We start from the raw sequence: 286,505 nt of genomic DNA, 5'->3' as shown, positions 1-286,505 counted from the left end.
CCCAGCAGACATTTAGAGCAGACATACACTATCCCCAATGTTATTCACTACGCCTTTGGAACAGATCTTACATAAACAAGATTCAATTATTCTGCACTATGTAGGTCACATCTCAGTCTACTCTAACAGATCTTAAAGCAGCCTAACTGCTGATGTGATGTTCTTACTACTGTACAACTTCAGACATCTCTCCAGAATGTACAGGAAAGGATCCTCTAAGAACACATCTAAAAGCACAAACTTCAGTTCAGTTCCCTACACACAGCAAATGACCAAGATGCATGGTACAATTCCGTTCTCTTGAATCTGTCCTTTTAGGCAAAGGAAAATGAAAACAAAGTTCTTGAACTGGCCCCAAAACACATACTGTTAGCAATGTATGTCTGAAGTAGACTCCAGGAATGCTCTTGTTTTGCCCAACAGCATGTAGTCTACCTTAGGGGGAAAAAAAAAAGATTCCACAAGAAGGGGTCTGACAGCCCCATCAAACATATGATCTTGCATAGACCTCGAAGTCAGAAAACATTCCTGATGATGAGAATTTTAGAATAGTAAGTAATCTTCAAAGACAAATCAGAATTTTTGTAAAGGAAAAAAAAATTGAAAAACTTTTTATCATGTTTCCCAAAAAATTTAACTCACTTTCTTCTTTTGAAAAGAAAAAAAGTTGTAAGGTACATTCTTAATTTTTTTTATTCATTTTTACACACACACACACACACGCTCCCCATGTGCATGAGTGCACTTTCTTTGCCTCATGCCACAACACACTTGAAGAGGTCAGTTGATTCAGTGCTTCCAACATCTGTGTCCCAAGGATTACACTCAGGTCATCAGGACTGGCAGCAACCTCCTTACATGGCCTGCTCTTAGCTGGAATTTGTTGAGGAAGACTGAATGACCTATGTCAAAATCTTTTATATTAAAATATAAATGTATGAGGAAGAAAGTTCCTTAACACACACATGCTCATGTGTATTTTTCTCAAACATGTTAACATTTACTCCAGTGTGGAGTCAGGAACTAATTTTCAATGTAAAAATTAACATTTTTATCTGAAAGCAATCTAAGCATGGATAAAACTAATCTGAACCACTGGATTGGCCATTTGGCTTTAAATATGTAGAGATTCTATCAAAAGATAATCAAGTTCTGATTGAAAATGCAGGCACAAGGTCTGTTTTTATTCTAAAACCTATACATATTTATAATTTTGACAAAACCTAGAAAGTTCTTTCAAATAAACTTTTAACCTGTGGAACAGCACCGATATTCATGCCCTGATGTTCATACCAGCAGCATTTACCTTTGAGAAGTATATCAAAATCACTCAAACATCAAATTGCTGATCTGATAGAATGATTTATTTTCCCCTTATAGGGAAGTCATGAGTGACTTGTTCTGAGGTATGTTTCTGAACTATGAAGAACATCTATTAAGAACTCCACACTTGAAGGTTTTCCTTTAGGTGTAACATTTCATGGCTGGACAGTCTCTGCTGGTACCAGATTTCCTGTTGTATCCAACTGCATACATTTACATGTGCACGCAGATACAGGACACTCTGCATGGTCCCTAAGAAGAGGTGAAATAATAGTTAGGAATCGAAGCTTTACAAAGTCATCTATGTTCCCATCTTCAAAATGCTACGGGTTAAGTACAAGAATTAAGACCCACAGGAAAAGATGCATTAAGAACATCACATTAAAAACAATCAAAGTGAGCTCTGAAGAGAAAGTTTTCATTTCTACACTAGCACACCCAGTTAGTTTTCTCAGTCACTGAGGTGGTGGGGATGCACTAAGAGGTCAGCACAACTGAGACACGCACATGTGAGTGTTGTGTTAATGAATGGCACAGGACCATGGACTGCTCAAAATCAGTAACTTATCTTGAGAATTTCCATTCCAAGAGCTGTGTTCACTTGGAAAAAAATAACGTAGTACTTTTGTGTGTTTCTGTGTATATGTGTACATATGTATATGTATTACATTCAAAATTACATGACAAATTGTAGGATATAAAAAGTGTAAATATCCTATTCCCCCAATAGGGTTAAATAATGTTAAACATTTAATCTATTCAAAGGATTTCTAATAAGTACACAGAAACTGAGGCAAAGTCTCACCATGCAGCCCTGGCTAGTCAAGAATTTGCTATATTCAGGCTGGTCTTAAACTCATCTCATAGGGATCCACCTGCTTCTGCCTCCCAAATGGTGGGCTTAAAGGCAAGTGCAACCATATACCTGGCACAGGTATTCCTTTTATAGCCAAACATTATATAAGATAGTGATGGAACAGTTGTTACTACCTTTGTTAAGTCAAATAAGCAAATAAGTAAAAATAAAAAATTAATCTTTAACTAGACATAATAAAATGATACCAAGAGCCAAAACTATTTAAAAGGCTACCTGCTCTATGTCCTTTAATGAAAGATTATCAAGGAAAGAAAGTGCTGTTTACCTGAACCAACTAAGCATATGTCCGGCATGCCCACCATGCCGACAGTTGTGACACCAAGTAAACCAGTTGTTAAACTGAGCCAACTTTTTATCCTTGCTCAAGTCCACTTTTTCATCTGATTTGGATCCACCTATAGGAAAACAAAATGATTGCCATTAGCCACATCACAGCAGTTTAAGTTTCTTAAAGGGCAGTTCTGAAAGTATGTTAAAATAAAAATCGTACACCATATTGAAACAGCAACTTTAATGTTAAGATCTAGAACTTAATAGTTTACATATATATAATATACATATATAATATATACATTTATACATTTATATTATATAATACAATTATATTATATAGATAATATATATTATATGTGCATATTATATATGTAAACTATTACATATATGTAAAGTATATATTACTATATACATTATAGTATATATACATACAGAGAGAGAGGAGAGAGTGTTTGTTTTTTTGTTTTTTTCCTAGACATAGTCTCTCTATGTAGCTCTGGCTGTCCAGGTTAGCCTGGAACTCGGAGATCTGCCTGCCTCTGTCTCCTGAGTGCTGGGATAAAAGGTGTGTGCCATTATACCCAGCTGGTTTACCTATATTTTTAATGGTCAGCAAAAATTGAAAAGTGTAATATACCCAAACCAATAAAGCAACTACGTGAATTGAAAAAGTTTACCTTAGTTAAAAAATCTTTCCAAAAAGAAATCTAGACTCAGGTTTCTGTTGAGTTTTACCAAACACCAACAGGACAGGTAATTCATCCACATAAACTCTTCCAAAGAGAATAAAAAGAAATCTCATGTTGAACCTCTTGGGACTGGTTCAATTTACTAACAAAGTGACAAAACAACATGAGGAGGAAAAATTACAGAATAATCATCTCCTGAACAGAGGTAAAGTAAGAGATAAAATGCAGGCAAAAAGAATCTTGCAATACCACAACCCTACAATTCAGCAATTCTACTTATAGGTAAATATATCAGAGAAATTGTGAACATATATTAAGCAGACACATTATTCATTATAGTAAAAATCTGGAAAGCACAAGTTAATAGTATACAATAAAACTCTACTATACTCCTGAATGAGACATTTATTAGTAGTGAAAAAGTCTTTATGTCCAAGGTTAAAGAAAACAGTAAAACCCAAGAATAAACTCATGTCATCTGCATAAAAGTCAAAATATAAGCAAAAGTAAATATGACAACGCTTGTGCATATAATCAACAAGCTAAGAAATTCAGTATTACATGGTTAGCCGTGAAAACATAAACATACAAGCAACACTAAATGGAATCAGCAGATTATATTTATATATTTTTGTGTGTATATATGTATTTAATTAGCATATAAAAATTTAAAAGGCATTCATAAGATTTGAGAGGTTATGGGAGAATTGGGAGGGGCTGGGGATAGAAGATGATATAATTATGTCTTATTTTAAAAATTAGTAAAAAAAGAAAGACTGGTATAGACAGAACTGCTTGTGATGGCAAGGGTGTTAAACCCCAGTACTTGAGAGGCAAATGTAGGCTAATCTCTGAGTTCAAAGTAGCCTGGTCTACATAGTGAGTTGAAGGATAGCCGGGGCTGTATACTGAGATCCTGTCACAAAACTGAAAAAAAAAAAAAAAAAGACTGGTATAGTTCCTGACTTTAACAAGGCAGGGAAGGGGACTCACAGAGTTTCCCTTACCACAGTACATGAGTTCTAGATCAGCCAAGGGAACATAGTGAGACACTGTCTTAAGTAAGTAAGTAAATAAATAAATACTAAGACATATATTGAAAAACATTACACATGGAGGAAAAAGACATTATGGCCACTTCTTCATTATACTAGTGTACCAAATAACCAAATAAACAAATTTTATTAGTGTATTTATATATACATATACCTGTATACGTATATATGTAAATGTAAAATGTATATATGTAAATGTATATATGTATGTGTATATGTATATATGTAAATATATATGTAAATATTAAGACATATAATACACACACACACATATATTTTACAACAGGGTTTCTCTATATAAGTAGCTCTGGGTATTCCGGAACTTTCTAAATAGACCAAGCTAGACTTGAACTCACAAACACCTACCTGCCTCTGCTTCCTGACACTGGGATAGCGTTTCCCACTATGCCTAGCCCATGCCAAAATGTTTTTGATGATGAATTTTGACATTAGTATCATTTGCAAGTTATAAAAATAACTAGTGTTCTTAGCCACCAAGTACATCATATTCAATTATTTGCTGTTCTCAAAACAATTCCATGTTAACCATAAAAATTAAAAAAATATTTAGTATTTTTAATCATTAAAAAACATAGTGGTGACACATAACTTTAATCCCAGCACTTGGGAGGCTGAGGCAGGAGGGTCTCCATGAGTTCCAGGCCAGCCTGGTCTACATAATGAGAACCCTTCTCAACAACCAAACAACAAAAAAAACCCACATCTATTTATTACATAATTGTCAAAATAGCAGAAGCAAAATCAAAACTGAGAACTAAAGTGTTCTTGTTTCTGGGCTAATAGTTTATGTCATAGAAGTAAGTATTAAATAAGGAGGAATGTGAAAGTTCTCTGAGACTATCAGAGAAATTTATGGATACAAGGGATTTGTTAATAGCTGGGAGTATACAGAATTTTAAATATAAAATCTGACATACTGGTAGAAGGCATGAGAATGGAATAATTACAAAACTCACTTATATTTAAGCTCTAATCATCAATTTTAAATTGGCCAGCATCTGTGGGATTACATGAGTTATCATAAATACAGATTTGTACTTTTAATATAGAGAATATACATTAAAGAGGTAATAAAATTTTCAAGCCAGTGTATTACTTTTTCTAAAAAATAATACTGACACTAATATATATTTTACTTGTATAAATAACTCAATTATGTAGGAAAAAATGAGTTCAGAAAAATATTTTGTGCAATTATGTCATACCAGGACAGCTAGAAACAGGTGTTCCCATATTAATGAGGCAAAGTGCACACCGAGGAAGCGGTTTTCGACACCCAGGGCAGCTTGTCACTTTGGATTTTGTTGGCGAGCCACTCACACCATATTGACTAAACCCTCTGCCCTGATGAGGCACAGTGGAACAGCTGTAGGAGATTGATTTGCCACAAAAATTACAACTCACAAACACCTACAAAGCAAACAAAAAGAACAATTTAGTAGAAACTCTATTGGAATTATAAAGTCTGATAATAACAAAATACATTTTAAAATTTTATTTTCCATTGCAAGGAAAGAGAAGAAAAAAAAGGGTTGGGGATATAGCTCAGTATGAGACCAACTGCTTAGCACATACAGGGTCCCAGGTTCCATTCCAAGGACAAAATAAAACAACACTGACCACCACCACCTTTTCTAAGATGAAAAAGAATTTAGGTTCTTGCACTACTATATTAAGAGTTCAGAACAAAGTGACAGTACAAAGAGCCACAGAAGGTGCCCACTTGGCTTTATGAAAACTCTTCAGCTCTTCTGCAGTCTGGTTACATATAGCACAAAACTCTTACTAAACACCTACTCTAGCTGTAACAATGATTTTCAACTTCCTACAAAAATAAAACGGCACTATCCACTGCTCACGATGAAGATAAGCAAACATTTAACATCTAAATAGTATGATATTAAGTCATACACCTTATGTGATAACTGATCTCATTAAAAATTTAATGCATAGATGTATGTTTTTACTTATTTTATTTAAAAAAATCTCCAAATTCTGCTCTATTGAATAGAAATAATAGATAAAAGCAATACAGAGATGAAATTACGAACACTAAGAGTATGCAAGTTTAGATACTGATGAATTTCACACAGCCGTAGGAATTAAGACTTCACTAAGATAACCTAGGCCTACTGTTCTTTGTTTTATCTCAAAGTTCAGCTATACAAGATGATTGTTAGGAAACAGAAAAAAGGAAAAAAAAAAAAACAGGAAAAATTAAGAACACAGTACAATCTAGAATAGACAAGGACAACAAGAGATAGTCAAGATAAATAAAATAGGGTGATAATAATTCACGAATTAGATGCTCACATGTTAAAATGTGATTCTATAACAATCTACTCACCTGTGCTAAAGGCTTGGAACTGGGATCCAGCTTACTCCTATGAATATCAAATTCAGCCCGTTTGTGCCAAAACCTCCAGGCATCTAATAAATTTCTGTAATTCTCAATCCAATATTGAACCCGTTCATCTTTAAGAACATCTAAAGGTGAACCCTAAAAAGAAAATACAAATTATTTCAAACATTTCAAATGCCCTGTTTAAATCAGAGGATTCTGGGTAAAACATGAGTATGAGTAACTCAGAAGAAATAGGCTTTTTTTTTAAAAACTTGCTCCTAATGAGGATTTGGATAAAACAACGGCAGCCTCACAAATCTACCTTAAGCTGGACTTCACTAGTGATATAAGCACGCACTAAACATAATTTGACCAGGAAGAGAAACTTCCTTTTGAGCTTAAGGAGCATCCACATTCCTGGCTAATGCAGTAAATGGTGATAAGAAACCCCCTTGTCCCAACTATTAAAATTTATGGATTCAAACCTGTTTATTATGAATCCAAACTGAACATCAAAACTACTTAATAACATTTAAACTAATACAGAGCCTGGCCCTTCATATCTGGGAGTGAAATGCTTTTGAGTAAGTTAAATATGAGATGTACATAGGCATTAGTGACAAGCAAGAATTGGCTTTCCTTAAATTTACTTTAAAATTCTTCTTATTCAGAACATCAATTTCTGGCCAGTGGGAGCATCTCTAAAACAGATGTAAGAATCAGAGTTGGCAGAGGAAAGCTTTAATACAGTATGTAGCACATTTAAAGAAATGTGCTTCAAACAAACAGACACACACACACATATATACATACTAATAGAAAATAAGCCCTTTAACCAGTGAGAAAAACAGAATCTAACCTGAGAAATGTAAACTATAACAAAGTAACAAAGTTGATGATCTACAATTGAAATGCAAAATAAAATTAAGAATTGCCTTAAAAGCTGGGCTTGGTGGTGCACACCTGTAATCTCAGCACTCACAGAGGCGGAGGCAGATGTATTGCTGTGGGTTCAAGGTCAGTTGGATTCACAAGACAGCCAAGGCTACACAGAGAAATCCTGTCTCAAAAAAACCCCCAAAATCAGAAGGAAGAAAAAGAAACCCTCCTCTACCTGTGGACTTGGGGAGGGGAGTGTGTGGAGGAAGGGGAAAAAGGGAAGGATTGGGAGGGGAGGAGGGAGGGAACTAGAGGGGGGATACAAAGTAAATAAAGTATAGTTAAAAATAAAAAAATAATGAAAGAGTAAACTTGAAAAAAAAAACCAAAAAAATTAAATTAAATTAAATTAAAAAATTCCTAAAGACCAGAAAGAACAGGCCAGTGGAGATGAGACAACGGGGGATGAATCAGAATGAAGAATAAATTAAAACAAATTAAATAATTACCAGAGAAACCCATTACTTTGTATGCTAACTTAAATAATTAATTTTAAAAGTACTTTTGAGTGTAGGAGAAAAAAAAAAAATTCCCTGGCAAGTGTAATCGCTAAAGACATTAAAGTGACAGAGAGAAGAATAACAAACCAACGTTAATTGTCCAATTGAAGCTGGGCATGGAAGCATACCACACCACTCAGCACTCAGAGGCAGACGTAGGCCGATCCCAGCGTGGCCTACAAAGTGAATCCCACGCCAGCCAGAGCTACACAATGAAACCCTGTCTCGGAACAAAATGAGAAAAAAAAGAAAAAGAATTTGTCTAATTGAACAGGAGGAGGTAAATACTAAAAAAAGAAGGAAAATGAGCAGAAGCCCAGAATCTGACTAGTAGAACTTGTTTACCATATGTAGAATAAGGTGAAGAAGAAAAGAACAAGTGTGGAAGAGAAAAAGTTACACAGAAAAAAAAAAATTCCAAAACATCGAAAACCTGGTGAAAAAAATGTTAAATGACAGATCCAAGAAGCTCAGTAATCAATACAAGGATGGGAAAGAACTGTAACTAAACACTGAGAGACCAAAGAATTAAAAATCAGTGGGTATTGTTTTAAAGTTTAAAGCACAAACTTGAATGAAGGCAAGCTGGGTGGAGACAAGTTCAGCCACCTGCCAGGAAGAACTAGCCTTAATGCATTTTTTTCCTGCCCACCAGAGATACAGTTACTATGAAACCAGCCCATCCCACTAGGAAGGAAAGCCAGACCATTAATGGTTTGGGGGCCTTTCTACAGCCAATCAATTCAAAATGCAACACCCTTTTTGTGTTTTGACCAATAGATACTTGCCAGGCAGGAATCCCCTTGCTTTGGGCATTCTGGAAGGGACTAGACTTTCTAAATCACCCAACTAACCTGAGCAAGAGGCTCTCCGCTCTCGCCATTTCAGCAATGAGGGTGTGTAAGCCCAAGCTATAGCTTGTAATAAAAAGATCCTCATGTGTTTTGCAACGGACTCAACTCCTGGTGGTCTTTTGGGGTCTCAGAATCAGGTACAACAACACAACAGTGTCTCTTTTTTTTTTTTAATCAATCAAGAAGGGGGACTTCTTAAGAGAATTTCATAGAAACATGAAACATCACCTAGAGGGAAACAAGGAAAATAGCTAATTTCTCACTAGAAACAAAGGAGGCAGAAACAGTACAATGCACTTTAAAGTGCTACAGGAAAAAAAAATAAGATAAACTAAATGCTTCTGTTAAAATGTAAAAGCTGGGACAATCATCTGTACTTCAAGAAATGCTATAGAATAAACAGGGTGATGAAACAGACTAAACACAGTTCCATAGGAAGGACACACACCAGAAACAGTAAATAAATAAATAAAAAGTCTGTAACCTCTCTATTCTTACACTTTATAGAAAAGACAAATTACTGTCTAAAGCAAAAAAAAAGTAATATAAGTTGGAGCTTATGATGTATATAAAATAAAAAATGGGACTGCTGGGAGAAGAAAAAGGTGCATAAATGAAACTACTCTGTTACAATACTTGTGAAATTCAAAGTTTAAGAACTGCCCCCGCCCCGAGGGAGGAGCAGCCCTGCTAGGCCACAGAAGAAGACTTTGCAGCCAGTCCTGAAGATACCTGATAAACCAGGGTCAGGGAGGACCTCCCATATCAGTGGACTTGGAAAGGGGCAGGGAGGAGATGAGGGAGGGTGGGATTGGAAGGGAATAAGGGAGCAGGATACATTGGGATACAAAGTTAATAAATTGTAACTAATATTAAAATAAAGAAAGAAAGAAAAAAAAAAAAAAAGAAAGAAAGAAAAACCCAGTGCTGGATGTGAGGTAGGAAATAGAAGGCATAGTATGACAGGCCAGGTGTAACCTGCAGTGAAAGGGAGAATGTGACTATTATGAGTTCAGGACACACACTGAGACCCAAAGCAACAGCTTTCACAAAAAGACGGCAAGAAGGATGCAACTAAAAGCCAATAGAAGAGTTAAGATGAAATACAGAATAGGCACAAAATAAGGCAGAAAAAAAAAGAAAGAAACACAACCTGATTCAACTCAGGAACAAAAGGAAAGAGGAGAAACAAAAACACCATGATGGTGGAGTTAATCTTGGCCACAAAATTGCAAAGAGGAAATATCCCAACTAAAAAAAAAAGCAATTATCAGACTAGTTTTTTTCAAAGGTCTTTTCATGGCTTTATTTTAACATTTTACAACTTGTGCTATTACCAACCCAACTGTACTTTGAAACATGTATCACTCCTTAATTTAAAAGACAAAGATCTCATTCCAGTGAGAAAACTATATGGAGGAATACCTTTTCTCACATAGGTGATGGCTTGATACCTTACATAAGCTCACTGTGCATTTTGAGCCAGCATTAGGTAAAGCACACAGAAGGGGAGCAGGGTAAACACACTTTGTTTAATGAGGTAAGGCAGGCTTTCATACAAAAGGAAGACGTCATCAAGGAGAGAGGTGCTCAGGACATGAAAGGCTGGAGGTCTACTGGATGTAGCATGACACAATGAGTTCATGTTTCCCACACAAAAGTAAAGTAGAAAGTAAGCTTTTCCTGGAATCTGGTTTAACCTCTGGACAGTTAAAGCAATGAAAAAAATGTCAATGAACTACTTATTCAAATTACCCTGTCGGTAATAAAAGGGACACTGAAGGTTAAAAAACCAAAGTTTAATTTCTCTTCGGCTATTCAAATGAAACCAAAACCACAGTGCGATCAGGGAAGGGAATCCTTTATGGAAGGTGGGCTAGACTCTGTGATCTGAGGCGATGAAGAAACTTTCTCTGGTTTCATCTGAGCTTTACATGAACTCAAATACAGTCAAGGCAGGTATTTCTCAAAAAAAAAAGAAAAGAAAAAACAGATAAGCTGATGAGGCAATTAGGGATAGTAAGATAAAATACACTTCCTCAGCAGATCAACGAGGTCAAACCACAAACTAAAACTCCCCAGTAAGGAAGAGAGCATAGGAACTTGAGCTAAGAAAACAGTTACCATGCAGACTGTGGCTCGGCTCCCTTGGTTTTTAAAGAGAGGAAAGCGGCTTACTTGCTTTCACACTGCACTAACCTGTAACATGCAGTAGCTTGCCGTCTGGACATCTCCAGTTCTGTCCACATAGCTCTCCATCAAGTCCACTCCATCTTTAGTGAGGCCTGTAAGCAAGATTCCTTCCAAATTTCCAGCCTCTTTCATTTCATTGGTCAGCTTTTCGATGTATTTATTTAACTGAAAAGTTCAAAGTGATTTTTCTGATATAATCTGTTTCACTGTGCATTTTATAACTGAGAATTAATATATATATTAGAATTACTATATTTAAAACAATTTTATTCTTGATGGAATAAATAAGACAGAAACACTGGCCAAAATCAAGATACATACTAAGAAGCTGACATCAGTTTCAAGTTTTAATACAGTATCCAAAATCACTTTGTTTTTGTGTAGCGTATGTGCAAAGGCATGTGTGGAGACCAGAAGTTGACACCACACTGTATTTCAATACAGGACTTTCACTGAAGCTGGAACTCATTGATTTGATTGTGTGGCAGATCAGTAAGCTTCAGGGACCCTCCTATCTCTGCCACCCAGCCCTGGGACTACAAGAATTGCACTCTGGTATTTCCACAGATTCTAGGGCATTCAATTCAGGTCTCTGAACTTCTGCAGTGAGCACTTTAACAACTGCTGTCTCCCTAGCTCCCACATTCATTTTGAAAAATGCACGACATTTCCTATGTTTATAGATGGCTAACTCTAAGAGAAGTGTCCTCTTTTCAGCAAGTTCTTATCTATCATGGTAGTATATGACAGTATCAGAAAATTGGAGTTCTAGGTTCAAACTCATCAATATAAACTATTCCTTTGCATGGTCTAATTTCATCCTATTCCGAACTCCAGCCAATATGTCTCCCCATCTCCCCAACATCTTGTCATTATCACAGCACTACCGGTTATCTGTATGCCATCCTGGCTAACTCAGAGGCAGAAGGTAAGTGTTTACACACTGAAAATCAAAGACTAGTGTATGGCATTACTAAAACCTGAGCTTAAAATTTGTATTTGCTAAACTCTCTTCTAGATGCAAAAATAAACCAAAACATCAACTCAGCATTCTAAAACAAATTTAGTTACCACATGTATATTTATAATTTCAATGAAATAACTGCCTTTTTGATTTTATATAAATATCTTACAGGCACATAGTTATATGTAAAGATTAGTTTCTTAAGATAATTCATAGTAAACATTAATCACCTCAAATATGGAATTGAATCATTCTCACCTGAGCATCACCAAGGAATTTACAAGCAAATGCTACTCTGTCACGTACTGCAACTTTGTTTTCATACTGGGGAAACAAAACAATTGAATTGTACATACCACAAATTTTCAGTTTTTACAGAGACATATGCACGTAGTATTTAAATTTATTTTCAAATACATTGCAAAGATATCGTTCAGATGCTAGAAGAGTCATCTACTGCCCAAGAAGCCTCTTCTGACGTTACTATTAGGAAACGGAGTATGAAAGTCATTTTCCTTGACAGTAAAGACTTATCTTTCAAATACAGACCTATCTAATTCAGTTATCTAGCTGTTAAAAAAAATCAAGTTTATTTTTCTCTAACACCAATATAAGCTATAACTAGATGCCATTTAATCCTTCTTTTAAAGCAATTAATTTTGGAGAGTCAGCTACATAAAATTAATCACCAAATCTAGGAAATCTATAAATTGGGTATAACAAAATAGATTTTTATTAAGAATACTAATAACTTGGGGCTGAGAAGATGGCCCAGTGGTTAAGAGCACTGGCTACTCTTCTAGAGGATCTAGGTTCGATTACCCACTACCCACATGGCAGCTCATAAACACCTATGACTCCAGTTCCAGACTGGATCTGATGTTCGCATCTGGCTGGCCTTCTCAGACACTGCATACATGTGGTACAAAGACATAGACCCAGGCAAAACATCCATGCACACAAAATAAAAATAAACCTACTATAACTCTTATATACAAAGACTAAAACTTGTAAATAGGCACTTCTGTCCAATACTGCTACATAGATGGTTTGCAGCAGAATTTTCAGAAGCAACATTTTATTCCTCAATATTATTTTTAAAAATTACTTTGAAAATGTTACTATAAATTTAGAAAGGTCTTATTTTTTCCTTATTGCAAAATTAGTTGCAATAAGGAAAAAATAATTTATAGGTAGCTAAAAGATCCAATATCTATCAAAATCATTCTTTAAAGGAATATTCATTTTTAAAACCTAACATTTTTTTATTTGATATCCTTTTATTGACTTTTCTTCAATTAAAAAATATGAGTTTATCTTTAAAAGGGAATACTCTCTTAGACTCAGTTACAAAAAAGAATGGGTTTATAACAAAATTGGATCCATTTTATATCTGAAAAAAGCTCAAGCCCTAAGTGTTAAATGAATGGCTAAAGTTAAACTATGGCAGAGCAAAGACTGGAAGTTTTTTCTGGCTTCTAAATTCAATACTTATGGTAACAATATAAAAATATAAAATAAAATTACATAGACATTAAATTAAATACATTCTTGAAATGGCTTGGATATATGAACTTCTTTGTCAGCTCTCCCTATGGGTATAAGAGAAGAAGGGATCTTATTATACACTAATTAAAATACAGAAATGTAATTTTCAAACAGTGAGCAATATGTTCACTTCTTTTTCTCATTTCTGTTATTCTCTAGCACTTGCAGAGCAAATACAACACTTAAAATCTTCTGTTTAACAAAAGTAGTAATAACAGTTAAAAATGAACATTCCTAGATATCAATCTGAAGAGGTCAGAAAGGTTCACTAGAAATTTATTAAAAGCAATGGACAAAATTAACTGGACATTGTCAAAATGGATAGTAATATTCTTTCAAATTTTCAGTATTATACCTCAATAAAACGTGTTTTTTAAATCTTATAGAATGACAATTACTGAAACAATACATATTTTATAAGAAATGTTCTAACAGCAAACAGAGAACTAAATCTTAATAAAGAAAGTTCTTTTCACTGCTGGAAAGAAGACAAACAGTACAAAGCAAAGTGGTTTTAATGTTAATGTTGTAACTCAACAACTGAAATGGATAAGATAACCTCAGTTTACTCTTTCCTCAGTTTGTGGTAAGGAAGATATGATGTGATTTGACTAAATCAAGACAGAAAATAAATGACTGAAAGACTAAATACAATATAGTTTATTATAATTAGTGTGATAATATAATTTGTTTTCCAACTAGGTCTTGTCTAAAAATGACCAGTGTTTACTCAGGATGTATGGACACCTCAGCCAAAACTGAGTGATCATCAGTTGTCAACACAGGCAGGCTCACATGCATGTGCATATGCACAATATTTAAACAGCAAATGCATGCGTGTGTTTACAGTTATACATTTCTACAGCTCAGTTCTTCAGTAAAAGATAAAATAAGCCTTGGTTCTCTACTATAGAGCATCTAGGGAAACAAAATAACTCACCAAAACCCCATCATAAGCTCCTGCCTCACTCGTCAGAAAGGCAAACATGACACACAGATAGGGGTTGTTGAGCTGCAGGCGGAGCGTGCTGCACATCTCTCTCCAAAGGGAGTTCTTCTCATCCGTATAGCCTGATAAAGCCATTGCTACCACATTGAGATTCAGATCTCCTGTAGGTTAAAAATATACAGCCAGTTAAAAGTTATCAGAAGCTTAATAACCCCTTTCCCCACAGTTCTTAAATCCTCAACATGGTGAACCACAGGGTGAATTTTTATCCCATGAAAAAGAAACCCACTTGAATAAGAAAAAAATTAAGACTGTTAAATTTGGTATAGTACAAAGAAAAAAACTCATTCTTAAAAAACAACTTATATACACACTTGTAAATCCTGTGCAGTTTAAGTACTTTTTTCTGCAGTACTGGAGAATGAACTCAGAATCCCACTAGCATGCTATACCACTGAGCTACTTCCACAGCAAGTACATTTAACTTTCAACTTCTTCATCCAGCAGTTTCTCATGTTATACAATTATTTGGTATCTAAATGAAGACAAGTGAGACTATCTCTCCAAAATCAGTGCCACCCTTACCATTAAGGTCATCTATGCCATTCCAGAGTAAAGCTACTTTACCACGTAATCATAATTTTCAAAGTTTTCTTATTTTCCTATATCTAATTCTATAATACATAGCCTTATATACAGTGTCAAATGGAGAAAAAACAACAGTATTTTGGTATTTTTATTATAATATACTTAGAAAGTTTTCTAAGCCAAAAAGAACTGTCGGAATTATAAAAAAAACTGCACTTAGCCACATTTACACAAGGCAGTGATTACCATCATAAGCAGTTGCTCTGTGGTGCACAGCACTCTGAGGAAGCTGCCAACCTGTTCTTTAGTTCTACATGGCTTCTAAGTTTCACTCCAAAAGTGAAAGCTATACTCTCTCAAATATTTTGTCTTTTCTCTGAAACCTTTTCTACCTTTCTTACAGCTTTCTTATAGTTCTTCATTCTAACCATTCTTTCTTTTCCAATTAAAATAAAATAATACCTCCACTTTCTGTTCTTATCAGCCTCGTTATTCACTTTTACAAAAATGTTTTCCAAGATACTTGGTGCTTACTTATTCTGCATAATCTATTAAGTTTTAAATCTTTTAAAATAAAACCATGCAGATACCAAATTTTCCAGGTACATAATATGCTTTCAAGTTGTAGCATAATTAAATTAGAAGCAGAGTCTTTTTGTGGAGAAGGGGAGCTACTGCACCTTGACCCCTGGGTCTCCTATATGTTCTTTTTTTCTAATGTCCGGAGCATTCCCTGAAGCAAAAGTAAAGATGCTCAGGGCAAAGCATTAACTTTTTTTAACTTTTAGAATGAAACTAAATATATTAGTCAATTTCATGTTTTTGTTTGTTGTTTTTTATGGTATAACTGAACTACAATGGGTTAAAAGTGAGCCAAAACAAGTAAGAATTCAGTATTCTAAATATTCAGAAATGACTGTCTACGTGTATTAAATGGCTATATACACCTTAGGAATTTTCAAGTGAACTATACCTGATAATAATAATTAATAATAATAATAATAATAATAATAAGGTCTTTTTTAAATGATTGTTTTCCTAAGGATCCTCTGGCAAATTCTTAAAGAAAGAAACTTTATCACTTTTCCTTCCTTCCATCCTTCTTTCTCTCTTTCTTTCTTTCTATGCTACACAGAACATATTAGACTCAAGTAGAAACATTTTCCTGATCAAAACATGCTTTTCATAAGAATCTATATTGCCCTAAACAAAAATATCATTTAAAGTATACACTAAAATATATTCAGTTGTTTTAAGAGTGCTTAAAACTAAAGCAGTTCCAATGTAATTTCTTATGCATATGATCTCTCTTTAAAAGTGAAAACAAGGAAATACATGCTAGAAAACTTCTTATATTATTATTTTTAAAATATCATTTAAGATACTAGGTTTTTGTTCTATCCCAAAGCATATATTAATGGGATTGGCTAATATTTCCTGCTCAGCACTATATTCTCTCCCTATCAATAAAAAGATATTGATTAGATAAGTGATAATAAAGTCCTTTCTTTAGGACTCTCTGAACTGTCAATTCTCAGAACATAACCTAATACCTTTTTCTGAAGATGCCCCTTCATTCAGGATTTGGATTGCGCGCCGAATATCCAAGTTGAACAAAGCCACAGCAGCAGCTCTTTCCCATTCTCCTTCTTGCACAAGAGAGTTCAAAAATGGCCCCACATCTATATCTGTTCCTTTTTTTATCCACCCACAAAGCTGTAATGCTAAAATCCTCTCTTCATTTAAGTTCTGAATATCAGTTTGTTTTTCCAAGCAACTCCAATTATGTCTGCTGCTTTCCACCATTCCTAAAAACAGAAAACATTTTTATATTATTATTTTAAAACATATAAGGAAACAATTCTTTACAAGTAAACATTTCAACATTTAGAATATTCAACTTCTCAGCCATACTCTTATCATAATTTTATGATAGCATAAATAAGTAGTATACCAAATGACTCACTGTAGTTGAGTTACTAAAAAACAATTGCTGTAAGAATGTATGGTCAGGTCCATACAGTCTCTGCTTCAACCCTCTAACCTAAGACAGATTCCTCTTTTATCTAACTCAATTGTTTTCTTTATGTCCTGCAGACAGCTTTTAACATAAGCTCTCACATCTATTCTCTCACTAGAACACAAGCTCCAATAAATAGACAGCTGAATTGTTTTATTTGCAAGGAATGCCCTCTACCTTGGAGATCTAAGGCACTTGATCTCTTTCTTTTTCTTCTTCTGTGTATCTGTATCACATATTCCTTACCAAGGGACAGCTAAACCACTTCTGTCTGACATGCATAACTATCCATATATGCATGAAAAATGAGATTACAGTCATCAAAGGAATTCAAGAAAATAATAAAGAGAAAATACCTTTTTGTAATGAAAAAACTATTTTCATAGCATTATTTACACTGAAATCACAGTAGTTGGTGATAATGGCAAGGAAATTTCATAAAGAATAATAATGCAAAGAAAAAACATACAAACATGAAGTTTAGGGATTCTAACAACTATAACAAATTCCTAAACATTCTAGAAAGTTTTATGATCAAATTGTCAAAAATAAGTTTTTTTTCAGGAAAAAAAAATATGGAGTAGGAAACATGAGTGTCCATATTATTAAGTAACTTTTTTACTTAATTTATAAGTTACATATGATATACTTAATATATAACTCAATGATACTTATATAAATAACTAGATCAATAGCACATAAACATGAGTGTCCATATTATTAAGTAACTTTTTTACTTAATTTATAAGTTACATATGATATACTTAATATATAACTCAATGATACTTATATAAATAACTAGATCAATAGCACATAAACATGAGTGTCCATATTATTAAGTAACTTTTTTACTTAATTTATAAGTTACATATGATATACTTAATATATAACTCAATGATACTTATATAAATAACTAGATCAATAGCACATAAATGAGCTTTTAGAATTCAGTCTGCTGATTGTAGGCAGAATGAAGTGGTTTCCACAGCTTGGGAATCACACCATTGAATAATGCCCTTCTCTAGAATTTAAGATGAATTTGTGATTTCATTCTTAACAACAGCATAGCAGAGATGAAAAAAATTTTACAGATGTAGATAAAGTCCTTAATCCAATTGACTGTGAGTGACTCAATGGGCAGTTATGTGGTCTAGGCCTGTGTTAAACAGGCCAGCCCTTAAAGAAAGTCAACAAGAAGAGAAGCAGTAGAAGCTGGTCTTAAAGCAGGCAGAGCTACCATATTGGTAAGGAAGTCTATGAGAAGGCAACCTAGCGAAGGACTGTAAACAAACTTTAGAAGCCATGGATAAGACGTGGCCATCACCCAACCAGAAAGAAGGACATAACTTAGTTCTACTAGGAACCCTCAGACTCTCAGCCTCTGGTCACTAAAGCCAAATATGACAACTGCCTCCCCCACCACCACCACTCCCATTAATAAAGGATTTGTGTATTCTTCTATCTAAAACCAAATCTCACCTAAATCCAATACCTTCCCGTTCCTAGGAACTTTCTTTTACCTCCTACATGTATCTTCAACCTGTTTCTGTGATTGCTGAAACAACCACATGATTTAGAAGAACGAATATTCTGATCTCTAGAAGAAAATACTAAAAGTTTAGCCACAACCTTCATTTTAGCTTTGTGATGGAAAACAATAAGACTCTATGTTATAGAAAAGTAATACAGGGTCCAAAAATGACTAGCTACATTAATCTGTCAAGGGATCAAAATAACAAACGCTAAAAAGAGAAAAATAACTGGTTGTGGTGATATATGTCTTTAATCACAGAACTAGGGAGGCAAAGGCAAATGGATGTCTATAGGAGTTCCAGACCAGCCTGGTCTATATAGTAAATTCCAGGACAACCAGGACTACATAGATAGATCCTGCTTCAAAACAAACAAAAAAAAAAAAATTGAGAGAAAAATATTTAAAACTTAGTTGTCACCTTTAAGTAAATCTTTATATAGGTATATCTACATATATAAGTAAAAATTAGTCTAAACACTTACTTTACAAGGAGTAAAAATAGGTCTAACTTCTCCATCTTCACAAACTTAAAATTCAGTTTTAGGTAACTTGTGTGATTATCACCTTGGTGTTGGTTTGTGATAAGTCTAAAATATTATCCATGTTAGTATTAATTTTAAACTATACCTTTTTACTTTATGGAGAAGTTGTAAGCTAAGTTGTTTAAAATTGAAAAATTATATTTGAAACTATTATTGTATGGTTCTGTGGATTAAATCCTGGCCTTGAATATGCTAAGCTGGTGCTCTATCACTGAACTGTATCAACAGTTAAGAGTTTTTCTTTGTGGGGTGGGGCGTGGAGAGGTTGGATATGGGGTATGAATTCAAGACTTCATGTATCTAAGTACCAATCTATTGCTGAGCAACAATCTCAAACCAAAATTACCACCCTCACACTCCCGCCTGTCACAGGCTCTCATGTGGTCCAAGCTGGCCCTGAATTCATTATGTAACCAAGAATAAGCTTAAACTTCTGAGCCTTCTTCCAAGAGCCAGGACTACAGGATTCAACAACACACTCAGTTTTATGCAGTGCTGAGGATTACACCTGGGGCTCCCTACATGCCAGGCATGTCTCCTAACTCCAGCCCCAAGTTACTTATTTTTAAATACACCAATTTTAATATAATGACCTGAACTCTGGCAGCTCAGACTCTCTCTTAGCTTGGCAACTATATTATGGGTAATTAGGGTTATCAAAAGCATGCAATATCATGAATTTCAAATGTATCATTACACTACAATTTTAATAACCAAAGAACTTTAACATATCTATAAAGTAGAAACCTGTGAATGATATATAATACAAAAATGGAAAACTATATTCACTGAATCTGGTATTGTCCATATTAATAGAATCAATATTTTATTAATGTATGTGATTAAATAATACTTTATTAGAATACTTTGGTTTTTAAGAAAACAAAAACACAAAATCTTAGCTATTTTACTCCTTTAAGTCAATTTGAACAAGTTTCTAAATCAGTTACACTGTTTTTAAGTATAAACAAAATTTCATTCTGTTGAATGAAAAGCTGATCAGCCTCCTTATATACAACCTTCTGCCATATTAAAAAAGACAGGAATTGAGGTGGGAGAAATGGCCTTAAGCAGTTAAGACCTATATACAAGCCTGACAACCCTGAGTCCCATCCCCCAGAATTCACATAAAAGGCCAGATGAAAGGCTGTAATCCAGCATGGGAGATGTGAGGTGGAAAGAGGAAACTCATCACAGCCTGGGGGACTTGAGTATAAAGTTCATGAGCAGTCAGAGACCCTCCCCCAGCAAGGCAGATGGCTAGAACAGACTCCCAAAAGTTCTGGCCTCCACATGTACACAATAGCATGTGCATGCCCTTTCTCACACATACACACAATAAGAACAGAGTTACCATCTACAATGCTGTGAACATGGCTTTTCCATTCAGCATTTAAACACTTAGTCTTACACGAAACCGAAACCAAGGCAAAAACAGTCCTCCCTCCATTCTAAATTAGCTCCTGCTGCTAGTTACCATTGTATCCTCCCTTGTTCAACTTATGTTTTCAATTATTTATAATTGATGATCTCACTTCGTACTCTTTAGCTGGTTTACTTTATTGGATCTAATATGTGAAGTGACTTCTTCCCCTTGTCCACATGAATACATGGTTCCCATGTTTCTTCCATCCCACCACCATTTTCCCCTTTCTTACTGTGAACAATTTTATCTATCCCATAAAGCATCAGTATTTTTAATATACTGCTCTCTTGTTATATTCCTCCTATACTCTGGACTCTTATTTCATTGCCCAATACTATGAATTTTATCAACTTAGTACTTAATTCCTGTGAGTACTTAAACTCACAAGTCATGGTATATTCCTGCCTGTCTTTTAACTTTTGTTAATAAATAAGGCAGTTTCTCATTAAACTTGCTCACTTTATTTCTTATGATAAAGGTTACTTTTGCTGGTATACTTTTAATGGGAAAACACCAAAATGAAATAGATCTGAAGCTATCCATTTATCCTTCAGCACTGTGCATCAAAATAATTTCTAAGTCTTCAAAAAGAAAGTCCACTATAACAGAAGCAGGAGCTTTAACTGAAATGTTAAGCCTACTCAAAAAAAAAAAAAAAAAAAAAACATGTTATGCATTCTGTGTTATTTGTAACATAACAAAGCAAGTCCTATAAAGAAAATCTACTTTCTGACATGGCTTTAACTAAATAATATGAATTATTTTTCTAAAACTGGATGGGGTACAAATAGGCTAATCAAATGTAGGGGCTGAATTTTAAGAAACAACATAACATCACAATTACAATAAAAAGAGTAAGAACAACTGCTTAAAGCAGCTAGTCTTAAAGGTATTTTGTTTTGTTTGCTTTTAGTATTTTTTTTTCTTGGAGATTATTTTATTCTTAGTTTAGCAATTTAAAATTTAGACTAATTTATCAACCAACTGATTCCTTCACTTACTCATCAAGGATTTCCAGGTATTCTCCAAGTTAGGCCAAACTTCATGTCATAACATAGTCCTTGTGAAAGTATTTGGGAAGCAAAATAATAGAAATCTTCTTCAATTAGTAATCTTTTTAGTCTTTAAAAAACAAGATGCTGAGATAAAAGTCAGAGTAACAATCAGCATCTTATAAATGAATTTGTATGGTACTTCTCTTAAAGTGGGTCTTCAAATAAATAGCACAGAATCATAAATAGGTTTATGAAAGGTCTATGTACATCAAAGAATCAAAGTTCCTTTCATAAAACAGTCCACATATAAATACACTTAATGTACCTAACAATTCACTAAAATATACAATCAGAAAGCCAAGAGGGATAACAGATAATTGTGTACACAGTCCTGAAATAATCTTACCTTTAATCAAATAGGGATCAAGTAAGAGTACAGAAATTATAAAAGTATTTGAAATATAAAACGGAATTTTCTTACCCAAAGATGATTTTACTATTGATTTAATTCCTGCATAAACCAGTGATCCTTTGTTGCCTGGAGATTTTTGATCCATATCTTCTGTATACTGCTTCATAAGTATTTAAATGCATAGGAAATACTGGTGATTATACATAATATTTCAGAGTTAAAACTATTTTAATTAGGAGCCAATTCATAATAAGAATCTACACAAATAAAAGTTTCATTTACTGACCACCTTTCTTGCCCGTATTCTACAAACTAAAACTTTCAACAGTTTTAAACAATTTTACCTCAGAAATTTAGATTACATATAATTTGTATGATTATAAAACATTTAGCATGTTTACCCAATTTGCCTCAAAAAGTTAACATGACAAAGGATATAGTGCAGAGTATACCAGAGTGACTTGAGTTGTGGGTCTTCATTTCCAGCTAAAATGTGGTTTCTCCATACCTGTTCTGTATCAAGTCCATACCTTGATAAAGCCCGAAGGCGCATTTTTGTTGCTATATCTTTTTCTAATGAATTATCACTTTCTTCTTCTGCACATTCATACAAATGACGACCACAAGCCCACATTAAAGACGTAATTGGGCTCCAGGCAAGAGATATTCTTTCAAATACAGTGAAGTCAGACATTGTTCGGTTGGGAGTCACAACTATCATGCGATTTTGACTCGTTGGATGCCATGCAAAGGAAGCAATGTAATTATCACAAGGCTGCACACTTCTTTCAATTATTGTGGGTTCCGTTTCATCCCCAATGGGAGTGGGTGTATGCTGCATATCATACAGCCTAATAATATTACTATCCCTTGTTAAAGTAGCAAGCAGGCCTGTCCTAGTTGGACACCATGCTACTTTTGTCAAGGGCTTTGGTTGTTCAGTCAAAGTCAAAACTGGCTTCTCAAACTTTCTAAGATCCCATATTGCAACCTGACCTTCATAGAAGGAAGCAACACGATCATGGAAGTATGGGTCTACTGTCACTCCTTGAACAGCTTTTGTATTTACAAACATCTTCTGGCTCGTGTTCCGAAGATCAAATATGGCTAGGTTGCGATGCATGCCAGCAAGAAGAAGTTTCTGGTCTCGTGGAAGCCAACAAAGAGATAGACAAGCATCATTTTGCCCTAACTCATACAGTGGTTTCGTTACTAATGTTGTTTCAGCTTCACCTGCTGAAAGTCTCGCTTTTTCCATGGGAACAATGTCAGGAGTATACTTGCTACAGATATCCCAGATCAGAACTGAAAAGTCAGCTCTGTGTTTGTCTAGACCAGCAGCAAGCCAATTACTATCCAGTGGATTCCATGCAAGGGTATTGCATTGTCGAGCATGCTTTGGAACAAATTCTTTTCCTATCAAGTCTTTAAACTTAGAGTTATGATCTTGACCAAGACTTGTAAGTACAACTCGGCCATTTGCTTGTCCAACTGCTAGAAGACATTCAGGATCATAATTGAGATACCATGCAACACATTTCATATAGGGTGTATCCGAATTTATTGACAGTAATGTAGCTGCAGAGTCTTCAGATAAACGTAATGATCCAGCTTTGAGTTCTGAATTCACGGCTGATTCCACATGATAAAGGCTCAGTTCTGAGTCACATACAACAAATCTATCAACCTGGTGTGGTGCCCACAAAATATCAGGCTTGGTACCGCTCATGTTTATTAATGAGCTCAGAAAGTCCAGTCAGATCCATTCACTGAAAGTGTTAAAAAAAAAAAAAATAAGAGGTTTAAAGTATCAACAAAACACAATCCATAGGTTGAATTCTCTACACATTACCTTCTTTTTCTCTATATTTGTATTTTTTCTCCACCTACAGATTCAAGGTAATATTCATTTGTTTAAAAATGGTGAAAGAAGAGTAACCGCTTCCTCCAATAAAGTGATCTAGTAGAGATCTGAAACTCCTATCCCAGCTTTATTTCCCATGACGAATTACTTTAATTGTACAGTTACTAGGACCTTCAAATTAATCTTGAGTTATAATAACTTCACTATGATGAGTAAATTAGTAAGTACCATACCCACAATGGAGGAAAACTTAAAACCAGTATGAATCGTGATCCTAAGCAATGGTTAGAGCAGCATTTAGTGGAACCCCTATGGTAAATGTTCTATGCACCAATAGGGGAATTCCAAGCCACAGACAGCTACTGAGCACTAGTTAACTCACTAACATTTTATTAATTTAACTAAATGTGTGATATATAATGAACAACACAAATCTGAAGTGTACTTTCATGCTAGAACATTAGTTTCTTCAAATTTTCAACAATAAGAACCAGGCAGAATAAAAACTGGAATGTACAAAGGAGACATAAGATTTATATTCTAAATTTAGAACAATTTTCTCATCTATTCAATAATAAAGTTATTTAGATTAGTAAGTCCCAAAATTCACTCTTTCATGGACCCCTTATAATGTTATCGAATAGTCTCTTTAAAATGATTTTTTAAATCTAAACATCAACTTTAATTTCATAAGTAGTTTCAGCAACCATGAGAATACTGTGTTAATTATATTTAATATATGCTAACATAAATATATTATTAAGTGTGTTTGATTGTATTTCATCTAAAAATCATCTGTTTATGATCAGCAGTACATATGTAACACTTACTTTGGGAAAATGAGTTGAGTGATTCCTTTATTAAATGAGTTCAGAGGCTTTTAATTTTCAACTCTATAAGCCTACATAGTTTTTGACTAAAACTCAAATAGTTAAAAAAGAAAAAGATCTTGTTTGAAAAGATAAGACTGTATGCAAATATTAAGTGCTTCCCAAAAGCTGGCAAAAATAGTTTAGATACAAAATTAACAAAACATTTATAAATCTCACTGCAACTATATTTGTACAACCAAATTTTTAGAAGGTAAACAGTCTACCTACATCTGCTACAAGAATCAGGTATAGAGACTAACATACATTCCTAACAGATGTATTTTGATAAATTTTCAACTCAAGCACAATTGTTTTAACTCTTGATCTTGTAAACATTTTTAGACACAAATTCTCAATATAGAATTTCATAGACTCACAACACATTTATTTAACTTTGAAGAGATTTTTATTTTTAATTATGTGTATATGTGCATGTCTGAGTGTTTGTACACATTAGTGCAGAGCCTTTAGAGGCCAGGAAAAGGTGCTGGCTCCCCTGAAGAAGAAGGGACAAGTGGTTTTGAGCCACCTGATGTGGGTGCTGGAAACTGAATGCATGTCCTCTGTGTGATCAGTGTTCTTAACCGCTGAGCCATCTTTCCTGCTCTCATATAATTTAGATGACTAGAAAAAAACATTTAGAAAGTCTCATGAATGGCTTTATTTTCTTCTTTAACACTTCTGAAGCTTAGGATTAGTCATTTCAATTTTAACCTTAATATCACTTTTAATTCATTTATTTCCTTTTCCACTTTGTTGTTTTCCTTTCCTTAATCCTAGATTATCTCAATTATTTACATCTTTCCCTCCTAGACTCAGGGTATTACAATGAAGGTATTCTCAAGACTCTATAGGCTAACTGTGAGAAATCAAGGTACATATACTTTCTAGACTGTGGTACTAGCTCAACAATTCATCTTTCCACTATGATTCTTTAAAAGTCAAATTATCTTTGTGTCATGCGTAGTGTGAGCATGTATGGTTTATATGTGTGTTTGTGTGTACAATTGAGTACACACAATGCAAACATGTGAGCCACAAGTCATGTTAGATGTGTTCTTCTATCACCTTATTTTTTTAATATAATGCTTTCATCAATTCTTGTGAGAATTCCATATAAAAAACCTAATTTGAATATATTCACTCTTCCTTCTAACTCCTCCCAAATTCTTGTCCTGGTTTTCAAGATAATCCACCCAGTTCAATTTACACATTTTATTTTTTGAGGCAAGGTCCCTTACCGAATTTGGAGCTCACTGATTGGGCAACACTAGTTGGCCAACAAACCCAAGGGATCCTCCTGAATTTGCCTCTCCAATGCTGAAATTATAGGTGTACATCACCAAGCCCAGTTTTTCACATAGCTTCTGAGGATCCAACTTATGTCTTCTTGAGTGTATACTGAGTCAGCTCTCCATGCCAGAATAATTATTGTATAACACAAGCATCCAGTTTACACAATTAACAAATCTGTAAATACCTTCAGCATCTACCAGTAGCTCTGACCTCCTGGCATACACTACTTGCTGTGTTTTAGCTACACTGTTTTTCTTTTTAGTTCTTGGAATTCACTCCTTTCCCCAGTCACCTTATCTTTGCAAATAATGTTCTCCCTAGCTAACGCTCTTCACTCTTGGCCTCAACTTTTATGTTCTTCGTTCTCATTGACTAGTGCTCTTTCTCTTTAAAACATGCATCTGAGTCTCTTCCACTAGATTAGGTCTTCCAAGACAAAACATGAACTATCTTGCTTCCACTGTACTTCTAGTGCACAGCACACAACCAGACACTTAGTGGATTGTTACTATTTGCATAGTGAATGCATATGTTCAAGGGGTCCGTGAACACTTTTCACAACTGTTATTTTAAAGTTTATGGTTTCCTCATACTTCTACCTTTTCCTACCTCAGAAGAATCAACATTTCTTTTTTGTAGAACCTGACTCTACGCTAAGAACAAAGCTGTTATAGTTGGTTCTAGAGATGGGAGGCCAAAAAGTAAGTAAGACATCCTAACAGGGATCATTCTAATACGTTGTATTCTGTTTATTCTGCATCTGTTTATTTAGCACCTTGTATGTTCTGGGTACTGTTCTTAACTCTGAGAATACAGTGATAGACAGGGGCAGATAAAATATTTTTCTAAGAAAGCTGCATACTAATGAACAGACACATACAATAGGGTTTGACAAGGGAGGCAAATCACATAATATGAATCATCTAAGACAGAAAAAGAAAAAACAAAAAACCAACAACTAGATACCACCTAGAATGAGAGATGACCATACCTACATTCTCACAAATATAGGAAGCTTCTTAAACATGTTGAGATTCTTGCTATGTCCTTGAAAAAAACAGAAAAGAAGATTTCAATACTTTAGGATTCCATGCTATAATCTTACTCTTCATCTAAATTAAATATGGTTATAAAAACAAAACACCTTAGATTCCATGTAGAAAAGTCCAATTCAAAAATGCAATTCAAAAGTGTTCCTGTAAGGTAGGTGCGATGGTGTAAACCTGTAATCCTGGCATTTGTGAGGTGAAGGTAAGTAGATCAAGAGTTCAGGGTCAACCTCAGACACATGAAATCCTGTCTTAAAAAAACAATAAGGTTGGGATCCAAGATGGAGACTAGTGTGCACAGTTTCTGATTGCAGAGGAGCTAAAGCGCCTGAGTTGGTGAGTGGAAGCGAGGGAAATGACTGTGAGGCTTTCTAAACGAGAGGGAACATCGCACGAGGTGAGAACTTTGGTCTCAGGTCACCCGTGGACTTGTTTGGGGAAGGAGAGAAACAATCGTTTGATCTCCTGGCACTCCCCTTTTTCGGGCCTTGGCACAGTCGGCTCACCAAGATTCTCAGCTCAGAGCTCATTGCCTGGGGACAGTGGCGGCAGAGGCAGGGCTCCTAGCCCCTCAGCAGCAGCTGCCAGCTGTACATGCCCTGGAGTCCCGGATCCATGGCGCCATCTTCCCTGTGTCCCAGGTCTGCAAGCGGCCATACCGACTCTGCAGGGTTTCCCGGCCACTGACTGTATGGCCCGCCCAAACCCTCAGTGACAGATAATAGGCTATATAGCCATCAAAGTCAAGCACATGTGCCAAACAAGATAGGCACACCAGGCGCCAGGCCTCCCAGGTCTGGAGAGCAGTGGGGGCCCCCAGGACTTCCCATAAGTCATCTGGACCAGCATCCCTGTTCTCCAGCTACAGCTAGACTTCCTAACCTGGCGGCTACAGCAGCACTGAGCTGGTGGAACCTGTCAGTCCTCCTGCAAGCAGGGCCAAACCAGAAAAGTAGAGAGCCTGAATAATCCGATCCTTGCCGATGTGACCTGCTTAAGAATGAGTGCACCCTTGAGTGTCTGCAGAGCCCCAGGGTCCTTCTAAAGTAGCAGCCAGGCATCAGACCCCTCCCACCCATACGCCCACTGTGGGAAACAGAGGGACTCTTGGGACATCAAAGCCCCTGCTCTGCGGAGTTAAGGTGGATAAACACTGGAAATAGCACCGTGACTATCACTGGCACCTGCTACATCTACAGCACATGCACAAGAACCCCCTAGAAGCCTGCAAGGCAGAGCCCCTCCCACATACTCAAGGGTCCAGCATTCTCTATCACTCTGTCCCTTGGGGCACACTTCCACACATATTTACACACACCCACACCCACAGCCGCATTTGTCCTTCTACGCCCGCGGAATTTCCTCCCACAGGTACAGCTGAAGCACCAACGAACATGCTGAGGCCACGGGACCTCTCTCAGCTTCCTGAAGAATTCTCCAGACGCCAGAGAGAGACAGTACCAGTCTGAACTGCAGAATCCAGGAACAAACAGGGAAGGTTACAGATAAGCCAATGGCCAGGGGTCAGCAAAAGAACACATCCAACATAAATCAGGACATCATGGCTTCACCAGCAACCCCCAAAATTGATGGATACTCCAATTCATCGGATGCACAGGAAAATTACTTTAAAGCTATGCTTACCCAATTATTTGAGGTACATAAACAGGAAACAAACAAATCTCTCAGAACAATAGCCATACAAATACTGACAGTTGAAGAGGAAATGAACAAATCTATCAAAGATTTGGCCAATCAAGTGGAGGCAAAGAAAGAGGAAATGAACAAAATACTCAAAGAAACACAGGCAAATATAGCCAAACAAATAGACACAAGTAGAGACACAATTAGTGACATATAGAGAGGAAATGAACAAAAAAATAGGCACCATCGTAGAGACATTCAAACAGATAAAGGAAATGGTGCAAGGCATGAAAACAGAATTAGAATCAATAAGGAAAACAAACTGAGAAAACCCTGGAGCTAGAGGACTTAGAGAAAAGATCAGGAACCACAAAGGTTAGCATCACCAACAGAATACAAGAGATGGAAGACAGAATCTCAGGTGCTGAAGCTACACTTACAGAAAATGATACTTCTCTCAAAAAAAAAGTAAAATCAAAAAAGTCCCAAACACAAAAGTATCCAAGAAATCAAGGATGCCATAAAAAAACAAAATCAAAGAATAATAGGAATTGAAAAAGAAGACTCCAGGCTCCCAAGATTCAGAAAAAATTTTCAAGAAAATCATAGAAGAAAATTTTCTCAACTTAAAGAGATGTCCATAAATATATAAGAGGCCTACAGAACACCAAATAGACTAGACCAGAAAAGAAACACATCACATCATAGTCAAAACACTAAATATACAGAACAAAGAAAAGATATTAAAAGCAGCAAGGGAAAAGGCCAAGTAACATATGAAGGTAGACCTATCAGAATCACACCAGACTTCTCATCAGAAACTATGAAAGCCAGAAGGGACTGGGCAGATGTCATGCAGACTTTAAGAGTCCATAGATACCAACCCAAACTACTATACCCTGCAAAGCTTTCAATCAACATAGATGGAGAAAACAAAAATTTCATGACAAAACTAAATTTATGCAATATCTACACAGCAAACCAGCCCTACAGAAGATACTAGAAGGAAAACTCCAATCCAACTAAAACAACTATACCCAAGAAAACACAGCATACAGATAACATCCCAACAAAAATTAAAAGAAAACAAGCAATGAATCACAGTAAGACCACAATAAAAGGAACTAACGTTCATTGGTCACTATTATCAATCAACATCAATGGATTCAACTCTCCAATAAAAACACACAGAATAATCAAGCAATCCAATTAAAAAATGGGGTGCGGAGCTAAACAAAGAATTCTCTGCAGAGGAATATAGAATTGCAGAGAAACACTTAAGGAGATGCTCAACATCCTTAGCCATCAAGAGAGACAACTCAAAATGACCCTGAGATTTCACCTTACACCCATCAAAATGGCAAAGGTTAAAAACTCAAGTGACAACACATGCTGGAGAGGTTGTAGAGAAAGGGGAACCCTCCTCCATTGCTGGTGGGAATGTAAACTGGTACAACCACTTTGGAAATCAATCTGGTGCTTTCTCAGACAATTAGAAATAGTGCTTCCTCAAGACCCAGCTATACCACTCCTAGGCATATATCCAAAATATGCTCAAGTACACAACAAGGACATTTGCTCAACCATGTTTGCAGCAGCTTTATTTGTAAGAGCCAGAACCTGGAAACAACCCAAATGTCCATCAATGGAGGGATGGATACAGAAATCATGGTATTTTTACATAATGGACTACTACTCAGCAATTAAAAACGAGAAAATCATGAAATTTGAAGGCAAATGGTGGGATCTAGAAAAGATCATTCTGAGTGAGGTATCCCAGAAGGAGAAAGACACACATGGTATATATTCACTTATTTAGAACTATATGATATGATAAACATAATGAAATCTATACATCTAAAGAAGATAAACAAGAGGACCTGGGGTAAGATGATCAATCCTCACTTAGAAAGACAAATGGGATGGGCATTGGATGTAGGAGAAAACAAGTAACAGGACAGGAGTCTATCACGGAGGGCCTCTGACTCTACCTAGCAGTGTATCAACACAGATACTGAGACTCACAACCAAACCTTTGGCAGAGTGCAGGGAATCATATGAAAGAAGGGGGAGTTAATATGACTTGGAGAGGATAGGACCTCCACAAGGCCCAAATATATCTGGGCACAGGGGTCTTATATAAGACTGTTTCTCCAACCAAGGACCATGTATGGATATAACCTAGAACCCCTACTTAGATGTAGCCCATGACAGCTCAGTAACCAAGTGGGTTTCCCTAGTAAGGGGAACAGGGACTATTTCTGCCATGAACTCAATGGCAGGCTCTTTGATCACCCCATCCCCGAAGGGAAGAGCAGCCCTGCTAGGCCACAGAGGAGGACTTTGCAGCCAGTCCTGAAGATACCTGATAAAACAGGGTCAGATGAAACGGGAGGAGGTCCTCCCCTATCAGTGGACTTGGAAAGGGACAGTGAGGAGATGAGGGAGGGAGAGTGGGATTGGGAGGGAATGAGGGAGAGGGATACAGCTGAGATACAGAGTTAATAAAATGTAACTAATAATAAAAGTAAATTAAAAAAAAAACAATAATGTTACTCTATGTGATGGTTAGTTTTAACTGCCAATTTAACCTACTCCAGAAGCACCTGATCAATCTCAGTGAAGGACTGTGTAGATCAGGTTAGCAGGTGCACCTGTCTATAGGGCATTGATCTTGACTATATTAAATGAAGGAGGAAGACCAATCTATTGTGGGTGATACTATTCCAGTACCACTATTCCAGTACTATTCCAGTAGGCAAGAGGATCCTGAATTGTCAGAGTGGAGAAAGGTAGCTGACCAGTAGGTATGCACACATTAATTTACTGATTCCTGCTCTTGACAACATAAGTAATGTGACAGCAGCTTCAAGTTTCTGTCACCTGGACTTCTCTAAAATGATGGACTATATCCTGGAAATGTAAACTAAAATAAACCCTCCTCCCTGACAGTGCTTCTGTCAAAGTATTTTATCACAGCAACAGACATAAAACTAAGACACTGTAATGTTTTGATTTACTTGATACTCAGTGAAGAACCAATCAGCATTCCTGATGCTATACTTGTAAAATACTATTACTGCTCACAAAGTTATGACACTAACAATGAAATCACATAACTTTTGAGTTAAAAAGAACTAATAAATCCTCATTTCTTGAGGGGCTGGAGACAGGAACCGAAGTTTCGGTTCTTACGTCAGGCCTGTCAGCTTCCAAGTTAGACCAGTGCCCTGTGCAAAAGAAAAACGTCAAGAAGAGAGCTTCAAACTGCAGCAGTTCTAAATGGAACTGGGGGCTTATGCTACTGCATAGGCTGGTTGCACATTACAAAGATGGCCCTGGAAAAAGCAATCTGTCTATAACCATCCTGTTAAAGAGTTATAACACACAATACAGGGGGTTCTTACTCATTAACATACAAAAGGAATCTGGAGAAGAGCTAACAAATAAACAAATAAAGACTCAGAAATTCTTCAACCACTAATTAGCTTAGACCCTTACAAGTCCCTAATACTTGGGTAAAATCTATATAACTTCCACTTCACAAAGTTCTATCATCAAAGATGATGAGTTCTCCGCTTAAAACAGATGTTGGTGTCCCTACTATTTTTCAACCACTCCTGGAAGTGAATGCTTTCAGTAGAGGAATTTTAATTCAGAAAATGGTTGCTCTGGCAAGAGATCACATCCAAAGATCTTAAAGATCTGTGTGATCCAGATGGAATACATACACGCCTTTAATCTAGGAGACAGAAGCAAACAGGTCTGAGTTCAAGGCCAGTCTGGTATAAAGCAAGTTTCAGGTAAAGAAAAGCCTCGATCCAGGAGTGGTAGTACATGCCTTTAATCCCAAACAACGAAGGTAAAGTTAATTTGTAGAAAGGAAGCACCTATGTTTGGAAGTGATGTCTATTCAAGTGGCAGAAATAGAGATGAAATCAGAGAAGATTTAACAGAATTGGATCAACTCTCATGAGATGAGAAAGGAAAGGGAAGCTAATTAATGGGCAATGCACAGAGTAAGAGAGATTTACTGGGACAGTAACAGACAGGTTGTAGAGAGAGAACTCAGATGAAGACTGAATGAGCCAAAGAATGAGAAGGAGCCAAGGGATTAGAGCAGACTGCTGGAGTTAGTTTGAAGCCAAGCAGAGCAATTCAAGGGTAGAGAGAAAAGCCAGATTGAATAAATCAGCTGGGCGAGGAGTTTGTGCCTGAACAACTGAATTGAACCAGCCAGCCCAGGGCTCAGTAAGAAAGGGTGAGCTTATTAAGCAAGAAGCCTCAGGTTGAAAACATTCCAGGCCTACCTTGGACTGTATGGAGTCTAGAAGCAGACAAAACAAATTAGCCTCCAAGACAACAAATGTAACAAGCAAATAAAAGTTCCTTTACAGCTTTCAGATGCTGGAGACTGCAAAATCCGTGGAAGAGATAAGAGCTGGCAACAATTTAGGTCCTCGCCTTCAAGGTTTTTTTTTTTTTTTTTTTTTTGAAATTTTTTTCCTGTTTTTTTGTTTTGTTTTTTCAAGACAGGTTTCTCTGTGTAGCTTTGGCTGTCCTGTACTCACTTTGTAGTACTTTGGCCTCTAACTCACAGAGATAAGCCTGCCTCTGCCTCTCCAAGTGCTGGGATTAAGGTTGTGCGTCACCACGCTCTGCCACCTTCAAGTTTAATAAGAATTCATTTCCTGTCAATAGTTATCAGTAAATGAAAACCAGAGACAACCTGTTCACCACTACCATCCATAACACTTAAACAAACAAAGAACACGGCGAGCCACAACCTGTCATTCTCTATCAGGCACATTCCAAATGTAAAAAATGAAATTTAGACTATCTTTTAACTTAACCTGTCAAATCAAAAAATATTTTTTTAAAAAATACAACCAACGTAAAAAAATTAAAATATATATATATATATTTACAATTTTTGTATTAAACGTTGGGAATCTAGTCTGTACTTCACACTTAAAACGCATCCCAAGCCCACGTGGCTATCGGACACAAGTGCAATATATTATAATAACGCAAAAAATACAAGTATATGCTTTCTGGGTTTGGCTATACTTCCTTACCGCGCTGAATCGCCGTACCACAGCAGGTTCAAGAAATCTGCAGCACTACCAACTCCAAAGGGGCACTGCACACATCTAAATTTTCGTTCAAATATAGTTATCCGAAACAGCCAGCAAGAGTCGCCTGCCTGAGCAAGCGCACAGAGGCTTCGTTCCTCCCCAGGAACGTGTAACATTCGTGTGGGTACCGAACGCGGCTCGCGGGGTGACAGGCCCTTTAACGAGGACTTAGGAGGGCACAACGGGAACCCATCCTTGTTATTCCGGGTACAGCAGGGATCTGGCCGCGGCTCGCACGGTCCAGACGCCAGGCTGAGCAGCTCGGCAAAGGGGGACGCGGCTCCGCACGGCCGCACGGAGGACGGCGGCCACGCGGCCGCCCCAAGGCTCCACACGAGGCCCGCCGGCCGCCTGGCGCCGCGGCCGTCCCGCTGGCCGGGACGCCACCCGCGGGCGAGGCTCCGAGGAAGCGGCCGCGGCCGCCACCCCGGGCCTCACGCCGACCCTCGCTCCGGGCCGCACTCACTGACCTGCCGCCGCCGCCGCACAGCCGTTTCCGGCCTGCAAGCCGCCCCTCCCGTCGCGGGAGCCCGGCGCGGGCAAAGATGGCCGCCGAAGCGCCGGCGGTGACCCGGGCCACCCGCGGGGCCCACGACCACAACACCCCGGCGGCCTCGGAAGCCGACCTCCACGCCGCGAGCCCCGCCCACCCAGCGCCCGGAGACGCCCCGGGGCGGGGTCACCGCGCAGAGACTCCGCCTTCCCCTCCCCCGAGCGCCCCGCCCACCACAGGCCCCGCCCTCGAGTCCTGCGGCTTTCGTCGCCCGCCTGTGGGCGGGGCCACAGCCTGGAGTTCCCACCTCCTTCGCGAGCGCAGGGTGCATCGAGGGCCGAACCCTGGAAACCTGGAAGCCTTAACCCCTAGTTCTTTAACTCTGCTTCCAAGGAGTTTGATTACTTCTCAGAAGCCAGATAGCAAGATCAAGCCAGTGCACACACTTTGACTCATGTGGTCCATTTTAATTTCCACTGCAAAGTAATGACGGGGGGTGTAGCAGAAAATTCAGGATTTGGGGCTCATGCTTAGAGTCATCCTTTGGTTATTCCCAAAACAGGTCATGAACTCTAAGGACCTACTCAGACGGTGTTGAAAAGTTGGGATACAGGAATGAGTAAAAAAAAAAAAAAAACATGATCCCCAAAGGAAACAGGACAGAAGAGTGATGGCTTTTTAAAACTAATTTAAAAGTAAGTAGGAAATCACCACCCTTGGGGTGGGTCGGAGGTGTCAGCAGAGCCTCCTTGAGGACCACTAGATGAAGAAAGACAAACATGGATTATTCACGAAAAGGTAAAAGACAAGAACACTTGAAGAGAAAAGAAGAGAAAAACCTAGCACTGAAAAAAAAGCAAATGCTGGGTCGGGAAACAGGATATGGCAAGAGTCCCGATTTACCTGTAAGCTTGCTTTATGAAGTTCCGGTTACCACTGATCAGGCAAAGTCTGAAAATTATTAGCTGCACGATTCCAGAAATAAATGATTTATGAATTTTAATTTCTTAGTGCGATGAAAGATGGTTCCTGCTTAGTCCAGCCCTGAACGTCACCCCACCCATAGTTCCAGTGGACCAAAGCCGCCCTGTGGGCTATCAGATTTGTCTGTACTCACCTTCCTGTAACCCTGATCTGGTAGCCTAATGCTACATCACAGCACCTACATCAGTCACTTCATCGCGTCTAATCGTGTAGGTATATATTGACAAACCCTCACGAAGAGATTCACATCTTCCATAGTGTCACGACCCTCCATATCCTCCAACTCTGCCTCCGCAGGTTCCATCAAAATGTTTTTAAAATTGGGTACGGGGAGCCAGGAGCAGTGGCGCGTGCCTGTAATCCCAGCACTCAAGGAGGCGGAGGCAGGAGGATCTCTGTGAGTTGGAGGCCCACTTGGTCTACAAATTCCAGAATAGCCAGGGCTACACAGAGAAACACTGTCTCAAAAGAAAAAAAAAAAAAAAAAAGATTGAATGTGGTGGTGTATATCTGTAATACCAACACTCTGAAGCAGAAGCATCAAAGAACAAAGAGTTCAAAGCCAGACTTTGAACTATATTGGTTGCTCTCTCTCTCTCTTTCTTGCTCTCTCCTCTCTCTTGTCTCTCTCTCTCTCTTTCTCTCTCTCTCTCTCTATATATATATGTGTAATTTGTGTCTGTATGAAACATGAACGTTTTTCCTTGTCATGATTTACTAAACAGTTCTTCACATAACATTTACATTATGTACACCATTATAAGTAATTTAGAGATAAGGTTCAGAGAATATATATAGGCTATTTGCAAATATCACACCAACTAAGACAAAACATTTGAGTGTATGTTGATTTTAGTATCATTGAAAGGGACAACCATTTTTGTTATAACTATTATATAATATTTTTGTTGCCTAATTTAGACAACAAATTATAAATTAGACTCTATCATAGGTATATATGCATAGGAAAAATATTGTATTTTCTGTGGTTAGTCTGAAACTAACCACAGCCTGAGGTGTGTACTGATGGACTTAACACAAACCCGTCAAGGTTAAGGGGAAACTAACATATGAATAAACCAAGGAGGCCAGGAGAGATTGAGAAGTCCTATTAAAAATGCATCGAACATTAGCTTGCTGCCTTTGCATAGGCTTTTCCATTAAGGAAATCGTGGAGCCACTGATCATTTTAACTGGGGTAGTGGTGTAGCCAGTTTTTCCACAGAGAGCTGGAAGGGTAGAATAGCCAAGGAAAAGATGAAGACTCAAATTATCAGTGGTGTGGAGACAGGCAGGCTGGAGACAAAGCTTCGTAATTGACCCAGCGAGTGATGAAGATGATGGGTTGTGGCTCCTGAATGATGCTGCAACAGGACCTTCAGTTCTGACATGGGGATGCCGTCAGATGGCTGGCAGCCTCGCGTCTTCATGCTTGGTTGTGGGTATTCCTGCACTGATGGTAGTGACCGACCATCCTGATAAGAGGATTAGTTTGAGAAAAGTATTATATTTTTGACTCCTGCCATGTAAAGAACATGAACTACAATCACCTCAGCATGATCCTGCCCATCTGCTAGGTGGCTTTTGCCTAGGTCATATGTGCCCACATAAGACCAACCTCACATTTTTTTATGGCTTTATCAACACCTGCTACATTTACTTTAAGGAAAACTCCGGCAATGGATGACTTGACTTTTCCTTTAGCCCCCTTCCCCGATTCGTTCCTACCCCACCACTCCTTCTCCAATCACTACCACACTTCTGGCTGAAAAACAGGAATATTTCTGCTCTTGGGAGACAGAAAACATCAGGGTTTTCTTTGCTCTCTGTTTCTACCAATTGGGACCTTACCTACTCAACTCACTGTTTTCCTCAAAAGGCAGGATCCTTCTTGCTCTATCTAATCCCATTTTCTTATGTCTTCCTGGAATGTACTCCACTCCGTCTTTCATGCTGACTGTGTTCTTTGCCAGAGTCAACAATGATAGTTACTCTGCTAGTAACTATCCAATGACCAAGGCTCCCCTTGTGTATCATCTATACTTGACTGCGTCTCTCTCTTGAAATGCTTTCTTCATGTGGCTCAGAATTATTCTTCTCTTCTTGTTTGTTTTTGGTCCCTGTGAGTGACCCCTTCTTTGACAGGGCAAATGCACCGTTGCTTCTGTGCTCTGTGACAGCCTCTTCTCCCCAGCTGGAAAGTCTTTTAACTACAACAGTGAATTATACTCTCCTTAATTCAAGGCTGATTATTTATCAAAGACTGTGTAGGACTGCTTGTCATGGCTCATTTACCTATGATTATCCTCTATTAAATTTTACAGTTCAACATGTTCAGTTTTCATTTTTTTCCTTTCTTCCCCTTCCTTTCTCATATTTCTTTCTTTCCTTTTTTTTTCCACATTCTTCGCTTTATTTGTTTGTTTGAGACAGTTACCGACCAGGCTGATCACAAACTCCTGATTCTTTTACCTCTACCTCCTGAGTGCTGGGTTTACAGTCGCATGACACCACCTTTGGACCATCTCATCTATCACTTTAAAAGAGCATATCTGCCTCCACGTTTTAGGAAGGCACTTGGTGACCGGGTTTTGGGGGGAAATAGATATCCTTCCATCTCCCTTCCAGGTGGATGCAGTCGGAAAGTTCTGAGCATTGAGATGTGAGGAAAACTTGCTCATGTTCCTTAGAAGAAAAGCTTCTTTCTGTCCACTGCCTGGAAAATGGCAACAACAAGTTAAATCAGAAATGGAGGCTATATATTAAAGGCAGCTCTTTAGCCTAAGTCTTAGCATAATTGCATAATTTTTGAAAGCTGAAAGGTTCCTGGAAGAATTACACAAGACAAAATCAACATCATTCTTTAAAGAAAATAAAAAAGAGTCATATTTTCTGTTGTTCACCTGCTTTTATTTTCTTTCTTAATTTTTTTTTTTTTTTTTTTTTTGGTAAGGGGTGGTTTAAGACAGTTTCTCTGTGTAGCCATGGCTGTCCTAGAACTTATTCTGTAGACCAGGCTGGCCTTGAACTCACAGAGATGTGCCTGCCTCACCCCCCCCACCAAGTGCTAAGATTAAAGGTGTGTGCCCATCTACACCTCTTATCCGACAGTATTTGAATAAATTGTATTTGAGACTTGGAAACAGATAATGTCATCAAATTCTGAAAGTCTTTCTGCTCCCATAACCTATTGCCTTGGTTTAGATATTTCTTCTCAGCCAGGTAATAATCTTTCCCAGTGACTTCTGCTCCCTTCTTCCTGCCATTTCATCTGTGTAGCCAAGCTGCCTTTTTAAAAACCCCTCAGGTAACCCTTTATTTAGATACTTTGTTCATTACATAACTTTGCAACCCAATCTCAAGATGCTTAATGTGATAATTAGGTTTGTCACCTAGACACAAAATAGAGTCACCTGGGATGAGGGACCCTCAGTTGAGGAATTACCTTCCTCAGACTGGCCTGTAAGCAGGTCTGTGGAACGTTTTCATAATTGCTAATTGACGCAGATGAGCCCAATCAGCTCACCTTGGGTGAGCTCAGCTTGGGATGGGAAGGTGCCATCCCAAGACAGGTGGGCCTGGGCTGCATGAAAAAGGCAGCGGAACCAGCCAGGCCTGCAAATTAGTAATCAGTCTTTCTCCAGGATCTGTTTCAGTTCCTGACTTCTCGCAGCAATGAACTGTGGCCTGAAAGTGTAAGGTGAAATAAACTCTTTTTTTTTTTTTTCCACGTTGTGTTTGGTCGTGGCATTGATCACAACAACAGAAAGCAAGCTAGGAGAGAAATAGGGGCCCCGGAATGTGGGGAATGTGGGGAACAGGATGAAACTGAGAATGTTGTTTTGGAAAATACTGTAAGAAAATTTGGAGCTTAAGGCTAGAAAAGCAACTGAGTGTTCAGAACTTAATGAGCAATTACTGTGGGGGGCATGGAAGATGAGAATGTTGATATAAGTGCAGACAGCCAAGGCGTGGCTTGTGAAGTGACAGAGGAAAGTCTGGGTATCCAAGGACTGTCTCAGGGCCCTTTTGTCTGATACATTTGAATTTATCTATGGAAGTGAACATTTCCGTGCTTTACTGAGACAACCTGGGCTGGTTAGCTGGAGCTGAAAAATCAGCTGTGATTAACATGAGACAAGCAGCATTAAAACAGTGAAATTTTCTAGGATATATTCCCTAATGTTCAGCACATAGAGACTGTGGCTGAAAGACCCAAGGCTGCATCACTAGCTGGCCCCTGAACTTGGTATGTGTAGAAGTTTCCCACATGGTATTGGTTTTAAAAGTATGAGATCGTGGAAATCAGCTGAGTCTTGGCAGTGTGACAGGGTTCAATATCTCTCTAGAAAGAGGCCAGGGGGCTCTTTGTGAAGGTACAATCTTAGTTGCAGTGGAGACTCCAGTCTTTTAGAGATGTCAGGCCCAGGGGATGACCACCAAGGACAGTAGTAGGCATGGAGTGACACAAGACTGAGCTTCGTAGATAAGGTGCGTGTGCTGTGGATGGCAGAGACACAGACGTCGAGTTACCCAAGCCCTTTGAAGCCCAGACGATTGTGAGTCTTAGATGGGAAACACTATGCTATTTATACTGTTGAAGTTTGGTTTTGCTTTGATCTGATTGTAGCTGTGCTCTGCTTCTTCCTTCCTGGAATAAGAAAGTATATAAATTATTTTGTATTTTATAAAGCCTACAGTTAAGAGACCTTAGACTTTAAACAGGCATTAAATTCTTAAAATGTTAGCATGTTTATATTCTGTAGGACTTGTAAAGTTATAGCATATTTAATAGTATGATGTTAAGGAGATCTTGGGAACAGACAGAAAGGAAAAGTTATGGTTGAATAGTAATGTATTTGTGTGTCAAGTTGACACAAAGCCAATTGTGCTGGCTAGCTTTTGTCAAACTTACACAAGCTAGAGTCATCTGGGAAAAGGGAGCCTTAATTGAGGAATTTTCTAGTTAAGAATTTGCCTGTGGGAGTGTCTGAAGAGAAGCGCCCCACAGAGTTCTCCTGACCTTTGCACATAGATCTAAGGTGACAATTATCTTTCTTCTCAGTGCCTGGGCACTGCTCAGCTTAGGAGGTAACACTACAACGAACTTAGTGGAGGGGGGAGGCTAATTGCTTTGATGCATTTATGGGATGTCCCTTGTATGTGGGAAGGATGGAGTTATATATCCCAATAAATGTGCACTGTACTTTGAAAACAAGAACTGCCAGGTTCCTAGTCCTCATTAAAAGTTATGGGTCTTGCTGAAAGTAAAGATTTTGAACTCTGTTAAGACTACCATGATGTTTGGCTAGCCTGTTTGTTCAATAAATGCTTCTGAATATTTATATACACACACACACATATATATATATATATATATATATATGTGTGTGTGTATATGTGTGTGTGCATGTTTGTGTATGTATGTATGAATGTATGTATGTATAAAGAATTGCCTGTGGAAATATCTGTGGAGCATTTTCTTAATTGCTAATTGATACAGGGGGCCCAAGCTATTACGGATGCTGTCATCACTAGGCAGGTGGACCTAGGATGTATCTGAGAGGTACATAAGATATGCAAACCTATTAGCATCATCCCTCCTTGATTTCTGCCTTAGCTTCCTCCCTCTACCTTCCAGAAGCTTAGAGCTTCTGCCCTAATTTCCATCAGTGATGAACTATTACCTAGAGGTATAAAATAAAATAAGCTCTTTTATTTCCAAGTTATTTTTCGATGTGGTGTTTATCAGAGCAATGGAAAGCAAACTAGGGTGGTTGACAAAAAAAAAAAAAAGATGATGATTTATTCATTTATTTTCAATAAATAAACTAGAATTACCTGGACCAGATAGACCCCAGAGCAATGACACATGCAGTCTTCTGTTGGTAGTAAAATAAAGAGTGAGAAATTATTCTAAAATAATACTAGAATGTAGACATTATCTAACTGAAGATGATGAGTTCAAAACCAGCATCATTTTAGGAAAAAGAAAGATTAGGTCCCAGAAAAGTGAAAACCTCTGGAGAACCAGAAGTTGTTGATGAAGTTACCCTTATTCTGGCCAGATTTATTTCTCACATTTCATTCCTTAACTCATCCTAATTCTAGCATACTGGATTGTTTACATTTGCTTTCCCATAGCACTTTCTGTAATGCCTTTGTTTCCCCTCTTCTTCTCTCTTCTCCCAACACTCCTAGTCTTCTCACTTTCTTCTTCATCCTCCTTTTCCTCCTCCTCTCCTTCCTTTTCATCTTTGTCTGTACCTGCTTTTTTAGAATGCCCTCCTTGACCATGATTGAGAAAAACTCGAGATCATCCATGCCTCAAGACATGTATTTTCAGCCCCTCTTTAAAGTCATTCACTCCTGGAAGTAATGGCTTCCTATGCCTTTATTTGCTGGACTTCCCTCAGACCTTGAGACTTCGTTTACAGAAACTGTTTTACGACGTTGCATTATTGTGGCTGTACTGAAATTTTTTTCAGGGTGGGATACATGCTATAATCAGCAGAACTCCTCTCATTATTCATCGAATTAAAACAATGAATGGATATAAAAATGCACACAGACGACTATCTCTAATCCAAGAGGATTTAAAAAAATATATTATTAAAGTAATATTACAATTCAGCTGTTTCTACGATGCACAATTGCTTTTGTTTCTCTGTGTCTCTCTCTCAGGAATTGTTCACAGATCATTCATATAACAGGATGTTACAAATGAGATTTTTGTCTTTGGTTCTGGCTCTGGCCCTAGTAGACTAAAACAGAAATTTGCACTGAACAACCCATGGTTCAATATGAGATGCCGCTGCCTATGCAGAGCTGAACAAGATTTTGCTACCTTGAGACCCAAACTCTCTTGAAGAATATGAGGAGTCTCTTAGAGACAATGTTTATAGAATTTAATTCTGTAGTTGAGGTCTGTGGGTGCTGTTCTCTCGCAGAAACTTGATTTGTAGATTTTGGAGAAGGTGCTGAGTAGGAAACAGGGTAAACTGCTTTTAATATTTGTTTGTTTGTTTTTGAGACAGTGTTTCTCTGTGTAGCCTTGGCTGTCCTGGATTCACTTTATAGTGAATCTCAAACTCACAGAGATCCACCTGCCGTTGCATCCCTGAGTGCTGGGATTATGGTTGTGCACCACCGTGCCGGGCTGGGTGAGCTGCTCTTAAAGAGGTTTGCCTACAAAATTGTAGGAGAAGGTGTGGGATCCAGCTAGTTTCAAGGTCCAGCAGGTAAGAGGTATGTGTTTTAAAAACAATGCTGGCTCCAAGTCTTTATTAGAAACAGAGCATGCCCAAGCTTGTCCTGTCAACCAAATGGAACCACCAGCTGAGAGAGTCAGGCTGGTGGCGTCAACAGAACTTTTTGGCAGGAGTAGAGCATCCCCAGGAGAGAGGTGTTGGAAGCATCCTTTTGAGGACAAGATGGTATGTTAAGGAAATTTTATCTGATACCCAGCGAAAGGTGTTGCATTAAAGCCAGCATTAAGAGAACTCCAGGCAGAGAGCTCCACCAAAGCAGCCTTCAAGGAATACACAAGAGTGCTTGGACACTTTTTGAAATCAGAGCAAGGCATAACCAAGTCGGTGATATGTGATGAGATGCCCCACATAGTGTAGACATTTGAATACTGGACCCCCCAGTTCCTGATGGTTCCGGGAGGCTGATGAGGTGTGGCCTTCCCGGGAGAAGTTTGTCACTGGGCATAAGCTTTCAGGTTTCAAAGGCCATTCACTGCTCTAAGCTTGGGTGCTCTTCTTCCTGCTTGTGGTTTAAGATGTGAGCACTCACCGTGCTCCTCAAGCCTGTCTAAAGCCACATCCCCCTGCCTGGATGGGGATCGACTCTTATTCCTTTGGAAATATAAGCCCAAATTAATTCTTCCTACTGTAGGTTGCCTTGGTCATGGTGTCTTATCACAGGAATGGAAAAACAAAACACCAACTAAGTAGTTTTTCCCCCCTTACTTTTGCCTGAAATCGCCTGACATTGCTATACATAAGTTTGGGGAAGGCAGAAAGTCACAAAATGGGGAAACAAGGAAGTTTCAGTTGTCCCCCACCTCCCTTTTTTCACTTCAGGCTTTCAGCCAGAAGCAGCCTAAGATGAGGAAGGGAAAGCCTTCAACCTCCATTCAGTCAATCACATGGCACAAACATTCTAATGATAAGAAAGAACAAAATGGTTTTATGATGAAATATGAAAGGAATCACTGTTCTGTCAAAGACTGCCCGATGGAGTATGAAAGTGGGGAAGCGATCAGACATGCTCTTCTCTGGGTCCAAAGCGGCTGACCCTGAGTGCAGTGCTTAGCCTCGCATCCTGAGCGTATCATTTTAGCTTTTTATGGTATCCAACCATGCTTGGGGAGAATGCCTTGCTTCAATGGCTGTAAAGGCCTGAATGATCATGGCTGCATCACACTGTTGTGAGACTCTAATCTTGCATATATACCACAGGCAAACCAAGGAGACCAACACCAGAAGGCCTGCTAACACTCCCATGCCCGCCCATTCCTTCAGATGATTCATGGCTGCAGCAATCCATGTTGATAATCCTGTGGCTAGTCCTGCGTCCACTCTGGTAGAATTTACTGTGACAATGGCCACTCTCAGCTGCTCCATCGTAGTATCGAATTCTCCAGTCCAATTACCTAAAATATAGCTCGACAATTGTTTAGACAGATTTGCAGCGCAGGAAAAATTCTCATGTTGTATGCTAGTGACACAAAGTCCAGCATACTTTCATTGACAGCCAGGTTGAGCGATTTGCCATAGGGTATCAATTTGCTCCTGCAAGAGGTCAATCCTCTGATTGAACACCATCAAGCTTCCTTTTAGTTGAGCATTAATTCCTTTATGTACAACTAAGGCATGAGCTACATTGGCTAAATGATTATTCAGGGTCTGAGCAGTCTGCCCAGTATGACTCATGGCTAATGCCCTGGTGGTAGCTCCAACAGCCGACAATGAGATGGTAGTAACAATGGTGGCTGGAGTTCCAAGATCCCTTTTCTGTCTGAAGAGAGTCATAGCGTGAGGGGCATCAATGGGCATAGGCACCCAGTGAGGCATGCGAGTAACCAGGGCATACCTAACTTTACTAGCATTGGGGTTTAAAAAAAGTCTGATTGCATGCGGGTTGATGCCCCAGGTCCCGCCTCTGAGAAAAAGGTATCGGACGGGTCCGATGCTCTTTGGGTGGATGACACCTAAATGAACATCTGTACAAAGTCCCAATTTATTTCTAATATCAGAGATCAGACCTCTACTCTTGCCTGATGCGTCTAAAACAAAAAGGGGGAACTGTAGAGAGCTGCAGAATGCTATGCCTTAAAGATGGAGCTGGTTTCCGCCCTCCACCTTCCCGATGGTGAGTGCTCTCTGTCAGGAACAACTCCACATTTGGCTAAGGCCGAGGATCTGGCTTGCTTCCATGTATGTGGACCTATCTGCATTGCCCCTGTGGCACGCCTGGGTTGGCTACCCAGAGGCTGTTTAAGCTGTGGGCTGGCTTTCCCCGGGGTCCGAGGATTGTTCAATGTTCCTGAATAAACTGCATTGAAAAAAAAAAAAAAAACATTAAAATAAAATTATAATCAAAAAAAAAAAAAAAAAAGAAAGTGGGGAAGCGAATTTATACTATGATGCAGTCAACGGGCTCCTACTCTTTAATGAAATAGTAGCACTGAGCTATAACTAAGAAGAAAAAAAAACATTTTTATGCAACTAAAATTTGCAGTGCTAGGGCTTGAACCCGGAGCTTTGTACATGCAAGGCAAGTGTTCTACCACTGAGCTGCATCTTCAGCTATAAAAATATGACTCTTCAGTCAGTGCAATACCAATTATAAAATTTAACAATCAGTATACAAAATTTTCATCTACACTCAGATTGACTTGCATAAAATGTGTGATGTGATGTGAGGGGCCATTGGCCTCAATCCCAGTCATTGCAGGCCAGCATTGTCAGATAGCAAGAGTCTGCAAGAGAGAAACTTTCTCAGTGTGAAAGAGCACTGAGAATGATACTGTATGTCACAAGGAACATTTACCTGGCACGTCAATTATCATGGAATGGATGCTTGAGTTTAGACAAAAAATAATTTCTCTAGAAAGTAGCTTTATTTTTTTTTACAGAAAAGAGTCTATGTAGTTGTTTCTTTAATTGCGTAAGAGTTAACATTTTAATCCATATTTGTTTTTGACATCTCGGCCAAGGAGAGGCGTACTGCATTCATTTATTTGTAAGTATGTGAGAAATAAATGTAGTGATCATAAGTTGAGGAGCCCCAAGTGACTGTGAGTGTGACTGCAAAGGGGTGAGCTATTTCTCAAAGAAAGCTGGCCGACAGTTTCCCATAGGCAACTATAAACATTCTTTAATACTATCTGGAACAGACTAAGTTCATATTTACAAAATAAATGTAGGGAGTTTGGTGCATGAGCTTTAGTATGTAAATTAAATGTCATTTTTTTAAAAATTTTATTTTATTTTCTTATCAGTTACATTTTATTAACTCTGTATCTCAGCTGTATCCCGCTCCCTCATTCCCTCCCAAGCCCACCCTTCCTCCCTCATTTCCTCCCTGCCCCTTTCCAAGTCCACTGATAGGGGGGGACCTCCTCCCCATTCATCTGATACTGTTTTATCAGGTATCTTCAGGACTGGCTGCAAAGTCCTCCTCTGTGGCCTAACAGGACTGCTCCTCCCTTGCGGGGTGGGGAGGTCAAAGAGCCAGCCATTGAGTTCCTGTTAAAAATAGTCCTTGTTCCCCCCACTATGGGAAACCAATTGATTACTGAGCTACCACAGGCTACATCCGAGCAGAGGTTCTAGGTTATATCCATACATGGTCGTTGGTTGAATGTCAGTCTCAGAAAAGACCCTGTGCCCAGATATATTTGGTCCTTGTGGAGCTCCTATCCTTTCCCCATCAGACTAACTCCCCTTCTTTCATATGATTCCCTGTACTCAGCCAAAGGTTTGGTTATGAGTCTTTGTATCTGCTTTGAAAACACTGCTAGTTAGAGTCTTTCAGATGCCTTCTGCGGTAGACTCCTGTCATACTTTCAATGCACATCCCATCTGTCTTTCTAAATGAGGATTGATCAACTTAACCCATGTCCACTCTCTTGATTATCTATTTAGGTGTATAGATTTCATTATGTTTATCATATCTTATAGGTCTATATAAGCAAGTATATACAGTGTTTGTCTTTCTTCTTCTGGAATATTTCACTCAGAATGATCTTTTCAAGATCCCACCATTTGCCTGCAAATTTCATGATCTCCTCCTTTTTGATTGCTGAGTAGTATTCCATTGTATAAAAATACCACAATTTCTGTATCCATTCCTCCATTGATGGACATCTGAGTTGTTTCCAGGTTCTGGCTATTACAAATAAAGCTGCTATAAACATGGTTTTGTATACTTGAGAAAAGTTTGGGTATATACCTAGCAGTGGTATAGCTAGGTCTTGAGGAAGCACTATTCCTAACTGTCTGACAAAGTGCCAGATAGATTTCCAAAGTGATTGTACCAGTTTACATCCCCACCAGCAGTGGAGGAGGGTTCCCCTTTCTCCACAACCTCTCGAGCATATGTTGTCACTTGAGTTTTTCATCTTGGCCATTCTGATGGGTGTAAGGTGAAATCTCAGGGTCGTTTTGATTTGCATTTCCCTGATGGCTAATGAGGTTGAGCATTTCTTTAAGTGTTTCTCTGCCATTCGATATTCCTCTGTTGAGAATTCTCTGTTTAGCTTTGTTCCCCATTTTTTAATTGGATTACTTTGTTTGCTGCTTCTCAGCTTCTTTAGTTCTTTGTATATACTGGATATTAGTCCTCTGTCAGATATAGGGTTTGTGAAGATCCTTTCCTAGTCTGTAGGCTGTTGTTTTGTTCTGATGACAGTATCTTTTGCTTTACAGAAGCTTTTCAGTTTCATGAGGTCCCATTTATTAGTTGTTGCTCTTAGAGCCTGTTCTGTTGGTGTTCTTTTCAGGAAGTTGTCTCCTGTGCCAATGAGTTCTAGGCTGTTCCCACTTTTTCTTCTAACAGATTTAGAGTATCTGGTTTAATGTTGAGGTCTTTGATCCACTTGGACTTTAGTTTTGTGCAGGGTGATAAATATGGATCTATTTTCATTTTTCTGCATGTAGACATCCAGTTGGATCTTCACCATTTGTTGAAGATGCTGTCTTTTTTCCATTGAATGGTTTTGGCTTCTTTGTCAAATATCGAGTATTCATAAGTGTGTGGGTTTATTTCTGGGTCTTCAGTTTGGTTCCATTGATCCTCCTTTCTGTTTTTATGCCAAGACCATGCAGTTTTTATTACTATTGCTCTGTAGTATAGCTTGAGATCGGGGATGGAGATACCTCCAGATGATCTGTTGTTGTACAGGATTGTTTTGGAGATTCTGGGTTTTTTGCTTCTCCATATGAAGCTGAGAATCTTTTTTTCAAGGTCTGTAAAGAATTGAGTTGGTATTTTGATGGGAAGGAATTGCATTGAATCTGTAGATTGCTTTTCGCAGGATGGCCATTTTCACAATGTTAATCCTACTAATCCATGAGCATGGGAGATCTTTTCATCTTCTGAGATCTTCTTCAATTTCTTTCTTCAGAGACTTGAAGTTTTTCTCAAACAGGTCTTTCACTTGCTTGGTTAGTGTCACCCCAAGGTACTTTACATTATTAGTGGCTATTGTGAAGGGTGTTGTTTCCCTAATTTCTTTCTCGGCCCTTTTGTCTTTGGTAAACAGGAGGGCTTCTGATTTTTTTGAGTTGATTTTGTATCCAGCCACTTTGCTGAAGGTGTTTATCAGCTGGAGGAGTTCTCTGGTAGAATTTTTGGGGTCGCTCATATATACTATCATATCATCTGTGAATAGTGACACTTTGACCTCTTCCTTTCCGATTTGTATCCCCTTGATCTCCTTTAGATCTTCTTATTGCTCTGGCTAGGACTTCAAGTACTATGTTGAAGAGATATGGAGAGAGTGGGCAGCCTTGTCTTGTCCCTGATTTCAGTGGGATTGATTTAAGTTTCTGTCCATTGAGTTTGATGTTGGCTATAGGCTTGCTGTATATTGCCTTTACTATGTTTAGATATGTGCCTTGTATCCCTGATCTTCCAAGACTTTAAACATGAATGGGTGTTGGACTTTTGTCAAATGCTTTTTCAGCATCTAAGGAGATGATCATATGGTTTTTCTCCTTCAGTTTGTTTATGTGGTGGATTACATTGATGGATTTCTGTATGTTGAACCACACTTGCATGGCTGGGATGCAGCCTACTTGGTCATGGTGGATGATATCTTTGATGTGTTCTTGGATTCGGTTTGCAAGTATTTTATTGAGTATTTTTGCATCAATGTTCATAAGAGAGACAGGTCTGAAGTTCTCTTTTTTTGTTGGGTCTTTGTGTGGTTTAGGTATCAGGGTGACTGTTGCTTCATAGAATGAGTTTGGCAATGTACCCTCTGTTTCTATTTTGTGGAATAGTTTGAGGAGAATTGGTGTTAGCACTTCTTTGAAGGTCTGGTAGAATTCCACGCTGAAACCATCTGGCCCAGGGCTTTTTTTTGAGGGGAGACTGTTAATGACTGCTTCAATTTCGTTGGGGGATATAGGGATATTCAGTCTTTCTACCTGATCTTGACTTAATGTTGGAAGACGGAATCTATCAAGAAAATTGTCCATTTCATTTAGGTTTTCAAATTTTGTGGCATATAGGCTTTTATAGTATGACCTAATGATTGTTTGAATTTCCTCAGTGTCTGTAGTTATGTCACCCTTTTCATTTCTGATTTTGCTGATTTGGATAGATTCTCTCTGCTTTTTATTAGTTTGGCTAAGGGTTTGTCTATCTTGTTGATTTTCTCAAAAGAACCAGCTTTTTGTTTCATTGATTCTTTGAATAGTTTTATTTGTTTCTAATTGATTGATTTCAGTCTTGAGTTTGATTATTTCCAGCCATCTCCTCCTCTTGGGTGTATCTGCTTCTTTTTTTTTTTTTTCTAGGGTTTTCAATTGGGCCATTAAGGTGCTTGTATGTGATGTTACGAATTTCTTCTTGAAGGTACTTAGTGCTATAAATTTTCCTCTGAGCACTGCTTTTAATAAATTTGGGTATGTTGTGCCTTCATTTTCATTGAATTCTAGGAAGTCTAATTTCTTTCTTTATTTCTTCCTTTACCCAGCTGTCATTGAGTAACAAGTTGTTCAGTTTCCATATGTGTGTTGGCTTTTTGTTATTTCTGTTGTTGTTAATGTCCAGCTTTAGTCCATGGTGGTCAGATAGATTACAAGGGATTATTTCAATCTTTTTGTATCTGTTGAGGCTTGCTTTATGACCAACTATATGGTCTATTTTGGAGAAGGTTCCATGTGGTGCTGAAAAGAAGGTATACTCTTTTGAGTTTGGATGAAAAGATCTGTAGACGTCAATTAGGTCCATTTGATTTAGGGACTCTATAAGTGTTCTTATTTACATATTTGTTTTCTGTCTAGTTGATCTGTCCCTTGGTGAAAGTGGAATGTTGAAGTCTCCCACTATTAAGGTATTAGGATCAATGTGTGATTTAAATGTCATTTTTGACCCTACATATATGTAAGTTTTGCCAGCCTTATCGAAAATTTAGGGCATCCTCTGTTTACATAGAAATATTTTGTTAATGCATATAAATATTAAATTTGCTCTTATTAAGAACCTGTTTTATTGACAGAGAATTATTCTCTCTAGTAGCTTTATGTAAATGTTTGGGAAGTAAGACTCTCATTTATGAGTCTATAAAGGATACAGATGTATCAGCAGCCGCTTTGATGTTACTGGATGTAAGTAAAGTCTACTCACAATATCCAGTGACTCACACAGGTTTACTCATTCCAATAAAAACATTTGACTCTGGTAGATTATTGTGGTTGAAATTAACATGACTATTACTACTAGGTCTTTGAAATTTTGATTATTAAAAATAATTCCTTTGAAGCTAAAGTTTTCTTTCATTTGTATTTATTTTACCAGGTAGAGTTTAGGAAATGGGCATACACAGCAGAATGAAACAATACACAGCTACTTTAAAACTATGTCTACATATAGAGACAAAGAGATATGTGTTATGAATGATTGCCTAGAAAATTTTTCCTCTGGTTTTAGTGTTAAATAAGAAATAGAGTTTTCCGACATCTGTTGTACATAATGGGATAGGTACATTGTTCACTGCTATTGCATACTTGTACAGTTCTTTTGGTTTACCTTATTTTTTATATTTTAGCTATGGCTTCCCACTGTAGCTTAAGCTGGCCTGGAAGTCATTATGTCACACTGGCCTCTAGGTGATCTTGTGTCCTCAGCCTTCCCAGTGCTACCATGCCTGGCAAATAGCAGATAATGCTGCATTTGTCTATAAAGCACCCCTCTTTCCTTCTGTAAATTAGTCTATAGTGCAAATGAGGCTGCCAGCCATACTACTTCTAACAAGGATGGAAACAACATATAAGTTGAGTCATTGCAAAACAGAGATCAATTAATCCCCAAGGTTTAAACTGTTTACTTTCTGTCCCTTTACAGAAAAGCTTACCAACCTCTTTTTAACAAGATAATGTTTGGCCTTACTCACCCCTCATCAGAGAAGCTTCTTATTGGAGTAGATGAGAATTAATACAGAGACCCACACCTGGACAATGTGCAGAGAGTGAGAGACTTTGGAACACTCGGTCTCAAATGAGATGTCTTTGTCAAACCCCTCTCCTCAAGGCTTCCAATTCTACATAGAAGAGACGATGATGGATGATTCCAGGAAAACTGTCTTCCAGACACAACAGGACAGAAGGCATACCATTCATCTGGCTAGTGTGGGATTGATGAGTAATGAACACAGGGTCCTGGGACTCTTGAGCTATAGATCACTTTTTTTTTTTTTTTGTAGGCTCATTCTGGCACCAAGTTGATATATATCTGGAGTTGTCGGTGGTGTCTCCCATTTACAGAAAATGTGTTTGCATTCAGAGAAACAAGGCAGAGCTCAGAAATGCATGGGGAGAATGTTCTAACTAACTAGGCTGGCTATCAGGTTCACTTTTCCAGTGCATTGGTCCTTCAGAGAAACAGAATCCATGTTGAATCTAGACATGCAGCATCTCAAGCACATCTCTGTCCTCGCCAATCAGAACGTGAACTTTAGCAAATACTGTGGCCTGGTTTTTGCCTGTCCTACTTGGAGCTGGACTTTTGTCACCAACATTGAAAGAGCATAATGTCTTCAAAGCTGAAAGTTTGAAAGTCGCTCAAAGTTGTGTTTTGTTAGATGCACTTGGTATACAGGATAGATTTTAGAAGACTTGTAGTGAAGGAAGATGAGGGACAAGCAATCAACTTACAAAATATGCCACCTCAGCTGGAGTCAGAAACCAAAAACTGTGCTCTTGACCAGAATTTCTGTGTGCTTGGAGGTATCTAGTGAGTGGATTGGGCGGCCTAACAGTAGTTCTCAGACTCAAAAGCATTTCAGCCTGTCATACAAGGAATATGAAAAAAAAAATGAAACTGTGATCGTGTGTGTGTCTCTCTCTCTCTCTGTGTATGTGTGTGTGTGTGTGAGAGAGAGAGAGAGAGAGAGAAAGTGTGTGTAGACAACGAAGTCCTCTATAGGACAAGAAATATGAATGTAGAGAGCGTTGCGTTCCATGACCGGATCTGCAGGATTAGCATTTAAGTATTCTCTGTAAAAAGAAACTGTCAGAGCAAAGGTTCCATGGTGTGAAGAGAACTTTTGAGCTACGACACAAAAACATGAAAGTTGGTCAGAAAGTAGAGAACAAAAAGTAAATAAATCCAAGTGCTGGTAGATTATGTGTACTCTTATATAAGCTCTTAGGGGCAGATGTGACAGTTAGATTTTTGTAACTTAGTTCGAGCTAGCCATCTGAATAGGGAACTTCCATTGAAAAACACATCTCCCTAAGATTGGCCTGTAGGCAAGCTTATGAGGGCATTTTATTAATTAATGATTGATGTGGGAACCCCCAGTACACTGAGAGCTGTGCCACTCCTTGGCAGTCGGGTATGTTAGAAAACAGGCTGAGCAAGCCATGGGAAGAAAGCCAGGAAACGGCCTTGTTCCAGGGCTTCTGATTCAGTTTCTGCCTCCAGGTTCCTGTGTTAAGTTTCCCCTCTTGGCCTCCTTTAACAAACTCTGGCACAGGATATGTAAGTCAAATAAACCCTTTCTTCCTTAAGTTGTATTTGGTCATGATCATTATCATTGCAATAGAAACGTAGCAAAGCCAGCAACGACCCCGCTCCCTTTGCTCCTATAACTCTTTCATGTTACCCAGGATCAGCAATTATTTTATAGATCTTCTGTTTATCTATTTATTGTTTTAAATTTTGTTACAAAAATTTCAAACACACAGAAAAATAGAATAACACAGGATAATGACACATACACTATTTTGAATTCCATAATTGATGTTTGACATACCTTTAGTATATTTGTTCTAACACACACACACACACACACACACACACACACACACACACAGAGAGAGAGAGAGAGAGAGAGCACTCTTTTATTTTCTAAGATGCATTTAAAACTGGGCAGGAGTGGTACACACCTGCAATCCCAGCACTCAGGATGCAGAGGCAGACAGATTTCTGAGTTTGAGGCCAGCCTGATTTACAGAGTGAGTTCCAGGGCAGACAGGGAGACCCTGTCTCAAAAACATCCACCCACCCAAAAATAGATGCCTTTCAAAGAAACTTGCAGGCAACAATAATCTTTATTTAAGAAAATAAACCTTATTATTTTAAAAAACTTTCCAATAAATAAAAACTCATACATTTAAGTTAACCAGACTCGAAACCTACACAACTCATTGAACTTCTATAGACTTAGAATAGTCATTTGGAAGGGTACTTGGGAAGCTTCACATTAAGTTTTATACTTTAAATACTGAATATATTTTCTTCATTTATCCACCACCCAAAACAAACAAACAAACAAAAAAATCAAGACAGAATTAGAACTAGAAAAACTGGCAGTTTGAATGAGAATGGCCCCCATAGGCACTATTAGGACTTGTGGCCTTGTCGGAGTAGGTGTGGCCTTGTTGGAGGAAGTGTGTCATTGGGGGTGGGCCTTGAGGTCTAATGCTCAATTGAGGCCCAGTGTTTCTCTCCCTCTCCTTGCTGCCTGTCAGTCGGATGCAGAACTCTCAGCTACCTCTCCAGCCCCATGACTACCTGTGCACTGCCATGCTACCTGCCATGATGGTAACAGACTAAACCTCTGAACTGTAAGCCAGCCCAGTTAAATGTTTTCCTTGCTAAGAGTTGCCATAGTCACGGTGTCTTTTCACAACAATAGAAACCCTAAGACAAACTGTTATCTTCATGTCCTCTTTCAGTACTCATATCTGTTACCTGCATGCGGTCCTTCTGGATCCCCTAATTTTTCTATTAGAATTTGTGGGGCTGGAGAGATGGTTCAGCATTGAAGGTCATTGGCTGCTATTACAGAGGACCTGGTTCCATTCCCACCCCCACATGGCAGCTCACCACTGTCTGTAACTCCAGGGGATCGGACACCTTCACACAGACATGCATGAAGGCAAAACACCAATGTACATAACATGAAAGCGAAGAAATAATTTTTTATAAATGAAAATTTATAGAAACCCATTTCTGTCCCATTCATTCAGCCCCATAGGCGGTTTTAATCGTCAACAACTTATTCACTCTTTCTATAAAGTTCCACAAGGTGGCGCCCAAATATCTTTTTTCAAACAGTAATGCCCAAGAGCCGTGGGTGGTCCTGGCTAATTTGTGTTAGTGTTTGGTATTTCTGAATTTGAGCGAATAACAAAACATGCAATTTGTAAATAAAAATCACTTATATTAAATGTTACATATGCATGGTTTTCTAATCTATAATTCTGAATATAATCAATGAGTAATTATAGCAAGTAACTTTAGTAGGTAGTTTAATATTATTAAAAGTTTTCATAACCCCAAATAGTAAAATAAGAATTTGCTTTAAATTTATTTTACTGTGAGCTTTACCCACACCTGATTTATCATTTACACAGAATTTAAAAGACTAGAAGAAGTAAACTATTATATTGGAAGAATTACATTTAATAATGACTTTAAAATGACTCTATGACCTTAATCTGGGACAATACTGTGTAAAACAATACATGATGGGCTGACACAGTGAGGGACAATGAGCTATGGTGTGCTCTTAAAACATTTTTGTCCAGAAATTAAAAAATTACTAAATTAAAAAATCTGATTTGGAATCTTCTTTTGAATCTTAAATACACTGACCAGTTTCTTGAGTTTATTATTTATATTATCACTGAGCCCTAACTGTATGGCTGGCTGTTATTTGGTCAGGTCAGGCATCAATAACATGAACCGCAGATACTATAATCAGTATCAAACCTCCAGCTACTGGGATACAACTGCCCAAACGTGGACTTTTTCAGCCAGTACAAAGTTCTAAGGTGGAGCATTCACACCTTTGATGGTCAAGCACTAAGATTTACACAGTGACTAGTGAGACTCAGAGCATATTAGAATTCGGCCCATGGTGACTTTTTCTGAGCCTCTAAAGTTAACTCTAATTTTCCAAATGTAAATTTCTTGCTATGCAGGCTACCTCTCTTCCTGCTCTGCCATAAGCCTGGATAGTGTAAAAGCCTGCAAGCCTTGGGAGTGTTGGGGAACCAGGAGAGGTAGCTAGTGGCTCCATAAAGGGCTGACCTTTATTTTCTCTCTGGCTTATCCTTTTTCTGGCTTTATTCCCTATTTTATCAACTTTGAAATGGAAAAAAAAAACCTAAATGTGCTCTGTCTAGACAGTCTATCTTGAGGTTTGATACTGCTGTTTGCCTCAGTATAAGAGAAGTTTAAATGCCTTGTACTGGGAAATTAATTCCTCAATATATCCTACAAACAACACTGATGCCAGAAAGTAAAATCAACTAATCGAAAACTAACAAATATCTTCTCCATTAAAAACAGGACTTAGGACTAAGGATAGAGCTTGCAACACAGATGAAGGGATGAATTCAAATTCCCAGCAACTGCAGGAAAGCCAGTGTCAGAAGAGGAGAACCGACACCCAGAGTACTTCTTACATCTACACGCGCACGCTAGTGTGAATGTGCGTGCATTCCCACACAAGAACACAGGCATGCACACATGCCTACCATACACATCCATGTACTCAAAGGTGGTTATTTTCTTAAAGCAGGAGTCAATCATTGTTATTAAGAGATCTGATCTTCTTTCAATGGGTGTTGGAAGAAAAAGTTAAATATTTTATCCATTAAGTGAAGAGAATAATCAAATTAAAACCGAACTTTCTTTTTTTAATCTAATTTTTTTATTTATTACAATTTCTTCACTTTATATCCCAGCTGTAGACCCACCCTTATTTCCTCCCAATCCTGCCCCCCCCCTTCCTCCCTGCTTCATCTCCGCCCAGGCACCTTCCCCAGTCCACTGTAGTGGAGGACCTCCTCCCCTTCCCTCTGACCCTAGTCTATCAGATCTCATCAGGACTGGCTGCATTGTCTTCCTCTGTGGCATGGCCAGGCTCCTCCCCCCTCAGGGAGAGATGATTAAAGAGCCAGCCACTGAGTTCATGTCAGAGACAGACCCTGTTCCCTGAGCCCATTTGGAGACTGAGCTGCCATGGGCTACCTCTGTGCAGGGGTCCAGGTTACCTCCATGAATGGACCTTAGTTGGAGTATCAGTCTCAGAAAAGACCCCTAGACCCTGATTTTTTGGTTCTGTGGTTCTCCTTGTGGAGGTCCAGACTCTTCCAGGTCTTTCTATCTCCCCCTTCCTTCATATGATTCCCTGCACTCTCCCCAAAGTTTGGCTATGAGTAAAGTCTTTCAGAGGCCTTATGTGGTAGGCTCCTGTCTTATTCCTTATTTTCACCTTCTTCCGATGTCTATCCCATTTGCCTTTCTGAATGAATATTGAGCATTTTACCCAGGGTCCTCCTTCTTGCTTAGCTTTTTCAGATGTACAGATTTTAGTATGATTATCCTATATTATATGTCTAATATCCACTTATAAGTTAGTATATACCATGTGTGTCTTTCTGATTCTGGGTTACCTCACTCAGGATGATCTTTTCTAGATTCCACCATTTGCTTGTAAATTTCATGATTTCCTCATTTTTTTCTTTATTAATTACACTTTATTCACTTTGTATCCCCCCTGTGGTTTCCTCCCTTCTCCCGTCCCAGTCCCTCCCTTCCTCCGCCCTCTGCATTTTTAATTACTAAGTAGTAGTCTATTGTGTAAATCTACCACAATTTCTGTATCCATTCCTCATTTGAGGGACATCTGGGTTGTTTCCAGGTTCTGGCTATTACGAATAAAGCTGCTATAAACATGGTTGAACAAATGTCCTTGTTGTATACTTGGATATATGTTTTGGATATATGCCTAGGAGTGGTATAGCTGGATCTTGAGGAAGCACTATTCCTAATTGTCTGAGAAAGCACCAGATTGATCTCCAAAGTGGTTGTACAAGTTTACATTCCCACCAGCAATGGAGGAGGGTTCCCCTTTCTCCACATCCTCTCCAGCATGTGTTGTCACTTGAATTTTTGATCTTAGCCATTCTGATGGAAGTAAGTTTAAATCTCGGGGTCATTTTGATTTTTATTTCCTTGATGACTAAGGACACTGAGCATTTCTGTAAGTGTTTCCCTGCCATTCAGTATTCCTCTATTGAGAATTCTCTGTTTAGCTCCATACCCCATTTTTTAATTGGATTACTTGATTTGTTGCTTTTTAACTTCTTGAGTTCTTTATATATTCTGAATATATTTATATATTAGCCTTCTGTCAGATATAGGGTTTGTGAAGATCCTTTCCTAGTCTGTAGGCTGTTGTTTTGTTCTGATGACAGTATCTTTTGCTTTACAGAAGCTTTTCAGTTTCATGAGGTCCCATTTATTGATTGTTGATTTTAGAGCCTGTGCTGTTGGTGTTCTGTTCAGGAAGTTGTCTCCTGTGCCAATGAGCTCACTGCTCTTCCCCACTTTTTCTTCTAACAGTTTTAGTGTGTCTGGTTTTATGTTGAGGTCTTTGATCCACTTGGACTTTAGTCTTGTACAGGGTGATAAGTATGGATCTATTTGTATTTTTCTACATGTAGATATAAAAAAACTGAACTTTCAAACCTAAGATTTATACAGATTTCTTTTTTAGTATTTATTTTAAAAGAAAACAGCCCATTTTTTCTAAATAACATTCTAATATTTTGATTTGAGGCAGTTGCTTCAGTAAGGAAGAAACAACATGGAAGAAAAAAACATAAAAAGAGACATTCTAGTAGTGGGAATTTATGCTGTCACTTTGCTCTTGGAGACAATGTGTGTTGCATATGTGACAATTACTCAAGCTGAGGACCGAATGCTAGAAGATGAAGGGAGCTATATTAGGGAGTAATGATATAAGAAAACAATCACTTCAAATTGCTGCGCATTTAAGTTACGTCAAAAAGAAAGTTTCTAAAATAATAATAGCAGTAGCAAAAAATAAATTAGAGAGTAAGAAATAAGGTTAACTCATTCAGAACTTAGTGAGGAAGCTGGAACCAGAATCTGCAATTCCAGACTTAGGCAATGACTCATTTCCCAAGCTTCATTGCCAATGATGATTTTCGTTTCCTTTATATCTTTGAAGGATTTTAATTTTTCTCTTTGCCAATGAATAGGACCAATATTTTCTTGATTTCCTCCAACTTACTGCAGAAGGGCATGAGAAAATGTCCAAGCTATGTTTTCGGGGCCAAGAAGTGTAATGAGTCCTGGAAGCTTCAGAGCTTTGGATCAGTTGTTAGAAGTTTGGCCACACCAAGTTTCATACTGGCAAAGATGAGCAAGGGACTTCTAACAGCCACGTTTCTAAAATGCTTAGGAAGCTCGCTGCCTTGTTCCTTCTCAGTCACAGCTGCTGGTGGTCCTTCACACACTGGCTCAGCAGCACAGAGGGCAGCTCAAACCGAGAGGAGTTTGTGCAACATCCGTGCCATGCCGCAGTCTTCCCCAGACATATCCTTTTGGTACAGCTGTCAGCTGATTTGTGAGCAGTTTTTTATATGTTTTTATTACTTCACACAGATTAATTTTCTGAGGTACGTGAGGCAGCAACCTGACTTCCTCTGAAGTGCCATTTCCTATGCCTTGTCTTCTGTATGTCACGTAAAGGTGAAAAGCCTGGCTAGCATCCACAGAAAAGTAAGAAAACACTTGGTTTTACTCGAAGATTGCACAGTTACTTAAAAGCCCCAGGGAATCTCTTTTTTCTTTTTTTTTTTGGGGGGGGAGGTGGATTTCTTAAAAAGCTGCTTTGTGAGCATGTGGCGATGAAAACACTAAAATTCACATGGAAGCTTCATTTGATGGGATAGCTGTTAGAAGTGATTATGTGATATAAATATGTGGTTTACATGTGTGATATATGTACAGTATACATACACATGTGTATGATTCATGCACATACATGTGATATGCATGTGGTGTGTGTTTGTGTATGTATGCATTGTGTATGTGTGTATGGTATATGTGTATAAAGTATGAAGCAATGTATGTGTTATATGTGTGTTGTGGGCATGTTTATGTATGTAGGGTGTGTGTGTGTGTGTGTGTGTGTGTGTGTGTGTGTGTGTTTTATGTGAATGAAGGATGGGGGTAGTTTATGCGTGGTGAATGTGCCAGTACATGAGTGTGAAATCTGGAAGAGGATGCTGGGCTCCTGCACTGTCACCACCCAGTGACCCTCTGTCTTTGCTCCCCAATGTGCTGGGTTTACATGGCTGGTTTTTTCACATGTGTGGTCAGGATTTGAACTCACGTCTTCTTGCTTATGCAACAAGTACTTTAATCCACCCCCCCCCAGCCACTGTTGTGACATTCTCTAAATTTAGTATGATAGTAGGAAGGTTACTGAAATTTTTTGTCTCAATGTCTACAAACTTGAATTGTTTTTCTCCTGTTTTCTTGCATATACATATATGTACATATTCACAGCACATGCAGGCAGCCATGCATATGGAGGCCAAGGGTCTGTGTTGGATGACTTTCTCAATCGTGTTCTATGTTAGCTTTTGAAGCAAGGACTCTCTAAACCTGGAGCTTCCTGATTGACCACATTAGCTGGCTAGTGAGTCCTAAGAATCCTCCTGCTTCCACCGGTCCAGCGCTGATTGTACAGGCATGGGATGATGTGTCTTTTACATAGGCCCGAGGGGATGGACTTCAGATCCACACTTTCTTTACTCACTGAGCCGTCTCCCCAATCCTCTTTATTTTCTTAGAGGACATTACTTCCTGTTCATCTAAAATTATTTTTTTTTTAACAAGAAACGTAATTGCAGATTCACAGGCAATTCTAAAGTAGTAGTGGTAATGATAATAATAATAATAATAATAATAATAATAATAATAATAATAATAATAATGCAGAACAATGCAATATGTTCTTAACCTCCCAGAATCAGCTGAATCACCTACAGTGTCACAGGGAAGGTATTGACATTGATCGTCACCTTTCTGTCACCACAAAGGTGACTCTGTTGTCATTTATAAACAGGTAAACTCTCTTCCTTCTCCCCGCACTGGCTCTTGAGACTCCCTGCTAACCACTACCTCACCGACCACTCTCCGCTTCCATGACTTTAGAATGTGTGCGAAGCACTCAGTACCATGACTGACACCTGCTCGGTGATCCTGAAACAGGTTAGTATGGTTGTAATAAGGAGATCAATTATGTTAAAATGCCATTCCAAGGAAAGTAATTATGGGGCCTGCTTTTCTAATGCAATGTGGCTCAGAAGGTAAAGAGCCTTTGAAGCCTAATCCTGACACCTGAGTTTTACCCTGAGAACCCATGTAAAGGTAAGAGAGAACACATTGTACATTATTTTCTGACCTTCACACATATACTGAGGCACACACACCACCCATCATGCATAGACACACATACAAATAATAAATAAAATCAATAAGAAAGCTAATTTTAAGTAATTATAACAATATACATAGGCATATACATACGCATCCCCTTCCTCTGAAATCATGCTGTTATGGCTCTCAGAGGAATCTATCATTTATGGAGCTATAAGGTTAATTCACCATGGACTGAGTCAGAAAATAAGAAAAAAAAGACAGGGGGACAGCTTCAAAGATCTTCGAAGATGTCTAGGAAAGACATCTCAGAATATTGATCACTATAAAACTGTAAGAACAAACCCAAGTTCTTTGTCAGCCATTTGGGAAGGCCACTGACTTGAAGGCTTCTCTTGGGCAAGGAAAGAGTTCTATTAGGAAAGCCAGCAATCCAGAGATGGGGCTATCACTAGCAAAAATCCATTTTGCTTAGGGCCTGAGAGTGCAAGGCTCAGATAGAAATTTTAGGGAGGTATATTAGACAGGTGGGTATCAGGACGGTTACAAATTTAAGCAATCTGCTTTACTAATGCACAGACTGCTGTGTCCTGGTGGGGTCACTAGATGCCCTGGCTTCTTTAATTGTGAAGAAAAGTTAGTTATTAGGAAGTGTTGTGCCAGCTGGGTATAGTGGCACACACTTTTTTTTTCTTTTTTCTCCTGTATTTATTTTTTTCTTTTTTTTTTTTAATTTTAATTTTTCTTTTTAGTTACAATTTGTTAACTCTGTGTCCCAGCTGTATCCCACTCCCTCATTCTCTCCCCCTCCCCAACTCCCTCCCTGGTCTACTCCGTGCCCCTTTCCAAGTCCACTGATAGGGGAGGACCTCCTCCCCTTTCATTTGACCCTGTTTTATCAGGTATCTTCAAGGCTGGCTGCAAAGTCCTCCTCTGTGGCCTAACAGGACTGCTCCTCCCCTACAAGTACCAAATATATCTGGCGCATACTTTTAATCCCAGCAGTAAGGAGGCAGGAGCAGGCAGATCTCTGAGTTTGGAGCCAGCTCCATCTCCATAGTGAGTTTCAGGATAACCAGAGCTACAAAATGAGACCCTGTCTTGGGGTGGGAGGGTCGGGGGAGAACAGCCCATGGCTTTTCAGTTCTTGTTAGCCACAGGTAATACTGAACTTAGTCATCTAAAAGGTACCTTTTGGTTTTGTTTTTCAAGGCAGGGTTTCTGTTTATACTTGGCTGTCCTCGAATGCACTCAGTGGACCAGGCTGGCCTCAACCTCACAGATCCCTCTGCCTCCAGAGTGCTAGGATTAAATATGTGTGTCATTCTGGGCTCTAAAAGGTATCTTTAATCTGAGAACAGGGAAAGAATGGTCCCCTGGTGAGGTGGAAAGGCAATGGTCACTAGAAAAGGTAGTTGAAATGCAGCTTTTCATAGGAAATCGACAACCTGCTAAGTGGCTTTAATCAGTGGCAACACCTCTGGTGTTGTCCCCTCCAGCACCTTCAGTCATCCAGAGACCAACAACAGTCCTCAGCTCTGTGTCTCCAAACTTCCTGATTGTTAAAACCAGCTAAAAGCAAGCAGAGCTGGAAACCTTATTTTGGTTTTCCTGTGGTTACAGTTACAGTTAGAAAAACATCTTAACAAATAAATCTCTGCTTCTTTTTCTAGATGGGAGAGCAAGGCCCTCATAGACATTAAGGACAGAACCGGAATACAGCTAAGACTATATATTACTTTAACTTTATATTATAAAAATTTTCCTAGAATCAGAAGTAGAAAGACTAGAATAACTAATTTCTACATCCTCATCATTCAACTTCAAGAATTATTAATTTATTCATTTTCTTAAAAAATTGTTTTGAAACTGAGTCTGATGTGATTTATATGCCCCCACAGGTGTTATTCTTTTATTCAGGAATTTTTATATTGATTCATTATTTATTACAATGTATTCATTTTGTATCCCAGCTGTAGCTCCCTCCCTCATCTCCTTCCAGTCCCACCCTTCCTCCCTCTTCTTCCCCTATGCCCCTTCCCTAGTCCACTGATAGGGGAGTTCCTCCTCCTCTACTATCTGACCCTAGCTTATTGGGTCTCACCAGGACTGGCTGCATTCTCTTCCTCTGTGGCCTGGCAAGGCTGCACTTTCCCCCAAGGAGGGGATGGTCAAAGAGCAGGCCATTGAGTCCATGTTGGAGACAGCCCCTGCTCCCCTTACTAGGGAACCCACATGGAGACTGAGCTGCCAATGGGCTACATCTGAGCAGGGTTCTATGTCCTCTTCATGCATGGTACTTGGTTGATTCATCAGTCTCTGCAGGACCCCATGAGACCACAGTTTTTGGCTCTGTTTGTCTCCTTGTGGAGCTCCTGTTTTCTTTCTTTCTTTTTCTTTCTTTCTGTCTTTCTTTCTTTCTTTCTTTCTTTCTTTCTTCTTCTTCTTTTTTTTTTCATTATTTTGCTCAAGCATGTTTGTAGCAGCTTTATTCATAATAGCCAGAACTGGAAACAACCCAGATATTCTTCACCTGAAGAATGGATACAGAAATTGTGGTACATTTACACAATGGAATACTACTCGGCAATTAAAAATGAGGAAATCATGAAATTTGCAGGCAAATGGTGGGATCTAGAAAAGATCATCCTGAGTGAGTTATCCCAGAAGCAGAAAGACAGTCAGGGTATATACTCACTTATAAATGGATATTAGACATATAATATAGGATAAACATACTAAAATCTGTACACCTAAAGAAGCTAAGCAAGAAGGAGGACGCTGGGTAAAATGATCAATACTCACTCAGAAAGGCAAACAGGACGGACATTGGAAGAAGGAGAAAACAGGAATCAGTACAGGAGCCTACCACAGAGGACCTCTGAAAGACTCTACCCAGCAGTGTATCAAAGCAGATGCTGAGACTTATAACCAAACTTCGGGCAGAGTGCAGGGAATCCTATGAAAGAAGAGGGAGATAGAAAGACCTGGAAGAGACAGGAGCTACATAAGGAGAGCAACAGAAACAAGAAATCTGGGCCCAGGGGTCTTTTCTGAGACTGATACTCCAACCAAGGACCATGCATGGAGATAACCTAGAACCCCTGCAAAGATGTAGCCCATGGCAGCTCATTCTCCAAGTGGGTTCCTAGTAAGAGGAACAGAGACTGTCTCTGACTTGAACTCAATGGCTGGCTCTTTGATCACCTCCCCCTGAGGGAGGAGCCTTACCAGGCCACAGAGGAAGACAATCCAGCCAGTCCTGATAAGACCTGACAGGCTAGGGTCAGATGGAAGGGCAGGAGGACCTCCTCTATCAGTGGACTTGGAGAGGGGCATGGGAGGAGATGAGGGAGGGAGAGTAGGATTGGGAAGGAATGTGGGAAGGGGCTACAGCTGGGATACAAAGTGAATAAACTGTTATTAATATAAAAAATTAAAATTAAAAAAATTAAAAAAAAGCAAGTGCTATTCTAATCAGTGTCTCAGAGAGGAAGTTCCAGGCAAAGAGAAAAACAGAAATCAAAAGAAGGATATAGCATGATAAACAAAGGCAAATTGTCAATCAATGTCTAAAATGTAGGAAATCTGCTCAGTTTTTTCTTTTTCAGAACGGCAGTCTGGAAAACACAGACTTATTCTAAAGGGATGCTGTTCCTTTAAGTTGCTTACTGATCCCACCCAGATCTTGCACCTTGGCCAAATGCCTGACCACTCTAGTAAACAAGAATAGGAGATGGCAAAAAATTCAAAGGAAAAGACACTTATTTCTCAGAGGACAGAACAATGTCAAGTAGCTAACTCTATTTATGATAGTCCTTGCTGTGGGCAGCTACTGCTCTGGTCTCTCCACCCTGCTTGACAGACTTCCTAAGGTAAGACACAGTTGCTTGGTTTTAACTACTTAGCTTAGGACACGTTAGGGACCTTGCAAGGATAAACGGACAATGTTCTTGTCGTGTGAAGGAAGCTTATTGGCAACTTTGCCCTCTGCTGTGACCTGCAACCAGTTGTTAGATAAACAAGCTTAACTGCTAAACATGTACAATTAAAACTAACTTTAAAGGAATTCAGGTTTTTTTTGTTTTGTTTTTCAAATTTTATTCTGAATTTTCAGTCTACTAAAGTGTATGACAATAATGTTAATACCTTTTGGGAAGCTTCTTAAAAATTTGAAATAGATTTCTACACTTTGAGATTAATTTTAGAATATTTCAGTATTTGACTAATTAAAAAAATTGAATAAAGAATATCCAATCATTTTGTATTCATACAGAAACTAGTAAAATGCAAACACTGAAGAAAATTTATAAAATCTACAGGAAAAATTGTTTTATTCCTGAAAATTTTAAAATACAAGTCTCTTGAATGTATTGATCCCAATCTTCACTTGAAATAAATTTTAGGCAAAATTTCAAAATATAGCATTTGGCAAAAGAGCAGAATTTTTTAAAAATAAAACTTAGCCTGCATTACATAGGGGTTTATATTTCTTTCCCTTCACTAACTGCATTTTTCATCCCTTCCATTCACTTGCACATCTTTCTAAAAAGCAAGAACTATTAAAACCTAGAGCAATACAACATGCTAGAAGCAACTAGAAGTGGGTGGGCCCTCAGAGTGTCAAACTAACAGGCAGGGAGTTCGGAAAGGTAAGAGAAAGGAAAAGCTAGAGAACGAAAAACAGAAACTCAAGAGGATGCTGTGCAGGTCCCACAGGGAAGCAGAAAGCCTTGCCAGGGGGCTAGCAAAGAGCCCACAGACGAAATCATAACCCAAAGGTGTTACGATTGTTGTAGCGACTGATTTTTGTTAATGACTACCATACACATGAGGGTTTAACTGTGAATCCAGAACTGCATGCCGAGAAAACTGTGTGTGCAGGTTCTTCATTTTAAGGGAAGAGGAGTCATCATTTGAAGCTAATAGTTTCAAAATCCTCATTCCTCTTCCTCCCGGTCTCTTACTTCCGGAACATCTGAGATGTTGGTCGTGGCGTGGATTCAAGCAAAGAGAAAACACCTGTATAGCACTAATGAGTTCTCTGCCCCTCTCAAAATGCAGTGGCAGCTGTGTGTGTCTACACGCCTCTATCTTTACACTAAGCTTCAGAGTTACAGTTGTAGTTCCTCCGTGTTCTTCTCCTCGGTTAAAACAGAGATGCCGTTGCTATGTCCATTTCCTTAGCACAGTTCTAGTGGGGGTTTTGTTTTTGGTTTTGCTTTGAATACCCACTGTCTTTGTATCTTCGCTTGGTTGACATTTAGGCGGTCGCACTCCGTACATGGGCCAGCACAGGTGTCTGTTCATACAGAAGTGCAGTTCTGTTCATAAACTTCCTGCTGCATGCTATTTGAGGAAGAGGCTGTGGCCTGAGGCCAGCCGTTGCTTTATCTCCGAACTAACAGCCTTGCTTCTTTGGGGGTTTATCCATCTGGCAAGTATGATTCTAAGTCAGTCTCCCAGCTCACTCACCACTGCCTTTGCGTGTATTTCCACCCTCTATTGAGAATCTGGAAAAATCACGGTCACGAATTTCCAGTTCACATGTTCTTAAGGCCAGGTGCCAAAAGAGGAAGACGCGATTCCTTTTCCTGACCCCCTGGAGCTAATGCAGCTGAAGGAGACAAGCACTCCGAACCACATACATTGTTACTTCTAAATAAACCTTTTGTTCTGGCTCCGTTGGGAATCCTGAGCTAGCAACATGTCAGTCTTTTTTTGTCAGGGAATTCTACGGATTTAAACATCACTTTGTATGCAGCCAGGCATATTGAACTGACACAGATGACTGAGAACTTTAATATATACTTAGAGTTTTCATTGTTTATCTACCTGAAAAAAAATAGTTTCACTGGGTTATTTGAAAGGTATGCCAATTGACTTCAAGTTTTTTCCCATTTTCTTTGGAAGTTGCTTTTAAACAAATTTATTGGGTTTTGTTCTCATATTCTTTTGATTCACTATATATGAAGTTCCACTTTTGAATCTGATAAAGTCAAACTTTCCAAAGCAAGAGCAGAAAAGAGAAAGGAGTTATGGGAAGCGGAGGAGTAATTTTATTCTGACTTGAGTTTTAAACTCCTTGATGCTGTATGCATCGTATTAAGACTGAAAGGCAGTGCTTCTTTATGATCCAAGGAAAAGCTGTACTTGCTAAGAATCATTTATAATGAAAATGAGTGGAACAAACATGTAGTCATCTGAATTTACTCTGAAGAATATGGAAATGACAAAGCAGGGACTGGGATGGAACCATAGACCCCAAATAGTGTGGGACTGAGACATTGCTCAATGGCATTTTATTAGTTCCTGCTCTCCATAATATAATGAGAATTAGTGCTGCTTAAATATAGCTATTGAATATAAGTGAATATTTATTAAGAAATGTTTGGTCATGGCACTATGACTTTCTAAGGTTAGAAACTTTAAAAGATCTCAGTATGACTTTGTTTGTCTCCTAGTAAGGGGAGCAGGTGCTGTCTCTGACATGAACTCTGTTGCCTGCTCTTTGATCACTTCCCCCTGCTAGGTGACCTTTCTAAGCCACAGAGAAAGAGGATCCAGGCAGTCCCGATGAGACTTGATAGGCTAGGGTCAGATGAGGGCTCTCCCTTTCCATGAACTAGGGGAGGAGGATGGAAAAGAAGAAGGAGGGAGGGTGGGACCGGGAGGATATAAATCTTAGTATGAGTATTTTATTTGAAATGTGAGTATGAGTGTGTGTGTGTGTGTGTGTGTGTGTGTGAAGGTCAGAGGAGAGCTTTCTGAAACTAGTTCTCTTCTTATACTACATGGGTCCTGGAGAATCAAACTCAGGTCATCATGTTTGATGGCAAGTACTTTAACCCATTAAATCATTTTCTTGTCCCAAATGACAACTTTTGACTCTACAAGCTTGAAATTATTTGTTTGTTTGTTCTTTCTCTCTTATCTTATAAGTCCCATATATGTAATGGCTTATATATTATATTATATCGTATCATATCATATCATATCATATCATATCATATCTAATGGCTTCCGGTTTAGTCTTTTTATGGGTTTCCTGAGTGTTCAAAAGAGTGGCTCTGTTTCTAGTGTCTTCGCTTAAGCTCTTTTCTGTCTGTTTTGTTCAATTTCAATGTTTTAGTTTTTATCATATGTCATATCATATCATATCATATCATATCATATCATATCACAACCCCTTAGAAGCTTGTTTGTTTTCTAATGAGAGACAGAAAGGGTATGGATCTGGATGGGAGGGAAAACGGGGAGGGGGTGGAAGGAGCAGAGGGAGGTGAACCTATAATCAGGGAATGAGAAAAAAAATCTATTTTGAATAAAAGAAAAATGTTAACTATTACTTTTTATGGAAGTATTTATAACTGAAATTTCCATTTCAAGGTGTTACCAGGCAGATGAATTTTTACCACCTACCATGATGAGGAAAAGAGACGTTGCCTTCTGTCTCCTGCTTTTGCCAGCTTTTATGAGTCAAGGAGTGCATGGACAAAGAAAGAAAGGACCAAAGCCAAACATACTTGCAAGAAAAAATGACTTCCAGGGTAAAAAAAAAAAGTGTTTAAAAAAAAGTTTTTGTTTTAGCCTATGAAAGTACTAATATAAAATTTTAAAATAGTATTTGGTTTAAATAGCAAATCATATGTAGCTATACATGTGATGTTCTGCTTGATAAAATTATATCATGGTAGTAATAAGCCCTACATATTTAGATCACCTCAGGCATTTTAGAGCAATTGTGCATTTATTATTTTATTTGAACTCCACTTGTAAAATAGGGAGGACAGAGATAACTACTCTCACATTATAGATAAACAGGTTCAAAGAACTTAAATGACACATTCAAGTCCACAGGCAAATCAGCTATTAAGAAACCAATCTAGGATTCATGTTCAAATTTATTTTCAAATTAAGTTTCTTTTTCTGTTGTTATTCCGACAACGAGTGTAGACATTTTCTCATTTGGTTTTAAGGTACTAATATGACATAACTCAAGTATTAGGCAGAACATTTTTTTTTATTTACCTTTCAACACCTTTGCCTAGCATTTGTTTAATTTTAAAAATATGCTGCACTTTCTTTTCTTATGCTTTAAGTGGGATTACAATGCTGAGACTATGATACTTTGTTTGGTCTTGCTTTAAATTTTATAAGAGAACAATATTTTGTAGACTTAGAAAGCTTTATCTTGCAGGCAATATGTATCTTTCAAAGTGTCTCTCAGAAACCAAACAAACAGCACATCATCTCAGGGTTCTGATTATGTGATGTTGGGTGTGAGAAGGGACAATTAGGTTGCATAACCTTTGTGTTCTCTTTCAGATGCCATTTGCTTCATAGATGTTGTCTTTATCTTGGATAGTTCTGAAAGCTCTAAAATTGTCCTCTTTGATAGTCAGAAAAATTTCGTGAACAGCTTGAGTGAGAAGATTTTCCAGTTGACTCCTGGTCGTTCATTAAAATATGACATCAAGCTAGCAGCCCTTCAGTTTAGCAGCTCCGTCCAGATTGATCCACCCTTTTCTTCTTGGAAGGATCTACGGACATTTAAGCAGAGAGTCAAGTCTTTAAATTTAATTGGGCAAGGTACCTTTTCTTATTATGCCATCTCCAATGCCACAAGGCTCCTTAGAAGAGAAGGGCGTAAAGATGGTGTGAAAGTGGCTTTGCTGATGACTGATGGAATTGACCATCCCAAGAGTCCAGATGTCCAAGGTATTTCTGAAGATGCTAGAACTTCAGGAATATCATTTATCACCGTGGGACTTTCTACTGTGGTCAATGAAGCCAAACTTCGTTTGATATCTGGGGATTCATCCAGTGAAACTGTCCTATTGCTGAGTGATCCAATCCTTGTGGACAAAATTCAGGAACGCCTGGTAGGTACCTAGAGGGCTGAATATATATTTCTTGCTGTATATCGGTATCTTGGTTACAAGCTATTTAAGAGCAGATAAAAAATGTTGATAAAGTAGGATGCCCGTTGGCTGTAGAACATGGATGGTCTTTTCACTCCCTTGACAATTTAGTGGGAATGTGTGAAGTTCATTCCCTAAGGTTGTATCCCAAATCCAAAAGCATACAACATACTCTCCTATTTATTTACCCTAAAATCACACACATTGTTGACTTATATTCAGTTTGTTATTAATTTGTGGTCTGCCCTTTTTGTTCTAACTTTGTCCTTTCTTCTTTCTCATTTTCAGAATTATCTTGACTATCTTACCTATTTCCATGTTACACTACTTAAAAATTTAGACTTCCAACTTAAAATTTTTTTTTTCTCCTTTGATTTCTCATATGCTACAAGCCTGTCTATGTTACTTTTTCTATTGCCTGACAAAGCAACCTAAGAAAGGAAGAAATTACTTTGGCTCATGAATGGAGGGTGTAATCTATCATGATGTGAAAATACGGTGGCAGAAGCTTAAGGCATCTGGTCACAGAGTGTCCATAATCGGTAACCATAGAGTAGTTAATGCTTCTGTTAGCTCAGGGTCTCCTTTTCGTTCAGGCCATGACTCCAGTCAATGGAGTGCTGCTGTCCACTTTTAGGATGGGTCTTCCTGTCTTAGTTAACCCTATCTGGAAGTGTCTTCACAGACATGCCTGGGGGTTTGTCTCCTAGGTGATTCTAGATCCTGTCAATCAAGGTTGACAATCAGTGTTAACCATTACATGATCCACATTAAAACCGCCTGTAGTCAAGCAATGATTTTCCCATCAAGCCAGGGAATCCTTCTCTTTGTGTTGTTAGCTATGGTGGTGCTTTTCTGTGTCGACCACTCAGCTCTGTGTAAGACCTTTATCTTTCTGCTTTTGGGAAATGGGGCCAAACAATCAAAATGAAATCTCTCTTTACAACAACATTTCTCAAGGAGAAAACTCCCAGAGATAAGTTAGCTGATTTGTTAAGTGTTTCATAGTGATTTTCTAGAAAAATGCCAATTAAAAATTTTCCTAAGCAGATTGTATTTATGTATTAGGAACACACATGTACAAGAACAACAATTAAAGAAAAAGAGGCAGGAGGTCATAAATCTGTGAGAGAATAAAGCTGAGATGGGTGGTGGGGAGTATACAGGAAGGACTGTAGAGAGGAAAAGCAAAGGAGGAAGTCATTTAAGTATTTATTTAATTTCAAAAGGTTAAAGTTTTTTTTTTTTCTTTTCTTGAGAAGGTAGCAAGGCAGGAGCGTCCTTTAAGCACTCATCATTTCTCATGAATATTTTCTAAATGTTTGCAAAGAAAATGCAAATTAAGTCTGAAGGTTTTTGATCCTTTTGTCCTCTCTCCATTCTTTCTCAAGGTTTGCCTTTCAATCTCAGCCGAAACAAAAAACATGAAACGTTTTTCTTTCCCAACAATGTCATGTGTGGCGCGCTGTCCAGCTCTCCGTGCATTTGGCACTTCTCTGTGCACTCCTATGTCTCATATAATCTTTTAAAGACTTGTTTTATATTATGAGTATTTTTCCTGTATGTATGTATGTATGTATGTATGTATGCATGCATGTGTATCACATGTCCTTGATGTCCTTGAAGGTCTGAGGAGAGCATTGAGTCCTCTAAAACTGATGGTATAGATAGTTGTAAGCCACCTTCTGGGTACTGGGAACCAAACCTAGGTCTCCTGCAAGAACAGTTCTTCTAATTGTTGAACCATCTTCCTATCCCTGCTATGGTTTATTTTCGTTTATTCTATCACAATCTTGTGATGTAGGTTAATCACAATGGAGGATGATTATCATTACCCCATGTTCTTGCAAAAGAGCTCAAAATTTAAGGCTTGCCAAGACTGCAGAACATGCTTAGCCCTGAAAAGGCACATTGAGAGAGGGAATCACAATGAATGTTGAAGGTTTGCTCCGTTAGAACTGCCCCCAAACAAGCAACATCCCACTTCCAAAGTTACTGTTATGTCTTGCCTCTTCTCTCTGGGGATTGAGCCAATTTAGACTAGAGTCAGAGACTATGGCCCACATCAGAGTTCCCAGGTGGGTCTCATTGGGAGAAGATATCTCACATGAAAGGCACATGATGGTACAAAGACAGTACCTAGCCCTGCCTGTCTCCTTGGCTGAAGGCATCCTCACCACTCAGCTGAAAGCAGGACATTCCCTCATGTACAGAGGAGAGTCCTGGGAAGGTGAACATTTAGTGGCCTGTTGTTCTCTCCTTTCCTTCATCTAGTGTGTGAAAAGCTGACTCCAGAAGGCACAGAGCAGGCAGTTCCTTGTTTGGCCAGATGTTCAGGCTCAGGATGTTGCTACTGCCTTTAGACACACCCTTGCTGAGATCTCTGCCCAACCGAGAATGCACTTTTGGCAGTGGACTGGAGCAAGGGCTGTTTGGGGGGAAATAGAAAATGACCAACGAGACTCTTCTTCCTCAGCATCCTGTGACCTCAGCTTGTTTGTTCAGATGTCCGTTCTGTGAATAAACCTCTACAGACAGGGAGATATTGCTTTCCAAATACATCCCATGTTCAGAGTACTTATTCAGCTTTTGAAAGAATGGTGCACCAACATTCAGTGTTCATATTGCTCCTCTATATAAAGCAGGACCTGATTTTTTTTTACCACATTATTGGGAATATTCCTCATTGTTAGTTTTTATTTTGAAAGTCTTTTGCGGTTATGTTTTTAGAACAATTTAGGCATAATTTAAGAACAAAAATGCATTACTTAAAAATGTACAGTTCCATGAGTTTTGACAGGTACACACATTAATATAACCACCAACACAATTAAAATGCAGAAATTTCCTTTGCTTATTACGTACCTATTCAAATTTCTCTCTTTCTTCCCCCCCCCCCCCATCCCCTTACTGCAGAGCTATGACTCTACCTTTTATAACTCTGGGTTAGTGTACATTTCATAGCATCTTACAGAAGTAAACTCGTACAGAAGTACTAATTTTGGGGTTAAATTGGGTTATTTGTGGGGGTGAGGGAGATCAGCAGCGTATTCATTTTTATTGCAATGCTCACTTTAGGCGGGTTTAATGGGCACAACTGTCCAGAATAATTTTTTTTTTTCGGGAACCAAAATAAGTAAAGACAAATCCTTCAGCACCTTTAGTAGGAACTATCATGTAAAAGCCGTGTAGGAGCAGTTCAGCTTTGAATTATCCAAGAGAATGTGATGAATCCTATTGAACAAGGTGTATAAAATATCTTATTGTTGGTTTATTGTAACTTTTATGTGAAGCAAGTTCAACTAAGTGTTCCAGATACAGCACGTAGGCCTATAGAAGAGTAAGACAGCACAAAAAAACAACATTTTAAAATCTGGAAATAAAGGTTGAGACAAATTAAAGCTTCTTTTTCTGAATGTTTAAAAAAATAAACATGAATTTAAGGTATTCCCTTTACTCCATAAGGGATTGATTTGGCATTTTCTTCATCATCTTTAGAATCAGAGAACTATATACTTTTTCTTCATTGATTGTGGTTAATTCCTATTTTTTTTTCAGGCTTCATTAAAAAAAATTATTTCTGTTCTGTTAGAGACTTTATAGCAGCGATTTTGCTCCTAAGTTAAATTTTGCTCCCATCCCATTTGTTACAATGTTAATAACTTTGTCAATTCTTCATATTTCCTCCAACACCATTTTTAGCATTGGCCGTGTCATTCACAAAATTGGCCCTTCCCTTGTAGCCTTCTATTTTGACCACTGTCCCATTATCTAAATCTGAACCAGTTGACATAATGGACTTCCTTTATTTTAGTGAGGACATTTCTCTATTCTTGTCATTGCAATTCAAATTACAACAGAACTTACAAGCTATAACAAAACTGAAGACTCCCTTCTCCCTGGCTCTGACTGTTCTCATTGCCAACCTCTTCACCATAGATAGAAATCCCACTTTCAGGCAGCCATCTTTGTCCACTTGACCCTCACCCTGCACTCTCCCTTTGAATGTCCCTCCTCATTCACGTCTTTGTCTTATTGCCCACACTCGTTTTTATGACTCTTTCCCCCCATAATCTTTGACATATAGAGCAGCATGCCATCAGGGTGTTAGTTGGTTCCTTGCATTCCTTTCTTCATAATCACCCAGAAAGCCCCACCTATTCCGAGAAACTATTACTGACTCCCACTCTCCTCATTTAACACTTCCTACACTGCTTTCACTGTGTTTTCCTCGGCCCTAGGCTTCTAACTGAAAGTGCCTTAGGGATGAAGCTTTGTTCTTTGTTTGAAACAATCTTATCTATTATGAGTGTTGGGGCCATTTTTGTTTCCATAGAAATATAAATTCCAGGAGATATAAAACAAAACAAAAACAAACTAAAACAATAGTTGTTTATGTTGTTAGGGTGCTAAAGAGAAATACAATGAAGTAAAACCACACTTTTAAAGGGAGAGCTAAGAAGAGACCCAGCTATGGTAAAGGCATAAATTTAAAAACCAGTAAGGTAAGGAGCCAAGCTTGGTGGTTCATGGCTGTAATCTTAGCACAAGGGATGTAAAGGCAAGATTGCCATGACTTTGAGGTCCCTCTGGGCTACACAATTTAGCCCCACAATTGACACTCTTTTAAATAAAAAAATCTGTATAAAATGATAAAGATATTGCTTATTGCCGAAGTGTTGTAAAAATGTCAAAACTAGAAATTTTTCGGATTGTTTTAATGGTTTTCAAAATTATAGTTTGACCTGGACTATCAGATCATATCATGTTGCCCCTTCTAAACTATCTCAAAGTTTCCTTTCCCTTCTCTTCTCAAGGGGAGCCAAAGCTTCTGACATGTGCTTTAAATATTTTTCATGTGTATGTACATGTTAGATGTAGATATGTTCGTGTGTGTGCTCATGTATGTGCAGATACACATCCACAGACATGGAGGCCAGAGGCCAACTGTAGTATTGCTTCTCACCATCGCCTTGCTTTTTTCTCTCTTTATTTATTTGCTTTACATGCCAATCAAAGCCCCCTCCTCTCCTCCCAGTCCCACACTTCTACCCTCTTTTCTAGCCTCCTTCCCCTTCTTCCCAGAGAAGGGAGCCTCTCCCTCTCTCCCCCTCACCTCTGTGCTATCCCACTCCAGCACTTCAAGTCACATAAAGACTTTTCCCCTGAGGCCAGACAAGGCTTCCTAGCTAGAGGGAAGTGATCCAATAGCAGACAACTGCATCCACATCAGTGACAGCCCCTGCTCTAGTTGCTAAGGGACCCACATGAAGACCAAGCTTTCCATAAGCTTCCTAAGTGTAGGTGACCTAGGTCCAGTCCATGCATGCACTTAGGTTGCTGGTTCAGTCTCTGTGGTTCTCCATGGGCCAAGGATAGTTTACTTTGTTGGTCTTCTTGTGGAATTCTTGTCCCCTTTGTGTCCCTCTATCCTTCCCCCAACTCTTCCACAGTAATCCCTGTGGGTCTCAGGGATTTTTTCCATCCAGTGCTGAGTGGAGCCTTTCAGAGGACAGGTAGCTTGGCTCATGTCTGCAAGCATAGCAGAGTATCGCTGATAGTGACAGGGGCTGGCTCTCCTCCTGCGAGGTGGGTCTCAAGTGGGACCAGTCATTGGTTGTCTATTTCCACAAACTCTGCTACATCTTCACCCCCGCCCATATTGTAGGCAGGGTAAATTTTTGGGTCAAACGTTTTGTGGGAGGGTTGGTGTACCCCTCTCTTCGTTGGAAGTCCTTCGTAGCTGCAGGGGCTGAACACTTCAGTCTCCATACCCCCTGCAGCAAGGAGTCTCAGCTAGAGTCAGTCCATATCCTCCTAGGAGCCTACGCTGTCACAGGTCTCCAGGCTTCTCCCGGAGATCCCCACCCACTGGCTTCCCATCTCTCTCCTAGTCCTACTGCTTACCACCTGGCTTCCCTAGACCTTGTCCCCCTCCCCCCCCCACACACCTCCCCTCCACCCAGGCCCCTCTCTTTATCTACTTCCGATGTATATTTTATTTTCCCTTCTGAGTGGTATTCAAACTTCCTCCTTTGGGCCCTCATTGTTGCTTAGATTCTTTGGGTTTGTGGATTGTGATTTGGTTACCCTGTACTCTATGGATGATACTACTCAGCTATTAAAAACAAGAACACCATGAGATTTGCAGGCAAATGGATGGAATTAGAAAAGAGGTAACCCGGACCCAGAAATAAACACAATGTATGTACTCACTTATAGGTGAATATTAGTCACCTTGCTTTTTGACCTGTCATATCTCACTGAGACCTGTAGTTCACCATTTTGACTTGGTTAGCTACCTTCAGAGATCTGCCTATCTCCTTCTCCCCAGAACTGGAATTTCATACAGGTCACCATTCCCAGGATTTATTTGAATGCTGGAGACCAAACTCAAGTCTCAATTCCTGCATGACAAACACTTTGCCAACTAGGCTATCTCTTCTAATGATAAATGTTTTCATAATTTAGGTTATAATATATGTATCCATCTGCAACTTACTTTTTTTTTCTCATTTTTTTAATTACTTATGCTAAATCATATGGAGCCAGTGAACTCACCTTAACTGTTAAATAGCGCTTCATTTATTGATCCATTTTTTCATTATTATGACTAATAATGAATACTAAAATGTACAGATACCATTCAGGTAGCATAGCTAGGAGGTGAGTGTGCTTTCATCTTTGTAGGCACAGCCAGATGTCCTACGGAAGGATGGCAACACTCTCAGCACATCTGAGATGACCTCTTTCTCTGTTGGCTGCTGACTTTGAAGAAACAAGTATCCCACTTGCTGGCTCAATTTACATGTCTAGGAATATAAAAATCATTTGTTGGCCAAGTGTGCTAGATAAGACACTTAATGTCTACAGATAGCATATAATACCAGAATTTGAAAGCTTCGGAGCCTATGTGGGTAAAAGCCTCCCTTCTTTCTATATGGGAAAATTGCCTACAGTGACGGATCTAAAACAGCATGGTATTTATGAGTGAAGCATAAATACTTAATTTATGCTCGGGTGACACTTAATTCTCAGTCTAAACCTCCCTCCCTGTCATTAGAGCCTCTTAGAACATTTTGATCTCTTCCTTCTTTGTTATTAACGTGATTTAAAATAGAGACAGTGAAACAAAGCTAAAGGCACCTAGGCTCATAAAGGCACATGTGCTAGTTCATCTTTGATTTTCTCATTTGCTCCTTCGTGTTTTATGGCAGATGTGCTTGTATCTTTGTTCTTAGTTCTCTGTATTATCTTACATAACTGATCTTTTCAGTTTGAGCTACAAGGCACTATTTAACTCCTGATTTTTTTTCTTAAGGACGGGCTAGTCATCTCTTTTAACATCCATTCATTTCTTTCCCATGTTTATCTTCCTACAAGATCTGCAGTACTCTTGTCAGGCAGCATCTCACTGAACTAGAGGACAGTAGTGAGGCCTGTGAGGGATAAAAAGTATTGTGGCATTGAGATTAAGAATGTAGCCAAGTGTTGAAGACATTCTGTCTAATTCTTTTATGAGGGTAAGTGAGGAGTGCCATTGTAGATAGCCAGGAAGCTCAGCCCAGTGTTAAGCCTGCTTTCTCTCTCTCTCCCTTTCCATCTTTCCCCTTTCCTTTCCCCCTTTCTCTCTCTCTCTTCATCCTCTCCTCTTTTTCTCTCTCCAACACACACACACACAAAGCAACATGCACAATTATTTTTATAATAATACTTTTTGTTGTGGCATGTATATTATTTTTATCATTTAATTCCCCCTAGGTAGCAAGCTATAAATGTAGTTTTTGTTTATGTAAATAGTGCATATTGTTATGAACTATTAAAAGTTTCACAAAATATTATTTTTAATACTGTTAAAATGTAAAGGCTACATCTCTTTCTCTCATGTTGAGCTTTTATAAGTAAAATATAATAGTTGAGGCTCTTACAAGTTTGAGCAGAAAATTCTTTCTCCTAGTGATCACAATAATGGAATCATACCCCCTCCCCATGTTTCATATTATCCTGAAAACTGCCATGAGGCTTTCTAGTGGTCTGTTTTTTGAGTTTTATTGCAATTGTCTAAGTCCTACTAATAACTTCATAAAATGATGATTCCCAAATTGGTGGGTTTTCATACCAAAAAAAAAATGCACATATCTCTAGTGATGGGGACAAGAATATATATATATATAATGTATTTTCCTAAGTCATTGTAAGCAAAGTTTCTCATTACAAATAATTAAGCTTGGAACTAAATTATAGAGATGATAGAACTGATCAAAGGAAGAAAAGCTAAAGCATAGGATACCGTAGGATAAAGTTCCTAGGAAACAGTAATTTTGAATGTTAGTGCCCCTCATGCCTCCTATTATTACATGGCTGAGAACACTCCTTGGGTGGTTGACTGGCTGGTCTTATCGCTTCTACAAGGTTAAAAAGGCTGAATTGCTTTTCTTCCTGGAAATTACCTATCCCATAGGGAATAATTAAGACTAATAAGAAGCTGGAAGCAGAACTATTAATTGAGTTAATGTTTCATTCTTTTTTCTCTCTCTCCTAGGATGTCTTATTTGAGAAGAAGGTATGTACCGCATGCTTTATTACTAGAAATTACTCTAAAAATCTGGATTAGCACATCAACATTGTGATTCATATCAGATGTGACTAAATAAAAATGTGTAATACTTCTTAACATAAGCTAACTTTGAGGAAGCCACGTCGTTTTCTTTTTAATGCTTCTATATTTCAAATGTAGGTAAGAAAATTTTAGAGAAAGTAGAAAGTATTTAATGTGATTTGGGAGATTATTTTAGAGCTAAATGCAATCCAATTGACATTTCTTTACTTTGATATGAATTCTTCTAGTCTAAGTGTGGATCGGACAGTGGCTGATTTGAAAGGTACCCCCGGTACCTTCCAGCATGCATCCCCTGGTGTCTGCTGGTTGGGCTTGAAGCTAATTAACTTCTCTAGTTTGAGGAGAACTGAGCCAGATGAGAGCAAGCAATCAGAGCACACTGCAAAGAAAGCTGGCTCGCAGCAATCTGTTGGGAAGGACGTAGCACAAAAGGTGGTTATGTCTGAGCTTGCCAAGGACCCCTGAACTAGCGCTTTGTACCATGAGAAGCACAGGTGACACTACAGTGTTTGTTAAATGAGGTCTATAAAATTTGAAGACCCACAAGGCAGCTATCATACAACTCATTCTGGTTTCAGAGATATTGAGATAAAGAAAAATGTGCATCTTGGGATTGATAAAATATGGGTCAAATTACATATATATATATATATATATATATATATATATATATATATTGCTGAATAGGGAGAAAGTAATGCTTACATATAATTGGGCCATGACGTATTATATAGAAGAGAATGGTAGAAATTCTGGAATTCCACAGAAAATGCTTATTTTTTTTCTATTTTAACCAATCCCTTTGTATAAATACATTGATAAATATATGGTAGAACATTTATTTTGTTTAACCATAGCAAAACTTAATAATAATTCAACAGCTGGCCTTTACCTGTCCTGAGTTTGCCTTGAATAATTTAATAGAGAGAGAGAGACTTCCTTCAAGGAGGTTTCAGTTAGTTACATACTGGCTAAGATTTGGCATGTGGCGTATCCTCTATTGCACTGTGTCTTTACATTGTGTTTCTTGCTAATTCAGTGTGAACACAAGGTCTGTGAATGTGAGAAGGGAGATCCAGGCGACCCAGGGCCTCCTGTGAGTAGACATCTATGTTGAACTTGGGGTTGATGAAGTCAATGATGAACTTATTTCCAGAAAGGGCTTTTCAGTGCCTCTTCTTATTTGACAGTTGAAGTCAGAATTTCTCAGTGATAAGCCAAGAAACACAGAAAGAGCTAACATAAGACATTGGTGTTTTGGGCGATGTTTTTTTTCTTTTTTTAATTAATTTTATTTATTTGTTTACTACAATTTATGCGCTTTGTATCCCCGCTGCCGCCCACTCCCTCATCTCCTCCAGGTCCCACGCTCTCATCTCCCCCTATGCCCGTGGGCAATGTTTTATCTCACTAGAAACAAATGACACCATCCTTTCTGGAAGCTGCACCTTTCTCAGGAATCCAGGATGCAGCAGCACCATGTAGCCTTGTGGAGAAGAACCTGGTTAGGATGCTTTGGGGAGTTAGGTAAATTCTGTAAAATGGAAGCAACCACTTAGCAACTGACAGACAATATTGGGAGTCACCATAATGATTTTCCTTTGACCAACGGTGTAAGAAAGCATCGCGTTGCACTTGCACTTACCTATGTGATTTGAAATCTCATCCTAAGACTCTGGAAGCCTGGAGAATAGGTTTCACAAAGTTCATGGGCAACATTTTTGAGCTAGTGCTTGTGTTTGGAGATGTCAGCCTCTGAGGGTGGAAGAATGTGACACGTTTTCCTCTGAGACTTGGGTCCAGACTACATTTTCAAATAACTCTACCAACTAAGGCATTGGAGAGTGGGAATTTATTTCTCATAAAATACAACGTTAGACCTGTTACATGGTCATCAATAGATGATGACTTGACTAAAGTAAAGATTTAACCTTTTTTCTATAAAGCTGTTGTTTAACTTACTGCATTAAGAGGTGGACATGAACAGGGGTCAAGAAACTCACCATTGGGAGATGGAATACTTCATAAAGATAGTCGTTTCTCCATTTTCTTTCAGGGTACCCATGGAAACCCCGGTATCAAGGGTGAGCGAGGACCAAAAGGAAATCCGGTAAATTAATAAACAGTTTTCTTTGAACCTAATATACCTCGTGTATTTATTTAGAGAATGCCCTGGGTTGGTTTGTTCCATTTTTGACAACTTGATACAAGCTAGAGTTATCTGGGAAGTGGATACTTAATTAAAAGATAAATGTCTCCATCAGATTGCCTGTAGGCAAGTCTGTAGTGCATTTTCTTAATGAGTGATGGAAGTGGGTGCGCTAGGCACTTCTGGGTGCCATCCTTGGGCAAGTAGGCCTGAGTTATAGGAGAAAGTAGTCTGTGCAAGCCAGAAAGCAGCTTTTCTCCATGGCCTCTGCTTCAGCTCCTGCCTCCAAGTTCCTGCCTTGAATTCCAGCCCTGACGTCTCTCAATGATAGAATGTGACCAGAGAGAGAATTAGAATTTGAAATAAACCCTCTTTCTCCAGGCTGATCTTGAACTCCTGCCAAAGAACCTACCTCAGACTCCTGAGTTCTGGGATTAAAGGAATGAGCCACCACGTTTAGCTAATTGAGTCAATTTCTTTAGTATATGAAAACTTTACACAGCCCGATTAACATTAGGCTTCTAATAATTAAGGACAAAATGATGCCAACATTTTAAGGAAATGAAATAAAGCTAGTAAAGGAGGAAATAGAGATTTTTCACTAAGAAAATTAAAAAACAACTGACTATGTAACAGCTCCTTTTAATAATAACTATTTATATTTTTAGAAAGTTTCACCCAAAGATTTTTTTCAAGAAAAAATTTCTAGTTAATGCAATCTTTTTTTTTTTTTTTTGGTGTTTTGAGTTTCAAGAATGGTTTCTTCTTTTTGCTGTTTCCTTATTTCTTCCTTCCTTCCTTCCCTTTTTTTTTTTTCAGCTACGGAAGTTACAGCTTTAAATAATGATGAGTGATGATATCGGTGTGCTGAGGCCTTTGATCTTCACTGTAAAGAAGACTTGGCTTCCACATTTTGGGGAGAAATTAGTGTATATGTATGCATATATATGTACATATAATGATATAGAATTATCATTATATGCCTGAGAGTATTCTTGGCACTAGCCTGCTTGCTGAGGAGAGGGAATATGTAGCATTCTTGGGGCATGCTACAAACCTCATTTTTACTTATCCTATGTAGGTTCCAACTGATGCCCTCACACCTTCTTGTGTTGTATTAAAAACTTGACTATAAATCAGTGTTCACATTTCATTAGTTTGATTTGTAATTTTGTACACCATACTTTGTTTTCCTTAGTCTTGTTGAAATCAAGCAAACTCTCTTGAGGAACATTTTAGAAAGTATTCATAGTTACTTGGAGAAAAGCCAGAGTGTCCTATTCTAGTAAAACACAATGCTGTGTTTGAGAAAAACACCATATTGGAAACCGGAATGAGGCTGAAGTTGTGAAAATCCATCTACATTGTGCATCCTGAACATCTGGCTTCACTCTGAAAGGGCAAACTTTATCTGAGCTGCTATTTTCCTTAAATTGCGTGGTGGAAATGTCAATGGTCAAAGCTTAGGATTCTTCTCTAATTGGGTTAACCCATTATCTAGGAATAGCACACTTTATTGAGCAATCAATCATTTGCAGGGCTGAAGAATTTTGACTGAGTTTGTTGTTTGTTGCAGGGTGATGCTCAGAAAGGAGAAACTGGAGAAAGAGGACCTGGGGTATGTGCAGAATTGGAATGCTTTACTCACAAATGATCCTGGAGTCTGTGACTGACTGGCCTGACCTTGCAGTGCAATTGCAAAATTGATTCCTACTTACCTATGCTCTTGAGGGTGCAGGCAGGCAATCAGACAGATATGGTCTCAGAACTAGACCTACAGAGAGAAAAGCACTCTAATCAACCCAGTACTGATGGGACCTATGACATTCCCTAATGCCCAATTGAACATTTATGACAGAATCAAATGACAAAGGCACTTTGCTTCTCGTGGGCATTTTCTTTTTTTTTTTTTAATGATAAAAAAAGTGCTAAATTTTAAAAGTGTAAGGATTACATTGTTTAAACTATGCTTTGCCAATTTGGTTCTAATGACAAAAATATCTGTATCATTCTGTTTGGTTTCTTGATATTGCTTGGGAAATAACTAAGATGTATTAGTACGGCATTGCTGTGAGGATAGCAAATGGCTACACCTACAGTGGAAAGCAGGGTTTGGGGTGTATATACTCCACTTTTCGTTTATCCCCTTGGTACACTAACGGTCGGTCAGAGTCGCAAGCAGAGTTTTATGAAGCTGGCCTCTTAGAGTTTTTAGTTAACTCCATGAAAATGTGATGAAAAGCTTGAGGCTATCAAGAGGAGTTTGCTTGTGCTATTTGTTCAGGAAGGGCGTTTATATATTGTCAGATATATTCCTAATGCTGGGTTGTTTTCTAGATGATGGCAAGCTCCTGAAACTTGAGATAAAAAGAAAAACCTGTGAATGAGGATGATTAACTTAAAAAGGAGCTTGGAGTGGGGGCAAAGAGGAGACAAAGATGATTATAATATGTTGACCCTGTAACTTGAAATATGATGGTGTTAGAAATAAAAAAAAATATTGCTAGAAATGAGAAAATCAGAAACAAACTTGACAGAGACTGATAATGAAATTTTGGATATTTTAAATTGGAATATTTAAAGGCGGTGATTAGGAGGCCCCAAAAGGGAAAAGCAAGTAAGTAAGCAAAGAAACAAATCAACAAACCCCTGAAGATGTGACCAACAGATAAAATGACTAGGACTTTCAGAAGAAAATAAGAATATACTACGGACAAAGTGATATTCCTTTGTTTCCACAGAGGCCTGTTGGCTCCTTCCAAAATATATTCTTCCATCTTTCAGCATAAAAGTAACAACATAAAGTAACAACAAAACTTTCAAATGGTTTTGCATTACAATAGGTAGAAGATAGCCTAAGAGTTTTGGAATTTAAAGTCTACACACTCTTAGCATCATGAATATAGATGATTTTTGCAGAAAATATAAAATTAATCGTGTATAATGTGGTCCTTAATTTTAAACACTAAGAAATTGAACAATTCATGTGAATAAATATTTCTATATTAGATTAAATTATACTGTCATTCTATCTTTGGCTACCTTTACTTTTATCTTCTATTCTTCAGCATCTATTAATTTAAAAAGCAATATTATTTCCCCTCTGAAGTTTCTATTTAGAAAAGTTGTGCATGAGATAAAATAAAATTTTGTAGGATTTATGGGTTACTGCAATATTAACTCATTTATGCCATTGGTTTCTCCAGCTTGTATTAAATAAGTGTTATAATTCTATTTTCATCCTTGAAAAGTATAGTTGTAGGGTAACGATGGAAAAGCCTTGCTGTTCCCGGAGTTGGCAACTTCCCAGTCCATTGAATACCCAGAAAGCTTATGGGAATGACATAGTGGAAAGGGCTCCTCAAGATTCTCACGAGTGACTAAGGAGACAGCCAAGCTGCTGGCTTCTCACTTAGCTTGAGATAAAAGTCAATAGCTCAAAGGTCACTGACTCATTAGGGTTGATAGAGGAACCATTCATTTCCTTGATGTTATATATTCTAGACTGAATTTGAAGGAAGACCATGATGGATACAGACATGTATGAATATTCTAAAGGACATGAGCTCATTTCAAAGCCAGTGTCTCTAACTGTCCCTGGGAAACATTGTGCTGCAATAGTTTATAGTTCAAAAGTCAACACAATAGTTTGAAAGCACTGTTACTGGTCATCATGTCACAACGACGTTCAGTGTACATTCTCTCCTTCAGTTCTGAGCCAAAAGATAAGAAGTTGGATTTGAAACACAAACATCTGAAACAGAATAGAATTTAAAAGGGAAATGTGGGTTCATTCTTCTAATGAGTAGCCACACATTTCCTAAGTTCAGGGAGACATGAAATATGAAGTTATGTGGTCCTATTTCCAAGACTTGAAGATGTGATTTGTTGTACATTGTATATGAAAAATACCCATTGCTTCCCCTAATGCTGTTTTATAATATCTTAATTTACTTTTTGATTTCTCTTTTAAATTAGGGAATTCCCGGGTACAAGGGTGACAAGGTAAGAGCTTAACAACAAATAGACCAGAATTTTAGAAAGAAAAACATAAATAATATTATTGTCCTTCCTCATTTCCAAGTATCCTTTTCATCAGTTAGTGTAACCTAATAATGAAATGTAAGACATGGTTATATGTTGTACAAGGTGGAGGTGTCTCCTAAGATTCTAGTGTCCTTCCAACTCTTAAAACATGATACTTTTCAGCAGAGAGCCCCAATTTGACAACAAAACAGAACAAAACAATCAACAATAACAAAAAACAGCACAGGTTTTCAGATTTAAAAAAAAATTCTCCATGCCAACAAATGCAGCAATGGTAACTCTTAAGGTATCTACAGTGTTGCTTATGCTTCTTTAGAACCCAGATCCTAACTTGCCAACTGAACTGCATCCCAGCCCATTTTATTTTATAACTCTGCAAGTACGTTTTTCAAATAGGGAGCCAGAACACGAGTTTGATAGTTGGATTTATAATGTCCAGCTATCTAGAAGCATGAAATTTGGGCTTCTGGGCCCCACAAGTAGTAGGAGAAAGCCTACACATAGGCTTTTAAGTATACCTCAGCACCTTTATTAAAAAAGAAACCGTTAAGACATCTCATGTTTCCCAACTCAGCATCTAGAAAAACATAAGCAACTCAAGAGAGCAGAGTGACTGTTTCTTCTTCTACATGGAACTGGATTAATACAGGCCTGAGTGCTTTACACACTTACTGGACATGGAATAATGGGAGTGACAATGTATTGTGAGCTGTTTTCTGGAACATACACTTAAGGTGTTGTTAGGAAGCGGGAAGAGACAGATATTAACAAAATTGATATTTGTGAAATTTTAACAGTTTGCTGAGGAAAACTGACGGATGAGAGTCTTCATCTTGAGGGTGTGTGTATGTGTAAAGATTCACTTAGCCTCTAGGGGACTTATGGACTCATAGGAAGAGTTCTCACTTGAAAAATATAAGCTGTCAGGGCAAAAAGGTGCAGATCTATTGACATTCAGACCAAGGTTTCATCAGGAGGAGCAGTGTAAGGAAGTTAAGGCTGGGACAGGGCAGATCTGCTTAAAGCTGCCTGAAGCACTTGCCTATGTGACTGTGACCGTTCTATGGGCGTTCATGAGCTCTCACACATAAAAAGCCTTTTCTGAGGCAAATAAAATGGAGACAATATTTTCATTGATAGGAATCTGCCCACAAAACAAATGCTGTTTCTCAGGACCCTACTGCTAACAAATCTGTCTGGGGACAAATGGAATGTGAATTCTGGCCAACAGAATTTTGAGTGTATTTATGGTATTTTTTTGTTTGATATTTTGGTAGTTGAGTCATTTTTTTCCCCCATCCAACATTAGGAAATTAATTGAGCCTCTAATTGAGGCTTCGGGACTGATTTTTCCACTTAACATTCTGAAATAAATGTTTGACTTGTTCTCTGGAAATTCAGTCTTTCCTTGGTCACTTTGACTCCCAGGCTGTGGCAAGAATAGATCGCTTTTGAGTAGCGTATAGTTGTCTGTGAAAGCTGTACCTTTCTCTCTTCTCCTGGTGCTAGCAGGAGCGCAGGCAGTGTCTTGTGTAGAGAGTCAGGTGAATGGAGAGTAACTCAGGGCCCATGACAGCGTGCTTTGTTGAGCTATGGGTGACTAAGAACACGGACATAGAAGTCTAATAGGCTCAAGTTTGCAATCATGCCAATGTAATGTCTCTGAGCCTTATGTTCCTTCCAGATGATTGGGGTAGATACGAAAAGATATCTTCTGGGAAGACTTATCTGCTGGGAAGATATGTAATCACAGAAGGGCTCAGGCACAAACTTTGTACCCATTACTGGTGACCACAAGGCCATTTCTTTAAGAATTGCTACACAAATTGTGGCACACGGCTTGGTGATCTGTTTGCATGCAATGAGGTAAAGCTTGCATGAGAATGTGACTCCATTGTATTAATAAGCTGAGGACGTCTGCTGCACTTAGCACACTGTATCACTAAAACCCGGCCATGCCAGCTATTTCTTTCCATAGTTTGACTTCCATTAAAGAGGAGCGATACACTGCATTACACTCTAGTGCAATTTTCTTATGTCGCTGTGCAGCAGCACACTGAGCAATAGCTGCTAGAGCAGCACACAGATAAGAAAGCATAGGGGAAGCAGGGGTTAAACAAAGAGCTCTGACTAGTAAGATTCACGCGAGCGTGTGAGCGAACCACTGACCCTTCAGTCAGGTTTCCTTACTCTAGCAATAAGAATTGTTTTGAGGCTCAGAATAAAGACACACACGGGATCATTTTCAGGTGCTAGAGAGTTTTATTAACAGCAGATGTTAACATTTTGAGGCAACTCCAGTCCTTTCTGTCTAATTGGCTGGTACATTTCAGTTCTAACTACCAGAAGTTGGAAAAGTCTGACAGAATGGGTCAATATTAAGAGGTTCCCATTCCACTCCCACAACTGTAAAACTTGGTTAAAAAGTATCGATCTTAACATTTTAATTAATTTTAATTTCACAATTAATTAACATTTTAATTGTGAAAGTTATGGTTTTATGTATAATGTGATACTTTGAATATATATGCATTGTGAAATGGTCACGTCAAGAAGTTATCTATTGCCACACTTACCATTCCTTATAGTGAGAATACATTTATTCCTTTAATGGTCAAGAATAAAATTATTAGTTGTACCCATCTCACACAATCCGTCTTTTGTATGTGTTACTATATCTACAGTAGATCTTTTGAACTCATTGCTCTCATCTAACTAAAACTTTGGGTTCTTTGTCTAATACTTCATTAAACCCATGTGTTGTCCCTGATAGCCACCACCTGCTCTCTGCTTCTACAAACTCAGCTTTCTTAGATTTCTTAGATTCTTTGTAAGTGTAATCATAGAAGCATTTGTCTTTGTACTTAATATCTATCCTTTGTATTACATATGATATACAATGTATATCACTTAATGTATATCTTCAGGTTATTCCTTGTTTTCAGAAAAAAAATTCCTTCTTACAAGATGCATGGTATTCAACATATCCCCATATCTATCTATCTGTCTGTCTGTCTGTCTGTCTGTCTATCTATCTATCTGACTATCATCTGTGTGTATGTATGTGTATCACATTTTCTTAACGTTTTTGAATCACAAATGCTCAAAGTATAAAATTAAAGTAACATTTACCTAAGGTAGTAAATATAAGGTAGCACCAGCAAAATACTATTAAAAATTCTAAAGCATAATTTTAATGTCAATATTTTAATAAACTACTAGGCAGGATATACAATAAGTGTAATAATGAAAACTATGCATCATGCCCAACAGTGAGTCCCATTTTCCTCCAGAGGATCTCGCTAACTCATCATGGCTGCCTTATCTAGATATAATACAGTCTATCAGTGTTCTATGCTCATGCTACAAGCGAACAAGATCAGTATTCATAGTGGAGCTTGACATTATGAAAAATATAGGGACTGAGTGAAAGGGAGCAGGGTTCAGATCCCAATTCTATTCTGTTCTTTCTAGACGATTATATATACTACTATATACTAGCTATACAGTTGAGGGATAATATCTCAGAGAGTTTACATTTCCTGATTGTATAAGCGGAACTGATGCCTCATTTGGAGTCATAATGCTGTACAAAGAGATACAATAAATGGTAGGTGATCGGTTATTTTTCTTCAGATTCTATTTCTTTTTCAAATCTCACCAAACTTTAAACAAACCCCCATCAGGTGGTACCACTGATTTGAATAACTTTAAAATAAACTTAGGAGAACTCATGAATAAAAAATTTCAAAGTTGAATGGCCCCTCAACACTGAGGATGAAAATGATGTGAAATTGTGCAGATTGCATTGATTTATGTAATTGCGAGGAGTCTTTTTCTAAAACTTGGAATATTGAAGACTGTCAATATTTTATTTACTTATGTATGTATGTGTATGTATGTATGTATGTATGTATGCATTTATGTATTTATTGTTTGTTTGTTTGTTTGTTTGTAGGGTGAACGAGGAGAATGTGGCAAACCAGGAATCAAAGGTGACAAAGTAAGAAGTGTTTTTTTTTTTGTTTTGTTTTTTTTATTAATGTTAACAGCTGTGATTCCTTTTGGCCTGAGTTTTGTTAAGGGAAAGTTCCTGGAATGAATTATGTGGACCGCTCCTAAATCTGGAGTTCAGTTTCCACATCTGTAAAACATGAAATAGAAAACCAGAAGATACATAGATAACTTAAATAATTAGCTCTACCCCAAACCCCTTTCAGAGGCCACTATGGCCATTTTGTGACACCCTGATCTTTGAAGTCAACCCCTACTGCACTTTCTGGTGAAAAGATTAACTGACAGTCAATGCAAGGTGCAGTTGGATGCCCTGGGAAGACCTTCTGATTCAACTTCACACAGAAGAGTGTAAAACTCTATAAAGTTAGTGAAATTATAGGAAGCATGTGGCACAACTATATATATAAAGGTTTGGAATTTGGGGATTGCAGCAAGACATAAACAATAACATCACTGTTTAGCTTAGTTCAAAATAAAGATGGGTAAGAAATTTAAACTAGAGACATATTCAATTTATCATGTTAAAGTCTTCCTTTATAGACCCAAACTACATAGAGAGTATATAAAAATGTGTATTATGGTAAACAATCCCTAGAGGCCTAATAAAAATAGTTGCCACTTTAGTTAGTTTCGAATTTAGTTAATTTAGTTTATTGACTATGAAGGTTACCAAGATAATGCAACGTAAAACATCTCTGTATTTTTGGATGGAAGTGACGAAAGATAATAGACCAAAGGTTGGGGAGGCGGGTAAAATAATTGTACTGGCTTGCTGAATCAAATACTTTAAATAGTTTGATCTTTCCTGGAAGCTGATAAACCACTGTAAAGCTGTAGACAGGTGGATCTGCAGAATGCAAGTGTGATGATAATGTCTGGGTTAATCAAAGTGAGACAATGAAAACACTCAAATGAGAGAAGGACGTGGGGGTTGGCACGTACAGAAGAATGAGTCTATGAAATAGAAAAGAGACTGAGAGCCAAACACTTGGGCAAGTATTGTGAGTTTAAAATGGTTGGAAAATAATTAACATTTTTAACCGATTAAGATCCTAGATGTTGTAAAATGTTGCAATGTTTGATGTGATGCATTTAAAGTATATCTCACTGTTAAGATATAAAAATATGAATATATGTCCATATAAGGTCCATAAAATATGTCATTCTTGATGTGAAGAGTTCACATAAATTTATAAGAACAATGTCTGAACATTAAGAGACAAAAAGAAATGTAAATGGCTAAAAATGGTGAAAATATTCAAATATGCTTGCAATCAAAGGAGTGAAATTAAGACATTAGCATTATTTTACACACCAAATTATCCAACAGCAAGGTAATAAATGATGCTTCATCTTGATTAACATCCCATAAGTTATATATATAAATATATATGTATATATTCATATATACATATCTAAATATCTTTGTTCTATTCTGATTACTAAGGATCAGAGAACATGGCTACTGATATACATCTTTACATATAATAGGTATATGTTATATATAACATATAAAAATATATATATAACATATGTATGTATAAATAGATATATATTTGATAGACAATGGAGAGACAGACCCTTTGATGGTCTCTGTGTCAGCAGCCATCTTCTAGGATCCTTGGTGATGAACTAGAATGGGACAAAGGTGAAAACACATGTGTTAACTCTAGGGTTATTTAAAATAGCACACATCAGTAGCACTTTACCGTTAAAACCAGGAAATGAGTAACAAACTATGTTAGTTGACAAATAACTTCAAAAAAAAGGTAAAAAGCTAGGAAAAGGTAATTTAGATTGTATTATATTTACATAAAATAAATTGTAAACATATTTTGAGATATGGGACATATTGAAATAGTTTGTAAGATTATTGAGTATGAACAGTGTTCTGCCAAATTCCAAACAGCAATCTAGCTGTCAGGCAAACTCATTGCTGATTTAATGACATTGGTTTGCTCAAAGGAAGCAATATTCTACTAACTACAGGAATATATATATACTTAATAGGATATTCTAAAAAATAAACTATGTGAAGCAATTCTTTTCCTCTGAAACAAATATCGACATATAGGCTAAATATTGGCATGTAAAATTAGATTTTCTTGGAGTTTATTTATTGAAGCAAAATCTGAGGTCTCTTGTTAATTAGGATCATTAAGATCATTTCAATTTGTTCTCTTTGATATTTGAATAACCAGGGAAGAGTGACTGTTACCCAGAACATATTTCTGCATCTAAAAATATATATTTTATAAGGATGGATATTTAGAGATATTTACCATTAATTTTATTCCACAGGGACCCCCAGGGCCAGATGGACCAAAGGGACCAAGAGGAATTCAGGTAAAAAGAAAAAAAAATCAAATAAGCTGGAAGTTGACTCACCTTCAGAGCTTTGAACACAACAAAACATCAGCAGTAATCATCCCTTGGCCCACTCTCATTGTCTTCAGCTAAATCAGTGTCTAGGAGGCATGTGTCAGTATTATTTCAAAGGCTCCAAGAGATTCCAGCATGTAATCAAGTTTGGAAACCACTTTACTATGTGTTGATTAACCTGGGCTCTCTAAAGACAGGTACAGCTGATAGATAACCCCATCTAGTCAATAGCTAAAGGAATGGAAAATAATTTAGATGGAGAAGGTCAGGTAGGTATGGGAAGGAAGTAGGTATTTTTTTTTCTATAACGTAATTCTAAGAGTTGCACATTTTTGTTTAAATGTATTTATCTAAATATATTAGTCTTTCAATGAAAGTAGCTAATCCTTGAAAACATGGAAGGAGTCTAAAACTTAGTTATGTATTGTGGACCCAGAAAATAATTTGGATCACTTTTTTCAGTGATGGGGCTTTCCTCTTTTGGAGCAGCAATGGGTGTAGATGAGTATGAAGAAGTAATTGCAGCATTGTAAAACAATAACAACAACAACCAAACCTCCGGAAGGTCTGGAGGTATAGCTTAGTGGTTATCAAGCAGTCACAAAGCCCTAACCTCGATCCTTGATACCACAAAGACAAAACAAAACAAGGCAGAACATAAGGACAAATCCAAGCCAACAAAACACTCCTCCCCAAATAGGCTGAAAGTTATATTTTTAACCCAAGAATTCTTAGACTACGTACAGTTAACCAATTTCTTTGCTCTGGCCTGGAATTGCCAGAGCAAGGTGATGAGTGACAGCTTTCAATAATCTACACACAGACACACTCTCTCCCTCTCACACACAGCATAAAAATACAGGCTTAGAAAACAATCATCCCATTAGGAACATGTTTGTTTTTGGAACGGGTTGTTGTAGAAGCTGTTAAAGTGACTCAAGGACCTTATGCTAAGCAGGTCCTCATTTGATTGTGACCCCAAAGTAGGTTTGAGCCGCATAATCTGGCCACTGACTCCAGGACCCCCGGGAACCCTAAGGGATACCTTGCTCTTTCTAGTTTGGCACCTGAACTAACTCTTGGTTTTTATCTTGGAGCAGGGCATTGGTGGACCTCCAGGGGATCCAGGCCCAAAGGGCTTTCAAGGAAATAAGGTAAATGTTGTTCTGACTTGGACATGGACATAGGGCCTTTCCCTAGTGCACGATGCTACTGTGTGTTTCCTTGGGCAGAGATAACTTAGTTCATTCTTTGAAAAGTGCCTTTGTTAATACTTAGTAATAGGAAGGTATGCACACAGATTTAAGCTCAGGCATAGACAAAAAGGCAGTGGCATCCTTTTATCATTTACTACCTTATTATTCATGGGCATTATTAACTATGAGGCAACATCCAGCCTCTTTGATGTGTTTCTGTCTTACTCTCAATGCCTAGTATTTATGACTCACTGGAAACTGAAAAGCAATACCAGGCAATAAGATTTCAGACATTCCAATTTTCTCCTATTAACCATCTCCACATACCATTTATTAGAGGATAGGATTTATGGCTAGCATAAAAACAGAAACCAGCAATCTTAACCACCAGTGCAGTGTTTGTGACATCATTCCATACATAATCTGGCATGACAGATGGGAGGGGTGGAGCCAAATAGCAGTCAAAGATCCTCCTAAGGGGAGGGTCTTAAAATACCTGGGACTTTCTCTTCCAGAAAGCAATACTTCTATTTCCTTTTCAATTCTTTCCATCATTCAGTAAATTCCATAGACAACTATCCAGTAACTTGTCCACAGACATAACAATGCAAGTTGTGTAGAATTTTTGGCAATTATTACTGTAGAAGACGCCATCTTCCACTGACCCCAGATAAAGGTCATCTACTGAAGATGATGTTAATTTCCCATTGCAGAAAGCAGTTGGGCTGCTGGAGTGTTAATTCTCCAGAGACAGGAAAGGGAGTGAGGAGTATGTATTTTTAATGAGATAATGACAGTCTGAGATTTCCCAGGCCACTTTTAATTGGCAAATTAAAATAGAATGGGTTTCTCAGCAGGAGCAGGCTTGAGCTTCAACTAGGGAAATGTCTTTTCCAGTCGTTGCCTATGATTAATTCTCTCTGGGGAAAGAAATGGTTCTCTTGAATACTGAGTAGTTTTCATAAAATTGCTTCAGCTGCAGGTAAAATCCTGCCAAGAAAAAAAAAAATACCCATTTTGACATTGCATACATATTTCTAGGAATCACTGGTCAAGCAAGATGCTACATTTGGAAAACTGAGGCTTAAACTATGGCATCAGGGCAGAGGTTTGTAACAGTGATAGAAATAGAGAGGGTATGAGCCAAAAAGTGTATGAGAGATTGTGCTGGCCTCATGTTGTCATATACGAAAGAAGAAATCAGGCCTAGAGATGACTGGTGCATCTGAGGCAGGACAGGGTTGTGTGGCAGGGCATGGTTGGGGGGCACGGTGGGGCCACGCTGTCAGCTCAGAGAAAGAAATAGTGCAGGGCAGTGGCTGTGGTGGCAGTAATGATGGCTATGGCAGTAATGGTGTGTGGAAACAGGCCTGTGGAGTTACCATTATGCCATCACTTTCGTTTACACCTAATAGACTTTCTACTTAGGTTTCTTTTTGTTTGTTTGCTTGTTTGTTGTTTTTTGTTTTTTTTTTTTTCTTTTGTGTGTGGAGGTTGTTTTTTAGACAGGGTCTCATATAACCTTGGCTGACCTAGAACCCACAATATAGACCAGCCTGGACTTCAACTCACAGAGATCCTCTTGCCTCTGCTTGTCAAGTTCTGGGACTGAAGGAGTGTGCCACCACACCCTTCAAACATGTTTTTAAATTAAATTAAAAAAACTAACTGAAATTTAGTTATGGTAAATTATATATGACTAAAACACATTTAGAGTTTCTTTTTTTCCATCCTTTCTCCCTCCTTCACTTTCTCTTTCATGGCATTTTTTCCCTAACATTTCCAGTCTTCCCCTCCCTTTCCCTTTTTCTCTCTCCTTCTCCATGTTATTATTATTATTATTATTATTATTATTATTATTATTGACAGGGACTTACTATGAAGCCCAGGGTGGCCTTAAACATGGATCTTCCAGCCTCTAACACAAAGTTCGCTGCCAACTAAAAACTACCAATTTCAGCAAGGTTCATCATCCTAGTTACTCCCCTGGATGTGGCAGGGAGACCACAAGGCCAGTTTAGTAAGACTTTGTCTCAAAATAAAAAATACAAAGAAAGTGAGAGAACTTGGCTACAGTTCAGTAGTAGAGCACTAACTTGGCAAAGGCCTTTTTAAAAAAATCCCCAGCAGCAGACACACACACAAACATGTACACACACATGCATGCATGCACGCATGCACACATGCTCACACACACTCACACACAATTCTTGGGGTTGGGTCAGGAACCTGGAAGCTGTGAGGTAAACATGAGTTTCCCTGTCTATCTTTAGTTGTATTTCTCATTTTAGGTAATACATTTAGTGGTCTCTTAATAATAACTGAATAATTATTTAACGACCTCCACATATAAAAAATCTCAATAGAAAGTTAAGTAAATAATCGCTTTATTCTTTTTCTCCTTCTGCCTCCTCTTCCTCTTTCTCTTTTTCTTTTACTTTTTCTTCTGATTCCTTTCTATTTATTTTATATGTATGACTATTTGCCTTTATGTATGTATGTACGCATATCCATGCCTTGTGCCTTGCAAAGGCCAGAGAGGACATATGTTCCCCTGGAACTGGAGTTACAGGCAGTTGTGATATGCTATGTGGAAGCTGGGAACTGAACCAGGGTCCTCTGGAAGAGTTGCAAATGTTCTTAACTGTTGGGCCATCTCTCTAGTGCCTGGGTGTCTTAATTTTTTGTTTTGAAATTATTAGTATTTTTTGTAATTTTTAATATTTTGGATCTGTTAGTCAGAGGTTATACCAAATTGATCATTAGTTAATTTTTTTTCATCCTATACATTTGTGTGTATATTGTCTTAAAAGTAGGGTTTTGGGGAACAGCTTCATTTTGCCTCTTGAGATGTGCTTCTAATTTGTGAACATGTAATAAGATGTTTTGTTCTTCAGTCTGAAAATCATGTTATATCAAATAGCAATTTCTTTTTCCTCATATATTATTAGAAAATATTTTTAAAACATTGCTGTTGGAATTTATGCAAAAAACCCTCTAAATTTTAAGAATTCTGTATTTTCTAATAAGCATGGACAATATTATTCTCACAAGCCTACAATCATAGCTAACATTTATTGTACATTTTATGTGACATACACAGTTCTTAATATGCTACTGTCAATATTGCCTTCTGAGGCGTGATCTATTTTTATTATCATTATAGAAATTAAGAGTCTGAGGCTCTGAGAATGTAAGCAATGGTTTCAGGCCTTTAGAGCCAGAGAACATCAACACCTGGGGATAAAGTCTGCTTTTGCTCATGAAATGCTATTTACCCTCCTTCAGAAAAAAAAAATGCTGAGTTGACCTGAGACTAATATGTTTCTTATAGACTACATGGAAATTACATTTATGTCCTCTCATAGTCTATTCTGACTGTGAGAAAAAGTTTGTTGAAAGGGCATTTCTGCTTGTTTCTGCTTGTTTATAATGCTCATGTCGTAGGAAAGAAAGAAGCAAATTGCTTGGACAAAGGAAACTATTTTAACTGTATTTTCAAGCACTGCAGCTCTAACAGACCCAAACAGAAACTATATACCTAAAACGTTCACAAAGATTCGGTGAGAATTTCTAGATGGGGCCTGCCTGTGGCTTTGAATTTATGAATGTTTTCTCTCATGAACTACAATTCCTGTTTGTCGTTCTGGGGCTGGATTTTCTTCATCAACGGTCTCCTTACCCTCAAAAAAGGTGGCTAGAGAACAAAAAAGAAAAAAATAGCATGTACTAAATCAGGAAAAATGTGCCTCTGACCCAGTTTCACCAGTCACTGCTGCCATTAATACTTTCCACATGGAAACTAACTCCAATTCTGCCCTGAATGCCCTTGTTGCCTCAGCAGGGAAAAAAAAAAAAAAAGATATTTTTTTCTGAAGGAAACCTTGGTTCAGAGGACCCTCAGGCTTTCCCACCCTGAAGCATCATATAACATCCCAACGCTCTTTGAAATCATTAGAAGTCAAGTACGGAAGTGCCCAAGAAGCCTTCTTTCTGGGACCAAGCTGAATTTGTAACTCAGGAGAGGCGGGAGCCCTAGGGACCCAGACTTTCACAAGGCTGCTGTGGTTCGCCCAGGCTGTAAACACAGCCTGCTACCAATGCGGCCCTCTGCTAGCTGCCTAGCAATGGGTCATTGGCTGGCTATTTGATCATCTTTCCCTGATGGGGGAGCAGCCTTGCCAGGCCACAGAGGAGGACAATACAGCCAGTCCTGATGAGACCTGATAGGCTAGGGTCAAATGGAAGGGGAGGAGGACCTCCACTATCAGTGAACTTGGAGAGGGGAATGGGAGGAGAAGAAGAAGAAGAAGAAGAAGGAAGGTGGGATTGGGAAGGGGGTAAGGGAGGGATATAAATTGAATAAATTGTAATAAATAAAAAGAAAAAAAAAGTCCAAAAACTTTAGGGGGAAAAAAAAAGACTGGGAAGCCTGTCAAGTTTGTTCAAAATTACTTCTGGGTGATACAAGACTAAATGAGTCATTCTGACCAGATCTTAAGACTTTTCTGAGATTATTTCTAAGGGACATTTCTTCCTCAAGTCTCACACAAATCTGCTCTTTCTAAGACCGTGTCTGAGGTGAAGGACTGCATTGTGGAATGAGTATAAAGCTGCCTGGGACACTCTAAGGTGCCCTACAGCAGAGCTCTGGAGGTCAGAGCCAAATAAAGGAGCACAGATGACAGCCCTGACGCCTCTCCCAAGGAAAAGTGCTACACAGCACTCCTCACACTACCTAAACTGGTGATATTAGTACTATACCACAGTAACTTTATCTTCGGAGGCAGCTGTCTTCCATATGCCACCTTGCACTGTTCCACTCCAAGACATTCTCAATATTTCCCAAAGGAGTCTTTTCCCCCTTTGGGTTTTCTTCTTGCTCTTCAGGTTCAAGTTGAAGAAACACTAAGCATGCTTACATAAAGTCTTCATGTTCAGTTTAGCTTCTGTGCTGCTAAGAGAACACAGAGAACTCAGGAATTGGCAGTGGGTGGAGCAGGGAATTGAATGACAGTCTAGAACAGCCAAGAATACTATTATTCTAACGTTATAAACTGGGCAGTACATTGTAGGACTCACTGGTCAAGAGCTTCCTGTGCGCTAATTAATGCATCATTCACGCTCACACATTCTGCTCAAAGTGGCAAGAGAACATGGTTTGTATGACTTAGCATCTCGTGTTTTCTATAATGATACTTTTTACAGGGACACCAATATCACCACTGAAGACACAGTAGTTTTTTTTATTAAAGAAATTAATTTTGGTTATGATTAAAATACTTCATTTGGCTCAGAATTAGCTTAGTGGCTTCAGGAGGTTTACCTACTAAACCTGACTAACATTTGCAGTTGTGGTTTGGAAATAGTAAGAAACACTTAAAGAATTTTAGATTTCTTCTCAAACAAGAACCGTGTGTAGATTTATTTTACAGTCTCAAATAACTCTTTGCTTTCAGCCCCCTACCAACTATGGTTTGTAACTCAATATGTAATGTCATAACTTGACATGTGGCAAGTCAGAGAGAGCTTATTCAGTATCGGCAGTTGCTAGTGAAAACAATTCAACAGAAGAGTTTCAGGATTCGCAGTTCTCTAAGCACATCAGTTGTATTTTGGAAAGTAGTTTTAGAGCAGCACCTGGACATACCAGCTTCAGTCTTGTGCTCTCTAGTTCTCCTTGTGGGGTGACAACTCTGAACATGACTGTGATGAACCAATGCATAGGAAGAAAACCTCTTTATAATTTTCATTAAAAATGAATTTGTTGAATGAAGATTATTAGCTAAACTTTGTGACTCTTTTGCCTTCAGAGATGCTGAAGTCTTGATATTACTTTTGTTCCAAGCCTAATTAAAGGGAAAGAAACATAAGTAATTCAGCAGTTCCTGACATGGAAAGAGCTTTGACTTGCATGAACATCTGTTCACAAGGAGTTTAAGCAAGCTTATTAATTCATCTGACATGAGACAACTGAGAATGACAACTTGAAAGGATCACCAGATCATGTGGGATGTCAGTCATTGACTGCAAGTCAGATGATTTTCATGCTTAGGCCTCTGACGCCGATGGCTCCAGCAGCTGGTGAAGACTGTGTGTGCATGTGTGTCTATGCAATTATATATTATTATTTACCAACACAGAAGCTCTCAGGAGCCAAAGAACCAAAGAAGCTGCCAACAGTTCCCAGGACATTTCTGAGTGCCTAGTTAGATAGGGTACTCGAGAGAGCATATTCCATGTGCTCACAGGAATGCCATAGTTTTTATTATTAGATCAGTGTCATTAATTCAAGCACATTGCAATAGCCACTTTGCAAAGGGGGAAGTCAAATTCATTCCAAGGGTAGACATTTTATTAAAATTGTGAAATATATATAATTTGAACATAATTTGAACCTTTGAGGAAAATTCATAGGAATTCAACAGGCTAACAATGTTATTTAACAGGTACTATTATTTATACTTCAAAATTTAAAATCATTTCAGTGAATTCTGTACAACCCAAACTAACTCCTCTTTCTAGTCTTCAAGCATGCCTTCCAAAGGAACATACCACACTGTCAAATTGATTACCCCTTCCCATAAGTCAGTGGGTTTTGTTACCACAGGAATGGAAGGTGTCCAGCTTGAATATTTTCCAGCAACTTACTTCGTGCTGGAGAAACCTAAACTGTCCATCAGGGGCACAGCTCTAAAAATCTGTTCTGAATGGCTTCTACTTGTCTTTCATCTTACTGAAGGTGACACACAATTCTCTAGCTTTTGTTGTGTGTGAGGGAGTATGACTTTGTGACCAGATGGCCCTGTGTGCACTCTCATTTCTGTCTGGCTAACAACATGCTCAGGCACCGACTGAGGCAGCTACTGAAATCTAGCAAGACTGTGATTTACTTGTAGTTTTCACCAGCTCTTTGTTTTGTTTTTTTTTTATAAAGTATTGTGTTTGGAAAACAAAATGGTAGTTGTGTGGACTGTGGCTAAGTAGATAGTATTTTAAAAAATTTTAATTGGAAATTTGAAATAATGATAGTTCCAAAGTCAGTACGGTTTCTTAATTATGAGTTTAAATGTAAAGTTCCAGCATGTAACCACAGTATTGCCAAGTGTAATTTACAGTAATTTTATGGCTGGTGCAGTGACACATTAATGCTGTAGACTGTTCTACCATGACAACAAAAGAAAATGGTAACAATAGAAGAATCAACTTGGAGAGTGCTAGAATCATTTTAGGCTGACTAATAGGATGCTGTTGTGGTTTGAACAGACGATATTAACATCTTGTGTATTACAGAGATGGAAGAATTCAGGAGAGAGTTTAGGGGCATGTTGATGGGTCTATTTTCATTTTACTTGGAAGAACGCCTCCGGAGTTCCAGTTTGACACAAGAGGGTGGACAGGGGAGATATTATAAATAAATAACACTAGAAGATAACGAGGTGGAGAACACTAGAAGAGAAATGACCTCTGTCTTTAGAATGGACAGTCCCTTTTGCAAATCTCTATTTCCCTTGAAGATGTTTTCTTGGTTTCCAGGATCCAGTTAACTGTTGGTACTGTCCATGGTTCTGAAACAAGCCTCTGGCCTTTTAAATCTCCCTGAAACTCATAGCCTTATGAGGTTCATGAGCACTTGGAATGCGTTTTATACAATTAAAATTTCTTCAAGCCTAAGGTAAACATGAGCTCAAAAAAAATAGCACTGAAATATGAAGAACATAATCATTAACGCTTTAAAGTATTGATAACATTAGGACAATAATTCAGGCAATGAGTAAATCTGTTCTTAATCATAATTCATGTATTCCTATTTGCTTCACTAATTAGCTACTAGAAAATTTAAAATTATATTTGGGGATTGCTCTACAGTTTCCCCTGGGACCCTACTGTTCCTTTACACCAAGCTTCTTGCTGACCAAAGAACATCTCACGCCATTCTTTCCTCTTCTTCAATTTTTGTTGTCTTTATCTTCCCTGTAGACAAGTAGATAAGATTCCCACATCTTTGTTCCATCTCAAATGTCTTCTCTATTATAGCAAACTTTACAAAAGTCCTTGAAGCACATACCCTGTGACCATCTCTAGTCTAGCTAGTACACAAGCTTGTATTTGCTTTCTTATTTGTTTGTCTCTCCAGGCAGGCCATAAGCATCTGCAAAGTATGGATTTAATGTGAATCATGTCTCTAATTATATCAACTGATACCCAATTACAGTCATACATTGCTGTTCAGCAGACATTTATTGAGCACTAGACCTTGTAGCAGTTGGTCAATAAAGCCCTGCTGAATAGCAATCGAATATTCACAGCTAGAGTAAATGCTTGGATGTGACTTGGAAATTTTACAGAAAGCCTTTTGAATCTTCTCAGTGGCCCTGTAACGTACATGCAGTCATCCTCATTTGCATTTTAGAATCTCATAAAAAATATAACATTGTAAAGGAAAGAGCTAAGTCCATTGACCTAAACGACTCCAAACCATGTTTTATTTTCCATGTGACTCTATGTATAAGGAAGAATGCTCTCAAAGACCAGTTTATATTCTTCCACTCTGAAATAGGGGGAAAGCCCTATTTCCTAGGATTGTTTGGACAGTATGTGAGATAACGTGTGTGGTGGATCACGGCAATGTTCATGAATAGTAGATTTCATTTCATATTGGCTTCTTCTCCTCTTGAGGCCAGAGCAGCAGAGCTATTTGCAGTTTCTGAGAAGAACTAGAATGAGTGGTCTGCCTGACCTACTCATTGCCCACACGTGCCCATCCTCCCATTTACACAGAGGACAAAACAAACACCTCTCAGGGGTAGTACATGTTAAACCAGTTCTCTTTTAATGCTCGCTTATGGTAAATGGTTCTGGTCATCAAAGAAAATAAAAGGGAGAAAACACAAGTGCATTTAGTATCTTAGGTACACGGGCTTTTGCATGTGCGTGCATAAACACGTGTGTGCTGCTCAGGGTTGGCGGTAATAACAGAGACATGTCTGTGCTGTCTTTGTGCGTTCCAAGAAAACAATTCTGAGTGCAGAATCCTATGCCTATGCCTGCCTTATCTTACCTAGGCAGCATGTCTTACAATAAGTATAGTTTTCTTTACCATGTCATTTTTGTAGGTAAAGGAAGAGTAAATGGAAAGGAAAAAAGAAACATTAACTCTACGTCAGTCCTTGTTTATGGGTCCTGTGTAGTGATACCAGTCTCCTGGGAATGAAGGCTAAGGTCGTAGTGGCATGTGGAGACATGTTACTCAATGGGAAACCAATCCTTCTTCAGACTTCATGTCCTTGTAATCATTTTGAAGAGGTAGTATGAAGAAATGTCCATTGATATTGGTGTTCAGCTAACAGGAGTTCTGGGCTTGAGGGTAAAATGATTTCTTCTCTTCTTGATGTTCGTGGCTCACTCTTTTCAAGGTAACCACCAAGCCAATTCTATGCCAATAGATAGAAGAAAATTTCTTGAAAAGCCAGGTGGTAGTTTGTTTCCAATCAAATTTTTGGGTAAACACTAAGTCGGGTAAGGTTTCCACTACTTAGAGCAATTCAAATTCCCCCTAAAGGTTAGCGTAATGTCTTCTGACCTATTATGAAACAAAGCTGTGTTTACACAGAACAAAATAGAGGAAGTGAACTCAAGGTTTTGTGTTATTATTGCATTTAAGTGGTTTTACTAAAATTAGTCTTTTAAATTAGTCTTTTAAAGAAACAAAAAAAAATCAAAGACAAACATGCTTTTAAAAAGATTAACCAAGCAACAGGTTATTCCTAAAAATTATAAAAATTGACTTAAGGATAACATTCAAAAGTTAACTTTTGAATTATCTCCCAAAATAAGGCATTTAACTAAAAACAAACACAACAACAACAACAAAAACCCAAAAACTTCCCGAACAAGTATCTGTTCAAAATATTAAGGCTGTTTTAAATTTTACCACATTCTTTTTTTCATAGAATAATCAACATTATTCTTGATAGTTGGTGTTTCTAATACAGTAAGTCATCTTACACCAATATTAACAGAAGGACTTTATCTTGAGAAAAACTAGCCATGCTTATTTAATAATGAACATATTTGCTATTTAATAGGAATTGTTTGTACTTAAAATATGTACTATATGCATTTGAGGATTTGTTAATTATAGAAATAAAGCAAAAAATAAAAAATGATCAAAATTCTACTATAGCTAAGATTTTAGAATACTTCATTTTGGATATCTAGAATGCATCCTTTAAAAAAAATCTCAAAGTAAATAATAAATTAAAAAAAATCAAAGGCCAGCAAGATGTGTGCAAAAGTCCTTGCTACCAACCCTGATGACCTAAGATCAATCCCTGGGTCTTGTATGGTGGAAGGCGAGAACCAATTCTTGAATATTGTCCTTTGACCTCTGAATGTGTGCTACGGCATGTGCCCCCACTCATATACACCCAGTTCATAAATAAATGTAACAAAACATTCAACAAAAACAAAAACATTGACCCCAACCACATACCCAACCTCGTGTTTACTATTCTCTGTAGGTGCTGCTTTTGAGGTGGTGGCGGGGGTCCTGCACTGTCAATAAACTTTTGCCTTCTTCAGAGAAAATGCCCATGTTAGAGTTAACAACTAAATGAAGACCATGCCTTGAACGTCTTTGTATTTACTACATGGTTCTCCACATGACAAGTATCCAGTATCCTTTCATGGACTGATGTGGCCAGCTCTTTATATGGGGTCCATATAACATACATCGGCATTCCAACTAGGCTGGAAAGTACAAGAAGCTGTAAAAAAAAAAAATGTTCTTTAGAGAGAGAAAATCTGGCATCTCCAGGAGGCTGAGTCTTTTCTCACCCTTGTTTTTATTTTGAGATTAAGAAAACAGATTCAATTTTAGTATGAAATTTTACACGTGGTATGAAGAGAAAGAAAGAGAAATCCCATGGACAAGAAATGTGTAAAATAAAAATGGCCTTTTGCTGCCTGATGCAAAACATTTGGAGAAAGCAGGAACAACTGTAGAATTTCAAAAGGAAGTGATTCCACTTGATTACTTGATTGAGCAGCCAGATGGACTTTTCTCCATAGTATGAGCAGCAGACGCCTGTGAATGCCATCACCTAAGTGCCAAAGGATTATGACCTCTGTCCCTGAAGTGTACAAAGATTTCCTTTGTTTTAATTTATTTTGCATCTGGGTGTATTTTAGGGAAGTTGTCTGTTTGCGGTTTTTTTTTTTTTTTTTTTTTTTTTTTAAGCAGTTGGTCAAAGCCAACAAACTTCTCTAAGGCCATGTCGTTCCATTATAGGATTGCTAAGATTGCTACCTGTCCCCTCCAAAGTCACAGATCTGGGGGAAAATAAAAAATCACTGAAAACTCTTTTGATTCCCTTAACTTGAGAAAAGTCTGGTCTCAGCATATGTCTCACTTTACCTCATGCAAGCATGAAGAGAAATCTTTAATATGGACAAAGCCTGATCTTGAACATGAGAGTGGGTAGAAATATTCCTTAGCATAAATTGAAGGGTCAATGTGTGCATATAAAATGTAAAAAAATAATCAAAGTAATCGGTAATTAACTTTAAACTTTCGCATGTATGTTTTAAGATACATGACGAATTTCCCACAAGGAAGATGTGTTACTTTGAGAATGGGAACAACGTAGCATTGCACAAAAAGCAATTTGGAACCTTTATGCCATCGTCATTTCCCAGGACCAGAGGCCTGAGTCATCCAAGTAGTGACATTGAGCATATGAGTGACAGCGAGCTGTCCTGACCTGGAGGGCCAGAGAGCCTGCCTGGACTCTGGTTTCTCTCCGGTGAAGAGAAACCTTGAGAGCTTTGGTATCGTTCAGTTCAAGGGTGTCTAAGTTCTCTTATGGTCTACCACAGAGTGGGCTGTATTAGCTGAAAATGTCCTTACTTCAAGTAACAGCAACTTTGACTAACATGACCAAGCTAAGTCAACCAAGGGCAGTGGGTTTAATTGGGCATTTGACTATTTGTTATTCATACTACATCTTTGAGAACAAAACACAGCTTCCTTTTGGCCTGAATAGCAAAGGGGAAAGAGGTATTCATTGGGGAGGGAACAAAATGTATCTGTCAGAGTACTCAAAACAGATTTGTAGAATGAGTGAAAAGGGATTGTATTCATGACCTTCATAGGTAAAGATAATGTAACAACAAAAATATTTAAAATAGATATGACTAGATGGATATAAAGAAAAACAGTATCTGGGTGAGATCTACTATTGCATGTCCATTAATATTATGTTTACGTCTTATGATTTAAAATATATTTAAATTGTGTTTAAAACTTATAGATAACTGAGGGCAGAGACTGTGTGCTAGACTTTGCTGCTATTCTCAGAACTTCCATAACAACACTGTCCACCTAAGAACTGCTCAAAAAATACTATTAAGATGACCTAATGTGCCCCTCTTTTCTACTCTAGGGTGAGCCAGGTCCTCCTGGTCCTTATGGTCCCCCAGGAGCCCCTGGTATTGGACAGCAAGGTGTTAAGGTAAAGATATTTGCTTCTTTGTCCATAGATGACTATTGAATTTATTATGGGGCTGAGAAAGTGGGGTGTAAACTCTGTTGAGTCCTTTTCTGCAGCAGTTACATACATCTTGGGTCTTTGGACACTGCAGCATCCTGGGCTGGGACAGTTAGCATAAAAATACTCATGATACATTTTGATTGGGCTGGAATAAAAACTTTGCTTGTCTCCAAATGCCGAGCCTCTCATCATGCACTGTGATTCTGTTGTGTTTCTTGGGCTTTTAACACTAATGTGCAAATATATTATTGGGAAGTGTAGCATCCTAACATGTAAACCATCACCTGATCACATTATATAAGCAGCAACTGGAGACCCAACACACTAAGTGAGCAAATGCTGGCAGGAAGATTTGTAAGGAACTGCAAAGGTAGGGAGTGTCCCAGGGTTCTCTGTGTCACACAGAACATGTAAGAGAGCAGAGGTTATGTAGTAATTTTAAATGGACTTTCAGGACAACTAGACTTTAATACAGACCTGAAAGGGAGCAGTCCTCATTCAGCATGCTTAGAAAATCATCAAGTGCCACCACGCACAGCATTTCAGCAATCAGGACATACAGAGACACTCCAGGGAAGGTGGAAATTCAGTGGGCAGTTACTGGAGAGAGATCATTCTGAAGGAGATCAAGTGGGCATGGAAGCAGATGAGGGAGGAAGGGTGGGATGGGGAGGGAATGAGAGAGGGTACTACAGCTTGGATAAAAAATGAATAAACTGTAATTAATATATAAAAAATAAAATTTAATTTAAAAAAAAGAAGCGATAAAATGGACAGCATGGAGTCAAGGAAGGGGTGGCATATCTTATCTTGGCCTTCTCAGAACCTGCCCTTCATTTTCCCATTATCATTTGTAAATACTTGCATTTAGGGAAAAAAAGATGGTGAAGATTTTAGGGTATTTTTTGTTTGTTTGTTTTATGTTTTGTTTTTGCTTCAATTCACATTTAAGCCAACTAGCCTCCTCTGAATATTTTCTAATGTTTCTGAATAAAAAAATTTTTTGGCTGCTTTGCTATTGATCCTTGTTGAAATCTCCAACACATTTTGTATCATCTTACTATTTATTTAAAAACTCACCATGTAATTTTATTCTTTCTGTCTCAGGGAGAAAGGGGCCAGGAAGGAAGAACAGGAGCTCCTGGACCTATTGGAGTTGGTGAACCTGGACAGCCAGTAAGTGGAAAAACTGGAAATGGATTAAAATGGGAATACAATTCTTTACCTGGTCATTCTGGTAAGAGTAAATGCCCGAGTGACATCAGTTTGTTTGTTTTTATGTCAAAGGCTGCATAACCAATAGAAGTATATGTAAACCACAGCCACATTACTCTTCATGCTTGAAATAAGGCTACAAGTATAGTGTGTATGTGCAATGTTTCAACTGTTCTTCTCTCACAATTAATTAGCTTGGCAAAGAAAGAGAGTTCACATGTGTCAAAGTTTCCTAGGGGGTGACAGATCCGGATGGAGGCCTACTGTCTTTACATGGTGATTGACAACACGGTAGCCTTGAGAGCAGTGGGGGCTAGAATCTGAGGCTGAGGATCTTCTCGTTATGTAATCCTCAAGAAAGCTCTAAAGTTAGGCTTGGTGATGGGACAAAAACCTGTTTTATTCAGGGCTTCCACCTTACATAGCTTTGAAGTTTGCTATTGTTGGAAAAGGAAAAAAGGGTTCTGTCAAGAGAGATCTGAGGAGGAAATGAATAAAACATGACTCTTCTGTTATGAGGATCTTCATAACTTTTTAAGTAATCTTTATTCTGAGCAAAGAACCGTAGCTGAGTCACCACGGCAGAAGCAAAAGCTGCTAGCCATAGCAGTGGCCTCCTGATTTGGTTTTGTATTGTACACTGCTTCATGTAATCACTAACAGAAACATGTTTCTTTGAGAGAGAGAGAGAGAGAGAGAGAGAGAGAGAGAGAGAGAGAGAGTGTGTGTGTGTGTGTGTGTGTGCACTTCAGATGACTTCAGAACTCTGAGGGTCCCTCAGAGGGCATTGGATCCTCTGGAGCTGGAGTTGTAGGTAGTTGTGAGCTACCCCAGTGTGGGTGGTGGGAACTGGATTGGGCGTCTCTGATAAGAGTAGAAAGATCCCTAATTGCAGAGCCATCATGGGTTCTAGGGTCAAGTTATTAGACTTGGCAGCAATCCCCTTTACCTACTCAGCCTTCTCCTTTATCTTCTAAAAAGTGACAGAAATACGCTTTAGATGTTAATTCCACTGTCTAGCACCAATAATCATGCCCTTTGAGATGTTTACAACATGATTATAATTTCTCTGTAATCTATCCTTTATCTAATCCACCATACCTCATATGCAAATGCAGGCTCATGCATACACCAATCACGTCTTTGCCTCTTTAGCACCTCTCACAGCAGTCCATCTGCTCTCCCCTTGTGGCCTCGTGGAAATAGCTGCAATGTCATCAAAGTCCATCGAGGCAGGCACAGACTATATCAAATAGCCCGGCAGTGTTGTTCGTTAGTTAGTGGGGGGGACGGGGTGGAGGGGTGTTCTCTCAAGATTCCCTTAAGTGATGGCTGTGAGGGCATAAGGATACTGAGACTGGCTGTTTGACCGGCAGTCCTTTTGTTCTAGGCAGCCAGGGCCACAAGTAAGAGTCCAATATTTGCTAATTAGGGAGTCAGATTGCCCCTACACTCCATTTAAAGGAAATAAACATCAGGAGTGCTTAAGAACATAAAGAACTTCTCATTAACTCTAACAGTGATTTAACAGCATTAACAGTGCATGACACCTGTCCAGTGCCTCAGGGAGCAGGGAATTCTCTTCTCCAGTTTTCATGGCTACAACAGCAGCTTAGAGGTCTACAAAAAGTGTGCCTCTTATTTTTGAGATCTTGTTGATTCTCTGGGCTCAGTTATGTCTTTATGAGTCACTTAAGAGAAAATATATATATATATATATATATTACTTGTCCTTCTGTTTGTAGCTAGAACATGTTAGGCCCAGCAGGAGCCTAAATATAAGAAGGTATGAAGAGAACTCAGGAACCTAATCATCCATCGATGCAAAATCGCAAGAGGTTCATTCTGACCATTGTGCAATGGGGTCACCCCTGCTGGTCAGCAAGGAGTGGCACCAGGAGACAAAGACCTTAGGTTTTTAAAAGACAAGGTGCGGGGAATTCTAGGGGTTGCCTTCTTGGCAATTCATGATTGGGTGAGGTATTTAACTTTTAAAATAATTGGTTGGTTCTGGGCACCTTTAGGTCTGGTCAGCCCTGTTGTAAATATCTGATCTTCAAGTCAGTTTGGAATGTCCTGCCATATGAGATATAGCCACAATTAAAGGTGGGAGAATGATTAACTCATTCCTTGTCTGTTCTGAGGAGTGGGGGTTACAGGCTTTAGATCAAAGGTCAGGAGAAGGATTGGGGCCATTTGGCCCAGTTTCCAAACAAAGCTCTTCTCACAGGCAAGTAGAGATCTCTGCTTGTTCTCTTCCTTATCTCTGCCCTCACAGATGGCTAGTGTCAGGAACTTTTACATTCCTCGGCTCTCTGGAGAAGCACTAAGAGGCTTTAATTAACATGGGCCTAAAACTTGAAAATATAAGTTATAAGGCAATTAAAGAAACTTAGGTTACAAAGTTAGTCTGATTCTTTTAAACACTCTCATAGTACTGTCAGGACATGCAATTCCTGTGTGTTTCTTGTTTTCCAAGCCAGAGTTATTATGCAAGTTATACTGACACTGTGATGGTTTGTGGAAAGAAATTAATTGGAAAGAAAGATCATAACAAAAGAGAGAAAAAGCCCAGTACAAAGATGCTGTGTCAAATGTCGTGATAAAAAAAAAATCAGCCATTTGAGTTTGGTAATTATTTAGAAGTAGAAAGAGGATTAGGGAAGACTGCTGAAATCGCTTTGCTTTTGCCTCTTTGCCTGATCACTTCTAGGGATGTCAGGTTCAGTACTACTTTTGCTACTACAGTAATGTAAGTGTGCTGACTGCTGAAGTAACATTTGAGCTCCGTTATCTAACTCTGAACTGTAAGCCCTTGTCTCTGTAATTACCACAAGTGTGACGCTTAGCCGGCATAACTGATTCATAAAAATCAAATGGCCAAGAGTCTCAAGGTAATCGCTTTGTGTGAGCAAGGTTGTTCAGAGTACTTTCAATAAAAAGTAAGCTCTGAGGTAGAACTCTAATTACTTTGAGGTTAAAAATAAAGTACATGACACTGTTGGAAGATAATGGCCAATTTTTACTATGTGTTAGCACACTTATCTTTAATGCTTGATTTTATTAAGGGAAGTAATACTATAAATATAATGAACAATCGTATTTTATTTCATTGTTAATGTCTCCATAAAGCTCTTCACTGACGAGATTGCATTAATTAGGTTTCTGTATTATACCTATATTTGGTAAAAGCCAAATAAGTTTGTCATGGTTGTAATTGAGTCCCATGGCTTTTACAAAAGTCAGTGAGATGATTTATGGAAGCATTTCTGTCTTTAAAAGGTAACACACAGGTCTGGGGGTGCAGTGGCTCAGTTGGCATAATGCTTATCTGGCATGCAGAAGACTCTGTGTTCAATTCCCAGCACTACATAAACTCACTGTAGTGGCTTATATTGTATCTCAGGACTAAGGAGCTAAAGGTAGGAAGATCAGGAGTTCAGGATCGTCCTTGGCTACAGGAATTCCAGGTCAGTCTGGGCTACGTGAGATCTTATCTAAAGAAGCACACACAGAAATTAAAATTAAAAAATAAAAATGATACATAATTATTTGCAAATAAAAAATCTTATAAAATGATAATAAAAACATTGTTTATCCAGCTCAAGTGCCTGCTATTTCTCTTCTCTGGTTAATAACCATCTTTGTGTCTACTTAGCTGAAGGACTGGCGGGCATACCAATGGTATGGAATATTACTCCAGCCCGTGGTGATTAAGCCTTGGGTCACTGGCTTTTAAATCACCTAACTGTGTGCCCATAAATGTTAGCTCTGTCCTCAAGGCTTGGAATGCATAGAGTCCAGTGTTCTTGCTTTCACCTTAGCTGACATGTTCTAGAAATGCAGAGAAGGCAGGAAGGAGGACGTGGTTTTGTTCTGTTCAGTGTGCCTCTCTCCACACAGTACAGTGTAAGCCAGTCTCCCAGACACTAAATCTGGTGCAGACTTCCTGAAAAGGACAGGTTGTAGTAATTGTGAAATCCAAATCCACCTCTTTTACTCAACCCTAGCAACTGTGTACTGGGCGATTGATGCTTAGAACAGAGTTTGCCATTAGAAAACTGATCTTTTTAAACTCACAACTGTTAATATGCCACAGCACTTATCCTTAGTATCTCAAGCTAGAAGCCACTGAACTCATCTTTTAGCTATCACAAAAGACTTACTTTGGATTTTGTAGGAACTCACATTAAAGGATTTTAGAGGTTTAAAGAGAACTTGGATTTTAAAGTGTTGACAATTATAGAGACTGGGAGTTTTAAACTTTGAGACTGTTTTATAATGTGATATGAACATGGGCTCTTGAGAACAAATAATAAAGGGAAGGTTATGATTTAACTGTGATGTGCTTGTGTGCCAAGTTGACAAGGAGTTGGTAGTGCTGCTTAATTTTTGTCTATTTGACACAAACTGGAGTCATCTAGGAAAAGGGAACCTCAAGTAAGGAACTTTTCTTATTAGATTGGCTCATGGCATGTCTGTGGGGAGCGTTTTATTAGTTGCTAATTAATGAAGGAGTGTTCAGACCACTGTGGGCAGTACCATCCCTACACAGGTAGGTCTAAGCTATATAAGATAGGCAAAGAAAACAAGCCAGTAAGCATCATGGTTTCTGCTTCAGTTCCTGCCTTGGGCTGACATCATAGCTTGCCTTGATAATGGACTTAATTTTGCAAGCCAAATAATAAGCTTTTCTTCGCTGGGTTGCTTTTGGTAATGGTGTTTTATCATGCCAATAAAGAAACAAACTAACAAACATTATAGACATTATAGACATTATATAGACATTCCCCTTATTTAATGTAATTGTGGTTTTTCTTTGTTATATCATTAGGGAAGAGTATGTTGTTAATGATGTTGTTGTTAAATTGTGTGATATCTACTTGGCTTTTCTTAGTTTGCAATCTAATCATTTAATTTTTTTTCTTTAATTAATTGTTCGGCCATTAGAGTAAAGTGTCATAGATATTAGACTTTTGATTAAAGTTTTGGAGTTAAAAGCTAGGTTTCCCATAAGCATTGCCATTTAAATTTAATTCCATACAGCTTTTTCTTTTAATTAAGTCTCTACTAAGTAGGCTATGCATAAATAACAAAGGCCAATGTTTAAAATACGAACTATTGAGAAAAAAAAAAAGAAAACCCAAAAAGTCCAAGACTAGGATGAAGTTGGGGTTTTTCTTTGTTTTTGAGACAGAGTCTCAATATAGCCCTGGCTGTGTACACCAGGCTGACCTCGAACTCACAGAGATCCTCCTGCCTCAGCCTCCTGAGTATGAGGGTGAAGGGCAAGTGACACCACATACAACTTGTTAGTTGTTTTCTCACCCGTGAGTGCATAACACGCATCTTGCTACTGTCTTGCTACTACTTTTGTATAGAAAATATCTCCTAAACTTTGGGCACGTGAGTTAGAGATCTGAGTTCAAGCCCTCATGACTATAATACACTTACCTTGCCCACTGGCCATCCCCCTGGTGCCTAAAACTAGGAATATTTTAATTTTTATTTATTTTTTTTGTGTGTGTGTATGGGGTTTGCCTGCACGTATATCTGTGCACCACATGTGCCTGGTGTCCAAGAAGGTCAGAAGAGGGCAGTAATCTCCTGAAACTGGAATCACAGGCAGTTGTAAGATGCCGTGTGGATACTGAGAATCAAACCAGGTCCTCTGGAAGAGAAGCTGGTTCTCTTAACCTCTGACCATCCCTCCAGTCGCCCAAAACAGGAATTTTCAAAGGTCAAGCTGGGCAGTGGTAGGACACGCCTTTAATCCCAGCACTTGGAAGGCAGAGACTGATAGATGTCAGTGAGTTCAAGGCCATTCTGGTCTACAGAGAGAGTTCCAGGACGGCCAGGACTACACAGAGAAACCTTGTCTTGAAAAACAACAACAAAATTTCTCCTCTTGAAAATGAAAAAAATAAATAAATAAAAATAAAAACGGAAGAATTTTTGGAACAAATTTAAGCTGTTTCCTCTCACAGATGGACTGATGGTCGGGTTCGCTGGCCAGTGGAGTTGGCTTGTGACAGTAGTTTACTAAATTCCTCACAAGCTACAAAGCCAGCACACTGCAAACACAGTAAGGCACATCTGTAACCGCAGTACTTTCGGGGTGGAGATGGGTAGATCCTGAGGCTCACCGGCTACCCAGCACAGACAAAAACGATCAGCTCCAGGTTCGGTGAGAGATCATGTCTCAGAAAGTAAGGTGGAAAGCTGAAGAGATGGCTCAGCAATTAAGAGCATGGATTGCGCTTGTGGGGACTCTAGTTCAGTTCCCATCACCCACGTCAGATGTCTCACAGTTGCCTGGAGCTCTACCTCCAGGGGACCTCTCCCAGCCCATCCACACTGAAATAAAATGCCGAGTTTTAATACAACCCCTCCGTTTTTCGGGTTTCAGTTACTGGCTTTCCTACCAGCCCATTTTGCACAGCATTCTTTTCTTTCTTACTATGTGAGAAGCCCTCACCTCTTCCGTACCTCTCAGAGAGGAGCCGCAAGGGTTTCTTAAAACGCTCTCCCCAGGCTCGCCCGGGATTTATTCAGACCAGTCAGTCTGTCTGAGTTCTTCTCCAGACCACACAGTGCTGGATTTCGTCTCTCATGGGATGTATTTTCTTACCTATATTCTGAAGCATTAGTTATTTCAATTTTTCTCTAATTTGAAGACAGAAGCTTGTTTGCCATCCAGAGAGAAGGAATATTGAATCCAGTGAGAATCCTATTACTCACAGGTCCTCACAGCTGATCAGCATAGATTGTTTTGTTTTTGTTTGGTTTGGTTTGATTTTTTTTTGAAACAGGGTTACTCTGTGTAGCCTTAGCTGTCCTGAACTCTCTTTGTAGACAAGGCTGGCCTCGAACTTACAGAGATCCATCTGTCTCCCTCTGCCTCGCTAAGTGCTGGGATTACAGGCAGGCGCCATTGCATCCAGCTCGATCAATATAGATTGTATTTACTAGGGTTCTTACTGAAAATTGAGCGGGACTACATTGCCGCCATGTCTGTGGCAACTGAAGTTAACCATCCTCTTCTGCCTTTTTTCTCCCATCTCACCACTTCGCATTATTCCTCCTGTTCTGTCTCCCACCCTCCCCTTCCCTAACCAGGGTCCCCGAGGTCCAGAGGGAGCACCAGGAGAAAGGGGTCCACCAGGAGAAGGATTTCCAGGACCAAAGGTAACAGAAGCCTCTGAACCATTGGAAAAAGTGCTTTGCCTCCCATGGCTATGAATTATAAATCGTTAGAAGCCAAGTGTTCTCCTGGCCATTTTCATGCTACTGAGTAAAACAAGGTACACTTTTCCCCATAACATGAAAGCACATAGGCATGAAATTTATAATTATAAAATAAATAATCAGCAGACTTGCCTTTTCATGTAATGACTGTATATTAATTAGAAAATTATCTTACTTGATAGTCACTAAAGCTACATATACTTGTTTTTGGTTCAAAAGTTAAATTATTGAGTGTAGCTATGGTAACCCTTAGCTTACAGCTTTATTTTACTAAATACAGAAAAGAAAGCCTGACACTGCAGTTTTAATAGTATTGCTATCGACACTGTAAGAAAAATAACTTTATCACAAAGAACAAGACATTCTGAAAGACCTGCCTTTGACCTGGAGTTGGGAAAGCAGCTTCCCACTGCTTCCTCTACCCAGTGTGTTGGCAGTTCTTTCTGTAAAGTCCCAAAATAGCAGGTACTTCAGGCTTCATGAGCCACTGATAACTGTTTCAATGACTCAGCTCTATTATAGTCTGAAAATAGCCATAAGCAATATATGAATGATGGCTTGTGGCTGACCAATAAAACCATATTGACATAAGTAGGCATTGGGGTAGAATTAGTGGTCTACAGTTAGCCAACCCTTGGTCTTCAATCTACAGCATATCTGCCAGAGGCCACATAGGAAATAGTTTTTTCAATGTACTTTGGGCCCCATCCACAACATTTCAGAATAAGACACTTGTTTGAAGCCTTCATTTCTAAAGTCTTTCTCTGAAGCATAGCTGTTGAGGCATACACACAATCTTCAGAGCCATATGCTATTCTCCAAGTGTCTAAGGACCTGTACATGTGTCACTCTTTCAAGTCACTGAGGTCCGAGCTTTCTTTTATAGCCACATGCTCCAGGCATATAATTCTTATATTTTCTACCATGATGAATATTTGGAACCCCCGAGAAGCCCACATTTCAAGAGGGGAAAGTAGTTAGCTAAAGCAATGGACACTAAATTGTGAGTGACTGTTGGATTAAATTTTAAAATTTATCCTTGTTAAATTTGTTTTAAAATAGAAAGAAAAATCTTAGATAATGTGAACTTACAAATAAAATACCTTTGAGTATCCAAAGGATAATTCTTAAAAACACAGGCCAAAAGTAGTTTATTATTATTATATTTCTGAAAGTTATAATATGTTGTTTCTTAAATATTTTGACACCTACTAGATTTCTATCTATGTCTAACCTAAACAATCTGAAAAATTCAGATAGCCAGAATTATTTCTCTTTATATCTTGTCATGTTAAAGTGGAGAGAGAGAGAGAGAAAGAGAGAGAGAAAGAGAGAGAGAGAATATTATGTTAAATGCTAAAATACTAGAAAGTACAACAATCCAGGGCATGCCTCAATGACATGCCCAACATATTTTTACACAATATACAAGTGACACAGTGGGGGCCTGGAGAGATGGCTTAGCAATTAAGAATATTAGCTGCTCTTCCAGAAGACCCTAGTAAGATTCTCAGCACTTGTATGATGGCTCCTGACCACAAGTAACTTCAGTTCTAAGGGATCTGATGCCCTCTTCTGGCCTCTGATGGCACTGGGCATGCATGTGGTACACAGGCGTGCATGCAGGCAAATCTTGCATACACATAAAAAAAGTGATACTCTCCGGGATATAATAACCCAGGGGCACTGTACTGGCTCCCAACTTACCAAAGAAATAACATAATTGTAATGATACTTTAGGATCAAGTATTCATGGCTTCATTCCAGCTAACAATTAGTCCGAACACTTTGTTCTCCCACCAGGCAAACTAATGGGAGTTTTTTTCTATAGGTAGCTTAATCTGCAATAATGTAGTAAATAAGTAGTTTAAATTATGGTGTTTTGGTTTTATTTTGAATTTCAGGTTATGGAGCATCATAGCAGACAAGGAGTGGCAGCAGGTGTTTGAGAGAGCTGGTCTCAAACTTCCATGACCAAGAACAAAGAGAGAATGAACGCATGCATGCTCACTTGAATACGCTTAGTTCTATTTCTTTATACATATATGGTTCAAGACCCTCTCCTTAGGGGATGGTGCCACCCGTAGTGGGTTGTGTCTTCCCACATTGACTAACTGACTTAAGACAACCCCCCACATGTCTTCAGACCAATCCAATGTAGACAATCTTTCGAGTCTCTTCCCAGTGATTCTACATGTGTCAAGTTGAGAATTAAAGCTAAAGATCACATATGGCTATAGAGAAGAATATAGTAACATTTCTCTGTTTCTTAGGAAACATTGTTTTTACTCATGGTTCTAATCAATTCATTAACTGAATGTCACTTCTGATTAGTTCATGCGGCCTCTTTTCCCTATAAAGGCCCAGGGTACTAAGACTTTTAGATATAATATTAAGATCAGGGCAAGCTGGATAGACTTTGTGACTATCATAGCTTACTCAAAATTTTCCATGAGACGTTAAAAACTTAAACTTTCATCGAATTTTTATAAATTCAGACACAAAACATTGAATCAGTAATCGAATTCCAGCAAGTATTAGTTCACAGGAGTGACAAATTTTCCTTAACACCATCGATTCGTTTCCATCTCTAGTAAGAAAAAGAGGCTTGCTATCATTAGTCGCACTACATGGTTGATTGAGCCTCTGATGAGATTGGAATTTAGCTCTTTTCCAGCTTGAGTGGTGGTGTATACATGCATTTCGAGGATAAACTCATTCCTGTGTAAATGTTGAAACTAATCTTTTTTCCTCCTGAGTTGCAAATCTCAAAGTCAGAATTACTCATTTGGAATGAGCAGTGAATTTGAATGCTTTATTTAAAAATTAATTTGGATCAAAATTCTCAATAATTATTAAGTGAACTCTTTTAAAAGTCTTATTTTTCTTTGTGTACTGATACCTTCCCATCTGCTTTTAGGGTGAAAAGGGTTCTGAAGGACCAATTGGCCCACAAGGATTGCAAGGCCTGTCAATCAAAGGAGATAAGGTATTGAATATAAAGTATGTAATGAAAGCCATTATAAAGTAAAATTATTTTTGACATTGCTCTGTATTCATGTATAGTTTGAATTGTATATAATATGACAACCATCCCACACAGGTATCTAGGTAATTATAGACTAGCAAATGTGAGATATTTTACTACGTGGGTTGAATTATGATATGTAAATTCATATTATTTATATTTCAAATAATTCCTCACTTACTTGAGTTCTAACTTTCAATGAATTGTTTCATTAGCAATGCATCTTTGAAATAAGAAATTAAAAAAGGTACTTCTTGGTAAAGGACACACTGTTGAAAGTCTGTTGGTGGAGGAAGGAAAAGGAAGGAGAAATGATGCAATTATATTATGATCTCAAAAGTTTTAAAAAGGCATATTAATTATAACCTGTTATATGATTATGTATCTATCCCCAATCCTAGGGTTCTCATTCAAAATGATTACCTTTAAGTGGGGTTATAATCAAGAAATTGTTTAAGAAAATAGCTTTGCTGTCCTTTAGCAGGGAACCTCAGAGTCTGCCTGACGGTAGGCAAAGGTTATTGGCTTATTGCAGTGAGAGGGACCCAGAGTGGAAGCCTGGCACTCGACTGAATGCTTTCAGGAAGTGGGGATAATTTTATGATTGAGCATTTTAATGAGTTTCCTCTGGAAATTATGGAAAAAACAGCCTGGACGAGTTGTGACTAGTTGAGAAAACAGTAGAAGTACCCGGTTTTAGACAATATACCAATTTTAGACAATCTCTGACCATTTCTTGAGATCCAAACAGTATTAATTTGCCTCTGCTCAGACCTGATGACAGAGTATTCTTATGTCTCTCTTGGCCCATAGCATTGTTTGGTGTTTGTGGTATGTGACCTCCTATTCAGCCCCACAGCCTCACAGCCAGGTCCTACCTAGGAGGAGAACTGACTGGTGATAGAAGTCACTAGAAGCTGATCATACCCTAAAGAGCAATGGGAAGTGAAAGCTGCCAGAGGAAGAGATATACCATATATGTTCTATATGTGAATGTATACACATACATGTGTGCACACACATACACATCATTAAAAGAAAACGAGGTCATGAATTTTAAAGGGACTGGAGGACACAGGAGCATTTGAAGGGGAAAGAAGAGGGATAGGATAGAAGTGATATAGATACAATAGTCTTGGAAATACCTGGACACTACCACATAGCAAAGCTTTAATTTGCTGTTCTCTTGTATGAAGTTCTCAGAGAATAATAGAATAAATGTGAAAAAGCTGTATGCAAAACTAGTGGCCTCGTATGAATTAGGAGTTATTTATCTGCCAACTGCTAAGCATATACTTATATTATTTGCATCATAATAACAACTGATAAGATTACCTCAAGTGTTGAGAGTTTTAATCATGAGTGATATATTCTCTTCTGACTAGCAAAAATAATGATAGCCATGCAAGTTTTATGTCTAATATAATTCTTGGTTCAAATAGCTCAGCTCCAGGTGTAACTGCAGCTAGAAAATATTTCAGAAAAGTGTGAGCTGTTATTTCTTCCTTTGGAGCTATGAGAACATGAAGGCGGGGAGCTCAGTGAATTAACCTTCCAGGTGTTACTGTCACATGACATCTGTGCTTTCACAGCTGGAGTTCATGCAAAGAAAACTTGGAAATACCTGGACACTACCACATAGCAAAGCTTTAATTTGCTGTTCTCTTACAAAGCCAACACTGTCCTCTCTCTTCTTACCAGTATTTTTTCCTATTATTTTAAGTGAGGTTAAGTGAGGTTCAGAAACTTTGGTGTGTGATCAGGTAACAATGTAATAGTCTTAAGGGCTCACAGATATCTAATTGGTAAATAATAAAGAGGTACTTATGACACAAATATGTATTTATTTTCTTTTATAAAATGTTAATTGTTTATTTTGTACTGTGTAACAGAAAGATATTTTCATTCTCTATATATGTATACACACATGTAGTATGTTGGGCATATTCTTCTTCCCATAATCCTCCTCTCTCCCTTCCAGCAGTCCCCTTCATTCTCACAGGTAGTTGTGATTCCACTTTCAAGTCATATGTGTGCACAAGATTCTATGTAACATATAAAATCTGGGAACATCAATGGGAGAAAACATATATTTGCCTTTTTCTTTCAAGACTACCTTAATTCTCTTTGTATCATTCTCTTCAGTTGTATCTATTCAAAAATATTTATCTGTTTATTAATTACTCCATGTCATAGTCAGAGGCTACCTTTGTGGAGTTGGTTCTTCCTTCTTCCTTTACATTGGTTCTGGGGATCAATATCAGGTAGCCAGGGTTGTGTGGCATGTACCTTTAACCACTGTGGCATCTTGTTGGCCTATTTGCTTTCATTTTGTTTAAAAAATAGGAGTCTGAAGAGATGACTCAGATGTTAAAGGCTAGGCACACAAACCAAAAAAAAAAAGTTTTTTTTTTCTTTTTGGAAATAACATAACTTTATTCTTTATAGCTGAAAAAGTTGCATTCTGTATATATACCACATTTCTTTACCCATTTGTGTGTTTATCTCAATTGGTTTTGTAACTTGGCTATTATGAATAGTACTAGAGCAAACATTGATGCAATTTAATTGTAAATTAGATGTAAATGTTATTTACATTTAAATAGACATTTAATTGTAAACTTGGAATAAAGGGAGAGGTCTTCACTTTCTTTATGGATGACTTGCTGATTATTGGTTTTGAGTTGGGTTCTTGCAACTAACTACTGCCATCTGCCATGTCCTGTGCTATGGGACATGGTGGAGAACCCTGGAGGTCATCTGGGAAGTGGAGACACAGCAAGGAGTCATAAAGATGATTAAACTAGACAAGGCATGAAGCTCACTTAGTACAGCCCCTCCCTACCCCTACCCCTGGAGAAGAAATAAAGTTATGAATCAGAACATTTCTCTCTGAATCAAAACCGGACAAATTTTTTATTCTAGGACGTGTCTTGACACACATTTAAAATACTTTAATTTACATAAAACCTGATCCAGTTATATAATTTTGTTTATAAATGTTTATCCCAATTGCCTGCCTATCTTTTTAAACCGAACGTCACTGGTGCACAGGCATACCTGGTCATTTACCTTTCACTTGTGGCTGTTTACATGTCACTAAAGCAGCAAGCTTCAGCTACAAAACAGACCTTATTTTGTCTGTTAGGCCAAAAGGATTCATTGTTTAATCTCATAAGAGAAGGTTTGCTAATTGGGACTGGAGGTACAGGCCTGTAATTCCAGATGCTCTGGAGGTTTAGGCAGGAGGAATCACAGGTTCAAGACCTGACCAGAAGAAGCAGTAACTTCAAGCAATTTGTGTATCAAAGTAAAAAGACCCCAATGATACAGAGCTTGTATATCAAAATAAAAGGTACCCAGGTGATGATGAATGCCTCACATGAATGGGGCCTTAAGTTCAATCATAAATACCCTGCCAAAAACCATTTGCTCACCCTGATGTAGTCTAAATACGATTGTCATTAAAACAGACACAAAGCTCTTATTTGTCTGTGATGTTCAATGGAATAGTTCTCAGTTGGTGTACTTGACCTAACAGTAGCACTCACTGACCCTTCTCCCTTTGAAACACTCTCTTTCCTTGGTCTCCTCTGGATGCTCAATTTAGTCTACTTTGCAGCTCCATTTCTCTGACCTCTAAAGACTAAAGTTCTAGACTGCCTCCTCTCCAGCCTTCTCTGCCTCTTGAGAAAGCCACCCAGGCAGGGTATCAATTATTGTCATTATTTTGTCAAGTTGAAATCCCTAGTCCAGATCTCTCCCGCTTGGTCTCTTCACTTAGGTGTCAGGTTTAGGCTTCCCTATTTAACAAGCCTGGAACTGAGCTCCAAGCATCACTCCCACCTCCCACCTTGCTCTTTCTCTTCTCTTTCTCAGTAAGTGCCACCTCTCTCACTTCAAAACCACTGGAGAAATCCTGGATTCTTTCAAATTGCAAGCAAATTCTGTTATCACAACTTCCTAAGCAAGGAGTTATAAAGATGATTAAACTAGACAAGGCGTAAACCCTGCTTAGTACTGTCATACACAACCTACACCTGAGTATTCCGACCCACTCTTAATAGCTGTCATGGAGACCTTCTAAGTCATCCATTCCCCTGCATGAAGCTGACCTTAGTTTCTGTCTCTCTACAAGGGAATCCAATGTCCTTATTACCCTGAGAGTCCCTGCTGATTCCCTGCCAGGCTCCCTGCCATACTTCTCTGGCATCCGTGGCTGAAATTGTCTTTCTTCATTGACAAGCATACTGCCCAAGCTGTCTCTTCGCTCTTGCCAATTCAGCCAGCCACCATCCTTTGACTCACTATTTGTTCTATCTGGAATCCTTCTCTCACATTTCTACCTTTCTTTTCATCAATGAGGCCATCCTGTTTAGCATTTCTAGAGCCAGCATGCCTCCCCTGCTTAGAATTTTTCCTAAGCACTGATCGCCATTCAAAACAGGATTTTTTTTTTTTTATCTGTCCTTTCTCATTCTCTTCTGTAAGCTCCACTGAGGATGGAAATTTGGGGCTGTTTTGACCAATGTTTCTGTGTGTTCATAACAGCTCCTGTCACACAATGAGCACTCAGAAGAAACGTATAAAAAGACTTATGGAATGAATGGTCAATACTGTTTTCCTCACACACATATGTACTTTTTTTGAGATAGAGTCTCACTGTGTAGCCCTCGCTGGCCAAGAACATGTAGACCAAGCTACTATCCAACTCACAGAGATCCACCTGCCTCAGCAGTGCTAAGATTAAAGGAGTGTGCCACCATACCTGCCCTCACTAGTAACTTCTACTTTGTTTCCTAGCAAAAGTTTCTATTCTTTCATTTTCGTGCCTTTCATGTCTTAATTTCTGACATATTATTGGAAAACTTTTAAAATACTTTTGTCTGATTTATCTTTCAAGTCTTATTTTTCTCATATTTTATTAATTTAGAACTTTAAAATATTGGGTATGTATGCTCCATAAGAAAAGATTTGAGTATACTAACTTTCGATGGTTTGGGTTGTGAGAGAAAGATTAAACAGATACAAATTCTAGGTTGTTCTTATGTATTTAGGAATATATCTATATATACATATACATATATGCATGTAACAACAATTAATCGAAAAGTGGTCATTAATTTGAAAGAGAAAAAAGAAGGTCTTTGAAAGGGTTTGTGGGGCACAGAGAAAATGGATAAATGATGTAATTATATAATAATTTCAAAAACGAAAATAGATGATAAAACTTCCATTAACTACAACCAAATTAGATGAAACTGTGAATAAGACACTATTTTGGTAAATTTAGACTATAAATTATTGAAAAGGAATGGAAGATTGGATTTTTGCATGTTGAATTTATTAAAAGTATAAGACTTATTTTAGTCCATCCCAGTTCTAGAGTATTAAGGTGTGTGTGAATGGAGTTTTGTCTACTCCTATTTTGACAGGGGGATTTGGGACCTGTCGGACCCCAGGGACCAGTGGGTATTCCTGGCGTTGGAAGTCAAGGCGAGCAGGTAGGTAGTGCTTGCTTATTCTCCCTTGGCACAGAACATTTCATCCCAGTCCTTGTGTTCAGGCCGAGCCTGTGAGCATCTCTGTCCACTTGGCAACTGAATTCCAGTAGTGTGTAAGTTCAGAATAATGCAGGGAAGGATAAAATAGTATTGTGATTTTAGAACTTTATAATAATTTTAGAACTTTCAGAGATTAGAAAAATAAATTATGTGTTTCTTGGTGCTATATCTTCCTACATTGACCTTATCAATAGGTAAGTGTTCCGGTATAACGTTTTACATCTGTAGTCTCCCTTAGGAAAGAGAAGTATTTTCTTTCCTGCTGGCTTGTATGTGTCTGCCCTTTAAAGTGTCTACATTCCCAGCTTCAGTGCCAGCAGAGGAGTGATTCACACCCCTTAACCATTCACCTACTTGAATATAATATTGGTATTTAAATAGGTACCAGAATCAGAGGTGACAACTTAACATAAAGACATCCTTCCCAAATAGAAGCAGCCCACAGTGGGATTTGCTCGTGAAAGACACAGGGAGGGAAAGAGGTCCATATGCTCAGAGACGCAATTGCTTCTAAAATCCTCCTGTATTTGGGGAGGCTGGAAAACTGTCTGAAATGTAAATGATGGGAAGCCTGGACATCGGCCTATCTACTATCATTCACTCCCTGCCTTTAGCTATCAGTTTCATTTAATCAAAGCCCCCAGCAAATACAGATTTTTTGCAACAGTTAGAAAGTGGCAATCTCATTGAATGAAAATTTATGGCTGAGGTTTGAATTGTTATGTAGTCTGGAGAATGCATAATACTTCCTTGACCTCAAATGATAAGGAAAGAAAAAAAGTTTGAAAGTGAGCTAATTCCAAATCTCACTGTTGACCTGTCACGTTAAATTTATCTCTAAGAATTCTTTATCATCATCACTACATATTATTTTGTTATCCCAGGCAACAGTAAGGTTGGCAGCCACCCCTTTTCCCACTTCCTCACCTTTGGCAGAGTTCCCAGTCTAATATGCTAGGAAGATTAAGGTGCAGAAAACATCAAGGTCATTCTGTAAATAAGTACTGAGGTAATAATTAAGAGCTGGGCATTCTGGCTTACTGATGGTCCCAGGCTGGCTCTCAAGACCTGTAGTTTGACTGCTTGACGCTGCAGGGCTACCTTCTGGTCCTGGGATCCTGGCGGCTCTGTTACATCCTGGGTTTTGTGGTTTGGTGGGACTGAGAAACAAATCTGAGGCTGACTATGAGGTTCAAAGACAGATCGGTCTGTCCAGATGGTCTGTGGATTCTGAACCTCCCACCTGTGGCTTCCCAGCTTCCTATTCTCTTTTACTGCCAGTCCTTGATGGAGATTGTTATTTTTTAGTTTAAAAAAAAAAAAAAGGTTTTATTTCTTTCTGTTTTGTATGTTCTTTCTTCATTACAAAAGAAAAAGTAAAAACTTAAAGGCAAAATGTCTTTACAGGGCTGGCCTTTAATGGGTAGGAGAATAAATGGAATGTAGTGTTTATAAACGTCTCTGCACAAGGAAAGAATTACTTACTCTTTAAAAAGAAATGGCACAAATGCTGCTTAAACCTAATCTCTGTTTATGCAGTCATTCAAATCTGTTCTTAAACTTAATCCAGTACATTTCTGTGCTCATCATTTCTCCCTGCATTACTTGCTTACAGAAAGATATTTCTCCACTAATGTATTTATAAGAAAAATCTGTTTCCAGCAACCCAGAGACAACGTTCTTATGGTCTGTAGATTTCATTAGATATTTAGGCACTTGATCATCTCAGATGTTTTACAGAATGAAATAGAATATAAGTAACCATGTACAGATATGTAGGCACACATGCTCCTGTGATATTTTGCTCCTTATCCTTTAAGTAATACTTGTGGACAGTTATACAAGTTGGATACGCTCATTCTTGGAACTGCTGTAGCTCCTCTACAATTGTGTGAGCTGTCCAGTCTTATCAACCAAAGAATAAGGGATGGTATTTGTGTTTTATTTTAAATTTTATTTACCTGTGTGTATGTATGTATACTATATGAATGTCTATTACTTGTGGAGACCAGAGGAAAGCATCAGATTTCTTAGAACTGGAGTCATAGATGACTGTCAGTGCCATGTGGCTACCGTGAACTGAAATGTGCTGTAAGAGTAGCAACCACTCTTGATCACTGAGCTAGCTCTCCAAGCCCAATATTTGTATTTTAAAAATGAACAAGCAGTTACATTATCTATCTAACTGGAGCAAAAACTTTTTTTGCATTATGTAAGTATAAATTAATAATGTGTTTTATAAGCAGTTGCAGTTTGTGGGATGCAAACAAGCATAATTTTATTTTTCTCTTGGTAGCCTTTAAAATTTTTTATTTCCCAGTGGGGTCATGTCTTTACTTTCCTACCACTGAATAAAATTTCCAGTGGAGCCCAGACTCTTTGGATCGCTTTAAGACGATGGAAGTTGTGGGGTTGCTGCTTGTTGCAAATGTCAGATTTAATTTTGTGTCTGGTCAAAAAGAAATAAAAACCTTACCCAGTGACCATCTTAATCTTCATTATCTGGTACAGGCTGTAGGGGATAAGGGGTTCTCACTTCTCCTAGGCTGAGGTAGAAATAGACTGGACAGAAGAACATGAATGACCTTTCTTGATTGTTTCTGTGGTGCATGGTTTTAGTAGTCAGGGTTTAGGGGACAATGTGCTCTGACCTCTCACCCGTGGGGCTCTTTCATTAGCTCTTTGATAGGATGTGGGTGAGAAACTTCCTCTGGCTGAATCTCCTATTAGCCTGTTCTTGTTGAGGCTTTATTCTTTCTACTGCAGTTCTGCTGCTCTTCTCAGTCACCTAGACAAGATTCAAAATAGTTCCAGGCTGTTCTTTCCTGCCCCCTACTTGTCATGTGTTTCATAGACAGGAAAAACGTACATTCCTCTGCTCTGACAAACTTAGGGTTCACAGGATGATCCCAGTCTGGACTCTTTGGGCTACCACAGGCCATTTTAGATTTCTCAGGCCTGAGTCTGAAAATAATCCCTGGTGTCCTCCAAACCAAAATCAAAGTGTAAGTGTCTTCATTGAAGTCCTCACTCTAGATCAGAGTAAAGGAGGTCATAACCAAACCCCTTCCAATCTTCTCCAAAGAAAACCCCTTGTAATCTGGAAAACATTCTCCAGGAAAGAAGCTTGTAAGTCTTCTGTTTCTCTACCTCATTTTACCTACAGTAGAGTGAGGAGCCACTCTACTGTTTCAACATGTTTAACATCTATCAGCTTGCTTTTTAGAGTCTAGATCAAGTCTTTAACAAGCCATTGCATCCAACAAGGAAATTAGTTTTTCTGTATGTGACAAGAGAGGTGAATTGGTTTAGCACTATGAAATTTCCTTTTTTTATATTGCAAATTACAAGCTGGGGCAGAGGCTGTGTTCATCAGTGTTGTCTAGGGTCCAGGGGTCTTCATTCTTGTTCTCTGCTTCTCTGGGGAGTTATTTTCATCTACATGGTACAACACTATCACATTCCTTGACTCCATCCACAGGAAGAAGAGAAGAGTCATGAGTTCTTCTTTCTTTAGAATGAATGAGATCTTGCATACATCACTCCATCCTCATCTTAATAGTTAGAATCTAGTCCACATACCCACATCTGACTACACCAGGAATTAGGAAGTATGTATTTTTAGTTTTGGTTTTGACACAGGTTCTTGTTATGTAACATTGGCCTGTCTGGAACTCACTATATAGACCAGGATAGCCTCAAACTCATAGAGACTGGCTTCTTGCTGCCTCCCAGGTCCTGGAAGTATTTACTGGAAGCATGAGATTTATTCCAGGGACTCATGTGGGCCAACTGAAAATTCTCTTACTATCTCTGAATTATATGCATTGGGCTTTAAACAATGGATTTGGTTAGACACTTCCAACAGCCCAGCCAATAGATGGTGGGGTGTCAGTAACTTGTAATGGTGAGCTAAACTTCCACCTTAGAAGACACAAGGCTGGTATCTAAATATTTGAATTTCACTAACAGCATTTCAAACTTTTATTCTAAAGGGGATCCAAGGTCTACCTGGTCCACCTGGTCCACAAGGTCCCCCAGGACAAGGCTTACCGGGTTCTAAGGTAATTTTCTAAATGACCAAGATGTCTAATACATTTGTAGTATAATTGCTATTTGTGATTAATGTTCAGTGACTTTGCAAGGGAACAGATGGAATTAACTTGAAAATCAGAACATTCGATGCCAAATGATACTGATATTATTAATAACTGGGAATGTATAATACATATTCTTCTTGCTTTAAAATGCTTTCACATGCATAACCTTTATATCTTGTTTTTATTTTTAATTATTGAGACCCTATTCTAGCAGTCAAATAGGCAACCCTCCCTGGGTTGGTGAGCATCATTCTCACTAGCATTCCTACAGGGGGTGCAACTTCCAGAACCTTAAAAAGATGGTACCAGAAATGATCTAAAGAGTAAGGGTTTTCCTTGAACTTTGAAATCAGATTATTCATTAAGTTGGAACTCTATTCATTCCTTGAGGACAGGTAGTTAGCTACCATCCATACTCGTTCAAGGGTTATAAATCATACTGTTCATTGTTATAAATTGATCAATCAATCAACCAACCAAACAACCAACCAACCAATCACAAAGATACTTCTCAGAGATACTTGCTCACCTTTGAGCACACATATAAGAAGAAATTTCTTATACGTCATTTCTACCCTTGAGATTTATTTGTTTGTTTTTTTGGGGGGTGTAGAGGAAGACAACGCCTTTCTGTATAGACCAGGTTAGTCTCTGACTTAGGATCTCCCTGTCCCTCCCTCCTTAGTGCTGAGATTACAGGGGTGTACATTATTTGAGGATTTATTTGGGGCTTATCACTGACAGCAAAGAACATTCTCTGGTTTTGATGTTGTTCTTGGTCAAAAATCACCTGAACTCTCCATGTTTAACTGTTATATACTGTAGCTGTCTATGTCTTCATGGTGTTACTAAAGGTATGTACCATGTGGCTTATTTATTTATTTATCTGTTTATTTACTTATTTACAATAAACTATACACAGTAAGAACAGTTAGGAAACAACCAGGAAAGTCAGATGTAAAAGTTATACTCAAAATGTTTAGCTTATTTGTATTGGGCAACCTTGAAGAAAACACTGTCTATCCTATCTAGGTGAGTCTAAAATGTACCTTAATCATTCTCTAACTTATCTTGTATTTATCAACTTAAAAACATCTTTCTAGACCTTAAAACATTTTCTTAAATCCTAAACAACTTAAGCCTAATTAAAACTATAAGTATCTAGTCTTCAATCCCAGGACAGACTTGAAAAGGAACAAAATTATTGCTTAAATAGGAAGTGTAGCCAAACAGCTTCCAAAACTAAAAGATAACAGAGACAGTTTACTGCCTGGTCAGTCACCCATTCTCTCTCTATAACATTAGAGCATCATCTTCAGCCTCTGGCCCAGTATATCTGGCGGACCTAATTGTGACTCAGGAAGTATGAAGAACTTGCTTACCCTGTCATGGCAGAGCTTGGCAGTCAACTCAGCCTGCATCTAAGTCTTGTCCATTTTGGACAGTATACTATCTGTAGAAAGAGCTGGGGCATTTTTGCCCAGTGGCTTTCTTTCCATTAATGAAGCATATTTTTTTGATGTGTATCGTTTTTCCTTGAGGGGGATTGGGAGTGTTTCCAGCAGCTGACATGTCTCAAGTCAAAAAGGCCTCAAATTAACAAAGAACATCTTTAAATGCCATATTTTGTAGGTCTATGAAGTTTTTGATGGCTATCTATCTATCTATCTATTTCCATAGTATATAATCATATCTAGCTAGCTAGCTAGCTTGATAGCTATTATAAATCTGAGTAGGCCAATGTTGCTTGTTTCTAGATATTTACTATTTGTTCAATCTAGGAAGTGTATTTCTATGGTAAAATAGACTAATATCTGATATGACCATGAGTTTGATTGATTAACCATTTACTTGTATAAGTTAATAATCTTAAACAGTTTGTAATAGCAGCTTTTAAAAGCACTGGAAGTAAACTTTATATTTGTAAATGAGTTGTATAAGTCCAATACCTCATACCAGAGTAGAAACATGCATATATCTATGTGTAGCAAAAATATCCTTTCATTTGAATTAATATATAAAATTCTATACCCATGTATCAAAAATAACCTTATTTCCATATCAATATACAGAATTCTATACAAATTAACCAAAAAATATTTGAGAATAACAATAGTTTTATAGTTGAAGAACAGATTCAATAATCTATCCTTTTCTCCCATATTTCTATGTATTTTCTATTTGATATTTCTATATTCCCCCCTTTCTTTTTTTATTATATTGATGTTTTTATTTTTGCACTTTACACCCCTCTCCCAACCCCTTACTCCTCTCCTCCCTGCCCTGCTCTCCCACCCTCTTCCCACTTTCTCCCCTCCCCTTCTCTTCAGAAAAGCCCCCCCCGAACTAAGTCCCCTCCCTATACTAACCCAGCTTAGCACTTCAAGTCACATCAGGACCAAGCACATCCTCCTCCACTGAGGCCAGACAAGGCAGCCCAGCCAGGAGAAAGTGATCCAAAAGCAAACAATAGAGTCCATGTCAGAGACAGCCCCGCTCCACTTGCTAGGGCACCCACATAGACCAAGGTGCCCATTAGTTACTTATGTGTTGGTAGCCTAAGCTCAGTCTGTGCTTGTGCTTTGGTTGGTGCTTCATTCTCTGTAAGCCCCCATGGGCATACGGCCTATATTTTAAGTCAAACTTGCAGTAGGAATTCTTGTAATTGAAGGAACTTCATATGTAACTACCACTGTGTGTGTGCATGTGCGTGTCTGTTTGTGTGTGAATTAAGTACATAAAATCATCTTACTTTGTTGACCTACAAAAGCGCTGAGGAAATCAGAAGCAGGAATATATTACTTTGATTTTGCATCGATGTGTAAATATTCTTTGCTGTCCAGGGAGAAGTAGGCCAGATGGGACCAACAGGCCCTAGAGGACCAGTGGGAATTGGAGTCCAGGGTCCAAAGGTGAGTTGATCGCTTCTAAAATGCTACTAGATGATGCGCATTATACAATATGAGGTTTCCTTCACACCCACGTACAAGAAAGAACAAGCACCCACCATCTAAACATCGATAGCTTGTTTCCCTTAACTTTAAGATGTAGCTAAGAGGAAAAGTAGAATTATTATTGCTTAGTTTTCCTGGTGTTTGTTATAAAACTCATACTTCCCTGTGGGGCAGGTATCTTGTTCATCTCATCTGTTACTGGGTGCCAGTTTTGACAACACGGTGAGCGTCAAATCCTGCTGAAAGGGTGAATTACTACTTGATCTAACCTTCACAGGTTCTGTTACTCACCCGAAGGGTATGTAGGCTCCACTCATCCACATTGAGCTTTGAACTTCACTGTTGTTTGGTTGTCATTGGAAAGACTTGGGTACTAGAAGAATATATCAGATGTAAGCTTATCAAGAACACACATACCACATATCCTTAGAGATATTATTTTACCGCTACTCCATAACTGCAATTTTGCTACTGCTATAAATTGTAATGTAAATATCTGATATGCAGCCCTCAGGTTGAGAACCATTGATCTTGATGCTTTAAATCACTAGATCTGTTTTTGTTAACAACATTGCCTCACTAGGCTTAACATTTTAATAAAATTCTTGAAGATTATTCATTAATGTTTTCCTAAAAAATTTTTATTCCCCCCCACTGTGTGTGTGCGTGTGTGTGTGTGTGTGTGTGTGTGTGTGTGTCCACCGCTTACATACAGGAGCCTGCTGAGGTCAGAAGAGATGTCAGCTTCCCTGGGGTTTAGAGCATTGTGGGCCACCATGTGGCTATGCTCATGTGGATACTGGGAACCAAACCCAGATCCTTTACAAGAGCAATGAGTCTTCTTAACTGTTGAGCCATCTCTCCACCCACCATTAGCATTTTGCCATGTACTTGTTTGAAATTTTCATTGACTTTGTAAATAATCTCTAAAACTATTTACTGCGTACATGTTCCTAACAACTCTCCTTCCTAATTCTACTTATGGCGTCATTTCTTTTAATCGCTGCTGCTGCTGGTTTCTTTATTTTTAGCTTTAGGAAACCACCTTTTAATTTTATAAGTCATCTTCCTTTTGTTTTCAAGTATTTTTTTTTCTATTTCTCATTTCTTTTTAAATATACTTCTAGTCAATTTTAGGTGTGCTGTGATTTTTCCCTCCCTACCAGCTTTTTCAGATTAGTTGAAATGACTTTAAATTAGTTCAGCAGTTTTTTTTTTTTCAGTAGGGATGCTTCCATAACATTTGAAAGCAGCGTGCGTGTTTTAATCAGTGGTTTGAGGGAGTTGTGAATCACAAATTACCTGGAAAGCAAATGGAATTACTGAATTAGAGCCAGAAGCAGTGTTAGAGTAGACACTTCCTGGTTTCCCTTTTGTAGCTTCCTAGAGCGGTTGTGACAATGCCATAAACCGAGTGCCCTGGAAAAAACCAGAAATCTATTTTTCTCATAATTCTGGAGGCTACAGGTCTGGAATGAAGATATCGATAATCATGCCTTCAGCAAACCCTATGGGGAAGAATCCTTCCTCGCCTCTTTTTGACTTTTCCCTCCAGTTGTCAGTCCTCGCCGCTCCTGGGCTTTTTGCTGCATCTCTTCTCTGCCTCTGTTGTTTTGGAGTTTTCTGCTGGTTTTTAATAGGGCATTATCCTCTTCCTATCATGATTCCAGTTAGGACTCACTGTAAGAACCTCGTCTTAACTTGATTACAGTTATAAAAACTATGCTCACTCTTCAGGGATGTTATGATTCAACCCATGACAAAAGAATGAAGAACAGAGAGATTAGGTAACTCTACTGAAATTGAGAAGTGTTCTTGCTAATCACACTTCTTCATTTAGAGGCTTTTCTCAGCATTACAAGATATATTCAATACCTCAAAATGGAGCTGCACCACAAGGGCACGCCACTGAAATAAAATATTTGTTTCTCCTCCAGGGGGATCCAGGTACGGTGGGGCTCCCTGGGCAGCCTGGAGTTCCAGGGGAAGATGGAGCCTCTGGAAAGAAGGTAATCTTACATTTTTCATATCGTAAGTGTCAAAACTGTGGGATCATACCAGCACCTCAGTCCTCTAAGACCTGAGGTTAGACTATGCAGGACAAACAGACGTCTGTAAGAATGAGCATTCTTTTTCTTTGCCCCAGGAAGAGACCCTTTTCTCCATTGCCATGATGCAGCACTTGCTTTTCATCCTGGCCGGTGTTTTGGCCTGGGTGTTTTTCACTTTCTTCAAGGGTTCTATAAATCACATCAATTTAATCTCAAACAAAAACACCTCTCTTCCTCCAAAAGAGTCCGTAGATGCATCTGGGAAGTTAGGTTATTGTAAAGATGTCCTGAACTATTTTTGTTTTGACATTTGACATACTCAGTTTTCAATAAAACTACTGAAAAATAGCAGATGGCGAGGTGGAAGGTCTTTCCTGTTGAAAAACAGGAATCTACTAAACGTGAGTGAAGAGCCAAAGGAAAGTGAGCTTAGTGCTCTGGAAATTGGCTGGGAGATGGGAGTTCTCTGTGGTACTTCAGCTACTTTGCTTAAAGGAGAGTTTAATGTGAATTTATTCATTGATAAGCTTCCAATTTAATTTTGAGATGACATCAAAGGTCTAGTGTGATTTTGGGGGGTGGGGAGGGCAGTCCAGGTTGAATGAGCAACAAGAAGAGACACAAGGTGGGGTCTGCATTCTGTTCTCAAAGGACCAACTGAGTTATCGGTATCCTTCCCTCCAGGGAGAAGCTGGGCTTCCAGGAACAAGAGGCCCAGAAGGAATGCCTGGGAGAGGAGAGCCTGGCCCCAAGGTATACAGATGACAGCTCTGCAGGAAGCAGCTGTCTGTGTTCTCTTGTCCCTGGTCTAAATAACCAATTTAAGAGCGATCTGACTTTCCTTCTTGCTATGTCAAATGTGTTTACATTTTGCTTAAAATCTTGGATATTGTCTTGGGAGCTTTTGGAAGAAGGCAAATGTACATTTTCCTGCTTTATTTTCCGACATCCATCCTAAGCCCCAGCATAGAGAAGCATTCAACACATGTTTTTCTCAGTGAATGGTCAACTGATATTTAAAGAAAATAGGAAGGAAAAGAATTCTCAAGATACACTGTTAGAACTTGAAAGCTCATAAAGTTTATTCAAATATTTGTAAGTGTTCACATAATAGCGAGGCACATCACCTCATTAAATGGCAATTTAGGTGACAGGGTGTGTAGTTGAGTGAGAGAGAGGTTGTACTTAGCATAGGAAGGCCATGAATTAGATTCCTAGTATAAAACAAGTAAGTAAATAAATTTCACCGTATCCCCTCTAGAAATGCTGCTTGAATAACATCTTTGTATGCCCGATGAGAAGATATAAACTCTCCCATAGAACGAGACCTTCAGCAACCTAACAGTCCACCTCTAAAGGTGCTAAATTTTTTCATAGTTCTTATGCAGAGTTGTCAATCAGACTGCATACATACTAGTATTCTATTTATAATTCTGTTAAAATAATGATATTTCAGTTAATTGTCCTTGTGAAAGTATGAAGTAAAATCAAACCCTCAGTCTTAAATGTGAGAAACTGAAATATAAATGTATCTGCACAATTTCAACCCCTTGAACCTATCAACTTTTTTCTTCAAACAAGGGAACAAGAAATACTGTTTAAAACATCATGTAAAATATATGTTTTGAATACTGCCCGATTAATAATCAGAAGTGAGGCTATTGAGAAGGGTAGTATCTCTGACAATGTGGCTAGAAAGAGTCCCCAGAAGAGCAAGAGCGCATGAGTAGTGAATGAGGGAAACCTAAGAGAATGGGCGTCAAATCAGGGACCAAGGTACCAAAATGCATTGATCTCCAAGTATGAGTTCAGCACAGATGATGACCAGGCTGTCCTTGGGCAGTACTGGTACTTAACTGGTGGCTGTGTACCTGTTGTGTTCTGAGGTGACTGGGTCAGTAACGTGAATTTGTGCTGAATAGTTGTGGCGGCACCATGTTTTCCTGTGGTTAATCGTGATGGAGCAAGCGCTGTTTGACTGTATATACCCGAGTCACTGCTCTTTGTTAGTGTGCGTTCTTTGGAGGCGATTGCATCATTTGTGGGTACACTTGGAGGCTCTTTGCTTTTGTACTAGATAGAGCATCCTTTTGTTGATGCTGTTAGTATGTAATTCCTTGGTTTTTAGGGTGTAGTCTCTAGATCAGCTGGGTCAGCGTCACCTGCGATTATTTGACAGACAAGTTACTGAGCCCTTGTAGAGTCCACCTAAATCAGAAACTTTGGACATGGGATCTAGAAACCCATGCTCTGCCAAGTCCTCCAGGTGACTGTGAGACGTGTTTGAAAGCTGTGGCTCCACCTGGTGCACCAGCAATCTGCCAGTGATCTCAGCCTCAAAGCCAAGGAGAGAGTCCCTCACTGACTTGGACCTACATCTGGATAGAGTGCCACACAGTGGAGCCTTATTGAGAGAGAGCGCCCTCTACTGCTTGAGGCTTTGGTGGAAGGTAGCAGAGTTCTTTACTAAGGCTGTGAGAACACTGCTGTGTGCGCTGCTCTAGGTTGCTGCTTGAGTATTTTCTTACCCACAAAACGATAGGCCTTCTTCTGTAGAATGAACCAGACCCCCCACTGAGGAAGAAATGGGCCCTTGGCTTGAAAAATGTCTCTTTTAATGTTGCTAAACTGAAATAGCATGAAAATTGAGACGCGGGATAAAAACCATCTCTTTTCTGAAATACCAAATGTATCAGAACCATCTGTGCACAGAGCACAGGTACGGAAGACTCGTAAATCCAAACAAAAGTTCCCTGAGAGTCAGAACTTAGATGTAAAAAAAAAAAAAAAAAAAAAAAACAAAAAAAAACACAACACATCCTTTTGAGTTAATGGCAAAGACTGAGCTGGGTTCTGAGGAGCTTTGACAGATCTTGGGTGGCAAGGCTGTGCTCAGGCAGATCACTTGAAAGCTCGGGTTCTCTAAGAGCTAGGCTCTGATGTGGGTGCCGGGGTGTGTGTGTGTGTGTGTGTGTGTGTGTGTGTGTGTGTGTCTGTGTGTGTGTGTGTGTCTGTGTCTGGAGGGCGATGTGTTAATACAACCTCTATATTTTTGTAATTATTCTGTCAGGGTGATGAAGGAAAGAAAGGGAGCAAAGGAAATCAAGGACAGAGGGGGTTGCCAGGACCCGAAGGGCCAAAGGTATGTTTCTTATATTCTCATTTGTGCTTCGAGGACATGGTAATTATGTCTGGTTTTAAGAGAATATTAAATTTCCACTTCAAATTCGATTATTTCTTTCCTTCACAACAAATACATGACAAAAAAAACCCCAAAGGAAAATTTCTTCAGACAACTTTCTATTTCCAGACTGTACTAAAATCGAAGAAAGGGATCTCACAATGCATATAATGGTCTGTGCTTCTGGGGGAGACTCGGGCTGGCAGTCATGTGTAGTAGCAGTTACCAAAGGTGGAGAAACTGGGGTAAAGGCAGAGCCAAAGCATATCCCTCCTCGCCATCTTGTTTTGCTAAACAGTGAGTCCAACGCTGATTGACAGGTATGCTGAAGAGAGGGCTTGGGAGGCCCACCCCATCCTGCTATACTCGGAGCCACATGACCCAGTCACTCAGGCAGTCAGAGCAATGATGACAGCGCAGAGCCAAAAACAGCACTCAGTAGTCTCTGGCACTCTGTAAGTGCGTGGTACTGAAGTTACTCTGAGAGAAGAAGCAATGCTGTGAGATGGAAGATGAAGGTCTGTGGTCCGAATTGTCTAGAGCAGGGTGCTAAGTGGAAGGTGGGCAGTAAGAAGTGACTCAGAACTTGGTGTCTTTGATGTCAGCAAGCTGCAACGGCAGGCCAGAGTGCTTTTGTTTCCAGGAAAACACAGACGGTCAGGAAAGAGGTGAAATATTTAAAGAGCAAGCAAGGAGAAAAAAAGTTTCTTCGAAAGGTTTTATTAGATTAATTTTGCTTTATGTGTGCACATTTCGCCTGCATGTACGGATGTGTGCCGTGTACATGACTGGTGCCCTTGGAGGTCAGACAAGTGCATCTGATTCCCTGGAACTGGAGTTAGGAATGGTTGTGAACTGCCATGTTGATGCCAGCACCAGAACCCAGGCCTGTGTAAGACCTGTAAGTGCTCTTAACTACAGGTCCACCCCTCCAGCCCTGAGAAACCAAGTCTTGGAAACTGGTGTCGGCAAAATAAGAGAGCAACAAAGCAGGATTGCCTGTAGAGCCATGATTGGTAATTTCCCCAAGTGCCCATCTCTGTTGTGGGGAAGCTGCTCTTTTTCTCAGTGTCTCTGAGGTCTGGATTTAGTAAATTCTTGGGGAAAGACCCAAGAATACATGTTTCCTCAGTGGTCACAGGTTGTTCAAGAAACACATTATAAGGAAGTGTCACTGTGAAATAGAGGTATTTTACTACTATTAACAATAAGGTGTTTGTTTTTATGTTGTAGCAGGTCTTATTCAAGGTAAAACTGGAGTGCAATAAAAGGATTTTTTAATTTATTTTTTATATTAATTGCAGTTTATTCACTTTGTATCCCAGCTGTAGCCCCCTCCCTCATTCCTTCCCAATCCCACTTGCCCTCCCTTTTCTCCACCCATGACCCTCCCCCAGTCCACTGATAGTGGAGGTCCTCCTCCCCTACCATCTGATCCTAGTCTATCAGGTCTCATCAGGACTGGCTGAATTATCTTCTTCTGTGGCCTGGTAAGGCTGCACTGCCTTCCCCTCAGGGGGAGGTGACCAAAGAGCCAGCCACTGAGTTCATGTTAGAAACAGTCCCTGTTCCCATTACTAGGGAACCCACTTGGACACTGGGCTGCCATTGGCTAGCTATATCTATGCAGGGGTTCTAGATTATCTCTATGAATGGTCCTTGATTGGAGTATCAATGTCAGAAAAGATCCCCATGGCCAGATTTTTTTTTTCTCTTCTTGTGGAGCTCCTGTCTTCTCCAGGTCTTTCTATAGAAAATGATAAATCTAAAAAATTCCTGACACAAACCATCTGAGAAATCCAAGACAGCATGAAAAGACAAAACCTAAGAATAATAGGAATAGAGGAAAAAAGAAGATTCTCATCTCTAAGGCCCAGAAAATACTTTCAACAAAATCATAGAAGAAAATTTCCCCAATTTAATGGAGAGGCCTATAAGTATACAAGAGGCCTACAGAACACCTAATAAATTAGACCAGGTAAGAAAATCCTCCCACCACATAATAATCAAAACAGTAAGTATACAGAACAAAGACAAAAGACTAAAAGCTGCAAGGGGAAAAGGCCAAGTAACCTATAATGACAAACCCATCAGAATCACACCTGACTTCTCAACAGAGACTATGAAAGCCAGAAGGGTCCAAACGGATATCATGCAGACCCTAAGAGAATACAGATGTCAGCCCAGGCTACTATACCCAGGAAAACTCTCAGTCATCATAGATGAAGAAAACAAGATATTAATTACAAAAGCAAATCCAAGCAATACCTACCCACAAATGCAGCATTACAGAAGATACTAGAACTCAAAATACAACCCAAGAAAACTAACTACTTTCAGGAAGACACAGGAAATAAATAACCTCACTACAGCAAAACTAAAAGTAGCCAAGCCCACAAACATTACCACAGCCAACATCAAAATCAAAGGATTTAACAGCTACTGATCATTAAATGGACTCAATTCTCCAATAAAAAGACACAGAATAACAGAATGAATGCATAAACAAGACCCAATATTCTGTTGCATACAAGAAACACACCTAAGTCACAAAGATAGACATTACCTGAGAATAAAGAGCTGGAAGACATTTTTCCAAGCAAATGGATTGTTTTAGAGATGAAGAAAATCTGCCACATTTTAAAGCATAACCAAACCTTAAGCTTGATATGAAAGGGAACTCTTTATGGTAATTTTTATGTTTTAAAAGTAATAAATCTAGAAACATAATTTTTGCTTTAACCCTGGTTTTAGTGAAGATTTATTTATTTTTGTATTTGTTTGTGTACACATGCCATGGGGTGTGTGTGTGTGTGTGTGTGTGTGTGTGTGTGTGTGCACAAGACAGAGGACAACTTGGGAGAGTCAGTTTTCTCTGTCACCTTGTGGATTGCAGGGATTGAATTCAGGCTGTCAGGCATGGCAGCAAGTGCCTTTACCTGCTGAGCCATTTACCCGTCTCTATTGAAAACATTTAACTAACGTTTCATTCCTTTGTGAGAGGATCACATCTGTTGCCAGATCTTGAATCACCTGTCATGTGCCATCACCCACAGGTGTGGATTTAAGGATGAACACACACAAGCTGTGGCATGAAGTGGGTCCCATCAGGCTGTGTGCTCAGCCAGTAGAGAATTCTCACAGTAGAGGCCTCAGCTGAAACTATGAGCATGTTCCTTCTAGAAGAATTACTGAGCTTTAAGGAGACATATGTCAAGCAAAGGAGCCAGTGAACTGGTATCCTAGAAGCATCAACTGAGGATTAGCATAGAAATAGTTCAGTCTCTGAGAGAGGTCTCCACCATCTTTTGTTTGGTTGGTTTGGTTTGGCTTTGGGTTTTTAAAGGGCCAAAATAGAACATAGTTCAGCTTTGTCTGCCAAGAAGCAGAATTGAGGCTGCTATATTATAGTAAGCACATACATTGTAACTGCCTGAAAATGTGAAAGCTAGTCCTGTCCCAAGGCTGTTCAAAACGTGGGGCAAGCTGGCTTTGACCCACACTTTGTAATTTCCTCATCCTTATTTTGGAACAGTAGTTTTCAAATGTCTGATTACAGACACCTGCCAGTAAAATGTTGATCACATTCCAATATAAATTTGTTCCTTTTTTTTTTAGTCATTTTTTAAATGTATAAAGCCACTTTACCAATACATATTTGTAAGTTTATGTAAATAATGTAAAATATCATAATTTTATGAATGAAAATATAAAAAGTTGTGATATTTTCTTTTGCTGACTCAGTGGGTCATCTTGAACCTTGTGGGGGTGCAGTGACAAGTGTTTGAGAGCAGGGTCTTTCAATGTGTTAATGGCACTGTGCCAGAATCTCCAGAGCTGCTTATACAAATGCCAGTGCTGGGCACCATCTTTTAGATCTGTGAGTCTGGATTTCCAGGCCTTGAAACACAGCAATGCACGTTTGCCAAATTTTACCTGAGTTCATTAGCACTTGAGAAATACTGGTCTAGATTCAGGTGGACACAGGAAATAAACCATTGTTCCTTGAGTTTCGGGGACTTTATATTAGATAAAATGGAGGTGGAAGGAGAGACTGGGAAAGGGATGGCAGGAAGGTGGGAAGGAGCAAGAGAGAGAAGAAGTTTCAATTTTCTTATTCAATTTTTAAATAAAATATATAAACTCTGTTTCTATAAAAGGACGTGGACAATGGAATACTGATACAACGCAGGCCATGGCAATAAAAGCATGAAAGGAAAAAGGTTGATAAATTAGCCATCTACTGTAAAACTTATGCTGGAGACTATTTCTGTAATTGAATACAAGATTTTTCTCTGAGCTTCTTGGCATATAATATAAAACACAGGCACCACAGATTGCTTCATCATTATTAACCAGTAAAAGCTATACAAGAGATAAAAAATTCCTACTATTCAGGAATTAATTGAACACATTTATTTAAGGGCACTGAAAACTTACAGGGTAATAAGTTCAGTAGTGTTTTATAAAGGATGTTCTAATCATTTTCATATTCACGCTTTTAGAGACAGGGGTTTGAATGTTCTGAAATACACAGATATTTGTTTTATTTTCTTACTATAATTACTGCGTATAGCTTCTCTTCTTTAAATGTAATAGCTATTCTGCTTTTCTCAGGGAGAGCCTGGTGTCATGGGCCCTTTTGGAATGCCTGGAGCATCAATTCCTGGGCCATCTGGGCCAAAGGTATACATTCTTGGGACTTTTTAAAGTTGGAGGGGAAAGCATACACCACACACACACACACACACACACACACACACACACACACACACACACACACGTTGGTGATGATGGTTCTTGTAAGCTAGAAGTTTAGTTTGGAAAGGTCGCTAAGAAATATTCATAGCTAAGGAGACTGAAAACCAGACTTCTCACTCCTGACACCAAGCTTGCCATGTTACTCTGTGTTCCTTTTCTCCACCCCTGGGCCTCAACACACATGAGAATGTTGTTACATTTACAGGAGAATCCACAGGAACTATAACTGAAAATTCTAGAAGAAAAGATGCATTCAGTTTTAAGAGAGTTCCCAGGCACTCTTGCATATAAATATTTGAGTCTAATTGTCACACGTTATTATAGTGGGTTTTCCCAGCCACCTATAGAAATCTTTACTGACAGGGTTATTAACTCTTTATTTGAATGTTTCAAATGTGTCCAAAGGATGAGATGGACACATTAAACTCTTTACACACAGGCAAGTCTGTTTTCACTGTGCACTTCTGTAGTTCCTCATGTAATCTAGAGCCTTGCCAATGTCATTTGAAATGGACAGGGAGATCGAGGGGGACCTGGGATGCCTGGTCCTAAAGGAGAACCTGGACTTTCTGTTCGAGGACCAAAGGTATGGTTTATTTATGCTCCTTTTCTGGGTTTAAGAAGGTAGAACAAAGGCTGGGAATGTAACTCTGAGATAGAATGCTTGCCTAGCATGCATGAGGCCCGTTGTTTGATCCCTGCACTGTGAAAGAAAAAAAAAAAAGAGTAACAAGGGGGATGAGGAAAAAGAGGAAGAGAAAGAGGAAAAGAAAGAGAAGGAGGGTGAGGAGAAGCAAGAAGGAGAAGAAGAAGGAGAAGAAGAAGAAGAAGAAGAAGAAGAAGAAGAAGAAGAAGAAGAAGAAGAAGAAGAAGAAGACTTGATCCCTAATATGTTAGCCAGCTTTCTGCCACATGATAAAATATTTCCATCATCAATTTGTAAGTCTCTTTGGGTCTGCAGTTTCAGAGCTTTTAGTCTGTGGATGTTTGTCCCTTTTGCTTGAGGTCTGTAGCAGCTCAGTCCATCAAGGTGGGAATGTGTGATAAAGATTCATGTTCACCTCTTGGCAGTTAGTGAGCCAAAGGAGACAGGAAAGAACTGCCATCCCAATATCCAGTCTGAGGAGATGCTCCCACTTACCTAACTTTCTCCAAATCAACCTGACCCCATAGAGGCTCTACCAACTTTCAGTAGGGCTACAGGTTGAGGGTCAATCTTTGAACACATAGCTCTCTGGGGCATGCTCAAGATACAAACTACCCCATTTGAAAAGTTGATCATTTACTTGCAAAGTCTCCCCGTTGACGAAGTGAGTGTAAAGAGGGTTTGTCCTTTGGGGGAGAAAGAAAAGGAATAAGCAATGGGTTTAGTTTTCATATATTTAGAGAACAATAGCTCTCATGGCTAAGTGTTTGATGACTCAGTCATTATTAGAAAAGAAAATGCTCTTTTTATGTCACCAGAGTCACAAGTATTCCGATTTGCCCAAAGCTAAAGGGTCCTGTCACATAAAGCTTTCAGGAATAAGTTAAACAAACAAGCAAACCCCCAAACAGCCTCAGCCGGGTTGTTCATCTGCTTCCAGGACCCTGGCTCTGTAGTTGATTCAAGGAAAAATGTCAAATTTCCCATGCGAAGTTGTAGATGTTATCTTGCTTAGTTCTGTGTTGGGGACAGTTTCCATGTCATTTGATATCTGGCTGTTCATCCTTCGTGATGTATTCTGTTCATCTGTCCTTACCTTTCATTTTGCACAACAGTGTGCTGCTATAATAAGCCTCTCCTATTACTTGCTGATGATGGCTGGGCATTGTAGATGATGGTATTCAAAGATGTTTGACTCTTCAGCCAAGTATTTCCTCCCCTTTTGGGCTTTAGTAGGATTCTTGATGCCACTTATTCTCAGTATAGTTGTTTCTACATTTTTTTAGTGTCATATACTCCTCTGAATGTCTGATAGAAGGTTGAGACATGAATTCAGTTTTATTTGCTACATCAGGGAACTCTGAGGCTAGCCCTAAAACCCATTTCAGAACACCACACTTCCGTTTTTGAGCTGATTTCTGTAGAATGAGGCACAGGTCAAAGCGAATTGCTTCTGTAGGACATTTTCTTGAATCCAGTGAAGAAAGGTAAAATGGCAAAATTTCTTTTATAAAAAATGTTGTTTGGTGTCCTAAATAAAAATCAAAATCTAGTTTTGACCCAAGATGCTTCTTAGATTCATTGCCTTGCTCATAGCTGTGACCAAATACCTGACAAGAAGCAATTTAAGATAGGAAAAGTTCATGGTTTAATAGGCAGAGTCCGTAATGGTGGAGAAAGCATGCTAGCAGGAATTTGCTCACATCTGTCCAATCAGGAAGTAGAGAAAGGAGAATGCTGATGATCATGTAGCCTTTCCTCCTTTCCCCCTTTTAAAGTCCAGATCCCAGTCTCTGAGATGGTGCCAACCCACATTCAGAGAGGGGCATTCCTCCTGAGGCAAACTCTCTGCAAACACTCTCAAAGACAAGCAGATAAGCCTGTCTTCCAGGTGATTCCAAACCTAGTCAAACTGACAGAGAGAGGAACCCATCATGCTGGCTGTTAATGTTAGAAATAACAAAGCTAGGGCAAATTCTGCAGGAGAGAAGACAAGCAGCTGTGAGGGATAGGTGTTTGTAATGTGTTCTGTATTCCCTCCAGCGGTTAATCAGTTACAGCTGCTGGTAATATATTCCTGGCTTAGAGCACAGAAATAAAACCCAAAAGTTACGGTGGATTCTTTCTCTTTTAAGCATAACCAGGGAGCAGTTACTGATTTACTTCTTGTTTGTTTGTTTCTATTTATTTATTTGTTCACTCACTTATTTTTTTTGTTGGCCTTTCCTTGTATTATAAGCATAGGCAGAGATGGAGTTTTACTTGGGAAATAGTCTCATACATGAATGGCTAGCATTATGTTAAACGTGGCTGGAATGGCTTAAAGAGCTGGGATGGCTGAGAAGTTCCCTGTAGCTGAGGATATTCCAAAATTCCCCTCACCTTGATCTTGCTCTCTTCTACACACACAGCTTTAAAAGTTATCTTGAGTTTGTGCTGGTGGTAAATAGTGTACGCTGTTTCCATAAGTGGCCAAACGGTCTCTACAGGAGATCCTTTTTGAGGCTGACCACATAAAACCAGCTGCTGCACCCGTGGCTGTCAGATTAACTGTTTTGGTGCTTAAAGCTTCTGCAGCATTTATCCTTCCCTCGTCAGCCGTTCATTCACTGGCATAGAATTAGATCAAGGGAGAGCTGCATCGAGAGCAAGGTTTGGGGTAGGAATAGTTACAGTTGGCTCTCAGAGTTCGCTTGTGTGTTAGAAAAACCTCTGAAGCTACCCTTTGCTTTTCCATTCCTAAAATACAAAAATTGGGCTGTTACCAGAGTTTCCATCTAATGTAAAAAAAAAAGTAATAATCTGTTAAAATAATATAAAGCACAAACAGCCTTCCATCAAAGCAGGGAATGCGTAGGGACAAAGGCTGTTAGCTAATCACAGTAACAAAATGATGTGGTGTGTTGCAAAACAAAACAAAACACAAAAAAAAAACAAAGCAAACAACAACAAAAAAGCCTTTTAAAATACATGTTTAGTAAGTCTTTGAAATTAATACATCTTCTAAAAGATTCTTCAAGTTCTTTCCCTTTCTCTGCTCCCATTTTACTTTACTTAAAAATTTCTTGGGTTTTTATTTGTAAGAGGGTTACTTGTTTAGTAACATGCTGTTGTCAAAAGGACAATAATCATCTCTTTCTGGTCTCTGTTTAGGAGGTGAATGGCTGCTAGTAAAAGTCCCGGTATCCAAGGTTAACAACCCATAGTGAGGAGCCTATCCCTTGGGAACTTAATCTGTTTGAATCTCCATTTGCGTGATTCAATCCTCTGAAATTCAGGCAGACAGAAGAACACAAAAGATGTAACTCAGTATGGCAGGCTTTGTATTTGACAGTCTACACTCAAAATCTGTTATATTGTCTTTTTTCCTCCTCCCACACAGTGCTATCTAAATTTTCTCAAATTTATATTTCCCCCTGATTTATGGTGCAATAAGTGTTTGCACATTCTTTGAATTAAAATATTAGCAGCACTGTTTTTCAGTTCCTGTGCCCCCTGTTTCCTATAGAAGTCTTTGTAATGTTCGTACATTCCTTCATTTCACACCACACATCTTGGTGACCTCAAATGACGGACTACTGAGGAAATAAGCAGTTGATGAATGTGGTAGGATATTTTCCTAGAGTCTCCTTTGCCCCATCAAATCCATCATGGTTTTATTGAATCAGTGTTTAGCTTAAGCTCTGCTAGGTGTTTCATGTTTTAGTACTATCACTTGGAACTGAAATTTTTGCAGGGTGCCCAGGGTCCTCGGGGACCAGTGGGAGCTCCAGGACTCAAAGGTGATGGCTATCCTGGTGTGGCTGTAAGTGCGATTGTCTTTCCTTTTTCATATAATTTTAAATGTACGCATATTAAGATAGGTTTGGTCTATAGTATGGTGATTTAACACACACACACACACACACACACACACACACATATAAAACAATATAACATAATAATCAAATTGTGATTCATTAGCGTTTCTGTTTCCTTAAACATTTATCATTTCTCTGTGTTGGGTACCTTTGAACTCATAGTTCCTTATAAAATACACAGCCAGCTGTAGCAATGGTGAAACCTTCCCTCTCTCCCTCCTTTTCTCCTTTCCTCCCTTTCACCTTTCTCTCCCTGCTCTCTTCTTTTTCTTTCTTTACCTCTCTTCCTTTTCTTCCCCCCCTCCCTCCACCTTTCTGGGCATTGCGTATTCCAAGGATGCTTATTCCCTCTCATATTCCGCCACCTTAGGGACCTCGAGGATTGCCGGGACCCCCTGGACCAATGGGCTTGCGTGGTGTGGGAGACACTGGAGCAAAGGTAGGATTTTTAAAGTCCGCAACTACACTAGTTCCTAAGAAAATACAGGTGACGTTGGTGACACACTGAAAAAATAGGGATGTATGAAATAATTGATAAATTATTCGCGCTTACTCATGGGTCTCCTGAGGAACGTGACCATGAATTATGTTGATTGACTTCATGGCCCTTGAACAGACTTTTTGTAGCAGCGCTCACACTTCATTGCTCCTTTCTCTGTCTATACCAACGTCTGGGTTCAGTTTAGACCTCCCCTCTCTCCTTTCAGCCTATCCCACAGCTGTATCCCTAATTTCATGATGATGTCACCTGTGTCTCCAGCTTTCTTCCTTATGCTCACTTCTCAATGATCTAATTTTTTCTTATTATTCTTATTATAATCATTCTATAAGAATGGTTTCTAATAGACATTTTTAATCTAACATTCAAACCAGTATCCCTGATTCTTACCACGTGGTGCTGTAAAAGGCAGTACTGCCCAGCCCAAGAACTAAGTTATTCTTGGTCCTTTCTTTCCCACCATCTTCCTCCAAGTCCTGCCCTTTGCTTCATTCTGGCAGTTTCATGTGCACAATGAACCTGCAGTCTGGATCATTTTCTTCTGCAGCTTCCTTTAGGCAAACTACCACCCTGCCTGGGTACTCAGAGGGCCTCTTCACTGAGTTCCCCTCCCCTCCTCCCCGCCGCTTCCAAATCTGCTCTCTTATAATTTAGCAGGTTAGGTGGATTTTTAAAACCATAAATCAGAGAAAAAGTCATTCCTCTTTAGAAGTTCTCTGGTGGCTTCTCTGGACTTAGAATGAAACCCAGCAATACTCCCAGGCCTTTGAGGCCCTTATGACCCAATATGGCCTCTGTTCATTTCTCCCTTACCCCAACATCCAGTCACCCCGGGCTGCCATCCTTGAATCTCGCTTATGCTTTCAGGTCATAGAGCGGCAAGGATGGCCGTATCCTAAGGTCTCACTTGGCTGAAGATTTCTCCCAGGTCTCCCTTAAGGAACAGCATCACCACTGCCCTTTGGCACGTGTTTCACTTGCAGACCGAATCAGTCTTTGGGATCATTATGCTTATTGGTCACCAGTGGTGCTCTGTGGGGTCCATGAGATGCAAGGTTTCTTGGAGGCAAGCTCTCTGTAGTCTCTGCTAACCTCTTGACTCCAGAATGGTGTCATCACCCAGCCCTGAAATCTAATGAATAATGGGAAGCAAGTGAATGATCAGTGTTTTTATGGAAACTTTTTTAACCACTCAACTACTCACTTAGGTCTCTTGTGCTTCTAGGCCATTACAGAAAGATGTCATACACACTTACTGCTAATTGTTCCCCTCTTGTTGCTTCTGCTACAGCACTTAGAAGTGAGAATGTTTATGCACTGCTCTCTAGAGAACCCTGGTGCCCTTTTCTCCTGCCTGACCCAAGGAGAACGAAAGACTAAAGACCCCATAGCAAAGCCCATCATCCGTAACAGAGATTTCTACCTCTGCCCCAGTGGTAATTCTTGGGGGTAATCGTAGGAACACCAGTGAGCAGCTTAGCTGACAGTGCCTCATAAATGATTTATGTAGGAGTTGAGATGTGCTGGTCTAAGTTCAGGTCCCTGAATAAGCAAAACTCAGATCCTCAAATCAACCCTAATGTCACCAGCAAACCGTACTGTATTCAACTATTAAGTCATTTTTCTTTCACACATAGCATCTATCAAAATGTTATATTTTAATAAAGTAGAGAGATTTGGTATATAAATATCATCACTTCCTGCTTCAAATGAAACACTGGTAAACTCTTTTGTTATTATACTAAATATTTCCCTACAGGAAGCAGAAGCTTACTTCTGTTAAGATATGAAACAAAATATGTTAAAATTATACTTGGCTGTGTTTGTGCTGCAATGGAAGCATATGGCCATTTATATTTTCAAAGAGTATCTGGTTATGAATATTTATATAAGTATTATATTAAGTTATTATGTTACAGCTTTGTATTTAGTATTAATAACATAGATAAAGAACATTTAAAATTTAATCCTTATGAATATTCTCTGTCAGATTATTTAATATGCAGACTAAGGTATTTTCTTAGTGATTTTGCATATCATATTCCTGAAAAATATTCTTGTACTTACTTTCATATTTTTCATTATTTTTGGCAAAAATGCCAAGGAAAGTATTCTTTCTTGCAAAATTTTACTCTACCCTTTTGATTTTTAGAAGTAGCAAATGTATTTTCAAAAGGCATGCTGTGAGTGAAACTCATACTTGGCCTCCAACTTGCTTCCAGAAGCAGAGGCTAGGGCAAGAACATACCCAGGATCTGTTTCTGTTCATCTGCCTCCCTCTGAGTTGCCTTTTCCCTCTCTGCTTTGCCTCCTGTCTCTTCCTGTGCAAAATGTATTAGCCAAAGGGCTGTAGCTCAGAAGAAGATATCAGGAGCAAGAGCTAGTCTTAGGATCCAAGAAACTTTCAGTGATAGATTTGAAAATAAAGGAAAATTTGGAAGCAAACACTAGCTTAAAAATAACTTTCAAAATCATCTCTGTTTTAGGTAGAGGCCCTAAGTCTTCATCTGGCCTTCTCTTCTGAAGAACACTATGGAAGCATGCACATGCACAAACATAGACACAGACATAAATGAGGAAAGTAAGAGAGATACTTTGAAAAAGTCCATTTTGAATTAGTTCTGTCCTTCTGATAAACTAGGGATCAAATCAGTACAAATATGTCAGTGACAGATAACAAAAGCCTGATACCCAAAAATATGACAAATCTTTCTGTTATTTTGAGTTAAAATGACAGAGAAACTGTAAGTATCTAGAAGTATGTGTGTGTCCACATTTATATCCTGATATGTTTTTAATTTAAACTCTGTGTAGTCACCTTAAAACCTTGGCCTCAAGGCATCAACTTGCGAAACAAATGTGTTTTGAAATGAGGAAACTATTAAGGTTGATGATTAATTTATGATGGCTTATGTGATACTTAGTTAAGGTCACATATGTTTAACATATGACACAAACACTGGAATGAAAGCTTCTATGTTTTCAGGCATATAAAAAGCAATGCCTGGCATCTAGCACCTTGTGGCACTCTAGATTATCCCTGGTGGAAAATGTTTATAGACCATCAACTTTTGGCAAGCATTTCTGAGCTATTTCAAAATTCTCATGAAAAAATTTCAAGACCAAGAATAGATGTAGGTTTGGAAATCCACCTGGGAAACACACTCTAGGAAAGGACCAGAGCACTTGGTCTCTGGCTGGTTGGAAAGAGCTCATTTAGTGTCCTGACATCCATACCACCGGACCCCTGATGGAAGTTATCCTGAGACACCCCACCCATCCCTGCCTGTGCCCCTCTACAGGAGCCCCGAGAATAAAGGGAAGCCTGTGATTTAGAGACAATTTCACTTACACTCAGCTTCCATTTAGGAGCTGAAGCTAAATAATTTCCCTTAAGTCTTTACCTAAAAAGCCCAAAGGGGCCTGTAAGCTGACCCTCAGATAAGCTCCAGTCTTGAAGTTTTGTTTCTGGCATCTTATTGAAATAGAATACTGGCATGGCTCTCTGAGTTCCTCAAGGGCAAATTCATCTTGCTTGATCCTTTTCGTTCTGCTAAAAAGCCAAGGTCTTATGTAAACCTGTAGAATGGTTTCATGTAGACCAGTCCTTTAAGCTAACCTAGATATGGGAACATTGAAAGGGTTACTTAGCTATCAAGTGGTAGAAATATGTGGGCAGAGGATTGTTGGGTTGTAATTGTTCTTTGAATTATAATAAATGATTATAAATAGTATTTATTTCCTAGAATACTGCATTTTGAATAATTCCCCCATTTTACAGAGGAGGACATTAATGATCAGAGATTGAACAACTTGTAAACATTAAGCATAAATGTTTTGTGTATGAGAATGAAACTATGAATCTGATGAGTGACAAATTGAATGAATGAGTAAGTTAGAAAGACAAAATGACTTTCCTGTCCTGGTGCTCAGCCTACAATGCTATCCATCTTTGAATTGTCTGATGCTATTGGATTACTTTTTTTTCTAAAGAGAAGCACAAACACAATCCAAAAAGAGTTAAACATTATCCCCAAATTAAATATTGAGTATTATAAAAAAAAATCCTTTATTTGACAAAAGTGACCCATAGGAATAAATTAAAACGCAAGTCTATGTGAAATTCCACTGAGTACCATTATTCTAAAAATGTTCCCAGCTTCTGAATTGCTTCTCTGTTCTCTGCAATGGCTCACATATGTGCATGCTACCACTAAGTCCTGGCAGAATAGAGGACCAATTCACACAGAGATGCATTAGGAATCTGGCTGGGGCTGCCATCAGCAGATGTGAACTGGACAAGGAACTCCATTTTGAGCAGGCCAGACAAGAAGAGCCAGTCAAGCATGCAGGCCTAGGGATAACAATATTAAGAATTCATGATTCCAAAGTGGACTAGAAGCTCACCTCTCTGTGGTAGACCCCAAATTTGGAGGAGGCAAAGAAGAGGGGTAAGGGTGTGAATCTGTGAGAGGTTGGGAAGTGTATATGATCAAGATAGATTGCAACAAAATTCTCAAAGAATTAATAAAATTATATTTAAATTGATAGGGAATGGGATAAAGTTCAAAATACTAATATGTAAAGCCAGAAACATGTGAGGTTGAAAATTAGGGTGTTTTACCTGTAGGTTTCTGAAAAGATCAAATTCAGAACCCAGGAAGTTTGATGAGCTAATTTTTCAAAGCAGTTCCTTGAATCAGGTCTGTGTGAAAGCTGAGCTCACTCCAAACTGCCCACTACTTTAAATACTGCTTTTCTCTCTGCTTGCTGTTTTCTGGGGATGGATTTGGCTTTCCTGGAGTACACAGATACTTCTCTACAGCCTTGATGACAAACACTAAACCCTGAACATTCATGACTCACATCGCCATGAATGTATTTTGTATTTTTAGTAATGCATATTGGAGGAACTTCCTCCTGGTGAAAAGGTGAATATGTAAACTAAGAGCCTATTCTTTCCTTTTTAGGGGCACCATTGTTGCCCTTATTTGCATGGTTTTGAACTCTACTAAGAAGGACTTTCCCTTTCTAGGGAGATTCCTGGCACAAGGCAATCGTGTGCTCAGCTTCAGTGAGCTGATTTTGAGAAAAGGAGGAAATTACCAACAAACCTCAGAGTTCTACAGCAAGATTTAAAGTCATCCAGCACTAAGAGATGCACAAGGGTGAATATTAGTGGTAGAGGGGCTGAAATTTAAAGCCGGGAAGAAAGGAAATGTGATAGCAGCTTGGATGCTGTGTGTTCTAGTTGCCTCTCAGTTGCCTCTGTATTCTCACGAAGAGATGCCAGTAACTGTTTCCCTGGTGGTATAACAGCCATCAGTGAGACATGACAGAGGGATGTGGCAAGCATTGGTCAGTCAACTGTTTGCAGGACCATTATCTAGATGTCTGTATAAAGCCTCTGAAGTTTCCATTGACATTCTGACAACATGTGGGTATGGTGCTAAAGAGTTATCCACCACGGCACTTGCTGACACTGCCCATGATGCTTATGTTTGTGAAGACATCATAGCCACATCTTAATTTCACTTAGAACCTAGACCAAGAGAGACATGAAGCAGATGCTAATCATTGCTTTGACTTCTCTTTCCTTATTTTAAAACTCAACCTTTCCTTGGCTGCATCATTTAGTGGGCTCTTCAGGGGGTGGTTTCTTGAATAATTCTCAAGACTGATGTTTTCCATGGTGAATTTAATTTAGTTTTTGCTATCCCCAAACTGGAAAAGAGTGAGACCACTGACTGAACAACTGTAAATTGCTTTCATAGGCCTCTCAAAAAATGTCAGGTGTTTCACTGACAAAAACAAAGGAAGGGAAGATCAGTAAAGCCTAGTGTGGGTCTGTGTAAGTCAGTCTCATGGTTTAATTATTTTCTAAATTATTTCATCTAAGTCTTATAAAATATAAGAGGCACAACAACAGGTCATTTCTTCATCATTGCTGTCTCAGGACCTTTGCCATTTGTTAGCTCCACAACCTCAGCAGGTCATTTAGTCCCCTCCTCTGTGATCTCTACAAGGTTATCCTGAGAGAGGCATGGAGTGCTACACCTAAGGCATTTTAATGAATTTTAACATGAAAACATTCTACTTTGCAGCCATCATAGCATGCATCACTCTACCAAATCAAGGACATTGTAGGCTGAATGAAAAGAGATACAAAGGACTTGTCTAGATAGGTGGTGCAGGATTAGATCATTGCAAAGTTTGGAATAGACGACAGAAACAAGGAATGATAGTGAAGGAAGAGAGAATAGCAAGGAAGGCTTAGGCAGCTGGGCACTTAGGCAGGTAACGTGAGCCTTTTATAACCCGGGAAGAGTTTTTATAACTCAGGGTATTTTGTTGGTTGTTTATTTTTCTCTCCTTGAAAAATGTGTCTGACCTGATATAGGAAAAAGACTTTTTATAGCCACAGAGCTATGGTCTCTGCATTAAGTAGCAGCTGGAAGAAAGTCACTGGAGACAGTTACCCTTTTACATCTGGTTTTAACAGACACAAAATGAGAGATGGGCTCTGAGACTCATGCCTGGCTTTGAATTTCTCCAAGCTATATAGCTTTGGGCATCTCACATGTTCTCTGAAGCCTCAGTTTCCTCATCTATCAAATGTAGTAAGTTGATGCTCATAGGAGTATTAAGATAATGACTGAAATTACTTGCTGCATAACAAGCTTCACACATGTTCATTATATTCATAAGAACATTTTTATTGTAAGCTACAGCAAAGATTTTCTGATGTGGGGGAAAGGCATGTGGGAGTAGCTGATGAATCTTTTCTCCTTCCTTATGTAAATGGAGAAAAATGGAAGTTGTAGTGTATTTTGCTACCACCATTATAAGAGCTTGCCTGGTTTCAAAGGAGTCAAAATTAAACCACTCTGCAAGGTTATGGTAGCTAAAACCGTCACTGGATCATGGGACAAGGTCTGTGGTCAGTCCTAAACTAGCTACTCCAGGGAAAATGGCAGGGATAGCTCCCATCTAGAGTCTCTTTTGTGGGCAACGGGAAGGGGGAGGCCAGCTAACCAGTTCTTTTCTTGAGGGAGAGGAGGAAATAATTGTAGAGCCTGGAAATGCAATGTTGGTGACGTGGTTCCCAATAGAAACTCCAGAATTTACTCTTTTGTTCATTGTCTCCTAGTACAAGGGCTCCCTCTGCAGGCTTTATCACCCTCCATCGCAGCAAGGCCCGTCAAATACATTATTAGAGGGTGCCACTCTGTCTCACCAATTCTGTGTTGTGGCAGAAGCCATGCTGTTGAGTGGCATGAGACTCAGGCACACTCCTCTTTCTTTCATGCCCGAGCTGTCATGGTTTAATGGGGACTCATGGCCCAATAGACAAGAGACATGACACATTTATAATACATACTGTTCACCAACACGGTGAGATGCCATCTCTCTATATTTGTAGGTCATCGAATTGTTGATGCTGCTGTCTATAGAAAGTATCACACACACACACACACACACACACACACACACACACACACACGTCTCAATATAATCAGTACTAGCTAAGTAGTACTTTTAACAAAAGCCAAAAGGAAAATAACACGAGTAAATAGTGGCATGTTGAGTTTTCTTTTCTCCAAGAGTGAGATTTAAAAAAACAAAGCAAAACAAAACAAAACAAAAAACTATGTCTTTGTTTCTATCCCTTTAAAAAATCGTATGACAGCTGGGCGCAATGGTGCACACCTCTAATCCCAGCACTCAGGGAGGCAGAGCCAGGTGGATCTCTGTGAGCTCAAGGTCATTCTGATCTACAAAGCCAAGGATACACAGAGAAACCCTGTCTCAAAGAGACAAAAACAAAACAATACAAATATATATACATACACCTATATGATGTGTGGCATATGACAAGAATGCACGAAACATGAAAATTTTACCTGTGACACTCATCTTCTACTTGTGCGCCTCTCTCCGGCAGGCGTTTAAAATCATTTAAATTTTGTATTCTTTTCCTCCAACATTGCAACAATACTGACTCTCCGTGGTAATATTTTCTCGGATATTGTTCATGAATTTGAGAAAACGTTATTTTGAAGCCACTTATTGTAATCACTATTAAGCCTATAAGAAAGCCACCTGATACAAGCTTTCACATACTGATTAGGCTTCGTCAATTATCAGTATGCTGTCTGTCTTGTCTCATCTGTATTCCTTACTTCTCTCTCCACTGCGTTTCCCTGAAATAATCCCTAGATATCATCCACATACACATTTGATATTTATCCCTCAAATAAAAGAATTTCTTTTCAAAACATAACTACAGAACCACTATAAAGACCTAAACACATAGCAATATTTTTTTTTACTATAGCAAATATCTACTTCTCAAATCTTGCAGTTTGCCTCATGAATTTTTTATAGTTGTTTTGTTCAAATAAATTGGTTCTGAGTGATGTCCCCACACTGTATTTGATGGAGGCATCGATCACGTCTCTTGAAATCAGTTTATTCCCCCTTCATCGAATATTTGTACTTCCTTCATGACTATACTGTTTGGGCTTGAGGCTTTGCTGAAGCTCTCCTCACAGCAGTGGCTCATGGGTTTCTCTTCCTGTTTTGTAAGCTGGCAGATCTAGCTACCTATTCAGAGTCATGTCCACTCTCTTCAGCCATATTATTCACAGGTCAGGATGTATGCTCCACAGAGGAGGCACACGGTGTCCAGCTACCTCAGGTTTAATCTGTTTACCATATCCTGAAAAGATGGAGGTGATCAGCAATCCAGGAAAGGAAGCCATCGTATCTGCTTGATAGCATATTTAGTGATTCTAAGTAAATATCTATACAGCTCTGTTTACTGGTATTCTCTTTTGCTGGGGGGATTAAAACCCTGACAGATAATAGCCCTGAAGTGGCAGAGAGATAGATCACTCAGGTGTCTCCAGAGGCCCTCACACAATACTGACACTTCTTTATGGGCACAGACACTTTCAAGAAAGGAGAAATCATAGAAATGTGTCTGACAGAGGGTGTTCATGCTCTCTGCATGAAGCTCTTTATGTGAGGTTGATCCTTAAAGTTGTGAGGAACTTGAAGTCGCTCGGGGCCGGCAGTCACTAGGAGGGAGGTAATTAGTCCCTCAAAAGCACACAAGCGCAGGCTGGCAGAGAAGGAGCTGTGCCGTGTGCACCTTTTCTGAGAAAACTCGAACAAATGTCTACTCATCCCAGGAAGAGCACAATGACAGAAATAAAGAAATAATTCCACTCAAGTACAGTTTGGAGCACCAATGAGTTTAACAGGGATCAAACTTACAGGAGTATGAATGAAGAGTTATTTACAAGAACTTGGGCAACTGTGGGTCTCTACACCACTGAAGATAAGAAAAAATATCTTTCTCTCATCAACCATGTCTATAAATACTTGGGAAAGGTGAGGAGAATTGAACCAGAAAAAAAAAAAGTGAGCTATAAAGTTACCCAATTTATTTTATATCTTGAAGCATTTTAGAAAGATAAAGATCTTGGGATATACAGGTCCAAAGTCTGATTTGAATTTTCTTAAAAAAAAAAAAAAGAAGTTTAAAAATTGAATTTGTATGCATGGCGTTTTGCCTGCAAGTATGCTTGTGCACCTTATGTTTACCTGGTGCTTCTAGAGGCCAAAAAGGGTGTCAAACCCTCTGGAGCAGAAGTTACAGGCTTCTGTGAGCTGCTCTGCCACAGCTGGAAACTAAACCTGGGTCCTCTGGAAGACCATTGAGTGCCTTAACTGCCCCTCCATTCGGGTATACAGTCCAGCGATTTTCTTTTTTATAGTGAAGTTTACCAAGGAGTAGTCTTTACAGATAATTTTTTAGAAGATCTCCTTACCCCTCCGCCCAGAATCCCTCATGCCTATTTATAATCAATTCATCTTCTTAATCCTGGCCTCGGGCAACTACTAGTCTATTTCTGTTCTTAGAGATTTATATTCTTCTGGACATTCCATGAATGGGATCCTGCAGTATGTCAGTGTCAGTCACCAAGAGCAATGCTTTTGAGGTGCATCGTATTATGGCATGAATCCATAGTTTGTTTCTTGCAGGATTTCCTTTCTACTCATTCTCCAGATGATAGGCGTTGGATGCTCTCTGGGTTTAAGCTTTCATAAATAATTCTCCTGAGGACCCTCATGTGCTGGAATTTGGGTGTTATGTGCTCTTATTTTCCCTTGGATGTGTGATTAGCAATGAAGTCACTGGGTTGGGTGGTAAATATGTATTGGATTTTTAAAGAAACTGCCAAACTGTTTTTCCAAGGGGTTATAACAGCTCTCCAAGGTCACTGCTTCTCTGCTGCCCTGAGCCCAGCCTCTTCTTAGTAGGTAGGCAGACTTGGAAAGCTTTAGTTGTTTCCTGTTTAATTAAAGCAGGTATGTAGTGAGCTGACATTTACTGTGTTCCCTGTGAGAGGCCTTATGACTCACTCTCTTTTTACTTCTATCCCTGTGAAGTGTAGATATTATTTTCCACCTATCTGGTGACTTCACTGAAGTTCAGAAAAATTAGGTAAACATGTCAGCATGGTAACAGGAGATGGTTGTGCGTATTAAGTGATGTCAACCCTGAACAACCCTAACATTGTCTCGGCATTATCCTAACATACCCGAGTATTGAAGGATAGGGAGGGGTATATTTGTGTCTTCTTAACATTGCCACCTCAGAAAGACCAGCCTTAACATGCTACCCCCTGGAGAAACAGAAAGAATGCTGTAGGATTTACCCTGTGCTCATAATCACTCTTGTGGCCCAAGGATCCCAGAGTTGACGCCAAGTCAAGCATTACAGTTTCAATTGCTGAAATAACAGAGGCAGCTCATCCAGGATGTGGACAGAGCTCGTTATGGCCACTTTTTATCCTCACATTTCCTTTCCTCCTCTGTTCAAAAACACAATGATTACTTTTCCAAATTCTACAGAAGCAAGCTCTGAATGAAGCGCACACTGCCAGAAAGTTAATTAACTGGATTGATTTGAAATGGAACCTTTATCAGGAAAGAGCATGAGAAGAAAGTAACAAGAGCACATAATGTTGAAACAGCAGGTGAAAGGGGCTCAAATGAATATCATAGTGTCATTCAAGGAACTTGAAAATTTGTAAATATTCTTTGAAAATGTATATTTAATGTGAAAAGTTATATGCTATAAGGTTTTTTCTTTTAATTGCTAACTTGTCATTCATTATGTCTTTTCAGGGAGAGCCAGGGGTCAGAGGCCCTCCAGGTCCCTCTGGGCCTCGAGGCATTGGAATCCAAGGACCAAAGGTGAGTCCTTGGGTCTCTGATGTGTTCAAGCATCAGGTGCCATTAGGAAATTCCTCATTGGAAAACCCTGAACAAGAAGTGCTCCAAATTTAGAAACTTTTGAGCCCAACATGACCACAAGTGGCAAGTCCATAACTGATGCCATGGAATGCATGACAGTCAAATCCTGATCCTTTGGGCTTCTGTCCAAGGTGCATGAGGAACGTAAATACACTCTGTGTTTAAATATGTATCCCATCTCCAGAGGAAGTCATTATGTATAAACAACTCATTATATACAAACAAAATGTGTAAAGACTCAATTTGGAAACACTTGTCATCCCAAGCATTTCTGAGATGGGACAGCCAAGCCTAATGCCATCTCACTGAACAACTCCTTCATATGAAGCCTCCATTTTATTGTTGGCTTAGTTTTTTTTCTGGATTATTGATGAAGCCCTTTTTTTTTTATGTCAAGTGAGCTGCAGTATCTTTAAAACATTTGCTTCTCTTGCAAAGTCAGAACACCTGTCAACTTCTCTGACCATAGTTGCAAAGTGTTCTAAATATTTCTGGCTTTCTCAGGAACTGTGCTAGTTCTCCATGAAATCACAGCCAGACATGGTGGTATAAACCTCCAATCCCAGCACTTGGGAGGCAGAGACAGAAATATTACAAACTCAAGGCTTACCTTTAGTAAATAACAGGTTTGAGTGCAGCCAGAGCTACAAATAGACACCCTGCCTTAAAAGAAACACACACACACACACACACACACACACACACACACACATCTTTGGCCAGAGGTGTTTCCAGTGGCCTTTTAACAGGTCACTGACTAGTATATGTACTGTACAGTATGTCTTCAGCCTCTCCGTCAGACCTTGGTGCAAAAGTGAAGCTTCATTGTGCCCATCGCTTCTGTTGCTTCTTTCAGGGCCCTCTGCAGCCTTTGTTTCTATGTAGCAATTGCGTATCTTCTCTAGCTTGGTACTTATCAATTCTTTAGTTCTTGAGATCCAGTGTTTCTCACTGAGGGGAATTTTGTCCTTCCCTCTGGAGCTCCCAGGAGCACTTCCAACAGTATCACACTAGAGACATGTTAGGCTGTTTCAGCTGAATATGACACTGTCATTTACTGGGTAGAATTCAGATGTGCCGTTAAACACAACTCCCAGTGAACCAGACAGCTTTGTCTCCATCAACATGTCAGCAATGCTGAGTGTGGGACACTGCTTTAATTGTTCACTCATTTATTCAAGACATGTAATTTTTTGATTTGCTCAAAAGCGAGTCAAGGAAATTTAAATCATGTTTCTGGGGAAACAGGTGCCAATGAGCCACACACACTACAAATTCAGATTTTCAGATAGGTCTGGTCACACCCCAAGTTCACATGAATTTATTAGAAAAGAGACAGGAAAGACTTCTTAAGGTTTGCTCAGGACCCCAGCCTCACCTGGGTTCTTAATTTATTCATTTCTCTTCCTGGACTTTCATCTGACAGCAGGCTGGTTTTGAAAATCTTGGGTAGCTGTACACAGATGAAGGGGCCCTAGGACACCTGTCACTGTCCATGGAACGTTGCCTCCATTTTTCTTCTCCATTGGCATCCTTATTTTCAGTTCTAAAACATTTTGCAATGAGAAAACATCTTTACAATTTGAGAAAACTAAAGCTTTCTTATAATGACCAGGAAAAACAAACAATCAAACAAACAAACCAAAAAGAAAAAAGGAAAAGAAAACCAAAAAACCCCAAACCCCTGATTTATTTAGTAACTTAATTCCCTGTCCTCAGAGCATATTCTGCTCGGGTTTGGTTTAGGTTCTCTTGAGCTTTACGGTCATGAGGTTATCATACTTGGTGACGTCACCCGTGCCTCAGGTTGCAGGGTGTTTGTAAAGTGTAGCAGTGGCCTGACCACACTTCCTTCAGCACTCATTCCTGTCACTAAATGCCAAATGGCTGCACGAAGGTGCCTGGAGGTCTCCGCAGGGCGGCACATCCTGTTCTCCGATCTGATCCCACCTCAGAAGCCTCTCCTCAGTAAATGAAGACACGCTGAGAAATGCTGAGTTTATTGCTTCACATTTTCTGTCACTAGGCGGGAAGCACCTGCGAGGAGTTGGTGGTGGGTGGAGGGAGTGTGACCAGAATGTATCACATAAATTCTTTTCGATAAAAGAACAGAAAGAGGAAAAATATCTAGCATTGATTTGTTCATGTTTTTGTGAATTCACTACCATGTACCATCATTTTTTAACAACCTTTATTAAAAAACATAAATATACTGACTTTTCTCAGAGGAAAAATTATTGCATCCGATTTTACCAATATCTCCTGTTACTATGTGTGTGTGTTTGTGTGTATATACACATGATTGTTTATGTATATAGAAGCACACATGGTATATTTTTATATATGTGTTCATGTATTTTTGTGTTCATGTGAGCACATATGTGTGTGCTGATGTGTGTATGTGTGTGTGTGAGTGTGCGTAGAGGTCAAAGGACAGCTTCAGATGTTATTCCCCAGAAACTACCTAACGTGCTTTATTGACAGGATCTCTCAATAGCCTTAACTCATCAATTTATGCCAGCAGTTGAGTCCAAGGAATCGGCCTGCCTTTGCCTCCCAGTTCTGAGATTACAAGTGCCCTGATATTTCACGTGGGTGCTGTGGACCATACTCTGGTTCTCACGCACACACGGCAAGCACTTTCTGACCTGAGCCATTCTCCAGCCCTTCCACTGACTCTAACGGTATCCCCAGTGAGCTAGCATTGCATATTAAAAGGGAGCATGTCCTAGGTTGCATAGAATCTGGCATTATTGGCCTTTGGACTTGGTGTGGGCGGCCTCGGATGGCAACAGGTAGATTTACCAAGCAGAAGTCCCTGGCCTCTCCTTCCATTTCCTTCAAGCTGCTCTTCTTCGCCTCCTGGCCTACACTTGGGTTATATGTAAAAGTTTGTTTGTAAGCAATCCACGTGGCCTAAGAATGTCTAGAACAACAACCTTATATGAAATAGGAACTATATGATGGCAGGATGATCCTAGTCAGCTTATGAAAGAATGAAGCCAAGTGATATGTTAACTTTTTCCTCCCCAATCTTTCCATACTTGGTTGTCAATTTCTCTCCCTCTTTTCACAGGGTGATATTGGGCAAAAAGGCTTGCCTGGCCCTCCTGGGCCCCCCGGCTATGGCTCACAAGGAATTAAAGTAAGTAATTATGATTGCGCTTGAACCATTTCTTAAGTTAGTAGGGAATGAGAAGAGCATGTGACTTCGTTACAAAATACAGATTTAATGAGAGTGTCAGAGGTAAAATTGCATCCAGGATTTTGAGATGACATCCAGAAGTCTTGAGAGGGTACAAGGACAGTCTCTGTGTAAATACCAACCATTACACAGTGCTGTTGAAGCACTGGATGGTCTGCTGGTTTGATCATCTCTGGACTCTGGGCTGAACCTGTCAGGCAGTTAAGTTCTTAATCTCCCTTGCAACTTTCTCACCTGCTTCACACGAGGGCTCTCTTTATAGCCCTAGAGATAGGACAGGGGAGGTGGGACATCAGGTGGAGCCCCAGGGATGTGAGAGGGCATGGGGGTTGGGTGGGCAGGGCTTGCAGGGGAAACATTAGTAGCCTCTGGGATAACAACGTTGGTAACCCTGTGTAGAGGATTGGAAGTTAAACTCTGGCAGAGTTTGAGAACTTGCTCAGCCCTCCAGGTGGTTCTCCCAAGTGCCTAGAGTGACCTTTACTGCTCTTGGCCCCAAGCCTTTGTTACTGAAATCCACAGCCAGCTGCTTTCTACTCTCTTCTCACTCAGAAATAATTAGCTTATCTAACAAGTCAGAATTCTCAGTTTCCTTGTATCTAAGCAAAAACAGGATAGCATGCTGTTGATAACATGGGGGCACAGGAAAACAGAATGGAACTCCACATAGTTTATTAACTACTTCACTCTTCTACCGTATCCTTAAAATTCTATGGTTGAAAATGGTAATGTTCTATGGAAGTTTTTGCAAGAATTTTCTGAAGAAATGTGGGGCTGGAGAGTTGGCTTAGTAGTCAGAGCGCTGGCAGCTCTTCCACGGGACCTGGATTCTACCCTCAGCACCCACATAGGGGCTTAGAACTGTCAGTAATCCCAAGCCCAGGGGCTCAGCTGGCCTCTGTGGACACTGCATGCATGTGGTGGCAGAACACCCATTTACGTAAACTAACAATTATTTAAAGATGAGAAAAGAAGAAGAAATGCAAAAACACAAGACCCTGATCTTGTCACCGACGTGAGCTCCGTTCTCATGTGCTATATACCCATCATCTCCACTTCTAAATATGGTGTCAGTTCCCCCCCTCCCTTCTCCTTTCTGGGATTTACTTCCAGTATTCACACCGGAGCACCTTGGCTTGCATTTAATTAATCCTTCTCACTAACCACGTCTTGCCTGGCTTCCAGCCCTTTCTTACACCCTTCGGGTTCTGCTGTGTTCACATCTACCCTGAGTGAAACTAGGTCACAGTACCCTACTTGACATAGATCAAACCCCAAAGCAAACCTGCCACATTCCATATAAAATCCTGTCTGCAGGGAGATACGGGGAATCTTCCTCCACCTGGGGCTGTGACTCCATGTTCTTGTAAGGCTGAGACCCAAAACGCCCTTAGACATGTTGCTTTGCCTGGCTTCCAGCTAGCAGCAGGAAGTCCTTCCCTTAGCACTCCGTCCTCACTTTGCTGACCCATAGTTCAGCCATCTCCACAAGAGGGAGAGAACCCAAACACAGAACTGGCATGTTAAGACTGCACAATAAGTGAAACTTAAGTTTTATGACCATTTTTTTTGACCCAGTTCTCTCACCTTTCTAAAGAATATCTGGGTCAGTGACTCATGCAACTTTTGTTGTTCCAGCCTAAAGGCCTTGAAGGAGATCCACCAACACTGGAGTCTGAAATTCATGCCTTCTTTCTTCTCATGCTTGGGGAAGGTAGACAAAAGGCTGTGATGGCTGAAGAGGTCTGCCCTGGCCTCACTGTGGTGCTGGAATGCTGGCTCATTAGTCAGGCAGTCCATATCATGAGGTGGTGTGACATTCCAGTTGGGAAACCCAAGAAAGAAGCACATAAATGTGCTTTCCCCAAGCTCTTCATTCGCTTTCCTTGTTGAGTCTGTCTCAGGTATATGTGCTCCCTGGAAATCCTTCCTAACTTTAAAGAATTTCTCAAGTAGCTTTGTAGGTTTGTGTACTGGATTCAGCTGTGACTTTTGTTTGTTTGTTTGTTTGTTTCAAGATAGGGTTTCCCTGTGTAGCATGGGCTGCCCTAGATTTGCTTTGTAGGCCTTGAACTCAGAGATCCACCTGCCTCTGCCTCCTAAGTGCTGTGATTACAGATGTATACCACCACTTGCCCAGCTGACTTTTTCCTATACACAAATCTCATTTGTTAAGGAAAGATGTGTGTCTCTGTCACTGGCATCAGTTCTTCACTTAGATTTGGGCAGGTCTGGTCCAGCCCAGCCAGTGGACTTCCCATGTGATTGGGCTGGATTTCAGGGCTAGCAGCCTTATTATCAGTGTTGAAACATTACCTCAGGGACATACTGGGGAACTTGGTAAATGCTTTCTGGCAGAGGCCCCAATGTATGCGGAGATGGCAAATAGTAATTATGGCAGTACTCACACTGTCACCAGGTGAACTGGACCTTCTTGGACATCTAGGGCCTGGAAATGAAGGGAAACTCAGTCAAAGGTGATGGATACTCAACCAACTTGGGCAATGAAATAAAAGACTTTGAATTTGACACTCTACTTCCTGAATATGGCATAGATGCTTTAATTTCCTTGTCTGAACAATATAGACAATAGTATTGTCTTCTAAACTTGCTGTGAGGTATAATTGAAATGAAACACCATAGGAGGAATAATGCACTTATTTGTATGTGATGTATATATATTTATATACACATATATACTATATAACTATATGTCTATATAGTATAAATATATACATATATGCTATATAACTATATGTTAATATATAAACATATAATACATATAAGACAAAATAACATATAATATATTCATATATAAGTTATATAATATATTAATAATATATAACTATATGTTTATAATATATTATTAATTATACAGCAATAATATATAACATATAGTTATATAAATATATAATTTGCAGCTAATCATAATTGCCTCTTCCTGCTTTACTTCCCATTCTGCCAAGTGCACGGCATTTTCTAGGAGAAAGTCTGGAACTCTTTGTTTAAATGATTTAATTCTTTTAAATATAATATATTGGCTCCATTAGTTTACACTAGGCTCCACTGCTTTGCTGACCTCAAAATGTATAATGGCTCGCATAACAGTCCAGTGTGGGTTTGTGGTTAGTGAGCAATTTTCCTGCAGGAAGAGTTTCAGAGAATATTGTCTTTCCCTCCTGGCTTCCCCATTGGTGTTGGCTGGTCTTTCCTATTACTCACTTTCTGCACATATAAAGAGAGGGCAAGGAGGGGACACGCTTGTCTCCTGAACGTTCTGGTCAGGTTTCCCCAAGCTCTTCAAGAGACACATGTTATCTCTTCTCACAATTTTGTTGTTGATGTTGTTGTTACATGGATGCATTACTTGCAAGAGAGGCAGGGAAAGGTAGCTTGACTCTGCACCCAAGGAGAAGAAAAATAACTAAAGGTGTGTTTAGGTACTGCTAGTGACCATAAAACACGATGTAGCCCTTTCCTAGGAAAGATGAAAAAGATAAAGTTGTCACGCTGAAGTATGTTGATGCTTTCAGAAGAAAACAGAAAACATGGATGGTCTCCGTGGCAACTTGAAGGATACCCAGCTATCCGTACCTGTGTGAAGTACAGTACACAGACCGTTAAATACTGAGTTCAGCACCATCATTTCAGTTCTCTCACAAAAGACACAGTAGAGTCTTGATAAATCTTGCTTATTTCAAGCAGTATGTAGAGACTGATGTAGAGGTTTTCTTAGGAGCCAGCTAAGTTACTGTCAGAGGTGGAAGGAAGCTTGCAATGAGGAGTGTAGGACCAAGAGAAGAAAGTACCCACTTGTATCTGCACAATAGCCAGGAGGAGAAGCAGGGGGCTGAGCTTTGGAGGGTGTCAAGAGCTGCCATTAGAGACAGAGCTGGTACAAAGAGCCTCCTGCCAGGAGATAACGAGGAGCCAGTAGTTAGGCCCAGGGGGAACTCAGGGGAGTATGGAGTCTTGAATTACTTGTGAGGCCAGCATGGCTGTGGTATTGGATAGGTTAGCCTAACTTATGGGGCCTAGTGCAGCAGTACCCAGAAAATGAATGGCTACTCCTGCTTGGCATCACTGATTCAGAAACTCAGATCAGAACACAGGATTCTAAACATCTGGATTTCTTGTTTAAAGTTCATGCCATTTATTGGGTGCAGTTCTGTTGGTTTCTACTAATTATGTTGAATGACTATTCCTTCAACCTTCAAGTTGTCGTTTTGGGGAGTATTTATTCTTAATTTTTTTATACATTTTTAAAATTAAAATATGATTACATCAATTTCTCCCTTCCCTTTCCTCCCTCTAGTCCCTTGCTCCAACTTCTTCCATGTCTCCCCCTCTCAAATTAATAGCCTCTTTTTCATTTCACACACACGTGTGTGATGCATGTGTATGTATGTGTTTGCATGAGTATGCATATATATATACATACAATCTGCTGAGTCTACTTGTTTGTATATATGCATATATATACATAGTAAATACACACACACACACACACATTATATCACTAGGGCTGACCACTTTGCAGGGGCTTGTTTCTAGGAGAGGCTAATTCTCCCTCTTCAGCAGCCATTAGTTGCCTATTGTTCCTTGTCAAGGTGTGGGAACTCATGAGATTTTTTTTTCCTCTTCTATGTTAGCATGTCTGTTAATACTGGCATCATTCCAGTCTTGTCCAGTTGGTCATTTCTGTGGGAAACTGTTTCACAGCAGAGTTACTGATATTTGGCTCTTACAATTGTTCTGCCCCATCTTCTGCCATGTTCCCTGAGCCTGTAGGAAAGAGGCTTTCAGATTAGACCCAGATTAAATAATCTGTGTTCTGTGTCCTAAGTATGCAATGTCTTCAGCAACAGGGGCACACCTTTAACCTCTTAGAAGCAACCAATAGCAACAGCTAGAGTCTACATTGTTTTGGGAGTCACTTGGCCTTTAGTACTAAAATTACTTGCTGTGTGAACTTAAAAGTTTTCTTTTTCGCTTTTGAATGCAAATAAGCAACAGTATGAAAAGTAGGGTGGGGGGAAAGCTTCTGATAGTACTGTCACTCATTTAATTTTTATCCATTCCAGAAATTAAGTATAAATAGTAAATGATACAGTCAACAGCACAGTGTAGGTGTGTTTGAGTGTGTGTATGCATGTCCTTGGATACTTACCCTTATGGTTATTTTTTTAATCATACTATAATTCCCCTATACAGAAAGAGAAGTAAAAACCACAGAAGCACCTGCATAATGGTACATACCTATAATCACAGCACTGAAGAGACTGAGGCAGGCGAATTGTTTGAGGACGGCTTCAGTGAACTAGTGAAATCATGACAAACGAAAATCAGGTGACGTTTCAGTGTTGCCACAGTTCAGTAGTTGGAGATTATACCTGCCAAAACACAACTGGCAAGGGAGGTAGGGCCTAAGAGTTGATCCTGGCAATCAAAGTTCACATACCGTATTTTCCCGATGAAGGCACTCCCACATCTTCAAACCAGTAATTACCTTCTGCACTAAACAGAAGATAGTCATACCGACTGCAAGCCAACCCCCAAATACCGACTGTGTGACATTTCGTAAGCCTGCTGAATCAGGGAGTGCTGGTGTTGTTCAGTGGGACTGGCTCTGACCCGCTTGTGGATTTCACTTGCTAGTTCACACTTGCATGTTCGTTTGGGTCAAACACTTTTTATTCTCTCCAGCCAAAGAAGAAAATGGATGACTGACTCTTTTCTTCTTTCCCCTCTCCTCCCTCCTTTTCCCTCCTCTTCTCCCCTTCCAAATTTGAGATTTCATTAGGTGATTTTTTTTTTCCTCTCAACGTTATTTTCCTTTCCTTTCCTCCCTTTTTATTTTTCCTTTTGTAAATGTTAAGATGGTGTCTTATTTAGTCCAGGCTGACCTTGAGCTCCCAAAGTAGCCAAAGGTGGCCTTGAAATTTGAATCCCTCTGTCTCTACCTCCAAGTGCTACAAGTACAGATTTGAAGCACCTGGCCCCACAGTTTCTTTTCTGCAGTGGCCCATTTTGCAGATCAAAGCTAGAATAAAAGCTTTGAGCTCTCACCTTAGTGGGGCCTGAGTTGTTACTGCCAGCCCAGTGTTTTTTGTCTATATACTGTAAACAAGGCTGAGGCACTGACCAGACACCATCCCTAATCTGCTGTTAATCCTACCAGTTGAGAATAAGGCCACTACCATAATTTAAAACCAAAACTGAAGTGAGTTTTGATTAAATACTAGGAAGGAGGATGAGTAAGGGGATGAATTAAATCATGATGATCACAACAGATCTTTTATATGAAAGAGGTTTATTAGCTGGAGGTGAAGAGAGGGAGAGAAGGGAGAGCAGGACATGGTGGGGAGAAAGGGGGGTCTGACAGAGAAAGGGGAGAGGGGGAAGAGAGGCCAAGAGAGGAGAGCAAGAGAAGGACCACATGTCAGGTTGTTCCTTTTAAGAGGCAAAGTAACCACGCCTTCTAGGTGTAACCACCTGGCTGGCGACACATGATGACATCTAGGCAACCCAGAAGCAGGTTTGGTTCCAAAATCCTAACAGGATGTATTTCTGGAAGGTCCGTCTCTGTGTTCTCAGAAACATGAGTCATATTTTGCAGGAACTTAAAAAAGCAAAACCCACAATTCAACACATTACCCATCAGGTCTAATCAGGGGCACAAATACAGCCTCACATACTTCCTGCCTGCTTACGGCCTGCCTACATGCAATCAGGGGCAGATGTAAATCCTGATGTATTTCTTGCCCAGGTACCTCCTGCCCACGTGTAATCAAGCACATCCAGTACAGGTAGGTCAAACAAACTTGCTTAGGGGAGGGAAAACAGAAGCAATAGCCTCCTGCATTTAACGTCGGCCCGGTATGGGCATTTAACTTCGGCCCTCACACTACCATGCTCTTTCCGCTGCAATAACCTTAAAGAAAAGTCAAATCCCAAAGCACTTTTTGTCAAGGCTAATATGACACCCTACTCCAAGGTTTTACAAAACTTCCCAATTCCAAGGGGGGGGGAGTGTAAGTCAAAACAATTTTTGGCTTGTTCATGGAGATAAGCAATTGTACTGAACAATACACACACTGTGCAAATGTTTAAAAAAAGATTTGAAATAATGTCACAAGCTAGAAAATTATATAAAATATCTTACTTGAGCAGATATATATTTAAAAACCCCACCATGCCATAATAGTGTATAATTTATCATGACAATAAGCCAGTGGGAACTACTCTTTTCTCTCCTCTCCCTTCTGCCCACTCATATCTGTCTAATGTGTCAAGAAATTGTACTTGTCTGTTTCATTTTTGTAACATAAAACATCCTTACAAACCCAAATGTAGTGAGTCCATGGATGCATTTCTTTTAGCTGCTGTTACCATCTTCACAGGCCATGAATTTTACTATTAAAAATGTATAAAGGGCATTTACCTTTCTCCTATCATTAATGCCTGGTAGTTATTCATTAGGGTATTATCTTTCCCTCCCCCTTTAGCAAAGTAAGAGGTACTTTACTACTCAGAGCTTAGCGCTCCTAGTGAGGGCCTGAGCCGTGGTATGCTCTCAAAGTTCCATGCGCCCTTTTATTCAAGTAACTAACGCATTCCCAAGGTCACTCGGGGCTGCTCTTCTGCACACTTCCCTGGACCACTCAAAACTTAATTTGCATCTTGACGTTAACACTTGACACTTGAAGATGTGAGGTACATGTAGAGGCCTTCGCTCCCTAGTAACCCAGCACTGGAAGTGAGGAAGCAACTGTTCTTCCCAAGTACAGTGAGCGACCTTTGGGAGCAGCATTACGCTTACTAGAAATCCAGCTGCTGCCTGGGCTGCCTTGGGCCAGGCTGGCCTTGAGCAAGGCTGTACTCCCCCATTTACACACATTTAGAGGAGTGTCAGGATCCGTGGGGTTGGCTTGCTGAAGGCTGTGCTCTGCTGCGCTACAAATGTCTCTGGCCAGCTGGCGAGTAGCCCGCCATCTATGCTAACTTCTACTGTTCTTGCAGACATAAGTTTACAGGTGGGCATTTGAGCCTTAGCACCTTTCTAGGTATGGTTGCTCATGTGAAATACAAATATAGGAGAGAGGAAATGAAGTAAGTTCCAGGTCAAGGTTATTAGAATCTCTAGCAAAGGAGCGGTTGTAATTTTTTCTTTTTTTTTTTTATTAATTACACTTTATTAATTTTGTATCCCCCCATAAGCCTCTCCCTCCTCCCCTCCCAATCCCACCCTCCCTCCCGTTTCTGCATGCATGCCCCTCCAAGTCCACTGATAGGGGAGGTTCTCCTTTCTGATCTTAGTCTATCAGTTCTCGTCAAAAGTGACTGCATTGTCCTCTTCTGTGGCCTGGTAGGGCTGCTCCCCCCTCAGGGGGAGGTGATCAAAGAGCAGGCCAATCAGATTATGTCAGAGGCAGTCCCTCTTCCCATTACTATGTAACCCACTTGGACACTGACCTGCCATGGGCTACATCTGTGCAGGGGTTCTAGGTTATCTCTAGGTCCTTGGTTGGAATATGAGTCTCTGGGAGCGGTTGTAATTTTTAACGAGAACTCATGGCTCAAGCTGCCAGACTGTAAAGATAACCCCCGAAGAATCTTTCCTTCATTTTGCGAAGAATTCTCACCCTTTAATGTTGCTAGGGAGGGAACCACAAGCCACCTTGCAGGAACCAAAGTCCTGAAGCCTCAGGCAAGCTGAGAAGACTTTATTGCAACAGGAAGAAACAGAGGCACTAAAGCCTACCCATGGGAGTCAGAGCAGGAACAAGGAGGAAAAAGAAGAGAAAGAAGGGAGGTTAATTTTTGACAGTCGTTCTTTTCACTTTCCTAGTTTGGAACTTATACAATACTTTCTCCTCCTCTTTCAATATTTACTTTTGATTAAGATATTGACATCTGTCTTATGAAACACTAACAGAACTTTTACCAACTTTGTGGTTTTAACAGTAAGGGAGAAGGCTTGAATCCCTTACCCTACTCCCATACTGTTGTTTCATATCTTAATCAATTTTGACTTCTCAAGACAGGATTTTATTTTTTAAAAAATATTCTCGCTGTTTATTCAGATTGATCTATGCATTTATCATTTCCTTTAGTTCATTTTATACCTCAGATTCTCCCGCCACTTCAACTAGAACTCTGAGTTTCCTTTAAATGCAGGTCTATCAGAACTCTCCGCTCGCCTTTCTTGAAAATGCCTTTCTTCTGTCATCTTAAGGTACATTGTTTTTCTTATAGACCTAGGCATGTAGCTTTTTCTCTCAGCACAAAGAATTTTCTCTGACATTTGGCCTTTGTTATTGTCCTGAAGAAGTCATCCACCTGTCTGTTTCATGGTAATTTGTTCTTTTTCTCTATCTTTTTTTTTTGAGAGTTCCCCCACCCCTTTTATTTAATTTGGTGTTTAGATGTAGATTTGATAGAATTCTTAATTTTTAGACTAATACTTTTTATTATTTTTAGGAAATTCTTTACTATATGGCGCTGGACACATTTTTAGACCTTCCTTACCCTTGGCTCCCTTCACTCATCTCTCTGGAACTTCAGTTGGTTAAACCTTTTTGGACCTATTTGCCTTTTCATATTTTCTGCCTCATCTTTCTAAGCCACAGTGTACTGTGACTAACATTTTTCTAGTTTGCGTTCCAGTTGCCTGGAAAGTCTATTTTTAGCTGCATCAAATCTGTTTAGGGTAAGAATTTACTCTATACTGCTTCCTCACTTAAAACACTTTCATTGTCTGCCTAGAACATTTCTAAGATGAGGAAGTAAACAATCTTAACAACAGGAAGCTATTCTGAGGGGATGCTGTTTCCTATCTGACTTTGCAGCTCTCTGTCTCTCCACCCTACATGATTAGGACGCCGTGTTTTTCATCCTCTTTCTAAAAACAAACTCCTCCTCTTGAGCCGTTGCTCTGTTTCTTCTGCCTTGGCATTTTACAGGACAAGCTCCTTTTCCTCATGTAAGCCTTAGCTGAAGAATGATCTCCATAGCAACACCTTTCCTGACCACACACTCTTCTCTTTACAGAATTCAGAATCATTATATTATCCTGCTTTACTGTTTTTATGACACTATCACCCTCTTAAAATATGTATTTCACTTGTTTCATTTATTAACTATCTTCTCCTTGTAAAAGGAAATCCAAGAGAACAAGGATTTTGTTCCTTTGATCTATGCTTATAGTCTTTCCCCAGCACCTAAAGCAGTGTCCGGTATGTAGCTGGTACCTAATAAATACTTGCTTGATGAATAAATGAAGGAATGAATACTTGAGTAAATGTATGGAGATTATATGCTAATAATGATAATATGATAATATGTTAATCGCTTCCCTTGCAACTATACTATTTGACTCTCAAAATGAATCAGCAATTACTGAATTCTGTCATTAGTGAGACTTTAAACTTGTGAAATTATTATTTTTTCTGTATCCTGGTGTTTAGTTGTATAATTGCTTTGATCTTCTGGGTAGATCCACTTGGTCTATTGGCTGACATTTTCTTGGAAGAAGCTTTCTTGAATATGTGATTGTGGTCACAGTATTTTTCACTGCAGTGCGGTAGGATCACAGTGAATGTAATTTTTCAAAAAATCCTTGTTTCCTGGGAATAAACCTGAGGGCATTGGGTCTGTATGTTCAGTCTGGTTCTGTTCAGTGATTATAGGATATACATACAGTAAATTCTTCATCGAACCTACTCATAAAGATTCCTATGATCAATATTTTATCTGTCATTGATAGACTGCAGAACACTTAGTTGCCTGTCCCCACATCTTTCAATCACTGCTAATCTTACACTTTCCATGGCCATTCTAGGTTAGTAAACCAGAAGGAAGTAAAATACTGAGTGCTGGCTTCTTAGATTTTTCACGACTTTGTGGTTGTTTAGGGAAGTTTAGGCCTTGGGAAGGGGCAAATTCCTATTTGTAGGGATGACATTTAAAGAGCACTGCTAACACATTCATTACAGTCCTCTGCATTGGCACAGAGAGGAGCTTTTATAATGATGCTTTGGCTTATACAGCTATGCCTTCAAAGCAGAAAACAGGATTCTCATCTATTGGAATACTAGTCTCTATTCAAAGTTCCCCAAATAGGTTCTGTTAATTTTGAAAAATAAATTTAGTTGAGATAACAGTTTTCTTTCTGATTTTATCCTAGTTTTACAAAGAAATTAATCTTCCACTGTCCTTCCACCTGTCTTTCCTTTCTAAATTACCTTGGTAGGGTGATTTTATAGAGTCAATCATTATATTTGCTACATGTTCTCCACTATACATATATAATATACATAAGCTTTTAGAACACTATATTAGAAAAGAATAAACATACACTCTTTGCCAGAGTGTTAAGACCAAATGTGCTGACATGCTTCTCAAAGTAGAATTTGCTTCCATTTTTCATATCAGAAAAAAAAAATAAGTTTATATATAAGTCATAGAGTCAGCTCTTCTTCCTTCTCAAATGAAAGGATGCTGACCCCGCTGGCTAATCCCGGCTAGTTACACAAAGCATTATTTCAGCAGTTGACTCAATAAATGTTTTTAAATATTTTAAACATAACATTCCAGCCTCCATTTTATGTACTTGATGCATCACAACAAAAGTGGTAAAGATTCAGAACCTTATGGGAACTGCATCTTGTTGGCAATAAATACAATAAGTAAGGAAGTTAGAGAGCATGTTTGAAGATGAAAACTACTATGACAAAAAAGAGAGAGGAGGAAAAGGAAGAGTGAAAGAGTATAAAGACATTTTAGTTGGATGGATCTGGCAATGGCCATCTTAGGATAAAAGAAGAGTTCTGCAAACTTTTCATAGGTGGAAGTTGCTTGGAGTGTGCAAAGAATAGCAGAAGGATACCACAGACGGAAATGCCATCCAGGAAGTAACAGCAGGAGGTTGGGAAAGGACATGTAGCCATTCAAGCTTGTGAAATCCTTGGCTTTCCTGGACAGTGACACTGGGAACCGCTTTCTGGGTTTTAAACAGATCATAGACATATCTGAATAAATATATAACTACAACCTGCTAAGTTCATTTAGTGTTGCATATAAATATGGCTGATCACTTAGTATTGGATAACCAATTAGAGGACTCATCTCTGGGAAGATTAATTCTCCATCTCAGCAGCTGTTAACTGCCTGTAGTTCTTCATTTAGTGGTGGACCTCATGAAATTTTCCCTAGCACAATGGCATGCCAGTTGGTATTGCTCTTGTTCTGGCCTTGTTTAACCAGTATGGGTGTAGCTTCCTATAATATCTAAAGACACAACGTCAAAGCAAACTTCCTGGTCCCCTGGCTCTTACAGTCTTTCCGCTCCCTTTTGTGGTGTTCTCTCAGCCTCGGGTATGAGGATAACGAGGTGCTAAACATTCTATATTCAGTTGTTCTTTGCATTCTGACCAGTTCTGTAATCATCTCCTAATGCTGCAAAAAAGAAGTTGTGTTGATGAGCAGTAAGAACTACACTTACCTGTGGGAATAAAAACAAGTAATTAGAATGCCAGTAAGAATTATAATGGTTTAGGAAAATGGCAGTAGTGAAGTCTCCTCTAGGATCTGTGACCTCACTAGTCATGAGTAGTTGGCTAGGTCTTCAGTGCCAGGTATGATTTCCCTCCTGTTAAGTGGGTCTTAGGTTCAATTGGATAGCTGTTGCTTACTTCTAGGATATGAGTGCCGCTATTGTATCATTAGGAATTTCTTGCTAACCGGGTCATTGTTGTGATTTGTAGTTGTCACAGTTGGGTAAAAGCGTTGCTTGATTTCTTCCCTTGGTAAACTACATAGCACCTTTTCTCAGGAAGGAAGCTTTCGTGTCAGATCCAATTCAAATCCTCCGTCCTGTGTCTGAAGTGCGTGGCATTTTCAGCAGTAGGGTCTTTACCTTCAATTTCCGGGAGGTAATCAAAAGCAATAGAAAGAGCTTATATTGTTTTGGGAGTCCTTTAAATTCCCTGACCAACAACCTGAAAGGAGGTTTCTCATGCCTGGTACTGGGGATTTTGTTAGATAATTTATGGTTCTTGGAAGGAGAATTATCACTCTAAACAGTGAACCTTTAAACTGTCTGTCTGTCTATCAATCAACATTTTATGTAAATATATAAAACATAATTTCATATGGTTTTTTAAATATCCTTAGTGTTATAACTTCCCCCTTCATCTCCCTTTGCATTGTTCTCCCTCCCATTTAAAGCCTCCCATCATTTTTTTTTTCTATTTTCCTCTTCCTATTCCCTGTATCCTTCTTGTTATAACTTACTAAAACTTTATTGGCAAGAACGTGCATCATACAGTGCAGTTAAGTGCATTTCTCAACACACTTAAACTTTATGCATGGTAAATGTTGCTGTGAATACGTCATCCCAAATCCAGTTTATGATTTAAAAACCATTTGTGTGTTTACTTATCAAGAAGAAGAGTTGTTTTTTTTTTTAAAGGGAATTTTCAAGCGCACTGAGAGAAACCAGCTTCAAAAGTCAGCAAGGCACATAGGACCAGATCCATTCTTGAGTCTTCTCGGCCGCTCGGCTCTTGAAGATCTAGTCATACTGAGTGCCGTTGTTTCCTGGATACCTTGGTTCCCTAGCCCCAGTGCTGTGTGTGAGCTGATTTCTTTTCTTGGGGAAATTACCTTAGCATCCTACTTTACAGGCTCAGCTCTTGTTCGGTTATCAGGGCTCACAGTCGACTTACCTCCTCTGGAAGCCACAGTTCCTGGAATGTTATGTTTAAAATATTTAAAAACATTTATTGAGTCAACTGCTGAAACCTGTATTCTGTTTGGGTTTTCATGGTGCTTCAGATCACCCCAGCACAGCTCTTCCCATGTTCTAAATGTTTATTTGCTACCTAGCCACCAGATGCTGAGACAGCAGGTGCCTTGTTTTATGTTATATCTAACACACCTAATGTATACTTGGTACATAGCACTTATCTAATACAAAAAGAGGAAGTCTTCATGATACCCTTCCTCAATCTTTAATTCTGCCCATCTTTTAGAACAACTGGTCTGGAGTACCTACCTGGTGATAGAAATAGTGCTGGAAATAGAAATGTCTATGACACTTAAAATCCATTTTTTTTTTGTTAAATGAAAAGATCAAAGGACAGTGGAGTCAGTGAGATGTCTCAGAGGGTAAAGGTGCTTGCCACTAAGATTGGCAACCTCAATTTGATCCCGGGAACTCACGTGGTAGAAGGAGAGAAGTGATTTGTACAAGTTGTCCTCTCACCTCCACAAATCTCTCTCTCTCTCTCTCTCTCTCTCTCTCTCACACACACACACACACACACACACACACACATAGACACACACATACACCAAATACATACATACATACATACATAGAGCTGGGTGCAGTAGCACACATCTTTAATCCTAGCACTCATGGAGGATGAAGAAGATAGACATCTGTGAATTTGAGGCCAGCCAAGGTGAGTCCAGACAGCCAAGGCTACACAGAGAAACCTTGTCTCTAAAAAAAAAAAAAAAAAACAGTAAGAGAGAGAAAGAGAGAGAGAGAGAATGTAAAAAAAAAAACAAAAAACAAAAAACATGTGCATGCACACACATATACACAGACACATACATGAAGAGACCTGATCTTTAGAATTGGGTTTCTTGGTCCCTTATCGTATAAAGATACCAAACAAGGCAACATTATTCGGTATTTGACCTGATACTTGTGATACCTAGTAGAATTGGTTCCTGCACTTGCACCTCATGGTGAAAATTGTAAGAACATATATTCTAATTCTCTAAACTTCAGTTAAAACATTTTTCTTTAAATGTCAGATGTCTGCTGCACACATGCTCTCGTATGCTAACAGAGTGACGGGCTATGGTTATTTCAAAGGTTGGCATGTAAAATAGTACTGTAAATTAGCAATGCTGAACTCATGTTCTACAGGAAGTTTATTCCTTCAGAGCACACGTTCATAATTTTTCATTTCTCGTTACAAACGAGGCCAGCACTGTAGCCAGCCTCATTAAGAGGAAACACTATTGAAGTTTAACCTTGCTACTTCACTGATGAGATTGTGAACTGGAACCAATCTTTGTCATGTCAGACTCTGTGTAAAACAAATGGTTTCCCTGAGTAATCCCAGCTGAATTGATGGTTACTCAATAATTTTTTTTCTTTTTTAGACAAGGCTTTGCTATATATTCTTGTCTGGACTGGAACATACTAGACCAAGCTAGCCTCAAATTCACAGATATCCACCTATCTCTGCTTCCTGAGTTCTGGGATTGAAGATGTGTATTACCATGACATTGGTAGAGTCTTAAAACAAGAATTGTAGGAAAAAGACTTTCATTGGGAGAATTTTATGTTTTGTCAAAATGCTCCCATATTAGCAATGTTCATTATCATGTTCCTTTAGTTCCTAGTCCTTGATTCTTAATGCTTGTATGTTTATAAGGGGAACCCCAGGCAGCTGGCAGAAGGAATTGGAGGAGTCCTTAGTTAGAAATTTGGGAATAGAGTCTGTGACTAGCACATTCAAGGACCATCAACGACAATTTGACTAGAGTGCAGCAAGCCTTGAGTGCTCCAGAGGTGAGAGGTGTGAGCAGCTTAGCTCAGGGGCAGAGCAGGGTGCTGATGGGTTGCTGGAGTCTGGAGTGGATGAGGACTGCAGCACAAAAAACAAGGACGCGGGGAACATTAAGATCCAGAGCCTGGATGAGCGAAAGGATGGAGCTGACGTTTTCTGAGGTTGAGAGACAATGAAAAGATAGAAGGGATAGAAGAGCTTAAAGGCTTGACTCTGAATCTGTCATGATAAACTTCCATGGGAAAGAGGGCATAGACTGGAGTGGTGGGAAGTCATATGTGGATTGAGGAAGGGTTTTTTTTTAAGGTGAGAGAGACATCATAGTGTGTTGTGTGGTGCTGGGAAGAGTCTGGGAAACAAGTTTGTGATGCCAAAGAGAGAGGAGTCACTCCTCATGTCCTGAACTTTCCTATCAGAAAGGATTTCCTCTGACCCGCGCCTCAATACTGCCCCCACCTGAAATGAGAATCAATTCTCCAAGATTCTCAGCTGTCTGCCTGGGCATTCCTGGGAACGGAAACTTCCTTCTCTTATTTTCCAGTGGCTTTGTAACAGATTTCAGAGGCTTTCTTCTATTAAATAAGGAAACGAGGCATACCTACCTTATACCCTAAAACCTTGTAAAACTCTTCCCCTTTCCGTCCTTCCCCATGGAAGTTGTCACCGCTCACCGTGTTGTGTACAGCTGCTTTTTCTTCTTTTGGTTGATTAAATGTGCATATTCACATGTAGGCGGGTGGAATCTTTTTAAAAGCCCATTTTGCCCTGGGCTTCCAGCTTGACTTTCTTCTCTCAGGGTAACATGAGCACCTTCCGAGTCAACGTATACTTTAGTCTACTGTATGGTAGATAGATGTAACATTTTTATATACCCCATTCACCTTAAACAGTGTTAGCGAGAACCTCTCGTGTTTTCTCACTCTTATGTGAAGACTTCTGTTTCACCCTGTTCTGTAAGACATATTTAGAGCTGTGCTGTCCTCCCTTGGGACGGCATTTTGCCTGCTGTGGATTTGTCTGTTACTGTTAAATCTTTGGTGGGTTTTTTCTTTTTTCTTTTTCTTTCTTTCTTTTCCTTTTTTTTAAAACTTCACTTTGTATGTGAGTATAGGGTTATAAACATTTTAGGAAGGGCAGTTTCACCACCCATATATTTGTCGCTTTTACTGTTAAACTTTCATATAAGTTCACGATTTGATCTTGAAGCAAGCACAATGAAGAGAAAAAAAAACTTAACAAATAAATTTTCTTTAAGGATTTGTTTTAATAAGAGACTGTGAGTCTATGGATCTTTTCATAGTTTTATTGTTTTGCCTGGCTTCAAATATTACCCATACATCTAACCTCCGGGTTAGCAAATCAGTTGCGACTGAATACTTCATAAAGAAAATCTAGGGGAGTTTTTCAGAGAAAACAGATACAGAAGTTTCCTTCTGTGAGTAAGTCTGGCTGTTCTGAACTCAATGGGAAGGACAACTGCATAGAGCTGAGCAAGCTGGAGGATTGCACACGGCAAGTATTTGTCATAAGGCTCTTTCATCCTTTATTCAAAGAATCATAGGACTTTAATCCTCAGAACATATAAAAACAATGAATAGACATTTTCTGAGGAGTGACTCATTATGGAGCCCAGCATGATTTTTCTCATGTGAGCAAAGTGAGAATCACTGCTCAGAAGGTAGAGAGTCCAAGAAGGGTTTGTTTTATTATTATCTTTTTAATATTTAAATTCAGTTACCACTATGCAATCTCCTCCTTTAATTTATTCTTTGGTACTTAACTTTTTTTTTAATATGCTCACATAATTTCACAACTGTCATGCCACCTAACTGAATAATTTCATAACCCTCAAAATAAAGCACACACCGGTTGACAGCCACTGCCCTCTCCCTTCCTGTGTAACCATCAGCCTTGGCAACCACTAGTCTTTCTATCTTCCTAGAACCCTGTATTCTGGATGTCTTACACAAACAGGAGAATGACATGTGAGCTTTTGTGACCAGCTTTTATAACAGAACCTAAAGTTTTCAAGGATTGCTCATGAGGCAGCAGACCTTTCTTCACACAACCAAATTTTACTTTGTGTGCATATATCATTGTTTATCCATTTGTCTACTTCCAATGTACATTATTACTGTGTTTCTACATTGGGTTATTATACACAGTACTGTTACGGACATACATATGCTAGTTTTGTGTGTGTGTGTGTGTGTGTGTGTGTGCGTATTGTTGTTGTTTATTTGGTGTTTTGAGACAAGATCTATGTAGCTCTGGCTGGCTTCCTAAGTGCAGGAATTAAAGGCATTTGCCACCATGTCTATCTGTATATATGTTTTAATTTTGTTTGGACATTTTATCTGAAAGCACAGAGTGACCAATTTGGGGGATAGGCTTTCTCCTCCTATCTGCTTACCCATCATCCTTGTCCCCAGGGTCAGCAGTCACTCTCTTTTCCTTAACTTGACACAATTAGTGTCATCTGCGAGGAGCAAAACTCAATGGAGAAAATGCCTCCATAAGACTGACTTGAGGACAAGCCCGTGAGGCATTTTTCTTGATGGATGACTGTGTGGGAGTACCCAGCTCACCTTTGGCAGTGCCATCCCTTAACTGGTCATCCTAGGTGCTATAAGAAAACAGATTGAGCAAGTTGCAAAGAGGAAGCTGGTAAGCAGCATTCCTCCATGGCCCCTGCACCAGCTCCCACCCCAAGCTCCTGCTTCTGCCCGGATCTTCCAGGATGATGAACTACATGGTGTGGAATGAAATAAACCATTGCGTGATCCACATTAAGATTTACTTCAGACTTAAGGGGGTTCAGAACCACGAGAGACTAACCATGAGTCATAATCAAGTAGCGGATGTGTGACAATGTATTACAGCAGACCCAGGAAACCTTTTTTGTCAAAGTGTTTCATCATAGCAACAACAGCTTAATTAAGACACTTATGTGTCTTGGTAGTATGTAGGTATTCCCAGATTGCACAGTGGGAGCATTTTTCCTTCTCAGACTCTCACGGTCTTTTGAAGCATGTCTTCCTTCTAGTTCACCTTAGAGGGGCTATGGAAAATGGAATTGAGCTCCATCTCTAAACACAGGATTAAGAACCATTGTAATAACTTGGACCACAGGTGATGTTTGAAACAGAGCAAATTAAAGGGATACACGTGATAACGAAACCATCACTCATACTGGCACTTGGTTGTTCTACAGTCTCCAGTCCGATTGCAAAAGCCAACACATGGACTTGCTGTCCCTTTCCCTAGGAGTGAGGGCGTTTTTCTCAGCTTTGCTTTGTCTTCTGAAGACTAAAATTCCATAGATGAAGAGCACTCTCCAAAGAACTGTCCTTGCTTGGAGTGCTGGCCTGCAAAATGAAAAACCACCCTGAGTTTTTTGATGACATCCTCAACTTAATGTCACAATCTGAGCTTCATCACATTGAAATACTTTTTTTTTGTTACAATTTTATTTTATTTATTTATTTTCCCAAGGGCACCTAATGTATTATCAGGTTTTTTGTCTATTATTATTATTATTATCATTATTTACAATTTATTCACTTTGTATCCCAGTTGTAGCCCCCTCCCTCATCTCCCCCGAGTCCCACCCTTCCTCCTTTTTCCTCCTATATCCCTCATCCCTAGTGCACAGATAGGGTGAAATGATACTTTTAACCAAATTACTTTTTGATGATTTAACATAAAATGCTCTTTTTCTGGTCTCCTTTACCAGAAAAGAGGAATGACCTAGTCTCTGCCTTGCTTTTCTGTGGTCATTGTAACAGAGTGCCACAAATTCAGCTTCAACGTGATTCACATTCAGTCTCTTATAGTTGTGGAAGCCCATAAATATGAAATGATCTTAATGTAGATAACACTAAGAGAGTCTACAAGAATCCATTTCCTAGTCTTTTCTAGATTGTAGATGTTCTTACTGTACATAGCACATTTCTCCATCCGTGAAGCCAATGGATTCTACTTTTTTTCTTGATGACTTTATTTCCACTGCTGGATACCTGCTCTTCCATTGTACCTCCTTCTGCTTCCCTTTGAAGGAGACTGATGATAACACTTAGGACCCATCCAGATAATCCAGAATAATCTTTCTGTATGAAGAACTTTAATTTAGTCATTGCTGTGAAGACCCCCTTTCCATGTAAGATAATGTTCAATTGTTCCAGGTGTTAGGCTTATTATGGTTTGGGTATAAAATGGTCCTCAAAGGCTCATGTGTTGAAGGTGTGATTCCCAGGTGGTAGTGTTCTGGAGAGATGAATGGATCACTAAGGTGCTAACCACATCAATGGGTTAAATTCACGGATAAGTTCCCGTGATAAGATGCATGTGCCTAATTCGAGAAAGCAGGCTGTAGAAGGGCATACCTTTTTGGAGTGTGACTTTTCCCTGCCTCTTTCTTGTTCTTGTCTTTACCATGAGGTAAGATGTTTTCTCTACTATTCACCAACCATCAAAATGTTCGGGGTTGCCCTATGACGCTAAAGATGCTGCTGGGCAAATCATGTGCTGAAACCTTGGCAACCATGAGCCAAGCTAGGTCTCTCCTTCTGTAAACTTGTATCTCAGACATTCTGTTACAGCAAGAGAAACTTTTACTAACAAAGAACCCAGATGCCTTTCTAGGTCATGATTCAGCTTAACTCTAAGATTATGAAGAAATTTTGCTCTTTTCACTGTTCCTGTGCCTATTCTTGTCTGTTAATAAATTGATCTGTGGGAAAAAAAAAAAAGAAGAAGAAGAGTAATTTGAAAAACACACAAGTCATAGAATCTGTTTGTTCTGCAAACTTATGCCCAGGGATTGAATATTGAGCTGAGAGGCCCACTTTCTGATGCTTGCGTACTTGCCATGGCTCAGCATTTCCTGCTGTCTTCACACTCCTGCTTAAGTGGCCCGTGCAGTCAGCAGACTGCATCTTGAGTGAGCCACAGTGGATTTTCTAGCTTGCACAGTGGATTTTCTAAAACCTCTTTACTGGTTTTATTCTGCTGTTTCAGAAGCCAATGCTACAAGAGCTTTTCAAAAACAGACCCAGCTCTGCATTCCTGGCCCAGAGGACATGGTTGTACATAGCTTCTTCTGTTGATTCTCCAATAAATGTCTGCTGAGCCTTTCTACGCATCCTTATTTTATTATCTCTTTTATATATCAAATCTTTGATCTTTAAAACTAACACATGATGACATAATTTTCCTCCACTCCCCTTCCCTGTTTCAACTTCCCCCATGCCTTCCACCTTGCTTTCTTTCAAATTTCTGGTCTCCTCTGCTTTAATTGTTATTGCTACCTGCACTTGCTGCATCTGTTCTGCATAGCTCGCATGTATAAAATTTCAAGACTGACTGCTTGCTTCTAGGTAAACAATTAGGGAACTCCTCCCTGTGGGATGACTCTTTCCCTTAGCTCAACAACTCTGGACTTGTCTGTTGTTCTTCTTCTAGGGCTGGAGCTACACGGGGGGGGGGGGGGGGGGGCGGGGGGATTCCCCTTCCACATTAGCATGTGTATTGGAGCTGTCCCTGTTCAGGTCTGGTTTAGGCAACCATGTTAACCGAAGCATCCTGGGTAAAGCTTCTCTGTCATTTCTAGGAGCCACAATAGAGTGTCTGGCACTTTGTCTCTTAAAGTCTTACTTGATGTTCCTTGAGCATTGAGTTCCAGAAGTTGTGTTGTATATGTGACGCTCAGTTTGAATTCTACATTTTTTTAAATTTATTTATTTTTTATATTAATCACAGGTTATTTACTTTGTATCCCAGCCGTACCTCAGAAGGTAAAAAGGGCAGGATGAACAGTTTCTATTTTGGAAATTTATAATAACTAAGATGGATAAAATAGGAGAATCTCATACGTTGTATGAGAGAGGTTGATAGAAAGGATGCTAGTCATGGCTGGAGTGAGGAAAGATGAGAGAAGACTGCTTGGACGTCTTAGGAAGGCTGGTCCTTACAAACATGTTAGAAAAGGATGACCTGGGAGAACAGAGGTCATGACACAGAGAAGCTGCAAGCCTTGGAGACTGAGGGATCAGTGCATGAGGGACAGAGATGTGGCAGAGTATAATTTCTATTTTGATAGATTTGGTTGTGCAGAGGCTAGCATATGGAAAACTTCAGACCAGGACTTCAGTGATAAGAGTGGATATAAAGGACTAGAGATTTGGAGTTTATCTTTACAGGGTCATTACTAACATTACAGATGTAGACAAGATTGCTCACGTTGAGCAATAATAATAAGAGAGGAGGAGCCTGGCATATGTCTAGCCTGAGAACACAAGGAACACCAAAAAAAGCACTGGAGTCATCTAAACCAAACAGCCACGGTTGAAGAGATAGCTCAGTAGTCAAGAGCCTGCCATATTCTTGTGGAAGACCTGAGTTCACTTCCCAGCATCCATGCCAGCATGTTCCTAGCCATTGGTAACTCCAGGTCCAAGGGATCCAATGCTCGCTTAAGGCCGCCATAGCCACCTGAATCCACATACATACACTTAATTAAAATAAAATAAATCTTTAAAAGGAACTAAAGATCAAAATATGTGATCTTCTAGAGACTCAGGTCAGGGAACCAGGAGACTACAGATGGCCAGTAAAGGAGTGTCATGGATATCCTTGTCCCTACCATAGCCAACTGCCATCAAGCCCACTCTGTCTCTTTGTATTTATCATTTGTAGTCCAACTATATTTGAATGCCAAGATATTCATGAAATTTGGCAGGTTTGTATAGAGAGATTTAGACAGAAGGGCAATATGAATTGATATATGCAGCTGAGACCAGCTGGCAAAACCGTCAAAGTCGTGATACTTTTTGTTCTATGACCTGCCAATGTACTTAATGCTAAACTGAGATTTAAACTGAGAGCAACATTATTATTTTAAAAAATGAAACTAAGTTCTGCCAATCAAATAGAAAATTGTGAGCATTGGTCCAGGAAGTAATAAAGCAGTCAGGCTATGTGGCTTCATTGGTCTGGGATTATTTGCAAATGCTCATCTGCTGCTTTTTTAACCCCTTCTCATCCGGTACTGGTCATACATAGAAACTGAAAGTAAAGCCTAAAAGTTAAGCAAGACGACTAGGGAAGGAGTGTCACCAAAGTGACATATATAAACAAATATGCAAGGCCAATTTAGATATTTATAAAATTTTGTTCTTTTTGTTGGCTCTCAATGTTTCCTAAGATTTAGAAGTTCATTACCTGCTTCTTCCTTCGTAAGTCTGCTATCTCAAAACATGCTTTAATTAAAGCTGGTTTCAGATAGAATTCTACAGTAAGTCTAGTCCTTTATTAAAAAGAAAGAACAAAAACATATGCAATGAAAGAGTGATCAGAGTTCTAGTTTTGTATGTTAATCACCTAGCTCTTACGTTCCTTTCACGTGAGAGGCAAATACCAACACAGCATTCTGGCCGTACTTACCTTGGTTCCTTACTTCACCAAAGGTAAATTGCATCTGTCATATTTCTCTGGAGCAAATCTCAATAGTTCTAGTTGAAACGTGTGTCTTTAGGTGTGCTGTATGGTTCACACCACAGCCATGCTTTGCCTAACAGCAAGGATCTGTTCTAAGAAATGTCACAAGGTGAGCTCATCCCTGTTTGAATGTTATAGAGTGTCCTATATCCAGATGGTAGTGGTCCATTATGTAACATGTCCTGTTGACGCCATCAAGACACACAGAAAACATGACATTTGTGAGCCTCCTGCACGAACAGCATAATGTACTGTCTTTATGGTCATGTAACAGTCATGGTGGAGTATTCTCTAACACAATGAATACATACCCAGGACTATTAGTATGCGAGACAGCAGCATGTGTTTGTCATCAGGCATTAGGTACTGTACATAGCTGCATTGCTATAGTTTGTGTATGTGTATGGTATTGAGTTTGTGTGTGTGTGTATGTGTGTGTGTGTGTGTGTTTGTACATGAGGGTGATATTACATGTCTCTCCTTGATTGCACCCTAACCTTTACTTTTTGAAATAGAGATTCTCACTGATCCTGAAGCTCATCGTTTTGCCTAGATTTAACGGCCACGGCTTCAGCACGCATGTACCTTCACATATTCCAACCCTTACTGCTACCGTTATAGATATACACAACTAAGCCTGCCTTTTCAAAGGAGGTGCTGAGGGTGCAAACACAAACCTGACGCTTGCCATCACAGGCATCTTCCCGCCTGAGCTCTCTCCTTAGCCCTGAGCATGCTATCCTTTTATTAATTCTTTAAATGATTCATTTTTGAGAATTTCATAATATGCATTTTGTGTTTTGAGCAAATCCATCTCCAACCCTTTCTCTTCCCCAACTCCTCTCTATGCCTTGGAAGCTGATTTCAGGTTTATAACTCCTCGAACTGTGAGATAAAAGACAGGTAATGTTTTAAGCCTCTACATGTGATGTAATTCATTATAGCAGTCCCAGGAAAGGAATATAGCCATCAATTCTAACGTCAGCAGCATTGTGGTTCCAGCTCCTGGAAGGTTCCATGGGTGTTTTTCTGAAAACCTCTTGCTGTGTGTGGCTGCCATTTCTTAGCTCTATACTCAGACCATGAACAATGAAGAAGCGCACATAGTAAAAGGTGCCAGATTGTCTATAGAAACAGAATCCAAATCAACCATTGAATCTGCCAAAGTAAATGATTTCCTTGTCTCTCACCAAACACAATGCAACTTGATCACCATTTGAATGAAAATCAAATACAATGAAGCCATGCTTTTGTTCCGTTTAGCCCATTGGGATTTTATCCTGGCCTGGTACCAGAGGCTCTATGGCTCTACTCCGACAAATGCTTGCTTGAAAGCATGTAACTTACTCACTGATTCTCCTCCTAAGCAAATGGGCTACTTTATCAAACAAGCATTAGGCTGTCTTAGTGCCCATTAGACAGTGTTAACATACCAAAAAGGGACATTCAAAGGAATCCAGTGCCACAAGAAAAAGAGATTTTAAGAAACCAGAAGCAGTTCACGATCAGGTTAGAGAGGAAAAACTGCTTGGGCTTCTACTCAGAGCTAAGCTAGAACAGAGGAAAAAAAGCAGTAGAGCTTGTATTTGTAGGGTCTGTCGGTTGAACTTTGGAAAGATAATTACTGTTAAAAATGTTGCAAAATCAGACAGAATTCATGGTAGCTTGAAACTGCTAAAACCTGATTTTATCACCTATGTATTTTTCCTCCCAGGACTATTAAGAAATTACAGAGAAACATAAATTTGCTCTTTATTCATAGGGAAACAGTACATGGCAGTTGCTACTTCTGGCAGCAGAATGTTATGATCAGAACTTTCAGAAAATCAATACCCAAGTAGCCGACCAATCTGGTTTTCTAGCTGTCCTTAGACAACTGCTTTCTCTTGACGTGATGCCCTGCAGAGACCAATAACAATGGAAATTTTCCATCGCATGTGAACTAGCTGTGCCCACAAAGCAGCACACAGTGGTTCCTGGATCCTGGGCAGAACTCTGAAAGATAGTCAGGCTGGTTGCTGTGCCATTCACCCACTAAGTCAACATCTTGGTACAAAACTGGCTTCTGTATTACAGATGGCAGGAAGTTTTCACTCTCTACTTTCAAAATTTATAATGCCCCCCCCCAGGTTTTTAATTATCAATAGTGTTTTCAGAAAGGGGTGAAGCAGAATAGAATAGGAACAGAAGGAAGAATGATACTTCGAATAAATAAAAAAAAAAAATCCTTGGATGTTGTAAGACCTTTACAAAGTATTGAGGTTTAGACGTTTTCATATAACCGGTTGCATAATTACATAGAAATTGAAAAAAAAAACACAAATAAACAAAAAACAAACAAACAAAAAAACAAAATGAAACAAAAAACCAGGAAGCCTTACAAAAGTTCATCACTTTTCTTTCTCAAATCCCTTACAGTCCCCTCTCCGCTTAGAAGGTCCCTGTGGACACAGCTGAATGCTAGCCAGCAGCTTCATTTGTTTTCACTATGTAAACCAAGTCTCTTGGGCTCCCAGACAAGGCTACCCTTTTTTGTTTGAACTAGAATTTCTTGCCCTGGTTTGCCTTATTGATTTTAGCCCTTTCTCTTAGTAAGTGATAGAAAATGCCCAGGAGGAGAACAGCTCAACAGTAAAATGGCAAAGGTGTAAAGATTTTTAAAAAAAAAAAAAAAGCCAAGATGGTTTGTGTTTTCACTGACTAGAGCCTGCCTTCAGGTTGTTTTTCTCTCTGACTTTTCAACTTTCCAGTGAGGCAGAAGGCCTGAGCCAGAATCCCAGAACAATTTGATCCATTTTCCTTTAACAATGGGCTTCTGTGTTACCTTTTCTAAATATGAAACCATATCCCTTCCTGGAGATAAAAACTTTTCTGTTCTAGCAATATTAACGTGGTAACAGAGAAACCGTGGGTGGCTTGAACTAACACCTGAAGGGAAAATGGCCGTGAGAGACGCTCTTTGTTGAAATGTCGCTCTGTGTGTTCCAGCTCTCCTAACATTGACATTTTGCTGAGGCGGAAGTTGTAATCTGGTGGTAGATAAACACAGTGGGTGTACACACTGATTGTGTTCACCTGGGACAATGTTACTGCTTGTTTCAACTGAAGTTACATGGATGCCAATCCTGGAAACCGTAGAGAGTTTTAGAAATGGCCAAGTTATCCTAAATTCAAAGAGCGGAAATGTTCTCAAGAAGCTCATACTGCAGGCTGGGACAAAGTGCTCGCCTTGCAAACGTGATGACCTGGGTTTCATTCCCCGGGATGAGAAGCTGTGGACTCCTGGAATGGGAGTTACAGATGGCTGTGAGCTACCATGTAAGTGCTGGGAATTAAACCCAGGTCCTCTGCAAGAGCACACGTGCTCTTAACCACTAAACCAGCTCTTCAGCCTCAATTCTTTCTAATTTTTAAAAGCCTCTCTGTTTTCTTTCTTCCTTCCTTCCTTTCTTCCTTTCTTTCTTTCTTTCTTTCTTTCTTTCTCTCTCTCTCTCTCTCTCTCTCTCTCTCTCTCTCTCTCTCTCTCGTTCTTTCTTTCTTTTTGTTTTGTAACAGCCCAGGAAAAGGCACGACATCACAGAGATCCACCTGCCTCTGCGTCCGGAGTACTGATATTAAAGGCCTGGGCCAACACCTCTTGGCTTTTTTTTTTTTTTTTTTTTTTTTTTAATTCCACTCCAGACAGTGGCTTCTCCCCTGTCTGGACTTTGGGCCTCTCAGCCTCCAAAACAGTTAGAAATCGATTGCTCTGTGGGTGAGCTTGCTATCTCGCTATTCTAGTGTTTTGTTACAGCAGTTTGAGCAGAATGAGGCAGTATGGCTGCGCCTTCACTCCCAAGCCTGTACCACAGGAAGCTTCCCCCTGCCTCCCACCTGCCTCTCCCGCTCAACCTTTCTACTTGCCTGTCCTTCTTTCCATCTCTGGAGGGTCCCAGGAGAGCAGCCTGGGGGTAGGTGTAATCTCCCTTTATACCTGTAGCCTAACCTCTCACAACAGCTTGCATGGGCTGTTAGAAACCAGTGACAGATTTTTATCAGAATCCTACTTCCCATATTACACATAACATCTGGTATTTCCATCACAGAAGGGTGCGCTGAGGTCCTCCTGTCTCTTCTCAGGGACCCAGGGTTTTCTAGGACATTGAACAGACTGGTTGTCCTACACCTACAGGTCCATGACACAAAGAGCTGTGACTTCCTTTATGCAGAAGGGCTTGGGAGTAGTTCCATACCTTCCTTACAGTTATGAAGAATGCTTTTCTTGGGCAATATTTCAGATCTCAACTGCAGATATCACAAAAGGTGTCCAATAAAGCTTTTATGACTTAACTGCCTTTAAGAAGTGACAATTTCCCAACAAAGGGAAAAGTCGTATCCTGAGGGAAAATCTCTGAGAACTCAATCATTGCCTTAGATGTAGCTGGGTGTTCAGGAGCCTGCACTGACATGCTTTCTAATGTAAGCATGATCTATATTGGAGGTTTTTGTTTGTTTGTTTGTTTTTGTTTTGTTTTAAGAATGATTTATTTTTCATGTATAATCTGACTAGAAGTCAGAGATCCATTCCTCCTATGCCCAATAAAATATTTGGAAGGAAAACATTTATTTCCTTTCTTATTAGTAATGTAAAAAAATTAAAAGATTTAGGTAGTTGTGTGTGACTCTTGTAAATCTCTTTTCTATAAAATAATCAGTTATCTGAAAGCTTAAAGCTATTCCACTAGTGATACAATGATTGGGAAGTTGTTTTGATATGTGTATTTGATTTTATTTTCCAGTAGACACGCCCTTTCTTACACTCTCTCTTATCTTGCATTCTTTACCGAGTTCCTGAGAAGGAATCATGATGGGCCACATTCACCTCTGCTAAACTTAAGGCATAGGTTTACTTACTAAAGGCTTTTAGCCAGTTGATCTACTCTGAAAATTTTAGGAAACCATTGAGTGTTTTAAAGGAAAAGGGAGGGGAGAACCCTTCATGATACAGAGACACAGTTTGTTAACAACTATAAATTTAAAAGTTTACATTAGGAAGCATGTCAGTACAGTATCCTGGACACCCAGCTACTCCCTACCAGACAATTGACCTTCTCAGAGATTTTTACCCCCTCAGGATATGGCTTTTTACTTTGTTGGGAAAGGATATAATTTCTTCAAGGCAGTTAAGTCATAAACCTTTATTGGGCATCTTTTGTGATATCTGCTGTAGAGATCTGCAATATTGCCTGAGAAACAACCATTTTGCATAATTGTTAGGAGACAGAGCGCCTTCTGGGCTCCTCTGTCTAAGTGTGGAGTCCCCAGGGATGATGCTCCAATGCACCCTAGCTTCACAGTGCTTTTTATTTGTCCTCCTTTGGGGTAGGGACAAAGATAAGCACAAGTTCCCTTTGGATGTTCTCCTACGAACATGTTATCTCCATTGCACCTGACCAGGGGTCCTTCTGGACCACTCAGCACAGACACCAGTCTGAAGTATCACGTCAGTATTCCAAAGCTACCTTTTACCAAGTGTCTCATTGGATGAAGATGCCTCCCGTTCTCTTCCACAAGACATCAGAGGGAACAAACTTAAACTGTGTCCTTTCCTGAAATGTCTTTCTTAAGCCTATACATTTAATATGTGGATTTTTTTTTCTTTTTAATTAAAAGAAAGGCTACTAGAATTTCAGGCAGCTGTCTCCCTAAGGTTCTCCACATCTCTCTGTGGGGTGGCCACCTGGTCTATAAGCTAACCCTTCTAACCTTAGATGAAGTGAGATCTACTCCCACTGAAGCCTATTTTCTGGTAAATGTGAGGCTGGTCTGTGGTCTCTATATTCCTGCCTACTCTTTATCATTTTACATAAGGTATTTAGCTGGCACCAGTTTCAATGCAGTTCTCAGACTCTATATTTCCAGATTTCTTAGTGGGAAGAGAGAATTAGTTCTTGATTGTAAGCTGAATATTATCAGTCCACCCTGCTAAGCTGAAGGACGATCACAACTTCTCAACAGTGAGTCATTTTAGGTGTATCCATAGCTTGCATGCTACACAGGCATGCCTTCCTGAGGGACTCACCATGTCACAGCCTTAGGCTTGGCTCAAGGAAACCAAGGTGAAAAGACATTCAGAAAACATGTTCTCAAACGTTGGCCAGTCTAAGGAACTACCCTATAGAAAACAAGTTGGATTTAGGACCAAGAGTAAAATTCTACATTTGATTTGCAATCTATTCAGATATGAAGGAATTCCCAAAGTTAAGTTTCACTGGGTTGTGAGAGATTGACTCATGGAAAAATGGACATTTTACCTCTCCTTTCACCTCTCTTTTTAAGCTAGTCTGAGTTTGAGGCTAGTGTTAGATGATGCCCACTGATGATTCTCCTTGGGTTAGTTAGGATACTTTTAAGAGCATGAGAGAAGGGAAATAAAAGAGTCCTGAGAGTCCAGTAATTTTCCTACTTTACCACAAACAAATCACTAGCTGACCCAGAATTAAGTAAGGATTTTAAATAAACTCCTAGGAACATAGGTACGATGACTTTGTGAGTTATTAGTGATTATTTCTATTTCATGGTCTAGTCCATGTGATATCGTTTTGCCCCCATGTATTTTTGGCATGAGACGGTAATAAATCCTGCCTGTGGTTATCAGAGATGCAACTATAGCCAATTATATAAGCATCTCCTTAGACTTGACTGGAAGGAAATGCTGTTTTATGTTTTCTCCTCATCATTAAAATGTGCTTTTAGCATATTATAAATATAGGAAAATACAAAAATGAACTGAAACATTAGCTATTTGTTAACAAGTAATTGTGTACATAGCTTTATCTTAGCTCTGTCTATCTATCTATCTACCTATCTATCTAGATATCTATCTCTATTGCTTTTTGAGACAGGGTTTCTCTGTGTAGTCTTGGCTATCCTAGACTCACGTTGTAGACCAGGCTGGCCTCAAACTCACAGAGCTCTGCCTGCCTCCCTGAGTGCTGGGATTACAGCTGTGTGCCATCTCAACTAGCCCATATTTATACTTACATATTTATATATCATCTCTGACAATTATATAATAGTGTCTCATGCCAAAAATACATGAGGGCAAGATAGATAGATAGATAGATAGATAGATAGATAGATAGATAGATGAATTTCTAACTCCCTAAATATTATGAGTTATTCTGAGGAATTAATAAGAAAACCTCTTTCTTATATCTCTATAGGGGGAGCAAGGACCTCAAGGTTTTCCAGGGTCAAAGGGCACAATGGGCCATGGCCTTCCTGGCCAGAAAGTAAGTGTAACAGGATCAAAATAAAATGCTTAAGGTCTCAACTGGTTAGTTGGCCTTGCTTTTGTCAGAAATCTCATGTTTCCTGACTCTCCTACCACACTAAGAAAACAAAACAAAACCCATCAGTGGTTAAATATAAATACCCTAGCTTTTCTTCTTACAGTGTATTTCCCCTCATTCTTCAAAGGCAGCCAGTAAGAGAAGAAATCCTTACGGCACATATGTAGAAGACACCAGAAGCCCCAGGGACCTGGTAAATTATATAACACTTGAGTTTCCTGAAGGCAATGAGCTTATCAGAAGGTGTCTCAATACCTCTTAAGTGGAAATAAATTTTTTCCTATGTGTATTCATGTCAACAGAACTTTAAGTCTTCAAAGATATTTTAGTTGCAACAAGTCAAAGTTTAGGATTTTTTTTTTCTTATTTGACTTTAGCGTTCACAGTTTGAGTTTGTCTTTTAACCATATTCTACAGGGAGACCATGGAGAACAGGGTGATGTGGGAAGGAAAGGTGAAAAGGGAGAAATCGGAGAGCCCGGATCTCCAGGAAAACAGGCAAGATGTGGTTTTTCAAGCCTCACTGTGGCTTTACATTCTCAAGCGGGTCCAGCCTATCCTGACTGTTACTCTTTTCCACTAAGTAGGGGTTACAAGGACCAAAAGGAGACCTGGGACTTACAGTGAGTAACTATCCTACAGGGTAATTGAGGGGGTCCATACATGCAGAATTACTGTATTCATGTTGAAGCTCTAAAATTATCACCTTTTTGCATGCTGGGTTGTTGTGTTTAAATGATGGTGACTGCTGTTTGGTTGGAGTTGACTTGGGTACATGATGTAATAACACCTGGAGAAGGAAAGGAAGCTGTGCAGAGATGTGTGTGAATGCATGGGGATGCTCCCTTTCTGGCCCCTCCTACAAATGATTGGGTTGCTATTATCAGCAATAAGGAAGTGATCCTCTTAAGAGAAGTGAGAGAGAGAGAGAGGATATAGGTTGAAAGACTAGCTAATTGAATAGCACAGTAAGGTCATAGAGTAAGTGAAAATGCAGTTTCTGCTACAAATATAGAAAACATGCCTTTAGGTTAGGATAGATACACTGGTTTCTAAAAGGCTGAGAGATGGCCAGTGAGATAGCTTTGTGGGTGTCGGTGCCTGTCCCCAGACAGTACAAGCCTGATGACCTGAGTCTGATTCCTGAAACTTACATAAAACTTCCTATGTACGCTGGAACAAGCGCATCCCTACCTCTCCCTGCCACTTGTCTCCTTGTCTCCATCTTTCTCTTTCATATACACACAAGCAGAAGAGTAATAATAACAATATTATCACAACAATAATAAATTTAGAAAAATCATAAGGCTAAGCATCCTTGCTTTGGGCAGACTGGCTTGTGGTCTCTGTTTAAACAGCCACATGTACCACAGACTTTCTTAAACCTGCCTATTGTTTAGACCACGCCTTGGAGCGTCAGAGCTTACATCCTACAGCCACTGAGCATCTTCAGGTGGATGTCCCTGAGATGCACCAAATGTACTGAGGCTCAGTCACCCAGATCCTACCTGACTCTCTTCATTCCTCCATAGCCCAGAACAAGCCCACAATCATCTTCTATTACACTCCCCCCATCCCCTTATTTTAGTTACATGTCAAACAGTCAAACCCATTTTTCACCATTTGGAGTATGACTAGGTTGTAGTAATAACCCATACTATGCCCGAAATAAAATAAGTTTCCTTCTCTTTGACTGTTGGGGACATCAGTTCTCACAACTTCTCTAAAATCTAGCTTTGTACTGCTCATCAAAGAACCTTAAAGGTGACCATGCCTTTGATAAAACTTTCCAGGATAATTAATAATATGAAAAACAAACTATGATAGAATATTAAGTGAAAAATATAATCGCAAAGCTTGATGTTTGTTTTCCCACATGTGAAAAGTTAAATAGAAAGCTGTCTGTGGTGGTATGTGCCTATAGTCTCAACACCCAGGAGGAGGGTTATAAATCCCAAGAGAGCCTGGCCCACATAGGAGACCTTGTTTCGAATAAACCAGATGAAATACTTAACATTTCTCCTTTCTAAATATAGTAAACACAATAAATACACTTTACCTTTCGGCATGCATTCTACTTTCATGTTTATTAACTGCCTCTGACTGTGGAAAAGTATGGCAATGCCTAAAGAAGAGAGATTACTCTCCACACCTTCCTCTGGCATAACTTGATTAGTGCAACCTGGCATCACACTGAGAAGAATCATTGTTTATTACTCAGTTTGTTATAAAACTATTGTTAGATGAAAATAGCCTCCATTAATGCTGTTTAGCTAAGCTGTAAACATGCCACCAGTACATATTCTGTCTCTACCACAATTGTGTTTATTATGTATGTGTTCTTTAAAGTTTCGCTTTGTGTCTGTTTTAAATTACTTTGGCTCTGCTGTTCTTTCTTGCTGAGATCTAGGGTTCTGTTAATCATCGTTTTCAGCTCCATGTTTTTATCAGACACAGACCCTGCCCTCTGTCACCATCACTTGTAACAAGCAGCAATGTGCGGCACTGGTAGGCTTACTTTGGGAAGCTCATTCTGGGCCTGTCTGATAGAGCAGACAGGCAACAAGACAGGGAGGGGCTTTTGAAGGATGAGGAGATGTCATAAAGAATCAAAAAAGAACAGCAGAAACTGAGCAGGGGACTGAATGTCGGAATAGAAAAAGGACCAAGAATGGGTACCTCTGGGTCTTGGCATCTGCCTTATTGGCTAGCAGAGGGTCTAAATCATTTTGTTGCTTTGCAGCATTCCAGCAGAGGCAGTACCTGCTGGGTTTAGACCTGTGCACATTCACTTCATATAATCTGCGTCATCACCTTAAGGCCCAGAAGCTGTTATGTTGTCGATACCCTGGGTCCCACAGCTGATGTGTATTGGAGTTGCAACTTAAGATCTAAAAGTCAGAGCTATTAGGTTGCACTATTGATCCTCATTTGGGATATGACACATTATATCCAACTTCCAACTTTTGCGCTATTTTGTTTAATTTTCTCCATTGAAGGAGTGAATCAAATGGTCCAACACCAATTCTCAGACATATCTCTCCTGATCATAGGAAACTTATTATACTCATAAATTTAATGTTAATACATTTTTCTTTTTCCCCAGAAAGAAGAAATTATCAAACTTATTATTGAAATATGTGGTAAGATTTAATTATCAAGACAGTGAAATGTCCTATACAGTATCAGCCCCACTGTGTGCTGTGCTGCTGAGCTAATGTGGATCATTCAAGAGATACATGCACATAGTTGGTGGGGAAATGGGAGGCTTATCTGCAAAGTCAGTGGAAAGTGATGAGGTGACATTGAAGGTGGGGTGGCTTTAGGAACCCTGAGAGGCCTCCTTGTTTCTCAAGGCTGTTTGGACAGTGGGAGACACCAGAGTGTGGGTATCAGGATCTTCATAAGCACTCTGCTCACCCAACAGTCAGGGACTACTGAGCCTGGGAAGAAAACTGACACAATGGAAATTTGGTTGCAAGAGCCCAACAGGCACCTTGAGAGTAGCCAATGACTATCACATGCTTTCTCCTAAGCTGGGACGTCTTTCCAACATGAGTTTCAAATGTGATTTCTGCAACTGTGATCTGTCTCACAGGCAGAAAGACTTTTTGGGGTTCACCATGTTTCACAAGGAAATCTGAATTCTCCCACAGCTGACACTATAGATGCAGGGCTCAGAGAGAGGGAGTAATGAAAGAGATCAGCTTTAGCGAAGATGAAGGCAGTAATGATGACTTGTATTTGAAGCAGACAGAAGCAAGAGTAGATCCAAATTTCAGCCCTTCTTTGTCTCCTAAGAACCAGCCCGAGACCTTCTTTGGTATTAGAACAATGCAAACATGGCTGCTGGTTGAACTTTTGGGGACCCTGCCTTTGAGTGGTTGCTTATCAACCAGCATTCTCTGGAATTCCTCTTGTCAAAGGGTTCATGGGACCTTAATCTTCCCATCAATTAAACACTTTTATTCCAACACTTTATCCATCTGGCATACCAGTGAGCAAATCTCCAGTTTTGCTTAAAGATATGAGTGAAAGTTAAAATAGCAGCTTTGGGTTGTAGATTAAATACAAAGTATAGAATGAGGAAAGCAAATTTATTCAGGACAGTAGAGAAATAGAACTAAGGAGGCTTATACACAGCATACTAGGCTTTTTTTTTTAAGGGGCATATATATATATATATTCACACACATATATGTATACATATATATAGTGTTTGTTTATTTTCAATATATCCCAACCACAGTTTCCCCTCCCTTCACTCCTCCAAGTCCCCTGCCCTCTCCTCCCTCTCTCCCAGATCCACTCTTCCTCTGTTTTCCTTCAGAAAAGAGCAGACCTTCCAGGGATATCCACTAACGTTTTATATTTTAATATAAAAAATAGACATACAGATGTTTATTATCTCTGATGCTGTGGTTCAAACCTTTGTAGTAGTTGTGTGTGACACTATTAAGGGAAAGATATAAACAAATGTTTATTCACCCCTGATAGGGAAACAACAACAGATCAAAGCAACAATGTTGTCAAAGTCCAACTTGGTGAACCAATGAGTTTATTGGTTCACAGGAGTATACAAGACGGGGTTACTTACAGGAACATAAATGTCTCATAGACACCAGAATTACCAGAGACAACCCTAGCACGGTGTCTGCCGTAAAAAGAAAGAAACAAACAAACCCTAGAATCTCAACCCCAGAACTCTCTATGTGACATGTAGGCAATTTAACAATCTAGAGAGTTGCCCTAAATCTGATAAATTTCAGAGCCTTTCTAAGACTTGTGAGTTGCTTTTCTCCTTTTAGAAATTTCTTCATCTTAAGGAGCTTCCCTCCAGGTTGGAATGCTTCGATTTGGAAGAAATTTCTATAAAATGACCCCAAAATACATATCATTTTTAAAAGAGTAAAGCATGTAGTCCAGTGATGAGAGATTTACAAGCTGTTTCCACTGTCACAGGGAAGGAAGACCATAGCTAAGGTCTTTGTTTCATTCCTAACCTTCTTACCACTCTCCTACGGGTGTGATAATCCATGATGGTTTATTTTTCATTTCTTCAGTGTTTATACATTTATATATTCATCTTTTAGGTTGTGGGCCCAAATGCAAAGAGACTCCACTGGAGTTGGTGTTTGTAATTGACAGTTCAGAAAGTGTGGGACCAGAGAACTTTCAAATCATCCAAACTTTTGTGAAGACTCTGGCTGACCGGGTAGCCCTGGACCTTGCCACAGCTCGCATAGGCATAATCAACTATAGTCACAAGGTGGAGAAGGTGGCAAGCCTGAAGCAATTCTCTAGCAAGGATGACTTTAAGCTGGTAGTGGACAACATGCAGTATCTGGGTGAAGGCACCTATACAGCCACCGCTCTCCAAGCAGCCAATGACATGTTCAAGGAGGCAAGGCCAGGTGTAAAGAAGGTGGCCTTGGTGATCACTGATGGACAGACAGATTCCCGAGATAAAAAGAAACTAGCAGATGTGGTGAAGGACGCCAATGACGCCAACGTGGAAATGTTTGTGATTGGCGTGGTGAAGAAAGATGACCCCAACTTCAACATTTTTCACAAAGAAATGAATCTCATTGCTACTGACGCAGAACACGTGTATCAGTTTGATGACTTCTTTACCCTGCAAGGTAAGGTTGTCTGCCCCAGTGGAAAGGAGTGTATATTGCTCTTTGCAGTGTCACACCACCAGCAGTCGGGAACTCTCAAGGGGATTCTCTCTACATTACATTATAACCTAGAAGCCACAAATGGCTCAGGACCAAGTGTGATGTCACTGAGTGTAGAAGGTACAGTCCTGTATTTATCCATGGATCCTGAGTTCTCAGCTGGCTGTGAGGTTTCACTGGAGTGTCCACGCCGTAGATAAGAGTGACGGGAAAGAATGGCATTTTGGATATTGTTGTTACTGATTACCGTTCAAAAGTTTGCTAGTTAGAATAAGAGATGTAGCAGCAGAAAGTAAAGCAGAAAAAAATAAAGTGTCCCAAAACTGAAAAGAAATTAAAAAACAAAAAACTTGATGCTAAAGCTATAGAAGTCTAAAGAGATGAGAAATGAAAGCAGCTGGGATTGGAGGCCATGCTCTAGGTGCTCACTCTATGCTAAGAACCTTGAAGAATAATCGTTAAAGTATGTCACTAGGCTAGCCTGGTGAACATTCTTATACTAAATATCCATTCATATTAACTGATACTTAGTAATGGGACAGCCTGACATATTGATTTGTCTGTATTTCATCTATGGTCAGTAGAGTTTTACTACATATATGACAACTCTTGGGAATATAATAAGTCATCTCGACAGGACCCAGATTTAATCCTTCCTTGTCTACCCATTTGGGAATGGCGCCTTCTGTAGCTATGTATTAACCCACTACTCAGGCCCTTCCTACACCAAATACCAACACAACCGTTTTCTCCATGTTCTGCTGGCTAACTGGTATATCTGCTATATTCAGTTTCACTGGGCTGTTCATGTGTTAGAATGACCAGAAGTATCACACACTTGAGAAAACAGTTATATTTCAACAATTAAATTAAGGCTTTATCAAATATCTGAGAGCTGAGAGTGTCTTTAATTTGTTATAGCAATAAATAATATCTTTTTACACTAACTGATACTTTACTAGTCCTAAAACCAGATGCAATTGCCTGTTTTACATAGTATTGGGAAACTTTTCTTACTTAGTATTATTTTTACATTTTTTTATATTATTTTATTATAATACTAATACTATAATACTGTATAGTAGTACTAGCCCCTCCCACAGAATAAAGCTGTGAGCTGTCACTTCGGACAAATGGGAATTGGCGTTACTTATGCATTCTGTGCTATTGTGTACTATCAAATAGAGATTCTGCATTAAAAGGGGATTTGTCATGATCTTTTACAAGTAATATAAAATGCTTCCGACTGTAGCTAACGTGACTGTAGTCAATGTGGCAGTTGACGTCAGAACATGGGAAGTGGCTTAGGCTCAGTGCCGAGTCCTTTAAGTGGGTATTGAGTAAACTTTTGCTGCCTCCACTAACCCCCTTTTCTGCTTCTCTTTCAAAAGATACTCTGAAGCAAAAGTTATCTAAAAAAATTTGTGAGGATTTTGACTCCTACCTCATTCAAATTTTTGGATCATCATCCTCTCAACCTGAATTTGGGATGTCAGAGCGAGAGTTCAGCACATCCACGCCAAAGCCTGCAAAGGAGATTTCTGAGCTGGTGAGTAGCAGTGAGCTGGTAGGTAGCTGTGAGTCAGTAGGGAGCCGTCGGCTCACTCTGTAGTGATATAGTCTGTTTGATATCGAAGACATTGCCTCTACCGTGGCTCTTCAGAATCAGCTGAGCTGTGTATAATACTAGGTCCTTGGTTCCTAGTATTACCACCTTGATGGCAGGTTTTCAGTTCTGAAATAGCTCTGGAACTTAGAACATGACTGTGCGATTACTTCTTTTCATATTTGGTAATGATTTATTAACTGTTGTAAATGATAAGTTTATATTATACTTTATCACTATTGTAACCAAGCTCCTGGGACAGATTTTCTTCTAACTCTCTCTCATTCATTCATTGCTGCATTCACCTTGGAAGCTCTCAAGTTTCCCCAAAGTTTACATGTGTGTCCTAGGGCCAACCTCTATCACTCCATATCACATTCTTGCCTTCTGGACTTTCTACTTCTGTTCATGGAATAGGAGGGGCAGGAACTGTACATGATCATGGTACAAACGGGGTACAGGAGGGTGCCCAGTGTTAGAGCTTCCCAGTGAGGAGGGCAGCTCCCTCCTGGAGACGAGACAAATGTGACTGTCTTCTTAACAAGCTCCTGGGAACTGACTCAAGCCAATCAGATCCAGAGAAAACTGGAGCATCTCCCATAGTCACTTGTAAGTGTTTAATACAGTCTCTTCCTTATCAATTTCCAACTAAAGGCAATTTAGACTGACTTTACTTTCCCATGGATCTTGTTTAGGGAATGTGGAGAGGGTCATGGTATTATTCTTTAAGTTTGGCAAAGCCGCAGTGCTGTCCTTTTATGAAAGCTTCATTAATGCCAGTCATTGTAAGCAGGTGCAACAATATTCTACCACCAGGATTTGGCTGAGTAGATAGACTAAGACCCTAACACACATCAGGATCAGAGCCAGGCTTGTTGAGGAGTCAGGCCTAAGATACCATTTCTAAGGGCACAGATTACAGAACTCACTAAAATTTTATTCCTTCTTCAGAAAGTCCTCTGACACGCCTTCATCTGTGAGAATACTGACTCTAAATGAGTATTTCTGTTAGAGCAAGAGTCTTAGACACACACACACGCACACACACACCTATACCATCAGCTGTATAGCAGACGTTAGCACACTGTAGTCATATACTGGATACTTTGAACGGCCATAGAATTTCTGTTTCAGCTTTTCAATTTTGTCTTTGAATTACAAAAGTAGTCAAAAAAATATTCAAGTGAATAAGCATGATTGTGATCTAATAAAATTTATTTAGCAAATGTAGTTTGGGATTTGGCTAAGTGGTAGAATGTGTTTTCAATCCTCTGCATTCAATCCAAAGTAAAACTTATTTATAAAATCTGATGGAGACTAAAATTTGGCCCAGAGGGTTTTCTTGGCCCTTGTCTATCTAAAACTTTTAAAGTGAATTAGAGACAATAAAGTATGGCCAAGGACATGTCTTTCTGGTGTTGTGACTTGGCACTGTTGCAGTCTACAAGATTCATATTTGAGACACACACAACTGAGTCACAAAAAATAAATAAATCTCATACTGCTTGAAGTCCATTGTCTTAGTCATTGTTCCCTTGCTGTGAAGAGACACCATGAGCACAGCAACTCGTATGAAGGAAAGCATTTACCTGGGGCTTGCTTGGCGTTTAAGAGGTTTCGTCCATTATCAGCACTGTGGGAAGCATGGCCGCACACAGGCAGACCAGGTATTACTGAGAAGCTGAGAGTTCCACATCTCCATCTATGGTTGGAGGAGGGGAATGGTGGCCCTGGTTTGAGCATTTGAAACCTCAAAGCCCAGGCCCAGAAACACACTTCCTCCAACAAGGCCACTCCTAATCTCTGTCGGGTAGCTCCGGTTCCTAACGACCCAAGCATTCAAATCTATGAGACTATGAGGGTCATGATCTTATCAAACGACCACATAAGCTGTCAAGTTTGTGCTGTGCTCCACACCCGTGACTATCCTGGGTGGCCTTTGTCCTGCCTCTAAACAAGGATTCCTCTTGGTGTAACTCAGCACTTCCTATTCTAGCTCAGCTATATGACCCAGATAGTGGGCCAAATGGCTGAAGCACAAGAAGAGGTAAACCGTAATCTTAGGAAAGGAGTAGAAATTGTCTTAGTCCACCTCAAAGAAAACCTAAACTTTTAAGCATTACATTTAACGATGGAAAGAGACTCAGTCCTGATTTAGATGTACTCTAACTGTCTGAGAACAGGCGTGTTCGGAGAGGAGGGTGGTAGGAGGATCTTGCATAACTTGCAGGCCTCTGCTGGTTCTCCTGGAGACCAGTCTACGGGGGCTGTCTGTGGTCATCCGCCTCCCTCTGAGCCTCTCCTTGTAGTGTTTCATGTTTCCTCCCCTCATTTATTATACTTATCAATAAAGTCTGATAGGTGAGCATGAACATGCCTTAATGTTTCTAATGAATTGGAATCCTTCTAGGACACAATCTACATCCAATTAAGTGTTGTGCCCTGCACATGGCTTAAAATTATGTTTTGTTTTGCATATAGTAGACAGATGCTATACCAGCTTACTGGGTTAAAAGGAAAATCTGAAGATTTTCATCAATGAAAACCAATTACACTGTTATAAAAATTATAAACATAAAAAATTTCAGATGACAGTAGCACAGGGATTAAGACCAACAAGATTTCTTTGTTTTGTTGAGACAGATTTTTACTATGTAGTCTCTGGTTGTCCTGGAACTCATTATGTAGACCAGCTGACCTTGAACTCTACAGAGATATGTCCGTCTCTGCCTCAGAGTGATGGGACTAAACGCACCTGTCTTGACGATTAATAACAAGGAACTTATAAAACTAAAACACTTTTGTATAACAAAGAACATGGTTTGGGTAAAGAGGCAGCCTACAGTATGGCTAAACCTTCACCAGCAACAAGTCTTACAAAGAGCTAGTACGTAGAATGTACCAAGTATCCAGAAAACAAAAAGCTCAAAAGATAAAATACTTAAGAAATGTCCAGAATACTTAGCCATCAGGGAAGTACAACTGAAAACTACTTTAGGATTTCATCTTACCCCAGTTAGAATAACTAAGTTAACAAAGAGAAAAGATGACAAATGCTGGCAAAGGATGTACAGAAAGGGGAACACATATTCACAGCTGGTGTGAATACAAACTGGTGCAACCAGTATGGAAACTGATGTTCCCCAAAAATCCAGAAATAGATCTACCATATGATAGATATTCCATTCCTTGCCATGTACGCAAAAGACTCTATATCCTACTTTGGAGATACCTGGTCATCCATGTTCATTGCTGCCCTAGTCACAATAGCCAGGAAATAGAAACAACCCAATGAATAGGATAATAAAAATGCTGTGTATTCACACAGTAGAATATTATTCAGCTGTTTAAGAAAAATGAAGTTTGTAAGTAAATGGACAGAGCTAGATACTATTATTCTGAGTGAGGAAACTGACACTCAGAAAGACAGACATTACACGTTTTCTCTCGTTTGAGGATGTTAGCTTTGAGTTGGCCGATGTGTGTATTCCAAATTTGGAACATCCAGAGAGGTCTGGAAATTAGTGAGGGGTCATGGGAGAGGTCTTCAAGGTAGGGGAGATAGAACATAATGATATAAAGGGTTAAAAAAGATGGAATATGAAGGGCTAAGGGAGGGCAGGGTAGAAGAGAGAAACTGAAATAGGGACTTAAAAAAAATCCCGTGAAAACCTTCTACTGTAAATGCTTCCTAAAATGATGGCATTAATATTGTTAACACCTCATATTTATTTATTCTTCCTTGTTTGAACAGATGGGTTAAGATTTTCATGACATGAGTGAGAGCAAAGTAGTGAAACCAATTAGACATCAACTTGTCAGGTCAATAATTATTTCCAGTAATGGCCCATTAATTCCATAAACATCTTTATTTACTGTATGAAGTTACCTTTCATGACTCTAAATGAACTAATAATTAGTGTACATGCATGGATGTTAATCTATTTGAACTAGTCTCTTACAGAATTAGTTGCAAATATATTTTTCTTTTTGAAGAAGTAGAAAGGAATGAAATCTTATCTACTCTTTTGAAAATGTTCTCTTTTTTGGTATTAAGAAAAATTGCATATAACTTAGATAACTGACAGCCAGACCACTTCCTTCTTGAAGGAGGAGGATGTAGGGTACATAATGGTTTCCTAGCAACCAGGTGATAGACACAGCCAACCTAGTGTGGGATGAGCCCCAGGGGTAGCTCTGTTGCCAGCTAGAGGAGGTGCGGTGGAGGAAGCAGGGAAGAGAGTTTCCTTCTTCCTGATATCATCCTGACATCTTCAATGCCAGCCTCCAGTCTATATGAATCTTCTGCATCAGTGCAGACCAGCATAGGTCTGTGATGCCATCGTCTGCACTCGCCCAATGCTTCTGTCTCTCTAGTTCCCCCTCTCTCTGTGCTCATCACCTCATCTCAAATTCAGTTAAACAAGCCATTGCTGAACCGTGTTCCAATGAAAATTTTTGTTTCTTTTTTTAAGCTGGGGGCTTATTTTGTAGTCTGAGCTGACCTGAGACTCACTGTGCATCCTATGCGTGCCTCAAATTCCCGGGAATCCTCCTGCTTTAGCCTCTTGTGTGCTGGGATTACAGATGTGAGTCAACATGCCTGGCTTCCACTAGAACCCTCCCAGAGAACTGCAATCCTGATCAGGTTCAGACTTGACTTTGGAACTGAATACATTGCTCCAGAATCTGAGCCTAGGCTCTGTCATCAGCTCTGACCTGTCAGGATTTAATCCTCCACCTGTGTTCTTCAATGTTTCCTTCTATTTGGTCCAAGTTAGAACATGGCTTCTCCACCCTACCAGAGACTTTCCCCTAGCTCAGTAAGTAGGTTTCAGATTTACCCATCTTAAAAATAAGACAACCCTTTCTGTATTCGTATGGTTCTTTTGCTAATACCCTGTTAAGATTTATCCTCTCATAATAAAATTATTTCCTTTAGGCTAATGTGTAGCCAGGCTTTAGCTACTTTGTGAGTTCTTTTCTTTCTTTCTTTTTTCTTTTTTTTTTTTTTTTTACATTTAAAATTTTTATTTATTTATTTATTACAATTTTTTTTTCACTTTGTATCCCAGCTGTAGCCTCCTTCCTTGTCTCCTCCAAGTCCCGCCCTCTCTCCTTCTTCTCCCCCTATGCCCCTCCCCTAGTTCACTGATAGGGGAGGTCCTCCACCCCTTTCATCTGACCCTAGCCTATCAGGTCTCATCAGGACTGGCTGATTGTCTTCCGCTGTGGCCTGGTAAGACTACTTCCAAGGACCATGCCTGGAGATAACCTAGAACCCCTGCACAGATGTAGCCTATGGCAGTTCAATCTCCAAGTGGGTTCCCTAGTAAGGGGAACAGGGGCTGTCTCTGAGTTCTTTTTCTAACCCTTTATTTCTCTGGTTTCACCCCCTATGACTAGATAGGAGAAAAAGAAGGATAGAAGGGAGGGAGAAAATTAGAGTTTCTTGAATCTAATTTCTTTCTTCTTGTTTCTTCTTTGACAGCTAACAAACCACAACCAACACCCTGAACAATCAACAACCACCCACTCCACCTATCAGGTCTTCATATACCCTCTGAAAAATTCCCAGATTTCCAAATGTCATACAATAGCAGAAACCATCTGCAGCTGGCAAAACCATGCCTCTGCTAGAACATGAGGCAAATCATATTCAGCTGCTATGAAGCTGTCCCATATCCCCACACTTGGGATTAAAACAAAAAAACATATTCTTATAATATTTCTGTTTTTTTTTTTTAATTCTAGGATTCTCACTACCCTAGTGTCTTCCTTCTGTTCTTTCTTTCTCTTGCTTTTTGATCTTTTATTCGGTCTCTGTCTCTTTTGTGTATACACACACACACACACACACACACACGTCTCTCTCTTTTACTTCTTCACCCCCTCCCTTTCCCCCTTTTCCCTTTCTTTCTCCCTTCACTTTCCTCTGATTTTCATATCTCACCCTTTTCCCCTTATTTTTTAGATAATCCTCTGAAGCCAGATTATATGCTCCAGTTTGTCTCTGCAGAAAAGCCACCAACAACTGGCTAGGTGCCAAATCCTTACTTGATTTCTTGTTTGTGGGTGACACCACAGCCACTGTCTGAAGGTGAATTTCCACTGCTCTGCTGGTACTTTTTTTTCATTTCCTTCAGGGATTCCTTTCTCTATCATACATACCTCTAAAACAGGTCTTTCTTCCCTTTTTCTTCCCTTCTGAGGTTTATTTGTACTTTTGTTGAATGTTCTGTAGAAGTAAACTTTTGCAGGCTACTTAATCATTTTATAGTGAGTATGACACAGTGCCCTCTCCAAAGGCTATAATCAGCGGCATGAAAACGTCAAAAGACATTAGCGTGAGCTTGTTTAGTTTCTCTGATGCAGGCAAAGTTAAGTTGACTTCCTGAAATCAGAACTAGTTATCCATAAATGGTCATGACGAAATCATGTTCTACAGAGGTGCTCATATTGGCCAAATCCCAATTTACTTGTTTACAAAATAAAATGAATGCTCTCGTTGTGGTAAGAAAGTCAGATTCTCAGCAAAACCTATGAAACAGCTAATTATCAGAATATGTAGTTGCTGTATAGTGCTAATAGTGACTGTTGCTAATAGTGACTTAGTACCCTTGGAATGTGAGTGTTCTACCCTGCAGGACAGAAAACAAGGCAAGGAACATCCTGAAAATTAACCTAGAAGGAATATTCTCTTTTGGGAAATATTGCTCTTTTGGGAAAAGATAGATTTATTTATTTTATTATTTTATGTATAAGAGTCTTTTGCCTGCATGTATACATGTGTACCATGTGAATGACTGGAGCCCTTGGGGGTCATGGGGAGGTGAAAATATGGAAAGTGAGAGCTAGTTAATGTTTGCTATGTAGTTTTCTGCTGCTTTCTTCTTGCTAAGGATCTGGAGTCTCTGCTGATAACAGTCCTTTCTGGTAGAGAAGGGAGTAGGAGACACCTTACCAAAAAAATTGTCTTGCTTTTAGGCCACAGTAATTATCTGCGAGTAGAATTGCCTCTGATTTCTATTCCATTCTCTTTACTTGTCCGTTATTTTCTACAATCCCTTTCAGCAAACATGTTTGCTTTTGTAAGAAGGAAGAACAAATTTTAAATTGCCAACCACAACAATTACGCATTTGTCTAATAGTCTCAAACTTGACTGAGCCAGAAGATTGATGAAATTATTTTCATTTATAGAAGAAAGTTAATTGTGTTTATTCTGAAATGTGTTATATTATGTTACAGTTGTGGAAATTCCCAAATGATCATGTGATTTAGAAAGCAAACAGGCATCTCTTCATGGTGAGAAAGGAGTTTCTAGGCCCCAGGACTGGAGCTCTGTAAAGATTCAAAGGCAGGGGTAATTCTTTTTTGGAAATTATGCCCAGAGCATGGGACACTGAGCTCAGAGACCCTCTGTTTCCCATGTAGACTGCTGCCGGTGGCTTTTCTTTTGATACAGTATCACCTAGAGAGAATATAGGCAGGCAGAGAACAGCAGTGCTTTTTCTCTGGGCCAGGACCTTTCTCCCCTCCCATTGGAGGACTGCCAACTTTAAAATGTTCAATTCTGATACATGGCGTCAGAAAACTTCTATATTCTCAGTGCTGAAGATATATACTTCATCTCCTCAGCTCCACAGTGTACATTTTTCCCACAATTTTATTATTTCTAATACAGAGACGCACATGTTTGATACATGTTGTCTTTTTAAAAAGACGTCTAAGTTTTCCTGTGTTATTTCACGATGAATGACATTCAAAGTATGGGAAGCTTTATGCTGAGTATAGTCCTGCATTCTACCTCTGTGAAAGGTGCAGTCAGTCTGGGCTGGAGCAGCCCAAGGTGATCAGAAAACCTTGGAATGCAAATACATTTCAGTATGTAGGTGCTGATGGACCTCCATATGAGAGGAATCCAGTTAAGCCAGACAGACGCCTTTGAAGGTTTTGGCTATGGCCAACATCTGCCGTGTGGCCATGTCTGAACACAGCAGTCAGTGTACTTGCTCTTTTGGGAAAAGATAGATTTATTTATTTTATTATTTTATGTATAAGAGTCTTTTGCCTGCATGTATACATGTGTGCCCTTGGGAGTCATGGGGAGGTGAAAATATGGAAAGTGAGAGCTAGTTAATGTTTGCTATGTAGTTTTCTGCTGCTTTCTTCTTGCTATGGATCTGGAGTCTCTGCTGATAACAGTCCTTCCTGGTAGAGAAGGGAGTAGGAGACACCTTACCAAAAAATTGTCTTGCTTTTAGGCCAATAAAAGGAAGGAAGGAAGACCAATAAAAGGCCAAGAAAGGAAGAGTGTTCTTGTATTTACTCTCAACTACCTTCACCTCAAAATAATTACTATCCCAAAATGGCATATTTGGAGGTAGCATATTCTGCTTTGGTGGAGTATGGCTAAAGGTTGAACTCTGCTTGGGTCAGACTATTGGGGGGGGGCTGTAATGTGGACGAAAACAGTTGGTACTGGCAGGGATATCAGAAGCTTCTCAGACCCAGACTAACTTTTCCTGGGCTGCGGTAGGAAGGCAGATTTTGAGATATTGCTGCAGGTTATGGTGGGGCATGGCAGTCATGCTATGTAGGGAAGACAGATTGTGCCACAGCTCTGAAGGCCAGCTGGACACCTTTTCACCTGTCAAACCGGCAGTCATCTCCTTTGCAGTCCTGATGATTGTCCAACTGGCAAGTGATGATTGCTGAAGAAAGATGTTCCTAGTGAGTGTGCAAATTAGTAGAAATACATTTGGAAAGGACATTGCCTGAAAAGCATTACAAATCTGTGTTTAACCCCACAATCAGTCATGAGCTTTAGAATAGAAAGAAGTTTTGAAAGAGTCCATTGTAAGCTGAACCTCTTGGCACAGGGATATAACCTGGGTACTTTGGAAACGGAAGCAGAATGACCAAAGGATCAAGCCTGGCCTAGGTTAGGGAATGATTCAAGGCCAGCATGGGCAACTAAATTAGCGAGACCTTTTGAAATAAAACTGGATAAAGGGCTATATATATGCCTCAATAGTAAGAGCGGTTGCCAAGCAAGAACAAGGCCCTGGTTCAGTCCCTGGTATGGCCCATTCAATGCACACACACACACACGTGGGGGGAGGGCTGATTCTAGTCATGTCTATTAGGCAGTTTATTTTTTTAATTTTTATTAATTACAGTTTATCACTTTGTATCTCAGCTGTAGCCACTTCCCCCATCCCCTCTCAATTTCACCCTCCCTCCCTCCCTCTTCTTCTCCTATGCTCCTGCCCAGTCCAATGATAGGGGAGGTCCTCCTCCCTTTCCATCTTACCCTAAAAAGACTATCAGGACTCATCAAGACTGGCTGCATTGTCTTCTTCTGTGGCCTGATAAGGACTGCCTCCCCCTCAGGTGGAGGTGATCAAAGAGTCAGCCCATGAGTTCATATCAGAAACGGTCCCTGTTTCTATTACTGGGAAACCTCTTGGACATTGAGCTGCCATGTGTTACTTCTGTGCAGGGGTTCAAGGTTATCTCCATACATTGTCCTTGTTTGGAGTATCAGTCTCAGAAAAGACCCCTGTGCCCAGATTTGTTGGTTTTGTTGCTCTCTTTGTGGAGTTCCTGTCCCCTCCAGGTCTTTCTATCTCCCCCTTCTTTCATAAGATTCCCTGCACTCTGCCTAAAGTTTAGCTATGAGTTTCAGCATCTGCTTTGGTACACTGTTGGGTAGAGTCTTTCAGAGGCGCTCTATGGTAGGCTCCTGTCCTGTTTCCTGTTTTCTCCCTCTTATGATGTCCATCCGGTTTGCCTTTCGCTGTAATATGTGCAGTGCTGATACTATATATTAAGAAAAGTAGCATGTGACATAGAAAATGGAGCAAAGTTTGTTGTCTTTGGATCTCCTGGGCATTAAACCCAGGGCTTCAAAGATACTGAGCAAACATTTTACGGAATGACTTATAGTCACAGCTTGCATTTTTTTTGTTGTTGTTGTTAAAAATATACTCACATAGGGAAAAAAATTAGAGTAGGGAAAACATATCAACAGTAATTATCTGCGAGTAGAATTGCCTCTGATTTCTATTCCATTCTCTTTACTTGTCCGTTATTTTCTACAATCCCTTTCAGCAAACATGTTTGCTTTTGTAAGAAGGAAGAGCAAATTTTAAATTGCCAACCACAACAATTACGCATTTGTCTAATAGTCTCAAACTTGACTGAGCCAGAAGATTGATGAAATTATTTTCATTTATAGAAGAAAGTTAATTGTGTTTATTCTGAAATGTGTTATATTATGTTACAGTTGTGGAAATTCCCAAATGATCATGTGATTTAGAAAGCAAACAGGCATCTCTTCATGGTGAGAAAGGAGTTTCTAGGCCCCAGGACTGGAGCTCTGTAAAGATTCAAAGGCAGGGGTAATTCTTTTTTGGAAATTATGCCCAGAGCATGGGACACTGAGCTCAGAGACCCTCTGTTTCTCATGTAGACTGCTGCCGGTGGCTTTTCTTTTGATACAGTATCACCTAGAGAGAATATGGGCAGGCAGAGAACAGCAGTGCTTTTGCTCTGGGCCAGGACCTTTCTCCCTTCCCATTGGAGGACTACCAACTTTAAAATGTTCAATTCTAAGAGAGTAAGAGATGTTGGTATTCCAATCATCATATGCACTGCACACAGGGCCACACTGAAAGCAGGAGCAGCAAGAGATGTGCAGCTTTAATAAAGGCTGTGTTCGGAGCCAGTGAAGAGTTACTGTTGTGTTTGAGTTCGGAGCTCTGTATAAGGCAAACAACTGGTTCTAAAGGAAGTATTTGTTCTGAACTCACCTGGTAATACATCAGTAACTACAAAACATGCAAACATACGTAGTCAGATCAGAGTGTGCTCACTTGGTAGGGCCTGTGAGTATGTGTGTCTGTGTTTGCATGCATGTGTATATGGAATAAAAAAGCTGTAAGTCAGTAGTTAACAGAGGACAAGTAATGGTGACAGCTGCCTGTGCCCACTGTCTGCTGGCATCCCTGGTTAAGAAAGCATCAGAAAAGCGACTTATTTAGTTCATAGATTTGTTTACCGAAATAAACACAAAGCAGGAGAATGAGGGAGCCATTGTAAGACGATGGGGCTATGATGAGGTTGAATAACCAACTCCACTCCATAGAACTGTGCTCCAAAAAAATAAATAACCCTACTTTCAATTATTAATACAAGTGACTTGCCTAGCTCTTGATAATAGTCTTAAAATTAACTCTTTTTGTTAAGCCAAGTACCTTGCTTTCATTATATATCATAATCTGAGATGAAACTAGAAAGTTTTGCTAAAAATTTTGCTCCTGGAGTTAAGATATTGTGTACTTTAGAGATCAGGTGTTTCTTAGGTCTTCATAAGAGCCAAGCATCCCACAACAGTGGGCTCTGGGTGATAGACAGTAGAAGGCACAAGATTTTCAGCTGGAATTGACCAACCAGTCAAACGGGGTGCCAAGGTGCTTTCATTTAGACTTTGTTGTCCTTTGTCTGTTGTCCAATTTCTCTGCATCAGGATTCACTGAATCCTGGGTAGATATTTTGGAATATCTCGTTAAGAGCTCTAGTGCTAGGAAATAAAGCGTAAAAAGATCATAAAATGCTAACTTACTGTTGCTTTTTCGTATTCATAGACATAACTAGAAGAGAGAAGACCATCCCTTTCCATTTTATATATTTCATGCTCTGGATGCAATTCTCCCTGGAAGTTCTCAGGAGAAGAACATCTCTGCCCAGATGTAGGCAATGAGTGTGTAACATACTAGAAGCCACACAAAGAGGAAGGAAAGTCGACCTTTATCTAGTCAGGACCGGGACGTGATTGCTGTGAGCTTTACTTGAAATAGTCTGCATAGGACAGCTGGGAGCCACAGCCATGATAAACTTTTTCTACAGTTTCCAAGAAATCAGTTGCTTTGTTGAATTGACACCAGAAACAAAATAATTTTTTCTTTTCCTTCTTTTGTTTGTGTGTGTATGTGTTTGTTGTATGAATGTTGTGTGTATATGTGATGTTTGTATGTGTGTGGTTGTATGTGTGTGTATCATATGAATGTGGTGTGTATATGTGATGTTCCATGTATGTGCTATGGTGTGTGTATGTGTGTGTGTGTGTGTGTGTGTGTAGTTTAATGTCTCTAGAGGCCAGAATGAAGAGAATGAACCTTCCATGACAACTGAGGCTGGCAACTTGGCTGTCTCAACTCCAACTGAGGCCACCAGTACACCATGGCTCAGCAGCCCGGAGGGAATGGAAACAAGAACTCCAAATCCCAACTTGATTTCACAGTCAGAAAATTCTCTGTACAAAGGTAAGGGGCATCTTTCACGGAGCTGCTGTATCTACAGCGTGAGGGAGGCACACTGGTCTCTGGGGTCTCTTCAACAAGTAGTGCTATAACTTGCCAGGGAAGAGAAAAGCCAGCTCTGGCTGGGTCACATGGAACTTGGGAGGTGGCTGCCTGGGGAGTAAAGGTGATTATGGAAATGTTACAGCACAGGTTTTACCTGAATGTTTTAGAGGTAATTACATTGCCTGTTTTGCCACAGGCCCAGCTGCTCTGCGTTCTTCAAACATGTAGATATTTGAGGTTTTGATCCTTGATTGTATAACTCAGATTCTCTTCCAGAAACATGCTTTCTTTGAGTGAATATCCATACAAAGGGACGCCATCACATACACATACACAAAGGTGACAACACCCAAGCCCAACAGACACTTAAATGGACTTGAATACAGGTTGCACTTTATCAGCTGTTTAGTTCTTGTGGAAATCTGTTTTTCTCCACTAGGTCTAATTAGTCTTCATGGCAGAAATAGATTTAGAGATCAGTTCTAGAAAATATAATAAGGCAGGCTCCGAACCTGAGTAACGGATTAAGGGAGTTGGAGAAAAGACTGGCTTTGCATATCAACCATCTCTGAAAGAACAAGTCTTGGGCAGCTGGTGTCTGTTTGTCTGGCTTTTCTCATCTTGGTGTAATTTCTTCAAGCAGAAAGTAAGAATCAATGCACTCTGCAGTGTTGGTCAACAAAGAAGATCTAATGAATTGGAGACTCTGATTACATTAGCACAATATGGCCTTATTGCTTTGGCTTTCCTATAGGGGGCGCACTCCTAAAGTGTTTTTGTAATGGCCATTAAAAGGTCATGCCCTATCTTCTGGCCTTCTTACAACAGTTGTCCTTTAAAAAGGGAAGTGTAAGATCAAGACTGCCCTTTGGTGCTATGTGTTATCTAAAGTGCTGGTCAAAGTACTACATCTTTGTAATACCGGTCCTTAGGAGGTGGAGGATGGATCACCACAAGTTCAAGGCTAGCCGGAGCTACCTAATGAGACTATTTTTTTTTTTTTAAATCCCATCTTCTCCTGTTACCCAATCCCCCTCGGTAGTAGTTAATGGATTCTCACTTACGCTTTCTTGGAATTTAATAGGGTTCATAAAGATTAAAGACTTTTGGATTTGAAGGAATGGATAATCAGCGATAAAGTTCCAGGTGGTAGGAAGAATATTTGGGGTAATACAGAACCCTTCTTTCAATAAACTAGAACCATGTTTTTCTGTTAGTATGCATAAAGAATAAAAAGTTAATATTACTTCATAAAGCTTTTTTTTTTCCCCTGATCTGTTCAGTGAGAGAAAAACTTATGATTCCCCCCCCACCTTCTTTTCTCTCCAGATCCAAGATGCGAGGAATCCCTGAGACCTGGGAACTGTGGAGACTATGTCATTCGATGGTATTATGACAAAAATGTCAACAGCTGTGCTCGCTTTTGGTTCAGTGGCTGCAACGGCTCAGGAAACAGATTCCACAGCGAAAGGGAGTGTCGAGAAACGTGCATCAAAGGATGAACAAGCACATTGACTTGCTCCAATCAGAGGTTTAGAAAGCGCCCTGTGCAAACAGTTTGCCACACCAGAGCACACACCAAGCAGTGATAGTTCACAAACGACGTAGGGTTCTCACAGCCACCTAGGGAGCTCATACTGCCTGCACAGGTGAGAGGGCTAATAAGGCTCTCAGGATTTCAGTAGCGTGTCAGCTGCCACCACCCAGCTGAAGGGTGGAAGCATTAGGGATTTGGACTCAGCTGCGTGACTTTACAACCCAGTCTTTATCTGCTTCACAAACTGCGGTGTGGTCCTGACTCCTGTTCATTCTAGTACACATATAAGACAGACCAAACCCCACCCGCCTGTGACCCCGCCCTCAGCACCTGTGAGCTCTGGGAGTGGAGAATGGTTTGCGAGGGGAAGGTCTTTGGATGAAACGTGTAGGAATGTCTCTGTGAGTACTGGGATTGTGGTGGGGGATGTTGAGTGATAGCCCCAAGTGATAGTAGAGAGAAATACATCTGAAATAAATGCACTAATTGTATGACAAAGGGACAGTTCCCCTTTCTCCCTGGTATCAAAGTTCTCATTGTATGATTAAGCTATGTATTGAAATGAAGCAGGTTTTACACTTTTCCAATGCATTAAAAGAATACATGCAACGTGCCTGTTGGTTTTAAAACAGGATGAGGCAAGCAGCAAACATATCACAGAATGACCCAAAGCACTGTTTCTGGGCAAGTCCTGTGAGCCCTTCCCCCACCACTTCCTGTGTCAGAGCTATCCTGCTTCAAACTTTGTGTTACTATTGGCTTTTCTATGAAATTTTACATGTGAAGGTACACATATCTCTATGGATTGCTAACTAATACACGCTTAGTCTTGCATAGTTTGAAGCTTTGTAAGAATGATGCTGTCTGTATGTACTCTAGCTTTCTACAACATAATATTTTTATTTAGCTTTATAATCAGTCCATGTTTTACCATATATAAATACATTCCCAAATAATTTATTACTTAGAGGTTAGAGTCTTAGAAGAGTTTTACCAAAATATGAACTTCTCTGTGATTTACTTGGTAGATGGCATTGTTATCCATATGCATGCCTTCATACGTATGTCATAATTGTGAAATATTGGTGAGAATATATAACAATATATTTAATCATTGCCCTGGCTATGGTCGATTGAGCTGTTTCTACTTTATTTTTTCACCATTCCACCAGCATTTTGAAGGTGTTTTCACATTTGTGTTTCTGGATACATATATTCCAGGTTCCCACCCGCTGTGTATTGAAGCTGTTGTTTGACGCGTATTAAACATACTGTCCTTTGAGGCTTACTGTTATCAAATATTTCTTCCTTTCCTTCAACGACTATGACTTGGTATCTTGTTTTAACGTGGTGCTCTCAGGGGACGCCTTAGGAAGCCTCATTACCGTCCGTGCTCTTGCTTCTGGGAGTCAGAACCACAGAAGAGTTTTTATTAGATTGCACTGTTTTCCTTAGTGAGTTCTTGGAGTCCTTATATATTTTGAGCTCTAGTTTGCTTGGTATTTGTGTTGCCAGAATGGGCATGTTTATCATTAGCCCTCCTTCCTGTCGGCCTCCTTCCCCCTTTTCTTCCTCTCTTTTATTCTTTTTTTTTGTTTGATTTCTGCTTTAATTTGTAATGCAGTGGCATTTATGCATCTTCATCTGTACTACTCATCTTCTTCACCATCTTTCCTGGAAGAAACTATCCAGGACCAGAGTCATTAAGTGCTGCCGTATCCTCTACCTCCTCCCCCAAAGCCCCCCCCCCCAATTTGTGCTAGGTGCTTGATTTCTCACCCTCCTATAGCTCTTGGGTGATTTCAGAGTAGCTTCAATTTTTGTCCTTCATCTTCTTCAATTTTGGCCTTCAATAAAGGTATGAGCTTGGACATGAGGATAATGGTTCTGTCACATTTTTCTTCTTTTATTGTGGTGAAATTAAGGGCTGTGAACATTTTCTCATTTTCTGAAAGTCTAGCAATGCATTAAAAAGTGTGTATTATTAGTTAGTCATCATATGTTGTAGAAAAAGTCAAAGGATTTCAGAATGTTTCCACTGCAATTTTGACAGGAATAAAAGTACTTATATTCCCCCTTCGAGCTTTTCATAACTTTGCTCCCACAGAGAACTGAAATGCAAACATGTTGCATTGTTGATTTGGGTGTTTCTTCCTTTCAGCATTCTTTTCCTCCTTCCTAAGTCCCAAGATTTCAAGTACAAGCTGAAAACTACCTCTTTGTGCTGTTTTCTCAATTCTATCACTCACGTTCGATACTGAAGACCCAAACACCTACCTTCTGTCTCCTCCATTTTGCAGAGTGTCCACAAGCTCAGAAGCTTTTGTCTATTGCTTGCTACTGTATGTGTGTGTGTGTGTATGTGTCACAGCTTTAGTGGTTTAAATAATAACAGTGTGCTAACATGGCTTGGAAGTCTCATCAACTAAAACTAGTGTGTCTGGTGTCCAAGCTGTGTTTCTTCTGAGGACCTGAGGGAGAATCCTTTTCTGTTTTCTAACATGGAAAGGTCATTCCTTGGCTAGGATCCCTTTGTATCTCTTTGGGTTTATCTGTTGTCTCTCTCTCTCTGTCACTCTGTCTCTTTGTTTGCTATAACAAGATCATACCATGTCATCCTCCATTCTGCTGGGGGCTCTGCTTCCGGATGGAGAACGGGGTTCTGTTTCTCCCAGAGCTGGCTAGAGCACTTTAGGGCGAGGACCTACAGCTAGGCTAAGGTGTGGAAAAGATTTTCACAGAGTGTTACGGTTTAGCTCTTTTAAAATGAGATCTTCGGTATCAGTGGAAACTCTGAGTTCCAAAGCCTATGGAAATAACAAAGTGTTACAACTCTTGCTTAAGCTTCTGTGCTTCCAGGGGCAGAGGTGCTGGCCAAGACATTAGAGACACTGACCTAGTCAGGCTCAGGCCCACCCGGCCAGGGGCAGGTCTGGTAAGACAAAAGCCGGGCTCTGGTGGGTGCTTTGCCGGAGGTCAGCACCGATCTAGTGGTGGCGGGGCAGGCTTCAGTGGTTGCCTGATGCTGACATGCCTGGCGAACAGCAGAATGGCAAACATGCTGCCTGCAGCATTGGGCATACTGACCCGCTATGGGCAGTCCAGAAGTTCATGGCTGCCCACTGGGGCGGTTGCCTAATTGGCAGCCAAGGTCAGGCGTCCAGCAACAATCTTTCCTCCGAAAAAATGAGTCTCAGTCTTGAAGTGAGTGAACTCTTACTTTTATTCATGTGAAACCAAGAGCAATATAAACCTTGGGCAGAGGGAGGGATTTTGGGGGTGTGTTTGGATGTGTTTGATTTACTGGGGTCAGGGTGTCAAGGATACTTGCTTTGCATGTAGTGGTAGAGTCCTTCATTTTCCATGCAGTAGCATGGTCCTATCACAAGAAGGAGAAAAGAGTATTTAATTACCCTGTGGATGGGGAAAAATCTTCAGGGAAAGTCAAAGGTCATTTGAAAAGTCAGGGCACCTTGTTAGCATAGGGAGGGTTATCTCCAGGAATTCCTAGCTGAACCAGTTTCCTTATCAGAAAAGGGTGTGGCCTGTGCTTCCCTGAGTTTATGTGATGCTCCTTAAAAGAACTGGGGCATCCAGTGTGTGGGTGGGTTGGGGGGGACAGAATCCCTCTTAGAAAAGGCTCAGTTTGGCTTTCTGGACACATCAGATTTAAACCTTATGCAGCAGAATTCCACAATACTATGTAGACAGAACCTGTGCTTTCGCTGTCTCCCTCCTGGGTGTTAGGATTGATGGCATATGAGATTGCATTTCTCTACTTTTGTTTTTTTTATTTTTAGTTTTTACTTTGTGGTTTGTTTGTTTGTTTTTTCCAGCTAAGGTAGGGACTTACTACGTAGCTCAAGGTGGCCTAAAACGTCTGACAACCCTCCTGCCTCTGCCTTTCCAGTGTTGGGATTACAGTTGTGTTCCATCACACCCAGCTCCTTCTGCCATCTTGATATTTGATTAAGACTCAGGAATCTTTTTTTTTTTTTTAAGGCTTGTGATCAGATAGTGTCCATTTAGATAATTCAAGGCCATCTTTTCACCATAAGGTCCTCCACCTGGGTGAAGCTTTATCCGTACTTCATCTACCACGTCTGTCTTGCCATGTGAGTGACATATGCACATTGTAAGGATAAAGGAATGGGCATCTCTGAGACCATTCTGCTAGGCTCCATACTGCCTCTATCCTCAACTGTCTGAATGGTTCAGAAGCGACCGCATCATGCTTCACTCCTCCCTGGACCTTTAATTCCTTACAAGCTGGAAGAACTCAGTGATTTTAAAAGCAAGTTAAATTCATTTTTACAAAAGTCATTTTAGAAATAATTACTTACAAGAGAGGAATAAAAAAAGATCACAAAAAAGTCACCCAAGTTTTAGCAGAGAATATACCAGTGAGTGAAAACTGCCCATTTTGGGTCCATTTTGACAGTAAAAGCCTCCCGCTCCATCATTAGCAACTAAAGGAAAAGCCACAGGGCTTCTTGTCTGGCTAGATTTTGGATCAAAGAAAATGAATGATCTGATAATTGATCCTGGGAAAGAGAAGGATGGTTCATATTTTCATTTTCACATATTTGATGAGAGCATTTCTCATCAGCTAAGCCATCTTACACCACTATTTCTATCATGCTGGTTATTTAATGGAGACTTCAGCTTCACTAGCTACACAAAACACTTCTCAGGCATTTGAATTGCATGTTAAATTTATAAGATGACAATTAGGTTCCCTGACTTTATTCTTTATCTTGAACACAGAAATAAGTAATTTGAGAGAATGAAGGAAAAACATTTGCAATTGTAACAGTTTTTTCCCCCATGTATCTGAAAAACCCTGAAATCCTATAAATAGAAAAGAATTTAAAAATAAATCTAGGAAATAATAAAAAAATAGTAATTCAAATATGATACCTAGTAAACATCTGGAAAGATACTGAAATAACTCTCAGAAGGACTAGAGAATAGGAACTTGCTACAGAAGCAGAAGGACAATGGGTGACTCTGCCAAGGACCTTTGTTGAGAACCACCAAGGAGATGCCATTTGAGAGACATTCCAGTTGCCCCGGAATGTTAGATGTTTAACTCACTGTGATGTTTCCCTTAAAAATCCAGTGTGGTCAGTTATCTCAATGTAAAGATTTCTTTACATGATATCTTTTTTATGATATCTTTAAGTGAAATGTCACTAAAATAAGTGACCCAGAATAACCCAGAAATGTGTACTACTGTTAAAACTAGAACAGCTCCAACTCTTATTTCACACATAAATTCCTATCATCTCATTTTTTTTCAGTTTTAAAAAAGTTAGACTAATTTGCATTTTAAAAGCACTCATTATTTCTTATCATTTAACATAAATTTGTCATTCTTGGGGAAAAAGCCTTAAATTAACTCATTTAAAATTACCCTGGGCTCAAAAACTTAGAAATGTTCAAGCCCTCTTTAAATTGGATTCAGAAATAAGCGCTCTTAGATTCATCAAAAATCCTTACATCCCTTGACTCTTCTAGAGTTACAAGCTTTAGGTCAGCGGTTGGCACTCAACTAATGGGTTATAACCCCTTTGGGGAGATGGAATGACCTTATCACAGGAGTCTCATATCCTGCATATCAGGTATTTAAGTTATGATTCATAACAGTAGCAAAGTCACAGTTATGAAATAGCAATGAAAATAATTTTATGGTTGGTGGACACCACAACATGAGGAACTAACCATATTAAAGGTCATGTAAGACCTGGGGTCTCACAGCTCAGGAGTTTAATTGCGCCCTTCCCAGAAACTCCCCCACACCAAGACTCGTTGCAAAAGCAAGAGGTTTATTAACCATTGTACAATGGGGTCACACCCGCTGGTCAGCAAAGAGTGGCACCGGGAGACAAAGGCTTTTAGGTTTTTAAAAGAAAAATTGCGGGACATTTGAAGTTGGAGTTTTGGCAATTTAGGATTGGATGAGGAAGTTATAAAGTAAGATAATTGGTTAGTCTTAGGAGCTCAAGCTTGGCCAGTTCTGCCAAGTGTGGATGCAGCTGCAATTGAAGGTGGGGTGATTAGCTCATCCTTGAAGATTAGGGGCTACAGACTTTTGGCTGGAGGTCAAAAGCTACTCAGAAGAAGTCTAGGTTCATTGCTAAGAAACGCTATCTCAAGGACAAGTCTGGTCCTTCTTTTGCTGAGTGAAGGTCATTGCTTGCTTGCCCCTTTTTTATATCTGTCCTCACAGATAGGGTCACATTTCTTCACTCTCTGGAAAGGTACTAAGAGGCTTTAGCTTAACCTGGACCTAAAACTCAAAACTATAGGCTTTAGAAGACATATAGGTTACAAAGTAAGTCTAACCCTTTCAGTCACAGCATTAGGAAGGTTGAGAAGCACTGTGTTAGACCGAACACTGTAAAGAACTGATGGTAATGGGATTTTGACAGGATGCCATGTTTTTCTGATGCAGCCCATTCCTCAGATTCCATTGCTGTAACCATTGCTGTAATCCAAGGAGGACCTGTTGCCTCCCTGGATTGGGCTAGTACATCACCATCCTTATGATTGTGTTATTAGTTTAGGACAGACAAGTGACCCTCTGGCTACATTAGACACTTCTCGTATTTCCATGGCTCTTCCCATAACTCTGAGCATGCCCTCAGCTTCTGAAGATACTCTGGGATAGGAACAAGTTATGTTCTTTATTCTAAATATATGTTTCCATGGACCACCAAATGCCTGCCATATTGGAAGAAGACAAGAGAATTCCCCTCCATCATGGAAGCAAAAGCAGAAATTACACAATAGGAAAGGGTTTCTTTGTTGTTGTTGTTTTGCTTTTGTTGGTTGTCTTTCAGTGCTAGGTATTAAACTCAGGGCTTGCCCATGCTAGGTACAGCCCTACAAAAGGAACTCTTAAGTTCCAAATAGGAGTGGGTTGCAAATACTTCTTTACCTGTTCCCTTTAAAAAGGACTGGAGGCTTGCATTTTATTTTCATCATCCTTCAAATTTGTCCTTATGTGCCATAGTCATAGCTTCCTGATATTCTTTTTAAATACTGATGGAATTCTCCATTCATTCCTCCATGGCATATTATTAGCTAGTGCTATGTTAAATTTATCATTTGGCCATTTTCTTCTCTTGCATATTAATGAGGAGTGCTATGGTTTGCCAGTGTCTGCAACTTGGCATTTTTCTCAAACTGATTCTATTATGAATAAATCACTGCTCAGAATTGCCTTCAGCTATTTAAAAAGCAGCGATAACAAAAGCCAGAACACGTCTGTACTGGGAAACAAACCCAACTCTCCTTTATGTAATTGTTTCGTCTCATCTAAAAAAATAATTATTTGGCATTAGTATAGACTTTCTCTGTTGTTTATTACTGCTTTAGTATCATAAAAAAATGAAAGATGCAACAAACAATTTAAGTGGTACCTCTCCAAATGCTGGGATATTATCCTTGCTTTTCCCATGTTAAAACTTAAGACAAAACTATTATATTTACTTTGTGTCCCCATTCCCCGACAATGGTGAACAAGCAATCCCTCAGGAGTTCATTCCTCTTCCAATGGCATAGAACTCAAGCCTGTGACCTTATCTTGTCCTTGAGTGATGCCCCAGACTCACTCTTTCTCATGTCCCATACCTCATTGCTCAAGGGATCTAGTCTAGCTTAGCTCTTCCTCTTTACCTGGATCTACCCTTGCTCCTGACTTCAAATTTGGCCTTCTCTCTTTCAAACTTATCATTCCCTTGGAATCTATAGTTACTAAGTGCTGTGTAAGTACAGTGATTTGATTCTGGTCATTTTCCTTTTTAAAGTATTTTATTGGCTCTCTATTTTCTTCAAAATATAGGATGAACATTTGAGCATAGTAGCTAAGGTTCTTCAAGCCCTTGCTACTGTTTATATGTTCAACTCATCTCCCCTTGCATCCTTACATGTAACTTTCAATTTTGTTCTACTCAACTATCTGCAACCTTTTAAGCGTATCATTGGCTCTCCTCTTCAGTCCATTCTCTCCTTCTTCCATCTTTTTCTTTCCAGCATATGACCTATCCTCTCTTTCACATCATGGGATCCATTTCTTATACATAGGTCAAGAACTACCTTATTGTTTTTAAGCATCTCAGAGTTCTTTCTTTCTTTTTTTTTTATCACCTCCTTTTGCTGGATACCCAAATACATCCAAATATTTTGCAATGATTACCAAAACTTTATCAAATATGTGAGGGCTTTTGCTAAGTCTACCTGTATATAGTCATGAGGAGAAATTGTAAGGACAAAGTCAGGTGGTTTTGATAGACATGTCACTTGTCCTAGTTAAAGTATACCAACTGATATTCCTTCCCTCAATTTAACTTTGTCCATAGGTGGATGGGCATGGAATATTCTTTAGTTGGCATCTGTATTGCTTCTGTTCCTCATTTCTAATGTTACAGAATATTTTGTATATACAAAATGATATCTGTTATGTACAAGTAGGTTTATAATAAGCTAATGTTATAAAAAACACGTGTATCTGCCACCTAGCTTAAGAAATTGCTCATTATCAGTACTTATTGGAGCCTCCAGTAAACCAGCATGAAAATAACTGGCCACTGTATTTGAGATGTGTTGGCTTACTTTTAAAAAACTTATTTACATTTCTTACATATCTTTCTCCCTACTCCACCCCAATCCCTTCCAATGCCCCAGCACCAGTTAGAAGAGAGGAAGGAGAGGGGGTCACAGCTCCCTTAGCTGCTTCTTGTTGGTTAGATAGTTTTTTTCCTTGGAGCTAGTCTAGTCCTCCTTTCAGGAATCTCCAACTTCTTATCTCACTGCATCAACAACAGCAGGAGCTGTAGGGGGAAGCAGCAGCAGCAGCAGCATTGTTCTTTCTCAGAGCTCCCCAACACTCTCTGGGCTCTGGCATTTATTCTCTCTTTAGAGTCCTCTGATTTAAACTATCTGCAGCTGGCAAAGAGCTCCTCTCAGAGCCCGCAGGAGGGAAACAGTCTGCTTCTGTGGACCATCTCAATCAGCCCATATCCCACACCTAGGATTAAAACAAAGCCATGCTTACATTCACAACAGAGATGCTCAACTATGTACATCTCCAGGGTCAGCGAGACATTCTGTGGCTCCTGAGGGTGCAGGCCTAAGGATGCTCTTGATGGGTCTCCAGAGGTCACTACCAATGGTACAAGTCAAACTCTAACTGCAAGATGGAGCAGTGAACTTGGTTCCCACAGAGACTGGCTGGGAGAAATGAAATGATAGTGCAAAAGGAAGTATCAGGAAGGCTACAGCATTCCCCTCTCCTGCTAAGAATGGCTTCAGAAACACAACAATAAAACATGAAGAGAAGTTAGGTTTGTTTTGTTTTGTTTTGTTTTGTTGAGAATAGATAGGAAGAGGAAAGTATTATGTCTTGGGATAGTTTAACTATTAACTTATCTGGGTAAGAAATAACTCTCTTACTGACAAAGAGAGCAGTGCACTCAGAAGGAGAGCATGTATTTTAAGTTGGGTCTTGTATGCCAGAGACAAGTGGAAGTTATTTCCTTGCATTGGCCAATGTGTCTAAAGACCTACTGAAGTTTTTAATTCATTAATTTTGCTAGTGTGGATAATATGACTCATTTGAATCAAAGCCTATCAGTGTGTGAAAAAAAAACCTAATATAAAAATGTAGATGAGGAAGTAGTAGGTTTCATATCCCCTAAAATATTTGCAAGTGACTTACCTGGTTTGTTTGATAAAGAAAATGAATTTTCAACATATTAAGATTATAAAGCTTTTATATTTAATCTTACAGATAATGTTAATATTCCCACTATCAGTTGGCGCTAGCAGGCACCTTTTTGGTAGAAAGAAGTAGAAAGTTTTTTTTTTTTTCACCATGGTGTATTTCTTATCTGTCTTTCTCCTGTAGCTTTTACCACTAAATCCAAGGCTATCTCTCTCACACATTCCCAGATATGAATACCGTTCCTCCATCAAGGCACGTTCATTTTATGGAAAGCTTAAATGAGTGTCCAGAATAAATGGAGTTTTCATTGTTGTGTTTTGAGAAAAGTCTCTCAAAGCAGTTTCTACAGGGAAGTGGATGGTGTTACTTGATTTCCTAAACTATCAGCTACAAAACAGACTTGAATGTGTTAAAGCAGAAGTCCTTTTCCATATCCTTGAGTTTGCACTTCCACAATGGGAGTCTTTGTTCTCTTTCCAATCTGAAGAACATTGTATGGCTTTCCAGTAGGCCCATTTGTAGCTCTAGATTCTCAACATTTTAGAAAGAATACCTGTTCCTTTTGAAGGATCTCTTTAATTAATATAGGCTTTTATTTATTAAATAAAGATATTTGAAATTAGATACTCCTGTACCTTGCAATATGCAGAGCTACTTTATTTGGTAAATATATATGGTGAGAACTATTTTCTTGGGGAAACCAGAACATATTTCTTAAAACATCTTTTGAATGTTAATGAGTTTCTTAAAAATCAGCTAAGGACAGGAAGGGTTACGGGGGTGAAATCTGAAGGAAAGAAACGAGGGTGATTGACACAAACTGGGCCTCCTACTGCCACCAGACACTTTGCCTGCACGGTGTCCTCTGCTTTGGTTTTGTAGCTTCTGAAGATAAAAACAAAGCTTAAAGCAGAGAACCTGTGGGGCAGAGTCAAAGCAGAGTCTCTCTATCATGGGGATGATGACAGCAAGGGAACATGAAGGAGCTTCCAGTGCTATGAAAATAGTTTATACTTGGAAAAGCAGGATAATCCCAAACCAGTGAAAAGAAGAACTTGCAGACCTAAGACACTAGTGAGCCTCATACCCAATACGATGAACACAAAACAAATCAAAGAAAGAAACAAACCTCTGGCCACACCGTAGTCGAACAGCTGATAGTCAGAAAAGAGGGGAAAGTCTAGAAAACGACAAAAGAAAACTGATGCAACACATTCAGGAAAGCTAAGAAGTGATTAACAACTGACTTCTCATCAAAGACTCGGAGGCCAGAAGACAACGTCTAATTTTCAAAATGCTAAAGGTGTTTTGAAACATCTATGCTATAGGTATAGCTCAGTTGGTAGAGTGATATCCCTCACCTGATATGTTAGACACAGTGGCTTATGGTGGAATGTCTAGATTCCACCAGCCCTTGGGTGGTGGAAGCCAAAATTCAGAAGTTCAAGGGTGTTTGGCCACTCTGAGTTTCGTGCCTGGGCTGTTGGTGTGGCTCAGTGGGCAAAGGGACTTGCCACAAAACTTGATGTCTTGAGTTCAGTCCCAGAGACCCAACTCCACATACATGATATGTTCACACACAAGAAGTAATATATAAATAAATGTAATTGCAAAGGGGAAAAAGAAAAGGAAAACATCTCTCAGCATAGAATGCTGTGACCAGTCAAACTGTTTAAAATGAATATTAAATAAGACATAGAAAATTGAAAACTAGAAATAATTTTTCCATTGTATATGTCATATAAGAAGTAGCAAAGGAAATTTTCTACCTGATGGAAAATTATGAGGGATAGTAATTTGAATTATAAGGAGAAATAACAGACATTAAAAATTATTTATGTCCATGAACAGGTGTCCAGTACTTTATGCCTTTTTGTTTTGATTTTCAGTTTTCACTTTTGCAAAAGGAAGTTTTACCTTTCTTTTTTTTTTTCAGTACAAAAAGGTCATATGACTTTTAATATGAAATATGTTTTATTCTTTAAATTATTACACTGTAGAACACATATATATTCTATTGCTATTCTTAATGAATTTAAAAATACGTGATAGCTTAAAACCATTTCTCTGTAATTCTGAAATTTTTTTATACAGTTATAAAATACATTGCAGGACTCTGCTGAATAAAGTTAAGCATGACATTTCCAGATAGCCTCCTAGCCCCATCTGTAATACTGGACTCCCTTTTCTCAGCAGGCTTCTCTCTCCACCTACTCTGGGAACCCCAGTTCTTAGAAGGAGTGTCATATAGCCCTCAGGGAAGATCACAGGCCAGACCTCTTCCTGAAAAGAAACCTGTTCAGCCAGCACCTGGGGATTCCTAGAGAGACGTCTGCAACCTGTGCTAATAAGATGTTTTGGTATCTTGACTTTTCACTAATGACCTTTGACTTTACCTGGAGCTCTTCCCCCACCCATGGGATCATTAAGTACTGCTTTTCCCCTCTTACCATAGGACTGTTTTGGTTCTTGTAGACTGAGTATCCCTGGTAGTCCCTGACCCCAGGCAATCAAACACACTCACCCTCAGAACCCCCCACCACCCAAGGTCTAGATTGTCCCTGACACACACACACACACACACACACACACACACACACACGCATGTACTCTCTCACTTCAAGACCATCTTAGATTCATTTATTCTCAGGGAGAATCACTGCTGGATACCAGAACTTGGCTGCCAAACAAGCAGCTACCTGCCAGCCTTCCTTGAGCTTCTGGACCCCACCCAGGGCTCACCTTATCTGTAGGTGGGCCATGTCTTACCAGCTGCAGTGAGCTCCGCAGCCTTTGACCTGTGTCTCATCAGACCTTCCTTCTCTCAGGTTTCGGGGCCTCTGTACAGCAGCTTAACCAAGGAGCTCTAACACTGTGGTATTGCCGTAGGCTTTGGAGCTCCCTAGCTTCCCTTGCCATGGACAATTTCATTTAACAGAGCTAACAGTAACAGTCCATGGAAAACTCTTCCCACACCCTGGCCTAGTGCACAGGCTTCGCCCTGAAACATCCTAGACATTCCTGGGAGACCCAGGACCTTTGATTTCATCCTAACATGATATTCTGGCCCAGTGGAACCCAGCAGTGCCTTTGCCATGCCTGGCAGCCACATCCCGAGGACCATTCAGGTCCCTGCCAGGCCGCTGAACAAAGAATGACAGTGCAGGTCCCCGCCAAATGGAGAGTGACAATATACAACAAATAGCATAAAGAATGGCAAAGATGGATGAGGGAGAGCATTGAAATTATATTGTTGTAAAATTTGTATCTATTATATTATTTATATTTAATATACCTATTTATGTGTTTGGATATACTGTCTATTATATATATATATATATATATATATATATATATATATATATGTGTGTATATGTATTTGAAGATTTATTTGTACTACTTTTATGTTATGTGCATATGTTTGTGTCTATATGAGTGCAGGTGCCGGCGAGATCCAGAAGAGGGTGTCCAAGCCTGTGGGGCTGGAGCTACAGGTGGTTGTAAGCCATCTGACATGGATGCTGAGAACGGAATTCACTTGGGTTCTGCCAGAGCTGTAGGTGCTCCTAAACACAGAGCCACCTGGCCAGCCCAATATTTATGTGTTTGATTTGAAGTAACTCAATATTGAGAATAAGTCAGTTGATTTCATCACAAAACTTACTACTAAAATGTGCAAATATAGAACAAAATTTGGTAGAAGATATCTATGAAATTTTTAAAGTATTTGAATAACAATAATAAGAAAAAAAAAAAGAAAGTATACAACAAAAACCCTAATGAGTCAGAAAAAGAGGGAAAAAAAAGTACCAAAATGACAGTGGCAATGGAAGCTTTGGTTTGCTTAAAAACTCAGTTATGTTATGTAAACATGTTTTTGTTATAATCGCAGGTGTGGGATTTTAGTTTGTCCACAGCTGGTAATTGCCTATTGCAGGGACATGGTCCTTGCCAGCTGGAATTAGTTGAATTCTGAGGACTTTGAGGGATATGAATATGATAGCCCAGAGAAAGAAGGCACAATGGCTTGGAGGGGGCAGACTGATGACTGCTTGCTGCATTTGCTGGTTTGTTGGTTTGCTGATTTTCTGGATTTCTGCATATTCTGAGGATTGAAATTGGTATTGCTCCCAAAAGAATCCTACTACTCTACCTAGCCAGAAGAAGTAAAGAGGTCTATGTCCCCCTTCCCTCCCAACCTTCTTTTTTCCCTACCTGGGGTTGGGGGTTTGAAGGGAGGTATAAACTTTAAGGAAGCCCAAATAAATTAATATTTGAAAAACTAGTGCCTATAGAAAATCATATACCCAAACACATAAATAACTATGTTAAATATAAATAATATAATCACATAGCAGAAAATCTTAAAAGAAGCAAGACATCCTATGTGAAAAAAATTACTTTGAATGACAAGACAAAGAAACAGATTAAGAATATAAAAGGCGAAGAGAGTTATAATAGTCTATATCATGCTTTGCCAAACACTCATAAGACTATGTACTTCATACAAGTGCATTCAGGTGTATGTAAATATAGTCAGTGATTTGCTGTCAAGATAACACTTGGATGACCTGTCATATGCAAAGGCAGAGAGGAAACTGGAAGATCATTAAAAAGACCTTTTCTGGCATTCAGCAAGAAGGAAAGGAGATTTAAAATATGAGGAAAGAAAATGAAGTGCAGAAGATATGAGGGAGAAATTTGGCAGGAAGTTAGGTGAAGTTTTGAAGAAGAAATAAAGGCCATCTAATGATGACAGTTTTTTAAAGCCAGTAAGCATGGCACGGTGGAAAAGTGTATAGTCTTTTGGTATCCACTACCCACCAAGAAGCTACTTATTTATTTGACACATGTGCAACCATACATGAGTAATTTCTGAGCACACACACACACACAGTACCCACTGGATTGAACAATGTAACAGCTATGAAGATGTCGGCAGGAAACGCTCTCAAAGGACTGAAATATCTTATATGCGACTGAAGTGCCTAAAGGACCGACTGGAAAACAAGGTTTTCTCCCCAGAAATTTAGGTGACGATTACAGAGAAAAAGACCTGCTATCTTAAAGGGGATTAGTTAGCTGTTGCCAAGCAACAGCCCCAAACTCAGGACTTAACATTACTAAGATGCTGAGAGTGTAGATGTACCACAATTTCTGCATCCATTCTTCAGTTGAGGGGCATCTGGGCTGTTTCCAGCTTCTGGCTATTACAAACCATGTTTGCTACAAACATGGTTGAGCAAATGTCCTTATTGTGTAACACACTTGAGCCTCTTTTGGATATATGCCTAGGAGTGATATGGCTGGATCTTGAGGAAGTACTATTCCTAGTTGTCTGAGAAAGCTCCAGAAGAATGGATGCAGAAATTGTGGTACATCTACACAATGGAATATTACTCAGCAATGAAAAATAAGGAAATCATGAAATTTGCAGGTAAATCGTAGGACCTGGAAAGGATCATCCTGAGTGAACTGTCCCAGAAGGAGAAAGACACATATGGTATATACTCACTCATAGAGACATATAATATAGGATAAACCTACTAAAATCTGCACATCTAAAGAAACTAATCAAGAGAGATGATTAAAATGCTCAATCCCCATCCCGAAAAGCAAAGAGGATGAACATCAGAAGAAGAAGAAAACAGGAAACAGGCTGGGAACCTGCCACAGAGGGCCTCTGAAAGGCTCTGCCCTACAGACTATCAAAGCAGATGCTGAGACTTATGGCCAACTGTTGGGCAGAGTGCATGGAATCTTATGTAAGAAGTGGGAAATAGTAAGATCTGGAGAGGACGGGTGTGGAGAGCTGCGTGTGCCACGCCCTAAAGAGGGCACCTTCCGCCATCCCAAGGCAGTGCTCTCGGGATAAACAACTTCTTATTGGCTGTGGTGTGGTCTGATGATCTGCCATCTACCTATCCGCACTTCCCACGTGGCTCCCTGGGATTGGTTGGCTCCAGGGTACTTATTACTGGGGAGGGCTCTCCCTGGGGTCAGAAGATAGCTCAAACCTTCCTGAATAAACTACCTGGAGAAGAGTTCGTGTGCTATGCCTTCCTTGCTGGTCCAGGTGGTCTCGACAAGTGGTGGCCGGGACAAGTGGTGGCCCATATGGGGAAACCGAGGACTCAGAACTCCTTGTAGTCAGGGCAGTGCACTGGTAAGTTCCCAAGGTAAGCTGGGACGATAAAGTCCGCGGTAGTTACGGCTAGCTGTTCTTGTCTGTAGACAAAGACAGAGCGAAAACAAGTTCCGGGATTAGCGAACCAAAAGTAAGTAGCAAATGGAAAGTAAGTAGCGAACCAAAAGTAAGTAGCAAACCGAAAGTAAGACATGGGCGCTTCTCCTTCGCACCCAATTTTTCTAGCTCTACAGGAGCTGCTTCTATCTAAGAAGCTCAAGCTAAAGGTATCTATCTACCTTAGAGGGATTCTTAGAAGCCTGTGACATGGCTGCCCCATGGTTTTCGGTGTCGGGAGATCTTACGATCTCTTGTTGGAAGAAGTTAGGACAAGACTTAGATCTAGCAAAGACAAAAGGAACTTTGAGGCCCGGGGTGATACCTGTGTGGCAACTTGTCCGAAGTTGCCTGGAAGATCAGAGGTGTTTCCAAGCGATAGAGGAAGGACAAGCAGCATTAGATCAATTGAAGGAGGAGAGGTCAACTAAGTCGGAGAAACCCTCCGAGGTTGAGAGTCCTGGTTCAACTTCTAGTTCAGATAGTGAGTCTGGGGCGGAAGATATCAAAAAGGAAATTGAGGAGCTTATAGCAAGACTGGAAAAAACAAAGGTTAAAGAAAAGAGAAAGAAAAAACCCCCGGAAAAGGGGCAGGAGGATAAAATCAGGACTCCCCACCTTTAATCAACCATCAGGAGTACTGTGGCAAGAGGGACCATTACTATGGATCCATCCAAAAATTTCCCCAGCTAAATCTATTGAGCATTATCCTTCTGTGGTAGCAGCTATGGCCCTTTTGGGAGTCTCCCAATGTTTACAATTTTTTGGTTCAGATCCATCCACAATCGTAGTCCCTTATACAAATTCTCAGCTGGCTGCCCTCTATGGCACCATTGATGATTGGGCCATCTTGAGGTGCTCATTTTCAGGACTTATAGATAGTCATTATCCCAAACACCCTCTATTGACATTTTTCAAAGAGCACCCTGTTATATTTCCAAGGATCACCTCCAGTCAGCCTGTACCTGGAGCCCCTAATATTTTTAGCAATGGTTCAAAAACAGGCGTTGGGGTTTATATGATTGAAGGTAAAGACCCTGTTTCTGTTCAATTCGCTCCTGGGTCTCCACAAGTAGTTGAGCTTAAAATTGTTTTAGAAGTATTTAAATATTGTTCTTTTCCATTTAATTTGCTATCAGATTCAGCTTATGTGGTTAATGCTGTAAAAGTTATGGAAGTGGCAGGTCCGATTAAGTTGGCCAGTTCTGTGTCTGTGCTGTTACAAAAATTACAGAAGTTGATTCTTGATAGGAATCACTGTTTTTATATTCAGCATATTAGAGCACACACAGGGTTGCCTGGCCCTCTTGCTACAGGTAATAATACAGTGGATTCTTGGACTAGAGCAGAATATATTTTCCTTGGCTCAGCTATTGAGTTGGCTACTCAGTTTCATCAAAAGTTTCATGTCAATGCAAAGACCTTACAGCAAAAGTTTAAGTTGTCCAGAAATGATGCCAGACAGATTGTTATAACTTGTCCTCACTGTGTCATTCATCATCATCCCCCTGGTCTTGGGGTTAATCCTCGAGGATTATTGCCTTTAAAGTTATGGCAAATGGATATGACACATATTGCTGATTTTGGAACAGTGAAATATGTCCATGTGTCTGTGGATACCTGCTCTGGCATTATCCATGCAACACCTTTAAGTGGAGAAAAGGCTGGAAATGTCATCACCCACTGTCTAAAAGCATGGGCTGCATGGGGTCGTCCCCTACAACTAAAAACAGATAATGGACCAGCATACACCGCTCACAGTTTTATGAGTTTCTGTAAACAAATGGAGGTTCATCTTAATCATGGACTCCCTTATAATCCACAAGGACAAGGTATAGTGGACCGTGCTCACCACACCCTTAAAGAATGTCTGCAAAAACAAAAAGGGGGAATAGGCCAAGGCCGAACCCCTAGAGAGAGACTATCACTTGCCTTATTTACTTTAAATTTTTTAATTCTGGATGTGGAAGGAAAATCTGCTGCTGATCGTCACATGTTGCACTCTCCTGCTAATAGAGGCTTTGTAAAATGGAAAGATGTCATCACTGGAGAGTGGCAGGGACCTGACCCGGTCTTAGCGTGGACAAGGGGGTCTGTTTGTGTGTTTCCACAGGACCGCCAGGACCCTGTGTGGGTGCCATTGGACTGGTTGCCAGGCCACTAAACCTGCCTGGGACTTTACTTTTTCCCCTTATATGAGCGAGATTTTGGCATTACGGCTGCTGTTTCCATTGCTGCAGTCGGCGCCACGGTCTCTGTGGTGGCCATGGCTAGCACGGTATAGACTGCAGAGGCGTTAAATAACCTCTCTGCTAATGTCGCTCATGCCCTGGATCTTGTCCAAGAGCAAGTTGACACGCTCTGGCAATTGGCTCAGTTGGGGTGCAAATGGAAGATGCAAGGTCTCTGCATTACCTCCGTACAATATCAGAATTTTACTCGTGCAGCTAATCTATCAAAAGCTTTGTCGAAATATCTTACAGGGAATTGGTCTGCTGATTTTGAGACTACCATGCGGGAGTTGAGACTGGCTATAGTCCATGTGAATTCCCCTAGAGTCGATCTTTCGTTGGCTACAGGATGGATATCATGGATCCTCTCTGCAATGAGTCATCTCAAGGAGTGGGCGGGCATCGGGGCGGTAGCGTGCCTTCTAGTGCTGGCCTCCCTGGTGGGCCTGTGGGTTTTGTGTCGGATGAGGGTTACACACAATAGAGACAAGGCCATGATTATTCAAGCATTCACAGCAATTGAAGCTGGACAATCCCCTCAAGCATGGCTTGTCGCCATGAAATTTTAAAGCGTCACGTTCAGGCTACATGGCTGAGCACTGCACGTGAGGTTCACTGACTGCTGATAGTGATCTCATGGAGAACATGTCTGATAGCATGCGGGTTTGTACCACCCTTCCCCAATCAATTCCCTCTCTACCTCCCGCCTCCGAAAAAATGGTACTGGACGGGTTGGGCTTGGGTTGGGCTGAGAGACCTGATGCAGAGTCCGTACAAGGTCCTGAGTTGGTTGCCGGAGATCAGACCTCTACTCTCGCCTGTTTCGTTCTAAAACAAAAAGGGGGAACTGTGGAGAGCTGTGTGTGCCGAGCCCTAAAGAGGGCGCCGGTTTCTGCCTTCCGCCATCCCGACAGCGAGTGCTCTCGGGATAAACAACTTCTTATTGGCTGTGGTGTGTCTGATGATCTGCCGTCTACCTATCCGCACTTCCTACGTGGCTTCCTGGGATTGGTTGGCTCCAGGGTACTTATTACTGGGGAGGGCTCTCCCTGGGGTCAGAAGATAGCTCAAACCTTCCTGAATAAACTACCTGGAGAAGAGTTCATGTGCCGTGCCTTCCTTGCTGGTCGAGGTGGTCGCGACAGACGGGAACCCCACAAGGAGAGCAACAGAACAAGAAAATTTGAACACAGGAAACTTCCCAGAGACTCATATTCCAACCAAGTACCATGCATGGAGATAACCTAGAACCCCTGCACAGATGTAGCCCAGGGCAGTTCAGTGTCCAAGTGGGTTACATAGTAATGGAAAGAGGGACTGCCTCTGACATAGTCTGATTGGCCTGCTCTTTGATCACCTCCCCCTGAGGGGGGAGCAGCCTTACCAGGCCACAGAAGATGACAATGCAGCCACTCCTGATGAGATCTGATAGACTAAGATCAGAAGGAAGGAGAGAAGGACCTCCCCTATCAGTGGACTTGGGGAGGAGCATACGTAAAGAAGGGGGAGGGCGGGTGAGATTGGGAGGGGAGGAGAGAGGGATTTATGGGGGGATACAAAGTGAATAAAGTGTAATTAATAAAAGTTAAAAAAATTATGCTGAGAGTGGGCTGCAGAGCATGTGGCTCTGAGCCTTGCTGGATTCATTCCTGCATCTCGGGATTGGCTGAGGACTGTGTATCTGCAAGGACCCTACTCTCAGTTCTGAAAACTGATTTTCCATGGATTGAATTGAACAATTGAACGGGCCAAGTTTCTCTCATGATCCCTCGCACTAATTCACAAGGCAGTGTTAGGCATCTAGAGCAGAGCAGAGGTCCGTGAGATCTCCCAAGGCCTTGATACAGCATTCTGTCATACAGGGAGCCAAGAGTCACCCTTTAACAGGAGCTAAACTTATATTGCCATATATACCAGTAGGTACAAAGAATGAGAGCTATTTTGTTATTGTTGTTTTGTTTTGGTTTTCAATCATGAAACAACAGTTGGCTTTTTATTGCTTGAGGGATATAATGTGTTGGGGGTGCGTCAGCCCCGAGTGGGGCCCTGTGGACGGTGAGGGAGGCTTCCATACTGTCCTACAGCTCGAGTGCCCCTGTGTGCTGGTCTACCGTGTGACACAGGAGAAGGATCGCGGGAAAACGGTAGAGCCTCGGAATGGGCCCGGAACAGGGCAGTGGCTGCTTTCCCTGTCTGCGGGGAAGTTCCCTCAGGGGCTGGCAGGCCTGGCACCTCCCCATAGTGACAGTGGGGTGGTTGGGGCTACAGAACTTGCGTCTATTCCTCACTGGGCCAAAGGCTGTTAAAAAAAAAAAAAAGTTTGCTGCTGCGCAACAAAATAGATCTGCATTAGATGCTGGTCTCTGGAGTCTGTTTCCTGGGTTGGTGACTCCCTCTCCCTGGATCCTGGTTCTCACAGTGCGTTTTTCTCAAATCCACTCCTCTCATGACAAAACACTTGGTGCTGCCCGTATGTGAGTGCAGGGCTGTCTGTTATGTATGCATGGGTAGCCTCCTGAGGTCCACATCCCTGAAGAAAATCGATCTTCCTCCTGCAGCAGCCACCAGTTGCCAACAGCTTCTCAGATGGCGTGGCGCCTGCCAAGCCCCTTCCACGTCCTTGTTGAGAATTTTGTTGGCTTATGATTGCACACGCCTTACGTGCTGTCGTTGCCACTGCGGGGTCATGTGTGTAATGACCCAGTCATGTCTGGCGAATAGTGGGACATGGCAGATGTCTACCGTCTCTGGCTTTTACATTCTTCCTGCCGCCCCTTCATCGAAGATCCCCGAGCCCTAGGGGGAAAGGGTGTGATACAGAGGTCCCATTCAGAGCTGAACTCTCCGTGGTTCCCTTTCCTCCACACATTGCTAGCTGTGGGTATCTGTATCAACGGCTAACTACTGCAAACAGAAGTTCTGGTGATGAGAGCTGATAAACGCACTGGTCTGTGGGAGTAAAGATAGGAACTTGGGTGGCAGTTTATCACTGTGAGCATTTGTTTCATTTCGAACAGGATAGACTTATAAGTGAGGTATGAAGGGGGTTTTGTATATATATATATATATATATATATATATATATATATATATATATATGTTGAACACAGGGACCAGAAGAGATCGTGAAAGAAGGAAGTTCCTAAGTGAAGGGTGAACATATGCTATTCACCAGACGGTGAAGGGCGAGCCAGCTCATTGCAGGCAGAAAGGAAGAAAGATCAGTGTGGAGTACAGCTATGCGCTGACTTGTGCTAGGAAGTAGAGTAAGGTGTTGTCTGAGGGGTGTCTAGTAAGAAGGGGAATCAGAAGAATTTATCAGGAGTGGGAGAACAGGGCTCTTGAAGGTCTGCAGGGAAGGAAAAGAAGTCCTGATTGAGATTTGAGACAGGACTCTAGTGTTTCATCAGACTGTATGCTGTTAAAGTATTCCCCAGGCACAGTCCGTTGTTTAGAAGGAGACATGAACAAGATTGACTGCCATGTTCACACACGGTCAGATTTTGCTAGGCCAATCAACTGAACTGAGAGAGTGAGGAGGCAGAAAAAGCAATGACTTCTGGAGCATGTATCCAGCAGGAAGCAGAAGAAGCATAAAAGACAGGTGTGGTGGTTCGTACGCCTGCTGTGGTGAATCATACTGTATACAAACCAGGTTGCAGAATCAACAGAAATAGATGTTCTTGTCATTCTAGACGCTGTGTGAAAAAAAAAAAAAAATCAGTCTTTCTTCCGGCTTAATGTCTTCTGAGGCATCTCTCCTTGGCTTCACATAGTCTTCCCCAGTGTACACGCATCGTAATCTCTTCCTCTGTTTTTCAGGTGTGTGCAGATGCCTAAGTGTGTACAGTGTGTGAAAAGCCAGATGGCAACTCCACGTTGTCTTCTTTACACGCTGCTCACCCAGTTGTTGTTTTTTTTTTGTTTGTTTTTTGGTTTTTTTTTTGTTTTGTTTTGTTTTCTATTTTTGAGACAGGGTCTTGCAGAAACCAAGAGATCTCACAGATCTCTGCTCTGCTCCAGATGCCTATGAATTAGTGCGAGGGACGATGAGAGAAACTTGGCCCACTCAGCTCAATCCATGGAAAATTGATTTTCAAAACTGTGAGCAGGGTCCCTGTAGATGCTAAGCCCTCCGCCAATCCCAGTGCCTGAGTGAGTCCAGCCAGACTCGGAGTCACAGACTCGCTCACTCTCTTAGTAATGCATCTTAGTAAGCATCTTAGTAATGCTAAGAGCTTGTTTTTAAAGTCCTGAGTTTTGGGGTTGTTATGTGGCAATTGCTAACCGAGATAGTGCTTGTCCCCTCTTAAGCAACTAGGTCTTTTTCTCCTTAATTCTCAGCCAAATTTTTGAAACCTTCTCTTAAAGATTGACCTGTTACTTGCCAAATGGGCTAGGCTGGGGAGCAAGCTGGGTTCCTTATTTGTCCATTTCCCCACCAACACCTTTTTAAAAGTGGGTTCTTGGCCTCACGCTCAGGTCCTCCTGCTTTCAGGGCAAGCACTTCACTGCCTGGGCTCTCTTCAGCCCCTGACCTCCTCTTCCTACTTGGACATTAGTCACACTGACTTGATCTCTGCCATGCTTTATTTTTTCTTTCAGTCCTCATCCAACTTCACACCTTGATAAGCCCCATTTCTAACCAGCCACATTCTGAGGTATTGGGGTTCAGGACATTAACATCCGAAATTTGCAGAGGTACAATTTAATTCCAAGACTGGTGAAAATTGGTAAACAAAAGTAACTTGCATCTTCTGTTAAGCCAAAGAGCCAGTATCACAGAAAACAGATAAAGGAAAATTGCAAGCTTTATGCTTGTAGGTAACGGTCTGATGCCTAAACTTATTTACTTCAGAGGCATGGTTGCTTCTCTAATTAAGGCAAGGCAGGGCTATGAGAGAATGTGGCTGCAGAGGAAAGAAAGTCAGCAGCTCCTGAGGCTGGCATTCTGGCAGGGTACCACCTCACTCTTTGAATTCCGTGACGGAAGCAGGGCTGTGGATGGACATGGATCATGGTGACTGCGCTGCTGTCAGAGAGAGGACTTGAGCCTTGAAGGACTGTGATGAATGTGAAGTTGCAGAGCTGGGTCTTTCTTACATAGTACTGAAGAGAGGGCAAATATAAAGTTGATGGGGTGGCTGCCTCCTCTGGAAGGAGTCGGCTTTAGGTTGCTGATGCCAGAACCTGAACTTGGAGAAAAGGCTCTAAGCTCAGATGTCTTGTCAGACCCTAGGGGTTTGCAGGGTCTTTCGGAGGAAGGGAGCCTGTGAGATGGGACCAGTTCGGGGAGGGATGGGGAAGTAGGCAGGAGGCCCTCATGGTTTTCACTTTTCACTCTGTTGAAATCAGATTGCTCGGCATCAGAAAGCAGTAACAAATACCAGGTGCCTGGGACAATGAATATTCTCTTTGCAGTTTTTAAGTCACAGATTTTGGGTTCTACAGGTTTACCTTACTGATGTTTTGTTGCTACGGTTACTGTGCTCTCTAAATTAATTACCTGAACACATTAGGTGAAAAAAGACAGAACTACAGAAATGGTCTACAGAAAGGTAGAACTTGGTTCTGATGACCACCTACTCATAATACATCAAGTACATAGTATGCGACTCAAGTTGTGTTGTCATTTAATCTTCTGAACAATCAGGCTTTGAAGTTAACTTTAAGTTAACAGATTCAAAAAACATAGTCTCAGTTACATATATGTTGAAAACCCTGTCTGTTCTATGGATTGCCTATCCATTCTCTTTATAGTATCATTAAAATCTTAATCCTTTTTTATTAGTAACATCTTAATTGGTATATATTCATTGCACTGGGTTTCATGGGACATATATAAGATTTTATGCGTCTACATAAAATTTAGAATGGGGCTGAAGAAACGGCTCAGTGAGCAAGACTACTTGCTGAATAAGCATGGAATGTAAGTCTGATCCCCAAGTCAATCCTCCACCAATAAAATACATGGGGCTGTCCTCTCCTGTAACCCCAGCATTTGGGGGTGAAGACACAAGGATTAGTGGAACTTGCTGGCCAGTCATCCTGGATGGAACAAAACAAAACGTGGCAAACTTGAGGCTCAGTGAGAGTCACTGACTCCGGTAGACAGGTAGAGAGTGCTAGAGCAAAGTACATGATGTTCTCCTCCAATGTCTATGCACAGGAGCACACACTCACACACATATCTGTGCACACACATGGATGCAGTATACATGACCTAGGGTCCTCAAGTGAGAGTAAATATGATGATTGTCTTTCCGAGACTAACATAATTCCCTAGTATGGTTATCTTTATTTGCATCCATTTTTCCTTTTTTCCATAAATTTATTTTTAATCTCTTTATAAACACAATTTTAAAAATTTTAAGATTTATTTATTTATCATTTATTACAATTTATTCACTTTATATCCTGGCTGTAGCCCCCTCTCTCATCTCCTCCCAGTCCCACCTTCCCTTCTTCTTCTCCCTCATGCCCCTCCCCTAAGTCCACTGATAGGTGAGGTCCTCCTCCCCTTCGATCTGACCCTAGCCTATCAGGACTCATCAGGATTGGCTCCACTGTCTTCCTCTGTGGCCTGGCAAGGCTGCACCCTCAGGAGGAGGTGATCAAAGAGCCGGCCACTGAGTTCATGTCAGGAACAGGCCCTGCTCCCCTTACGAGGGTACCCACTTGGAAACAAAACAGTCTATAGGCTTCCTCTGAGCAGGGGGTCTAGGTCCTCTCTGTGCATGGCCCTTGGTTGGAGCATCAATCCAAAATAACTACTGGTTCTCTGGCCTTATTTGTTGTCTTAATGATTGCCCTTCTGACTACAATGGGGGCAAATCTTGATGAGGCCTTAATTTTCAGTGTCAATATAGGCAAGTATAGTCTCCAAAATGGGAACACAATACCTACATAGGAAGCTTCACAAAAAGAAAATCGAAACACGCATGTCACATTCAGTTTCCTAATTAGTTTGCTATCTGTTAATGTCATGAAACAACGACTAAACCTAACTTTGGGAGGAAAGTGTTTGTTTGGATTACAGGTTACATTTCATCATTGCGGGAATCTAAGGCAAGAACCCGGAGGCAGGAACTGAAGCAGAAACCGTGAAGAAAAGATGCTTGCCTATGTCATCCAGGACCACTTTCCCAGAGATGGCCCCATTCACAGTGGGCTGGTCCCTTCCACATCAATCATCAGTCAGGAAAGTGGCCCACAGCTCAATCCGAAGGAGGCCATTTCTCAGGTGGAGTGTCCTCTTCTCAAAGGACTCTATTTTGATAAAACTAACCAGGATCCAGCATAGAACACTTAATAATTAATTTGTTCCCCTAACCCCTTGACAAAAATGCCTAAAGAAAGTTATATATTAAGTTTCTGAAAATAGGTTCTAATTCAAGTAGATAAGGTAGAGAGGAATAAGACAAAAGAAATGTTCTTCTCTGCCCTCCTTGCACTTTATCCACCTATGCACACACTCTCTCTCTGTCTCTTTCTCTCTCTGTATATATATGTATGTTTAGATATGTTTAGTTGGATGTTAGTTTCCTTTTAGAGTGACTATAATTTAAAATGAAGTTTTAGTCTCTCTTACTAAGAAAAATATGTCAATATCAAAAGATAAAAGAAAAATAAAGAAGCATACAACTGAGAAAAAGAAAATCAATAATTTTGACTGGATGCCACCATAGCTGGCCACAAAATCTTGATCTTCATTTTTTTTTTCTTTCAAATTTTTAGTGTTCGATGATTAGGACGACTGACCAGGATGTCAAGACACCATGTTTGAGAAACTGGGGGAAGCAAGACATGCTGTAGACTGTGTAGGCTGTAACAAGAAGGCATGCTTTATAAACCTGTCCACACAGTAGTTAGCTGCAGAAAGCCAATTAGTCTTCTCCTGTCTTGGAGAACCATGTTCTGGATTTCAGGGTGAATTATCAGTGTCCTTCAAGTCTTCTGTGTGGCTGGTCTCTTGGTTCTACCATCCAGTTCTTCCTCTCTAGCCTGCATCATGAGCTCTGCAATGTGTTTCTGCAGATCATAGATGCAACTGCTCATGCCTTTGATTGTTCCAACCATCTGGTCAGATGTGTTCTGAAACACTTCTTGTAAGAGCATCTCTATCACCTGGTGGCACCCTGTTCAGTCTTGGGGTCTGTCTTGGCCATCTGCCTAGTACCAAGCTCTTCCTTTACATTTTAATTCTACTTTGCAAATATCTTGGATTATGGTTGAAAGACATAAATTTAGCAACTAGCCTTTGGCATTACTGCTAGGTCATGTTAGACCGGATGTGGGGCTCATTTCTTAGCTCAGGCATGTGAGCTGATAAAGCTATTGTTGAAAACCCATGATTCTGGAGGTCACTTTCAGAGACAACTTACATCTCCCAAAATAAATACACAAAAGATCCTCTGAAAACATCTTTTTCCCCCCTCTCAGCCTCTCTTTCTTATCTCTTCTATTTCTACCTTTTGCTCCATCTCAATTTCAGCCATTTCTTCCTTCTCGTCCACCCATAATTTGATGTTCCTGTGTACACAGCCTCTCACAGAATGTCCATCAAGCCTAATGAGATGTTTCAGTTACATCAGCATCAAGCAGAACTTTACAAATGAATTGACATGGAACTAGTGGAAAACACTTGTAACAGAGACCGAATATGACTTGATATGGCTCTAAAATCTTTTCTTGAATCTAAAGTACTGTATAATCCCCTAATATTTGCAAGATGAAGTAGTTGAAAATCTACCTTAAAACTGAACACAGTGGCACCCATCCTGTCCTGGCTGAAGGTGGGTGACCCATCAGCTCATAGTCCCGTCTGTTGCCCCAGGTCACCTCTGCTGTGGATGATTGCATCAGTTCATACAGCCTGATGCTGACAGATGTTTGTATCATCTCACTGAATCTTCCTGCCCTAATTTAGAGTCTTGAAACTCTAAATTTATGATTCCCACAACATCTTTATATATATATGATATATAAAAAGATGTTTATATATAAATATATTTATATATTATATATATATATATATTCTTGCCCACAAAATGATAGAAGGGGAGTGAAAATTTTCATGTCAGTAATTCATTTAAAAAATTGAGCTGATGTAATTTCTCTGAAGAGCTAGGAGAGCAGAACATGAAGTGCAAAATTTGCCCCAGAGACACACTCCAAACTGGTTAAAATGCAAAAGTTATCTAAATAGGAAAAAAAAATAATTTAATTCCAGGAAAAAAAAAGGTATGAGAACCATCTTACAAAGCGGGAGGGTAGGTCTGGCAGTAACCATTTTTCCTTTCACTCTGAGGCTATTTTGTAGCTTTATTAAGTGGTATGAGCCTCAGGCTTTGCTTTTTAATAAGCCCATCTTCTAGGGGATTTTCACGCTGAAACACTCTAAGACCCAATGGTGCTCTACAATTTTAAGCAAACCAGAAGAATAATTGAGAAATGAAGTCTATTTACTTTCCCCAGTACTTGATACAGCAATTATAGACATGTCCAGCACTACCTAAAACTCAGAGCCTTTCTTATTTTGGGTATAATGAGGAATTTCTCAACCTTTTTACCTGGTTAAAAAAAAAAATGAACGGGGCTCATGCCCAGGAGCCAAGAAAAAAAAATAAAGAAAAGTGGTTGGGGTGTTTGAGGTTGGTACAGGACAGACCCTTCTTGGATTCATCTTGGGCAGAACTGGTGATCACTTTGTTGCCTGGACAGAGCCTGGGACTCAGGCCAGAAAGCAAAAGGTGCTGAGATCTAGAACTAAAGATACCTGAAAGTCCTCAGTGTCCATCCAAGATCCTCTCTGCCTTTCTCTGGTTCCCAGCTCTTTTTCTCTTCCTCTTCTCAGGGCAAGGAGAACCTCTGTCAAACCCATAAAATTCCAGGAGGTCTATTTGTGCACCTGCAGGTTCCTAGAATTCACTTCCTGTTGTTGGTTCATCAGCAGCTCCTTGGGAGAGGAGCCTGAACTAAAACTCTGGGCTTGCTCCACACCTCTCTGAGATCTGAAATCCACTCTCTTTGCTAGCACGAGGAAAGAGATTTTTGTATTAGCCTCAGTGATTTGGGCTAAGACCCTTGTCTGCCCATCCCCGGATACAGCTCCAGCCAAATTAGATGTATCTATAAATTCTACTTTGAAATTTGGGGCTTGATGAACATAAAATTGAGTTTCAAGTACAAGTAGAGATTGACTGTCATGGCAATAATCTTTATCTCTTTGGGCAACTGATTTTACTCAATTTATTGAGCTGATTGTGTCCGGGAAATGGGATGTTGGCCAAGGACCCTCAGACTCAGCTCCAGAACACTAGATTTCAAACCCCTGTGCACTGAGAATGTGTAGTAAGCAGGGTTTGGAGGGCTGGGAAGCACTTGTGTATGCTCGCTTTCTCATACAGTTTACCTCCGTGGCCGATTTCTGAAACTCGGGGCAGCAATGGATAACACAGCAATGGTCTGTACGCTCACTTTTCTCACACTGGAGGGCCTTTGAGTTTGAAAACTGCCTTCTCTTCTGTGCCTCCTGAGCAGGAGCATGCAATAGCTATGGGGAAATTGAGCAAAGCCTGAAATGGGTTCAGGGGGGGAGGAGGTAATGAAAGACCAGGAAAAGACTGTTCCCCTGGAAATTAGAAAAACCATCAGCACACATACTATTTGTTAGCCAAGGACTATTGAAAATGCCAAATAAAGCCAGGGAGTGCAGGAGGCAACCAGGAAGGTCAAAAGTTCTCTGTTTTATTATGCGACGGAGCTAATGCTTTGTGTCAGTCTGAGTAGGTTCCAGTGTCCAGATGTTCTGGCCCCAAACCAGTCTGGCTGTTGTTGTAGGAACAGATGAGATTAATATTTAAATTAGTAGAGCTTGGGTCAAACAGATTACCTCCTGTGATGTGAGTGGGCTTTATCCGAAGGCCTGCTGTCTAAAATAAAAACAATTAAATCTCCTTCTAGGCTGCCTTCGAAGCCACAGCTTGCCAGTTCTTCCCTGGGTCTCCAGCTCAGCAGACACAGTTTTCCAGTTGTATACCCTGTAAATGCCTTCTTTAAAAATCAATCCCCACCTCCCTTTCCTCCTCCCCCTCTTCAGGTAACACAATAATATCTAACAGACCTGAGAAGTATGTGTGTGTATGTGCCTGTGCCTGTGCCTGTGCGTGCGTGCGCGTGTGTGTGTGTGTGTGTGTGTGTGTGTGTGTGTGTGTTGAGGGGGGATGTCGGAGCTACCCTGGAAGCATTAAGACTCCAAGAGCAGCTCTTAGCAGGCGCCTGGTCTTTTAATCTCCCCATTGTTGTACCCACACAAATCTTTCAAGTGTGTGCCCTCTGGATCTCATTTTCAGCCACTGACCTTCTTTAAGGGGGAAAATCAGGTGTGCTTGAAGCTTAGTTTACTGACTGATTAGCTGGTAAGGCAGAAGTGACATTTAATCAGAGAGGCCAGACCAGACATGTAATGATGTCCTTTTTCTGCCCGATTGCCTGAATTCAGTCAATAACCAAATTTTTCAATGCTAACAATATTTAGAGTAATGAATTATGTATTATTAGGATGAAAAAGAAAGCAAAGACATCATACTCCTGCTCAATACAAACTAAAAAAAAAAAAAAAAAGCAAGATTAAATCCACATTCTAGAGCTAGAAAATCAATTATAATACTTTGTAGAATAATCATTCTTAGGGGATATCAGGCTCTAAGCAAGTCAATCATTCTTATAATCTAAACTTTATGTAATATTTCAATTTTTTTTAACTTAAATAACATTAGGGATTTTAACGAAGTGTTTTAATGAAGTGTAGTTTGTCTATTATTAAGGAAACCAAGCATCTCTGTTTCAACCAAGCATCTTTTAACTACAGGACATTTTTAATGGAAAGACTTGAAAAATGTGGTTTGGGAATTTCAGAAAATCCAAAACTACGTGAAGTCTGTGTTTCCTGTAATAAATCTTAATAGAAGTGCAAGATTTACTAGTTGGGTTGAGTTGAGAGTTTTTAGTTTATAAATGTCATGACTAATCTCATTATCACTATAGTTAATGTAGCTGGTCATATCAGTTAGTTAGTGAAGCTGCTACTCAAAACCAACACCAAAACACACACATACACACACGCGCACACACACTGCTGTCTCTTTCACTGCCCACACTGTTGCCAGAGTGGAAGCAGAGTAGCTCACATGCCAAGAATCCTCCTCAGACCCTCTCTCAAAGGTTGGCCCAGGCTCAGGTGTCATGTAGTCTGTGGTTTGTTAAGCCTTTGGAGGCTCACAGAGAAGAAGCAGTGATTTCTTGTCTTTCCAGTTCTGGGTCATGCCTGGGTCACAGGTATCTGGAAGGGTTGATTAGCTATGAATCAGCTCCACGGTGTGTTTGGCTCCAGGAAGCCCCATTACTAAAACAGATACTCAACTGCTTTCCATATGGGAAAGACATTATGTGTGAGTGAGCAGTAGCTACTCACAGTACAACTTTGGTCTGGAAGGAGAGCATCATTTAAAGAGTCCCTTGAGTGTGTTTCCTAGACCCCGAGTCAAGCATCTTAGAGTTTTAAATCTACAAACAACCAAACTCCTAATTCCCTTTCCCACAGTGCCAAGGTGTTAGCGGTCAGCATCCAGGCCTGGTGTTTCCAGTTATTGTACTGAAGTAAGCACACAGAGATTTGCAAAGCAGCAGGGAAAAATTATTCAAATCAGAGTGACAGTGTATGCAAGAGAGCAGCAGGCCACAAGAATCCGGGCTCCTGCAATTAGTGTTTGGGGCTTCCTCCTGTGGGGCTCAGGAGGAGGGGTTTAGAGACTGTTTCTCTGTTTTGATTGATAGGCTGTTATATAATCATTTTTATTGACCATGTCCCTTCTCATAATGCATCTGATTTTAACTGTAATACACACGCAATTATACATAAGATGGTAAACACAGGATTCTCTCTAAAATTTCACTTAAAGGAAGTTTGCTTTATTATGCTTCCACTGAAAACCAGTTTAGGCCACATCAGCCTACTGCACATAGTTCCTGGATGTATTAGAATAGAACAGAGTTTGTGTGTGTTTGTTGGTATAGAAGGAGAGACTTACTCCACTCTTCGTGGTGGTGTAAGACTTACTCCACTCTTCGGGGGGCCCTAGGAGGCTAACAGGTACAAGGTGAATTGTTCAGAGAGAGGAATGAGTGAATCGTATCTGCCGACAATAATCTTACGTTGTTAATTACACTGTTGCAGCTCAAGACTAGCAGAGTCCCAGGGTGCTAAACTGTTCTGCATGCTCACTTGCCTCCACTGTTAACCTGGGGCCTTTCCCAGTCCTCTGTTCTCTGGAAGGAGACTGCAATTTAAGAAGGCAGATTTCATTAAAATTTCTATACGTCTCCATGCGTGACGTTCTACATAATTGTTTTGCAAATTACTGTTGACTATTATTTGTAGACCACCAGTTCCCCTTCACATTAAGAGCGAAACCCCATCTGTGATTTTCACAATGCATGTCCTTCTAATTCAGCAGTCATTTCACACCCCTTAAGGATTATATTAGAAGGTAGCAAGCCAGTGTTGGGAAAAGAAAATGACATCGCACAGAATGGAACCAAAGAACCTTAGTGAGTTATTCACGTAATTAATGAGTGTTCTCCAGGTACTGGCACAAGCACCAGAAACAGTTAAGTTCTCACTTGACTGCAATCCCCTGACCCACTTAAGACACGGGGAGCTGCAGCTGAGCCACCACAATGGATTAGCCTTCAGCCTGGCTCCTCTTTGTGACCATCCTCAGGTGTGACAGGATCCTAGACACCCAGAGGCCTGATGTCCAGCCACCACTTCTGCTCTAGGTGGCACGTCCCTACCTGACGTGTTCTGTTCTGCATTACAAAGCATTTTGCCCTGCTTTTGTGTGAGGTGTTTCTTGAGAAGGAGAAACAAAGCTTGCCATTTAAAAAGAGAGAGAGAGAAAGAGAAAGAGAGAGAGAGAGGTTTGGCCCTCTCTGAATAAAAAGTGAATCTGTGCTGTCTCTGCGTGGACTAGGGCTCATTTTTGGTTAGTCCTATTATTAACTGTGTTGGCTGATCCACACTCAGAATCCTGACTTGTTCCTGGGTCTTTGATTTTCTTGTAGGAAAGTTCACACAGAGGCCTACAGTCCTTTGTCTTCACACACTGCTCATTTCAGGTCTTCTTGCCTGCTGATCTTTCCACTCTGCTTTTATGCACCAAGATGCTACCCGTTGGCAGCTCATCAGTGTGGCAGAAGCCAAGAGAACAAGGCTCCCAACACATGTATACATTTGTACAATAGCATCATACATGGGCTATACCTGGAAACACGATGCCATTTTGTTTTAGAAAGGGCAATATATGCTTCTTTGATGCTTTTGGGTTTGTTTTCATTTTATGTGTTCATGCTCCTCATCTGATTTTCCATTCTTCCTTCTCTCACACCTCCTCCAATTTATGCTGCTATAAACTCAGTCTTCTTCAGTTCTTCTAAAAAGGTAAACAGAAAAACCATGAGCTTCGTAGCCTAATTTTTCTTGCATCCTACAAAAGAGGCCTAATTTATTTGGGGAATAATTTCCATTTTCTCCTCACATATGGGGTAGCCTGTCAAACATTTGGGCTCTTACATAGCAGAATTGCCATTTGTATTTCTGCTGAATGTAGTTTTTAAGATAATAGTATTGGATCCTTTTAGATTGGCAGGAAAAAGCTTGCTGGTATATGTTTTTAGATTATAGTATCCACAGGGAGATCAGGTAGTGAGGAAACCATTTCTCAGCCTGGTGTTTGATCTAATCTCAACACTTCCAAGACAAGACTGTTCAGAGAGCCAGAAAAAGTAGAGTATCAATCTTGTCATTCGTGATACATAAGTTGTGTGGCTGGCCCAAATGTGGTGTACTCTCCCCATTCATTTCTATGATTAATTGAGTAGTGCTTCTTGTTCAAGATGGAAGTGTAAAGCAAGTAGTGATATTTGAAGAGTAATTGTGAAGAAATAAGGAAGCTTTTGCAATCTGTAAGTCCTCACACATTATTTTTATATGTGTGAAATAAAGGCCACAGCCTAGACCTCATTTTCATGTCTGCTCTGGGAATTCTCCAGTATCAGGGGAGATGTGAGTCTTCAACTCTTGTAAGAAAGGACAAAGCAGCTTTGAATCAGATGGTGACAGGTCTAGGGAAAGGCAGAAAATGCCCAGGCTTTCCTGACTAGAAAACAAGGCCTGGTGAAGCAACTGGGAATGTCCGTAGGTGCTACAGTGACAGGAATGGGGAGGAGCAAGCCAAGTCAAAGGAAGCTGATGCTAACAGATCAGAAGCCCTAGCCACAATGGTGGTGAGCCAGGGCAAAGTCTGGTGCAGAGTCTGGCCTGAGAATCCTGATGATCAGACTGGGGGCAGGAGAAAATGTGATAGGCACGTGGCAGTTGTTGAGGCAAATCCAGATTGTTGATTGTTGGGCTGAAACAAACAGTAGCTTGACTGGAGCAATTCAAAGACCCATAGGCAGAATAATCAACAAAGGAATGCTAAAATCCTTGTCTGACCTGTCCCTGGATACTCTTTGCCTGAGCTGAACAGCTGAGGACAGCACCAGGAGGAGTGTCGTGAATGTCCAGACGCCTGCCGATGTGGCTTCACGGCCACACACACCTAGCAGAAAAGGCACAAAGATGACTGAGGGAAAATTAGTGCCGTCGAGTTCTTCGGAAATTTGGCAGAGGGTTCCAGACAGGAGTTACACCTCGCTTCCCAAAGCTGTAATTCTGCCTTTGGCTGCCGAGAGTTGCACAACAAGGCTGAGGAAGAATTCCCCAGTCTTCCTTAATCACTCTCTTCCCTCTTCCCTCTAGCCTCAGCACAGCTGCGTTCTTCTGCAGCTGCGTCTGTGGGCTCTACTAAGCTAAGACGTACTTAGCCATTCTCTTATAGCGAACCACATCCAACGGCCTCTCATTCAACACACAAGACAGGTTGCAGTGTGACCCTGGTGTTGCTACAGTTCCCCTTCATTCCCCATGTCCGTTCTCATCATTTCTGCTCCTCCACAAACAAGAGCCCTTCCTGCTTCAGAGTAATTACTCTTCTCCTACCTCAACCTCAGAGGCTCTTTTTCAGCTCTTTCATGACTGATCTGCTCCTCATAACTTAGGTCTCCTCTTACGTGTTATGGGCTTCCCTGACCAAGCTATCCAGCTAGAGTCATCTTTCCCACACTGTCTGGTTTTGGTTTCCTTCTTCTAAGGACCATGCCTTGTATGCCTTACTCACTATATCCCTAGAAGCCAGCATAGTGTCCCATGTGTACCACTGTTTCCCAGTGAGTTTGTAAGAATTGAGTGGATAAGTGAAAAAAAAAATCTCTCAGGAGGTGGGTAATACATGGGGAAAGGCAGAGGGCCTAGAGTCCTGTGTTTTAAGAAGTGACTCAGAAACGCTTCTCCATTCTCCTGCCCCTGGGTCATCCACGGTTTCTGTGTCTCTAATACTTTTAGTGATGGGCAAGCACAGTGAGACAACAGTTTATATGTGGATTTCAAGCACAGACGAGACAGCTTCCAAGGTTCTGTGGCAGGTGGAATGATTTTCTCCACCCACCCCAAGTTCACAGCTGCAGCTCCTGTTACAAGAGACAAGGCAATAAGAAAAGACTACAAAAGCTTGTTTAAAACTTAAGTTCTACTTGACATGGGGCTTCTCAACAGAAAGTGAACAACCCCCAAACTGAGATAAACCTGGATACATATATATACTTATATATAAACATATTTATATTTATATGTTGTAGAAAATAAAAGTAGCTGCTTCTCTCCATGCCAATCCTCTGAGTATTCCTCCTGGCCATGTGTGGTTCTCTTCATGATAACCCATGGCCCACAGCTTCCTTCTCCTCTACTACCTGTCTCTCTCCTTCCCATGATCCTTCTGTCATCCCCACTCTTGAACTTTGGCCACGCCTATCTCATTTCTCCCTGTCTAGGTGTGTAGGCATTTCATTGCTCAAACAGGGATTACTTGGAAGTAAGGTTACACAGCAACATTTGGGCTACGTGATAATCTGCTCTTGCAAGACTGCATGCAGACATTAGAGAGCAAAAAATAATTAACAATCAAATACAAAGCAGCAGACCATGCTGTTACAGTATCCCTTTTCTAAAATGCTTGGGATTAGAAATGTTTTGGATTTTAGGTTATTTTTCTTTTTGTAGGGTATATGAATGTAAAAAAAAAAAAGAAAAAAAAAACAAAAAACCTTGTGGATAATAAGTCTAAACATGACATTAATTTATGTTTACTGTATTCTTTATGTACATAGTATGAAAGTAATATAAAACATTTAAAAGAATTTTGTACAAGAAAGAAGGTTTTGTGGTGTGTAATATTCCACTGTTTTAGCATGTTAGTATTCAAAGTGTTTCAGATTTAAGTACATTATATGTTTTGGCCTTAGGCCTACTCAACCTGCATTGAATAGGTGGAGCTATGGGTCACTTTGGCTAGAGGTGGGGAAATGACTCCTTTTGGCAGATGAGAACCTGTTTCACAAGTTCCTGAAGAATGTTAGCTTTTAATCTAACCACAGAAAGTTCTCCTATAGGTCAGGTTGAGCCAGGTCTAGATTGAGTTTTGGACTGAGTGAGAGGGCCTTCACCTTTGAGGGAGAATGGGGTACCTTTGAACAAACCGGGGGGGATGATTTCTTTTACTCCTGCTGTTTTCTTGATGCCAAGGTGCCAGGTTTGGGGTATTGTACCCTGAACTCTGTGAGTTCTTTAACATGAAAGGTTGGGAAGTCTTCTGTCTTTAAAATACCTGTCATATCTATGTACTGCTTTATCCAAGGGCATTTTGCAGTCATTCTTTTGAATCGAGATGTTGCCTCCTGGGATCTCCCTTTCCAGATGTAAGCAGCTGTGGATGAAGAACTACGGAAGGTCACCACTGGCTCCCAGCAGCTGCACAGTCTAGGTCTTTGAGCTTCCTAGTTCCAAAGTCCTCTTTGGGCTGAAGCCTAACCCAGCAACTCTCCTTTATCAGGCATAGGAAGTCCCTAGAGGAGGCTGGAAAATGTCCTAATAGATAAAATGCTGATGGCAAAGAATGAGAACCTGAGTTTGAAGCCTCAGAAGTCAGCAGCATGCAACTGTAATTAATTCTGGTGCTCTTCCAGGGAGATTGGAGGAAGAGAGGAGAATCCCAGGAAGCTTAAGAGCCAAAAAGCCTGAGTAAACAGCACAGCACAGAAGAGAAGAGAGAAGAGAAGGGAGGAGAAGAGGAGGAGAGGGGAGGAGAGGAGAGGAGAGGAGGAGAGGGGAGGGGAGGGGAGAGGGGAGGGGAGAGGGGAGAGGGGAGGGGAGAGGGGAGAGGAGAGGGGAGAGGAGAGGGGAGAGGAGGGGAGAGGGAAGGAGAGAAGGGGAGAGGAGAAGAGGAGAGGAGGGGGAGGGGAGGGGAGGGGAGGAGAGGGGAGAGGAGGGGAGAGGGAAGGAGAGGAGGGGAGAGGGAAGGAGAGGAGGGGAGAGGGAAGGAGAGGAGGGGAGAGGAGAAGAGGAGAGGAGAGGAGGGGGAGGGGAGGGGAGGGGAGAGGAGGGGAGAGGAGAGGAGAGAGGGGAGGAGAGGGGAGGAGAGAGGAGAGGAGAGGAGAGGAGAGGAGAGGGGAGAGAGGAGAGGAGAGGGAAGGAGAGGAGGGGAGAGGAGAGAAGAGAGGAGAGGAGGGGGAGGGGAGGAGAGGGGAGAGGAGGGGAGGGGAGAGGAGAGAGGAGAGGAGGAAAGGGGAGGGGAGAGGAGAGAGGAGAGGAGGGGAGGGAGGGGAGGGGAGAAGAGAAGAGAAGAGAAGAGAAGAGAAGAGAAGAGAAGAGAAGAGAAGAGAAGAGAAGAGAAGAGAAGAGAAGAGAAGAGAAGAGGGAAGAGACCATGTCTCAGATAAGGTGGAAGGCAAGGCTTACCAAAGACTGACATCAGGAGTCATCTGCTGATCTGTGCATCATGGCATGTATGGGTCTGTGTACACACACACAAACAACACACACAGATACACACTCTCACACACAGAAAGACACAGACATACACACAGAAAGACACATACACCTACACAGAGAGAGATGCAATAAGACAAAAAACCACACACACTCACCCTCACAGAAATACACACAACACACACACTTGCAGATATACATGGACAGACATATAGAATCGCACATACTCTCACACACAAACACACGTACAGATAGACACAGACAGATACACACACACACATTTCCAATATATCACCATTTTTATATCAATTACGTGAACAAGGCCTTTTAAAAGAAACCCAAAGAAAACAAAATGTTGGAACAGCAGAGAACAAACAAAACAAAACAATAACAAATCTTCCATTAAGTTCTTAGTTGGAATAGAACTAATTACAGCAAATAGTCCATCAAAAGGAAACAGCGTTCATTATTTCATGTGTTTCACATATATGTGAGATAGAATGAATAATTCTTAAAATAATGGCTGGCTTTGAATTCTTTTTTGTTGTTGTTGTTCAATCATCAGAAAAGAACAGGGCGTTTATAAGGAAGTAAGAAAAAGGTTCTGAGGTCATGGTGGCAGCTTGGGGGAACGCAAATAAATAGGCAACTGAAGGCTGGTGAATATCATCACCAGGCCTAGAGGTTCAACCGCTGTCTCCAGGGTTAACCTTTGTTTCTCTGGTGAAAGATGGAGGCATGAAAGGTCAAAGTCCATCTTCATAACTCTAAGTCTTACTTGTAGACAAATACAGAGAAGAAAGAAAACTCTCCTGTATCCATTTCTTCCCAATTCTGTGCAGCTTAATGGTCCTTTGTATCTCTCGGAGGTGCATTCTGATTCTCCCAGCAGCAAGTAGAGGATAGAATGGTCCAAGCTTTAACTAAGCCAGAGGCAGCTCACCTATAGATCATGGGTGGGGTGGGGTGGAACTTGACAAGAATTAGGCCAGCTCTGGAGCTGTCAGCAGCGTTAGGAGCACAGTCACATCTCCCTTCTCTTAGAGACAGAGACACGTTCCTTCTCAAATATGAGTGCTGTAGTTACACCTCAGATAACAGCCCTAGACCTGTCCAACCTGTCTCTCAAGATACTTAGAGAGGACAGGCTGACAGAAAGCCTGACCCTTGTCTTCAGTTAGGCAAAAACAAGCGCTGATGTAGCTAATTCCTGGGCTGAGGCTGTTTCTTCCTCTGTCTCTCAAGATAGTCATGTGATTCTGGATGGACACTGCATGTGAAACCAGCTTTAGATATGACTTTTAGTGTGGGAGACACTCATCATCCTTGAGAGACGTCTTTTCTTCTTTTCTTCTTAGACTTTTTATCTTGACTTTCCTCCTTTCAGCCCTGCATAGCTCTGTGCCCTCTCACACACACATGCCTCTCCGTAGCTAACCCTGTTGATATGGAACAGTACTGGGGTCAGCTGACCTGCATGATCCCTTCTGTTCTCTGGAGCTAGGGTCCTAGCATCTCTAGTAGTTATTAATACCCTTTTCTGCAAACTGTGCTTAGACAAAGCACCCAGGCCTCTGACCTATTCTAGGCCTTTAAATGTGTCAAGCCTTTGTTTACAACTGAAATTTTTGTTCTTGTGTTTTCTCGATGTACCAGGCAGCCAATAAAAGGTACAAAATTTTCTATTTTAGTGTATCAAGTTTTTAAAGAGGTATTTTTATTGCAGCTTGTAGATTTTTTTTCCCCAAAGCCTTGATCTAATCTGTATCTGGGGATACATTGTATTCACATTTGCTTCAAGCAGAACAAGCAGAGGAGTTTGCAGATAACCAAGAAAAACAACAACTTTGAAGGATAATAATGTATAGTTATAAAGAAATGACAGGGGTTATATCTTCTAACATATGTTTTACAGGCAAAGTAAACGTTGCAGAATTCTCAAGCAACTTGACCAAAGGCACATTAAATGTATAGAACAAGCCAACCTAAAACAGTTCTGGAAGCAGGGCCAGCCACTTTGTCCAATATTATTTCCATTGTGTGGGAAGAGACAGACTTGTTTCCAAGGGAGGACTGTGGTCAAGGAATGTACAGCTTTTGTGTCATCCAGGATCAAACACAGCTACTGTGCATCAAAAACTAAATGCATCACAGTGTTTTATGAAAAGGGGAAGTGTTACTGGGGAGTCTAGGCTCCTTCTAACATCCCAGCACACTTCCTTCAAGGTGGATCTGTCGTCTGACTGATGTCAGGATAGATGGAAATTTTTTTATCATACATGTTTGAGGCAGGGAGAGGAGCTGAGGGGAGTGGGTGCTTTAGGCCAGCTGAGTTAATATCTTAAAGACTTTTCCAGAACGCCACATCGTACGTCCTTTTGTTTTCATCCCCCGAGGGGGAGGGGAGATCTGAGTCACATGATCAATTCTAGGTCACAGGTGGTAGAGCCATGTCATCCTGCCTTAGATGGGGTTCTTTAAGGAAGCAGCAGCGGGCAACATGCAGTCTGCAGAAACTGTGGAAAACTGATTCCAGGTATATGGGGATACAGCTGTTCCATCAAATGGGAAGAAATTCGGGGAAAGGTCTAAGACAACAGGGAGATTCGGTTTCACTGTACTAAATCTTTCAGCAGTATTTGGAGAGCAGATAACTTCCTCTTCATATGTATTTAATCTTCCTGTGTTTTTCAGGAAATCATCTCCAGGCTTTCTCCTTTGAGACTCACCATATTTTTTCCATCTCCTTGGCTGCATCTTCTTTCTCTCCTGACCTTTGACACCAGATAGCCCATGGGCTCAGTCTCCAGAGAGTCCCTCTACCTCCTCTTTCTCTCTGGAGGACTCATCTAGTCTCATGACTTCATTTATTCTTTATATGATTTTCACCAGTTTTTACCAGTGACCTTTTCTCTACCTTCTAGCCTTAGATATCTATCTGTCTGCTCCAAAGCATATCCATGTTTAATAGGCTCCTCAATTTAATGTGTTTAAAAAAATAAAACTTTATTATTCTGTCCCTCTTTCATCCCCCTTTGTGTGTCTATAATGTAATTTGCAAAGAAAAGGAATATATTTTCGCCATTCTGAATCCTGGAAAATCATATATTAAGGGCAGGAGTCTAATGAAGAGCTTTCTACTGCATCATAGCATGGAAGAGAATATTTCACTCCTGTGAGTGAGTGTGTGTGTGTGTGTGTGAGAGAGAGAGAGAGACAGAGACAGACAGACAGAGACAGAGAGACAAAGATAGAGACAGAGATAGAGATACAGAGAGACAGACAGGGAGAATATAAAACTCATTTTTTATAACAAAACAAAACAATTCAAAATAAACGAACCCACTTCCACTACCAAAACATTAACTAATTTCGAATGCATTAATTGCTTCTGAAGAGTCCCACCTATTTCCAACACATAAATTTGGGAGAACATACTCAAATCAAAACAACCCTCAATATGGGTGCCCCCCCTCCCAGTTTGGTGTCTCTAGGATAATGTTACCTTTCACGATTTTGCCCAAAGCCCAGGTTCACAGTAAATTCTTCTGGCTTGCTCTCAGTCAGTGTGAGACCTTCATGGCATATCAAGATTTTACTACCTTTTACCATCTCCAGAACTGTGTTCTTAAGTCAGTCACTAGCATTTTATATATAAACATAACTCACAACTATGATTAATGCTTCCATTCTTGCTCTTCCTTCCTGTTTGTGTTTTGTGAGATGGGGTCTCGCTGTGTAGTTTAGGCTGGCTGTGAACTCAGGATTTCTTCTGCCTGGGCTTCCTGAGTGTATACTATCACCCTCACATCCTGCTTGCTGCAGTCTTCTATGGGGCATTCTTCTTAAAGTTAGCTCGACCATGCTGCAGCTAGAGCGAGTCTTTGAAAGGAGAAATCAGGTAGCCTTTGTGCTCAGCTTCCATGGTTTGCTGAGAAAGTGAACACTTTCTAATAAGGCATGGAGAGTAATCCCCCTCCCACGAGAATGCTAGGCACACCTGCCTTGCCTTATCAGATTACATGAGAGCTAGTGGGCTGCATGTCACACCTAGGCCAGAGATTTTGACAGACCTTTGGAGAACTCCGGCTGTGCCAAGCATGCTGTCTGGCAACTTCAGCTACTCTGCTCACCTGTGTCTCTCCCTCACGTCAAGGGCAGGGCAGGGCATTGCAGAAAATAAAAATGAGTGTTGGGCTATATAATGCTTATTATTCTTTGCCCTAAGCTTATCTCGGCAGTATTAGCTAACCTACTATCACAAATAATAAGACACAGATACCTGTTAAATTTATTAATTGCCTTATTTACCTTGGGCCTGGCAGATAGTTCACCTATGCTGTCTCAGTAACCTCACCACCGACCCTCCAACCCCCATCCAATGCCATCTTCCTTAACTATCTTCATCTGGTGTACCTTACATCCATGATCCCAAGATAATTGCTTATCTATTTTCATCTTGGTGTTTTCTCCATCCACGCCATCCTTGGAGTATACCCTCCCAGCCCACGTGGTTCCTTCTCCATGCCAACCCATTGTGGGGTCCTTCTTCCTCCTCTCTTCCTGTCTATCTGTCTCCCATGAGTCTCCTGTCCTTCAAAGCCCAGGAAACTTAGCCACACCTACCGGACTCTGCCCTGCCCAGGTACAGGCTGTTTAATCAACCAGTCAAGTAAATGTCTCAGGCAGGTTTACAAAACAAGATTAGGTATAACCAGATCTTGAGGGTTAACAATTAGCATCAAGATTAGGTATAACCAGATCTTGAGGGTTAACAATTAGATCTTGAGGGTTAACAATAAAGCTTCAGAGCAACCCCCAACAGTGGGGGGAAGGGAGCTAAAGAGATACACTTGCTGTTATGATCTCCCATTTTGATCAATCCTTCTCAACTGAGTTTGTCTACTAGAAAAAGATGCCTCAAAATGTTGATTTTGAATCCTCAGATGTCAGCTTTCACCCTAATTGAACAGCTAGACTAAAATGAAATAGGAACTCATTTTCTCAATGCGCCCCGTCTATCCCTGTGAAATGTATTCTTCTTACTCCACTCTTTAAGCAGGAAAAAGAAAGGAAAAGTAAGGAAAAGTGTGCTTCCGGAAACCATCCTTTGATCTTATTTAACTGATGCAGACTTCTTGAAAGCTGGATGATGGTTTGTATTCCTTTAGCGCATTCTACTGTTTGTTCAACCTTAAACACAGTAACCAGAGTCTCCACAAAGCCTTTGCCCTGACTGTTCCCTGCTTCTGGAATACTTCGGTCATCATCTCCACTAGTTCTGTTTTCTGTTCCAACAATGTTCTTTCTTTGGAACAGTCTTCCCAACTAACATGATCACTATTTTCCTCACGCCCTTAGTCTACATTATTTTATTTTCTTAGTCACTATTATCTGCTGTCGTGGCATACATTGATTAATATTTTTCTTCTGTCATGTCTGCTCTATAAAAGCAAGAATGTGGACATTTTTAATATTTTACTCTCAGCACCTGTGGGGGTTAATCATTTTTAGCAATTTGACAAGATTGAGAATCACCATGGAAACAGACCTCTGTGTCTGTAAAGATGTATCTAGAGAGGATTAACTGAAGAGAAAGACTCCCTACTCGGTGTGGGTGGCACCATACAATAGGGTGGGCTCTGAAACAAATCAACAGCAAGCTAGGTGCTAACATTCCTTTCCCTGCATCCACTGTGGATACAATGTAACCAGTCACACAAACCCCTGCCACCATGCCTTGCCCACGAAGATGGACTGTGTCCTCAAGATAAGCTCCACCTTCATTCTTTCATCAGACACATTGTCACAGCAACCAGGAAAGTAACTAGTCCAGTTTGTGTTGCATAGCAGATAAGGGACCAAAAGTTTTCAGGTGGACTGGTGGGTTCAGAACGGAGGGGGAAACATTTTAAGAGGTTAGTCTTTTTTTCAGCATAATATTTTTATTACTTATTTGAGAATTTCACATCACACTCACTTCTTAGTCCTCCCAGCTCCATCCCCAACCTTGTGACCCACCCCCAAATAAAAGAAAGAAAAAATGTTCAATTGGTATTGCCCATATACTCACTGGAATGTGATCAAACTCCCAGGGGCCAGCTACGTAAGGAAAACTGAGTCCTTCCCCTCCCGCATCTGTGTCAGTTGTGGAGAACTACACTTGAGCATCACAGTGTTTAAGAGTTCTTTTTGGTGGCTTTCTGTCTAGGCTGTTAATTTGGGGGAGGGGGCAGGGCGGTGATACCACTGCAAAGTAGCTTCCTCACCCTTTACAGTCAGTGGGAACTTGGGCCATGGACTTCCACATAGTTTCCTGGGACAGCACGGATCACGACATCCCCACGGCCTCCAGCAACAGCACATGTCCTGGGCCTCAGTATTGTCTCTAGTGGGAGTACAGACCACGGATATCAACACAGACCTCTGCTGTAGCATGAGCCATGGATACCCTCCTGGACCTCAGCGGTATCACAGGCCACAAATATCAGCACAGCTCCTGGTAGCAGCACTGACCACCGACATTTGCCTGGCTTCCAGTGGTATCATGTGGCACAGACTTCAACATGGCCTCCAGCTGCAGCAGGAGCACAAATCCCAACATGACCTCGGGTGACAGCACAGGCCACTCACATCAACATGGCCCCTGGAAGCTGTATGGCCCACGGACATCAGCGTGGGTTCAGGCAGCCGCACAGACCTTGGGCATACTCATGGTTTTCGGCTCAACAATCCAGAAGATGACAGTTTTGAAGAATGGACTAAAAAGGCATTGCCGTGTGTTCAAAATGAAATTGAAAAGATAATCCATGTTTAAACTGGAGAAATGTAAAGGCTGCATGCTGTGTTCTGAAGCTGCAGCTGAACATTAGAAACCAACTGGACCAGCAGCATCAGCCTGACCCTTGCCCTTGGGATGAGGATGCTACACATTCTTTTCAACCCCCTGCTTGAGTATTTGAAAGAATGAATGAAAGAAGGGCACATACAGAGATCAAGGATCAGTACACCCGTGTGGCAAGGTGAGCGAGCAGAGCAATTACCCCGGTGGCAGTGGCCCAGAAAAGCCTTTAAAAGCCAATGGTCTGTGGCAACTTTAAATATTGATGACAGGGATGAACGGAAAGGGGTCCCAAGAGCCAACAGTACATGACATGTTTCTAAAGACTTTTTCAAATTTCCCAGCCGCAAGAAGAAAGTGTAGAAGAAATCATGATACACATACTTCTGCTCTTAGTTCAGGGTAAGAAGAGTTCTTAGTAGGATTGTAAACACCAGGGTCCACAGAGAAAATAGCAAGTCTTCCCTGTCTTTCCTAATGAGTTACCTGTCCCTGCATCCTCCCCTCCACCCTTCAGGGAAACTTTTCTCAGTAAGTTTAAAAGTCCTGTTTACTGGGATTAAGACCCCTTTTAAAAAATGATTTCCATTTTGAAGCTTATAGCTTGCTTCAAAGCAAGAGCAAACACATTAGCGCATGAGGGTTTAGGATCAGAGGTGGTGAAGGTATGGAAATGGGGGACAGCCTTGCCCCATGCGTCCTTCCACATAGCAGCTGGGCCACCTACTCCGACTGTAGAATGAAACATTAAAATGAAAGTTCTCTTAAGGGCTATTTACTGCTTGTAACTTGCCTTTTTTCCTTGCCTGTATCCAAAGTCTTTCCAGGGAGTTACCCTTGCATTCCAGCGCCGAGGGCTCTCAGTTTGTATTTAGGGACCCCTACCCTTGCACGTTAACACAGACCTGAGCCCAAGTAACTGGGATGTCTCAGCCCTTTTTCCAATAGATATATTGATATATTCTGAGGTCTCATGAAGTTAACTGGGCAGAGAATTCTGCCTCAGCTCAATAGGAGCACTCCCGAGTCCCCCTGCCCAAGTGTTCTCAGGTTTCTAGTGCAGATTTATCATCAGCACAGGAGACTGCTTCCTGAACAAAACACCAACAGCACAGGCTCTAAGATCAACAATAAATAAATGGGACCTCACGAAACTGAAAAGCTTCTGTAAAGCAAAAGACACTGTCATCAAAACAAAACTGGGAAAGGATCTTCACCAACCCTACATCTGACAGAGGGCTAATATCCAGTATATACAAAGAACTCAAGAAGTTAAAAAGCAACAAATCAAGTAATCCAATTAAAAAATAGGATAGGGAGCTAAACAGAGAACTCTCTGTAGAGGAATGTAAAATGGCAGAAAAACACTTAAAGAAATGCTCAACGTCCTTAGCCATCAGGAAGATGCAAATCAAAACAACCCTGAGATTTCACCTTACACCCATCAGAATGACTAAGATCAAAAATTCAAATGACAACACATGCTGGAGAGGTTGTAGAGAAAGGGGAACCCTCCTCCATTGCTGGTAGGAATGTAAACTTGTACAACCACTTTGGAAATCAATCTGGCGCTATCTCAGACAATTAGGAATAGTGATTCCTCAAGATCCAGCTATACCACTCCTAGGCATATATCCAAAAGATGCTCAAGTACACAACAAGGACATTTGCTCAACCATGTTTGTAGCGGCTTTATTCGTAATAGCCAGAACCTGGAAACAACCCAGATGTCCCTCAACTGAGAAATGGCTACAGAAATTGTGGTACATTTACACAATGGACTACTATTTAGCAATTAAAAACAAAGAAATCATGAAATTTGCAGGCAAATGATGGGACCTAGAAAAGATCATCCTGAGTGAAGTATCCCAGAAGCAGAAAGACACACAAGGTATATACTCGCTTTAAGTGGATAATAGACCTATAAGATAAGACAGCATACACATACTAAAATCTGTACACCTAAAGAACCCAAACAAGAAGGAGAAATCAGGGTAAGAAGATCAATCCTTACTTAGAAAGACAAATAGGATGGACATTGGAAGTAGGAGAAAACGAGAAGCAGGATAGGAGCCTACCATAGAGGGCCTCTGAAAGACTCTACATAGCAGTGTATCAAAGCAGATGCTGAGATTCATAACCAAACTTTGGGCAGAGTGCAGAGAATCATAAGGGAGACTTAGTAAGACCTGGAGAGAATGGGAGCTCCACAAGGACCAAATATATCTGGGCACAGGGGCTTGTCTGAGACTTTTTCTCCAACCATAGACCATGCATGGTTATATCCTAGAGCCCCTGCTTGGATGTAGTCCATGGCAGCTCAGTATCCAAGTGGCTTCCCTAGTAAGGGGAACAGGGACTGTCTCTGGCATGAACTCTATGCCTAGCTCCTTGACCTCCCCAGCACCCCCCCCCCCCCGTGGGAGGAACAGCCTAGCTAGGCCACAGAGTAGGACATTGCAGCTAGTCCTGGTGAGACCTGATAAGCTAGGGTCAGATGGAAGGGGAGGAGTGGATTTAGAGAGGGGCAAGGAGGAGATAATGGAAGGAGGATGGGATTGGAAAGGAATGAGGGAGGGGGCTACAGCTGGGACACAAAGTAAATAAACTATAATTAATATTAAAAAATTAAAAAATTATAATTAAAAAAAGAAAGAAAAAAAAGCTATTTTTCCCGGGAACATGGTGGCCAGCAAGCTGGGACATTCTCTGTCTTGGTCTTCCCCTCTACATACCATCAGGTTTGTCCTCATGCTTGCATGGCAAGTAACTTCACTGAACCATCTCCCCAGATCCACACAGTCTTTTTGATGCAGTGGCTTGGAATCCCAGGGACTACAACTTCTTCCTTCTAGACTTAGCCCGGAGATGTATATCCCCAAGGTCGCTTTAGCTCCTTAGGTCTCTATCCTGAAGCAGGACCATGCTCTTGCTCCTCCAAGGCCATCCATGATGCTTGCTCTCAAGTCCCGCGGTACCTCTCATCTCAGTCCTTCCACTCTTTCCAAGAACGACCTCACCAGCACCCAGCACACTCACATACAATGGGGTATGTTTGGAAAAGCAGATCCACACTGCACTTACACACACCTCTGTCTTCCATCCCCCCATAATAAAGCACAGAGCATGTTATGACTAGGAGAGGGGTGGGATGGAGGGGCCAAGGCAAATGAAAACCTAGAGAGAATAGGAATCGCACAATTATCATACCAAACCCTTTCCAGCAGAGGCTTGTTCTGCGTCTATTTTCTTAAGAACATCTGATGTAGGGAGCATCCCCACCTAATGAGGCATCAGAACAGGCTCCCTGAGAATTCTGCTTTACTAGCTTTATTCAATTACATTCTACGTCTGTTTCAGTACGAATAAGGCTCCATACAGGATGGTAAAAAGGAAGAAATCCCTATTTCAAATAATCTCTCTGTGGTCAGTGAGTAAATCTATTTTCCTGTCTTCTCTGGAGTATTCTCTTTGGACGGAGGTGAAGGCATTTAATAATGAAGTAATTGGACTTGGGTAGATTGCCTAAGTGCACTGCTAATGAGGTTTAAATGATCTTTTCACAGACTCCTCTCAGCTTGCCTGTCTGTCCTTCTTGATTCAGAATAGGATTTATGGTCCATGTAGTGGAACAAAGCTTTAATCTCAGCACTAAAGAGGCAGAGGTAGGTGGGTTTCTGTGAGTTTGAGGAAAGCCAGGGCTACATAGAGAGACCCTGATTGAAAAAAAAAAAGGCTTACGTATGAAATTATTTATGATAAGCACATTGTAGTATGATCTGCTTTTATGATCTTAATGGTCCAAATGGGTATACCAAATAACCCCCAAACCTCTATCTCTATTTGTCATTGTGGTCAGGAATTCTATAGTTGACAGCTATTTCTTTATAGCAAGCAACATCTCTGGGATAGCTGATGCATCTACTCAACAAGAAAATATCCTCAAGAAGAGAAATCCTTTGGTTTTCTTTTCTGTTTTGTTTTGTTTTGTTTTGTTTTGTTTTGTGGTGTGACTTTAGGGCTGAGATGCCTATTTAACATAACAAAACACACTTGACCTCCAGGTTCTCCCAGCATCCCTCAGTTCCGGCCAAGGCACAGCTGGCATACTCTACCCCTCAAACTCTTCAACCCAAGAGGCTGGGCTGCCCAACCCCTAGAGGCTCTTCACTATATAATCCCACCATTTTGGCTACCACCAATTTCGTACCTTTGCCTTCTTGGCTGCTGTACCTTGTTCCTTTGTTTCCTTTCTCCCTTCCCCTCCCCTCTTCCCTCACACTGTTTAGGGTCAAGGACACTCTGGATTCTCCCAAATGTGTCTGCCTCTGGCTATGTATGTTCTCCCTCTTATCTGCAATAAACGTTCTTTTCTACCGTAACCAGGAGCAGTCATGTTCTTTCTTTCCCTTTTTATTTACCTTTTTATTCAGTTTCCGTTTGAAAGAAGCAGCTAGGACCCTGACAGCACAGCTGCCACAGGGAGGTGGAGAATGATTTCTGGAAGCACAGAATGTGACTAGTAGGAACCCTGACTTTGTTGTCCCAGTGGCTGTCAAACAAAGCTTCTTGTTCACTTTTTTCCTGTTTCCCTAATTCAACAGCCCATACTCTTTGCTCTTTAGATAAGAGTCAGTATTTCTCCCAGTTTTATGGCTGCTCATAGAAATCTCTAAAAATTATTGAGGAATATCTATTTTGTGGACAGAGTCTTCCTCACAGCTGCCACGACTCTCCTTTTCTGAGGTGAGGGTGTGCCAACTCGACACTCTGCAGTTTGCTCTTCTAGGTTGTTGCCTTAAACAAGCAAACAGACAACCCTACTTTCTTTCACAATCTGGCCCTTTACCAACTCTCTAAATCACACAGAAAGCAGGCAGAGGTGCTGACAGGGTGGCTAAAGCTTCAGGACAATGGTAAAGAATCAGACAGAAACCTCCAGGCTGGGCCTGTACTCCCACTGCTCCAAGGTGTGGTATCACACACCCTTTTACAAGGCAGGCTGCTAATGATCACCTCTTCCTCAGCCTTCCCCAGGGTTAGAGTAGTAGCCTCTACTAGAGTGGACAGTCACTATGTTCTGCCTGTTGCCAAAACCACCAACACAAAAGCATCAACTCGGCTCTGCCATATTCAAGAGAATCTTCCATATTATTATGCATAGCAGATCAGGAGCTCATCCCTAAAGTGGAACAACAAAAAATAAACCATTAAAAAAATAAATAACCTGATCAGACTCAAGAAGAAATAAGCTGGGCATGGGAGCTGAAGCAGGAGGTTTGTGGGTTCACAGCCAATTTAGACTACACGGAGGAACTGAGCCTTGAGAGAAAAAAACAGGAGTAGGAAGAAGAAGGGAAGAGAGAGAAGAGGAGGATAATTTTAGATTTATAACAAGAAAAATTTTAATTTGTAATTCAACCTAGGCCCAGATGGCTATATTTGTGAACCTCTCAAACTTTTAAGGAAGAAATAACATCAATACTGAACAAGATCTTTCAGAAGAGGCTAATCCTTTCCAGTTTCTTTCAAGAGGTCAACATCATATAGATCCCTAACCAGATACAGGCACTGTAAGAATATAAAACTAGGTTCATGAACATAGATACAAAGATAATAAAATGTTATAAAAGCAAACAGCAACATGGGAATTATACACACTAAACAAGTACAACATATTCAAGAATACAATGTAAATCATGACAATTAACAGGATACATTATGTTAATAGGGTAAGGAGATTTAAAAACCATCATTCCAACAGAAGTGGGAAAAACATCTGGAACATTCTAATACCCTTTACGTCCTTCTCTGAGTCTCCCCAATGATAGACTGTGACCTGGAGGTGTAAGCAAAATAAAGCCTTTCTCCTCCAAAGCTACTTTTGGTCAAAGAATTTCTTCACAGCAACAGAATGAAACTGGAAACTCTGTTCATGATTGAACGTGAGCACAGTAAGCCCCGAAGACAACTCCTTACTCAAAGAGAGAGAGAAATGACAGGAAAGCTACAGCTAACAGCACAGCAGATGAAAGGCTGGGTGAGTTTCCAGGAAATGTCAGAAGAAGGCTGCAGTGCCTTTTACTGTACTGGAGATATCAACAGGCACAAAAGGAGACAAAAAGGAATATGAAGACTGAGTGGGATATGAAGTGGAAATATCATCATGATCTTCGGCATTGAAAATCCTATGACAGCGCAATTTAGCAATATTATAGAATGGCTGATCAGCTTATAAAAATTGGTTGTACTTCTGTACACTAGCAGACAATTTAGTTTCAAAAGCGAAGAAAATATATTTTATCAAAGAAAGTACCTACTTGAGCAATAAGCACATAAAAGTATAGTCGATGTCATTATCCAACAGAAGGTGCAATTCGGAAGCCCAAAAAAACCACTTCATGCTCATGGGATTGGCCATAATGAAGATGACTTTCAATACCAGCTATTGGTGAGGATGTGGAGAAACTGAGCTGAATGCAACTGAATTGGAATAAATTTTAGGATGTAAAGTATTAAAGCCACTTCAGAAAATCTACTAATAATCTCTTTAAAGCGAAGCCTAGACTCAGCAAAGGGGTCTGCAATTCCGTCCCAGGTAATGAGCCATGGAACGTTAAAGCATGTCTTCACTAGATGAGTGCAGCAAAGTTCATGACCTCATTCACCGTGGCCCTGGGCTGGAAGTAGTCATACATCCCAGCATTAGGCAAATGGAGGGACAAACTACAGTTTGCCTCTGTGTGGGATACAGGAAAAGAACAGAACACTAATACTTGCAATGATACGGATCAAACCCAGAACAGTAAAAGACACTAGGCTTGACAACTACATAATGTGAGCGGTCCTATTTGCCTAAACATTCTAGGAAAGGCAAGATGATGAAGACAGAGAGCATATGGGAATATGGATTGGCTGCAAATGAGCAAGAGAGAACTCCCTAGAGGATAGAAACATTCAGAAACTCAGCTATAACGGTAACACAACTGTAGAAATACAGTGTGTGTGTGTGTGGGGAGGGTGTGTGTGTGTGTAGGTGTGGGTGTGTGATGCTGGGGCGTGACCGGCAGCACTGAGTTCACTATCTACAAACAGAAGGCTCCACTCAGCTCATCTGCTGTGCACTAAAGATCCTAGGTAGAAGTCACACTCTCATTGAGCAAGAGCCATTAACTGATTCTAACCCTTGGGGTTGTGGAGAGGTTGAAAAGTTGCAGATGCAAAGCCACATATTTCTGGCCATCTTAGCCCCTTAATTAGCCACCTACTCCTTACCTCTCTGTGGACCCTATCAGCCTGTGACTATTTGGTAAGTCCTTTTGGGAGCTTCCACCAACAAGTTAAGAACATGGCCAAATAGCATCCGGGCCGCCCCGTGTGCACACAAATGTATCTGGAAAAGTGTTCTGATTTCTTATTTTCTTTGTTCTGTTACTTTACAAACTTCATGAAACTACTAACACATTGGAGCATGGAATTTGGGATAACCCAAATCTGTGTTCCAGGCTATTGTCACATTCTAAACTACGTCATCACAAGGATACTCCGGGTCACCTGCAAGGCCGCACTCACTGGCTCAGATCTCACTTCCCAATAAAGGTCTTGCGAAGGGGGAAGGAATAAGGTTCTCCTGGATTACAGCAGGCAGCCGCAGACTGTGTTTGCTTTGCCATTTCTTTGGGTGTAGCAAGTTTAATCCGACTTTGGTCTTCGCTTCAGAGAGTGAGGCTTCTAGAGTAATAGCTAGCTTGATGAAACTAAATTACGTGGCTAATTCCATACACTCGACATATGCCGAGTAGCCCTTGGCTAGGCGTGATCCACACTGACAGTGCATGAAGCGCAGCTTCATTCTGGACTTACTGCTAGCGATACTCCCGCATTCCGTCAGTATGGCAGATCTCCCAGGAGCCACCAGTGCCTCCGTACGTGTTTCACCTCTTCCCAAGGTGGGTGAAGGGAGGATTACAAAACCTTAGACTAGCTTTTTTTCCAAAGTACTCTCTACATGAACAATTTAAAATATGTTGCCAAATTCAGGGACCCGTGTGAGATGGGTATCTATCTGTCTGTCAAAGGAGGTTTATAATAAAGGGTAAGGAAGATATGTTATCATAGTCGCTGTCTGATCATGTGAAAGAAAAATTGTATCATCACCCTTTTATGAAGGTCTAAAACCAGTTCCTTGAGTTTTTTTTACTGTCAAGTATTCCATTTTTTATTAATTTCTTAAATAATATGTCTTTTTAGACTGTTGGAATTAAAGCAGGCATACAGGTTGCTATCATTTTCTGATACTATTGGACTAAGATTGGTTATATCATCACTCATGACATGGGCCCATGCATATTGATCCTAAAGACTATCAAAGGCCATTGCTATGTTTTCTTGGTAACATGCAATTTTTCCCAGGTTATGCAGGAAAATGTGACTAATTCGTCTGATTATTATGTATACTAAGTTCATCATCTGGAATTTTATAATGTAAGTGCTAATTAACACATCTGGACCTTCTTCCACTGTAATTACCATGCTTGTGGAGTGATAATCTCTTTGAACATTGACTGCACTTCTTTTTTCCACATGCCATCACAAGAAAGAAGAAGACCCTGTGGACCAAGGTACAAGGGTCATTCCGTCTGTGAGGAATGCCCTTCATTGAACTGATCAACCTAAGTGGGGAGATGATGTTACCACACCAAAGACAAGAGAGGACATTAAACAAGAAATGGCCTTTGGTATTTTGAGGCACTGGCCACAGAAATCTGTGACAAGTGATTCTAAAAGCTATCCCTAGGGAACCTATTACAGGACTGTTGAGGCTATAGAGAGCATGACATTTTTGCTTTGGGTGACAGGGGTAGAAAGCACATAGGAAAGGGCAACTGACTTCTCTCCTCACAAGCTGGAGCTTATGGTGGAATCATAGATGGAGAAGCTCCTAGCACAGTTCTCTTAAAAATGGCTTCGTGCCTCTGGTTAGGTACCCAAAAGAGGGGTTTTCCAGGTATAGCTGCGGTACAAACTTTTTGTGCTCTCTCTTTCTCTGTTTCTGTGTCTTTGTGTCTCTGTCTCTTTCTCTGTGTCTGTCTCCCACTCTTGCTCTCTCACTCTCTCATCTTTTAAATGTTACTGTGCAGATTTTTCTGCACTTCTCTTTGTCTTATTCCCTACCCCCTGCTTCCGTCCTCCCTTTCGCCAGGAAGACACCCCCCACCACCCTACCCCTGGTCCGGGCTAATGATTTAGGAATAGATTCTGAGCTGTCTTAGTCTACTCTTCAAAGTGTCTCAGTTTACCTTCTGAGTGAAACTAGTGTTTTCTTGCCCTCACCTGCCTCTTAGAATGGCTGCACACTTAGGATGGTTATCCTTCTTTTAGTGACAGAGAGACTAGCTGTTTGTACGTGGACATCATATGCTATCCTCCAAAAGGTTGTCTGAGTAGAGGGACCAAGATAAGCAACACTTCACTGCAAAGATGCCCGCAGTTGGCTAGAGCTGAGAGTGGAGGTGACTAAAAGCTCCAGGGATCTTTAGGAGAGGTCTTACTGAAAGATCCAGTCCCCAGCCACTATTGGCATCAGACCCTACAAGAACTTCACAAATTCCTCCCAGAATTGCTACAATAGGGTGGTCCTGTATCACACAGATGGAAATAAGTGCCTTAAGTTGCACAAGGGGACATTATACCACACTAGGTGGTACTTCAGCAAGCCTGTCAATAACTTACTGTGCCTGGTTCTGTTTCTCTCTTAATAGTTAAGGTACTGAATAAATATTTATTGCTCTTATCATCAATGTAAAATTCTGACATATCAAAAAATGGTTTCTTCATTAAAAAAAAAGTTAATTTGGACTGGCAATACAGTTCAAGAGGCTAGGGCACTTGCCACCAGGCCTGACAACCTAAGTTCAATGTCCAAGACCCACATAGTGGAAAGAAGTGGGGAATCAACTCCCTCAAGTTGTCCTGTGGTTTTTTTTTTTGTGTGTGTGTGTATATTGTGTGTGGCATGTGTGCACCACATGCAGCCACATATACATATATACAAACACAAATAATACTTGTAAGGAAAGTTAATTGCACAAACAAAACAAAACAAAAACACCCAAGGGTATAGAGTCACAAGCTGTTTATCACATGCTGAAAAACCACCAACCTGGAATCACATGCCATTGGAACATGAGGGGGGGAAGGAGACAGAGAGGCAGAGGGGGTGGGGGATGAGGACGGGGAGAGGTGAGGAGGGGGAGGGGGAGAGAGAGACAGAGAGAGAGAGTACCCTGCTCACGCTCGCCATTTACAGTCTTGACTTTGCACTGTGTTCTCTTATTTTGTCACCTGTGTCTATCCAGTCTAAAGAGCCTCAGGCCATGCATCATCTGTCTTTCTTTACCTCGAGTGGCATGACTGCTAGCTCTGCTTAACTTTCCGTGTGAGATCATCAGTTCTCCTGGAGATCTTTCCACCTCTGCTGTGAGAGGGGAGCACGCCTTCAAGGTCAGTCCAGATGCGCTCTGCTGCACACGGCTGAACAGCCAGAGCACCACTGTCGCTGCATCTGCCTGCACATAGAGGCACGTGTGCGCAATAACCAACATACCTTTTGTTTAAAGGAACAGTGTCTGGGAAACTGTGGATGAGAAAAATCATTTACGGTAAAAACAGTACTTTGGCAAGCAAAACAATAACAAAAGTGTTGGCTGGAGAGGAATGTGGGCAGGTTTGGCAGGTGACTCTAGGCTGTGTGTCTTTAGGAAAGGAGAGAATTTAAACCCCCTTTGTTGGTGATGAGGAGACTCTATGACCAGGCTCCTGCTTCTCTGTAAGGACATTGCTCTGTATATCACCATGCCGTCTAAGTGGCTGCAACCAGAGCGCATTGTCGCCACTCTCCTAGCCTTGTCTGGCTGGGGGAAGGGTGAGTAGGGAGTCTGAGCTGCCTAAACTCCCAGATGTGCTGCGTAGATTAATTTCCTAGGGCTGTCGGAACAGAGTTCCAGAAGCTGAGTGATTTAGAAGAACCAGAATTTATTCTGAAACCTGAGATCAGGATGCTGGCGGGCCTGATACCCCCAAAGACACCAGGAATGATCCTTGCTTCTTGCTCTTGGCAGTGGCCCCCAATCCCCCGTGCCCTTGAGCCTGTGGGTGCTGCATTCCTGTCACTGCCTCTCCTGTGACATGCCATTCTTCTTGTTTGTCTTTTTTTCTGTGACAGAATGTGATCTCTTCTTGTAAGGACACTGGTCCTGTTAGATGTAGGGCCCACGCTAATGTAGTATGACCTCATCTTAACATAATTACATCTACAAAGATCCTATTTCCAAACATGTCTGGCTCATTTTCCCCAGGGGTTAGAAACTGAACGTGTGTTTTTGAGGGACACGCTTCAACCCCCAACACTGGAATCCAAACAAGAAGCATATGCACAACGGCTGTTGTTGGGGGCAGTTCACAGAAGAGCGATGTTGTAAGCCCGGGTACAAGCAGAGGTACAGGAAAGAGGCGAGATGGAAGCGGAGGAAGGGAGGAACAGGCCGGAGCAGCCTGACCAGGAAAGGAAGCCCAGCAAGAAGAGCAGATGGCTCTACATGGCTCTGCACCTTCCTGCCCAATCCTCCTGACTTAACCCTGGGAGGGCCTTACCTTAGTGTTGAGGAAATGGAGGCCCTGAGAGATGCAGTGGTCCTGGCCTGAGATTCTGTCTCTTAGTGTGGCCGTTGTGTATGTTATAATCTCTTGATCCCTGGAATCAGGAGGAAAGCCTGAGTCAGTCAGTGCTTCCCTGGGTCAGCAGGTTCATGCCCAGGCCTGTCCGGGAGGGTGAGAGAGCTGCCATCTTAGTCTGATTTAGGGAGTTTGGGCCAAGTCTTAGGTAGACGTGCAGGGCAGGACAGGCTGACTATTCTTTATCCTATCAGCTTTATATCCTGGTGAAAGGGAAGCTGAGATTGGGCCTGAAAAAGGCCAGAATGACTTAAGCATAGACTGCACTTGGGGCCTCTGACCTGGTCCCTTTCAGGCAGGGATAGAACAGACCATAGCAGTTTCTTGGACTAGCAGAAATCTAGTCATGCAGCCCCCAAGCAGAAGTGGGGCAGGGAGACCGAATGAGTACAGATATTCTTCAATCACTTTGTATTTCACTCCTACCTGCTCCCTATTTTCTGCCTCTGAAGAGAAGTTTTGTGTAAGCAGAAAACAATTTACCATTCCAGGACCAACACAATAGCTCCTTATTAAAAATTCCCTCATAACGCTCTCAACCGTGAAAGCTTGAATGACTGAAAAATCCATTCTAGTTTCAATTTAAATAGCAGGTTAGAGAAGAAATGCAATTTGGAGGCCAGAGAAGGGGGCCCCTACTTATGTTGATCTGCCAAGCCAGGCTGCCCAGCAAGGGGTCATTCACTGATCTGATTCCCTGGGATGGCCTGACAGTTGCTGGGCTGCGTGGGAGACCCAGTAAAGGGAAGGATGCTTACATCGCTGGAGAGCTGACCATTTGCATTGAAGATGAAGGAAGATGCTGCATTAATACTCAGAACTCCACTGAGGAGTAGTTTTAACAAACGAGAGATAGAAAGCATCCATAGTACCAGAATTTCCTGTCGAGCAGGAAATGCTGGGAGACCTCTATGACTCTGCACTTTTTGTTTTCAGACTTTTTTTTTTTTAATGTGGGACGAGAACGGTTAAAAAACAAAACAAAACAAAAAAAAGGCCATACATCCTTAAAAGGCAAAAAGTTCAGCATCAGTTGCTAAAAGCTTACAAAGATTTTATTATAACAATGTAGGAGAATGCTTATGTTAAAATATTCCATCTGAAAAGCCAGAGGCAAAAATACAAATATATTACCAGCTTCATGTCATTCTGTTCCCTAAAACAACAAACATAAGCAAACAATAATGGAACTGATTTTCCAAATTCGGAGACACACAGGCCAAAATTTCAAAACGCAAATGTAGGAAGATGTTTTTTAATATGTTTTCTATACCAAACAATATCCCTCTGGTGAAAAACAGAGCATTGTAATGACTTTAAAGAAAGTGATCACCCTAGAATTTGACCTTCAATGTGGAATAGCTTTGGCATTTATAGAAATGGTTAGTATTTTCTCTAGCTGCAGCTTGGGAATATTCTTTTCTGCAGGTTCAAGGAAGCAACTGAGGAGTTCAAAGTAAAAATGACACAGAGGTCACATCTACACCGTGGTAAACCCACTGTGGACACTGGTCAGAACGAATCGGAATTTAAGAGACAAGGGAGGAGACAGCCATGTGGCTCTTATAATGGTATACATGATGTGGATTTTTATCTCACACCGGAGGCCTGCTCTGATCTGAAATGTCTCCGTCGGGCTCATGTTTTGAGCAGGTGTTCTCCAGTGGGTGCTGTCTGGGGAGAGGGAGCAGCTTTGAGAGGGGCTGAAATCTGTTCCTAGGGTCAGATCTTTGTAGCTTACACCTACCTGTTCTCTTTGCTGTGCTGTAAAGAGTTGCTGCCACTCTGCCTTCGTCACCATCATGGGCTAAAAATCTTCCTCCCCTGTTTCTGTCGCATATGTTGATGACACTGACACCAAATAACCAATACAGGAAACTGGTAGCAGAGAAGTGGCATTGTTCCCGTGACCATATGTGACTGACCTCGAGGTTCCTCAGCTTTGGGAACTGGTTTGCAGGACGACTCCAGGAAAGTCTGCTGGTCTGCACCAGAGAAGACCTAGACCTAGAACGCTGTGAACAGAACTCAGTCAGTGTGTCGGGTGGGAATTCAGAACAGAGTGATGACAGAAATGTGGACAATCCAGCTACCTACGATCGTGAGGTTTCCGATGGCAGCAGAGACGACGCTCAGAATTAGACTAGAGGTCTAATCTGCCAAAGATTTGCCTGTGTTTTGCTGAGGTCTTGAAAACATGAGTGAGGCTGAATTCTAAAATAAAGGATTAAATAATTTGGCAGAGAACATTTCAAGATAGCAGAGCAGAGTACAGGCTGTATGGTGGTTATCGTTGGTAGCTTTTCGTTGGTTCATAGTCAGAATTTGGAGTAAAACGTGGGGCATCAATATAGGAAAAATACATAGTTTGGACAGAAAGGGGGCTCATATAGAGTAACAGACATAGAGATCCATGCTATTAAAGGGAAGCCAAGAAATTTGCACAATAAGGAAGGTCTTTAGTAAACTGTCTTTCATAAACTGCAGAATTCAGAGAGACCTTTTGCAAGGCTCAGAGCCCCCGGTGGCTCTCAGAAGGTCATCGAGGAAAGTGTCTTTCCGGGGTCAGTTGCCCGAGCATGCAGAAGCACCTTTAATGTGCTTAGTTGCGCCACATACACAGTCTAGGGACTGAACTAAAATTTGTCTGCAAAAGTCCCATGAAAATGGCAAAGAACTCATCTGGGCTCAGAGGAACAGGGTTAAACTCTTCAGCCACTCTGGCAGCTATAGAGGGAGGATCGGGTGTTCAAGGCCTGCCTGGACTGTAGAGGGAGTTCCAGGCCAGTTTGCATAACTTAGAGAGACTTTGTCTTAAAGTAAACAGTTCAGAAACAAAGGGGCTGAGTATACACAGCTCCAGTGATAAACCCAGCATAGGGCTCTGTGTTCCGTCCCAAGTACTTAGAGCAAGAAAACAACAACAACAACAACAACAACAACAACAAGTTAACTCCATGCAAACAGGAGGCAGGAAGTAGTTCCTTCTGCTTAGAATTTTCAACTACTTCTAGTGTTACATTTGCACAGAGACTGTCACAACCAAGTAAGGAATTTTAACCTAGCACCTAACAGCAATAACCATAGCACTATTAAAAAATGTAAGAAAAATTAATAACAGCCTTTAATTATAAACAAGCTGGAAAGAACCAGGAGGGGGCCCTGATTCCTTTTGAACAGTTTACTTTCTGTGGGTTTTTGACTGTCTTAAGGAATAACACTGGTATACTTGCTCCTGGATCTTCCAAAGCAGGCACTAACTTGAGTTTTTGTATCACGAAAACTGAAAACAAAGGAATGCCGCTTAGTTTTCTCTCTGGGATATTTTTAGAAGTGAGGCTAAAATTATAAATTATTCAGGATTCCTTTTAGGCAGTACCTTTTTCTATGTCCAGGAGCAAACCAAAGAAGAATACGCTAAAAAGGGTTGACTTTTGATGCACTTCCTATGAAAAAAAAAATCACATTTTAAAAAATTTATTTTTCTTTTCTTGTTTTTATTTACTTTATATCCTATGGGTGTCCCCCCTCCCTCTTCTCCTCCCAGTTCCCCTTTTTCCCCCTTCTCTCTTCCCCTCTCCCTTTCCACACAGAATAGGGGAGTCCCTGCCATATCAAACTTTCCAGCACAACAAGTCACATCAGGACAGTAATAATGATACTCTGCTATTCGTGCAGATAGGAGCCTCATTTGGCTGTCCTCTGGGAGGCTCCAGCTGGCAGTGGCAGTGGATCAGGACAGACGCGGGACTTGTAACCAAGCATGAGGCAGAGCTCTGGGGGTCCTGTGGAAGTGTTGGTGGAAAGATGGGGGGATCTGGAAGGGACAGGAACCTCACAAGAAGACCAATAGAGACAATTAACCTAGCCCCATGGGGGCTTTCAGAGACTGAGACATCAACTAAGGGACATGCGTGATCTGGATCTAGGGCCCCTGCACACCTGTAGCCGATGGGCAGCTTGGTCTTCATGGGGCACCTGGCGAGGGGAGAGGGAGGGGCTGTTTTCAACATGGATGCTATTGCCTGCTTTTGGATAACTTCCCCCTGACAGGGCTGCCTGCCTTGCCTGGCCTCTGGGGATGAAGGTATGCTCAGTCCTGATGTGAGAAATCATATTTTTAAAAAGTTGATTTTCATGTGCTTCATGTAACAGGTCCAGCCCTTACTAGGCCCCAAGACCTTAGCACAACTGACCCCATGGTGGAAGTGTCATTCAGGCTGTAAAACTCAGCATGTAGACAGCACCACTTCTCAGAACTAAAACAAAGGTCTAATCGATCAAAGTCCATAGTTCTAGGCAAGTCTCAAAAAGTACTAGCCTTGCTTTTTAGCATCTGTAGTTCTGCTTCTAGCTAACTGTTCTTGTTAATTGAGGTATATCAATCTAGGATATGGGTTTTGAGCTTAAAGCTCACTCTGAGAAAGGCTCGGGGCTACACTGGAATCCTGAACACCCACTGTAGTCATCAGCTGATAATGAAGACTCTCTATTGGCTGAGGCATCTTCTCTGGTGAGTACCCCACAACTTCCTAGAAGGAGAATCACAGTCAGACTTTTAATGCCTAGTCACCCCCACATCTGCTGCTTTGTATCAACAATTTATTATGTTCTTTCTTGCATGTCAGAGGAGCCATGCTTGACAAACCATTCTTAAAGCCCTTCTACAAAGTGTTGGCAGGACCTGTGAGCCCAAAATAAAAGCTTGATGTCTCTCTGGGTGACTAGGTTCCCGATTCATTTGCAACTTCATATTGAGAAAACATTTCATTTTCATTGGCAACGTTAAGATGCTTTTTTTTTTTTTTTAGACTTCTAAGACCCAAGTTAATCAATATAATCTTCAACCCCTGACTGTGCTCAGCTTGAGCTCAGCTTCTCTGCCCAAAGGGCAAAGTGACCTCTAAGTGGAAACAGTTGCTGTTCTGATGGCCTGTGCCTGGTGTGCTAGTTGGTAACATCCTTTTGTTCTCCCTGGGTAAATGTTTAGAGTCTGGAGCAGATGCATCATTCCAGCCTAAAGGATTGCAAACATCCTATAGCTCCGAGGGAATCCAGCTTCCTCGTCACTTTCTTACACCTCAGAAGCTGGGGGGGAAATGCTTGAGAGAGTGAAGAAGTCTCACCTGGCACTCAGCCGAAACCACCCACCTTCTGATTCCTTTGATTAGTTCCTTGAAGATCTGCACCGAGCGCATCTTGCCTCAGATCCCCTGTTTCTGCCTGGACTTCATGAGGACGCTGCTGTGGGGAAATGAGATTGTCTATCTTCCTGTCTGGAAGTGCAGGTGTGCATGTTGGTCTCCTCATGGCAACACGGGTTTCAGGAAAAGCAAGCGAGACAGATCACTCTGCGTCCCCACAAGGTCTGTCCTTCAGCAAACCGTTCTTATGTGATTGCAAGATTGTCATCTGTCATGTAAGATAGGTGCCTTTATCGACGCCACTTATCTCATATTAGGGTCAGGGCAAATTCCTTAGCACTCTGCAGTAGAGGTTTGGAAAGAAGATTTATTAGAGGAAAAGAAAACAATTACTGGACTGGGTCATCAGGGAGAGATATCAAGTGATCTCTGTTGACTTCTCACAGAGGGATTAGCTGGAGCAGGGTGCCCTGTTGGCTGTGAAGAGTGGAGTCTGTGTTCCAGTGGAGGAAACTGTGCCCTTGGTACACTTCCTTTTTGAGGGGGCTGATGGGAGGAAGCAGCCTCTTGCAGGCAGAGACATGCTGGGAGGATGCTGTTTACAGAACTTGTCTAGGAATGCCAGGAGTCAGGCAAATAGAAACCCTAAACCCATGGGAAGCTGAGTAAGCTAGCGCACAGGTAGGAGGAAAGGACTTGGTTCCTTAAGCCGCAGCATGAATATTGCATAGTGTCTTTAAGATTGAGAAAGAACTTCTGCTCTCCTATTGTCCTGGCAACCAAGATTGGAGTATCTGAGACCACCTCTGGCTCTTCTGACCATTATCTACAATGCAGGAGGGGGCCGCAAGCAGGATGAATCCTGTCTTTCAAGACTAGATTATAAGGTATCTAATGGCACAGAGGAAGAGGTAGATAAGAAGATCAGCGGGGATGGAACAAGTTTGAGGAAACGTTTGTATATGAAAAAGTAGCCATCACTTTCTTGATTGCATAAATAAGAAGAATCTGCTAAATACCAAAAGGAATAAGGTCTACCAGCTACAAATCAGGTCATTGGCTATTTTTTGGTAAAGTGGGGGTAAGATGAAAATCTACCAATTTGTTTTGGTTTGATTTTTCAAGACAGGGCCTTTCTGTGAACCTGGAACTCTCTCTCTGCAGACCAGGCTGGCCTTGAACTTAAAGATCCAACTCTTCTGCTTCCTGAGTGCTGGGATTGAAACCATGTGCCATCACCACCTGGCTGAAAGTTCTCCAATTTATTTAAGAACAAAACAAAACAATCAAATAATGGTTGTGTTCTTTTGCCGTCACGATTCACCCGGAAAAGGAGACCAGTAGTTTCAATACCACTGTGAGTTTGTCTGATAGCCTTCTGCCTTGGCATCCCTTTGGGGACCTGACATCATTATTTGAATGAAGGATCTTCCACTTCCCCTCTGTGTTGTTTACAATAAACTCCATTTGTTACTCATCTTTGTAATCTCAAATCCAGTGTTTCCCATCGCTCCCAGCCAAGATGGACAACCCTCCAAAGAGCTGGAAGTTCCTCCTTCTCTAAAGCATATGCACCTGCCTGACGGTAACTTGACCAGCCTAGTAAAAGCTGAATCCAACAGCCTGGTTCTACCTTGCTCCACTCCGCTTCCTGCTGTGTTCCACGCTGCCTCCCAACTTCCCTCCAGTCTCCTATTAGCGCCTGGACCTCTCTGGATTGCGTAAGTGATATATTGCTTCTGTTTCATGTATTTTGGGTTTAGCTATGTCCCTCTTGAACACTCTAGTGACCCCATCTCTCTCTAGCTGGGGCCGTTCTGGAACGTAACTATCTTGTCATATGGCCACACTCAACAGGCTCATGACCAAGTTAAAACAACGAACAAAATCAACTAAAATCATGGGTGGGATTGGCTCTGAGATGCTCCTTTGTAACACTCTAAAGAACCATTGATTAAAAATTTTTAAGGGTAAACTGATCAGATTTCCCAATACAAGTGTTTTGGTGAAGTTGTACAAACACTATTCAACAGATGTTTAGGGTTTATTATAGACAGGGTTTATTCACTGCAGCATTTTTACTGGAGTAAAACAGGATAACCAAACAAATAAACCAGTTATTAGCAGGGTGCACCACGTTTCACCAGCAGGTGGTACATGTCTAAGCAAAGGTATCATCGTGTGATGGTAATGATGACATTTTAAATTTGATGATGAATTTTAAAATTCACCCCTAGGTAAGAAAGTTGCTTAAAACAGTATTCTATGCTGCCAGTCATATAAGAAACTGGTGGCCTTGTACATGCATAAAATATTTCCAGAAAGATATGGAAATACTGGGAAGAGGCACCAGGTGATGGAGGGCAATGAGAGATTTCTCAGCAATGCATTTTGTGTCTTTTCAGCTGGGAGAGTGTATCACCTACTCTGAAATTTAAAAAAACATTACTGAAGGACAGCATATAAAGTTCATGCTTTCGCTTCCAGATTAACCCTTTCTGTGTTTGCTTATGGCCCTTTGCTAAGATTTCTGTTGTGTCTTCTCCTGGATTGCTTTTTGCAGAGTGGCTGATAAATTCTGTGGAGAGTGGGCTTTGCAGGCAGGTAGACTTGGGTCAGAGCTGCCTCCCCACTGCCTGGCTATGAGGAAAAGCAGGCACCTTGGCTTTACAAAGTGGGTTAGGGAGATCACGCCCTGTTTTTCTGTTATGTTGATTTCAGTTCAATAGAATCCTCTAGTTCAATCTGTCTGTTGTGAATGGGGTACTGCCTGCCTTCTAGGGTAGAATAATATTCCTTCCTGTAAGTGTGTATCACAGTTTCTTGACTCATCCAGCTATCAACGGATATTGAGATCGTTTCCATTAACCCACTATTAATACTGCTGCATGAGACCCTAGGAGCACAGGTGTCTGTGATTAATTGGTTCCAGCCATTTGCAGATATATGCAGAGTGAGAGGTTTAGATTGTGGAGTAGTTTGACTTTTAGTTATTTTTTTAGGGGAAGAAGGGACCTCATATTATTATTATTTTTTTTGTGATGTCTGTACTAATTTCCAATCCCACCAATGGTGTACATTTCTGTTTTCTCTACCTCTTTGTCAGCATTTATGTCTTGATCTTAGGCAGACATTCCTTATATGTATGGAATGATAGGCCATCTTTTTTTTATTTATTTTCCTCTGTGGATTTAATGAAAATAAGCACTTTTCATTGTTGGCTCTTCATATGGCATCTTTTTTTAATTTTAATTTTTAATTTTATTTTTTATTTTTTCATTCTTTATTAATTACACTTTATTCATTTTGTATCCTCTCTGTGGTTCCCTCCCTCCTCCCGTCCCAATCCCTTCATTCCTCCACCCTCTGCTTGCATGCCCCTCCCCAAGTCCACTGATAGGGGAGGTCTTCTTTTCCTGCCTTCTGATCCTAGTCAATTAGGTCTCATCAGGAGTGGCTGCAGTGTCTTCTTCTGTGGCCTGGTAAGGCTGCTTGCCCTTCAGGGGGAGGTAATTAAAGAGCAGGCCAATCAGTTCATGTCAGAGACAGTCCCTGTTCCTATTACTATGGAACCCACTTGGATACTGAACTGCCATGGGCTACATCTGTGCAGGGGTCTTAGGTTATCTCCATGCATAGTCCTTGGTTGGAGTATCAGTCTCAGGAAAGACCCCTGTGCTCAGATTTTTTGGTTCTGTTGCTCTCCTTGTGGAGTTCCTGTCCTCTCCAGATCTTACTGTTTCCCACTTCTTTCCTAAGATTCCCTGCACTCTGCCCAAAGGTTGCCCATAACTCTCAGCATCTGCATTGATAGTCTGCAGGGCAGAGTCTTTCAGAGGCCCTCTGGGCAGGCTCCTGACGTGTTCCGTCTTTTCTCCTTCTTCTGATGTCCATCCTCTTTGCCTTTCTGGATAGGAATTGAGCATTTTAGCAAGCGTCCTCCCTCTTGATTAGTATCTTTAGGTGTACAGATTTTAGTAGGTTTATCCTATATCATATGTCTATATGAGTGAGTATATACTATGTGCATCTTTCTGCTTCTGGGATAGCTCACTCAGGATGATCTTTTCCAGATCCCACCATTTACCTGCAAATTTCATGATTTCCTTGTTTTTTTATTGCTGAGTAATATTCCATTGTTAGATGTACCACAATTTGTGCATCCATTCTTCCACTGAGGGGCATCTGGGCTGTTTCCAGCTTCTAGCTGTTACAAATAAAGCTGCTACAAACATGGTTGAGCAAATGTCCTTATTGTGTACTTGAGACTCTTTTGGGTATATGCATATGGCATCTTTTAAAAATGTCAATTTAAGTCCTTTCTCAATCACTTTATTTGGCTTTTTATTAGCTTTGCTCTTGAATTATTCATCCTTATGATTTTGGATTTTCACCTTCCTATCAGATACTTGTTGGCAAGGGTTCTCTCCTGTTTCCTGTGTTGCCTTTACACCCTGTTCGTTGTTCGGGATGTTTTGCTTTGCTCTTGCACTGACCCACCCCCACTCAGCTTTGCTTCTAGTGCTGCATTTCTAGGGTGCTGTCCAAAATATCACTGCTAACCCATGCCGGGGCGGGGGGGGTTCCCCTCTGATTTCATAATTATAATTTTACATGAAAGACTTTATTTCATTTCAAAGTGATTTCTGCATGTGACGTAAGCATCCAGATTCTCTCTCTCATGTGTGGTTATTCCTTCTCCAGCATTGTTTACCCACGAGACTGTTGGGACCTCCATTGTGAATTCTTGCTGCCTTTCTTAATATTAACTGACCATGTGTGTGGGTTCACTTCTGGCTCTCCATTCCACTGAGCTATGTGTCAGTTTCTGCTAGTACCACATGGCTTTGACTGCTACAGTTTTGGTGCACAGTTTGAAAAGAGGTGGCTTGTCCTGGCTTTATTCTTTTTAAAGGTTGCTTTGATAGTTGAGAATCACTTAAAAACCCCTTTTAAAATTTTCTTTCTTTCTGTCTACTCATGGGCATAGGCGTACAAATAAAATATTTACTAATGCTAAACCTTAAGGAAATACATTTGGAAATAATTCTTTAATATCCATATAATTGTAGCAGTTACCATGATACAAGATACAACAAATTCACACATTAACGAGATGGATTGCTTGCTTGTTCCTTCACAAGGAATTAAATTGTCACCAGATATTTGACGCTGCAGGGATAGAACATCTTCAGCATTTTGAGAGATGATTGATATTTTGGTTTTATAGTAATCAATGTTGAAAGAGCCACTTTGCATTAATACATAGCACTAAGTGACAGAAATATGTTTGGGGCTTTTTCAGACATCATTGGAAATCCTGTCTCAATTCCAAGCAAAAATTCATTGAATGATCTTTAAAAATAAAAAATAAAAAACTTAGCAAACCAAACAGCACTTTTTATAACGAAACAATTCTAAAACACAATCCGTGCTGCAAAATGCTAGCCTCCAGAGGTAGCACAGTTTGTAGCTCGTGGATGTTACGTGAGGGGACTCGAGCTACACAGCTCTGACAGAGTCACCCTATATACTGGGGAGAGACCTCCCAGCGGTGTGGCTGCTCTGAGATCACCTTTAACCCTGGAAGTAATTTCCCAAGCATGTTCTAGAAGGAAGACCAACAAACTCATTGGTTCTCCAGGTTAGACTTTGGTGGACTTATACTTTGTTTTGCTGCAAGGACAATATCAGGAAGGGATAGTTAATTTGTTTACATGTCCCTGTGGAAGGAAACCTCACAGCACTCTGTGAGATTTGGGATTGTTTGGGGAGGAAAGGGATCATAATGCTATCTGAACTTTTAAGTTTTTTTTGAAAGTTTCATACAAATGCACAATATTGCCTTTCTCTCCCCTCTAAGTCGTTTCTTCTTCCTACCTAGACTCCCAGTGGCTACATCGTTAGAAAAAAATGACTTCTCCACTCCTCCACTTCCAGCATCCATTAACAGTCACCATATCTTTGGGATTTCGTGGGTGCAATAGCAGTGCCATATTTGGATATAACCATTTTGTGACATCCTTCCCCATCCTCTGACTCTTAATTCTTTCCACCCTCACTTCTGTGATGTTCCTTAGGCCCGATACAGATGTCCATCCAGCTTAAAGCTGAATGCCCATCAGTCACTTTTCTCAGCACTTTGAGCAGATATGAGTCATTAACCATCACTCTGTGCAGAGGGGAGTAGAAAGAAAGAGCGAGCTGAATGTAGGAAGGAGGGCCGCAAAATGATGTCTAAGGGTGTGGCACGGCCACAGCACTCATGAAGCTGCAGTAGCTCTGGTGGCCTGCACAAGACTTGAGCCACTAAACGTTCAGTGGTGGTTGACGAGGAGCTCATGGCACCCTGCTCTATCCAGGGGAACTAAAGCAGCTGAGGACTATCGGAACAGAGGAGGTCATTGCGTTCAGGAATGCAGCCACTGGTGGGTTGCTCATGCCTCAGCAGATAGCGTTATATCTATGTCCCGTAAGTAACCTTGCATTAGAGGCTGTATACAATATCTCATTGTGGCATAGGTCAAGAGGGCCTGCCTAGGTCCCTAGAGTCCTTTGACTCTATGGGTCACAAAAACAGATCAAAGACCTGAACACAGGATGGGGACTTGGGAGAAAGATGGAGAATGGGAGAAAGAGAAGAGACAGCGGAGGGATGGGTGTGACAGAATGAATTACTTGCATGTATGACACTCTTAAAGAAAAAAAAAATTACCATAAAAGAGGAAAACAGATGGAGCCTTTGTATCTCAACTATCAAAGGACTCTAGGGACCTAGGCAGGCCCTCTTGACCTATGCTGCAATGAGATATTGTATACAGCCTCTAATGCAAGCAGCCACAGGATGCTGTCTTGGAAGCAGAAATGGGGACCTCACCATCCACTAAACCTTTGGATGTTTCAGTGTTGAATTCCCATTAAGCTATGAAAATTGAATCTCTACTCATAAAGTGCTCTGTGTCAGATGTGTTGTTTTAAAACACACTAAGGCATGGAGGTTTAGTCTACAAATGATCATGGACATATTTGGTGGTCAAACCAGTGTTTGTTTAGTATAATAATTTTGTCAGTTTTTTAGATTAAATACTTCATCTTGTGATAATTCTAGACTGATGCACAGCCCTAAGAATTATCACAGCAAAAGAGGGATTGTATGTACCTTTCCCCTTACCAGCATCCACAGTGATCTTGTCTTACCCCAAGCTATCACAGTCAAGTAATTCATATCAATGCTATCAAAATTCAAACCACATCCTTAGCCACAGGGGCCTGGCTCTGTATATCATAGCTACCACATTTTCTCCTGCCTGTTCCTCCTTCACCCTGGGAGAATTATATGAAAAGCTAACCTTCTATTCATTTTTGTAATTTTGTCATTTTAAGAATATTAAATAAGTTGAATTACATGGCTTTTATCTTGCCGCAGACAAATCTTAGATAGGAATCAAAGCATACATGCAGCATCAGTGAACTACAAAAAGGAGTAGAAAGTTTAGGGAAACAAGTGCTTCAAAGATGGAGAGTATTAGACCATATAATGCTGCCTGGAAAAATTTATGGGATGCTGTTTAAAACTTTTAATTAGCAGAGTAATACTTTCAGAGTATGGTTGCAAAAGCTGCCGTTGGCAGAATGGAGAGGGTTAGCCTGGGCTAGAAGCAGGAAGACCAACCAGGACATTGTTTCAACAGTTGGAAGTAGTTATAAGAGCATGTTTTGTGCAGTGTCAGTAAGAAAAAAAATAAGCCACATCGAGAAAGTATTAAAGAGAAGCATGGGGCTAGAAAGCTAAGGCCAGGGCTCTGGTCTCAGGGTAGGTAGCAGAGTACCTACCTGACAAAATGATGATGGACAAGTTCAGAGTGAAGAGGATGAGGGCAGTGCTTACCTCATCATGTCAAGGAACTTAGGGATCGTTGATGGGCAGTGCCAAAGAGGATAGACTGGGCTGGAGCTCTATAGAAACATCAAGGCTGAGATGATTTACCAGTCTTCTCTTCAGAGATACGAGGTCGGGGGTTCTGTGAGGGGAGTGTTCCTACAGATCATAGCAGATGATAGTGCAAAACATCTCTTAACGTCAAAAAACTGTATAATGGCAACCACCAATCCTCCGTCACACACAGAGGGGAAAGCATACCTGACAAGGACGAAGGACTTTACAAACTCAAGGTATTGCTGTTAAGACAAAGATCATTTAAAAATACAGAGCTGTAAGGAAATGGCAGCAGATTATAGCCTACTTTCCTTTCAGCACTTTCCGGTCAGCACTTTCATAACATTCTCCAAATATGGCATGTTCCTATCTTTGCAGAACTCAAAATGGCAGGTGTGTAATTAGAGTGATATTCTGAGTGGGTGTTCGGGCATAAACAGCAGCTTCAACAGCCAGGATCGTATAATTAGTGGCAAGTCTTCAGCCACAATTTAAAAAAAATAGTGGGCTTGTTACTAAGTGCAAGAACCAAAGAAACAAACTCATTACAAACTGACAAAGCCATATCTACATCTATCTTCTCTTCCACAGGCTACTGTCATTTCTGAATTTTCCATTCATTCATTGTTCTGAGTTCTTTCTGTCCCATTAGGTAAATAGAGGAGACGGTCACATGGGAGACAGCAGTCTCGGAAATAAAAAACAGTCATTGGAAGGAAACCCCTCCATCTCCCCCTCTCCCCAGCCTAGCCACAAGCTAACCTAGTTCCTTTCCTTTCTTTACATCTCTTTATATTAATTAACAGGACCCATGGATACAATGGGGGGAAATACAAGGAAACATCAAACTGATCACACATACAATACACAAAAGCATTTAACTGCATACAATTCAATGTAAAGTCATAACATTCCCCACGTGTGCAAGGAACGAAGCTATAGATTTCTAATAGAGTCCAGAGGACACTGATTTTGTCAGCCTTATGCATTTGCTCATTGGCCTGTTTCTCTTTTGTCAGGAAAAAAAAAAGGAATTCTTGTATCCAAATTTCTCATTCCACATTGACTGATGAATGCTTTTCTTTTTTAAATTCATCTAATGAGCATCCATTGCTGGCTGTAAGCAAGCCACAGATCAGGATCAGGATGAGGTCTGGGATTTGGAAAGAGAAGCTCTGCTCTGATAGTTTACTCTCGACTGAATAAGTTCCTGGTTATAATATTGTAAAAATATATTTCTTTACCTTTAAATTTCTTTACCTTTCATGTGATTGTACTTTAAGAAAACAGAACTACACATGCTTCACATTCTCCACATTTAAAAATTCTTATTGTTTTGGATGAAGCTCTCTAAAGGGAAATCTTACTTATCATTGCTTAACTTTGGGGGAGTGGCTAAGGGTCCCAGATCTAAATTGAAGGGAGAAAGCCTGACCAAGTGTAGTAAAGTATACTAAATATCTAAATAATATTGCAAGGCGACATTTGCCCCGGAAATGATAGTATTCTGTCATATTCTGAAGCTTTGTGGAATAGAATCATGCAGCCCATCAAGGCATTAGACTAGCAATGCTGGGTCTTGGTATGAGACTCATGAAGTCTCCACCCATCTTCCCTTTGTCTTACTAAACTTTATCTGTATTGAAAGAAAGCTTCTCCCAGATTATGACCTCTGGAAGTGGCTGAGAAAAGTCCTTGCATGGACAGCAGAGCAGTAACCAACTACATGATGCAGTAGAGGAGGAGACTCACTTTGATAAAGCAGATCTTTTGACCATCAAGGAAAGAGAATCATGGTATTGGGTGTGGTTGGGAGAATGAAGGAAAGGACACAAGAATTCTCGTTTACCTGGATATATGGCTTCTAATTACTTTTAAATCCAGAATAGATTTTCAAAGGCTGGCTGACTCTTCATCTGCCCAATAATTAAAGTGAGACGGGATCCGTGCCAGCTTAATTAATCACATTTTCAACAAAGATTTAGCACATACCTGCTGCTATGCAACAAGCTCTCAAGGAGCTGGAAGAGCAGCACAGAGAGGCTCCTCATGCTCTGGACTGGGATGAGACAGTGGAGGATGGTCCAGGGGCAGAGTCCCATTTGTCCCTGTGCTCCCTGACTTACATATTCAACACTCAACTTGGCTCTGTGTCTTTGACATATGCTCTACCTTCACTGTATGGCAAAGGACACTAATTCTCCACTTCCCAGCCACACTTGCCCTTACGCTGTCATTTCCTGCTTGCAACAGACACCTAACAATGAGAAGTTTTTAGGACTCGAATACCCACTACCTGAGGCTTGAGCTTCCATTCCACATTACTTTCTATTTTCAGATCAAGCCTGCTTTGCTCACGCTGGCTCAAAGTCTCCTGGGTCGATATTCCACTTCCCAGTGCTGACTTACAGACCCTAGTCTCTGCATCCTATCTGACTGAGAGAGGAGTCTCTGTACATCGCTACTCCAATATCCACCACTTGTACCTGTGCTGAGAGGCAGTAATGTCCACTTTTCTTCCTTTTCACAACAGGCCATCCTTCAAATCCATCGGGGAAGAGATACACCCGCCATATTCCCCAAACTCATTACGTAGACCTACTGGGGTCATTCTCTTGTGGATAGCCTGTCTTTCACAACTCAGAACAACCACAGCTTTTTGGCAAAGGTGTCGGTCTAGTCACACAGGGAGGATGGAGAAGCAGGAGCCAATGTCTGGACACCTATGCTTACACGTAAGCTGGTTGGAACTAACTGGGGCCACACGTGAAACCGTCTTTCATTATCTCCAGTTTACTATTGCTAGCTGAGGTTACTGTTTTGTTATCATATACTATTGTAAGAAGTTTTGTGTAGTATCTTGTAAGAGACCCAACCCAAAGTGAAGTTCTCCTAGTTTGCTCCCTCTACTCTTGGCGACAGGTCATGAGCGTGACTTGTCCTGAGCTGCGCCGTCACTCCTTTTCCTCTCTTCCTCATTCAATAACTTAGGACACTGGTGGTACATGCAAGGGAGTTTGAGTGGAGACAGTACGCTGAAGGGCTGTGAACTAAATCAAAGGCACAGACAGTCTCCGGGGAACTTCTCTGTGTCGGAGAGATTTGGATCCTTCAGGCGCTTTGATCTCCTGAGGAGATCAGACACAGATTCATAATGTAGAAAAACGGAGTCGTGCATAAGTGATATAACAAACGCATGCAAATTAAAACTATATTAGTGTGACTGTAAGTTTTAGAGTGACCCGGAATGGCGATATAATATAGAGATGAAAGCTTGCTGGAAACAGACTCCTCTCAAAATCATGAGAACAGTGCCTCTTGGCAGTCTGCACTGTCACAGCCGCCAAAAAGAAGGAAAACTCTGGGGGAAATTCCAATGTCTGTGACAAGCTGTCACATGGCCATTAGCATTCCCCTGACCACAGAGTAGCTCAGATGTGAAGGTCTTGCCTGATCAAACACGCTTTCTTGGTAATGAAGTATCGAGCCAATTCTTGCAATAAAAGCCCTGTGGGTCTCCTTGGAACCATACTGCCATGTGGAACATGGTCCTCTCTGCTTACGGCATAGCCCCCACCGGTACATTTCCTTTCTGTAACTTCAGCCATTGAAGTGGATGGAAACGATGTACTTAAGAACGGACAGCTCACCTATGTTCTTTACCTACCTAAGCTGTAAAGAGGCTGGCCTTCTAATGCTGTAATAGCTGATTTGGTGCTGAAACAGGTACTAAAAATGGGACCGATTATTTCTGTCCCTGATAAATCTGTGAATAAATAACATGTGGATTGTACGTGTATACTTTGCATGAATTTGCTTTTTATTTAAGAAGTAAAAACCTGCCCTTTTTTACTTGTTTGAATTTTAGAAAGAAAATGCTCTTCATTACATATTGACGTCAACAAGTAGACACCAAGTTTCTTTTTTTTTTCTTTTAAAAAAATTATTTATATATTTATTTATTACAATTTATTCACTTTGAATCCCTGCTGCAGCCCCCTCCCTCATCTCTTCCCAGTCCCACCCACCATCCCTCTTCTTCCACTATGACCTTTCCCTGTTCCCCTGATAGGGGAGGACCTCCTCCCCTTCTATCTGACCCTAGCTTATCAGGTCTCATCAAGGCTGGCTGTATCATCTTCCTTTGTAGACTGGCAAGGCTCCACCCTCCAGGGAGAGGTGATCAGAGAGTCTGCCACTGAGTTCATGCCAGAGACAGACCCTGTACCCCTTACTAGGGAACCCACTTGGAAACTAAGTGACCATTGGGCTTCCTATGTACAGAGGATCTAGGTCCTCTCCATGCATGGTCCTTGGTTGGAGTATCATTCTCCACAGATCCTCCTGGGCCAGGTGTTTGGGCTCTGTTATTCTCCTTGAGGTGCTTTCTCAGAAAATTGGGAATAGCGCTACCTCAAGATCTAGCTATACCATTCCTAGGCATATACCCAAAAGATGCCCCACCATTCAATAAGGACATTTGTTCAACTATGTCCATAGTAGCTTTATTTTTAATAGCCAGAATCTGGAAACAACCTACATGTCTCTCAATGGAGGAATAGATACAGAAATTGTGGTACATTTACACAATGGAATGCTACTCAGCAATTAAAAACAAGGAAATCATGAAATTTGCAGGCAAATGATGGGAACTAGAAAAGATCATCCTAAGTGAGGTATCCCAGAAGCAGAAAGACACACACTCACTTACAAGTAGATATTAGCCATATAATATAGGATAAACATACCAAAACCTAGAGTCCTAAAGAAGCTAACCAACACGAAGGACCCTAGGGAATATGCTTAACCCTCATTCAGAAGGGCAAACAGGAAACTAAATTTCTTAAAGGAAACATTTGGAGATCTGTCTTGGGGCCACACTTAACACATTGGCAGTGGTAAATGCAGAACTTAAGTGAGGTATTTTGAATCTGTAAAACAGTATGACTCAGGAATCAGAACCACTCAGCTGTCATCCCCTCCTCAGGAGTCTGTAATTAAGTCTCTATAATTTACCCTGAGTGTTCAGCATTAGAATTAAAGCGTGTGTTAAGGAGCCTGAATAGTGACCAGCTGCTAATTTGCTTTCCAGAAGGTCATTCTGAAATCTAACAGTTCAAGTAGGGTCAAGTCAGTGCTTATAGAAACACATTTGCTAGGATGAGTATAACAGCAAGATCAGCTCACAGTCCCAGAGGATTATAGCATAAGCCTTCTTCCCCCAAGAAATTTAGCCTCTGAAATCACCCAATGAAACACTGGTGGAGGAAAGCAAGCTTAGCTCGTCTTGACCAAAAAGCTGAGAGGCGATGGGGGAAGACTTGTTAGGATGTCTTTTCAGTCCATACTTTCTTCAAGGTGGACTGTATTCTATCCATTAGAAATGTGCTCGGCTTCAAATAACAAGAGATGCTGTGGCTCAAGATTCCATCAGAATTCTTACTCCTTCATCCTTCACTTCCATCCTTGGTCTTTTTAGTCATGTGGTTTACTTTTTCACGGTGCTAAGGCAGTCACATCACAAACATCAGGACCACTCAGAAGGTGGGAAGGAGCATACTCGGGGGGCGAGGGGGAGCATCCTTCTCTACTGAGGCTTTGTCACTCAGAGGGAAGGATGGCCCACCTCTGGGATGCACGCTCACATCTCAGTGGCATCACATCACACACTTAGTGGAAGATCAGCTTCTAAACTATTGATATTTGTGACCTAGAGGGAAAAAAATGTGGATTGTGCTACTTAAGAACAGTAAGAATGCAGAAGACATCAGACAGCTAGCTGTGTTTGCTCCAGATTTTTTTTTTATTGTTACTGAGGCCATTGACTTCCGTCTCATAGCCCCCAGCTTCTCCACACACCAGTAACTCCTCCTTCCACAGGCTTTGGTTCTTAAGTTGCCTCCCATTTTCTTCTGTGGTCTTTCTGGTATATCAGCCCTCTTGTGGGTTCTTCTGCTTCTGTTGAATTTGATCACCTTCAGATGGAGACCATTCAGGAGACTAATTCTATCTATACAGAACATCATAGGCCTTTCCTCTTATTACTACATCCTAAATAATACTATATAACAGTTACTTATCTATTCATATATTTATTTTGTGTTAAGCAAAATAAATAATCTAAATGATGAAAGAAAGCATAGCATGAAGAAGTGTAAAGCCTATATGCAGGTTCTTTGCATCAAGGACTCCAACATCTCCAGTTTTTTTTTTTTTATCCTTGTCCTAGAATTAATATCCTGTAGATAGAGGAGGACAACTATATTTTATTGTATAATTTTCTATTATTACCTCGCTATGCCTTCTTCTGCCTAAACATATATTTCTTTTCTTTTCTTTCTTCATCTTTTCTCTAAGTATGTTTGACAGAAAATGTTCCTGATCCTATATTTTCTTGTTAGGCAAAAATGACCCAGAAAAAATTTCATGTTGTCCTCTCCCGAATCTCATTAAGTGACAGACATTACTCAAATATTTTATGCTTTAGATTCATTTTCTCAAATCTAGTTTGGCTTGTTGGGGGACTGACACTTAGGAGGTCTTTGGTAATGGATTGCAATGTAGGAGCTCATATGACTCCAGGGTGCAATACTTCAAGGCAATGATACTTCACAGCTGAAAATGGAGGCTATGCATGGTCTCTAAGACTATGGGGAAGACAAGGCGGGCATGGCGATCTTAAAAGGACTGTAGAAGGAAATTGTTTGTGCACCATTAGTATGCTCTGTTCATTTACTGACAAAATTGTGAACACAGATTCTTTGAACACTTGCTATAGGTGCTAAAGGACTGAGATGCTGATGTGTTTCACAAGGATTTTCCAGGCTCATCCTGATAATGTGAATGCATCAGATCCTTCAAAGAGGTTCTCACAGGCACTTGCAGGGTGGCTAGGGCAGTCTGGGAGAAGAAACGTCGTTTCCTTGCTCTCTAAACACAGACTCACACAGCCCAGTGTCCTCCTTGGCAGCTGGTGATGTGACACAGAGCCTGCTTCTTTTGAGAAGTAGACTTATTTGGAAGCAAAAGCAACTTTGAATTCAGCTCTTCTAATTGACTAATCAGTGTGTGTGTGTGTGTGTGTGTGCGCATGTATGCATATGTGAAGGTTAATATCTTGTATCTTCATCTATCACTCTGTACTTTCTCATGCAGAGTCTGTCACTTAATGTAGAGCTCATTAATTGGGTAGACCAGCTGGTCAGGGAACATAAGAGAGTGCTTTCAATGTATGCTTCATGTTCTGATGCTGTTGTATCCAAGAGAAAGACAGAAAATTCTTTCAGTGTGCTCTGTACCAACTACAATGTCCTTGTAATAGCAAATAACTTTTTTTCTGGCCATCCATTAGATTAATCTCTTAGATTAAGTCTTCAGTGAACAATGTTGATTCTCATAGCATAAGCAGACAAAGGATAAACTTTACATTATTTATTTATTTATTTTACAATTTATTCACTTTATATATCCCCATTGTAGCACCCTCCCTAATCTCCTCCTGGTCCCACCCTCCTTCCCTCTTTCCCCCTTCCCACTTCTCCTATTTCACTGAAAGGGGGAGGTCCTCCTCCCCTAGTATCTGACCCTAGTCTATCAGGTCTCATCAGGACTGTCTGCATCATCTTCCTCTGTGGGCTGGCAATGTTGACTTGCCAGGGGAAAGTGATCAAAGAGCAGGCAAACCGAGTTCATGTCAGAGACAGCCCTGCTCTACTTACTAGGGAATCTACATGGAGACTGAGCTGCCTATGGGCTACATCTGAGCAGAGGGGTCTAGGTCCTCTCCATATATGGTCCTTGGTTGATGCATCAGTCTCTGCTGTTACACCTGGGCAAAGATTTTTGGCTTTGTTGGTCTCCTTGTGGAGCTCCTGGCCCCTTTGTGTCCTTCTATCCCTCCCTTCTTCCATAACATTCTCTGCACTCTTCCCAAAGTTTGGCTGTGGGCCTCTGCATCTGCTTCAATGTCCTGATGGGTAGAGGACATCTATGGAATACTACTTGGCTATTAAAAACAAGAAAATCATGAAATTTGTAGGCAAATGCATGGAACCTGAAAAGATTATTCTGAGTGAGGTAACCTAGAATCAGAAAAACATGGTATATAGTTACTTATAAGAGGATATTAGCCATATAAAATAGGATAACCATCTAAAAACT

General features: G+C 40.2%; 2 protein-coding genes and 1 long non-coding RNA gene across 7 annotated transcripts; 1 reads left to right on the top strand and 2 right to left on the bottom strand.

The window, feature by feature from the left end:
* Nucleotides 1-1,342: 1,342 nt before the first annotated feature.
* Mios (meiosis regulator for oocyte development) lies at nt 1,343-34,567 on the bottom strand. 5 transcript variants are annotated; one of them, XM_021657467.2, is made up of 12 exons: nt 34,380-34,567; nt 27,070-27,125; nt 22,485-23,815; nt 22,116-22,214; nt 16,671-16,925; nt 14,521-14,690; nt 12,291-12,356; nt 11,075-11,233; nt 6,586-6,738; nt 5,444-5,648; nt 2,466-2,595; nt 1,343-1,575 (listed from the first exon to the last, which is right to left on the bottom strand). In XM_021657467.2, the coding sequence occupies exons 3-12, from the start codon at nt 23,773-23,775 to the stop codon at nt 1,479-1,481; spliced, it is 2,625 nt and encodes an 874-aa protein (XP_021513142.1). In that variant the 5' UTR covers nt 23,776-23,815; nt 27,070-27,125; nt 34,380-34,567; the 3' UTR covers nt 1,343-1,478. The 5 variants fall into 5 exon arrangements, with proteins under 5 accessions (XP_021513142.1, XP_021513143.1, XP_021513144.1 ...); XM_021657468.2 differs by having other exon boundaries at nt 27,074-27,125; XM_021657469.2 differs by lacking the exon at nt 34,380-34,567 and adding an exon at nt 33,850-34,276.
* Nucleotides 34,568-58,543: 23,976 nt separating this feature from the next.
* On the top strand, nt 58,544-211,246 carry Col28a1 (collagen type XXVIII alpha 1 chain). Its single transcript, XM_021647616.2, has 36 exons — nt 58,544-58,678; nt 60,033-60,178; nt 67,736-67,896; nt 68,675-69,231; nt 77,813-77,833; nt 78,930-78,986; nt 79,947-80,000; nt 81,616-81,657; nt 84,018-84,044; nt 88,045-88,089; nt 90,405-90,449; nt 91,586-91,639; nt 104,128-104,196; nt 105,343-105,411; nt 112,570-112,638; nt 115,619-115,687; nt 121,162-121,230; nt 125,286-125,354; nt 128,234-128,302; nt 130,282-130,353; nt 131,080-131,148; nt 133,466-133,537; nt 138,194-138,262; nt 138,855-138,923; nt 142,720-142,788; nt 143,214-143,282; nt 154,545-154,613; nt 157,750-157,818; nt 188,177-188,245; nt 188,723-188,803; nt 188,893-188,928; nt 191,412-191,448; nt 193,399-193,947; nt 195,378-195,535; nt 207,739-207,922; nt 209,294-211,246. Exons 3-36 carry the CDS (start codon nt 67,770-67,772, stop codon nt 209,464-209,466), a joined length of 3,426 nt encoding a protein of 1,141 aa, XP_021503291.1. The 5' UTR covers nt 58,544-58,678; nt 60,033-60,178; nt 67,736-67,769; the 3' UTR covers nt 209,467-211,246.
* Nucleotides 155,928-163,268, bottom strand: LOC132649684 (uncharacterized). The gene is made up of 3 exons (XR_009588168.1): nt 163,138-163,268; nt 160,287-160,327; nt 155,928-156,219 (listed from the first exon to the last, which is right to left on the bottom strand). It is a non-coding gene; the product is annotated as an uncharacterized LOC132649684 (long non-coding RNA).
* Nucleotides 211,247-286,505: the final 75,259 nt, after the last annotated feature.

Source organism: Meriones unguiculatus, chromosome 21, assembly GCF_030254825.1.
Source record: "Meriones unguiculatus strain TT.TT164.6M chromosome 21, Bangor_MerUng_6.1, whole genome shotgun sequence".
NCBI classification, from domain to species: domain Eukaryota; kingdom Metazoa; phylum Chordata; class Mammalia; order Rodentia; family Muridae; genus Meriones; species Meriones unguiculatus.
Note: the sequence above shows the minus strand (reverse complement) of the source record. Positions and strands in the feature narration are given on the sequence as shown.

Coding starts and splice junctions, on each gene's coding strand:
- Mios (XM_021657467.2), bottom strand. CDS start 23,775: ATGAGCGGTACCAAGCCTGATATTTTGTGGGCACCACACCAGGTTGAT. Junction 14,691..16,670: donor AGGGGCATCTTCAGAAAAAG/GTATTAGGTTAT, acceptor TTTAACCTACAG/GAGATCTGAATCTCAATGTG. Junction 6,739..11,074: donor CAAGCTACTGCATGTTACAG/GTTAGTGCAGTG, acceptor TTTTCTTTTTAG/GGTTCACCTTTAGATGTTCT.
- Col28a1 (XM_021647616.2), top strand. CDS start 67,770: ATGATGAGGAAAAGAGACGTTGCCTTCTGTCTCCTGCTTTTGCCAGCT. Junction 142,789..143,213: donor ATGGCTATCCTGGTGTGGCT/GTAAGTGCGATT, acceptor CCGCCACCTTAG/GGACCTCGAGGATTGCCGGG. Junction 157,819..188,176: donor ATGGCTCACAAGGAATTAAA/GTAAGTAATTAT, acceptor ATATCTCTATAG/GGGGAGCAAGGACCTCAAGG.